The sequence below is a fragment of the Petromyzon marinus genome, chromosome 44 (assembly GCF_048934315.1).
Source record: "Petromyzon marinus isolate PM22_M1 ecotype Great Lakes invasive population chromosome 44, UKy_Petmar_22M1.pri1.0, whole genome shotgun sequence".
Taxonomy (NCBI): Eukaryota; Metazoa; Chordata; class Hyperoartia; order Petromyzontiformes; family Petromyzontidae; genus Petromyzon; species Petromyzon marinus.
The window spans coordinates 6,501,704-6,790,061 of NC_133710.1; the positions used below are offsets into that span (position 1 = coordinate 6,501,704).

The following is a 288,358-nucleotide window of genomic DNA, read 5'->3' on the forward strand; positions in this document are numbered from 1 at the left end:
TGTGTTAAGATGTTAAAATACCAAACTGAAACCTTTTACAAGGAATCATGTCTGCATTAACCACAGATACTTGTGGTGAAAATACAAACAAAAAAGAAGCTCTGACCACAAGTACTGTGGTTCACGCAGACATGATTAATTGTAAAAGGTTTCAGTTTGGTGTTTTAACACATCTCAACACAGCTGTTTTGTTGCCAGAAAACAGGGGGGGGGGAAACCTCTTCTTATATTTTGGTACTGGCAAAGGGGGTCCCATGATGTAACTGCTCACCCCGAGCTCTCATTACTCTGATAGTGGCATTGTCCTTGTGCTGTTTGTCTTTTGGCGTCCTCTGGCCTCACACTGCTTGAGACTCGGCTCTAAAGAAAGCTGTCACTGGTGTGGACCAATCAGTTTCAAAGACAATGCACATACTGTCAGAGTATGGTTTTTGTTTGTATTTTCACCACAAGTATCCGTGTTTAATGCAGACATTCCTTGCAAAAGGTTTCAGTTTGGTGTTTTAACATCTAAACACCTGTTTTGTTGCCAGAAAAAAAGGGAAAACCGATACATTTATATATGTACGCGAACTAACCAAAAAAAAAACCTGTATTATGAACGTGATTAATGTATGTACATATATTCAGCAGTGGCTATATCATTACATGCTGCTGATACCGATGAATATAATACACACCGTGTCAACCCATATGGTGTACCCGTATTTTTGTACAGGGAAATTGAGTTTTCAGGTCCATACGGCGTTACAGCCGTTTCAATACGGGCAAAATTTTGTGTCTGTGTTTCTCCCTTATGATGGGACTTTGTAGGATGAACGTTGAGATGTATAAGGGCAAGGGGGTGACCAATAAGGTCTGAATTAGTCCGTAATAAGGTAGGCACTGATAAGGGGTTGACAGGTATGATACGACACAAGTTGGAGTCGCAGGGATAACAGTATAGGAGACATTCTTTGTTCTTTCGGTAAAGTCATGTAGAAGAGAAACAATAACATAATAAAAATATAAAACAATACAAATTCTCACGACGTTTCGACTGCAACACAAGCAATCATCATCAGGTGTGAAAACCACAGCAAGAAAATTTAGAAAAAAGTGGCGTTTTTTTAACGTTAGCTCCACGGAGAGCGATTTGGCAGTTATTCAGATGTTCGGAAAAGAGGAGGGGGGAGACGAAAATAATGGATGCGGTCTGAAAGCCACCGTAAGCGTGAAAAATCAATTAAGACCCGAAATGGTTTATCAAATCCTTCCAATGATTGCTAATCCAGAATCCATTTTCTCGGTTGAAATTGTCTCTGTGTTTGTATATGTGGATAGCCTCATTAACGAATCTCTCATGGTAGCCAGATGGCTTGCAAATAACCTCTGTCTTGGAGAAGTCAATCTCATGTGAGCCTACTGAATTATAACAGTGATCTTCCATGACCGAGGTGTTGGCCCTACCGTGGTTTAGGTCTGCTTTGTGTTCACGAATGCGGTCCAAGACATGTCGTTTGGTTTCTCCAATGTAACTACTACCACAGAGGCAACTTAGTTTGTAGACGCCAGGGTACTGTATGTCCGGAATCACATATTTACAGACGGAACCAGATCACGGATTTTATGTAATGTGTTGAATCGGACCTGGATCTTGTGTTTATTCGAGATTTTGTAGATCTTTTTGTGATCCCCGCAATGTAGGGTAAAGTGATGGTTTTGAAAGGCTCCTCAAGAGGGTCCTTCTTCATGGATGGAGTGATAGCTCTGCGGATTGTGTAGTCGGAGTAACCATTAGCCTTAAGAGCTTGGTGTACGTGCTTGAGTTCACTGGCTATGTGTTCCTGGTCGGATATGCATTGGGCTCTATGGTGCAGAGTCTTGACGAGGGAATTCTTCTGGGATGGATGGTGGTGGGAATCCGGTTTCAGGTAAGCATCCGTATGGGTAGCTTTCCTGTAGACAGAGTGGCTCATTGAACCATCAGGTCTCTTTTTCATTAGGACATCAAAAAAGGTAGCTTGCCATCTTTTTCGACTTCCATGGTAAATCTGATGGCTGGGTGTATGGAATTGATGTGGTCGAAGAATTGGTCTAGGGCAGGCCGGCCATGTGGCCAGATGACAAAAGTGTCATCCACGTACCTATTCCGTAAGGTTGGGTGCAGAGTGGCAGTCTGCATGGCGTCAGTCTCAAATTTCTCCATGAAAATGTTGGCTACAACTGGAGATAGAGGGGAGCCCATTGGGGTGCCCTCAGTTTGTTTATAGAAAGTTCCATTTCAAGTGAAGTATGTATTGTAAATCAAAATTTAAGTATGTATTGGTTAAGCAGTGTCTCACCAGGGGGTACCTCAGTGTTTAGTCCTTGATGAACCAAGTCTTCAATGATTGCGATGGTGTCAGGTACAGGAACTTTGGTGAATAAAGAAACTATATCAAAACTGACAAGCAGGTCGTCTGGGGACAGGAAAATATCCTTGACTGTCGATACCAGGTGAGTAGAATTTTGTACCGCAGACTTGGTTTTTCCAGTGAAAGGCCGCAGGATTTCAGACAGAAAACGAGCCAGTTTGTAGGTGGGGGAGTTGATAGTAGAGACGATGGTACGAAGGGGTGTATCTACTTTGTATTTTTGGTAAGCCGTATAATCTTGGTGGCCTGGCAGCAGAAGGATTCAACGAGAACTGTTTGGTTTGATCAATTAATGCGGTTGAATCAGATATGATTTTGTTGGTTTGTATGATGAGGCTGTTGGTGGGATCTTTTTTATTTTTGTATTGCTACCATCGTTGAGTAATTCTTGAATTTTGTTATATTCTATTTTATCCATGACAGTGGCATTGCCCTTGTCGGCTGAGAGGATGACAATGTCATGCCTCTTTTTTAATTCATATAATTCAAAACGCTCATCTTTGCTGAGGTTGCAGCTGGCATCTTAGCGTTTTTGAGGGTTGCAGCGATTTCAGATCTTGCTACGTATACAGCGATGTGACCCAGGCCCTTGAGAGCCACGTTTACTTGGGCAATGATATAATTAACTGGTATGTGTTTAGGTGTGACTGCAAAGTTTAGCCCTTTAGCTAAAACGGATTTCAGACCATCGGAAATAGAACTGTTACTGCGATTAATTACGACTTTGTTAACGTCTAGCTTTTTGGTGTGTGGGTCCGGTCTTGTTGGAGAGGAGGTTAAATTTGGAAATCAGGTTGTCCTTACATTTGGTCGACACAGTGGCAGCTGAAGAGGCAGTCATATTGTCTACATGTTCCCAATCCGATGTGGACATTGTTGCAGCCAATGATAAGTGTGATTTGTAGAGTGTCTTGTCTAACTGATCTAGTTCGGTGCGTATAAGTCCGATTTCTCTGAGATAAGAGTTAAGCTAGTTCTGGAAAGAATTAGTTTCGCATTAGAAGTTACAGCAGCAGAGGTCACTGTAAATGCGATTGGTATAGGAGACATTCAAAATTCAGTAGTGTCTTGTGAAAAAATAAATGATACTACTCCCACCTGTTTAGTACTCTGTTAATTTGGTGACGTTCAGGTTTCACCTTTGGATGGGGGTTTGCTATCATTCTCAGCAAGGTGCTCCCTCTGTTACAATGGTATAAACCAATACTGTACTGACCCCGGCCATGGGAATGTGGAATTCAAACACTGGCTCAGGTGCTGCAAAAGGAAATGAGTGCTACACCAACTCTCGCTTGAGTCGACACGCCCTGACTTTGACAATGTTTACAGTTCATCTTGAAGGAAATACATTTTATTTCCATGAAATGTTGAATGTAAACTTTGACGTGGGGCGACCGTTGATGATCTGTAAACTGGAAATCTGTGAAAAGAGCTTTACAGCTCATCGGATTCCGCCAGTATGAATCAATATTCCGATCATCGTCCTTTCTTCAAAACAGGGAGGGCAAGGGAAAGGATCCCGCGTCAGGAAAAAAGAAAAGTGTGGTGTTACTTTCAACAAGTCCGAAAGATAAATACAACTACATTTGCTTTGATAAAGCGATATGCACGTACAGCATCGTAGGGCGCTTCAGAATACAGGACATATAACTCCTGAAAAGGAACATCTCATTGAATTTCAGCTCAAAAATAGGCTAAATGAATCAAATGAGTGTTTACATTTGATTTTAAAATTTTATTACTCTTGATGTGACTTGGAATAAAGTTACAGAGGCTGGGAACATGGCATCCGAAGGTCCTTGCCCGCTCCTAAATGTAGACGGCTTTTAGGAACTAACAAAAGTCCAACATTTACCGAGCTGAAGATGCCATTACGAGCATAAGGTGCCAGCAGTTCACGTCAATACAGAGTTGATGAAAGTGCGGACTACAAAATAGTAAATCTTTACCGCACACAGGGGGGTTGTACGCTTCTTTATAAAAGGCGGTGAAAAGACAATCAAACCAATTAACGTTTCACAAAATATACAGGGTTCGCCTTTATTAAGCCACACACAAATACAGCAATTCTTTTTTCAATAATCTGTTTTTGATAAATTACTTTTACATTATACACAGTGGTACCGTAATATTGTTTCCTGTACAATCCCGAGGCAAGATGAAACGTGTCCAAGGCGTCCTCTTTTCCTACTCGCACGACATCAAATAATTTACAGGTGACCTATAATCTTAAAAGAGCGTTTCCTGTCAACAGTAGCACGGGACTCATCGTCGTCAGTTAACATCAGCGTCGTCATTCGTCACCGACATGTAGCAGACCGCCGTACAGCAGGTCGAAATAACCAACTCGGGTGAGATTCTCGTGGTTTATCTAAAAAAAAATGTCACTTTCGGTGTTTTGCTTTCACGTAATCAGCGGCCGCATATTCACAACTTGTTGACATTTCCGGATCGCGCATCCACCGAGGTAATAAAATGTTACCGACGGTGATGGAGACGCGAGTTGTCCATTCCCCCGCCATTCTACACCCCCCCCCCTCCCCACATTCCGAGAGTCTTAATGACAGGCGTTTCAGTTGGATGTATGTTGCATGTGAACAACTGCCTAGGCTGGATGGGTCTCTTTCAATAGAGATCGTGAAACATCAGATGGCTCCTGCCTGGTTAAAAAGTGTACGATTCCCGTCCACATGTGAAAAGGTGGTAAAATATGGTAAAGGCGCAGCCCTGCAATCGCTTGCTCACACCACTGCTGGCGGATGGGGCCTCCACTAGGAGCTCGACAGAGCACCCCACCGCATCAGACTTCCTCCACGCAGGGCCAGACGTCTTGGAAGAGTTTCGAGGTACCCACACTTTTACCCCACCGCACTCAATCTGCCGATCGCCTTGTTTACAATTTGCACAACTTACGTCATCGAAACGCACATGTACAGTACTCGTTTTCTTTTCCTCCCGGGATAACGGGCTACACGAGATTACCATTGCTCGTAAATGGATTGCAGGTCAACTCCAGACAAGCGCTAAAAAGGTACCGCGTTGACAGTGACAGACAAGCAATTCGCGTTTAAATTCACGGTATTCATCATCAACACCTCATCCCTCGCCCAGCGGCAGCTCGTTGGCCACTTGTGGCAGAAGTCCGCGGTTCGAATCGAGCGGGCAGCCCCGATTTTGACCGTGCGTGGAATAATCTTAATGCTACGCGCTAACGTCATCGACAAGAGTGGGACCATTGGGATTGTACGGCGTAGCGATCATTGCCCCTAACTGACAAAGTGATGTCTCAAGGTCACTCTTGCAAAAAAGACGCATGCTGGTCCCTTGAGTTCTCACTTGGGGGAAAAACCTAAACTATTCATCATCAGCCATGATCAATTCACTGCTGGGTGAAGACCTCCCCTGAAGCCAATTACTGTATAACTTTTGCCGTTATTAGTTTGAGCGGCGAATGTGGCGATGATTTTATTTGTTTTCACGTGAGCAATTCTCGTCTCATTTATTAAACTGCCGAAATAAATTGTCCGAAAACAATTGTTTTGGTGTAAGAAAAAGTGCCTCTGTACATCCAATAATCCAACGAATGCCATTAACACGGAACATTCTGTTTTAAATGGTGACTGGTACAGGAGTTGGTATTTGCACATACGCATTTTTTTCTTCATATCTACCCTAACCTTGATGCCAACCTTTTGCTGTCTATTGTGAATCCTAACAATATCCACTTTATATTGCGTGTGACGCGTGTTCGCTTCCTCGGACAAAAACAGAACTCCCCCCCCACCCCCACCGGAATAAAACGTAATTTTAAAATATAATTAGGTGCATGACATTAACCAAAACAAAGCGCCATCATTCATAACTGTGACAATAATTAAGGGCAAGGTTAAGGAGGCGCGTTCAAGAAGATAAGAGACTAATCGGAGCAATTCAGAAAAGGCAAAACGTGTGGATCGAGCACATTCCCAAGAGGTGGATGAAGACAGTTCTTGAAGGAAGGATGTTGGTAAAGATGCCAAGAGGCACAAACAGTAAAATGCTGCTTGGCGATTGACAGAAGGGGGTAGAGGGGGGAGCCACCAGAGGAGCCACCGGAGGAGCCACCGGGGGAGCCCCCTCCCTCCCCCTCCTTAAGAGTGAAGCGGAGATGAAAGCTCAAGACTGGCCAATATTGAGGGAGCCTGAGCTAAACACCTGCGCCACTGGGCAGCGGCTTAAAAGGAATTCGAAGCTGTGGTCCAGTGCCATGGAATGCAACGAAACGTCGAACAGGAGCGATCGTCCACGCGGAGGCCTTCCGAACACGGAATGTAGCGCCGGTACGCACGCGTGTAAACACTGCAACGTTGTGCAAAAGGAAAAAAAAAACCTCCCCCCCCGCCCCCTACAAGTATATAACCACCAGTCCCGGGAGAACAAAAACTCCCAACTGATGTTGTGAAATGAAGTGGAAGGTACACGCTCAGAGGCAAAACGTGCGCATGTGCGCAAGCACTCACCCTAAATAAAAAAAAAAACCCCCGTATAGCCTTACCAGACTGTTGGGGCAAGTGCTGTTAGCGAGCACCTATGAAGACCGGTACGGTATACGAGGGGGTGGATGGCCAACACCACGCCCGGCCGTCTTTGTATCTCTAGTGGAGATGTTTACACACTGCACCAGGTACTCATTTGAGGACGAGTCGACCTAGGGGAGGCCCAGGACCGGTTCAAATAATCACCAGTGTTGGCCGCGAGCGGGAATCGAATCCGGTTCGTAGCGCAGCGTAGCGCTAACCGCTGCACGACCACTCCCCACATATATACACACATGCAGAGATATGAAAAAAAATATTCTATATCACGCCGAAGGACAACTTGGAGGTCGGTCCTGTGGACCATTTCATTCCACTTTAACTGTCAGTCTATTATCCAGAGACGTCAACAGAACATAAGCCAGCCCCATATCTTGTCTGGGTACTCCATCTGAGACCAGTCTGTCAGTCTGTTGTTTACAAATCCAACCATTGACCAGTCTAAAGCACAGAGAATCCATTCAAGATCAGTGTCATTTTTTGTACAGATACTCCGCCTATTATCTAGAAAACCCATCAGAGACCAGTGTTTAATCTAGAAACCCCACCAGACACCAGTAAGGTCTATATTTTGGATACTCTGTCAGAGACCAGTCTCGATACCCAATCAACAACATTCTAATGGCAACAGAAAAAAACGATTGATCAAACATGATTAAGTAGCACCCCACGCAATTTCATTTCTTCACGGAAATAACCACTTCACAATCACGTGATGCCGACATCCCAAAATAACATCCATTGCTCCGGCTCCCTGTGCATACTATGATGATATCTGCACCAAAATGCATTGGTGTGGCTAGGATTTCTCACTCCGGAAAGGCTCAAACCAGTTTTCCAAGCTGCCCCGTGTAATTCTCTCAGCAAATGCAATCCTGCTAAGTGCGATTAAATGTATAGCATTCACCGGTGGCCAGCCAAAACCTGCAAGTTGCGTAGACGCCCATTAAAATACAGGTTTTCCTTGTTTTATGCGGGTTTGGTTTCTACGATTTTGCGTATATGCTGCAAACCTATTTCCAGCCCAAATAATCGACATGCGATTTGATTCACTCTATATGCGGCTATGTGGTTGGACGTGGCACAACAGCGTGTGTGTACTGTGTGCGCTTACATGCGTGTGGTGCATTGTGGGTTTTGCGACTGGGTTCGTTTTATGCGGTTCCAGCTTTGTGCGCTCCCCCACCCCACTTTTTGTTTTCGAAGGCATCTACTACCGCACGAAGCAAGGGAAACCCGCACCGCATTCTACAACGCTCGCCGATTCGCGTGCCACGCGTAAAAGCGAACCCGGCTTATGCGCACACCACGCGCTTTTGCACAGGGCACTCCCCCCTCCTTATTGGAAGAAAACATCTCACGGTTCGCTCAGAGAGACAAACAGCTGCAGGTTTTTGGAGATGTTACGATCCGGACTGATGGGGGTCCATTAAACGACAACAAAAATATTCGTCAAACATCTTGAGTGGGTTGGGTTGGTGCGAACGATAAAAGGCGTGGGCTGACACATCAATATCGAATTTCGTTCTCAACACTGGCAGAGCCAGTGGGGCGGGGTGGGCACGTGCCTCCCCAATGATCCGATCGAAATCCAGAATTTGTTTTGATCACTGGGGTGTATTAGTAATAAATCGGCATTTTGTGACCCCCACTGCCACTGTGTAGCATATCATTACGTGTCAGGGACTCTGAGATGATAGGACAATAGTCTGAGCCCATAATTGGCAATAAGTAACGGCAAAGCAGTTACAAGTGACTCAGAATTGTGCGCAGTTGCGTATACAGCACACGACTTCTTTGAAGGCATTCACCTTCGGCGAGCGCGGTGCTCATCACACAACGCGGTTCGAACTCGACCCTCGATCGATGGCTGTGCCATCACCGCACACGCGTCGAATAAAAAGCAAGGGACAACTCCTCTTACTTACTAACAACTCCTTACTTACTAACAACTCCTTACTTACTAACAACTCCTTACTTACTAACAACTCCTTACTTAATAACAACTCTTTACTTACTAACAACTCCTCTATCATTTTTCATTGCTGGAGGGGTTGCCCCCCCCCCCCACCTGAACATCCTGGCTCCGCCATTGAAAACAACCTAACATTAAGATCGAAAATCTATTTTCTTTTTGCCTTGCCTTTTGAAGCACCAACAACCAACTGTATGAACTAAATCAAACATGTGTGGGTGGGGGAGGGGTACGATGACGGGAGGCTAAACGAGTCGGGGCGCATATTGAAGCAGGTCTGACTGCTTTACGGTTCACCATGTAACATGCTTGCCAAATTCATTATGTATTAATCTCCCCCCTCCTCCCTCCACCCCCATAATATTTGACTGCAGGCATTCAGGTGAAGCGGTGAAAGCACTCGACTTGCAACCGCAAACACACGAGTTCGAATCTCAGTTGGTTGGTCGACCCACAGTGTAATCATAATTGTCATCATCATCATCCCTCTGGGGCCAATACGATTAGGACCACTTTGCGAGAAGTCAAGAGCGCTTGTGCTACCCCATGGACTTGGCCCCCATCATAGGAATGTGGAATTTACACCACTGGCGCAGGACTGCTGAGGGCAAACAGGCATTGGCCGAGGTAACGTTTGCGGACGTGCGGGACACTCCCGTCAGCAGACCGGTCCCACGTTGTAAAAAATAATTATCGCCACAAAGGCCGCACAGTCTCGTTGCAGAAGTCAAACTGATCGCGCCCAATATACTGGTAATGGGCAGTCGTAAAAAAATATAACCTCGGCAGCAATGAGGGCTGCCCTGCTTCACCATTGCGTGCTCGCATGGTCCAGCTAAGTCGTGGATGTACCACTTGGGGCGCCGCGGTGGCGGAGATGTTAACTACCTTACCAGGTATACAGCTGGATGTGGGTTTGATCCCGACCCTGAAGCCTGCTGTATATATGCTGTTTGCACATTCTCTCTCTCTCTCTCTGCACGTGGTCGCGTGGATTTTTTTCCTCCGGGTTCTCCTTCCACATTTAGAATTAACATCACATATTTAGACTACTTAGATTATTTTGCTATAAATGTCCAAATCAGAAGCCATTTTGTTGAACTACCATTTGTGGCCAGGTCGCTTCTGAAATACCTCAGTGGGCTTTGCCTGGTAGGATGTGGATGGTTTACTTGTATATGTATGGTGATTTGTTTACCATAATTGTACTTGCACTATCATGTTTTTGTATTGTTTGTCGTTGTAACGTTCTTACCCGCCCCGACTGGAAATGTGCGAAAAAAGAGCTTTATAGCTCATCGGATTCCTCCAATAAAAATAAATATTCTGATTTGTTTACAATTCCGAGCTTTGTAGAGGCACGGAGAGCTCCCAAGACGGCAGCCAGGCCTGTTCGGAATCGAAATACTCCGCCGAAAAGTTTGCGGAAGCTTGCCTGCACGGTTTAGACAAAAAAAAAACATTAAAATCCCTCTGTTGGTGATCCTCGAGTGATTATCGTGATAAGAATGCAAGGAGCAAAGCTTCCGGACGTGTTTTCGGATTTATATTGTGCGTCGTTCGGTGTGACGTCCGACGTTTCACTCCCGAGTGCTGAGACAGCTACTTCTTCAATTACATTCCTGGGAAACTCCCAGTGAAAAGTTGGACATCACGCCGTGCAGCACAACCCCGTAAACACATCACGGGGTTAATACAGCACAGGCGCAAAAACCTACAGAGCAACGTAAAGAGTTGTTTGTTGTTGTTTAAATTGCTTACATTTCATTATATTTATCCCATCACCCCAATCTGATAAGCGTTCTAAGCAAGCATTCCTTTAGAACGCAAGGCAACTTCAACGAGGTTTCAACTTTACCGAGCCTCATCAGCAATATCGTGGCTTTATCAGCTAATGGCCAAACGAGGTGTCCAACCCTAAAATGGACAAACAGAAGCTGGATCTTAGTCACTGATCCGTGCATTCTTTTCTCTCGCGAGCTGCAAGCTGAGTCCCAGCGCTGCGAGACCCACGCAAACGACAGTTGGAACCCATCGACCCCGACTTTCGAGACGGCGCGAATCTTTTTGTTTAGCTTCGGGCTGACCGGAACCGTGCCGCTTAACGGGCAACGACGCTGCCGCCGTACAACTCCCACGGCCGTCGACGCGGAGATGTTGTGAAACTCGTGCGCAACGGCGAACCACCCGAAAAATCCACACGACGGTCCTAAGCCGACCTTAAAACTCCACGACGTTTAGAATCTGAAGCCCATCTGTGATCGTGCATCTGTGCTGCGAGACGCTTAACCAAACATTGGCACAATCGGAGAAAGCGGGGGGGGGGGGGGGGGGCAAGCGACTAATATTCGAGCAGCCCGTACCCCCAAGGTAAAGGGACATATGGGGATACGGCCGTAAGGGTGGACCACCGAGTGTCGACTGAGATCTGGCAGCAGGAAGGAAGCGATGGGGGACGTGCAGTGTCATTGTAGGCATCGGCTGTAATGAATGCTTGAATGACTGCTCAGCCACCCAGAGGATCGACCTCTCAAATAGTGGGCACGGGTGGGGGGGGGGCATCGCTGTAAAGACCCCCGAGAGAGATGCTACCATTCCCAAAGTGAATGCAACTCGAACCACCCATTTTTCTCGAGGGGTAATAAATTAAAGGTCGCAGTGTAACAACAGCAACCTTATTAAGCAAACAAATAGAACGGTCTTTTAGTTATTTTGCTCGTGGGTGATAATGCTTTGCTGCAGGTGGTGGAGTTTAGTGAGGACAAAAAAAGACATGTCCAGGGGCTTTGAGGTAGGTGCGCAGGTGAAGCAGACGTGGCTGGTCACGTGGCTCAAGAGGGTCTCAATGGCCACGTCAAAGCACTAAGCCAACGACAAATGAGAGCCTAGGTTCAAATCCGGGTTCCAGTCACAGCGAAACCGGGCCACTTGGTGAGCGAGCTGCGAGCGAATTAATTCCCTTGATTCTGTGAAGCATTCGCTGCGCTTAAAAGAAACTCCCAACGTTTAATTTGGTTTTGGCTCGATTCAGCTTATGCCAGTTCTGAGCACGAAACTTTACAATCTGCCACGCCGAAGCTCTTTCTTGATGGAGAGCAAGAAAGCTGTTCTGCCTCGTGTTGGAAGAGAGCTCTGTGTTGAGGTGACTTCAATAAGCATCTCCGCACAGGCCATCGGCCGACACGATGCCACGCGGCACACCACTCGCGCCGTACGTAGCCAACCGTTCTAATCGGGGGTGCAGACCGCCTGCCATGACAAGATGCCAACAACAACAATAATAACACACCAGGAGATTTTAAACCGAAAATCAGGTGTACAGTGAAACTACCTTTGTTACCCAGCAGCAGTGGGAGCAAGGGGGCTATAATTCTGAAAGGCCTCCTGAGCCGGTTAAGTCTGACAATAAAACTCACGTGACAGTGAGAACAAACTAAAACAATAAACGTCCCACCGACTTCTTCACAACCGGGAGGTGGGGCGGCTCAGGGGACCGGACAGCGATAACGCACGCACGCACACACACACACAAGCAAACATTTACACTTCGTACAAATGTACAGCTTATAAAACAACACAGCTGCCTTTTTTTTTTACCCTCCCAAAACGCGTTGGCGGCCTTCATTGCTTGGCGCGCCCAATGAAACACGGGACCCCTCGGCGGTCGGGCGGACGGGATCGCCGACCCGTCGTTCCATCTCCTGGGACGTCTCTCCCCCCCCCCCCGCCTTCCCATCGAACAAGACGGCGATTTTCTCCGCAGTTCAATTCGGCGACGCTCACGACGACGATGACGCGCGGCAGCCTCCTCACGTCAAGTTTTTTTTGTTGTTTTGTTTTTTTTCCTTCTTCTCCAAACACACACAAAAAAAAAACACGAGTAGATTTTCGTTGTTGTTTTGTTCGCCCCCGTTGCCTTCGTTTTTGTTTGTAAGACACCTGCCGGCTGGGGCACGGTGGGACGTGTCGGCACAGGGCACAGTGTCGCCTCTCCTGAAAGAAGGTACAAATTCAGGTCGATTAAATTATTGTTCGGCCCTTCCCCCCCCCGCGGGTTTGATAATCCACTGAAGCGGTCAACGGCATTATGGATGAGATGTTCCCTACCCATGATAATGCAGGCTTTTTTTTATTTGTGCTTATTTAATACGGTTGTTGATTCAAATACCTCACCATATTAATTTATTGACATGATTTGGTTTGTGTACATTTAAAGAGCCTTCGAGAGCTCCCCTGAGGCTTGAATATGCACATTTTCTGGATATTTTCTGCTATATTTTCTGCCCTCGCCTCCGTGACACGAATACAAACATGGGTGCTTAAAGAAGAGGTGGCTTCTTCCTAGTCCCCGTGTCAACCAGGAAATTGTGCCGCCCTCTATCCGCTCGAAACCGTTCCGCGTCGAGGGGCGGAAAAGACGTCGCAATTTGGATCAGGGTTCGGTAGGTGGCGTTCTACCGTTGAACAACACGAGAGAACACGTGCGCTTGATTCTTTTAAACACAGCTTCTGAGCACAGGCCCAAAGGTCCAAAGTGTATAGTTTGTTGTTATAACGTTCTGACCCCGTGCCCCTACTGGGCATCTGTGAAAGAGATCTTTATAGCTCGTCGGATTCCTCCAGTATAAGTATTCAGATTCTGATTGTGTCAAGCGGCCAGCAGCAAACAACACTGTTGTCACAGCTGCAAAGCGGTCACACGATGACCAACTCCTCATGTTTCACGGTGACCATGAAGCAAACGCGTCTCGAAACAACAACCTTCAATCCATACAGCGTCGCATGTGCTCGCACCTCAAGAGACTTTGCAGGAAAGAAGGGGGAAGCCCTCACTTAGCAGTGGATTTACAAACGGGCTGCACACGTACGGGTATGTGCGTGCGTGCGTACATACGTACGAGTAGTGTAGTTTTGATTTAAAGCTTTCGTGACTGCAGGGATTCATATTCTTGGTTCTTTCGGTAAAGTAACGTAAAATAATAATGTTTTATATTTTTATTATTGTATTGTTTTCCTTTCTACGTGACTTTACCGAAAGAACAAGAATATGAGTAGTGTAGTGGTTAGTACGCTGCGCTACGAACCCGGCGACCCGAGTTCGATTCCCGCTCACGGCCAACGCCAGTGACGATTATCTGAACCGGCCCTGGGTCTCCCCTTGGTCGACCCGGCCTCAAATGAGTACCTGGTGCGGTGTGTAAACATCGCCACTGGGGAGACAAAGGCGGCCGGGGCGTGGCGTTGGCCAAACACCCCCTCGTGTGCCGCGTTCCATCTTTGACAGATGCTACTCACTAAGAGCACTCGCCCCAACAGTATGTTCAGGCCATGCGGGGCGGGGGCGGGGGCGGGGGAATCTTTATACGTACGTGTGGACGCGCGCACACGCGCGCATCTCCCCCCTCTCGGCTCACACGGGGCTGTCCTGCAGCAGCGGCTCCTCGCCCTCCGTCACGGGCGGCGAGTGCGCGTGGCCCCCCGCGTGGCCCCCCGCGTGACCCCCCGCGTGACCCCCCGCGTGCCTCCTGTACGCGGGCGCCAGCCCCGTGTGCTCGGGGATGAACAGGGCCACGAGCAGCGCCAGCAGCACCAGGAAGGCGCCGAACAGGAACGGTGGCCCCGGGATGATGGTCTGCTGCGAGGGGGAGAGCGGGGCGGGGGTGGTCAAGAGTCAACGACGACGAGGTGACCGGCGCACTCGCCGAGAGGTCAGAGAGCCACGAGCCGGCGCCGCCCAGATCCCAAGTTCAACCGCGGGCAGCCGCGCCGTGGTGAAACCGGGGTTTCTCAGGTGCGGCGGAGCAACGGCGCTCTCCGTTTCGGCAGAAGAGTCTGCAGCGGGGGTGTGGGTCACAGGTCAGGGGTACCATTCAAGGTTAAAGGTATCATATATCGACTACAGCAGGTGTGGCCAAACTGTATCAAGAACCAAGAGCCAAGAAGTACCTGCGAGTTCTGCAAATTGTCCAAGTGTGTGTGTGTATATATTGACAGTTATCGACACAGCGCGGGAGACGTTCATTATTCTTGTGGCTCAGGAGATGGCAGTTGGCCAGCACTGGACTACAGGGTCAGAATACTCTCTATTATTTAACCCTCACCACCCGTGGTAGTTTAACCCTCGCCATCTGATCAGAGTGGGGAGTGGGGGGAAGGAGTAGGGGCAGCAGTGGGTAAAGTAATATTGTTGTAATAGTATTGTAATCCAGGGTTGGAATCATACATGGTATTCTAACCCTTGCCGATCTCGTATAGGAGCATAAACCATCAGGTGAACTCCGGTCATCCTCGCAGCGGCTCTTGGCTGGCTATCGGACAAGGATGGTCACCGTATCGGGGTGCTTTCAGATGCACTTCTGCGGCCGTCTGGAATGCCACTGGAGTTGTGCACTTTTAAATAATTTAAGATTGGAAACTCATTTCTTTATAACTGCTTTTTGTGTTTAGTTTGTTCTTCCCCCGGCACCTCTGATTAGCACGGGTGGCTATATATACGGTGCGAAAGAAGTTCAACATATATATGTTTGGGGCGCCGCCATGGCAAAATGTTAACTACCTGGCCCGGTGTACAGGAGGTCGTGGGTTCGATCCCAACTCCGACGTCTGTTGTATATTTTGAGTTTGTATGTCTCTCTCTCTTCTCGTGGTCACGTGGATTTTTATCCGGGTCCTCTGGTTTTTCCCTCCACATTTTGAATCGACGTGCATTCATAGTATTTGGCTGCAATTAACTGCTAAATGATAAGCCACTTCGTTGAGCGATCATTTCCCATACATAGCTCAGTGCGCCTTACCTGGTAGAAAAAACAACAATTATAACCCCAAACTACCACCGTCACCGTGCTCCCCCTGACCTGCGTGGAGGGCCGGTGCGGCGTGCGAGGCTCGCCCTGGGGGGCAGCGCTATCGCCCATTGCCGGCAGCTCGTCCAGCTCCACGTGGAAGAGGTAGAAGATGAAGCCGTAGAGTGCGGGGCCCAGGCCGTTGCACAGCCCCCGGATCCCCGTCACCATGCCCTGCACCACGCCTGGGGAGCCGCCGCAAGAGGGCCGGCGCACGGGGGAGACACGCAGGTGAGACACACGCGTGAGACGGGGGAGACGCACGGGCGAGACACACTGGTGACACAGGAGGGAGACGAGGGAGAGAGGAAAGACGGGTGGGACAGGGGGGGAGACACGGGGGAGACGAGGGAGACGCGAGGGAGGCAGGAGGGAGAGAAGAGAGGGAAGACTGTGGTGTGACAGGGGGACAGAGATAAGATATTGGAACTCGAAATGTATCGCTACAGACGGATACCACATCCAAGCTGGACCCAAAGAGTGACCAACGTAGATGTAAGAAAAAGGTTGCACACAGAAGAAGACAACCTGATGATGCAGGCAGTGATGGAGAAGGAAACTTCCACTATTTGAACACATGTATATGAATGGATAACAGGAACATCGAAAGTGTGCCGTTCGGTAAAAATGGATGGGACCATAACAAGAGGAAGACCTAACAGAAAATGGCTTGACGACGACAACAGAGACTGGTGCCATAAAGATGCGCGCACTACTTTAGCATATTGGCACAAGACAAAGGAAAGTGGAAACAAATGACGAAACGTGTGGTGGACACCTATGGGCTATCTGCCCATGAATCGTGATGATGATGATGATGAACCGAGCACTAAACATGTTCTGATTGCCAAATGACAAACACCGATTTGACAGCGCTGTGGCGAGTGCCGGGGCGATTGTTACCCTGCTGATCGGCGTCGGCGTTCCGCGAGACGAGCGCCGACACGGCGGGGAATGTGATGCTGGACATGGCGGCCACGGCGCCCGACGCCCACATCATCCTGCAAAGGCAAAGATCCCCCATATAGCGTTAACGGACTGTTGGGGAAAGTGCCAATAGCGAGCGGGGATGGGTTGGCCAGCAGCCACACCCCGGCCGGCCGCCTTTGTATCCCGAGCAGCGATGTTTACACACCGCACCAGGTACTCGTTTTAGGTCGAGTTGACCGAGAGGAGGGCCCAGGAATGGTCACTGGAGTTGGCCGTGAGCGCAAATTGAACTCGGGTCGCCGGGTTCGTAGTGCAGTGCACTAACCACTACGTTACCGTTCCCCGCTACATTTCGCCGCTTGCACGCGCACAGACACTCACACGTGTGTGTGTATATATTTAGAAACAAATGCAAACACGTACATACAAGATCAAGTTAAGTTTATGTGTTTAACTAGGTGAGAACGAAGAGGCTCATTTATAGGAGTGACCTGGGTCACCGAAATGACAACAGCAAAACCAACAAAGAAAAGAACGTCAACAAAACAAAACAGTAATCATATTGCACAACACATAAATCAATGTTAAATAATGCATTCCCTGTGGCGTCAGCCGGTAATACGCTTGTACGCATGCACAAGCACACCCCACAGCCACAACAACAACCGCCATTCGCCCCCTAAGTGTCGGTAACGTCACCACGGCACTTGCGCCAGGCTATGTACACTTTAAGGTCACGTGAAGTGTCAAAGGCTCGCTGCTGGCAGGAGGTCATGGGACAGACCCAGGTGCCATGGGTTGCCTGGCTGAGATGACTGGCAGATGCACCACCTGTGCTGCCCACTGTGACAATTAGCTGCATTTTAACTGCCTGGCGCTGTGCCTGTTATTGTGTGCGCCGCTCATAAAACAACATTAATACACATATGTACTCATCTGCAAGTACACAAGCAAATACAAAAAAAAGAAAAGATCCCCCGTATAGCCTGTAACAGACTGTAGGGGCAAGTGCTGTTCGTGAGCACCTATGAAGGCCGGCACGGCACATGAGAGGGTGGGTGGCCAACACCACGCCCGGCCGCCTTTGTCTCCCCAGTGGCGATGTTTACACACAGCACCAGGTACCCATTTGAGGCTGAGTCGACCTAGGGGAGGCCCAGGACCGTTTCAGATAATCGTCACTGGTGTTGGCCAAGAGCGGGAATCGAACCTGGGTCGCCAGTTTCGTGGCGCAGCTCGCTAACCGCTACACTACCGCTCCCCACAAGCAAATACAAAGTACACACACACACACACGCGTTTATGTACACCTACGTCCACAAACAGGTTGAATGGAACTGAAGACTTTGATAAGGTATCATTTAATTGAAACTCAGATTTCAGTTGTGAAACTAATGTGAAAAGATATTTGTAGGCAACTCAGTTGGCAGCCTACTACTCAACTCCTCCACTCACACAATAAGTAACATAGCCAATCAATACTTAGTCCTGCCACCCAGCTACCAATGACCTGGGACAGCCACTCTCACAACCACCTAATACCTAACCAAACCACACATTTAACACATTGTAACAAACCCAGCTACAAATTAAACCAGTCCTAACACTTTCTGTAAATGATGAGAAGCTCATCAGACAGATATATGCATGCCAGATTATTAATAATAATCCTACACGCAAAATGTTATATCGTGACAACATAATTGGTCCTCCCTTCATGACTTGTAATGATGCGTGTAAAGTGACACCAGTGTACTGCGTGGTGTAGGGCTAAGCCGTGCATTAGACCACTAAGATTTCAAATAATGGCCATATTATTTTATACGACGGCAGAATACAGACAACTGCATAATCACCGATTTCATCCTTGTTAGGAATCATCGGTAGAGTATAGCCTTCAGGGCCTACTGCTGCATTGTGCCAGAGGGACATTATGTTGACAAGCCACTCATTATCCTAAACAAGTGCATGTCCTAAAGAATTGTTATTATCTGAACCAGATGTTCACGTTGCCACCCACTATCTCATCTCAGACATTCACCCAACCACAGATAACCCCATCCATTTTTCGATTGCCACATCGGAGCTGAGCCAGGGTGGGGCCCCTTATGGTACTAGCGGATCTCCACTTGCCACTTGATGTGCCGAGCCGAAACCAAACCTTTTTGCGCTGGCCTCAGTACCTCCAAAATCAGGGCCAGGAGCTAATAAATGAATCAATCAGTCGGCACACAGTGTGCACAGGGCATCAAAGCGTCATCTACATCGGTCTCGACTCGTTCACCACGCGCGACCTAAGTGGCACGGTTCTGCTTCTGCAGTGGAAAAACAACAGCGCCTCCTGAGGTGCGCTGGGCTGGCTCGGCACAGTCATGGAGCAGTTCGGTTTGTGAAGTGAAAAATAAATAAGATGGCAACTCACCAGGGCTGGGAGCCAAACCCGTACCACGTGAGCTGCAGCATCTGGAAGCCAAGTCCCAGGAGGATGGTGTTTCTGTTCCCGATCGACCGCATTAGCACGCTCAGCACAAGCGTCTGCGGCACCGTGACAGGTCAGAGGTCACGCAATAACGGGTTAGAGGTCAGGTAATAAAGGAAAAACGTTCTGCTGCATGCACACGCAAACACACCCGGTAGTCGGGTCCCTCAGAGGTCAGGGTTGTGAGGTCATACTGCTGAGAACCTTGTTTCAAATCCAGACAGCTGCCTGTGATTAAAGCGGGTTCTCAAGTGTATTCAATTGATGGTCTCAGCCCAGTCACCATTGCATTCAATTTGGTTCAGCAGTTATTTGAGCTAATTTACAGTTCTAAGAATGTAAAATGTTTTGTTGTCATGTGACAAACATGACTTTGATGTGTCATGGCGAGTGGGAAAGTTCTGCCCCCTCCTATGTGTACCAGCCATCACTTGAAGGGGTCTCAGAGGTAGTTGTCTTATCCGCTTCTGTAGAACATGAAGGGCAGCACTGTTCTGTGAGAATTCTGAAAGTAACACTAATAGCAGAATTGGGATAAAAATTCTGAAAAATACGAAACTTAAAAAAAATAGAGCTCACAATGTGCTTGTATATTAACAGACGTGTTTACGTTGCTCGTCATCATCATACTCATCAGATATGATCAATCCACGAGCCATGGCCGTCTCTCGCAATCATGCTATGTATTCTATGGCTCTTTCGGTAAAGTCATGTAGATAGAAAAAATAAAATAACAATAAAATAATAAAAATGAAGTGAATAAAAACATCACGACGTTTCGATCGCAGCACAAGCGGTCGTCATCAGGAACTATCTACGTGACTTTACCGACAGAACCAAAGAATATGAATTCCTGCAGTCACAAAAGTTAAGTCAAAATCATGCTATGTATTCTGTATTGAAGATGCACTGCAATTATCCTTTAGATACACACCTATGCTGTGTGTTCCCCGCTGTCTGCTTGAAGGAGGAATATGATATTAATATTGCGATCAACTGTGCCACTGTAGTGGAAACCCATACATTATAGTACAGCTTGAATGCAGTGCCATCACTAATTCCCTATGGCTCGTAGGGCAGCATAGGACAAACAACCCATGCATGTATTTGTAACATTATAGATCACAATTGTACACAGGATGGCCTAACAGTCAGGACACAGGGTTATTTTTTTTTTAACACTGGCATTAATGAATTTTTGTTGTTTATTATTTATGTTAAAATTTCATCTATTGCCATTATTGATATTTATTGTACTTCCTTATTTTCAGATGACTTTGACAAAACTCGACCAAGAACCCTGAATGAATTGAGACAAAACAATTGATGAATGTTCAAAGATTATACCTGCAATCTTAAAAAAATATTCCTACATTTATTTCAAAGGGGAATTCATGCATCATGGAATTGATGTTAATGGAAGTCAGTTTGAGCATTTGTTAAAATAAATGAAATAACCCTATATGATTTGTTACAATATCATAACCCGCGTGTGTCCTGACTTTTGGGCCACCCTGTATATTCCGGTAGAGAGGACTGGTTAAGATATTACTCGTCACTGATGCAAGCCATAGCCAAGAAATACATTTGAGTTTCTGGGTTCATAGGTCAGTGTGCTAACTACCATGCCACCGTTCCATCCCAGTTATGTATTCAGCAAAAATAGCATATATTTTTTTATGTTGTTGTAAAATTAAAATGTTGTGATGCATAATTTGTATTTGCGACTGCAAACATGATTTCATGTTTCGTTCATTGCAGTACAATTTTCTAAATTCAGTTTCATTATTTGCCAATTTTCTGAGTGTTCAAGTGAACAAGCGTTGCATTAATTTGTTGCATTACAGCAGCTGATGCGAGTGAATCGCTGTGAAAAGTATTTGCTGTTGGCAACGTGAGCATGGTTGGATAACTGAATGCATGTCTTACCTGTGCCAGAATTGATAAAACTCCGAGCTCAGCAATGAACGCAGCAACACTGCCAGCTGAAAATCCCATGATCTAACCACACGCAAAAAAGACAAAAGTCCCCCTCCATATAGGCATGTAGACTGCTGGGTCAAGTGCTGTTGTAAGCAAGCACATTTTAGGCCTGTATGGTGCATCCACATTGAAGGACGCACACAAATACACACCCGATGTAGACCCTAACATACAAGACAACTGCTATCAACGGCGGAGCCAGAATTTTCAGGTAGGGGGGGCAACCCCTCCAGCAATTAAAAATTATAGTTGTTGTTAGTAAGGACTTATCCCTTGCTTTTTATTCGACGCGTGTGCGGCGATGGCGCGGCCATCGATTGAGGGTCGAATTCGAACCGCGTTGTGTGATTGGCATCGCGCTCGCTGAAGGTGTCGATGCCTTCAGGGAAGTCGTGTACTGTATACGCAACTGCGCACAATTCTGTGAGTCACTTATAACTGCTTTGCCGTTACTTATTGCCAATTATGGACTCAAGACTATTGTCCTATCATCTTATAGAGTCCCTGGCACATAATAATATGTTATACAGTGGCAGTGGGGGTCACAAAATGCCGATTTATTACTAATAAACCCCAATGATCCGATCGAAATCCCTAATTTCATTGGGGGGGCACGTGCCACCCCACCCCCCCACTGGCTCCGCCAGTGACTGCTATTCACCACTAAGTGGCAGTGATGGAACCACAACGATTGTACCACGCAAAAGACAAAGATCTCCCATATAGCCTTTAACTGACTGCTGGGACAAGTGCTATTAGCGAGTACTAATTCAGGCCCGCAAGACACAAGAGTGTTGTGGTCGTCTTTGTCTCCCCCGTGCTGATGGTTACACACACACACCCACAGTCTCAGGTCACCGAGTTCGTGACACAAATTGCTAATCACTGTACTACTCCCTATACACAGACTCTTACAAACACACACATGCACAACATATACACAAATACACAACCAGATAGAACAGACGCCATTCACCACTACGTGACAGTGGCATGACCAAAGCACATGTGCCAGGTTAGGTGAACGTTTGTAAGGCCACGTGAAGTTTAGAAGGCATGCAGCTGGCAGGTTACGGGAGAGACCCAGGTGTTATGGATTAACTGAGCGAGATGAATGGGTGAGGCACCAAACAACAACAGCCATCATTCGTCACTGCGTGAGTGGGATGTCACTACTATTGTGCCAGGCTCGGTGCATTTTGAAGCGACGTGAAGTCTCGAAGGCTCACTGGTAGGCGGTCACGGGACAGAAGCATTTGTTATGGGTTAGCAGAGATGACTGGCAGATGCAGGGAAAACAAACACACAAACACGTCCGTACATACGCATACTCACACGAGTCTGGACTCCTGCCTGCCCCTACGCCCCATCTTGGTGGCGAGATGTAACTGCCTCGCCTGGCATGCAGGAGGTCGTGAGTTCAATCCTGACCCTTATGCCTGTATATTTTGGAGTTTGCATGTTCTCCCCACGGTGGAGTGCATTTTTCTCCATTTCGTCCGGTTTTTCCCTCCACATTTAGAATGGACGTGCGGGTAGAGTATTTGGCTGCTGCTATAAATTTCCACACGACGATAAGCCGCTTCATTGTGTGGCCAGGTCGCTTCTGACAAAGAGGCTATAGAGCTCAGTGGGCCTTACCTGGTAAATAAATAAAAAAATATTTGCAGTCTTACCTGGCGCAGGTAGAGGAAGAAGCTAGAGTACTGCCCGGCCTCGGGCAGGTAGGACAGGAACACCGTGATGCAGATGAGCAGCACTGTCGAGTCCTGCCCAACTTTACGCAGAGACTGTGCACAGCCACAAACACACGGCCATGGCAGGGACAAGACAAAGATCCCCCGTCGTACAGCCTCAAGATAATTTTGGGGAAAGTACTGTAAGAGAGTAGCTATGAAGGCCGGCATGGCACACAACGGGGTGGGAGACCAGCACCATGCCCGGCCGCCTTTGCCTCCCTGGTGGTGATGTTTAGACACCGTACCAGGTACGCATTTGAGGCTGAGATGACCTAGGGCATGTCCTAGGACTGGCTTCGATAATCGCCACTGATGTTGGACATGATAAGGAATCGAACTCGGGTCGCTAGGCTCATAGTGCAGCGCGCTAACCGCTGTGCTCACCGCTGTGCTCCTTTCTCGCCACTGTGGCAGGGATGCACAAAAAACTCTTCGGACAATTTAATTTCAATACAATTCTCACTTCTTTCGCATCCGTGATATACAGCCACATCTCTAGATGTTTTACTATGTTTTTGGTAGATACAAATTTAGACTAATAGCTAGTATTCAATAGGAGTAAAAAAAAAGATAAAAAATGCGCTGTTTAACATGAACAAAAAACTCACACTGGTCAACGACACTGCCTTAAAAAGAACAAAAATATACAGAATTGGCACTGTTTCAGGCGGTTGCTGTTCTTCCTAGCACATAGCACGTGCACGTATTTGTGTGAGTGTTCAACATCCAACGCCCCCCCCCCCCACCCAACGTTGCCCGTATATCCTGGCCGTATTCATTCGTCCACTCACAGCGAAGGGGTCGGCCTGCTCCCAGGAGATGGGCGCCCCCCACGAGGCCGGCCGCATCTTCTCGGGCAGCGACTCAGGCACGGCGACGAGAATGAAGGCGATGTCCAGCAGGGCCACGCCGGTGGCCAGCGCCACCACCAGCCCGTCGCCGTACGCCGTGCTCAGGTACGCGCCGATCGCCGGGCTGGTCACCAGGCTGGCCGCGAACGTCGCCGACACCTGGTCGAGCAAGCGCGCGCACACGAACGCAACGGGCACACACGCACGCACCGCTACAGCAGGGGGTCGGGTCGAGTCGTCGAGTTTTCTTTGTCTTGCCAAGTGAAAATTGAGAGGCACCAGGATGGTTTGAAATATTGTGTATATATAGATTGAAAACTCAAGTGTTTTTTTTGTGTTTGGCTTGTAGTCCTTCCCCCCCACGTACCCCCGATTAGCATGCTTGGCTACGTACGGTGCGAAAGAAGTTCACCACATATTGGGGGGGGGGGGGGGGGGGGGGCGATTGGCACGGCTCACCAGGCCATATGCGGAGCTGCGCTCGTGCTCGGGCGTCACGTCGGCCACGTAGGCGAACACCACGGAGAAGGTGACCGAGAAGATCCCCGACACGGAGATGATGGCAAAGTACCACCTGTACAAACACACACACACAACGACACACACACAACGACACACGCACACACAATACAATCTATACAGTGTATATAGCGTCTACATGCACCCATATCTGAAGATGCTGTGCAGAAACAGTGAGCATATTTACATTAGAGTGAGACAGGCAGTCAGTTATATGTCACTGTAAGAGTCTATGGATCTCTGTGTGAGCCTCTGAGTTTCTGTGCGAGTCTCAAGGTCTGTGTGTGAGTCTATAGGTCATCAACTGTGACATGATGGGATCGGGCACATAAGATCCCCAACACAATGGATTGTGCTGCACTACTCTCTGCTGCCTACAATTTAGCCCCGCAACAGCCTACGACACCTGTTATACACGTTGTAGTCATCCATCCAAGCACTATCTAAATTCTGCTTAGCTTCTAAGCTATGATGAGATGGAGTGCATTCTGGGCGATCGGGACATTGGCACGTGTACCAACATATTTGGTTATATGTTTGGCCGCATTTATATTAATATGACTATTTGTATATGCTCAGACAATCGTTTAGCAAATGGAAGTGTTCGGAAGCATGAGCCCTCCTCACCAGGGACTGATCCTCATGAGCGGGATGGGTGCGCAGGTGAAGAAGACAGTGAGCAGCAGGAAGGACTTGCGACCCCAGACGTCGGAGAGCGCGCCAATGAGAGGCGCGCTGAGAAACGACAGCAAGCCCTGCTCGCGTGCAACAATCACGGGTACGCACATTTGTACACGAGTGACACGACATCATTCCACAACTCACGTCAACAAACACGCGCAAATAACAGCCATTCCATGTCAACTTGAAAGCACCCACACGCATCACACAACCACTCGGCAGCTCATGTCACAACACAGGTCACACACAGGTGAATCGTTACACAACTCCCATCAACAAACATGTGCACCTACACGCACGCACATCACACCACACTATAGCAGTGCTGTTCACGAGTACCTATGAAGGTTGGCACAACACATGAGGGGGTGGGTGGCCAGCACCACGCCCGACTACCTTCATCTCCCTACTGGCTATGTTTACACATCGCAACAGGTACTCATTTTTGGTTGAGTGCACCAAGGGGAGGCCCAGGACGGGTTCAGATCGTCACCGGTGTTGGCCGTGACCAGGAATCGAACTCGGGTTGCCGGGTTCTTAGTACAGCGCGCTAACCGCTCCTCACATGTGACAACACACGCCTTGCACACGCACACATCACACAATCACTGTATATCTCATTGCATCACTGTCGTTAGAGCTGTATGAAACAAATATTTTCAATTACTCTATAGCATCAAAGCACCACCAGACAACACTGAAAATCTTACAGGACCCTCAGCCATATTTTAATCCGCAACTTCAAGCATTCTACCACACCTGGGCTCTGTATTCTTGAGATTTGATCGCGATTAACAGAATTATGTGTGGGACAAAAACGTGACCGATTACCCGTGCGGGGCTGTGTCTAGCACCCTGGGTTCTCAATCTAACCGGCCCCAAGGAGATCCTCGCTGGATTGGACGGGACAGCGGATGCGGTGACGTGGCCTAGCGGTTGCGCATTCGCCGCCGCTTGTTGCACAGCCCCGCGATTTGAGCCCAGCGGCCGCCCTGGTTAATACTATGGTGCGTATTAACTATAAAACACGCGTCATCCGTTTCATGGTGAACGTTACACTCTGACGTTCTTAAAAAAAAGCAGTATGCAAATGCGTGCAGGCATCGCGGTCCAAATTTAATAAATTACTTGAAAAATTACTATATATAATTGGCAATATCGCCACCTTCTGGAAGACAAATGCTCACTCGCAGGCCTATGCTGTGATCACCTTGTACAGCACAGGGCCAGCTGCCACGGTGGGGTGCTCATTTTGGCTACGCTGCGGCAGAGGGCCTCAAAGCTGCGCTGCGTAAGAGGCGCAGCGTGAATATTAAGCGGTGACGATGAGCGGCTCGTACCTTGACACCCTGTATGAGGCCGTTCATGAGGAACGTGTGCTGGGGAAAGGTCTCGTGCAGCACCTGCACACGACACACAGCGAAGTCAGCACAGTCTTGGCACGCAAAACAACCCCCCCCCCCCTCAACCAACACCCCGAGTAGGCATCAATACAGTGGAGTAGCTATCGCATGTGTAGCAGGTGCAACTGTACCGGAGCCCTGGGGCTCAAGAGGTTCAATTGCCGGAGGGACACAGGCGCCAGGCAAAAATAGAGCCGGAAAGTTGAACACAAGGGGCACCGTTAATGCCTTGAATCAGGGCCCATGCCAACCACGCTGCGCACCAGCATCAACTGTAGACATGCGGTGATTTTACTGATACAAGGGACAATGGAAAGGTGTGTGCCCTCACACTAAATCATAATGAGTGGCCTTGATGGAGCTGTATTGTGTCTCTACATCAGTGTTCTTCATTGCAAGGCCCGTGGGCCACTGGCGGCCCCTGGTGGCCTTTAGTGCGGCCCCCGAAACTACACATCACGTGACAACACCACCTTGCAGGCGGTGTGGCGGCCCTCACACCGATGTCTTATTGGTGAAAATGGCCCACCTCTAAAAATTATTGATGAACACTGCTCTACATGGTCCACATCGAGTGCAATGAACTATCATCATCATCAATGCCCCAAGGTTTTAATCTCCACCCAGAATAACGATTCTTCTCACTCATCAAACCACTTGCTCACAGCACTATAAAATTGTTATCCTGCCGTGTGATTCCATAATTGTGAAAATGTGTCGCAGGCACTGGGAGCCAGGTCTAATGCTACAGATTATAATCTGTAGCATTATAAAAAGCATTAATTAATGCTTCAGGTGCGCCGTGGTGGCTAGATGCTAACTTTCTCGCCTGGTGGTGGGTTCGATCCCGACCCTAACGCCTGTATATTTGGAGTTGGCATCTCCTCTCTCCCCCTGGTCACGTGGATTTTTCTCCGGGTCCTCCAGTTTCTCCTCCACATATAGCATCAACATCACACGTTTAGAGTTTTGGCTGCTATACATTTCCACACAATAAGCCACTTCGTTGAGCTATATAGTTCATAGATGCAGACAAAGTCGTAAGTTTCACATATATAAGAACGAAGTGATAATAAAGCCTAAAGCCTGCAGTGTAACAGGGCCATATGGAGGGCATGAGTATGAGTCTGACGATTGCTGGAATGTGATTGCGAACAAAAAGAGGAAGTGTTTCACACAGGCAGCCACAAAGAAAGCCACGGAAACCGCTTTCTCATTGAGCACGTCGCCATTAAGTGCAAGAGCGCGAAAGCGGGGGGAGAAGGGTGTGTTTTGTCATTGCCCGAATAAGTCGCAGAGGAGCAGCGACGTTTCTGGGAACTGTCGCGGCCAGATGTGTTTCTCCGCTCCGTTGATTTTGACGAAATGAAAGCGAGCGAATGACACATTTGTGTCGATGTGTACAGGGTGTCCTCGAAATAAACGCCGGGATTATTCAAGGGCGCGGTCTCGTTTTATTAACAAAACCCCCGTTTATTTCCATTATAATGAAGGAAAGCCAAGAAACCAATTTTTTTTTTTAAACCACAGGCCTGAAAATCACTGTGTGCGTACGTTTGTGTGCCTGTCAATCCCAAATTTGATTGCTGCTCATGGTCAACACCAGTGACGATTATCTGAACCAGTCCTGGGCCTCCCCTAGGTCGACTCAGCCTCATATGAGTACATATACCTGGTGTGTTGTGTAAACATCGCCACTGGGGAGATAACGGCGGCCTGACGCGGTGCCGGCCACCCACCCCCCTCATGTGCTGTGCCGGCCTTCATAGTTTGCTCGCTAACAACACATGCCCCAACAGTCCGTTAAGGCCATAGGGGGATCTGTCATTCCACGTGTGCGTGTTTGCGCGCACGTACGGTCAGCGTGGGTGCGGTGAGAAGCCCCCATGCGAAGAACTCGAGGAAGATGACGAAGGCTGCGTGGTAGACGCTCGGCTGGCCAATTCCACGAGGCTGCGGAAAAAATCAATAGCGATGATACTCATCACCACGGTGCCGTCGTGGTCACTGTACTTGGCACAAGCGGCACCGGCCAGCCACCACCGAAACCGGTCAAACAAAAGCTCACCGCTGGCAGCTTAAGATTTGCAGTTGTTTTATAAAATACCGTACATTTCATCACTACCATCATCAGCTACAATGAACCCACGGATAGATCAAGGCGTTCCCAAACCGTCGCCATGCCTCATGGTCCCATGACGCACGATTTGTGGTGGTGTTAGGTGAGATGGTTCTTTGGTTAAGGGTACTTGTGTGTTGAGGTGTTTACTGTGATTCCATGTTTAGTCAACAGTAGGGATGTGAACTCTATTACCGATTATAATTTATTGTTAACATTCATGCATGTCTGTATGTATGTTGAACTTCTTTCATAACATACGTAGCCCACTGCGCTAATGCAAGGTGCGGGGGAAGGACAATGCAGTAACAATAATATCCTGACTATCCCACATTCACTCGCCATGATAAATTCACTGCTGGACGAAGGCCTCCCCGAGCCTTTGCCATCCATCGCAGTCTCGTGATCCAACAAACCACGTGCTTCCTCTGCATGCGAGTTGATTTAATCGCTCAACCTCTACGGACAACCTTCTCTTGGCTGCCACTCCTTCAGTCTCGACCACCAGCCATCATCGCTTCCAGCGGCGTGTCCTGCGCAAGCCCACTTACTTCTCTATACTGAGCCTCTGACTTGCTTACATTTTCTATACTGGTGTTCCTCTTCATCTCTCCGTATAATTCCAAGTATGCCACTCTCCATCCTTCTTTGCATATTTTTCAGTTTCTGTTCTCTATTCATCACCAGCTTCCATATTTCATATGCACATGTGCCATGGTCCTTATTTTCAGCGAATACTGAATTTGGATCGCAGACAACAGTGCAGCACAAAAGCAATTCACTATTCATTGGTAAGGAAGTAATTGCAGAGTCTGTGCCAGGCATATACACAAAGGCATACATTTCCCCATTAGCCTTATAGAAGTGCTGGAGCTGGTGCAGTTGGCAAGCACCTATTAAGGCTGGAATAAAGAACGAGAGAGTGGTGTGGTCAGTAGTGCACTCAGTCACCACGCCAGCTACTCGGCCCATAATGAGTACAGTGCACTTACAATTGCACCATTTCTCACTATAAACAGAAAGACACATATGACTTGCATAGGCTTACAAACTGTTACGGTAAGTGCTGTTAAAAAAACACCTATTAAAGCTGGGATGGTTTATGAGAGGGTGGTGTGACCAAGACTACACCATGCCACCTTTGCGTCTCTATTGTTGTTAACACAGCACTATATAAACAAATACACGTGCTCACTTACACAAAGAAACAAAGACAAGAATCCCCTGTATAGCCTTCACAGAATATTGGGACAGCCCAGCACGGTAGACCTAAGGGGTGGGTGGCCAGCACCACGCCCGGCCTTTTTGTCTCCCCAGTGGCGATGTTTACACATCGCACCAGGTACTCATTTAAGGCAGAGTCGACCTAGGGGAGGGTCAGGACCGGTTCAGATAATCGTCACTGGTGTTGGCCATGAGCGGGAATCGAACTTGGGTAGCCGGGTTCGTAGCGCAGCGCGCTAACCGCTACACTACCGCTCCCCACTGCTCTCACACACACGCATGCGTGTAAATATCCCCTAACAAGACCAAGTCATAGTTACTCAAAAGTAGATTAATACTCTATATTCAAATTAAGGCATCTAGAGTGTTTGATTAACAGTAAATCTACAAGGCAAATTAGTGACGCTGCTCACTGCCATAATTTACATGCTGATGTGTTGACTGTCTTTCTGTGATCATCAAGGCCACAGTGTCAGCCGATTTATGATGGCAGCTTCCTGATAGCACGACAAACATGCTATGTCTCGAAACATGACACGTGTTTGTGTGCAGACCTCAATATATGCTCGCTAACGGGACTGGCGCCAGCAGTATCCGAGGCAAAAAATTAGGGGGTCTTGTTGCCTATAATGAAACATAAATTGACAGGCTCTATGTGAAAAACCAGCTAAAAGGATTACTCATCGTAATATTATCATAATAATGTTAATTCCAGCATTAAACTATCACATCAACTCATCATGGTATGAACATCGTCTCCTCTTCATAACACAGATTCAGTGGAATTTTTTTATGCTAAATGTACAGTATTGTATCAGCATCTTCATCAAATTCATTACAATTTTACTCCAATTTCACAACCACGTGCTATGCCTGCAAGTGTAGCATTTTACTTCTGCTCCATTTCGAATTTCCCCTGTCGCTTCCCAGCGATATAATCGTATATTCTGAATATCCTCACCGAGTTTCAAGACTCTTTCTCAGGAGGGTCCTGCATTGGGATGTTTGGGTCATTCCTTATTTTTCGGAATACTTTGAATGTGGGAGGAAATTGGAATGCACATCATGGCAACGGGAGAACACTCAAAGGTCCACACAAACGGGTTCACCGACCCACACTTTGTTCTGACCACCTGACAGCCCAATAGTTTTCACTCATCTGCGTGTGATCCACTAACCCTTGCCTCTACAACACTGAATCACAGGTGTGAGCCACCACACTTGGCTGTCAATAAAAAAGTCCATGTTGTCAATATTTCATACGAACGAACTATAACTGGATTTGGAAAAGGGGTTTTCAATCATTGATCACACTCCATTTAGAAAGGATTAATTAAATTCAAATACCCTTATTCATGGTTTTGTGGATTATGAAAATGCATTTGATTCATTAGACAGTCATCCCAGCTGTCATAAACAAGGCCTCAATAAAACTTACGTTAACTTCTGAAAACCATTTACAAATATGGGAGATACACTTCGGTTGCATGGAGAAAGTGATACGTTACAGCAACTTATAAGATATTTTCAAAAAAAATTATTGGGGAAATAAAAGGCATAAATACAAAAAGAGAATGGATTAACCATTCCAAATTTGCTGATGACAAAGTAATTAAATCAAATAATGGAAGTAAATTGTAAATTAAAGAATAAAACAATTAAACAATGAAGGCTGAAAAGTTAGGCTCAACATATTTTGAGCCGTACAAAAGTCACGTACAGAAAGATTCATTTATACTGGAGGGCCGCAACTGGAAATCACAGAAATGTGTACCTACGGCTATTACCAACAGTGGCTCTGGGTCAAAATGATTACATAAGAGGTGGATGATAGCAGTATGGGATGCGTTTGTAAAAAATAATAATAACTAAAAGCAACATACGAATGTGCTTGAAAACCCAAAGGTTTCAATCAACAAAATAATCTCAGCACATTTGTAAATAAGACTGCACGTAAATAAAAATATATAATAGGCGACGTTCCAGGAAATGGCCCTTCTTCATAGCAAATACATCGTGCTATGTACGTGCTTGTGCCATTGTCAATGCAACATCACCACATAATATGTTTAGGTTACAATACGTGTATATTACCGTCCATGACATATCAATCAGTAGCACGGACACTGACATAACTAAAACTAATAAATACACAAAAACGGAAAAGTATGGATAAATTCATACTTAGAATTAGAGACAGAGAGGAACACATGGATCAGATAACAAATCATTATTCGAAAAACATTAAACGCTCAGAAATGTAACTGGGATTGATGAGTAGGGCACATTAACAGATGGATTGATGGCCAGAGGACAATACTGGACTGGTGATGGAACGGCAGCCAAAGGAGAAGAAGCAATAATGGCAGGGGAATGACAACGGGGAGATGGAGCAATGGGATCTTCTAATTTGCAGCAGGGAGTGGACTCTGGCATCACGGGACTGCGTGGGATGGGAATGATCTGTAGAGGCCTTCATCCAGCAGTGTACAGTCTGATTAAGTATGGCTGTATTGTCATAAATATAAGATCTTACCAACTACATCTTTAACGGAACAATATTTAACAGGTAATGGTCCCTCTTCAGTTTCGATAGTGCCCCGCCACGCCGGATCAGCCTTGAAGATTATTTCACCAAAATTCACGCCGAACCCGTGCGAGTTGGTGAAAGCGTTAAGCATATCTATGGGAGCATAGAAGTAAAGTACAATGGGTTTTGCCCTCTTCTGCCCCAAGGCCCAATTGACACCTTGTGCATGGTGGTACCCATTGCAACACTATCCAGGCAAAACCCTGCTGAACGTCTGAGATACGACGAGATCGAGCGAAATTCCGTGTGATTCGGTCAACGGCTGACACGAAATAAATCAAGGCGAATGAGAAAGATTTCACGCAATATGGGTTCGTTCGGCTATTACTGGCTTGTTGTTCATTATTAACAAAACATGAGAATCATTAACTAAGTACAGTACGCATCGCTCCTATAGACGAAAACATATGGAATCACAGTAAACATCCGCACATGATTACCCTTTAACCGAAACAGCACTACAACCTACGCGCCGCCACAAATCGCGCAAGAGCGCATTAAACATAGCCACTATTATCACCGTCGTCAGACATGGTCAATCCACTGCTAGATGTTTCCCATAAGTCGTCATCTGTCACGGTCCTGCGACGCAACACATGACCGAGCAGCTGCACACACGAGGGGATCTCACCGCTCCATCTCCCACGGTGGTAAAACCTCGATCACAACCGCAATGAATAAAAAAAAATCACACATTTACACTAATTTCCATCGCCCCTCGTTCCGCGACCGATGCGGCCTGGGGTTCCCTTGCCGCTTAAGTCCCACCGTCACCGGGCGGAGAATCTAGCCTAGACCGTCGTCTCTCTTGCGGCCTACTCGGCAGATCCCGAACCCTCCATCGAAAACTCACCGCGCCGCCCTCCTTGATGATGAGTTTTTTGGCGAGCATCACGCTGCGATTTACCCTCTTCTTTTTCTTGCCTTGCGTCATATTATCATCATCTTCAGCGGCGGATAAAATCAATACCCGCTACCTCCTGCCCGCCTCCGCTATTGTAAGCGAACTTCTCCGTCTGGGCCGGCGGCGTGACGTCACCCGCGCGTGTTAACGCCTCATCTCCGCGTCGGAGAAAATTACGTCATCGCCGCTGTGTTTTTTGTTGTGACGTTCATTGCAAAAAAAACCGTGTTGCGGGATGACGTCACTAATCAGAGCCACCAAACCGATGAATATACTTCGGCGGTGACGTCATCTCTCGCGAGTTGGCGTGTTGCGCGTGACGTCACGGGGGTTGCCTGCGGATGACGTACGTCGAATGTTGCTTAGCAACGCTGGGACGCCGATCCCCGCCCCCCGCTGCCCCCACCCCCCCCACACAGCACGCGGCCCCGCCCCTCGCATCCACAGTCGACAGCGTTGGAGTAAAAAGATTGTGTTAGTGAGAAAGATTGTCGTTTATTATAATTGTTGCATATCTTAAAATAACATTTGTGTGCAACTATAAAGGTTTTATTTTTGAAAGTAGCACAAGCAGGGCGAGCGGTAAAACGAAAGAGCTCATTAAAGGTAATGTTTGAACTGTTTAGCGAAATGTTTTATCTGTTTTTGCCCGTCACGCATATAAATTATCTGGTAATTTATAGGTTAGATCTGTTGAATTCTTGAGGTAATTTAATTGTATAATTTTGAATGAGAATTACAACTTGTAATTTCGACCGTGTATTTAAATGATTGCCCTGTACTGTTGTTGTAGTTTGTAAACTGTATTGTGATATTGTGATATAATCGTCGTGATAATTGCATTATTATTTTATTATTTTATTATTTCCCTTCTACGTGACTTTACCGAAAGAACCAAGAATGTGTATTGTGATAGTTGTGAGGACTGCTGGTATAACAACAGGGGCATGCGGCGTGTAGTTTGTTTAAATTCGAGCTTTCCAGGACGAACATTGATATTTATAAGGGCCACGGAGTGATCAATAAGGTCTGAATTGTTCTGTAATAAAGTAGGGCACCCATAAGGGGTTGGCAGGTATGGTATAAGTGACTAATATTATTTTATTCGACGCGTTAAACAGCACACGGGAATATTCTACGTTTAACTTACACGAATTGTCAAACGGGGTTTCTTTACAATATCTAACCTATATTCTTGGTTCTTTCCGTAAAGTCACGTAGAAGGGAAACAAAATTAAAAAAATATAAAACAATAAAATTATCACGACATTTCGACTGCAACACAAGCAATCATTATCAGGTGTGAAAACCACAGCAAATTTTCGTGCAAATTTTCTTGCTGTGGTTTTCACACCTGATGATGATTGCTTGTGTTGCAATCGAAACGTCGTGAGAATTGTATTGTTTTGTATTTTTTATTCTTATTTTATTGTTTCCCTTCAACGTGACTTTACCGAAAGAACCAAGAATATGAATCCCTGCAGTCACGAAAACTTTAAATCAAAATATCTAACCTATATTAAGTGACACATTATCGCTTAAAGACTGTTGTAAAAAAAAGTCTTTGGTGCTGTTGTTTAGCGTGATGGATGTTACCTGATGGATGTTGCCGCAGTTGGCGGTGTGAATAGTTTATGAGGACGCTGGACACTTTTCTTAAATCCTCCCGCCTCTGTTCCAGCGAAATAAATGGGGGGGCCCATTTATAAAGCGTGAAGACTTTCACACCGTTCCACGACATCTGGCCAATGACCTCCTGTCAGTGAGGCCTTCGGCACTTCACGTGACAGCCTCGATGTGCACCTAGCCTGGCACGAAGCGCCGCGGTGACGTCGGCGCCACTTAATCAGCGAATGCTGTTGTTTGGCGTTAAATACCAGTGTAATTGTGAGCAACAACACAAAACATGTAAAGAGTTGAGGCAATGCGCAGGAGAGAATAGGTAATTCCTGGCAAGGAGGCTTATTGTAACTATTAGAGAGGCACCGTTGTATAATTGTTTTAAAGTAGCGTATCCTATTGTAAGATGCTCCGTATAGACTCGTACCAGATATAGTATGGGGCCATACATTTAGTAGGTACGAACAAAAATCCGTGAAAACGTAATCCCTCCCCATCTCCATGTACGCACGCGAAATTTTTACACCACCCCACCCCACCTGCGTACGTACGCCTGACACCCCTCCCCCCGAATCCTACAGGACGGCCGATATTTAATCCACGCAGAAACGATCAAGGATTAATAATACTAACGTGTTTAAGCAAAAAGATAGTCCACCGTCGGACTATCTAACTCATTTGAAGGCCAATGTAGACAAATTATTATCGAGGCTTCACCCCCCCTCCCGTTTCCTATACGTACATACATTGTCAGTAGACCCCCCCATACGCAAGCTACGCATTTGGGTTAACCCCCCCCCCCTCCATGCGTACGTACTAAATGGATGGCCACAAATGTGTAATTTCCACCACTGGCTTGGAGACATTGTGCCATGCATTAGGACCATTGCGTAATGTCGCCTTTGATGAATAGTTTTGCTTTCAAGGCACTTATATATTCTTTCTTTCTTTTAACAAGGCGGCAGCACTATGTTCTGGAGGTATATTCCAATGTTTGCATGTATATGTTGAACTTCTTTTGCATCGTACGTAGCCAACCGTGCTAATCGGAGGTGGGGACCATCTGCGCATTGCAATCGGTGCATTCATGTCTAAAATCACCTGTGGAAATGATGATGGGTCCCTTTCAAAACGGGTTAACGGTTATCGTCTTAACAACCCTCAATTATATAGAACGTGCTGCTTCGACATCGGGGATTACGAGCGAGTTGATAACATATGACGGTAACTTGAATGTTAATATTTAATCATATGTATGGCCAGCACATTACATAATGCTGCGTTGCATCACTAGTGATTTTCCCTTGTGTGTTTTATACATGTGTGTCGTGTGCATACTTTGACCGACGTACCAATTGTGCCTGAAGTAGGAAGTCGTTAATTGGTGCATATAATCTTAATGGCTAAGACATCCATTTATTCATCATTTGTCTTTCTCGCTTGCACAGAGCCCGAGCCCAACGATGGCACTGGTGAGCGGCCAGTGGGTTGAGCAGGAAGTCAAAGGGTCACCACCGAGTGCTCGACACGGCCATGCCACCGCTGTCGTGGGTGACATCGCCTTCACGTTTGGAGGCTGCAGCACGGAGGTGCCTGCGTGGGGAGGGAGTTGACGGCCCTTCGGGAGTAACCGTGTCTCCCAACTCTGTCTGTCCAGCCTCACACCCTTCAGGAGCTGCCACTCATTGTAATGCATTCCTACTGAAGTGTGTGTAGCGCAAGGTGGCCTAGGGGCCCACAGGGATTCGCCCACTCAAATGTATTTACCAACTGTAGCGAACAAGACAAAGATTCCCCTTAACGAACTGTTGGGGCAATTACTGTTAGGGAGCACCTAAGAAGGACGGCACGGCACACGAGGAGGTGGGTGGCCAGCACCACGCCCGGCCGCCTTTGTCTCCCAAGTGGCGACGTTTAAACACCGCACCGGGTACTCATTTGAGGCCGAGTCGAGCTAGCAAAGGCCCAAGAACCGGTTCAAATAATCTTCACTGGTGTCCGCCCGTGAGCGGGAATCGAACTCGGGCCACCGGGTTCATAGCGCCGTGCGTAAACCGCTACGCTACCGCTCCCCGACAGAGACTATAAAACCTCTCGAAGCCAGACTCGGCCACAGAGTGCAAGGTCGCCACAAGCGGAGCACGTGATGGGACTGACTGTTGGTGACCCCGTGCCCTTGGGCGTGTGTCACCTTGTTTGTTGCTCGACAAAGCGGAGACCTTGCGCTCTCTCTCTCTCTCGTTTTCAGACGTTATTCTTTTCGATAAATGTTTTGAAATATAATACATTTTGAAAAATATATATTTACTCCACGAACAATGTTATTTAAAAACTAAAACGTCACGTTGAACACCAGCATGACTATTTAAAGTGCGCAACACACGGGTGTAGTAATGAGCTGAAGGGCTCGGCGTGCCTCTCTTTTATATGTGCGTTTGCATTTCTTCGTACAGTCAAAATTCTATAACAAAAAAATGCCGGCTCTCTTCTTATTAGACTGCCTTGCCAGCTTTTTTTCCACTTTGACAAGAGTAAATCCAATCCTGCTTTTGTACACGTGGTTACCCCGTGGCACAGTGTTCGTTTCAACATCAAAGACCGTTTTTTTTGCTTTACCACAACCGCTACTCTGCACCTTTCAGTTTTTAGCGTTAAAATGCCAACACGGAAGAGGCCGAAATATCCCAAGTTGGATGCTCTCCAGCATCTTTCAGCAAAACTCACGATTCACATTTCAGTGGACATGCCTAAAACTCAGAGTCAAACTTCGATACCCATGAGAAGAAGAATTAAAAAGATATCGAAATAATGATATGTACACATACATGGACAGCCATTTAGGTAATCCACTGCTGGATGAGGGCCTCCCCAGGCTATATTGGTCATGTGTTTTTTTTTTGTTTAAACATAATTCATCACGCTGATCAGTTCGGGTTGGTGAAGATGGGGAGAACAGATGGTAGGACCATAGAAGACCAGTAAAATATTTGATTCTGCTGCACTTACTTCTGCTGCCCATAACATAACGTGGTGATTGCCCATCCAAACACTATCCAGGCTCAACCCTGCTTGCCTTTCAATATCCTACAAGATTGTGTGATTTTGTGACAGGCATAATAAGGATATATATGACACAAAGCAGGAAAAGGTAAACTAAACACAATGAGACTCATTTGAAGCTTGCCTGGTTTAATTTCAGCCACTTTGCTTCATTGTGACACTACTCGTTAATATCACAGAATGACTAGATAATTGGTCATTTGAATTGAAGTCGCAGAAATTTGTCAATTCATAAATGTAGGATGGTGGTGATTATTTATAATGAAACTGTCATTGTGGAGACTGTACTAGGCAAGCAGCAATGCATTCATCCCATTAAGTAACCGTTCTTTCGCTCATGATGGATACATCCGATTGTGCACTTACAAATTGATGTATGCAAATTTTTTACCATTGCTACATTTGGGTGAATGGACAGAATGAGACGGAAAAGGATAGACGACGAAGGAGAATCACTACAAATGAGAAAATAATAAACAAAAAGAATCGATCCCTGAATCATATTGCAACCTAAACTTATGACAATTCATCAAATTGCTGAGACGTGTACGCCTCGTGTAATCCATATTACAGTCACACCATCTCATGAGGGTTATTAGCCCGTACATCATCACATTGGTAAGTATTGGTTGGTGAAGGTGGGGAGCAGACACAGAAGTACACTATAACAATACAATTGGCTGGCACTTGCCTTCCATACACACAGCCCCGAGATAACTCTGGCAACCTATTTGCGCAAAGGTCTTCGGTCACCCATCCCAGCACTATCCAGGCTCAACAATGAAGCGTTTCTGAGATATGATGAGATTGGATGCATTCTCAGTGCTTTGCTCACAAGTAAACGCCTGTGATTGTATTTTTATTTTGGGACAAATTACAGTCAGCAAAATGGGACAAAAAAAAACAATTCCTGGGGAAGCCCTGGCATATAATAACGATGCCATCACGTACGACGCAACATTAATCTGGTCATTGCTTTTTTTAAAATTATTTTTAAATCTCTGAACGCATTGGCGTGTGTGTTGTGGCAGGATGGGGAGGCGATCCTCTACAACGACCTCCACATGCTCGTGGGTGAGCACGTGCGCACACACGCCGCGCACCTAGGGCTCAAACTCGAGCTTGGCTGATGAGCAAGTCCCGCTTATCGACTCCGATGCAATCAACCATGGCCGTAATTATAATATATTGGGGACACCCCCCCCCCCCCAATATTCAAATATTCTCAACATGTTCCGCCAAATATATTGCTATAAAAATATTTAAAAATAATTGCGATGCTATGTAAATAAAAACAATTTGCTAAAACTTGGCCACAATATCTGGACTTGTCTTCATATAACAATGCATAGATTTTTGTTTATATGATTGTGGTTATGGTTGTACTTTATTAATCCCTAATCTCTGCCATTACATACAATGAAACAAGAAAAGGTAAAAATTGTACAAACAGAGCAATGTAATACAATATACTATTAGACATTGTAAAAACATCTATAAAAAGTCCATCCCATGTGTTAGTGAATGTTTAAATATTTTAGGCAGGAAATTAGTTTTCAAATTTACTTATTTTTTCTGGGGCGGGGGGGGACCCCCAGACCCCCTGGAAGATTTGGTCCTCCCCAATGTTGACTCCATGGCTACGGCCTTGCAATCAACAACTTAAATTTCGATTTAAAGCTTTCGTGACTGCAAGGATTCATCTTCTTTGGTTCTTTCGGTAAAGTCACGTAGAATGAGAATAAAATAATAAATTGATAAAATAAAATATTATTGTGTTATTTTATTTTATCAATTTATTATTTTATTCTCATTCTACGTGACTTTACCGAAAGAACCAAAGAAGATGAATCAACAACTTGTTTTGTGAGTTACTGCTCGGGCCCGTTTATAAAGTGGCGGCCTTCCAAACTTACTGTACTGCCTCCCGAAGGCAGGAAACCAATGACGTTGCCGTTGATGCCGATGATGTCACCATACCCTGCCCATCACTTCCTTCCCAGTGGTTGAGTAATTGAACCGATCATCGGAAGAGTAATAGCTTTCTTAATCAACCGGTTAGCCTAGCTCAAGTGTCCAGAGTCTAATCACAACACTCGTGCCACACACCACCATGCCCGCCACACGAAGTTTGTTGACAATTTCAGAGTGACTCTTTCCCAGCGTTGTTCCATCGACTAATGCATTGCACAGGTACATTTCTTTTGTGAATCCACTGCTAGATGAAGGCCCATCCCCATGCCATGTGACCAGCGAACCCGTTCATATGTCCACAGTGACCCCTACAGAACTGTCGTGGGAGGAGGTTCCTCACAGTGGACACCTGCCCTGTGCCCGATTTGGTCACTCTCTTTGGTGAGTGGCCGCCCCTTGTCTCTCGCACCCTTCCTTCATACTGCCTGCATACTCCCACCTGGCCACTTCCACAATGTGAGAGGTGCATTGTGTCGTGGAAGTAGCATGGCTAGATATAATGTATGTTGAACTTCTTTCGCATCGTACGTAGCCAACCGTGCGAATCAGAGGTGCGGGGGAAGAACAACAAACTAAACACAAAAATCAGTTCTAAAGAAATGAGTTTTCTATCGAGATTTAAAAGTGCATAGCTCCGGTGGCTTCCTAATATCGGAAGGAAGAACTTTCCAGACGGTCGCGTAAGTGCATATGAAAGCGTGCGATGCGGTGACTGTCTTTGTTCGATGGTTATCCAAAAGCTTCTGCGAGGGTGACCAGAGTTCATGTGGTGATTTATGCTTTTTGATGAGATCAGCAAGGTATCATGGTTCATTTGTGGCAAGCACTTTGTGTATAATGAGTGCGACCTTATTATGCATTTGTTCGGAAACCGAAAAGCATATACCGGTCGAACATGGAGCAGGTTTTTTGGGGAGATCCCCTAAAAAAGATTCAGAAACTGGGAATTAAACTCCTGAAGCTCAAAAATTGGACCGTGTCACATATCCACCTGTACAACCCGAACATCGCACCTCCTGGATTTCAGATTTCTTCACGAAGACACTGGTGTAACCATCAACCACATCAGAACATCAACAGGTCGATGCGCAACATCTCCTTCATGAATGGAAAATTAAGGAAAAACCACAGCAGTGCGAATGTGGCCATGCAACCAAAACTATGGACCATACAGTAAACCACGTAGTCTGCGCTCCTTCAACGGAGGAGCAATAGCAAAAACTCGAAAAAATGTTTCCTCAAACCCCTCTCGTTGTGGCTACTGGGTATTTAACTCCTGAACATATTTCCACACCATCGAGAATAGTACAGAACTGTAATGCACGCAACAATCTACTGCAAAGAATACATTTACGAATGCCTCTACATGACAACACCTGCCCCTTGTACTCCTGCAATACTGTGCACAATGTTGTTATTGATGGATACGTGAAACGTTCAGGATACGTGAACACTTATAGCCAATGACAGTTTACACTCTGCACAAATAGGCTACGGCACCAAAAATAAAGCACAAACTGTCGAAACGTCTGGAAGATAATTCTAGATTTGAAGTTTTCGTGACTGCAAGGATTCATACTCTTTGGTTTTTTCGGTAAAGTCACGTAGGCAAAAAATATGAAGTAAAAATAAGTATATAAGCAAAATTTATTATTTATTATTTCGCCTACGTGACTTTACCGAAAAAACCAAAGAGTCTGGAAGATAAACTTATTCCGTCTGGGGAAGTATCTTCTCTACGAGTTCTTTTACTCACCTGTCATCGCTTTGATCGTAAACATGTTCTTTAGACGCAAGCGAATGTATGCATGATTACGAATTCACTAAAGACATTTCTTGAGGAAATAAGAATAGGTTTTACCCTTTATGGCAATAAAACAGTGTGTTAAGATGTTCAAACACCAAATATAAACTTTTCGCAACGATTCGTGTCTGCATTAACCACACGTACTTGCGGTGAGAACATGCAAACACAACATGCTCTGATTATAATAGAGGCATTGTCTTTGAAACTGATTGTTTTACAACAGAGACAGCTTTATTCAGGGCCTAGTCCCTAAAGACCAGAGGACCAGAGAACGCTAAAATTCGTTCGCTGGTCTGACACTGGTGAAACTAGGAAGAAGGCTGTCTCTGGTGTAGACCAATCACTTTTAAAGACAATGCATATATTATCAGAACAAATGTTCTGTTTGAATGTTCACCACAAGTACGTGTGCTTAATGCAGACATGATTCCTTGCAAAATGTTTATATTTGGTGTTTGAACATCTTAACACCTGTTTTATTGCCGGAAAAGTTAAAACCTATTCTTATTTTTTCAAACTTTGATACTGCCAAAAAAAGGTCCCATTTTGTAACATATATTGCTGTACATGAAAAAGTCGGATTTTGAGCATCGATCGCAAATGGCAGTTACACTATGCACACGTACAGCACTGGGTTTGGGTGGCTAACTGGTCAGGCTGGATACGTGACGGTCAGGTATGAGACGTTGTACTGCACAGTACAACCTTATTGCTTTCGAGTCCATCCTAATCCACCCGTCACCCCAACCAACCTGATCAGCCGTGACTCAGAACAGCAAGGCCCTGAGTAATTGGGATCAATGCTCTTCCTACTCAACTCGCCGTTTTATCAATGCATCTCATTAGTATATGACAATATCGTGAGCCATGCCTGTGTGTGCGCGTGTCTGCATCTGTGATCTAAACCATTCCAACTCCCAACCATGGCTGCAATTATTGCAGAGCGATATCTGAAATGGTGCTGGACATTCCCTACGTTAACTCAGGAGTCTACTGCTGCGTGTAAGCATCGGTGCTGTGGAAACAAATGTCGCCAGGCGTAGTCCTGCCCAGCAAGTAAGGCTGGTCCAGCAGCCTCTAAGGCTGAACGTGTGATCTCTGTGTGCGTGCGTGCGTGCAGTGCGGTTCGGGGCGCTCTCTACCTCTTTGGAGGCCAGGCTTCACTGGTTGCGAGTGAAGCGCTCATCGGAGTTTTCCGCTTCCACTTGGGTGAGTACGTTCACACGTGCACACACGTCCACGCACGTGCACGCGCATGCACGAACGCGTGCATACACCTCCGTGAAAACAGATCTCTGGGGAGATATTGCTGAAGTCACATCAACAAGGCCCGGATCAGCACAGCCAATGACATTAAAGCCACCACTCTTCACTATCGCAACAGCAATGAGATCACGCAGAAGAAAGGAAGCGGTGTCAACTCCTGACCTCCAATGGCCCGCTCTCAGAGTCTCATCATTATCACCAACCATCTGGCTTTAGGTCTTCCCCTCGGTTGCCATTCATGTCCACAGCTTGATAAGCTGAAAATTAAAATGACAAAGTACCTGTGCATTGCTGTGCATTGCTGTGCATAGGACGACACCACCCCCCCCCCCCCCCATGTTCCAGAGTGTGGCTTGTACGCCGTTAGCATAGCGAGGCCACGCTAACGCCTCCGCCTCTTGCCCCGTGTGCCTCTTGCGAGCAGATTCTCTGGGTTGGGAGAAGGTGTGCGGGGGCGGCTTGGCCCCCCGTGCCCTCTGCCCAGCCGTGGCGGCGCTGGGAGACGACATCTACGTTATGGGAGGTGTGCGGGGAGGCCAGGCGTGCAACGACATGTTCCAGTTCAACACGGGTACGTGCGAGTGCACGCAAGGGAGGACCCCCCCCCCTCCCCCCCCCGGTGGTGGCTGTCCTGATGTTTGCACGTTGGTGAACGCAGCACTGGCCTGCAAAGGGGGGTGGGGTGTTGGGATTAGGCTTGTGCGTGTCGAGTAAAGATGATCCTTGAAGTGGCTAGTTGGCTCAGAGCACTGAGCTGGCACTGCTGAGCTGGGTTCAAATCCGGGCAGCCGCCTATAAGATTAACACTGCATTCTTAAGTGTAGCGAGATCATGGTCTCAGCCCGGTCACCAATTACTTTACAAAAAAAACAAAAACTCATTGCATGAAATTTGATTCTTCACTTACTTTGGCCAAATTCCAAGAATTAAAAATATCGGTTCGGCTGTCATGCAATGATCATTGTTGTCAGTGACAGGTTACTTGAAGGGATCTCAGCGGTAGTGCTCTGCAAAATTTCTCAATGGATACTTCGTCTCGTGACATGATGCCGATTACCTAGTCGGGATGAAAGTGTAGAAAAAGACAAAAATATAAGGAAACAAAGTCAAAACTGCTAACAAACACGGGTGCCATAAGCGTAAAAGTATCGTTATTTAACTGGGCGATTTTCAGCACGGCTAATGACTTAACCGCCGCTGCCCTGCCTCCCCCTACCCCGGTCCGCTCACCCGACGACAACTCGCGACATATGGCAGTGTCTCTCACCTGGACACCCGTGCACACTTTCGGCGTCGCTCCATCCCCAAGGTAACTCCACAACAGTGAAGGCTCGAAGCACCGTGCCACCCTTGCCTCTCTCGCAACACCCCCGCCCAACCACCCCGCCCAACCACCCCGTGTTCTTTCTCACACAGGGTGTCACCATTGAGACGGCGATAGGTGCCATGCTTACAAGGCTAGGGCATTGCTAGGCATCGGACACTGCATTGGTCATTGCATCGCACGTTTTCAGATGCCCTCCTGCAGCTATCCGGAACACCCTTCATTCCGATATTAGGAAGCCACTGGAGCTAAGCACTATTAAATATGGATTGAAAACTCATTTCTTAAAGATTGCTTTTTATGTTTAGTTTGTTTTCCTTGTCCCGCACCTCCGATTAGCACTGTTCGCTACGTACGGTGTGAAAGAAGTTCAACATATATACATTTCTTTAGAACGCCTTTTGGTGTTTAGTTTGTTGTCCTCCCTCCGCACCTCCAATGAGCACAGTTGGCTACGTAAGGTGTAAACTAAGTACATACAATGATTAACGCCTCTCCCCTGCCACCAGCCTTCACAGATTCAGTGAATTGCCACGATTTGGCGGCATGATTCCATTGAAGAATAGATGCTTCCCTGTCTCGTTTCGCTGTCTCACATGTATGGTCTGTCTCATTCAATCCATTTAACCTGAAGGTAGATTAGCATATAGTTTAAATACGTTTCTAGAACGTGTAAATCAGATCCTTACACACATGAGCGGAATGATCGATTTTAAATCGATACATTTTTACTTGAACCTTCGTGGAAAACTGGGGTGGAAGGCCCAGTGGTTGATGGCTAGACGTTTGCCACAGTATCGGTGATGAAACAGAAGCCTCCACTGCTTATTTATTTACATTTCAATTAACGTCTTGACAATTTTGCAATTGTAGATCACGATTATAGATCGTGTTTTCGGATCTGAGAAATTAGAATTCTGATCGTGGCTGGGATTATTTACCCAGGATGAGTTTGGGCGTGAACTTCAGCAAGTATATATGTAAAAAAAAAGTTGGACGCAATGAGAAACGCAGCCACATTGTGCCTTTGCTCAACCACCACTCCCTCGTGTCCAGTAAATTATTAATCAGCACAAGCGTTTAGAGGGGGAACGTGATAACTCAGTACATGCGCGCGCACACACACATACACAGCACCCATGCAACCACAATAGCACGGGTCTCACAGGTCCGTTGCTATGTTCACCGAGGAAAGCAAGCGTGGTGCGACTCCTCCTCCGTGTGGCTGATGTTGATGTAGAGCAGGGGGGGGTCGTGGCAACCTGCGACTCCGAAGGCGCATGGCGGCTCTTTCATGGACTGTTTTGTGACGTTGTTCACACGCAGTGGTGGATCTTAAAATATTGTTTTTTTTTTCTCGAATTAAAAACAAAGATGTCTCTTCTTGTCATTTTGGTTGCCGACTCCTGATGCAGAGCAACAACTATTATTTTACATCGTGGGTGGTTGAGCCAGACCAGTGCGTCCGGAGTAGCACAGTGTATCGTGCTCTGATGTCTCTTTCTGCTTCTCCATATTTGAACGTATTGGCGGCACACCGGTGGTCCGTGATTCGCAACCCCGGTCAGAAAATCTTGCGGGGTGTGCGTCAAAATCAGTTCTTGTGATGTCGAAGAAGTCAGAAGATGAACGTTATGAGCAGCTGAACACGAAGCTTCACAGCCTGTTGCCATATAGCAGCACCCAGTCTGATGACGATTGGTTCCATGTTCCGAAAGGCTGATTTGTACTCGTGCCCTAGACTTGGTCGAACGGTTCCTCAATTAATTTCCAGAATAATTTATTGGCGGACGGTGGAATCAAAAGATTACGACTCGTGATGTTACACGTCCGAATGGGAAAGCAGCTGCTGAATGTTAGTGCAACTTCCTGATGGAGAGCCTGCAGCCCACTCAAGGGCAGCAGTGACATCGGCAGACTGTTTTATAAAGACCGGTGTGTTATTGTTGCACCGATGTACTGCCAATATGTTCACTTGTATTTGTGAATCGGGCATTGAGTCGCTGTTCTGGGTGGTGCCCACAATCGCCACACATTGCCAGAGTTTTTATTTTCCATTTTTTGCCATCATGAAGTATCCGCATCTGCCACTGTTTGTGTGTGCGGATGAGGGTTTAGAGTTTGCGGCCCATAAGGAGTGACGAAAGATCGTAGCCAGGGATCGTAGCCATCGGGTCTCTTAGGAGATGTTTGTTCGTGACTTCTTGCGAACTCCCTTGGCTTTCCAAGCATCTTCTTAATTTTTTCGGTAAAGTCACGTAGAATGGAAATCATAAAATAATAAGCATCGTCAAGTCTGGTGACTCGCAAGCGCTGTGACTCACCACTACAGAGATATCCTCGACGGTCTACAGCCACGCAGACTGTGGATGTGGGAGTTGTTACCGAGCGCCTATTAAGGCAGGCAAAGCACACGACGAGGGGGCCGTTGTGGCTGTTGTGATTTACGTGTGGCCACCTTTGCCACCAAAGCGCTGATGTGCACACAGCGCACCAGGAACCCATTCAAAAGCGTAAACCTCACAGCCCTTTGCCAGTCCACTGCTAGATGGAGGTCTCCCCACATCGCGTGGGTCATGGGGGTTATTTGACCATACTCTACCATGTTGGTTTCGCGGGAAGGTTCAAGCCTGCTTATATTCCTTCGCCGATGACCAATTATAACTGAATCGCCCAGAATGCAAAGCGCCTGGTATCCTCCGACCTCACAATCTATGGATATGCCTTAGTCCATATTCACATCTCACACTGCTGACTAAACCCTACCCACGACTGGTGATGGGAGACACTGGTTGATTTTTCACCATGTAATCCGACAAACAGGGACATTCGGGAACGCAAGAAGAAGGTTGTTTGTGTAGTGTATACCCGGTCACATGCATTGTTCATTTTGTCAACAAAATTAGTGACAGTTTTTAAAAGTAAGGTAGCGTTCACTATGAGTCGATAAAAATCATCAAGTACAACGATGACAACGACCCACGAATATTATTATCATCACCACCATCACCACTAGACTATGACTTCCCACCAAAGACCAATGCGTGACCGACTGTGAAGAGACGAAATTAACGAGTTCGAATGAAGGTGCACACTTAAGATAATGTTAGAACGTTATTCGAGACAGCAGCGCACTGAAGATGGTCAACCTTGATAATTGGCTATATGTGTATATGAAGATTTTCCGAGTTCACTGATTGGCTGGCTTGGTCATAATATTGATTTTGAGGGAAATTGCACAACCCTCGCATCAACATAGATAACATTATTTGGCGATGCAGCTGCATTGGCAGTGCTGCACATGCACAATGAACTTAAAAATCACAAAACAACGCAACGCATTTGTCAATAACACCGTGGCCTTCGAAGGGAAAAAATATAACAGACGAAGATTCTGGCAATGCGCCTTATTCACAGCACATAAATACAGCGGCCAGAGAGATTATCCACTGTGTCTCTGGCCTCTCAGTTAATGTACTAACAAAAGAGTGTTTGACCGCTTTAGTCAAGGAGACTAAGAGAATACCTGAATTAAATCCACCGACTTATACTTGACGAATCGTCCACATTATCTTCATTTAGACCAGGGGTCGGCAACCAAAATAACAAGAGCCATTAAAAAAAAATTACGTACTAAGAGCGCGCAATGCACTTGTTGAATACGAGACGCTGGCCCTTAGTAAATTACTGTCACGAAGCAGCTGTCCTCATTAAAGCTCCGCATGCGTCTCCGGAGCCGCAGGCTTGCCGACCACTGATTTAGACAAAGGCTGTGACCAAAGTCAACAATGCTGACTAAATAAAATATCGGGCGATCGCATGTGCTTGACAGGTGTGACCATGGCATGACAGCTGTTGGCACGCTACTCTACGCATTCGGAGGGTTCGGAAGCGACAAAGTGTCCTACAGTGACGTGCACGTCCTCGACACAGGTACGCACGCACACACACAACACAAAGACAAAGATCTCCCATGTAGACCACATAGCCTGGTGGGGCAAGTGCTGTTTGTGAGTTCTTCCTATCAAGGGTGGCACAGAGCGTACGAAAGGGTGGTGTGGCCCGTGCATCACGGTTGGCCGTCTTTATCTCCCCAGAACTGATTTCTACACGTCACACGAGGTCAGAGGTCGGCAACATGCGCCTCTTCAAGGACTGCTTCGTGACGTTATTTATTAAGAACCCACTGTCTCGTATTCACATGCAATGTTGCTCTTAACAGTGATTTTTTTTGACTGAATTCGAAGAAAATATCTCTTGTTACTTTGGTTGCCGACCCCTGCACTCGGTATATTAATTTAAGGCTGAGTCGACCTAGGGTGGTGGGGTGGCCGAAACCAGTTCAGATAATCGCCACTGATGTTATCCATGGGTGGGAATCGAACTCAAGCGGGCGAGTTGGGAGCAAAGCGAGGCAACCACCATGGTGGGGGTGGGTGCTGGGGTCAATAACCCCCTCAGCCCCACCCCTGGGTCTGCCACTGATGAGACCTCTTGCAAAGGTCATGAACCGTAATTACAAACACGGCTGTGGGTCAGCACTGCGCAACAGGCACACTGTGTATAATTTAATTATGCTGATCTTTTAATGTGTATTTTTTTATCTTAAGCTACGGTATAAATATATGGATTTGGTACGAACCTATTTACGAGGCGTGCAACAATGCATTGATGATACATTTATTAAAATATATGTTTTTGGCTCAAGATACACAAATGTAATTCGTGTTTAATAATTATCCTTGTCTTCTTTGTTATATAATTGGCGTACAATGACCCCTCAGAGCCAGTCAAGCCATGATCTGATAGGGCAATTTCAGAGCAATTGTTGCCGGCAACGATCACCGGCAATGCATTAGCCAAGAGTTACTATGGCAACTTGGGTGGGCAGCGGAATGGAATGACAGGAGTAGGTAACCAGCGTGTGGGCAGGGGGTGCTTTGGACCCCCCCCCCCCCCCCTGGTGGCCAAAGCAACGATTTGGGGCCCCCTTGACAAGCACCGTGGTTTTTATAAAGTATATAAGTTAAAATTGCATGAGTACATCAATTCCCAAGCTTGGGAAAGGCAGTAAAAGAACAGCAAAAACAGTCCCAGACCACACCAAGACAACAGACAAGTCCCCTTATAAAATGTTACATTGTCAAGAATCAAATATCCAGCACCAATCTTTGTCTTTTTGTTGCTGCAGCCATGCTCTCCTGGAGTGCGTGCGAGGTGCGAGGCGAGGCCCCCTGCGGTCGAGGCTGCCACTCGTTGACATCGCACCACGACAAGGTGTGTTGTGTGCGTGCATGCGTGCGCATCCTCCAGCGGACCTACAAGGCACTCTCAATGGGTTAGCGCCGCGATATTTCACAATTACTTTTCGAATTTTATCAGGTAAGGCCCACTGAGCTCTATAGCTATTTTTCAGAAGCGGCCTGGCCACAAATTATAGCCCAGTGAAATGGCTTATCATGTGGACATTTATCGCAGCCAAATACTCTAATCGATTGATGTTGATTTTAAATGTGGAGATAAAAACCGAAAGACCCGGAGAAACATCCACATGACCACGGGAGGAGAACACGCAAACTCCAAATATACAGGCGTCAGGGTCGGGATCGGGATCGAACCCATATCCTCCCGTAAACCAAGTGAGGGAGTTAACATCTTGCCACCATGGCACTCAATGGGTTAGGCCCACAATACTTACAGAAATTGATCAATTTTTACACTGCAACGAGCTCCCTGAGATCTTCAGATCGCCTCCTTCTAAATACTCCGAGGTCAAGGCTCTGTTCCTGGGGTGATTGGGCTGTTGCCACTGTGCGGCTGCCTTGCTAATAAGACAATCGTTAGATATATGGTTGTGTTTAGTTTGTTGTCCTTCCCCCGCACCTCCGATTAACATGGTTGGCTACGTACGGCGAGGAAGAAGTTCAACAGACTGTACACAGAAACTATGAAAATCTTTGGGTCTCTCTGTGAAGCTATGGGTCTCTATAGGCCACAGTGGTATAGCCTGGTTGGTATGGGTCCTGGTGCAAGGGATGAAATGCTTCCTGTGGTCCGTGGGTTCTTATGGCCCCTCTGTAGATGCACTGCCTGCATCCACACGATGTACTCCATTGGTAGCAAACATTATTATTATTGCAAAGCACCTGATTGAAATGTTAGTCCATTTGTGCAGCACTTAAATTTTTCCTCCTTCATATCTCCTCCCTCTTCCCCCCCTCCTCCCCCCTCCTCCTCCCCCCCTCCTCCCCGCCTTGACCAACCAGAACCGTCGAGCATGAACTATGGTCAAAACACGGTCATGATCCGCATGGCATGGCGAGGCCCTCATACAGCAGTGGATTGACAAAAGTTATCTACTGTACACATCAGTGATAGATTTGAGACCTTGCTGCACTTAAACCCAGTATCTCAGCAGTGTTACCTCAGTGCTATGACATTGTATCGCCCCCCCCCCCCGACCCGAGCTGCCCAGCTACTGCTGACGAGTCTCTATGCGACAGGCTAAAACCTCTCACCCCACCTCTCATCCATTAACTTTTGAACCTATGTCACGCGTTGAGTAAACTGACAAAAAAATAACGCAGAGGCACAGGTCAAGAGCTTCTGTGTACGGCTTCGTTTTCCAACCACCGAGCTGCTAAGACAATTTAATTTAAAAAAAAAGTCACGCGTCAGTGCACTCCGCTGCGATTATGCAGCCACCGCTTTCTACACAGACCAGTGAGTGCCTACTGCGGCGTGTAAACATCAGTGTTACGGAGACAAAGGTGGCCTGGAGTAGCGCTGACCCACAAACTCTCTGGGCTGCTCACTAACAGCCCAGTGCAGGCGAGTGATGTTACAGCAGATTCTACAGCTGGTCATGCGCACACGCCCAACAGATGGTGTCTTAAACTGGCCTGCCTGCCTCTTAGGTCAACCGAACGAGTATCTGGTGCATCGTGTTGACGTCGCCATTCCGTTGACTCGCGACTGAATGAATGCACACCAGGAGCGGTGGTGTAGCGATTAGCGTGCTGCGCTACAAGCCCGGCGACCTGAGTTAGATTCCCGCTCACGGTCAACACCAGTGACGATTATCTGAACCGGTCCTCGGCCCTTCCCTAGGTCGACTCGGCCTTAAATGAGTACCTGGTGCGATGTGTAAACAAAAAGGCCGGGCGTGGTGCTGGCCACCCACCCCCTAGGTCTACCGTGCTGGGCTGTCCCAATAGTCTATAAAGGCTATACAGGGGATTTTTTGCGTGTCTTTATTGCCTTGTGTAAGTGAGCACGTGAGCCTCAATTGAGTTCCGAGTGCGATGTGTAAAAACTTTGTCACTAGGTAGACAAAGGTGGCCAGGCGTGGTGCTAGTCAACCCATCCCCTCCTGTGCTGTTCTGGCCTTCATAGGTGCTTGCTAACAACACTTGTCCCAACAGCCTGTTAAGGCTATACTGGGGGGTCTTTGTCTTTGTAGTGGTGTGTGAACAATATCAGTCCTGCGGACACCAAGGTGGCCGGGCGTGAATCCAACCACACCATTCTTACATGTGCCGTTCTGGCCTTAATAGGTACAACACACTAAGAGCACTTGCCCCAACAGTCTATATGGATCAATAAGGCAGCTGGATGCGTGCGGTTCTGGCCACACCACCCCGTTGCAAGTGGGGGATGCTGGTCTTGGTTTAAAAAAACTATTAAACAAATTATTATGAACTACTAGTAAACATTTTTTTAAACTACTATTAAAACATTTTCATTTTACCAGGTAAGGGCCACTGAGCTATGTAGCTCTTTTTCAGAAGCGACCTGGCTATTGCAAATGACAGCTCAACGAAGTGCCTTATCACGTGCAAATGTATAGCAGGCAACTTATCTAAACGCATGTTTCCAAATGTGGAGGAAAAAAACGGAGGACCCGGAGAAAAATCCACGTGACCACGGGGAGAACATGCAAACCCCGAATATACAGGCATCAGGGTTGGGATGAAACCCACGACCTCCTGTACACCAGGCGACGTATTCAACATTTCGCCACCATGGCACTCCTTAATAGGTGCTGACCAACAGTTATGGCCTCTAGAGTTTACGGGGTTGTACAGATGTTGTGTGTTGGTCCTTGTGCCCACGCGTAGGATATTTACGTGTTTGGAGGAACACGTGGCACAGATGGCACATCGCTGGGTGACCTCCACAAGCTCAGCCTCGGTGAAGCCCTCGTCATAATCATGAATCATCATCACCTTCATCATCCATTTGTCCATCATGTGATGATAATGATTGTCACCATTAATAAATCACCATTAATCAATCATTTCCATCATCATTTATCTTTCATTATCAGCATCATCACATCCACATCAATAATGCATTATCATCACTAAATCCATCAAGATGATCGTTATTAATGAATAATTGATTATCATTGTCTATGATCATTCATCAATCCACTCTTATAATCATCTCTGCTTCCTCTATTACAATAATATGACAGCATTGCCAACATTTAAGTTGCTGAACAGGCACTTGTTGTGTGTAGCTTTGTCGTGGTGTCTCTGTCGATGCCCGCAGCCAAGATGAAGTGGAAGGTGCCCCTGTACATGGGGCTGGCACCGGAACAGAGACACAGCCACACGGTGTTCATTCTGCATGGCCACGTGTGTATACAGCCACCAGAGACCGCAGCACCACCACCATCATCATCACCATCATCATCACCAGCAGCAGCAGCAGTATCACCACGACCACCGCCAGAATTAGTCATTCTCACGTCGTGAGAATATTATTGTGTTATTTTATTTTATCAATTTATTCTTTTATTCTCATTCTACGTGACTTTACCGAAAGAACCAAAGAAGATAGTCATCACCTGCTTCAGTTTCACCACCAGTAGCGACACCCATCACCAGCTGTAACACCATTACCATCGTCGCCGCCACTCACCTTCACGACCAGTTGCAGCCTCACCACTTTAACCAAAGATAACTGCACTACCGCCAGCAGCAACACCACAAACCACCCTCGTCACCTCCAATACCCCTAATCCACCACACTTCCATCACTGCTTATCCACGACAACCTCTATCACCACCTCTAAGCAGCGCCGACACCAGGTTGCCAATTGAATCTGATCGTAACACGTCTCGCCAACAAAATTGTGCCTCTTGTTCAATGTACCATGCTGCGATGACAGCGACCGATGAAAAGGGGAGCGTTTGGTTTGCGCTAACGAGGCTGTGTCCACAGCTGTACGTGTTTGGTGGGATTAACGAGCAGCGGGAGTGCAACGACGTCAAGGCCATGCGGCTCATCAACCCCTCGGACCGGCAGCCACGTGGGTGGCACGGCACATCACAACATACACCAAAGACAAAGATCCCCCGTATTTCGTTAACAGGCTGTTGCGGCCAGTGCTGTTAGCGAGCAGCGCCTATTAAGGCCGGAACGGCACACGAGGAGGTTGGTGGCCAGCACCACGCCCGACCGCCTTTGTCTCCCTAGTGGCGATGCTTACACACACTGCACTCGGTACTCATTTGAGGCTGTGTCGACCTAGATGAGGCCCAGGACCGGTTCAGATATCATCACTGGTATTGGCCGTGAGAATGGAACTCGGGTCGCGAGCTTCATAGCACAAATGCACTAACTGCTATGCTACACACACGACGCACCATGCACCTACAATTATCACTGTTGGCTACGTGCGGTGAGAAAGAAGTTCCACATACATTGCAAACACGAATACAAAATGGATTCTTGACTCAAATCGTGAACCTTCTTCAAATCTCTGGGGGGGGGGGGGGGGGGGGGGTGAATCGTTGAATGCAAGTGGATGAGACGAGGGCGTTTTATAATGGTTGGGCCTCCGCTGCCAATACAGTGCGGCCGATAGCATTTGATGACTTTAATACAATTTGGCGTTTTACACGGGGGCAGGGAAAGGTCAAGCATTGACCCTTTGCACAACCCCTGTTGTGTCCTTCCTCCCTTGTGAATGCCAGCTAAATCCACCTCAAATAAGGTGGATTCCGCATTTCTTTGACACTGATTAACTTAATATGTATGCCAGAATTGCTTTTTTCTTGAGAACTGCTTTTTGTGTTTAGTTTGTTGTCCTTCCCCCGCACTTCCGATTAGCACGGTTGGCTACGTACGATGTGAAAGTAGTTCAACATACTTGCAATACACACAGCCAAGTCGTTGGTCTATGTGAATGTGGGGGTTGACTGCGACGTGGCTTGGTTCGATAAATAAGACACACAAGCAACACGCGTGCTCCTGCCTGTGGTGTGATGCGTGTGTGCAGTGATGAAGGAAATCCTGTCGGAGATGGGGCTTCAGGAAATAAACAACAGGTGGGTTGAGATTTTGATCACAGCAATGATGGTGAAGCTAAAAGATGAGGATGCTGATGGAGAAATGATGATGATAAAGGAGCTAATGGTGAGGATGATGGAGACATTATAATGAAACTGTGAGGATGATGTACGTATGTTGAACTTCTTCCGCACTGTACATGGCCAACCATGCTAATCGGAGGTGCGGTGATGATGGAGGTATGATGATGATGGAGCTAATAGTGATGATGATGGTGGAGCTAATAGTGATGATGATGGAGGTATGATGATGGTGTAGCTAAAAGTGAGATGATAATTAAGGTAAGATGATGATGATATGTTACAGTTTCATACCGACACGAATTCCGAGAGTGAAGTACGAGTTGAGCGAGCCACCCAAGCAGGCCAGCACGGACTCCTCCCCCACTCCTCCCGTATGCCACCAACACCGCACCGCCAACACCGCACCGCCAACACCGCACCGCCAACACCGCACCGCCAGTACGGCACCGCCAACACCGCACCGCCAACACCGCACCGCCAACACTGCACCGCCAGCATCGTACCACCAACACCGCACCGCCAACACCGCACCGCCAACACCGCACCGCCAACACCGCACCGCCAACACCGCACCGCCAACACCGCACCACCAACACCGCACCGCCAACACCGCACCGCCAACACCGCACCGCCAACACCGCACCGCCAGTACGGCACCGCAAACACCGCACCGCCAACACCGCACCGCCAACACCGCACTGCCAACACCGCACCGCCAGCACCGCACCGCCAACACCGCACCGCCAGCATCGCACTGCTAGCCAGCTCCAGCAGCAGCAGCAGCAGGATGACGAGTGGCGTAGCCGGCGAGTGTGCACAGGCGGTGTAACTGCATCGGGGCGCATGGGCCAGAGAGGCCCACATGCTGGGCTATGAATCAGTGTTGGTGGGGGGGGGGGGGAATGGGACAGGCGACCCGATATCATTCAATGCGCAAGGTTCCATGCCAACCACGCTATGCCACCGTGACCCATAGACCTACATACCATATACTTCCAAAGAGACCAGTGGTTCTTAACCTGGGGTGCATGCACTTCCTGGGGGTGCGAGATGCCCTTTCTGAGAACCAAAGGGGTGCAGGCTACAGTAAAGGCTAAGAACCACTGGTATAGACCCATAGATTCACATATATACTCCACAGCCTTATGTAAAGAGCCATAAGCTGACATATATGCCAATAAACTCACATATTGGCCCACAGACTTACTTATTGATCCATAATGTCACATATAAACCCACAGACTAGCATATAGACTCACAGCGAGGGCTCCTGGCATCTCTGTCTGTGTGTGCACGTGTAGGGGTCGTGCCCTCCAGAGCCGCCCTTCCCAGAACTGCGGGCGGAGGCGGCCCAGGGCATCCGCAAGGCGCTGGACGCCCTGGACGTGCGGCACCGGCGACTCAACGCGTGAGTACCAGCACGGGGGTGGGGGGGGGGAGGTATGGGGTGGGGGTGGGGGGGGCGGACTATCTGCTGCCCAGTTTGTTCAGCGTTTGTCGGTTGTTCGAAAAAAAAAATGAAATGTCAGCTATTTTAATTAAATCGCAATTTATGTTTTGAACAGGTTCCTTCAATTCACAGTATTTGGCTACTGCTCTTCATTTGAACAAGTTAAGCCACTGTGTTGAGCTATCATTTGTGATTGCCAGGTAGCTTCTGAAAAAGAGCTATTGAGCTCAGTGGGCCTTGCCTGGTAAATAAAAAATAGTTTAGTTTTTAAAAAATGTTTTCCACAATTTTATCCAGATTGCAAAATCGGCGTCACGTCGTGAGACGTGAGTTGGGGATCTCTCGCAGAGCAGTGCCAACCTTTCATGATGGAGATCGGCCCACGTAAATGGATGTCACAGAACTACCTCTGAGACCTCTGGTCCACACAGCGTAGATACCAGCACTTTCCACACACATACATATATACACATATACAGTATATACACACATATATACACACATCATTGACTCATGCCTCTATCCACTGCTGAGGCAAGTGTTGTTAGCGAGGACCTATTTAAGGCCGATGAGGTGAAGTGGCCAATTCAATGCCTAGTTGCCTTTATCTCCCCGGGGGGGTGGCGGTGTGGGGAGGTGGGTGAGGTGTTGGGGGGTAGAGGAGGGGCGGGGGGAGGTTGGTGGGGTGGGAGCAGTGAAACACAGGTCTCCCTCACTTGATGATCCAGTAAATGCGGCGAACTTATATCTACAGGGAGCGTGCGGAGTTGACCCAGGCTCGGCTCGTCCTGCAGGAGGAGAAGGCGCTGTACGCTGTCACCTACAGGCGCCAGCAGGAGGTGAGGGGCTGGGCTGTCGTATGTACGTACGTATGTATGTGCGTCGAACTTCTTTCGCACCATACGTAGCCAACCGTGCTAATCGGAGGTGCGGAAAGAGTGCCTGTGGAAGTAGTGGGAGTTGATGCAGCCATCCAGGGTTAAGTGGATCAGGCAGAGGTTGTAGGTAGTATGTAAATAAATAAATATTGCCATTGCTTGGAATTGTCTAATAGTACCGTGAGTACAATGTTAATGTGAAGATGGCGATTTGAGCGTGGCACATTTGTTCCAGAAAGGCGGCACACATGCGTGAACGAAACTAAGGTTGACTTCACTTGAGATTGGGCGCAAAAGCGACACTCCTGCAGAGGCAGGGGTTGACAGTCTGGATCAGAGGTCGGCAAACCTGCGGCTCCGTAGCCGCAAGCGGGTCTTCATAGACTGCTTCGTGACGTAATCCACGTATTTATATATGTATGTATTCATAAGCATTGCGGCTCTTGAAATATTGAGTTTTGTACCAAATTCGAAAAAAAAAGTCAGTCTGTTATTTTGGTTTGCCGGCCCCTGGTCTGGACGGAGGCGTCCGGACGCGTCCATGCAGCGCGTGGACGCGTCCATGCAGTGCGCGTTCTTGCCACAGACGTCTGGGTGAAAAGCAAATGGAAGCAGCACTCTTTTGTGCATCATATTTCTGAGCTCCGTCAGCCTCAAGATCCGATGCGATCGTATTTGTCGAGCCACCCGTCCCATGGAAGCGAGACCTGAACTGGCCATAGGACGGCAGTCCAGAGGGCAAATGCCCGGGTGGGCCCGGTCCATTCCGAGGGCCGGTGGGCCGGTCTGTCGTGGGGAAATTGCAAATGTGATCAGAGTATTTTTTGGTTATATATTTTTTTTATTAACAATGCTGTTACCTGTGTGCGCGTCATCCCTTATATTTACACTCTTAGTTGATGTTAAGTCCCCGTATTCGGCAGCAACCAAAGATTCTTTCTCACCGGCCAATTTATTTGTGGACCCGGTCCAAATTGGCAAATCGGATCGCACAGCAAAATCACGCTCACATGTCATCACATCGAAAATCTAGCGACTAGAGCTACACAGTTTGTCATCCCACAACCCATTTTAACAACAAAAAAGTCCCATAGCTCGAATTTGGGGCGGTGTGTTTACAAATGCCTGAGCCAATGTTTTGATTCAGTCCGTCACCGCACGGGAGCGAAGCGATAACGTAACTGTGAGCGGCGTTCCACCCACCTTGCCTCTGGCAGGAACTGCAGGAGATGCTGGAGCGACACCGCAGTCAGAATGAGGCGTGGCTCAAAGCACGTGCGGCAGAGAACGACGCCGAGCGGCGGCAGCTGTGCACCGTCAAGGTGCCCATGTGTCTGTGCGTGTGTATGTGTATATACGTGGGGAGCGGTGGTGTAGCGGTTAGCACAATTCGCTACGAACCTGGCGTCCCGAGTTCAATTTCTGCTCATGGCCGACACCGGTGACGATTATCTAAACCGGTCCTGGGCCTCCCCTAGGTCGACTAAGCCTAAAATGAGTACCGGGTGCGGTGTGTAGTAAACATCGCCACTGGGGAGGCTAAGGCGGCCGAGCGTGGTGCTGGCCACTCACTCCCCCGTGTACCGTGCCGGCCTTCATAGGTGCTCGCTAACAGCACTTGCCCAACCTTGTTAAGGCTATACAGGGGATCTTTGTCTTTGTCTGTCTGTGTATATCATGTCTCTGTGTATATGTATATACACGTGTGTCTGTGTGTGTGGTTCGGTGCTTGCTAACAGCACTTGCCCCAAAAGTCTGTGGAGGCTATACTGGGGGATCTTTGTCTTTGTGTGCGTGTGTGGACAGCGCTGGATTATCCTACAAAAATTGAAAGGCCGACGAAAACAAAAATGTTACCATGTTTTTTTGTTTGTATGTATGATAAAAAAAAAATGTTACCATGATATCTTCAATAAATGTATTTATATAGCAAGGATAGGCACAGTGTATATACAAAGAGGCAAAGTTCATGAGGTGAGAGAGGAATTAAAAGCGGAGATGAATTTTTCGAGATTGTTTTTATTGCAAAATTAGCAATAACATCTTCAAGTGGTGTATTTCGCGCAATCTCATTCTCAATAGAGTAGTGCGAGGGGAAGACAAGCGTTGTTGTCCTATGGTTGATCGGAGACAGTTTTTAAAAAAATCAGCTTTAGCTTAGAAAAAGAACACTTCCCTTCACAATTCGAAGTCTGCGTGAAACCAGCGCAGTGACAGCGGCGGTAGCAGCATGGGGCAGCAGCAGCAGCAGCAGTACCAACTCTAGAGAGTGATCACTGAAGGCCCACGAAACAGAAGTGCCTAGGGCCGAAAAGAACCTCAATCCGGCCGTGTGTGTGGGGAGAGGGAGTGTAGCGGGAAGCGCACTTCGCTACGAACCTGGCAACCCAGGTTCGATTCCCGCTCGCGTCCAACACCGGTGACAATTATCTTAACCAGTCCTGGGCCTCCCCTAGGTTGACACAGCCTCAAATGAGTATCCGGTGTGGTGTGTACATATTGCTACTAGGGAGACAAAGGATGGCCGATTGTGGTGTTGGCCATTTACCCCCTTTTGCCATGCCGCCTTCATAGGTACTCGCTAACAGCACTTGCCCCGAGTCTGTTTAAGGCTATATTGGGGTATCTTTGTATTTGTGTGGCCATGTGACCTGCAATATTAACTCAACTAGTTATTCCAATTCCCAGCCTCAGCTAACATCAGTGGTCACGAGTGATATCTGACCCGCATCTGGAATTTCCCCAGTCTGACTAAATGGCGCACCTGGTGCGACGTACAAGCATATAGAAAGGGGGAGATAAGGGCGGCCAGGTGTTGTGCTAGCCACACAACCTCTACACCTCACACATCATCATCACCAACCACGATCAATCCACAGTTGGGAGGCAGTGTATACAGTGTTCCCCATCGCAACCCCCTCAATCAGCACCGGGGCCTTCCCGAGGAAGCTAATGATCTGACCAGTGATGACCTCCAAACTCTATGAATCACGGTGTCAAACGCAGACGCTGAATTAATAAATAATCAACGTCAGGACGAAGGCCTCCCTGAGTCGCCGCAATCCTTGATGATCCCCCGATGAGATGCAACAGCCCCAACTGCCGAAGCGGACGAATAACTGGAATAAAATAGCTTTATCGGTACGGCGGCTCCCACAAGGCCATGCGAGAGGGCGTGTGGCACCAGTCTGGTGCCAGCTATCATAGAGTGCGGAATTCGTGTCGCTACACTTCTCTACGGTGAGTACAATGTCTTTAAAAACAACGGCGCTACGCCTCCCTAAATAAAATTAATGGTGAACCGCTTGCGTGTTCCGAGATCCAGCAGTGAACGGGACCCACACCCTGCAACTTACAGTCGTCTCGGAAAGGGAAAAGGTGAAAAGTCCACACGGGGGACCTTTGTCTTTTGTGCAGGATGATCTGGTGGTGCAGCAAGCCCAGCTGCGGGAGCAGGAGGCGGCTCTGAACAAGCGAGCACTGCAGCTCTCGGCCATAATGCAGCAGTTTAAGGGCATGTGACGCAACACTCCCTGCATGTAGTTGGCCTGGAGGTCCTGCAGCGCAACAGGCAGCCGGATCATCACTCCTGCGATGACGTCGGCCCCCTACGGAATTATACATTTGATTAAAGAGCAACCGGCGAGCAAAGCAACGTGGCGAGCGGCCTGATAATCGATTACTAACGCCGTTAACCATCCTCGGGACGAATTGCTCAATTAACCCATCCTCAAGACCGGTTACCAAATTAAACCGTGGTCCTGGAACCCAATCATGCAATCAAACTCGCAACTGATCAAGCAACCAGCAATGAGCAGTTTATAAATTAACCAGCCTCATAGATGATTGCTTAATCAAGCAACGACCTTGATAAGCAATCAGAATAACAATAAGTATGCTAAAGTGCTAATTAACCACCCCATGAATTTATCTGCCTTATAACTAGGCTTCCAAGTAGCAATCTACACAGGAAACTTGCCTACCAATTAACTTACCCAATTTCAAGTTACCAAGCCTGAAAACACATCGGTTATCCAACTTGCAATGACCTTATGCAATGCGTCATTTTTTTACACCGTAACAAATTCTGCCAACTGCACCAGTCTGTACCATTTGCTGAGTGGACACTTTTTGGGCCATGCCATTTGTTAACTGGTAGGAGGGGGGTGGGGGGGGTTAAAGACCTTGACAGAAGGCACAGATTATATAACGCCCGGCAATTTATCCGATAATCATGCACGGTGGTACTTTAAACACGTTAATATTAGTAATTTTTATCTGTATGAATTCAAGGAAAAATTAACGTATTTTAAGAATGTCTAAATCACGTTGAGCGATGGCATTAAATGATCCGAGTGTTCCTTCCCCAAAAAAAGACGAATACCTGGTCTAAAAGTTTGTGTTGTGTGACAAAATAAATAACGTTTGTTGCTTTCATGAATGAGCAGTTGTAAAATTATAAAAATATATTTAAGGTATTACCAACAGCAGTCACTTTCATTTACAATGTTGTAAAGAAACATTCTGTAGCAATATCTTGGATGGCTTAAATAAAACTAAAAGCCATCACTTTCATCGAAAACGATGTGACGGTACTTTTGAAATTCGTTTTGCCGGGCGCATTTAAATCCACGTCTCCCTCGCGAACAAAAGGCAACCTCTAGAAGTGTGAACGACTGAAAACGCCGCTTGACGGGATGTTTCGGAGAGAAGGTGCTGCGGGAGAGATCTCTCCCACACCGCTCCGTGACATTTCCAAATGGATTCTTTGTTTCATGAATGTGCCGATCGTGAAATGTGAACACGTTTGTTGGGGGAGGGGTGATATCAAAAGATAAAACAACACACGTAATAAATACAATTTAATCCTGGTGTCCCCATTTTCATCTAACGGTGTCATCCACGTAACCGAGGGTTGATGTCCATGGTAGAAGCTTTCCATCTTTCAGGATCTTCAACATCTCTCACCAAGAGACCCGTCCAACTGCTCACATTTTGTATGCTCTTCCCCTATATTCTCCCTTGCAGGATTGTTAATCGTCTCCAGCTGTGGCCCACTTAGGACATCCTGCAAATGCCACCTTATGACACCAGCTTACGCGATCAATTCGTCTGCAGCGCCAACATCTCAAAACGCAATTTAGTCTTTTCATCTCGTGACCCTGCGCAAGCGTCGATGTGTCATCTGCACACCCCACGAGATTCCACACACTGAAGCCTTCAGCATCTTCATCCTCGCTTGCCACGGATAAAATAAACAAGACCAGGCGATGATCAAAGGAGGCACACGCAGCAACAGATTCAAACACTATAATTTTCCACACCAACAAAACACTAGCACTCCCCGTGACCTCAAAAGGTCATTCGCACATTGTTGTTATCTGTTTACATTATAAAACATCATTTACTTATTTGTTCTGCACATTATATATATGTCTTTTTTTAAAGTAATTTAATAACTTATCCCTTTTCTTAATAACAATACATCTTCATATTTATTCCGTCTGTTAACTTTTAATTGTTTCAACCAGTTAAGGTACGACATGCTGGACAGAATAAGACACAAAACGCGTATGATGAATAGCTGCAGGGCACACGCCAAGGGGAACCGGGCAGCGGGCGGAAGGAAAGACGTCGCACGTAAACACGGGGCATTTCCGTCAATTTTTGCCACCGTTTAAAAATGCCGTACCTTCTCATCCATGCAAGCTACCGTTAACCCTTTCCCGTTGCGAGACGTCTGCAAGTCGCAGGGTGTGGGTGTCCCGTTCACCGCCGAAGCTCGGAACTCGCAAGCGGCTCGGCGTTAATTTGATTTAGAGAGGCGTAGCGTCGTCGTTTTTAAAGACGTTGTACTCACCACAGAGAACCGAAGTGACACGACCGCACTCTATGACAGCTGGCGTCAAAACTGGTGCCACACGCCCTCGATAAAAGTAATTTTATATTCTTTCTTCCGGTCCCGTTCTGATGACGTACGTGTACGTGATCGGAACGGGACCGGACATGGAAAGGGTTAAGCAGTACACACTTCAATTCTTTTCACTTCACACTGCATTTGATAGCCCCTAGCTTGATATAAATCTCCGTTGCAACATGCCAGACAGCAGATTGGCACTTGTACGTATGTATGGTTGTATATGGTGAACTTCTTTTGCACGGTACGTAGCCAACCGTGCTAATCGGAGCTGTGGGGGGAAGGACAACAAACAAAAAGTCGTGGAGCGTTTTGATCGCGAGGACATCTCCAATCAGTACAATTACTTGTTGCTTCTATACAACAGCGCTGTCCAAGGAGAACATCCCAGGTTGCTTTACAATGACAATAATTAGAACCATTGGCCAAATAAGCCCAGCTTATGGATCAGCTAACGTAATCAAATATCCATAAGAGGTTTTTGGGTTAAATCGCGTAAATATTAAACCTGCTACCACCCGACACAGCCAACTAGTAAGGTTTGTCACGTAAATAAAACATGCCAATTCGTGAAGAGTACAGCACACCGGTGTGTTGGAGAGTAAACCCACAACATATACAATTTGTAACGAATTGGCATGTTTTGTTCACGTGAGAAACCTTACTAACTGGCTGTGTTGGGTGGTGGTGGGTTTAAAGACACAATGTTTACGCGATCTAACCCAAAAAACTCTTATGGATAATATTAGTCGCGAAAGCCTACGCAGTAAAATATGTTTCTAAATGTCGCTTAGAAGATTCGACTGTTGCCTGCATTCCTGATACGACTTGGGATGGAGTTCCAGAGGCTGGGAGCATGGAAACTACTAGCCCTGGCCTCTCGTCATTTTAAATGACTTCCAGGAACCCAAAAAAAAGTTTAGCACTCTCCTAATCTCAAGGTGCAATCGACTCGGAGCATAAGCTTAGCGTCTTGCAAGTAGTATTCAAGGGTTCTCATGCACCAAGCAGAAAGTCAATTCGTGAACTGAAGTGTCTGCAATAATGTCATTGTAGAGTGATTGGAGATTCGCATTCCAATAACCACTCCAAAACTTTAACCTTTTGCTCAAGTGTCAGTCTACTGTCTAACATGTTATGGCAATAATGACGACTAAAACTCTAAAGTGTGTCCACTTTATCAAATCAGTCCTTTTGGTGTTCACACCACTCTTATAGCGCAAGGCAGTCATGAAGGAGCTATGCTTCAGACGATTATAGAGGCTTATGGGGCATTTTCCCACCGCTTTTTCTTGCTCGAGGTTAAAGTTCCCAAGGTTATTTGTGTAACCACGCGGGGAACTTTATAAACCGGCACATCGTCTCACCTGCGAGCGTGACCTGGCTCGCCAAAATGACAAAAAGCAAATCAAGCACGGCAATGAAGCAAATAGAAATCAGACACACAAACAACTGCGTCCCACGCTTAAACGTCCCCCGCGGTGCAAGTCGGTTTGGGCAGATTGTTTTGGAGGACGAACCGATGCTCGGGGGAAGCCCAGGCGCTGCAGCGTCCCCCCATCGGCGCCGGTCGCCCGAGAAAACTATTCACCTCGTCAAGGTGGCAGATAAATGGCAGCGACGAGGGGAGGAGGAGGGGGAGAACAGCGGCATGACATCGACGGGGCCCCACACTCCGTCCCCTCTCAACCACCTGCCATTGTCTGCGGTCGAGAATACGGATGTCAAGGTCTGCTCGGGCCAGATCCGGACGCACCGATGATTATCGCCGGATGATGCGAGTCTATGGGTCTCCTTTATGGGTCTTTGTGCAAGTCTGTGGGTCTCTGCGTGACCCTATGGAGGAGCAGCAGTGGTAGCGGTTAGCGCGCTTCGCTACGAGCCCGGCGACCCGGGTCCCATGCCCGCTCACGGCTAACACCGGTGATGATTACCTCAACCGGTCCTGAATCTCCCCAAGGTCTACTCAGCCTCAAATGAGTACCTGGTGCGGTGTCTAAATATCGCTACCGGGGAGATACAAAGGCGGTCGGACGTGCTGCTGGCCACCCACCCCCTCGTGTACCGTTCCGACCTTCATAGGTGCTCGCTAACAGCACTTGCCCCAACAGTCTGTTAAGTCTATACGGGGGATATTTGTCTTCATCTTTGACTCTATGGGTTTCTGTGTGAACCTTTGTCCACTTTGAGTGATCTCCAAAGTCGCGAGTGGGATTCCCACGTTCTGCCTGGCAGCCTCATTCTGCCTGGAAGCACAGCTGCATTCATAACCCAGACACAGATTTATAGCCACAACTCAATCCCTATCCATACGAAAGGGGGACCAAAATCCTCAATCGTAGATGCAACATAACCTCTTAAGTGCATTGTATGCACAGCTGTCAATTATTTGTGATAACTTCGCTTGCGAATTGCATTTGGCGCACAGCCCGTCTGTTTACATATTGGTGCGATAGTCACTCAACGTCTGCTTAATGTTTCGAACATAAATTGTACAACGATCAGTTTCAAAATCATCTGCCCGTGGAGACGTTGCGCTACAGGCAAATTAATAATCAGTGATTTATGATCGTGCAATATTTTCCAGTTCCCATGTGATATTTTTTTTGCTCAGATTTCTAAATGGCTTCACTACGGTACTTTATTTGTTCAGCTCTCACAAGACTGGCCGGGGCCACCGCAACAGGACTTAACCCGGTCTCTCAAGTTCTCGCCTGGTTAAACCAAATAAACTCGGCAGGTTGGCAGTAGTAGTAGCTGTACATTCGGAGGCGATCTTGCCTCCGTTTTCTCACAATCGAGTCGTTGGCGGACAATTTTTAAGTCACGGCAAAGAGTTCGGGCTGTGACGCCAGCAGAAACGGCGGAAACTCCCTTTTAGCAAAAACGCCGCAGCATCTTTAACATCCATCGCCAAGTGTACAGCGCGTATATTTCATCGTTGATACACCCGAAATGTTGACCAGGGCGGCCACGGGGTTTCGAACCTCAAATCTCTGCAACAAGAGGGAAATGCACCAACGCACGGGCTTTCGTCGTCGTCGCATGGCTGCTGCTGCCGCTGCTGCCGCTGCTGCTGCTGTTGATAGAGAGATGTAGAGCAAACAACCGTGACTTCACATTGGGACGGTCGATCGACGGGCACCGGCAATTGTTTGCGTCCGTCAAGAGGTAGCGGAGGAATTAACGACGAGCGGTCGCAGTAGCTTTCACGTTTTAGAACTCGCGAACCGAAATTCCCTGTGCGCGACGAAAACAAAAACCCTGCCGAAAAGAGCGCTTTGCTCGCGACGAGCCGCAAGGCAATGCCTGGACGTACGGTGACGGGCAAAGGGGGTCGCTTGTCTGACAAAGAGCTACAGAGCTCAGTGGGCCTTAGCTGGTGAAATAAAAATCGGTAAAGTTATTATTATTTCTCACGGTTAAGCCCCCCTGTAATGTACAGCTCTCGTTCGAGGGCGACTGCCAGGAGAGAACAGCGGTTCCCGAGCCAGTGTTTCCACATTCTTATGGCAGGACCCGAGTCGTCCTTTGCTGAACATAATTACAACCACCAACTTCCTACTTGATGCTGTTCATATTAGAAACCTAAGATGGTTGGTGATGATAATGATGATCCAACCCTGGCGAGGAGATGAACTCACCAACTCGCGATTGGGAATGCTGCCGCGCTCCACCAACAGTGCTACCATATAAACCAGACTTTGCACAATAAGCGAAATTAACTATCGATGGCAAAGGTGCAGGCCTGCAATTGCTTGCTCACAGCACTGCTATCAGAACGGTCTCCCACTGGAGAACTCGTAGAACCCCTCTCTCTCAACGAATGTGTGGCCTGTTCTTTGACGGTGGCCTCGGAAGAGGTGGAGTGCCCCACACGTTACCTCACAACACGTGAGCTGGTGATCGTCTAACTACCGGTGTGCACATGTTTGTACTGCTGGGTGGAGGACATTGTGTTCGACTGCCACTCCAGGAGGCTGAATCGTCCACCTCTGGATTGCAAGTCCCGTGCGGCAGCCCCAAAAAAATAATTATAACACTATGTAATAACCATCATTAATGAATTTAAACACAATCATTCAGAAGATTGTCATCTCTTGAAAGCCTTTGCGACGGCGGACGCCGCCTGTGAGCCGAGTCGGAAATTCAACTCCGTGGGCCAAACCGCCTGCAGGGTAATACTCGTCGTGCGTGCGGATGACATCATGGACATTTATTTGAGAGGTGGTACGTCATGGAGTGGGGGATCCAAGCACCTGGTCGCGGACGAACACTGGCGATCACCGCAACGACAAAGGCCTCCTTTCTCTCGCCGGCGTTACTCCGCTTTAAAACTCACTTCATCACAACGTCCACAGCAAAGCTTGCCACAACACTTCAAACTCGGTCCGCTATTTAAATAAAAGAAAAAAAGCAAATACATTTTTTTTTGGTGTTCGTTTTGTATTTTTTTTTTCCCCCCCCCCCACCACCAATTCGGCACCGGCCGTTGCCGCTTGCCGACGGACCGTTTGTTCTGCTTCAGATAAATACCGCGTCGGTCACAGCTTCAACAAAACGCGATCAACCGGTCGAGGAGACGAGAGGGCAACTTAAGCATACGGAGACGCGTCGGAGCGCGCCGGACGCTGCGCGCACGACTGCTCCGCGCGTGCGCGAGTAACGCGCCGTCATTTGTGCGCGCGTGTCTTTGCGTCTGTACGGCACGCAGCGGGGAGTGTTCGAGTGATGCAGTGGTTAGCGCGCCGCGCTACAGCAAAAAAAACAACAACCCGAGCTCGACTGTTCGCTCACGACTAACGTCAGTGGCAAATGTCTGAACCGGTTCTGGGCCTAGGACTGCGTTGATGCTCAGCTCGATGCGAGTAGCTGGCGCGGTGTGTGAAACACCATCGCACTGGGCAGCCGGGCGCTGATCACATGACCACCCCTCCCACATACGACACCCACCACCCCCCCCCCCCCCCCTTGTGCCGTGCCATCCTTCGTTCACGTGCTCGTTAACAGCACTTGCCCCAAGAGTCCGTGCGGCTACACACGGTGGGGCTTTTGTTCTCTGTACCGTATCAAGTGTGGTGTGGCAGTCGCTTAAGCAGCACCGTGCTACCAACCCGACAACTTCAACAACTTGGAACGGGGGGGGGGGGGTGTCAAACTGCTGCTGACGGCGCGCACGCAAATCACAGCGGTGCCGCTATCAAACGTGCGGGTCGTGCAACTGCACGGAGAGGCCCATTCGCTGGAGAGGGTTACGAAGATTGAGATGGGGGGGGGGGGGAAGTTTTGAACAAGGGTGCGGTAGGGGGGGGGCCCTCCACGCTACACCAGTGCATCATCATCAGAAGCAGCAGGAGCAGCACTTGTATCTAAGCATGGCCTATCGAGCTTGACTCGCCCTTCAAGTTGAGGTGGTGCTGGGAGACGCCAAGGTGGCCAGGTACACGTTGTGCTGACTTCACCACCACCCCACGACCCCCCCTCCCCGGCCCCTGTTGCCTCGTGCGCCGTGCCGGCCTTCATGGGTGCTCACGAACAGCAGCACGCTTCCCAACAGCCCGCAAGGCTACGTGGGGCACGGGGAGATTTCACAGGCTTGGTGTACGTATAATCCGCTCGTACACGTGTGTTTTTGATCCCTGGCACGTTTGCATATGCTCGGGCAATTATATACTGAATATGTAGTATACGCTTTACTGTAAATGCGTACGCGCGTGTGTGTGTGTGTGTGCGCGCGTGCGTTGGCATAAGCGAGTACGCGCGTGTGCGTGCTCGTGTGTTGGTGCAAGCGAGCACACCTCTTGCGCGCTCTGCACCAGCGCAGCAGGGTAACGCCGAGCGTCGTGGCCGGCAGACCAAAATTACGGAGTGACGAGCACACGGAACAAACTTGGTGGTGGCGGTGGTGCCCAGAGGTCAGAGTTCACAGGTTGGGTGAGAGGAGCACGGGTTGATGGGAAGAGACGTTGAGTCTCCGTGACAACGAACGAGTCCTTAGCCGTCAGCCATGTACTTGCCTGGGTCACACACAGACACAAGACATTGGTGATGCTAATGATAATAATGATGGTAGTGATGATAATAATGATGGTGGTGATGATGGTGGTGGTGATGGCAGTCGCAGTCACCATATCTCTCCAGGATTTTCGTCCACTTATGCTCACCGTTAACTTCGGTAAACAAAAAAAAAACGCATTTCATCGACGAATATTCTCATCGCCGATGTTGCTAACGGAACGAACCCCAGTGGAGGGTGGGGGATTGGGGGTGGGGGCGGGGGCGGGGGGGGGTGTGGGGGTTGGGGACGCACCGGTGGCGAAGCGCTTCTTGACGAGCGAGAGGCGGTAGCCGCCCCCGACAAGCTCAAACTCGACGCCCGACAGCGACGACCCCTCGCTCACAAACTGAGCGGCGAGCGTCGCGGGGACCGTGGGGCCGTCCGCCACCGAGAACTGCGCCTGCAGCATGCCCGAGCCTGAGCACGCACGCACAAGGTGCCACCATCGTCACCATCGTCACCATCGTCGTCATCGTCGTCACCATCGTCACCATCGTCACCATCGTCACCATCGTCACCATCGTCACCATCGTCGTCATCGTCGTCAACATCGTCATAATCGTCGTCACCATCGTCAACGTCGGCGTCATCGTCGTCACCATCGTCACCATCGTCAACGTCGTCGTCAACGTCGTCACCATCGTCAACGTCGTCACCATCGTCGTCAACATTGTCAACGTCGTCGTCAACATCGTCAACATCGTCAATATCGTCACCATCGTCAACGTCGTCACCATCGTCGCCAACATCGTTGCCATCATCGTTGCCGATGATGGCAACGATGTTTACACGCCGCGCCGGGTACTCATTTGACGCTCAGGGCCAGTTCAGATAATGGTCACTGGTGTTGGCCGTGAGCGGGAATTGAACTCGGGTCGCCGGGTTCGTAGCCCAGCGCTCTCACCGTGACACTACCCGCTCGCACACACATATTCATGCACACGTTCATACGCGTCCGCACACGCACGCATGCACGCACGTCATATGACGCGATACTGGACGCACAACTGGAACAAATTAGGGTGATTTTTAAAAATATATAATAATAATAATCGCGACACGGTCCTCACCTCCGCCTTCTGATTTTTCGGAGATTTCTGGAATCTTCCAAAGCACCCAGTTCTGCTCCGCATTCCTGCCGACAAAGATCAGAAATTAATGGTTAAAAAAAACCGAGCAAAACGGATCGGATGCGACAGTTCCACAGTGACGCACCTCCGATCAGCACGGTCGGCTACGTACAGTGGGAATGAAGTTCAACACACACGCGTATACTTTCACAGGAACCTCTTTCTCTGCGCTGGGGGTGGATGTCTCGTGCTCCATCCCTGTGGGATCCGTAAAACCGTGCCCTCCGAGTATCTAGGCGGACGGGCGCTCGTCGCCACGGCTGCTCATCGTCAGCATCACCGTCGACCTCCCGTCCAGCGGCACCCGTGCGATCCGATTGGTCAAGTGAATGGACCGGCGATTGATGAGTAATCCATCGCATAAAAATATTCAGATAGCCCGACTCTACTTAACAATTGACCTCCTACAACCCCCTTAATCCATCTCCTCTCAACAAAAACCCAGCTTTGTGGACATTGATCTATTGAGGGCTGTCACATTACTCAGGACCACCCCCCCTCTCATAGCTGAGCCATGCGATCACGGGGAGAGAGACATGCAAACTCCAAATATACAGGCGTCTTGGGGTCAGGATTGAACCCAAGACCTCCTGCATACCGGGCGAGGTAGTTCACATCTCACCACCGTGGCGCGATTCGGTGGTTGGAGGAGGGGTGGGGGGGGAGGTGCCGTGCTGGCACGGCTCGCGTGCGCCGGTGGAAAAAGGTGGGAACCAGGCCGGTCCTCCACACGGCGTTTGGGGCGGGCCGAGTCTCACCAGGTGGCGGGGGGAGTGGCCTGCATGTCTGTGGCCCCGCCCCCGACGGGGGTCACGACCTGCAGGTTGGTGATGGGGGAGGGCGAGGCCATGGCGGAGCCGTTGTAGCGGAACGCCACTCGCAGGCTCGTGCGCGCATCCTCGCAGCGCCAGCGCGGCTCCAGCAGCAGCGGAGCCGCGTCCGCTCCTCCTGCGGACACCTGGGGGCAGGAGGAGGAGGAGAAGGGGATGAGGATGGGGAGAAGCGGAGACAGAGGATGGGGAGAAAGGGGAGGAGGATGGAGAGAGGGGGAAGAGGATGATAGGCACAGGGGATGCAGGGGGAGGAGATGCAGCAGTCACGAGGAGCGACGCATGGTGAGTACACACGTGGGGGGGGGGGGGGGGGGGGTAGGCATAGCAGTAACAAAACCACCCATCCACAATGGCCATCATTCCAATCCGCCCACCCCACGACTCAACTCCACCACCACCCCCTGCCCACACCTGGTACTTGAGGATGTCCACGTTGTAGTAGGTGGCGGAAGGACTCTGCTCCGACAGCTTCTTGAGGTAGGAGCACAGCGCGGGCATGTTCAGCCAGAAGTCTCGCGTCTCCGAGTCGCTCTGCGAGAGGTCACTGCATGAATGAAAGCACGCACGCACGAACGCACGCACGCGGTCAAAGACCCGACATTGATCCCTAGGGAGAATCAATCTTAGCGAGTGCCTACTAAGGCCAGCCCAGAACGCTGGCGGATGCACCCGCCAACTCGGCTGCGTTTGAGCCACCTGGCCGCTCCGCTCCTCGGGTCCCTCCACGTTTATAAAACGTGCGTTCAAGAGAATTCGTGTAAGGGCATTCGGCCGCGATACATTTACACACGGTGAGCCACTTTGGGCGAGCTATCGTTTGTGGCCAGGTCGCTCAGTGGGAACTTACCTGGTAAGATAAAATAGTTTAATAGTGCAACACACACACGGTAGCATACGCGTACGCACGCGTACACACGAGTACACACGAGTACGCACGAGTACACACGCGTACACACGCGATGCCATCGCGGCCTTCACAACCCCAACCCCGGGTGGGGCTACATTCCCTGTGCTCTCTCGGCGGACGCTCATTTTAAGCCGAGGCGACCTAGAGAGAGGGGGGTGGGGGTTGGCGGGGGGTACAGGGGCTACGGGGGGGGGGGGGGTACGGGGGGGGGGGGGGGGTACGGGGGCCTCGCCTGTAGAGGAGCTGCGGGTTTGGCAGCAGCTGCTCGAGGCGGGCCGAGTTGCGCAGGCGGAAGCTGAGCACGGCCGGGGAGGGGTTCCCGGAGAAAACCTTCGTGATGCCAGAGGGGAACGAGAGGGTGAGCTCACCCGTGATCTTCACCATGCACCTGGGGTGGCATGGGCGGCGGAGGGGGTGGGGGGGGCGGGGAGTGGAGCAGAGTTATGATGATGGCGAGGATGATGGCGAGGATGATGGTAATGGTGAAGGTAATAACAACTGCTGTAGTGGTGAGAAAAGCAATCGTTATGGTGTGAAGACCGCAGCGATGATGGTGGCGGTGGGATTGACGGTCGTCGACGGTATGATGGCAATGACGGCGGTGGGACTGATGATTGCAGAAGTTATGACGATGGCGATGATTTGACAATGGCGGCGATGTTGACGACGATGGTGACGACGATGGCGACGACGGCAACGATGATGGCAACGATGTTGGAGACGATGTTGGAGACGATGGTGACGACGTTGACGATGGTGACGACGATGTTGACGATGTTGACGACGACGGTGATGACGTTGACGATGTTGACGACGTTGACTACGACGTTCACAATGGTGACGACGATGACGCCGACGTTGACGATGGTGACGACGATGATGACAATATTAACGACGATGACGACGATGGTGACGATGTTGACGATGTTGACGACGATGTTGACTAAGGCGACGGTACGCACTGCTCGGCGGCACGGAAGTAGGCGTTGACGGTCTCGGTGAAGGCGGCGGCCACGGGCAGCGTGTCGTGGGCACCGAGTGTGAGCGGGCTGGGGCCCCGGGACGCTCCTGCTCACCGCCGCCACCATCACCACCACAACCGCCATCAACAACAGCCACCAACAACAGCCACCAACAACAGCCACCAACAACCGCCACCAACAACCGCCACCAACAACAGCCACCAACAACAGCCACCAACAACATCCACCAACAACCGCCACCAACAACCGCCACCAACAACCGCCACCAACAACAGCCACCAACAACCGCCACCAACAACAGCCACCAACAACAGCCACCAACAACAGCCATCAACAACAGCCACCAACAACCGCCACCAACAACATCCACCAACAACCGCCACCAACAACCGCCACCAACAACCGCCACCAACAACAGCCACCAACAACCGCCACCAACAACAGCCACCAACAACAGCCACCAACAACAGCCATCAACAACAGCCACCAACAACCGCCACCAACAACCGCCACCAACAACAGCCACCAACAACCGCCACCAACAACCGCCACCAACAACCGCCACCAACAACAGCCACCAACAACATCCACCAACAACAGCCACCAACAACATCCACCAACAACCGCCACCAACAACAGCCACCAACAACAGCCATCAACAACAGCCACCAACAACCGCCACCAACAACCACCACCAACAACATCCACCAACAACCGCCACCAACAACCGCCACCAACAACAGCCACCAACAACATCCACCAACAACAGCCACCAACAACAGCCACCAACAACCGCCACCAACAACCGCCACGCCACACGATGATTCAGAGATCACAATCGACTCTTTAACGCTCACAATGCAGGCACGGGTAACAATCGATGGTTTTAAATCCCATGAAATAACACACGATCGCCTTCGTCCTCAGCGAATGGTGGGAATGAACGAGCAAGGCGGTACGCATCGCGCAGGCAGCAGAGATGAGACCGGCAGTAGCGACGAGACGGATCGCACAGCTGAGATGGTCAGCGCAGCCGGGGGTAAAGAGCGATGAGGAGACAGTGCGGAGAGTACCAGACAAAAGAGTACGAACAACACAGACGATATCAGAGAGAACAAGACAACACCAACGGGACCATGCGTTACAAACAAGGCCGTACGTATAATATGCACAGTTACAAATGGGACGGTCTGAACGAGACAGACCATGCCAATGAGACAGAACTCGCGAGGCTACACACACACACACACCACACGCGCGCGCTTTTGACGAAGGTGGGGTGGGTCACCTGAAGCCATGCAGAGGTCAAGCGTCGAGACTCGTGCACCCATGCGTCGGGGTCGCTCCTGCCTAATGCCCCCTTCACAACACCGCCCCCCACCCTCCCCGTGCGTGCCCTCCCGTCCGGACACTTACCCTCAAAGGTGAAATAAAACTTCCCCTGTCAAACCAAACCATCTTGAGCTGATCAAAGTCTGGCAGAGCAGTGGGAATCAGGGAAGGGGGGGGGGGGAGAAGTTGGGGGTTAGGGGCGCGTGTAGGTTCAGAGGTCAGCGGGGGTGTGGGGCAGGGGGGAGCAGAAGGGGCAAGAGGGCAGCAGAGTTCACGGGGTCACAGGATTAGAGTCAGCCAGCCGAAGGTTGCGGAGAGAGGAAGGCTGGCCGGCTGGCAGCGTCACGTCCCGGTGAGTACGATGAATTAACCCTTCACGGTGGCCGAGCACAGGGGCCCCACGAACGCAAAAGCAGCCGCCGACAAACAGCACCCAACAGGCGAGCGTTGTCGTCTCACGGAGCCAGATTACGTTCCACGTAATGGGAAACATTGCTTTTAAAAATGTGACGACAGTTTAAATTCGCGCAGCAACGCGGTTGCTCTGCTCTGGTGTGATTTATATTTCCCCGCTGCGTTTCTGTTTAATTCCTCTTTTGCCGATTTTCGGACGCGGGGTCAACTCGTGCAGCATCAAAGAGCGTGCGTCGCCCTCGCGAGCTCTCCCCTCGTCACACGCAAAAAAAAAACTAAATCCCCTTCCCTACCCCACCTCGGGTACATCTGGGAGCCGCTGCGACCCTTCGTTTTAATGAGAACCACAATGTTGGCGGGACCCGGATCGCCTCTTATGCATCCCCACAGAACGAAACTCAAGCCCATGGGCAGCGATCTCTGGGCCTTCTCTCACGTGACACCCGCACAGTGGAACTCTCTGGGCCTTCAGTCACGTGACACCCGCACTGTGAGACTCTCTGGGCCTTCACTCACGTGACACCCGCACTGTGGAACTCTCTGGGCCTTCACTCACGTGACTCTCTGGGCCTTCACTCACATGACACCCGCACTGTAGAACTCTCTGGGCCTTCACTCACGTGACACCCGCACTGTGGGACTCTGGGCCTTCACTCACGTGACACCCGCACTGTGGAACTCTCTCGGCCTTCACTCACGTGACACCCGCACTGTGAGACTCTCTGGGCCTTCACTCACGTGACACCCGCACTGTGGAACTCTCTGGGCCTTCACTCACGTGACTCTCTGGGCCTTCACTCACGTGACACCCGCACTGTGAGACTCTCTGGGCCTTCACTCACGTGACACCCGCACTGTGGAACTCTCTGGGCCTTCACTCACGTGACTCTCTGGGCCTTCACTCACGTGACACCCGCACTGTAGAACTCTCTGGGCCTTCACTCACGTGACACCCGCACTGTGGGACTCTGGGCCTTCACTCACGTGACACCCGCACTGTGGAACTCTCTCGGCCTTCACTCACGTGACACCCGCACTGTGAGACTCTCTGGGCCTTCACTCACGTGACACCCCCACTGTGGGACTCTCTGGGCCTTCACTCACGTGACACCCCCACTGTGGGACTCTCTGGGCCTTCACTCACGTGACACCCGCACTGTGGAACTCTCTGGGTCTTCACTCACGTGACACCCGCACTGTGGATCCTGGGCCTTCACTCACGTGACACCCGCACTGTGGAACTCTCCGCCGGAGGCTCTCAGGGAGTCTGGTTCAGGTGGGAAGGACCACAAACTAAACACCCCCCCCCCCCAAAACCCTACCTGTTGACGGCAGGGCGTGGGCCCGACCGCTACCGATGAGGAGGCTTGTGTGTACGAGCGTGCGTACGTGCGAGTGTGTACGTGAATGCGTGTGTACGTGCGTGTATGTACATGCGTGTGTGTACGTGAGTACGTGCGAGCGTGTGTACGTGTGTGTGTACATGCGTGTGTACGTACGTGTGCGTACATACGAGTGTACGTACGTGTATGTACGTACGTGTGTGAACGAGCGCGCGATTGCGTGGGTTCCCGCGCGTCCGTGCACACGTGTATTTGCGCGTGCGAGGGCGTGCATGCATGTCGTGCACAACGTGTGGTGAACATGCAAGTGGGATGTGTGTGTGTGTGACAACATGTCCGGCAAAACAACCCCCTACCTCCTCGCGGTGCCGGACGGGCAACTCTGTCGTGGACAGTGCTGTGGGGGGAGGTCCAATTTCGATTGGCTCCTCCCCTCATGGCATCTGTGTCCACCACAGGGGCTAAACGGGGGCTCTGGACGGGTGCGAGGGGCTGGTAACCCCTCCACCTTCAATTAATTACCACTAAACTACAACTGAAATATATAACTAATAAGCTTGTGCCGGAGGCCCCAGGGGGCCAGGCGTCTATGACGTCTCCTGGCCAAACCCCAATTGGCGGTGCCAGGAGATTGAATATCTACCCTCGGGGCTCCTCCAGAAACAACGAAAAACCACTACGGGTGGCCACGTGGAATGTTCGAACGCTCACTGCGGAGGAGAAGCTGCCACTCCTCTGTCGGGAGCTGGACCGGTACCGCCTGGATCTCTGCGGAATTCAGGAGGTTCGGTGGACCGGTTCTGGCTCCTGCCACCATGAGGGGTGGACAGTCGTCTACTCGGGGCAGCAGACTGCCAAACAACAGGGTGTGGCTCTTCTTTTGAACAAAAGAATGAAGGGGGTGTGGGAGCGTGGCGGTGAGGTGTGGGAAGCTGTAAGCCCCAGGCTACTTTGGGCTCGCCTTCCCATCAACCGGAGGCGAGGAATGGTGGTCGTGGTTACTTATGCCTCCACCGAACATGAACATCCGTGGAGGGATGCAGGCAAAGCCGATGAGTCAGATGCCTTCTATGACCTCCTGTCACAGGTGCTGGCTAAAGTGGCCCCTCGGGATAGAGTCATCATGTTGGGTGACTTCAATGCCCGAGTTGGTCATGATGCTGGCACCTGGTCTGGAGTGATTGGAGGGCATGGGCCAGATCAGCTCAATAACAACGGTAGGAGGCTGCTAGATTTTTGTGCAGCCCATGGGCTTGTAATTTACCAACACGCTGTTCCGGCATCGGCGCATCCACACAACATCATGGATGCATGCCGGGTCCAAGCAAGAACATCTGCTGGACTACATAGTGAGGGACCAGCGGATGCGAGCCCATGTACTTGACACCAGGACCTACCGTGGAGCTGATCTGCCCTCTGACCATCGACTAGTCATCAGTAAGATGCGCTTGCCATTCTTCCACTCCGGTGGTGGGTGTACACCCAGGACCCCATTCCAACCTAAAGTGGCCTGGTCTCAGTTATCGGATGAAAGTTGCAAGCGAGAATTTCATCATCGCTTGCGGCTGGGATTGGCCTCGTCCCCGACTCCTCCCGATGTCGAGGTTAAATGGGCGAGGTTTAGGACTGTGACTCATGCAGCTGCAATGGCTGCTTTGGGTACGCGGTCCAGACCTCCCCAGAGACCCTAGCTGACAGAGGAGGTGTTCAGGATGGTTGAGAAAAAGCGACAGGCCCACTGTCATCGGCTACAGAATCCCACGTCAGAGAATGAGGAGGCTTACCGCAGCATTCGTTCATAGGTTCGGAGAGCCGTGAGGTGCTGCAAGGATGGGTGGTGATCGCGGGTTGCTGAGGAGATGGAGTCTGCCTCAGTGGCCCGTGATCCCAAATCTCTATTTAACTCCATCAAAAAAGTAACCTGCAGCGTCACACCTATTACCATCATTAGGGGAAAAAACGGTGATCCAATCTCCGACCCCCAGGAACAGGTTTGCAGATTTGCTGAGCATTTCTGTGAGCTCCTGGGGGAGGGAAAATCCCTCAGCCAGGAAAAAATCGTGGCACAAAGTGAGGATGACCCTGCTGAGGCTGCGGTGCCTCAAATATTGGAAGAAGTCACCCCCTGTGAGTGGCTGGCTGAAGTGCCATCTGTTGAGGAAGTACTGAATGCAATCCGGAGTCTGAGACCAGGAAAGGCAGCGGGCAGAGATGATCTCCCAAGCAAAATGCTGAGGGAGGGTGGCGTTTGTGCAGACTACCCTATATGACATCATAACAACAATATGGACCACTGGACAGGTTCCGCAGGATTGGAAGGATGCCCTGGTGGTCCCCCTTTTTAAGAAGGAGGACCGCACAGACTGTAACAACTACAGGGGCATTTCACTCCTCAGTGTGCCGGGAAAGGTCCTGGCAAGGATTATTCATCATCGCCTTGCCAGGCACGCTGAGGAGAGGCTTGCGGAGCCCCAATGCGGTTTCAGGAAAGGGCGGTCCTGCACAGATGCCATATTTTCTGTCCGTCTGCTACAGCAGAGGTGTATGGAATTCCAACAAGGCCTACATCTCTGCTTTATTGACTTGGTCAAGGCCTATGATACCATCAGTAGGCCTGGGCTCTGGGTTGTTCTTCGTGCTTTTGGAGTACCTGACCCTCTGCTCACCATCATTAAGGACCTTCATGATGGTGAGCGGGCCCGGGTAAAACTACGTGGTCGGGAGTCAGAGCCATTCCCTGTACATCTTGGGGTGCGACAGGGATGTCCTCTGGCACCCACATTATTTAACATCTATTTTGACCACGTAGTTCGTGAAGCCTTCAATAGCTGTACCGGGGGAATCTCCATATGGTACAGATATAATGGGAGGCTGATCGATGCCCGGGTGCGGTCAAGGGATGGCTCCCTATTGCTAAACCATGTTATGTATGCCGATGATTTGGTAATAGCTGCTCATTCAGAGGAGGAGTTGGAGACACTGCTGCTGAGACTGGAGCGTGCCACTTAGAGGTGGGGCCTTACCATCAGCCCCACCAAAACTAAGCACCTGCCTGGGTATTTTGTACCATCGGACACTACACCCCCACAACTCCCAATCAGTGATGAGGCAGTTGTGGAGCGAGTGGAGAGTTTCCCATACCTGGGCAGTGTGCTTATGACCGGCTCCAGTTTAACAGCAGAGGTCTCACTCCGAATCAGTCGAGCGGCAATATCTTTTCATCGGTTGCGTAACGCTGTGTGGAAGCTACCTGGTCTGTCGCTCCGCACTAAGCTTCAGGTCTTCTCGGCCACGGTCATTCCCTCCCTTCTTTACGCTTGCGAAACGTGGACCCCCCTAATGGAACATCTTCGCCGGTTAGAAACATTTAGGCTGGCCTGCCTATGATCCATCCTGGGTTCAACCAGACTGGATTATGTGAGGAGCTCACAAATCCTTGAAAGATCTGGGCAAGGTCCCATCGGTGAGCTCCTCCGGCCGGCAAGGCTGCGATGGCTGGGTCATGTAGCCCGCATGCCCAGCCACCGCATGCCGAAACAGCTTTTGTTCAGCCGGATTGAGGGGGCTAAACGGACGCGGCACGGGCTAGAGAAGAGATGGAGTGATGTGGTACAAGAGGACGTGGAGCTGAGTGGACTTGCCGATGACTGGTACCAGCGGTGTCAAGATCGGCCTCTGTGGAGGAGGCTCGTGAAGGACGCTACTGGGCAGTTGGAGGCAGTCGCCCTCCAACAACAACGGAGGGCGGAGGAGCGACGCTCACAACAACGAGCGGAGCGCCGGGTGGCTAAAGCACAGCAGGTTGGCACAGTAGGGGGCACAGGTGCTGCATCAGCCAGTCATCTCAGTCAGTCGACCCGTGGCACCTGGGTCTGCCCCGTCACCTCCTGCCAGCGGGCGTTCGACACTTCACGTGGGCTCAGGGTGCACATAGCCTGGCACAAGCGTCGTGGTGACGCCACCGCCACTTAGTGGTGAATGGCGGTTGTTATTGTGTAAAACCCACAGGGAGCGGGGGGTAAAATTATTTTTTGAAAATTAGGTGGAGTCAAAACTAAATTGCGCACGCGATGTACAATACGAGCCCGGGGTCAAAACAACATTACTCGGAGTTCAGCGTTACTCGGAGTTCAGCGTGTTCGTGTGCCGATCTCGGTCACGCCACCTGGCCCTATTCAGCCGCCCGTTAAAACTGAAGCCCCGCCAGTTTAGAGAGAATCCCTCAGTATTCTAAACTAAAAAAAAAAACTTTATTTTTTTATTTTTCCCTGGTAAGGCAGCACCTGCACTGTGGGCTATTTGTTTCAGAACCGACCCATCGCAGATGATAGCTCAGCAAAGTGGCTTATCGCGTGGACTTGTATAGCAGCCCAATACTCCAAACGCACGGGGGGGGGGGGGGGGGCAGAGGCAGAGCCGGTTAGCACGGTTGTGCTAAAGTTCAATATACATAAAAACTATAAACTGTATCTCCTTGGTTATTTCGGTAAAGTCACGTAGAAGGGAAATAATAAAAGAATACAAATAAAACATAATAAAATATAATTCTCACGACGTTTCGGCCACAACACAAGCAGCCGTCCTCAGGTGATGAAACAGGACTGTCGGAGCGCTGTCTTTCCGACAGTTCCGACGTTATTTTATTATTTCCCTTCTACGTGGTGACTTTACCGAACGAACCAAGAAGATGAATCCTTGCAGTCACGAAAGCTTTAAATCGAAATATAAACTGTATTTTATTTTTATTTTACCAGGTATTGCCCACTGAGCTATATAGCTTATCTTTCAGAAGCGACCTGGCTATCACAAATGATAGCTCAATTAAGTGGTGGCTTGTCACCATGTGGAAATGTATAAATGTGGAGGGAAAGACCAGAGAGCCTGGAGAAAAAGCCTCGCGGCCACAGGGAGCACACGCAGACTCAAAATATACAGCAGGCGTTAGGGTCGGGATCGAACCCACGACCTCCCGTATACCAGGGGAGATAGTTAACATCTCCTAGCATAGTCGTGGTACATGAATAATAATAATAATAATGATCACCACAGCTTGAATAAGCGCCTTTCATGAAAATCTCGAAGCAGCTTTGCATCAATGGCAATTGGGGTGGGGTGGGGTTGAGTAAAAAGTGGGCGAGTGAAAAAAATGGGAAACGCCTTCTAAAGGGGGCAACAACGTCTTTCGGCGAAAAACGCACTGAAGATCCCAAACTGGAACTGGACTCCCTTGTCAGCCCCTGTCAGCCCTTGTCAGCCCTTGTCAGCCCTTGTCAGCCCTTCGTCGGAGGGTTCCACGGCGCAGGCGCATCGTGGAATCGAAGGCCCAGATATCGCCCCCCACGGACGGTAACATCGTTCTTCGCTCATTGTCAGAGGTGGGGGGGGGCACTTTCGCCGATAAAACATCGTCAGTGCGAGGGCCACCACGCATTTGAAACCATCGGCGTTTGGCAGCATCACGACGACAATAGGGTGCCATCAGGGGCCGCACTAAAGGCCATCAGGAGCCCTACTAAAGGCCATCAGGGGCCGCCCTAAAGGCCACAAGGGGCCGCACTAAAGGCCATCAGGGGCCGCACTAAAGGCCACCAGGGGCCCTACTAAAGGCTACCAGGGGCCGCACTAAGGGCCATCAGGGGCCGCACTACAGGCCACCAGGGGCCTCACTACAGGCCACCAGGGGCCCTACTAAAGACCACCAGGGGCCGCACTAAAGGCCACCAGGGGCCCTACTAAAGGCCATCAGGAGTCGCACTAAAGGCCACCAGGGGCCCTACTAAAGACCATCAGGGGCCGCACTAAAGACCACCAGGGGCCGCACTAAAGGCCACCAGGGGCCCTACTAAAGGCCACCAGGGGCCCTACTAAAGGCCACCAGGGGCCCTACTAAAGGCCATCAGGGGCCTTGCAATGAAGAACGCTGGGTTCGAGGCACAGACGCAGAGATAAAGAGGCAGAGGGGATCCCAAGCAACCTGAGTGTAGGGACAGAGTGGAACGGGTTGCACAGCTGTTGACGGTTTACGCTAAAAGTAATAAATATTGGAGAGTGTTGATCCAAAAAAACTGAAACTTCACTTGTGAAAGGCGCCTCATGAGGACACATTATTATTATTATTCGTATTACAGTAACACCCCCGGTTTAGGTCGGGGATGCCTTCCTGAAAGGTGCGACGGTGAATATCGAAACGACGTCAATCAAAGCGATTTACAGGGTAGTAAGAAGGTAGTGGAGGCGAAGGCTGAGAGGCCACAGATGGTCGACGATGCTGTCAGCGATGTAGGTGTGTGTTGAGGAGATGCACATCTTGTTAATAAAGTGACGACGTGTTTGCGAAACGACGTTAAAGGGGGAGACGTGCATCAGGGTGTTACTGTATTTTTGTACAGTGGCACCCATCCTGGGATTTAGTACGGTGCAAAAGAAGTTCAGCGCGTGTACCGAATCAGCAAATCGGGGCGAGAATAATCGAGCAACACGAGAGCAAAGCGCCAGACGAATTTAAGATGCGCAAAATGAGTTTCAATTGCTTGGGGTGGTAAAAATATAAATGGACAAAATATTAAAGTGCGCTGGTGTAGATGGCGGTACCAGATCGGCATTGTACTTTGGGAGCAGGAAGTGTGCCGGGTGGGAGCAGGAAGTGTGCCGAGTGGGAGCAGGAAGTGTGCCAGGTGGGAGCAGGAAGTGTGCCGGGTGGGAGCAAGAAGTGTGCCGGGTGGGAGCAGGAAGTGTGCCGGGTGGGAGCAGGAAGTGTGCCCGGTGGGAGCAGGAAGTGTGCCGAGTGGGAGCAGGAAGTGTGCCGGGTGGGAGCAGGAAGTGTGCCTGGTGGGAGCAGGAAGTGTGCCGGGTGGGAGCAGGAAGTGTGCCGGGTGGGAGCAGGAAGTGTGCCCGGTGGGAGCAGGAAGTGTGCCGAGTGGGAGCAGGAAGTGTGCCGGGTGGGAGCAGGAAGTGTGCCGGGTGGGAGCAGGAAGTGTGCCTGGTGGGAGCAGGAAGTGTGCCGGGTGGGAGCAGGAAGTGTGCCGAGTGGGAGCAGGAAGTGTGCCGAGTGGGAGCAGGAAGTGTGCCGGGTGGGAGCAGGAAGTGTGCCGGGTGGGAGCAGGAAGTGTGCCCGGTGGGAGCAGGATGTGCTTGTGTGCATCCTCACATGCGTGTCTGCACGTGGTCAATAAGCGATCACATGGCCTCGCTCTTATTGCAGAGGTTCGAGTCCAGCGGCGGCCCTGATTATTACTGCGGTACTCACCGTGATACCGTACAACGCGCAGTCTGCGTCGCTCACAGTGGACGTTTAAGATCCCGTGATGCCGTTCGCGAAGAGGAGGCCCGCCGTCGTGCGTGCCGTCGTCACGATCAAAATTTGCCAAATTTGAAACTTGCCCATAATATACTCAGCTGAAATTGCAGTATTGTCTCTTTAGCAATCAGCACCCTCTATTGGCAGATCGGCGGGGCGTGCGGGTGTGTAGGCGTGTGGGCGTGTGGTCTCACCGACGGTGGGAGTGGTGGCGTTGCTGGCAGACGCGTTGGAGGAGATGGATGAGGTGCTTTCGGCCCTGGCGAGGGGTGCGAGCCCAGGGGGGGGACTGAACGGGCGCTGCTCGCAAACACAAAAGACAAAGATCCTCCGTATCACCTGAACAGACTGTTGGGGCAAGTGCTGTTAGTGGAAGAGCACCTACGAAGGCCGGTACGGCGCACGAGCGGGACGGGTGGCCAGCACCATGCTCGACCGCCTTTGTCTCCCGAGTGGTGATCTTTATGCACCGCACCAGGTACTCATTTGAGGCCGAGTCGACCGGTTCAGAAAATCGTCATCGGTGTTGGCCGTGAGCGGGAATAGAACTCAGGTCGCCGGGTTAGTAGGGCAATCCGCTCCTCATACGCACGTACAATACGTATGTACGCGCGCAGAGTACGTACGTACCTGCGCACAGTACGTGCGCACGTACCTACGTACTGTGCGCACGTACGTACGTACTGTGCGCACAGTACGTAGGTACGTGCGCACAGTACGTAGGTACGTGCGCACAGTACGTACGTACGTGCGCACAGTACATACGTACGTGCGCACAGTACGTACGTACGTGCGCACAGTACGTACGTACGTGCGCACAGTACGTACGTACGTGCGCACAGTACGTACGTACGTGCGCACAGTACGTACGTACGTGCGCACAGTACGTACGTACGCACAATCTCTAACACTGTCGCCTGTTATATATATAATTTTATCCCACAGTGGTGTTGGCGAACGTGTTGAGTTCGGGGTTACATTCTGCCCGGTTACCTTCTGAATGTCAGAGTAGAGCTTTGTGGGCGGGATCTTCTGCCTGATTGACAGGGGGAGGGGCGAGGCCGGGGCGGAGTCCGCCATGGTGGGCGGAGCCACGGGAGACTGCACCACGATCTGGGGCTCTATGCACACGCACAGACACACACACGCATTTACATACACACGTATACAGACAGGCATATGCAAACACGCGCGTTTACATACACACGCGTATACTGAGACCCGCGTATACATATGTAATGGCATGATGACACCTGCTGGTTAGAAAAGGGAAGCACAGATACAGGCACCGCTAAAACAACGCCCAACCCGAAAGACAGAGGTATCTGGGCCAAAGGTAATGGGCGGGGCTGGCCGGGATGCTCCGGAACCCGCGTGAAGGTTCCACGTTGACTACCTCACCTGCAGACCAGGTGAGGTAGTCAACATCCCCGAGCCATCGTGGCACCCCCCTCCCTCCCTCCCTCCCTCCCTCCCTCCCTCCCTCTCGAGAGAGATCCGTCTAGTGGAGGACCTTCTGCCAGCCGTGGCATGAGCAGCCAATCGCAGGGCTGCGCCTTCACCCCTCACTCCCAGGACCATTCCTCCGTCGGCAAACGCGGCCCACCGGCGGTCGTGGGCGCGGAGTCTCTCGTGGGCACGCCCGGCTCTGCCGCCAGCGCCGGCGCCGCCGTTCCCTCCGCGCCGTCGGCCTCCCCGGGCGGCCGCGGTGAAGCCGCCGCGGCCGCCGGGCCCTCGGGGTTCGTGGCGACGCCGCCCACCGCCGGGGGTGTCTCCGCCTTCCCCTCCGGCTCACTGGGGGGCGCGCCAGGCTCCGCCGTTGATGTCCGCTGGGCCTCGTCGGGGGACGCGGGTTTGTCCAGGGCACCTGGTGGGGGTGGGGGGTCAGAAAAAAAGACAAAGATTCCCCACCTCCCTCTATAGCCTCGAAACACTCTCGAGGCAAGTGCCGTTTGGCGAGGCGGGCACGGCACACGACGAGGGAGGGGGGGGGGGTGGGTGGCGCCTGTCTATCGTATAATTGCAACATAAATCTTCCCCGCAGCTTAAGAATAAAAAAACAAAAGCGGGGGACACGTGGATTATTGGTGCGTCTGCACGCGAGGGCCATCGTATTCACTGTTGACCCCTTTCCCGTTGCGAGACGTCTGCAAGTTGCAGGGTGTGGGTGTCCCGTTCACCGCCGAATCTCGGAACGCGCGAGCGGCTCAGCGGTCATTTAATTTAGGCCATAGCGCCGTTATTTCTGAAGACATTGCACTCACCGCAGAAAACCGCACTCTGTGATAGCCGGCACCAAACTGTGCCACACGCCCTCCCGCATGGCCTTGTGGGAGCCTCAGTACCTGAAGACGTACCGATACAATTATTTGACATCAGGTTTTCACCGATTCCGTTCCAATGACGTACACGTGCGTCACTGGAATGGAAAAAGGTTAGTAAAAGCGGGTTTTTCTCGCAGCGGCTTCTGGCTGCCCATCGAACAAAGACGGTCACCGCATCGCGCACATTCGGATTCACGTCTGCGGCCGTCTGGAATGCTCTTCCTTCCGATATTAGGAAGGCACCAGAGCTATGCACTTTTAAGTTATCCAGAATGAAAACTAATTTCTTTAAAACTGCTTTTGTGTTTAGTTTGTTGTCCTTCTCGCGCACCTCCGATAAGCACGGTCGGCTACGTACGGTGCGAAAGAAGTTCAAAACACACACCGTACATACAAAGACTTTTGTCAACGGGACGGGCGACGGCGGCGGATAGGAAAGACTACCGATGGAGTGGCAGACAAAGAATAGAACGCGCCCGAGAGGAAGTCCAACGGAGGCGGAGCGTCATCACGTTCGTCACCTGCTTCGGTCTCCGTCGGCGTCTCGCTCGACCTCGTCGGCGCCTCGTCCCCGCCGAGGGAAGGCGCCCCCCCCCCCGCGGCCGTGATGATGGGGGCCTCCTGGGGGACACCGCCCCCCACCGCCACGGGAGACACCGGGGGACCGTCATCCTTGGGGGGCCTGTCCGGCGGCGGCGGCGGCGATGCTGGCGGGCGGGGAGGGGACCCCACCTGCGGGGGCGTTTGTTGGGTGGCCGTGCCCTCCGGGGGGGCTTGTGGAGGTCTGGGCCCCCAAATATCAGACTGGCTGTTGCCAGCTTCATCAGACAACAGGTGGACACAGGGAGGGGGTGGTGGTGGGGGTCACAAGACAAAAGACAATAATACACTGCAGGTGTCCCTCGCTTTGCGCAGGCGAACAGAGCGAAATCGCGTAGCACGGAGGGAATTAGCCACCCAACCCACGAGACAGCTGCCTGCCGAGTAGCGCGTACACTGCATAGACAATGCTGTCCCACGCCAGAATTTAAAACTGCGTAGCGTAGCGAATTTTTGGGTCGGATAAGGCAAGCCGCGTACATACAGCGTGAAATCGCACAAACCGAACCCGCACAGAGCGGGGGGAAACCTGTACAACGGAGATGCTGGCGTGCTGTTGTGGTTAGCCCACTGGAATGGCAGTCCACAGGCGCATAAATAATGGCCTTCATCATTATAGGAATGCAACGAACCCAAGAGGATGTGGACCTAGAGAGATGGAGCGACAAAATCATGGGGTGTGCAGGTGCTCGGTGGATCGCCACATCGCAGAGCCGTGAGAGGCGGCGATGGCCTGGGGGAGGCCTTCATCCAGCAGCGGATCGATCGTGGCCGACGACGGACGACGTGTTTGGTGCGGCACGTTCGCAGCGCTCGTCGTCACAAACCTTCCGTCGCGAAGACTTGCGGGATGGCCTCCAGGGGCGGCCCGAAGAGCGGGTCCGACGGGAAGAGCTGATTGGCCGCCACCGCGGCGACGCTGCGGCAACAGCATCGTGGGCGGGGGGGGCGGGGCGGGGGGGGGCGGGGGGCAGGCATAAGACGCGGAGGATGTAAACGTCAACAACGGTGGAAGAGAGAGCCGGAGCGAGACCGACGGCGAGGCCCAGTCGAGGCGCTTGCGGCGAGCGTCTCTGGGAGCGGCCGCGTCGCTTCGAGGAGGTCGTCCTGGCGGGACTCCAGACGCGAGAGCTGTCTGCGCGCGGCGCCAACGCCCAACGTGACGGCGCGGCGAGGAGGTTCGTGGTTCGACTCGGGCGGCCGCCCTGGTTATCACCACGGTGGTGTGTAGTAGCCGTAACGCGCAGCCGTCTGATTCGCGTTAAAAAGATCCCGTGACGTCACTGTTTTCCTTTCCTATTCCTTATTTTACCAGGCAAGGCCCCACTGAGCCACACCACCCCGCTGCAAGTGGGGGACGCTGGTCTTGGTTTCAAAAACTATTAAACCATTTCATTTGGTTCTTTCGGTAAAGTCACCACGTAGAATGAGAATAAAATAATAAGATGAAACAATAAAATTCTCACGGACGTTTCTGCCACAACACAAGTGGCCTTCTTCAGGTGAAAGGAGCAAACCTGTCGGGACGACAGGGCTACAATGAACGCTGCTAAGATTCGCAGCGTCTTTTAAGCTGGTTGAGAGAAGTGAGGCACCTTGACAAAGGGGTTTTACATATCAAACAGGAGAATTTAGCATTGAAACAGTTGAGGGATTAGCTTGTGACTGGTCACAGAAATAGCTGTGTTAAAGTCAAAGCCTACACATCCACAGAGGCACCTAGTGCATGGACACCAAAGGGGCTGCAACAACTCGACTATCATACAGTAAACCGATGTGGGAAAAAAAAATGTAAACCCCTTTGTCAAGGTGCCTCACTTCTCTCAACCAGCTTAAAAGACGCTGCAAATCTTAGAGGCATTCATTGTAGCTCTGTAGTCCCGACAGGTTTGTTCCTTTCACCTGAAGAAGGCCACTTGTGTTGTGGCCGAAACGTCGTGAGAATTTAATTGTTTTATTTTATTATTTTATTCCCATTCTACTTGGTGACTTTACCGAAAGAACCAAAGAAGATGAATCCTTGCAGTCACGAAAGCTTTAAATCGAAATGTTAAACCATTTTTTTAAAACTACTATTAAACTATTTTTATTTTACTACGTAAGGCCCATTGGAGCTATGTAGATCTCGTTCAGACGCGACCTGGCTATCGCAAATGATAGCTCAACGAAGTGGCTTGTCGTCACGTGGAATTTATAGCAGCCAAATACTCTCAACGCGTGACGTCGATTCTAGACGTGGAGGGGAAAACCGAAGGACCCGGAGAAAAATCCACTCCACTGTGGGGGGAGAGAGAGAGGGAGAAGTGAAAATTCCGAATATACAGCAGAGGCATCAAACCAACTTCCTCCTGCACACCAGGCGAGGTATTTAACATCTCGCATCTGCCCTCAGGTTTATCATAGTTCATAGTTTCATTTATTTGGTATAGCCCTGTGAGCCATTCGGCTCTTGAATCGGGTGCAACCGCAACAAACAAAAAACATGAACAAGAAAACATCTTAAAGTGATTTATCGTTTGTGGAATGCTTGTAACTCACCCTCCCCCACCGCTCTCGCGTTTTATACCGTGCTCCAGTTTCATAAAAAAAAAATATCCTGCCACATCATCCGCAAGAGTCGGCCTATTTGGAAAATCACACCGCAAATTACGTAGAAATTCGATTGCACACGGCAATCATGGGCCACCCTGCTCTGAGAAAACACTTGGCAGGACAGTCCTGCTAGGCTCTCTCCTGGGTAAACAGGCAAAATAAACAGTTTAACACGCGGTAAGAAGCTTGCGCGACCAATATTACTCACAATAAAAGGGTTTTTTTTTTGGGTTCGATCGCGTAAATATAATTGTCGCGTTAAACCCGCCACCACCCGACAGCCAATTCGTAAGCTTTGTCCCGTAAAGAAGAACGTGAGTACGAAGCATCACGGTACTAAAATTGTGAATGTTGTGGGTTTACTCTCCAACACAGTAGTGACTAATTTGCCACGTTCTGTTTACGTGGCAAACTTTACGAATTGGCTGTGTCGGGTGGTGGCGGGTTTAACGACACATTTATATATTTACGCGATCTAACCCACAACACCTTTATGAATAAGCAAAATAAGAATAATAACGTAAGCCCTACTGCTGGATGGTGGCCTCCCCATACCGTGCGAGTCAGCCATGGGAGTTGTTCGACCATGCTTCACCATGCTGGTCAGTCAGTGCAGGTTGGTGAAGTTCCTCTAAAAAGTCGGGAACGGTGGCGGAGCGGTCAGCGCTACGCTGCGCTACGAACCTGGCGAGCCGAGTTCGATTCCCTCTCACGGCCAACACCGGTGACGATTATCTGAAAACCGGTCCTGGGCCTCCCCTAGGTCGACTCAGCCTTCAAATGAGTACCTAGTGCGGTGTAAACATCGACACTGGGGAGACAAAGGCGGCCGGGCGTGTTGCTGGCCACCCACCCCCCCCCCCCCCCCACTCGTTTGCCGTGCCGGCCTTCATAGTTGCTCGCTAACAGCACTTGTCCTTACAGTCTGTTAAGGCTACACGGGGGATCTTTGTCTTTGTTGGTGGCGTTCCTGTCAAATGTGAGAGCCTTACGCAACTGCGTGGGCCGTTTTGGAGCGCGACTTCCCCATTTTAACGCAGACGTTGATCTTGCGCCATTGCCCTTTTTTCTCCACGCGAACCTACCCAACTCATCCTGCTCGCGCGATTGGCCCCCCGCCAAATCACGTGACTTCGCGCGCATAAGAACGAGCGACGAGGTCAACCGTAAACACGCGCGTGCCGCGTGCGCGTTCCATTTTTTGTTCTTGAAATATTTCTCCGTCCTCTTTAGCCCCCCCCCCCCCCCCAAACAAACACGACGTAATCTTGCCGTAAAGCGAAACGTTGGACTCTGTGCCGAACGGCACTGCGGCGCATGCCCGGCGGCGGAGAGCCGTACGGCACAAGGACGTTTCCAACCGCCGATTTTTAACAGCCGGCAAGCCGGACCAGCGACCCAGAGGGCGCCGGTGTGATTCCACGTTTCCGATGCGGCACGGCGGTCGATGGAACGGCGGAGCAAGATTTCTCAAATCCCCTCCGCCTATGTCCACCCGGCAGCGTCAATTAGTTCCCAGTTAGCCTGCGATTGGCGGCAGGCGACGTGCGCCGGTGGGCTAAAGTGTGCCTATTCCTAAACTATGAAGATTGTTTGTATTTTACCAGGGTAAGGCCCGCTGAGCTATACAGCTCGTTTTCAAAAGCGACCTGGCCACAAATCAGAGCTCAATGAAGTGGCTCATCATGTGGAAATTTATAGCAGCCAAATACTCTAAATACATTTTGATTTGAAGTTTTCGTGACTGCAGGAATTCATATTCTTGGTTCTTTCGGTAAAGTCACGTAGAAGGGAAACAATAAAATAATAAAAATATTAAAACAATAAAATTCTCACGACGTTTCGACTGCAACACAAGCAATCGTCATCAGGTGTGAAAACCACACCTGATGGCTTTACCGAAAGAACCAAGAATATACTCTAAATGCATGTTTAAAAATTTTAAGAAAAAACCGGAGGACCCCAAGAAAAATCCACACGGGGAGAGAGAGAGAGAGCGACGCGCAAACTCCAAATATACAGCAGCAGGTGTCAGGGTTGGGACCGAACCCGAGACCTCCTGCAGACCAGGCGAGGGATTTAACATCGCCTAGCCACCGCGGTGCGCTCCCACGTCTGGTCGACAACACGAGGAGGGTACGACCGGACGATAACGCGCCGGAGAGCGGCCGGGCAAAGGCGCAGGCGAGAGAGAGACGCCGGTAGGGAGTCACTCACGTGAGCGGCGGTGGGGTGGGCGTGGAGCGCCTCTGCCTCACGATGTCTTCGTCTGCGAATGAAACGCACGCGCGCGAGAGAGAGAGGAATCCGTCTCGTCAAAGCGGCCGGCTGGTAGCGTAGGTACGTGCGTATGTGCGTTGAACGTCTTTCGCACCGTACGTAGGCAACCGCGCGAATCGGAGGCGCGGGGGGGGGGGGGGGGGGGGAAGGTCAACTAAACACAACAAGTGGTTCTAAGGAAATGAGTTTGTCAATCTAGGTGACGATTTAAAAGTGCATAGCTCCAGTGGCTTCCTAATATCGGAAGGAAGCGCGTTCCAGACGGCCGCGGGAAGCGCATCTGAAAGCGCGCGTATTGCCTCGAAGAGACTGATTGGGGCAAGTGCAAGTAACGAGTAGCAGCGCCTTGTCAATCCAGTGCTGGATGAGGGCCTCGCGACACTGTGTTGGTCACGGGGGCTGTTGGACCATACTTCACCACGCTGGTCAGTGTGGGTTGGTGAAGGGGGAGTGTGGGTGGGTGGGTGGGTCGGTGGTCGACAGGAACGGTTCAGATTGCCACTAGCTACGGTTAGTGATAACCACTGCAGGGAATCGAACTCAGGGTAGCGTGTCAACACCACAGGGTAGCGTGTCAACACCATGGCACAGCGTGTGTGAGAAACGCGCGTGGAAGGATTTTGAAGGGTGAATTCAAGTGTGAAATCCAATTTTAGTGAACGTGAAACACTTACTGTGCGCTGCCCCTTTCTTGAATGCAACCTGCAAACAGAGTTGACACACGTTTAGGAATTAAACTAAAACTAGTTAAACTACACTATTTTGACTTTACCAGCTCAGGCCCACTGAGCTCTCTAGCGCTCTTTTTCAGCAGCGACTTGGCTATCACAAATGATAGCTCAACGAAGTCGCTCATCATCAAGTGGAAATTTACAGCAGCCAAATACTCTAAACGCCTGATGTTGATTCTAAATGTGGAGAGAGAAACCGGAAGACCTGAAGAAAAATCCACACGACCACGGGGAGAACATACAAACTCCAAATATACAGCAGCAGGCGTCAGGGTCAGGATCGAACCTACGACCTCCTGCATACCCTGGCGAGGTAATCATCATCTCGCCGCACAGACCGAGGCTTCTTAAGTGTAAACACAAGTAAGACAACAATAATAATTGCTGACCTGCCCATACTGGACATGTGTGAAAAAGAGCTTCATAGCTCATCGGATTCCTCGAGCCTCAATACATTCTGAACGTTTTAAACTTGCATATCCACACCACCACCGCTAAATATTCGCTCGATGTCAAACGGAGAGAGAGCATGGCTCAGAGGTGTGAGGAGGACGCCCAGACGGGCGGGGAAAACACCAGCCAGGCTGTGAACCAGCACCAACAATTGCCCAAGCTCTGCTGTCCTCTATATGTTTGTCGGACAATTCATGAGTGTTCATAAATGACAATTTATATCAGTGAACTACATAGTGGGCGAGCCTATGATCTTCTTCGTCTTTCGTACGGCGGCTGATGTAGATGCAGAGCAACGACTACAATTTCACATTCAGGTGGCCAAGCCCAGACAACCGTGTTAGCAGTAGCGGAGTTGTGGTATCGCTTCGAGGTCTCCTTCGTATTTGTAGATGGGGGCATTGCGTCGCTATGCGTTGTATGTTCTGTTCTGGATTGGCCATAGTCGCACACTACTACTGTTGATTTTAAAATTTTCCATTTGTGCACCATCAGGTATCCGCATCTACTGCCACGGTTTGTGCAGTGGATGCGGTTTAGGGTGGACCATGAGCTTCGTGGAAGATCAAACCCAGGGACCAGCCTGTATGATAACCTCAGTCTCCATCTCTAATGAACTGGCCTCTCTATTTACGTGCTGTGAAAAAGGACCGTTGCCCAAAACGTCGACTTTTATATATTTGTTTTCGATTGAAGGCCACACAGTGTGTGACCGATGAACAATGTTGAGACTGCTGTACGACAGGATGTTTCGCGATTACACCAATTCAATTTGTCCATTCGCGTCGATTCTCGTGCTCGCGATACATGCAATAGAATCGCACGCGTAAGAATCGAAATTTTTTTAATTGAATGCAAAGTACACGCTAACGTTACGTGATGGAATTATGGCATAAACATGGGTGCCACTGTGGCAAAATGTTAACTACCTCGTCTGGCATACAGTAGGTTGTGGGTTCGATCCCAACCCTGACTCCTGTATATTTTGAGTTTGCATGTCTCTCTCCCCGTGGTCGCGTGGATTTTTCTCCGGGTCTACCGATTTTTTTACTCCACATTTAGAAATATGCATTTAGAGTAATTGGCCGTTACCAATTTCCAAGCGATAAGCCGCTCCGTTGAGCTCTCATTTGTGACCAGTTCGCTTCTGAAAAAAGAGATGTATAGCTTGGCGGGCCTTAGCTGCTAATCTATAAATATTTTAGCATGTAACAAAGACAAAGATTCCCCTGTGGTCGTACAGACTGTCGGGGCAAGTGCTGTTTAGCGAGCACCTATCAAAGCTGGCACGGCACACGAGGGGGTTGGTGGCCAACACCACGCCTTTATCTCCACAGTGGCGATGTTTACACACCAAACTAGCCACTCACTTTGAGGCTGAGTCGACCTAGGGGAGGCCCATGACTGGTTTCAGATTATTGTCACTGGTGTGTGGTGGCGGAGACCAAGCTCGGCCACCTTTGTCTCCCCAGTGCTGTTGTTTATAGACCTCGACCAGGTTCATATTCTTGGTTCTTTCGAAAGAACCAAGAATATGAACCCCTGCATTCTCTAAAGAACCAATAATATAAACCCCTGAAGTCTCAAAAGAACCACGAATATGAACCCCTGCAGTCTATAAAGAACCACCAATATGAATCCCTGCAGTCTCTAAAGAACCAAGAATATGAATCCCTGCAGTCACGAAAGAACCAAGAATATGAACCCCTGCAGTCTCTAAAGAACCACGAATATGAATCCCTGCAGTCACGAAAGAATCAAGAATATGAATCCCTGTAGTATTGAAAGAACCAAGAATATGAACCCCTGCAGTAACGAAAGCTTTAAATTAAAACTCGACCAGGTTGCCAGGTCGGCATAGGGGAAAAGAACAGTAGTTTATCTTCTTTGGTTCTTTCGGTAAAGTCACGTAGAATGAGAATAAAATAATAAATTGATAAAATAAAATAACACAATAATATTCTCACGACGTTTCGGCCACAACACAAGCGGCCTTCATCAGGTGAAGGGAGCGAGACTGTCTGGTAGGACAGCGCTGGAGTGAGAGAGCCACGTTCAGATCACGGCTTTTTAAGCTGTGTGAGAGGAACAAAGAGCCTTGACGAAGGAATTAGCATAAAATTTTTTGCATTGAAATGGCTGAATGATTAGCTTGTGACTGGTCACAGAAATAGCTATGTTAAAAGTTAAAGCATACACATCCGCAGAGGCACCCATTGTTAAAAGGAATTAGCATAGAATTTAGCATTGAAATAGCTAAATTAAGGCATACACATCCGCAGAGGCACCCCTTGATAATGGGATTAGCATAGAATTTAGCATTGAAATGGCTGAGTGATTCGCTTGTAACTGCTACAGAAATAGTTACGTTGAAGTCAGAGCATACACATTCACCGAGGCACTTAGTACAAATCAAACAGGAGAATTTAGCATTGAAATAACTAGGCGAATTTAGCATTGAAATAACTGGGTGATTTGCTAGTGACTGGTCACAGAAATGACTACACATCTGAGCTATTCACAGTACTATATAGTGAACCAATAAAAACTAAAATATAAATTACCTTCATGTTATCAATAAACTCTATATTCTCCAATCAGCTAAGCTACCAACCATGAGTCGTTATATATCACAATGCTATATGGCGAAAAAATGGGTGGATTCTTACCCTCAAATTTCCGTACCACGGATAGCTACGGGCCCCGTTCAGACGGACGAGTTCGTCCATGGTCGGAATAGAGGAGGGGGAGAGAGACAGCTGCGAAGCCCTAGTATACTCCATGTTGTAAACCATACCATTAACCGTGGTGTGAGAGGTATTAAGAGGCAATGCTGGCGAAAGAGCTGCGGTCTGAAGGTCATCGTAAAATTACAATTAATTAAGAACAGAAATGATTTAACACATCTTTCCAGTGGTTACTAAGCTTGAATCCATCTTCTCGGTTGAAATTGTCTCTGTGCTTGTATATGTGAATGGCCTCATGAACGAATCTCTCATGGTAGCCAGTTGGTTTGCAAAGAACCTCCGTCTTGGAGAAGTCAATGTCATGTGAGCCCACTGAATTGTAACAGTGATCTGCCACGGCAGAGGAGTTCGTCTTACCGTGTTTCAAGTCTGCTTTATGTTCGCGGATGCGGTCCGAGATATGTCTTTTGGTTTCTCCAATGTAGCTACTACCACAGAGGCACTTTAGTTTGTAAACGCCCGGGTACTGTATGTCTGGAAGAGCATCTTTTACAGATGGAACTAAATCACGGATTTTGTGTACTGTGTTGAATCGGACCTGGATCTTGTGTTTATTCAGGATTTTGGAGATCTTTTTAGTGACCCCTGCAATGTAGGGTAAGGTGATGGTTTTGAGTGGCTCCACAAGAGGATCCTTCTTCATGACTGGAGTGATGGCTTTGCGGATTGTGTAGTCGGAGTAGCCATTAGCCCTGAGAGCCTGGTGTACGTGCTTGAGTTCACTGGTAATGTGTTCCTGGTCGGAAATGCATTGGGCTCTATGGTATAGAGTCTTGATGAGGCAGTTCTTCTGGGATGGATGGTGGTGGGAATCCGGTTTCAAGTAAGCATCTGTATGGGTAGCTTTCCTGTAGACAGAGTGGCTCATTGAACCATCATGTCTCCTTTTAATTAAGACATCCAGAAAGGGTAGTTTGCCATCTTTTTCGACCTCCATGGTAAATCTGATGGCTGGGTGTATGGAATTGATGTGGTCGCGGAATTGGTCTAGAGCAGGCTGGCCATGTGGCCAGATGACAAAGGTGTCATCAACGTACCTCTTCCATAAGGTCGGGCGTAGAGTGGCAGTCTGGATGGCGTCAGTTTCAAATTTTTCCATGAATACGTTGGCTACAACCGGAGATAGGGGGGAGCCCATTGGGGTGCCCTCAGTTTGTTTGTAGAAAGTTCCATTCCAGGTGAAGTATGTGTTGGTTAAGCAATGTCTCACCAGGGGGGGTACATCAGTATGCAGTCCTTGATGAACCAGGTCTTCAATGATAGCGATGGTGTCAGGTACCGGGACTTTGGTGAACAAGGACACCACATCAAAACTGACAAGCAGGTCGTTTGGGGACAGGGAAATGTCTTTGATTGTCGATACCAGGTGAGTAGAATTTAGTACCGCAGAGGTGGTTTTTCCAGTGAAAGGTCGCAGTATATCAGCCAGAAAACGTGCCAGTTTGTAGGTGGGGGAGCTGATAGTAGAGACGATGGGACGAAGGGGTGTATCTTCTTTGTGTATCTTTGGAAGGCCATATAATCTTGGTGGTCTGGCAGCAGAGGGTTTCAACAAGAACTGTTTGTTCTCATCAATTAATGCTGTTGAATCAGAGATAATTTTGTTCGTTTTGGTGACCAGGCTGTTGGTGGGGTCTCTTTTTATTTTTGTATAGCTGCCATCGTTGAGTAGTTCTTGAATTTTGTTGTTATATTCTGTTTTGTCCATGATGACAGTGGCATTGCCTTTGTCGGCTGAGAGAACGACAATCAGATTTACCATGGAGGTCGAAAAAGATGGCAAACTACCCTTTCTGGATGTCTTAATTAAAAGGAGACATGATGGTTCAATGAGCCACTCTGTCTACAGGAAAGCTACCCATACAGATGCTTACTTGAAACCGGATTCCCACCACCATCCATCCCAGAAGAACTGCCTCATCAAGACTCTATACCATAGAGCCCAATGCATTTCCGACCAGGAACACATTACCAGTGAACTCAAGCACGTACACCAGGCTCTCAGGGCTAATGGCTACTCCGACTACACAATCCGCAAAGCCATCACTCCAGTCATGAAGAAGGATCCTCTTGTGGAGCCACTCAAAACCATCACCTTACCCTACATTGCAGGGGTCACTAAAAAGATCTCCAAAATCCTGAATAAACACAAGATCCAGGTCCGATTCAACACAGTACACAAAATCCGTGATTTAGTTCCATCTGTAAAAGATGCTCTTCCAGACATACAGTACCCGGGCGTTTACAAACTAAAGTGCCTCTGTGGTAGTAGCTACATTGGAGAAACCAAAAGACATATCTCGGACCGCATCCGCGAACATAAAGCAGACTTGAAACACGGTAAGACGAACTCCTCTGCCGTGGCAGATCACTGTTACAATTCAGTGGGCTCACATGACATTGACTTCTCCAAGACGGAGGTTCTTTGCAAACCAACTGGCTACCATGAGAGATTCGTTCATGAGGCCATTCACATATACAAGCACAGAGACAATTTCAACCGAGAAGATGGATTCAAGCTTAGTAACCACTGGAAAGATGTGTTAAATCATTTCTGTTCTTAATTAATTGTAATTTTACGATGACCTTCAGACCGCAGCTCTTTCGCCAGCATTGCCTCTTAATACCTCTCACACCACGGTTAATGGTATGGTTTACAACATGGAGTATACTAGGGCTTCGCAGCTGTCTCTCTCCCCCTCCTCTATTCCGACCATGGACGAACTCGTCCGTCTGAACGGGGCCCGTAGCTATCCGTGGTACGGAAATTTGAGGGTAAGAATCCACCCATTTTTTCGCCATATAGCATTGTGATATATAACGACTCATGGTTGGTAGCTTAGCTGATTGGAGAATATAGAGTTTATTGATAACATGAAGGTAATTTATATTTTAGTTTTTATTGGTTCACTATATAGTACTGTGAATAGCTCAGATGTGTAGTCATTTCTGTGACCAGTCACTAGCAAATCACCCAGTTATTTCAATGCTAAATTCGCCTAGTTATTTCAATGCTAAATTCTCCTGTTTGATTTGTACTAAGTGCCTCGGTGAATGTGTATGCTCTGACTTCAACGTAACTATTTCTGTAGCAGTTACAAGCGAATCACTCAGCCATTTCAATGCTAAATTCTATGCTAATCCCATTATCAAGGGGTGCCTCTGCGGATGTGTATGCCTTAATTTAGCTATTTCAATGCTAAATTCTATGCTAATTCCTTTTAACAATGGGTGCCTCTGCGGATGTGTATGCTTTAACTTTTAACATAGCTATTTCTGTGACCAGTCACAAGCTAATCATTCAGCCATTTCAATGCAAAATTTTATGCTAATTCCTTCGTCAAGGCTCTTTGTTCCTCTCACACAGCTTAAAAAGCCGTGATCTGAACGTGGCTCTCTCACTCCAGCGCTGTCCTACCAGACAGTCTCGCTCCCTTCACCTGATGAAGGCCGCTTGTGTTGTGGCCGAAACGTCGTGAGAATATTATTGTGTTATTTTATTTTATCAATTTATTATTTTATTCTCATTCTACGTGACTTTACCGAAAGAACCAAAGAAGATGAATCATTGCAGTCACGAAAGCTTTAAATCGAAACAGTAGTTTAGCAGTAGTTTATTTTTAATTACCCTGTGCGCCAAGAAGCTCTGAAATCACGATAAAAAAACAACACCCATTCAAATATCAATCGCCTCCGACGTTAGCCGTCGCCGTACATCGAACCCAGGTCATGGTGGTTCAGATGGTGGCGCGCTAACCACTGTGCCACCACTCCCCAAATACCGCATATAAATATGCACTTACGGCAAAGACCCCACGTATCGTCTGTACAGACTTTTTTGGGCAAGTGCTGCGAGCTAGTAGCAGAACCTATGAAGGCCGACATGGCACACGATGGGGGGGGGGGTGGGTTGCCAGCACCAAGGCCGGCACCATACACACACACGCACACGCAAGCAGCACACACATGGGCACGTGTAGGCGAGCGCGAGCGAACAAACTCACCGGGTTGCGCCTCTGTGTTTAGACAACGAGCAACATAGAATGAACAGAAAACGGAGCGGCATTATTCACCCAGCTCACGGCGGCATATCATTTATCATGTATCCACAATGCACCGAGGCAGCGTGCAATCATCGTGTATTTCGCTTGGTGTTGCTGGATGGCCGGGGTGGCTCAGAGGTCAGAGTCAGAGGTCAGAGTTCAGAGAGCTGCCTGTGGTTAAACCGGCTTCTCGAGCACAGACAGGTCTCAACCCGGTCACAATTGTCCCCACCAAAACAACCCGGTCCCCCCCCCCCCCCTCAAATCTGGCTCGGCGCCCGATTTGACGACGATTTCAGCTCCGAGAATGAAAGATCTCGGCTCGAACGTCACGCGACGATCGCGCAACTCTCGGAGGCAGAGCGAGTGCGAAAATGATCGTCGCTTGCCGCGTAGAGCAGACGTCGCTGGAAGGGGTCGCGGAAGCAGTTCTGTGATATCCACTTCTGTGGCCATGTTCTCCAACAACGAATGGGGTTTTTACATTGCTCCGCGGGGAGCTCCGAATGGATTCTCCGTCACACGCGGTAAACGCGCGATTGGCGAGCGTCTGTGCAGGATTTCGACCCGTTACGTGAACCCCTTTGGCATTCATGTGACAGGTCACACCAGTGCTTCTTGCACAACGCTCGCGACCAAGGGTCGGGGAGTTTCTGTACCTCCCCTCCCTACGTCGCAGTGTGCGCTCTGGACCGGGCTCCTATTGAACAATAATAAACACACTAAAAATGAAGTCACTTCGGGCTTCTGCTGTGGGTCACGGACGAGCGCACGCCCGCGACCCACGCTTCGGAGACGAGGGACATCCACCCGCAGCGCGAGGGCACCGGCGCGCTGGCTCGGCTCGGATGCGCCAGTGGAAAAGGATTATTAGAAACAAGTCGGTCCAGCCCTGTCACGTCACCGTTAACCCTACCCACCCCCCTAGCCCCCACCCCCTACCCACCCTCCTAGCTCCCACCCCCTACCCACCCCCCTAGCCCCCACCCCCCTAGCCCCCACCCCCTACCCACCCTCCTAGCTCCCACCCCCATAGCTCCCACCCCCTACCCACCCCCCCATCCCCCACCCCCTACCCACCCCCCTAGCCCCCACCCCCTACCCACCCCCCTAGCCCCCACTCCCATGTCCCCCCCCCCCCATGCCCCCCCATACCCCCGCCCCCAGGCTTACCGGACTTCTCCTCTGTGGCAGCACGAGAGACAAAAACAACAAAGTCGCAATTAAAATCGGGGTTATAAAGATCCCCAAACCCGGTGAACCCACCACCACCACCACTCCGCGTGGCATCGACGTGCACCTAGCCTGGCGCAAGTGGCCGCGATGCAATCGCCGCCACTTCGTGCAAACTGACAGATGTTTGCTGTGGCAGCGCGCATTAGCGTGCGCCCGCATCCCGCGCGAGAGCGAGCGAGCGAGAGAGCGTGCGTGAGAGCGTGGGCTCACGGCAGGCGACGGCGGCAGGGCGATGTTGCAGATGGACGCCCTCAGCTCCTGCGCTGCCGCGGTGGGGTCGGGGCCCCCCACCGCCTCCTCGGGGGGCTTGATCTCCACGTAGAGGCGTCTCCTACGGCGGCGGCCGCCGCCACCCCCGCCGTCGCCGCCGCCGCCGCCGCCGCCGCCGCCCCCCCCGCCGGCTTTGCCCCCCCTGGCCTCCTCCTCCGAGTCGCTCGATGAGTAGAAGCAGTTCGTTTTGGGGTGTGCCGTGGGCGTCAAGGTGGGAACCGCGCGGTTCGATCGGACTCGAATTGCTGTAAAACCTTGGATTGCGAGCATGATTCGTTCCGGGAACGTGTTTGTAATCCAAAGCACTCGTATATCAAAGCACTCGTATATCAGTTGTGATCACGTGACGCTCGGCAGACAAAGCGTCTGTACGTACTACTCGTATTGCAAGACCTCGCTCGTTTATCAAATTAATATTTATTTTAAATTTTGCTCGTCTTGCAAGACACTCGCAGCCCAAGTTACTCGCAATCCAAGGTTTTACTTTGTTGTTGTCACTTTGTTACCGGAGGAGGAGTGCGATGAGCTACGAAGGTCTTTTTCACAGATGTCCGGTCGGGGGCACGGGGTCAGAACGTCAAAAGGCAAACACGTCAACTTAAAATATAAATATATACCCACGAATACAACTAAACTATTTATTTTATATTCTTGGTTCTTTCGGTAAAGTCACATAGAAGGGAAACAATAAAATAAAATATAAAACAATAAAATTCTCGTGACGTTTCGACTGCAACACAAGCAATCATCGTCAGGTGTGAAAACCACAGCAAGAATTTTTTAAATATTTTTATTATTTTATTGTTTCCCTTCTACGTGGTGACTTTACCGAAAGAACCAAGAATATGAATCCCTGCAGTCACGAAAGTTTTAAATCAATATTTATTTTATATTACCAGGTAAAGCCCACTTAGCAGTTAGCTTATTTTTCACAAGCGACCTGGCCAAACATGATCGCTCATTGAAAGCGAGGGAGATAAACCGCGCACCCTCTTTGGTGACACGCTCTTCCTTCCGATATTAGGATGCCGCTAGAGCTATGCACTTTGAAATCATCCAAATCGACAAACTCATTTCTGTAGTACCGCTCGTCATGTTTAGTCGTCCTTCCCCCACACTTCCGACGATGTACGCATGTTCAACTTCTTTCGCACCGTTCGTAGCCGACCGTTGCTAATCGGAGGTGCGGGGGGGGGGGGAGGTCAGAAAACGAAACACAAAAACATACATCGCTGCGAGAGGCCCCCCCTTCCTTGCCTGTAACGTCTGGCAGTTCACCTGCAGCATTGGTTCAGGCGACTGCGCTGATGAGGAGGCACCGCGTGTAGAAACGGGTCCAGGATCCTGCTTGCATTGAATCCACACCGTGTCAACCCACACGCTTCACCCCCTTATTCTTGTACAGGGAAAGTGAGTTTTCAGGTCCGTACGGCGTTACAGCCGTTTCAATGTGGGCACATTTTTAAAAAATACATATTTCTTTGTGTTTCTGCCTCGTGACGGAACTTTGTAGGATGAACGTTGAGATTTACAAGGGGCACGGGGTGACCAATAAGGTCTGAATTGGTCTGTAATAAGGTAGGCACCGATAAGGGGTTGACGGGTTCGCGATGAATGCTGCTAAAATTGCGCCCTCCCAGAATGGCCGTGCGTCGGGGCCCGACGTGCTGTGTCATTTTTTTTGTCTATACGCAGAGGCGGATTTGTGAAGGGCCTTCTCATTTATGGACTTCATCGCCGCGCTGCGAGGTTTCTCTCGCGCAAGTCCATTTCTGAACGGGCCCGAGGCCATCAACTCGCCGCGCCTTGTGAGAGCGCGGCTGAACGACGGGGGCGTGCGGGAAGGATATCGTTCAGCTCAATGTCCGGGCGGATGCTGTAGCCTTCATCGTCCACCTCCGGTGTTGTCTGCGGGAGGGGGACGACACGGGGGAGACACCAGTCAGCCCCGGACGAGGCCGCTACAGGGGTGCGTCAAAACTTATTTTTGTACTTTTCGATTTAAAGCTTTCGTGACTGCAAGGATTCATCTTATTTGGCTCTTTCGGTAAAGTCACCACGTATAATGAGAATAAAGTAATAAAATAAAACAATAAAATTCTCACGGACGTTTCGGCCACAACACAAGTGGCCTTCTTCAGGTGAAAGGAGCAAACCTGTCGGGACGACAGAGCTACAATTAACGCTGCTAAGATTCGCAGCGTCTTTTAAGCTGGTTGAGAGAAGTGAGGCACCTTGACAAAGGGGTTTACATGTCAAACAGGAGAATTTAGCATTGAAACAGTTGAGGGATTAGCTTGTGACTGGTCACAGAAATAGCTGTGTTAAATTTTGATTTAAAGCTTTCGTGACTGCAGTAATTCATATTCTTAGTTCTTTCGGTAAAGTCACGTTGATGGGAAACAACAAAATAATAAAAGCCTACACATCTACAGAGGCACCTAGTGCATGGACGCCAAAGGGGCTGCAACTACCCAACTATCATACAGAAAACCGATGTGAAAAAAAACCTAAGTCTAAATTACATCAATATAATAAATGTACTCAATATATTCTTCAATAAGCAGAGCTATTAACAGCAACTGGGTATACACTACACTATATAATGAATACCATATAGTAAACAGATAAAAAACTAAAATATAAACTACCTCAATGTTATCAATAAACTCTATATATTCTCCAATCAGCTGAGCTACCAACAATAAGTCGTTATATATCACGATGCTATATGGCGAATTCTGAGAATTCGCAAAAATCATACAATGAATGTGGAGACCACCTGGAGAAGATTCCAGGATATGCGTTGACAACGATGGGGAACAATTGGAGTCTCTTGGACTTTTTGAAGCTATTAACGTGCATCTGTTATCAGGTTACAGTGTATTAATCCGCTCTTTTTCCATTAAAAACGATAGTTCCATTTAATCGTTCACATTTTTTTGAAGCACCCTGTATATCGCAGCCACCCCCCTCCCTCCCCCCCCCGTGCTTCTGTCAAAGTTGGTTCAGCTCCAATTATTCCCCCGCCCGACCCCAACAATGTAGTCACATTGGAGATGGTTCAGCATGGTTTCATGAGTGATTGTTTAACCCAGATGATTCATCACCCCCCGTTGAATCCATGAGATGGTTGAGCCCAAGTATCTCCACTCTCCCCCTATGGTTCCATGAGAGATGGTTCAACCCATGTGTACCCCTCCACTGCGGTTCCATGAGCGATACGTTCGTTCAAACTTGGTGTACCACTCTCACCTCCATAGTCCATAGTCCCCCATAGTCCCATGAGAGATGGTCCAGCCCAGGCGTCTCCCCCACTCCCATAGTCCCATGAGAGATGGTCCAGCCCAGCTGTCTCCCCCACCCCCATAGTTCCATGAGTGATGGTTCAGCCCAGGTGTCTCCCCCCCCCCCATAGTCCCATGAGAGATGGTCCAGCCCAGGTGTCTCCCCCCCCCATAGTCCCATGAGAGATGGTCCAGCCCAGGTGTCTCCCCCCCCCCATAGTCCCATGAGAGATGGTCCAGCCCAGGTGTCTCCCCCACCCCCATAGTTTCATGAGTGATGGTTCAGCCCAGGTGTCTCCCCCCCCCCCCCCATAGTTCCATGAGTGATGGTTCAGCCCAGGTGTCTCCCCCCCCCCCATAGTCCCATGAGAGATGGTCCAGCCCAGGTGTCTCCCCCCCCCCCCCCATAGTCCCATGAGAGATGGTCCAGCCCAGGTGTCTCCCCCACCCCCATAGTTCCATGAGTGATGGTTCAGCCCAGGTGTCTCCCCCCCCCCCCATAGTCCCATGAGAGATGGTCCAGCCCAGGTGTCTCCCCCACCCCCTATAGTTCCATGAGTGATGGTCCAGCCCAGGTGTCTCCCCCACCCCCATAGTTCCATGAGTGATGGTTCAGCCCAGGCAGCTATCTCCCTGTCACTCACATAACGCTGCCAGTCAATCTCGGTGTAGAAGCCGTCGGGAGCGCCGTTAGAACGCTTCTGGGTGTCGAGCCGATGCGACAGCAACAGGAGGAAGTGGAGAAGGTGCAGCAACAGCAGCGGGAGCAGCAGGGAGCAATGCAAAGAGAAGATCAATGAAATCATCGTTGAGAAGAGGAGAATGGGAAATTCGACTGGAAGGTGCAGGAAGAAGACGCGTGAGGTTACGTGCGAGTCCGTGTACGTCTGTGTGGGTAGTGGTGGCGAAGTGGGACTGGCCAAATCACCCCCCCTTCGTGTGCCACTATGGCCTCCTACTGTAGTAACAGCACTTGCCTATGCAGACTATATGGGGCATCTTTGTATTTGTATGGGGAAGTGGCGGTGCAGTGGTTAGCGCATTGCGCTACGAACCTGGGCTATCCGAATTCGATTCCTGCTCACAGCCAACATTAGTGGCAAATATCTAAACCAGTTCTGGGTCTCCAATAGGGCGACTCAGCCTAGTATGTAACATCGCCACGAGAGAGACAAAGGCAGTCGGGCATGGTGCTGGCCACCCACCCCCTCGTGTGCCGGGCCGGCCTTCATGGATGCTCGCTCACAGGACTTGCCCCAACAGCATGTTAAGGCTACACGGGGGTTCTTTGTCATCGTGTATGCGCATGCCAACTGTGCCAGTAGGGAGGACAGGTGGTGCATCTGCCAGTGATCTCAGTCAACCCATGGCACCTGAGTCTGTCCCGTGACCTCCTGCCAACGAGCATTTGACACTTCACGTGGTCTCAACGTGCACCTAGCCTGGCACAAGCGCTGTGGTGACGTCACCACCGCTTAGTGGCGAACGGTGTTGTTGTCGTGTGTGCAGAGCTCACACCTGGTCGGCATCCTGAGAGCCTCTGTAGGTGGTGGACAGGAAAGAAAAACACGCACGCACGCACACACACACGTGCACGCAAGTGAACGGCAAACATCACCACCACTCAAACATTCACACCGCGCCTCCCATGCGGTAACATCTCGAGGCGCCCTGCGCCAGGGGACCCCCAGGGGCAGCCGCCCCTGTGTGGCACAGTGTGAACGCGGCACCAGGCCAACGAGCGGGCATCGGTCTGCCAGTAGCGGGCGACGTTGCAGTGCGGTTTTTCCCAATGTGGCAATCTGCGAGTCACTTGCCAGATTTGGCAAATTTGGAGCGTGGCGCCGTCGCACGAACAACGCGACGGAATCTTTAATGTCCGCTGTGAAGCGGACAACGTGTATGTTTGGCTAGTGCACCCGCATTGCGCGTGTGTGCATGCCAAACCTCTTTCGCACCGTGCGTAGCCAACCGTGCGCCAAGCGGAGGTGCATAGAGATGCAGGCAAAGATTCCCCCGTATAGTCTCCCAACAGACTTTTGGGGGCAAGTGCTGTTCGCGAGCACCCAACAAGGCCGGAACGGCACACGAGTGGGTGGGTGGCCAGCACCACGCCCGACCACCTTTGTCTCCCCAGCGCTAGCGATGTTTACACACTGTGCAGGGTAGTAATTGAAGGTTACGTGTCTCTCTACCCGTGGTCGCGTGGATTTTTCTAACGGGTCCTCTGGTTTTTCCCTCCACATTCAGAATCAACGTCACGCGCCTAAAGTATTCGGCTGCTGTACATTTTCACGTGGTGATAAGCCACTTCTCGTTGGGCTATCATTTATGATAGCCAGGTCGCTTCGAAAACTGAAGGTATATATCTCAGTGGGCCTTACCTGGTCAAATAAAACATTGTTAAGTTTTATCATGGGGGCTTTCTTGGCAGTATCTAAATGTGTCACTCCTGAGACTAGGCCATAAGGAAGACCGTCTCTGGTGTAGGCCAATCAGTTTCAAGAGAATGCCATATATTATCAGGGCATGTTTGTTTGCATGTTCACCGCAAGTACTGTGTGGTTAATGCAAGCTTGATTCCATGCGCAAGGTATCGATTTGGTGTTTGAACATCTTAACACCTCCTGTTTTATTGCCAGAAAGGGTAAAACGTATTCTTATTTTTCATATGTTTAGTTTCAATTGACGTGATCCGGCAACCCCGGCCTCCGAACCTCTGGGGATCGGCGGCATACGACGCTAACCGCTGCCTGGGCGGGCCCCGCTCACTAAGAAGGGCCCCGCTCGCTACGTAGGGCCCCGCTCGCTACGGAGGGCCCCGCTCGCTACGGAGGGCCCCGCTCGCTACGGAGGGCCCCGCTCGCTACGGAGGGCCCCGCTCGCTACGGAGGGCCCCGCTCGCTACGGAGGGCCCCGCTCGCTACGTAGGGACCCGCTCGCTACGTAGGGCCCCGCTCGCTACGTAGGGCCCCGCTCGCTACGTAGGGCCCCGCTCGCTACGGAGGGCCCCGCTCGCTACGTAGGGCCCCGCTCGCTACGTAGGGCCCCGCTCGCTACGTAGGGCCCCGCTCGCTACGGAGGGCCCCGCTCGCTACGGAGGGCCCCGCTCGCTACGGAGGGCCCCGCTCGGTGCAGCGGCATCGTCGTCGTCGTCACGGCGCCAGCAGAGCGGCTCTCCATCCATCGGGATCCCAATGTCGACGGGCGATCGCACTCACGTGGACTCGGAGTCCTTGTCTTTCCTCTTAATCCCAAACGTGAGCTTAGTCCGTTTTTTCAGTCCTGGGACGACACACACGACAACAAACACAGACATAGATCCCCCCCTCCCGTGTAGCATCAGCAGACCTTTTTGTGGCTGTTAGCGAGAAGTTATGATGAAGGCCGGTAGGGCACACGAGGTGCTGGGTGGCGAGCACCACGCCCAGCTGCCGCTGTCTCCCTAGTGTCGATGTTTACACACCGCACCAGGTACACACACACACGTACACGTGTACACACACACACGTACACGTGTACACACAAACACGTGTACACACAAACACGAGTGTACACACACACAAACACGAGTGTACACACACACACGTGTACACACACACACACGTGTACACACACAAACACACATGTACACACACAAACACACGTGTACACACACAAACACACGTGTACACACACAAACACACGTGTACACATACAAACACGCACGTGTACACATACAAACACGCACGTGTACACACACACACAAACACGTGTACACACAAACACACGTGTACACAGACACGTACACGTGTACACAGACACGTACACGTGTACACAGACACGTACACGTGTACACACAAACACACGTCTACACACAAACACGAGTCTACACACAAACACGAGTCTACACACAAACACGAGTCTATACACACGTGTACACACAAACACACGTGTACAACAACAACAACCGCCATTCGCCACTAAGTGGTGGTGACGTCACCACGACGCTTGTACCAGGCCATGTGCACCTTGAGGCCACGTGAAGTGTCGAACGCCCGCTGTCAGGAGGTCACGGGGCAGACCCAAGTGCCACGGGTCGACTGACGAAGATGACTGAGATGTACTCTTTGTTTTTTTTCGGTAAAGTCACGTAGGTAAAATAAAAAAAACAACTAAATTAAATCACGACGTTTCGGAGGCAACACAAGCTTCCGTCTTCAGGTGAAACTGACTGAGATGACTGCCTTAATGATTAATTAATGACTGAGATGACTGGCTGATGCACCACCTGTGCCCCCTACTGTGTCAACCTGCTGTGCTTTAGCCACCCGGCGCTCCGCTCGTTGTTGTGAGCGTCGCTCCTCCGCCCTCCGTTGTTGTTGGAGGGCGACTGCCTCCAACTGCCCAGTAGCATTCTTCACGAGCCTCCTCCACAGAGGCCGATCTTGACACCGCTGGTACCAGTCATCGGCAAGTCCACTCAGCTCCACGTCCTCCTGTACCACATCACTCCTTCTCTTCTCTAGCCCGTGCCGTGCCCGTTTAGCCCCCTCGATCCGGCCGAACAAAAGCTGTTTCGGCATGCGGTGGCTGGGCATGCGGGCTACATGACCCAGCCAACGCAGCCTTGCCTGTCGGAGGAGCTCACCGATGGGACTTTGTCCAGATCTTTCCAGGATTTGTGAGCTCCTCGCACTATCCAGCCTGGTTAAACCCAGGATGGATCGTAGGCAGGCCAGTCTAAATGTTTCCAATCTGCGAAGATGCTCCATTAAAGTGGGGGGGGGGTCCACGTTTCGCAAGCGTAGAGAAGGGAGGGAATGACCGTGGCCGAGAAGACCTGAAGCTTAATGCGGAGCGACAGACCAGGCAGCTTCCACACGGCGTTACGCAACCGATAAAAAGATATTGCCGCTCGACTTATTCGGAGTAAGACCTCTGCTATTAAACTGGAGCCGGTCATAAGCACACTGCCCAGGTATGGGAAACTCTCCACTCTCTCCACAACTGCCCCATCACCGATTGGCAGTTGTGGGGGTGGAGTGTCCGATGGTACAAAATACCCAGGCAGGTGCTTAGTTTTGGTGGGGCTGATGGTAAGGCCCCACCTCTTAGTAGCACGCTCCAGTCTCAGCAGCAGCGTCTCCAACTCCTCCTCTGAATGAGCAGCTATTACCAAATCATCGGCATACATAACATGGTTTAGCAATAGGGAGCCATCCCTTGACCGCACCCGGGCATCGATCAGCCTCCCATTATATCTGTACCAAATGGAGATTCCCCCGGTGTACACACACACACACGTGTACACACACGTGTACACACACACACACGTGTACACACACGTGTACACACACACACGTGTACACACACGAGTGTACACACACGAGTGTACACACACGAGTGTACACACATACGTGTACGCACACACAAACACACGAGTGTACACACATACAAACACACGAGTGTACACACATACAAACACACGAGTGTACACACATACAAACACACGAGTGTACACACATACGTGTACGCACACACAAACACACGTGTACACACACACGTGTACACACACACGTGTACACACACACGTGTACACACACACGTGTACACACACACGTGTACACACGTGTACACACACACACGTGTACACACGTGTACACACACACACGTGTACACACACGTGTACACGTGTACACACACACGTGTACACGTGTACACACACACGTGTACACGTGTACACACACACGTGTACACGTGTACACACACACGTGTACACGTGTACACACACACGTGTACACGTGTACACACACGTGTACACGTGTACACACACACGTGTACACGTGTACACACACACGTGTACACGTGTACACACACACGTGTACACACGCACGTGTACACGTGTACACACGCACGTGTACACACACACGTGTACACGTGTACACACACACGTGTATACACACAGGTGTACACACACACAAACACGTGTACACACAAACACACGTGTACATGGATGAGGACCTTCTCTTGCTGTGCGGTTGGTGGGGGCTATGCGACCAAACTTCACCACGGTGGTCAGCGTGGGGCTGGTGAAAGTAGGGAGCATAGAACTACTACCAACTTGGTCCAAACCACAAGGAAATGTGGCGCTCACCTCCCGCTATTTGTGACTGCCAAGCGCGGCTCTTCTGAGATCGCCTTTTTTTTACTCCAGGGAACGCAGCGCGCTCCTGGGGGTTGCACCTTCTCAATTCTAACGTGTTTTCGTGTTCTTGTTCGTGTGTTCTTGTTGGTGTTTTCGTGTTCTTGTTCGTGTGTTCTTGTTCGTGTGTTCTTGTTCGTGTGTTCTTGTTCGTGTGTTCTTGTTCTTGTTTTCGTGTTCTTGTTTTCGTGTTCTTGTTCGTGTGTTCTTGTTCGTGTTTTCGTGTTTTCGTGTTCTTGTTTTCGTGTTCTTGTTTTCGTGTGTTCTTGTTGGTGTTTTCGTGTTCTTGTTTTCGTGTTCTTGTTCGTGTGTTCTTGTTCGTGTTTTCGTGTTCTTGTTCGTGTGTTCTTGTTCTTGTTTTCGTGTTCTTGTTCGTGTGTTCTTGTTTTCGTGTTCTTGTTCGTGTGTTCTTGTTGGTGTTTTCGTGTTCTTGTTTTCGTGTTCTTGGTGTTTTTGTTGGTGTTTTCGTGTTCTTGTTCTTGTTTTCGTGTTCTTGTTTTCGTGTTCTTGTTCGTGTGTTCTTGTTCTTGTTTTCGTGTTCTTGTTTGTGTTTTCGTGTTCTTGTTTTCGTGTTCTTGTTTTCGTGTTCTTGTTTGTGTTTTCGTGTTTTCGTGTTCTTGTTTGTGTTTTCGTGTTTTCGTGTTCTTGTTCGTGTGTTCTTGTTCGTGTTTTCGTGTTTTCGTGTTCTTGTTCTTGTTTTCGTGTTCTTGTTTTCGTGTTCTTGTTCTTGTTCGTGTGTTCTTGTTCGTGTTTTCGTGTTTTCGTTCTTGTTTTCGTGTTCTTGTTTTCGTGTTCTTGTTCTTGTTCGTGTGTTCTTGTTCGTGTTTTCGTGTTCTTGTTTTCGTGTTCTTGTTTTCGTGTTCTTGTTCGTGTTTTTGTGTTCGTGTGTTCTTGTTGGTGTTTTCGTGTTCTTGTTTTCGTGTTCTTGTTCGTGTGTTCTTGTTCGTGTGTTCTTGTTGGTGTTTTCGTGTTCTTGTGTTCTTGTTCGTGTGTTCTTGTTGGTGTTTTCGTGTTCTTGTTTTCGTGTTATTGTTCGTGTTTTTGTGTTTTTGTTTGTTGTGGTTGCACCTGATTCAAGAGACGAATGGCTCACAGGGCTATACCAAAATAAATAAACTGAAAACTGAAACACTCAACCCAACAACAACCCCCCCCTCCCCATCCCATACACACACACACTTTGACAAAACGTGACAGGGAGGATTGTTTTGTTCGCAGCGAGGTATAAAACGGTGGGCGAGTGCAAGATGCCGCTTCGACAACACCGACGAGGCGGGACTACACTCCCCTGACCCGTCCCAGAGCGTTTCATTCCAGACCAATACTCTCAAAACATTAGAGGTCACCTCCTCTTCCTCCTCCTCTCAGTAAAGTGCCCTGGACCTCGGGCGAAATGCGTTCGGTTCCGTTTCAACTTTCCTATTCACTTTCCTGTTTGTGTTCAGATTCATTTTTCCTATTGACGTTCCTATTAATGTTCCTATTCATGTCCCTGTCCATTTTCTTATTCGCGTTTCTATTCGTTTTCCGATTCACTTTCACGTTAATTTTCCTATTCACGTTCCTGGTCACTTTCCTATTCACGCTCCTATTCACGTTCCTGTTCATGTCTGTCCCTATCCATTTTCTTATTCACTTTCCTATTCACTTTCCTATTCACTTTCCTATTCACTTTCCTATTCCCTACCCTATTCGCTTTCCCTCTTCACTGTCCCCATTCGTTCGTTCTATTCAGTTTCTGTGAATGACCCGAGCACTGGGGGGGGGGGGGAGGGGTGGGGGGCTTGTCACGTGCTCCCCTCGCTGCAGCTCCATCTCGCCTCTTGCACGCGACGACTCCAGCAAACGTAGCGGACGTTACGGACACATCGCTGCGTTGCCACTATATACACACGCACACACGTGTATATTTTATATCTTTTTTTCTTTTAAAGATTACGCTCAAGAAACCGTATCGCAGAATCTAGCTAATCGTTGCACGGTGAGGTAAACGAGCTGGGACATATATTAAGAATAGAAATATATTTATTTTTAAAAAATATATAATATATAATGTATATGTTCTAACTAGTTTTCTTGAGCTTAATTTAACTTTTGAACGTATTTTTAAGTAATTTGGTTGAGATGTGTTGTCAGGGGTTGGCAGCATGTGTGGTGAGCGTGGTGAGTGTGGTGAGCGTGGTGTGGGTGGTGTGGGTGGTGTGGTGAGCGTGGTGTGGTGAGGGTGGTGTGGTGAAGAGCGGTAAGGTGTGTGGTGAGTGTGGTGTGCTGAGCGTGGTGTGCTGAGCGTGGTGTGCTGAGCGTGGTGTGCTGAGCGTGGTGTGCTGAGCGTGGTGTGGTGTGGTGAGTGTGGTGAGTGTGGTGTGGTGAGGAGCGGTAAGGTGTGTGGTGAGTGTGGTGTGGTGAGCGTGGTGTGGTGAGTGTGGTGTGGTGAGCGTGGTGTGCTGAGCGTGGTGTGCTGAGCGTGGTGTGCTGAGCGTGGTGTGCTGAGCGTGGTGTGGGTGGTGTGGTGTGGTGAGTGTGGTGTGGTGAGGAGCGGTAAGGTGTGTGGTGTGGGTGGTGAGGTGAGGGTGGTGTGGTGAGGGTTGTGTGGTGAGCCTTTTTTGGTTAGAGTTGTGTGGTGAGGGTGGTTGAGGGCGTTTTGTGAATGAGTCGCGTTCAACGCAAAGCAACGTGTACGGTGAGGTGTGTTGGTGGTGAGGTGTGTTGGTGGTGAGGTGTGATGGGTGGTGAGGTGTGGATGGTGGTGAGGTGTGGATGGTGGTGAGGTGTGGATGGTGGTGAGGTGTGGATGGTGGTGAGTGTGAGTTGGTGGTGAGGGGTGGATGGTGGTGAGGTGTGTATGGTGGTGAGGTGTGGATGGTGGTGAGGTGTGTTGGTGGTGAGGTGTGGATGGTGGTGAGGTGTGGATGGTGGTGAGGTGTGGATGGTGGTGAGGTGTGTTGGTGGTGAGGGGGTGGATGGTGGTGAGGGGTGGATGGTGGTGAGGTGTGGATGGTGGTGAGGTGTGGATGGTGGTGAGGTGTGGATGGTGGTGAGGTGTGTTGGTGGTGAGGTGTGGATGGTGGTGAGGTGTGGATGGTGGTGAGGTGTGTTGGTGGTGAGGGGTGGATGGTGGTGAGGGGGTGGATGGTGGTGAGGTGTGTTGGTGGTGAGGTGTGTTGGTGGTGAGGTGTGTTGGTGGTGAGGTGTGTTGGTGGTGAGGTGTGTTGGTGGTGAGGTGTGATGGTGGTGAGGTGTGCATGGTGGTGAGGTGTGGATGGTGGTGAGGTGTGGATTGTGGTGGTGTGTTGGTGGTGAGGTGTGTTGGTGGTGAGGTGTGTTGGTGGTGAGGTGTGATGGTGGTGAGGTGTGTTGGTGGTGAGGTGTGGATGGTGGTGAGGTGTGGATGGTGGTGAGGTGTGATGGTGGTGAGGTGTGTTGGTGGTGAGGTGTGGATGGTGGTGAGGTGTGGATGGTGGTGAGGTGTGTTGGTGGTGAGGTGTGGATGGTGGTGAGGTGTGTTGGTGGTGAGGTGTGGATGATGGTGAGGTGTGGATGGTGGTGAGGTGTGGATGGTGGTGAGGTGTGGATGGTGGTGAGGTGTGTTGGTGGTGAGGTGTGGATGGTGGTGAGGTGTGTTGGTGGTGAGGTGTGGATGGTGTGAGGTGTGGATGGTGGGTGAGGTGTGGATGGTGGTGAGGTGTGATGGTGGTGAGGTGTGTTGGTGGTGAGGTGTGTTGGTGGTGAGGTGTGGATGGTGGGGAGGTGTGGATGGTGGTGAGGTGTGTTGGTGGTGAGGGGTGGATGGTGGTGAGGTGTGGATGGTGGTGAGGTGTGGATGGTGGTGAGGTGTATTAGTGGTGAGGTGTGTTGGTGGGTGAGGTGTGGATGGTGGTGAGGTGTGTTGGTGGTGAGGTGTGGATGGTGGTGAGGTGTGGATGGTGGTGAGGGGTGGATGGTGGTGAGGTGTGTATGGTGGTGAGGTGTGCTGGTGGTGAGGTGTGTTGGTGGTGAGGTGTGGATGATGGGGGTGTGGATGGTGGTGAGGTGTGGATGGTGGTGAGGTGTGGATGGTGGTGAGGGTGTGGTGGTGGTGAGGTGTGGATGGTGGTGAGGTGTGTTGGTGGTGAGGTGTGGATGGTGGTGAGGTGTGGATGGTGGTGAGGTGTGGATGGTGGTGAGGTGTGATGGTGGTGAGGTGTGTTGGTGGTGAGGTGTGTTGGTGGTGAGTGTGTGTGGTGGTGAGGTGGTGGATGGTGGTGTGGTGTGTTGGTGGTGAGGTGTGTTGGTGGTGAGGTGTGGACGATGGTGAAGTGTGGACGATGTTGAGGTGTGGACGATGGTGAGGTGTGGATGGTGGTGAGGTGTGGATGGTGGTGATGTGTGGATGGTGGTGAGGTGTGGATGGTGGTGAGGTGTGGATGGTGGTGAGGTGTGTTGTGGTGAGGTTGTTGGTCGTGAGGTGTGGATGGTGATGGAGGTGTGGATGGTGGTGAGGTGTGTGGGGGTGAGGGTGGATGGTGGTGAGGTGTGATGGTGGTGAGGCTGTGTTGGTGGTGAGGTGTGTTGGGGTGAGGGGTGGATGGTGGTGAGGTGTGTGGTGGAGGTGAGGTGTGTTGGTGGTGAGGTGTGTTGGTGGTGAGGTGTGGATGGTGGTGAGGTGTGGATGGTGGTGAGGGGTGTTGATGGTGAGGTGTGGATGGTGGTGAGGGTGGATGGTGGTGAGGGGTGGATGGTGGTGAGGTGTGGATGGTGGTGAGGTGTGTTGGTGTGAGGTGTGATGGTGGTGAGAGTGTTGGTGGTGAGGTGTGTTGGTGGTGAGGTGTGTTGGTGGTGAGGTGTGTTGGTGGTGAGGTGTGATGGTGTGAGGTGTGTTGGTGGTGAGGTGTGGATGGTGTGTGAGGGTGGATGGTGGTGTGGTGTGTTGGTGGTGAGGTGTGTTGGTGGTGAGGTGGTGGATGATGGTGAGGTGTGGATGGTGGTGAGGTGTGGATGGTGGTGAGGTGTGGATGGTGGTGAGGTGTGTTGGTGGTGAGGTGTGTTGGTGGTGAGGTGTGGTTGGTGGTGAGGTGTGGATGGTGGTGTGGTGTGTGGATGGTGTGGGGTGTGGTGGGTGAGGTGTGTTGGTGGTGAGGGTGTTGGTGGTGAGGCGTGGATGGTGGTGAGGTGTGTTGGTGGTGAGGTGTGATGGTGGTGAGGTGTGTTGGTGGTGAGGTGTGTTGGTGGTGAGGTGTGTTGGTGGTGAGGTGTGTTGGTGGTGAGGGTGGATGGTGGTGAGGTGTGGATGGTGGTGAGGTGTGTTGGTGGTGAGGTGTGGATGGTCGTGAGGTGTGGATGGTGGTGAGGTGTGGATGGTGGTGAGGTGTGTTGGTGGTGAGGTGTGGATGGTCGTGAGGTGTGGATGGTGGTGAGGTGTGTTGGTGGTGAGGTGTGTTGGTGGTGAGGTGTGGATGGTGGTGAGGTGTGGATGGTGGTGAGGTGTGTGGTGGTGAGGTGTGGATGGTGGTGAGGGTGTTGGTGTAGGTGTGGGTGGTGGCGAGGGTGGATGGTGGTTGAGGTGTGGATGGTGGTGAGGTGTGTTGGTGGTGAGGTGTGTTGGTGGTGAGGTGTGTTGGTGGTGAGGTGTGTTGGTGGCGAGGTGTGTTGGTGGTGAGGTGTGGATGGTGGTGAAGTGTGTTGGTGGTGAGGTGTGTTGGTGGTGAGGTGTGTTGGTGGTGAGGTGTGTTGGTGGTGAGGTGTGTGGTGGCGAGGTGTGTTGGTGGTGAGGTGTGTTGGTGGTGAGGTGTGATGGTGGTGAGGTGTGTTGGTGGTGAGGTGTGGATGGTGGTGAGGGGTGGATGGTGGTGAGGTGTGTTGGTGGTGAGGTGTGGATGGTGGTGAGGTGTGTTGGTGGTGAGGCGTGTTGTGGTGTGCGGTGATGGTGGTGAGGTGTGTTGGTGGTGAGGTGTGGATGGTGGTGAGGTGTGTTGGTGGTGAGGTGTGTTGGTGGTGAAGTGTGTTGGTGGTGAGGTGTGGATGATGGTGAGGTGTGGATGGTGGTGAGGTGTGTGGTGGTGGGTGTGTTGGTGGTGAGGGGTGGATGGTGGTGAGGGGTGGATGGGTGGAGGTGTGGATGGTCGGTGAGGTGTGTGGTGTGAGGTGAGGTGTGTTGTTGGTTGAGGGGTGGATGGTGGTGAGGGGTGGATGGTGGTGAGGTGTGGATGGTGGTGAGGTGTGGATGGTGGTGAGGTGTGTTGGTGGTGAGGTGTGGATGGTGGTGAGGTGTGTGGTGGTGAGGTGTGTTGGTGGTGAGGTGTGTTGGTGGTGAGGTGTGATGGTAGGTGAGGGATGGTGGTGAGGTGTGGATGGTGGTGAGGTGTGTTGGTGGTGAGGTGTGATGGTGGTGAGGTGTGTTGGTGGTGAGGGGTGGATGATGGCGAGGTGTGGATGGTGGTGAGGTGTGGATGGTGGTGAGGTGTGTTGGTGGTGAGGTGTGGATGGTGGTGAGGTGTGGATGGTGGTGAGGTGTGTTGGTGGTGAGGTGTGTTGGTGGTGAGGTGTGGATGGTGGTGAGGTGTGTTGGTGGTGAGGTGTGTGGTGTGAGGTGTGTTGGTGGTGAGGATGGTGGTGAGGTGTGATGGTGGTGAGGTGTGGATAGTGGTGAGGTGTGGATGGTGGTGAGGTGTGGATGGTGGTGAGGTGTGTTGGTGGTGAGGTGTGTGTTGTGTGTGTGGTGGTGAGGTGTGTTGGTGGTGAGGTGTGATGGTGGTGAGGAGTGTTGGTGGTGAGGTGTGTTGGTGGTGAGGTGTGGATGGTGGTGAGGTGTGTTGGTGGTGAGGTGTGTTGGTGGTGAGGTGTGTTGGTGGTGAGGTGTGTTCGTGGTGAGATGTGTTGGTGGTGAGGTGTGGATGGTGGTGAGGTGTGGATGGTGGTGAGGTGTGTTGGTGGTGAGGTGTGGATGGTGGTGAGGGTGTTGGTGGTGAGGTGTGATGGTGGTGAGGGGTGTTGGTGGTGAGGTTGTGTTGGTGGTGAGGTGTGCAGGAGGAGCAGCAGGCGGCAGCAGGAGGAGCAGCAGGAGGAGGAGCAGGAGGAGGAGGAGTTTCTCATTCCCGTCGTCAGTGGTCGGCAGGGTAGCAGGAAGCAGTAGAACACTAACAGACCTGTTGCTGTTAGCGAGCACCTATTAAGGTGCCCGGCACGGTACACGAGGGGGGTGGGGTGGCTAGCACCACGCCCGGCCGCCTTTGTCTTCCCGCCAGTGACGATGTTTACACACTGCACCAGGTACTCAATTGAGGCTGAGTCGACCTAGGGGAGACCCAGGACCGGTTCAGATAATCGTCACCGGTGTTGGCCGTGAGCGGGAATCGAACCCGGGTCGCCAGGTTCGTAGCGCTGCGCGCTGACCGCTACACCAGCACACACAACAACTAAGTGGCGGTGACGTCACCACGACGCTTGTGCCAGGCCATGTGCACCTTGAGGCCACGTGAAGTGTCGAACGCCCGCTGGCAGGAGGTGACGAGGCAGACCCAAGTGCGCGCACACACACACACAACACACACACACCAACACACACACACCAACACACACACACCAACGTACACACACACACACACCAACACACACACACCACCACACACACACAACACACACACACACACACACACAACCACACACACACACCAACACACCAACACACACACACACCAACACCCACACACACACCCACCCACACACACACACACCCACACACACCAACACACACACACACCCACACACACACACCAACACACACACACACCAACACCCACACACACACCAACACCCACACACACACCAACACCCACACACACACCAACACCCACACACACACCAACACCCACACACCAACACACACACACACCAACACACACACCAACACACACACACACCAACACACACACCAACACACACACACACCAACACACACACACCAACACACACACCAACACACACACCAACACCCACATACACACACCCACACACACACACCAACACCCACACCAACACACCAACACATACACACACCAACAAACACACACACCAACAAACACACAGCAACACACACACCAACACACACACAGCAACACACACACAGCAACACACACACAGCAACACACACACACCAACACACACACCAACACACACACCAACACACACACAGCAACACACACACACCCACACACACACACCAACACACACACACACCAGCACACACATACACACACCAGCACACACCAGCACACACCAGCACACACCAGCACACACACACACCAGCCAACACACAGCAACACACACACACACACAACACACACACCAACACACACACACAACACACACACACCAGCACACACATACACACACCAGCACACACCAGCACACACCAGCACACACACACACCAGCACACACACACACCAGCACACACCAGCACACACCAACACACACACCAACACACACACACACCAACACGCCAACACACACACACACCAACACGCCAACACACCAACACACACACTCCAACACACACCAACACACAAACACACCAACACACACACACACACACACCAACACACACACACACCAACACACACACACACCACACACACACACACACACACACACACACAACACACACACACACCAACACACACACACCAACACACACACACCAACACACACACACCAACACACACACAACACACCAACACACACACCAACCACACACACCAACACACACACCAACACACACACCAACACACACACCAACACACACACACACCACACACACACACCAACACACACACACACCAACACACACACACACCAACACACACACCAGCACACACCAGCACACACACCAGCACACACCAGCACACACACACACCCCAGCAGCAACACACACCAGCACCAATACACACCAGCAGCAACACACACCAGCACCAACACACACCAGCACCAACACACACCAGCACCAACACACACAGAGATGCACCAAGTGCTGTTAGTGAGCACCTTACGAAGGCCGGTAACGGTACACGAGGGGGTGGGGTGGCCAGCACCACGCCCGACCGCCTTTGTCTCCCTAGTGGCAATGTTTACACACTGCACCAGGTACTCATTTGAGGCTGAGTCGACCTAGGGGAAGCCCGGGACCGGTTAAGATAATCGTCACTGGTGTTGGCCGTGAGCGGGAATCGAACCCGTGTCGCCGGGTTAGCGCAGCGCGCTAACCGCTACACTATCGCTCCCCACAACACACACACACTAACACACACACCAACATAGACACACACCAACACACACACACAGATGCACCAACACACACACACACACTAAATGGTCCACTCATTCTCCCATCGTTCACCATCTGCAACCGCGCGGGCTGAGCGGAAAATAAAAAAAAATACACGCACCTCTAAATCATCTCTCGACCACATCACCGTGCTAGATTAAACAGCCATCGCTGCCACCAGAAAGCACGGCACGTACAAGCACAAGGACCCCCTCCCGCGTTGCGTTGCTAAGCCTGCCGAGCCAAGTGACGTTCGCGAGCACCCATGAAGGCCGGCAGGGTACACGCGCGATGCTGTTACACATCGTCAATTAATGTGTTTGTGTGTGTTGGGGGGGGGGAGGAGGACGCGTGCGAACATTGTATACGCGTGTCTGTGTGAAGACGAGATGCTCCCAGGGTGATTTGAATGAGTGCAGCTGGGTCATGGCAACATCATCACGGCACGAAACGGGTGTGGTGGTGGTGATAGTCGAGGCTGATTATTCTAGAACGAGTCTTCCCCCTGTGCGAGCGGCGGCTGCTGTGCCGTAGAGCAACATACCTTCCATCATGGTGGCTGAGTTACATTCCTGTGATTCAACGGGGCCTGAAAGACAGAGAGAGAGAGGGGGGGAGAGAAGTGGGAGGGAGAGACCGGGAGAGGGGAGAGAGAGGGAGAGCAGAGGGAGAGACAAGAGAGGCAGAGAGGCAGGGGATTGAGAGAAGAGAGAGGGACGGACGGGGAGAGAAGGGAGTTGGGGTGGGGGCAGATGGAGGGTTGCGTCACAAGTGATGCTGGTGGTGATGTCACGTGGGCCTGGATTTCAGGGAGAGGATTGAGGGAGGCGCTGCGAGAAGGGAAGATGAGACCCGACCGCCTTCGAGACTCATGGAGTCTGATTAAGGATGGGCGGGGGGGGTCTGCAGGAATCAGTGATCACAACACTTCACTCCAGCTCGAGCTGTCTCCAGGGCTGAGCTCCGGAAAATATCTCACCCCCCCCCATCAACTCTCGGGAGGGGGGGGGGTTGCCCCGGAAGATATAACCTGGGAAATGAATCCCAGGTTGATGGCTGTCGTGATCAGTGCTCGTCACGTGCCGTGACTGTGTGTGGCGGACTGCGTCAGCCAGAGGATGATCGTAGTCGTCGCGGACGACAATCACCATCATCTGCAGCAGCATCGTCAGCAGCAGCAGTGAATGGTGACGATAATTCAACGGCATCACCGTCGTCAGTAATTAGCATCATCAAGCGAATCATCGATCGTGGTTGTCAATCCGTACGGACAAACATAATTATCATCGTTAGGGAGTCGTAATCGTCACCATTGTCATCATCATCGAATCATCGTATTCTCCATTATCATTAATTAATATGATCATCAGCACCATCATTCATAATCCGCAATCATGATTCCTGCTGGATTGTGCTTGTGCTCGGAACAGACCGGTAGTCTTTGCCATAGGAATGTGGAATTTCAACAACAAAAATTGTCTCGGTGCCAACCGAGTGGATAAGCATTGATCCCTGTGCTCTGTGTGACCTTTGGCTTGTGGCGCAAGTCAAAGGTCAAGCCATCGAGTGCGAGTAAACTGAGCCGTCGTTTACGTGACAAACCTTGCTAGTTGGCTGTGTCGGGTGGTGGCGGGTTTAACGACACATTTATATATTTACGCGATCTAACCTACGCGTTAAACTGAGCCATCGTCCCTGCACGCTGTCGAAAAATCGGCACCGTCCGACGAGACTGCGGTTTAGGATATACCGGGTCCCGTCACGGACACGTGGAGTTTAATAACACCGACTCGGCATAGAGGGGGTGAAAGCGATGTGCGTGCACTGTGCCGCGAACCGGGCGACCAGAGATCATTTAAATCCCCGTCCACGGCTAACATCAGAGTCAAAACCACCCGACTCACCAACCCGCACTGACCAGCGTGGTGAAGTATGGTCAAAACAACTGCCATGACCGACGCGGCGCGGACAGCCCTTCATCCAAGGGTTATATTGTGGCTGCTGAAGAAGATGCTGGTGGTGTTGTTGTAGCAGTGGCTTGCAGGATGGGGGTTTTGTCACTAAGGCAAGGGCAGCTCAGGGGGGCCCCTTGTAATCTGTGAACTTTGTATAAACCGATTAGAGAAACTTCCCAAGTCGGATTGTCTATGTAGCGTATAGCACACAGCGCTGCGCGTGACACGCCAAAGATCCCCCGTGTAGCCTTAACAGACTGTTGGGGCAAGTGCTGTTTAGCGAGTAGCACCTATGAAGGCCGGCACGGCACACGAGGGGGCGGGTGACCAGCACCACGTCCGGCCGCCTTTGTCTCCCGAGTGACGATGTTTATAAATCGCACCAGGTACTCATTTGAGGCCGAGTCGATCTAGGGGAGGGACATGACCGGTTCAGATAATCGTCGCTTGGTATTGGTGGCCGTGAGCGGGAATCGAACTCGGGCCACCTGGTTCGTAGCGCAACGCGCTAACCGATCACACTACCCGCTCCCCATACACACACACGTGTTACATGCGACACATGGTCCACGTGGGTACACGAGACACAGTGTTCGCCAACTACGCGTGTGCAATAGACAAGACACACACGCTCGACAAGTGGACGCTGGTACGCCGTGTCAAGATTACACGTGTGTCCGGAGTACACGTGTGTACATGTTTACAGATTCATACGGTTCCACCGTGGATTCTGTGAACGCCAATGCAGACTATACGAATCACATCGCCATTGATTCAGAATCGCTACCTGAAACATAACATTTCAGCGACTCGTGGAAGGACTGATTCAGTACATACAATAGCAAATACTGAATACATTGGGGGCACGGTGATCCATGCATTCATCGATTCTCAAGGCTCAACGAGACGTGAATCTAAAACCGTTGCGTGCGAATCGATGCAGTAGATTCTTGAACGATGCTTTGCGTTGAACGCGACCCATTCAGCCACTGGAGACCGCTAAATTCGCAACGATGCAGGTACAAGTACATTGTTTAGAAAGTTGTGACTTTTTTTTACACGTTTTCTATTCACTCACTCTGTTGTCGTTGTATCCTCAAATCTTGTAACTCAATTTCTAATCCACTTCCCAATGTGGTATCGACTGCAAACTTGGTATACTTATGTCATACTGATGAGAATTACTATATTCTATCGTAAAAAATATATATATTTTAAACAATCTTTTTTATATGTTATGTTTCGGCGTGGGTCTATTGTCCACGCTCAACTGACGTTGGCTGTAGATCACCACGGTTCCTTACGTTGTGGCAAGCTTCGGGGCCACTTCCTGGAGTCGTGGAGTTCTGCCATTACTAGCACGGTACATTTCATTAAAGCGTGTTTAAAAAACAAGTTTTTTACATTATTATTTTATTCGCATCGAGACCCTGAATCGCGGCAAAATCACCGATTCGTTACAGGCCGAGCCGACGGAACACGTGAAAAACACACGCCTTCCCGAAACCGGAGTTTAATCTGTGAATTTAACACTGAAGCTTTCGCGACAAATATCATCCATAATTGAGTTTTTTTGGGGGGGTTAGATCGCGTAAATTTACTGCATTGGGTTTATGCGATCTAATCTTTAAAAAAAACTATATTATGGATCTATGAATATATTATCGTTTGGTTGGAAGACTGGTTGTACGTGACTAGTAGCCACAGCCACGGGTATACTGGATGTGGTGAGCCGGATGCAAAAAATATATTCTTGGTCGACCCAGCTGTAGATACGCCCAGAACGTGACACGATATACTTGCACTGTAATAGCTCGGGTTGTCCACCCCTGTTGGTTTCCCAGGATGGCTCTCTTATTACCGTCCTGGAAAAACGTTTTTAAGTCTTTCCGGGTACATTAAAAGTCCAAGTTTTGATCAGTTGCGCAGTATACAGTGCTCAAGACTATGCGCCTCACAATCTGAATATTTATACTGGAGAAATCCGATGAGCTATAAAGCTCTTCTTTTTTTACAGATGTCCGGTAGCTCTCTGACATGAGGCTCTCCCCTCGAATGGTATCGTGAGCTATTACTCTTTGTACTGCAATTCGTTGGTGGCAATCCCACTAGTACTGCTTACAGTACGGTACTGCATACGATTCCACGTGCACAATGACAATACATACTCTTTGGTTCTTTCGGTAAAGTCACGTAGTTAGTAATACAATAAAATAAATCACGACCGCTTGTGTTGCGATCGAAACGTCGTGATTTGTTTTATTTTATTTCTACCCACGTGACTTTACCGAAATAACCAAAGAGTATGGATTCCTGCAGTCACGAAAGCTTCAAATCAAGAATGACAATACAGTATTTAACATTTGTAAATCATGAACTTATTAAAATAGTGCACGCTGTTATTTTGCCATTTTATATATTTATAGATAAAAAACAATCTAACGCACGCCTACGCAGTACACAAGAGACTCACTTAGCCACCCTCTGTATGGACAGAAATAGATAAGCAATGTTTCTTCACATATCCGGCTCTCCACATTTTTCAAAGTATTCCTAACGCAACGCACCGGCCCCTTCTGGGAGTGCGTGACTTCAACCAGCATTGATGCAGTGCAAGCAAACTACTCCGGACCGGTTTCTACATTCATTGTTGTCATCAGCAGTGTCGGTCTAACTTGTCATGAATCAGCAGATGTTTGAAAATATATATAAGCAAGCAGTCTTTCTTCAAGAGACGGATGTAGGTTTAGCGAGCACCTATTAAGTTGGGCACAGCACACGCTTTACGCCTCTTCGTCTCATGCCACAGGTGCCGTTCACTGTTACTAATACGCGGCACCACGTGCTCATTTTAGGCCGAATCGATCTAGGCGAGAGACCGGTCTTAAGTTGAGACACACAGCACTCTCTCTCTCTGTCAGTCAGCGAGTCAGACTTCGTACAGGTCGCTGTCCGTGGTGCTGAAAGTGAAGACGGGGCCCCATTGAGTGCCGTCAACCGTCAACCCACAGTAAAACCACCGCCTATCCACTGCTGGATGGTCACCTCCCCACGCCGTGCGGGTCGTCGTGGGGAGGTGGTGATTTGACCATACTTCACCACGCTGGCCAGCACGGGTTAAGGAAGGCGGTGAGCGACAAAGAAGCAACCTGGCCACGAATGATAGGTCAACGAAGTGGCTTAACGCGCGGAAATTTACGGGAGTCAAATAATCTAAACGCATTTTTCTAAATGTGTGTGGTGGTGGTGGGGGGAAGCGGAGGACCCAGAGAAAAATCCACGCGACCACGGTGAGAGAGACATGCAAACTACACACGTACAGCAGGCGTCTGTATACCAAGCGAGAGAGTTAACATTTATATGGATACGCTCACGGTGCGATAATCAAATATATTATTGAGGTAAATGATGTTCGTATGCATCTCTTAGGCGAATCGAATGAATGAGAATATACTTCCATCACAACGTACTACTCTGATTAATCATTATTCAGTGGATGTCTGTACACAAGTACTGTACTTGATACACATAGCGCACACAAAGGCAAAGGGCCCCAGTGTGGCCGTATAGACTGTAGGGGCAAGTGCTGCAATACAATACATTGATCACCAAGACAAATACCCCCCCGTATAGCCTTGAACAGACTGTTGGGGCAAGTGCCTTTAAATGAGCACCTACCGGCAGGGCGCACGAGGGGGTGCGTAGCCAACACCAGGCCCGGCCGCCTTTGTCTCTCCAGCCACGATATTTAGACACCACACCAGGTACTCGTTTGAGGCTGAGTCGACTGAGGGGAGGCCCAGGACCGGTTTAGAAATCACCACGGTTCTTGGTCGTGAGAATGGGCTCATAGCACAGTGCGCTAACCACTGCGCCACCGCTCCCCACGCATTAGCCACCCACCCGATGCCCGTGACAAGTAATGTTAGCGAGCACCTACGAATGCCGGAACGGGTGGCCAATACCACGCCCGGCCGCCTTTGTCTCCCTAGTGGCGATGTTTACACACCGCGCCAGGTACTCATTTGAGGCTGGGTCGACCTAGGGGAGGCCCGGGACCGGTTCAGATAATCGTCACTGGTGTTGACCGTGAGCGGGAATCGAACCTGGGTCGCCAGGTTCATAGCGCAGCGCGCTAACCACTACACTACCGCTCCCCGCTACACTATCACTCCCCACACACACATGTATGTACTGTACTTACACACACACCAACTCGTTACTTAGCAACGCAGCCTGCGAGTATCGCTGCGTCTTGCTGCACGGGATGCGGCATCATTCATCCCACCAACTCATCACCCCCCACCCCTCTCTCCTCCTCTTTGGTGTAAGATGGAACATTCCAAGCATCTTCCACTGTGGTTAACGTACTGCGGGATTCTTGGGAACGACCAAGTGCGCGTTTCGAAGAGGGGGTGGGATTACAACGGAGTGCGGTGGCTACGCCTTGGACGGTCATTAATGTGCTGTGCTGTGTATGTGTAATAATGTGTGTGTACAGTCATCTATAATGTGCTGTGTATGTGTAATAATGCGTGTGTACAGTCATCTATAATGTGCTGTGTATGTGTAGTAATGTGTGTGTACAGTCATCTATAATGTGCTGTGTATGTGTAATAATGTGTGTGTACAGACATCTATAATGTGCTGTGTGTGTAATAATGTGTGTGTACAGTCATCTTTAATGTGCTGTGTATATGTAGTAATGTGTGTGTACAGTCATCTTTAATGTGCTGTGTATGTGTAATAATGTGTGTACAGTAATCTTTAATGTGCTGTGTATGTGTATTAAAGTGTGTGTACAGTAATCTTTAATGTGCTGTGTATGTGTAATAATGTGTGTGTACAGTCATCTTTAATGTGCTGTGTATGTGCAATAATGTGTGTGTACAGTCATCTTTAATGTGCTGTGTATGTGTAGTAATGTGTGTGTACAGTCATCTTTAATGTGCTGTGTATGTGTAATAATGTGTGTGTACAGTCATCTTTAATGTGCTGTGTATGTGTAGTAATGTGTGTACAGTCATCTTTAATGTGTTGTGTATGTGTAATAATGTGTGTGTACAGCCATCTATAATGTGCTGTGTATGTGTAATAATGTGTGTGTACAGTCATCTTTAATGTGCTGTGTATGTGTAGTAATGTGTGTGTACAGTCATCTTGAATGTGCTGTGTATGTGTAATAATGTGTGTGTACAGTCATCTTTAATGTGCTGTGTATGTGTAGTAACGTGTGTGTACAGTCATCTATAATGTGCTGTGTATGTGTAATAATGTGTGTGTACAGTCATCTATAATGTGCTGTGTATGTGTAATAATGTGTGTACAGTCATCTTTAATGTGCTGTGTATGTGTAGTAATGTGTGTGTACAGTCATCTTGAATGTGCTGTGTATGTGTAATAATGTGTGTGTACAGTCATCTTTAATGTGCTGTGTATGTGTAATAATGTGTGTGTACAGTAATCTTTAATGTGCTGTGTATGTGTAGTAATGTGTGTGTACAGTCATCTATAATGTTCTGTGTATGTGTAGTAATGTGTGTGTACAGTCATCTATAATGTGCTGTGTATGTGTAATAATGTGTGTGTACAGTCATCTTTAATGTGCTGTGTATGCGTAATAATGTGTGTGTACAGTCATCTTTAATGTGCTGTGTATGTGTAATAATGTGTGTGTACAGTCATCTTGAATGTGCTGTGTATGTGTAATAATGTGTGTGTACAGTCATCTTTAATGTGCTGTGTATGTGTAATAATGTGTGTACAGTCATCTTTAATGTGCTGTGTATGTGTAATAATGTGTGTGTACAGTCATCTATAATGTGCTGTGTATGTGTAATAATGTGTGTGTACAGTAATCTTTAATGTGCTGTGTATGTGTAATAATGTGTGTACAGTCATCTCCACTCACCAGAAACGCACCGCTCCATTCACCAGACACTCACCACTCCACTCACCAGACACTCACCACTCCACTCACCAGACACTCACCACTCCACTCACCAGACACTCACCACTCCACTCACCAGACACTCACCACTCCACTCACCAGACACTCACCACTCCACTCACCAGACACTCACCACTACATTCACCAGACACTCACCAGACACTCACCACTCCACTCACCAGACAATCACCACTCCATTCACCAGACACTCACCACTCCACTCACCAGACACTCACCACTCCACTCACCAGACACTCACCACTCCACTCACCACTCACCACTCCACTCACCAGACACTCACCACTCCACTCGCCAGACACTCACCACTCCACTCACCAGACACTCACCACTACATTCACCAGACACTCACCACTCCACTCACCAGACACTCACCACTCCACTCACCAGACACTCCACTCCACTCACCAGACACTCACCACTCCACTCACCAGACACTCCACTCCACTCACCAGACACTCACCACTCCACTCACCAGACACTCACCACTCCACTCACCAGACACTGACCACTCCACTCACCAGACACTCCACTCCACTCACCAGACACTCACCACTCCACTCACCAGACACTCACCACTCCACTCACCAGACACTCACCACTCCACTCACCAGACACTCACCACTCCACTCACCAGACACTCCACTCCATTCACCAGACACTCACCACTCCACTCACCAGACACTCACCAGACACTCACCACTCCACTCACCAGACACTCACCACTCCACTCACCAGACACTCACCACTCCACTCACCAGACACTCACCACTCCACTCACCACCACACTCACCACTCCACTCACCAGGCACTCACCAGACACTCACCACTCCACTCACCAGACACTCACCACTCACCACTCCACTCACCACTCACCACTCCACTCACCAGACACTCACCACTCCACTCACCAGACACTCACCACTCACCAGACACTCACCACTCCACTCACCAGACACTCACCACTCCACTCACCACCACACTCACCACTCCACTCACCACCACTCACCACTCCACTCACCAGACACTCACCAGACACTCACCACTCCACTCACCAGACACTCACCACTCCACTCACCAGACACTCACCACTCCATTCACCAGACACTCACCACTCCACTCACCACTCCACTCACCAGACACTCACCAGACACTCACCACTCCACTCACCAGACACTCACCACTCCACTCAGCAGACACTCCACTCCACTCACCAGACACCACTCCACTCACCAGACACTCCACTCCACTCACCAGACACCACTCCACTCACCAGACACTCACCACTCCACTCACCAGACACTCCACTCACCAGACACTCACCACTCCACTCACCAGACACTCACCACTCCATTCACCAGACACTCACCACTCCACTCACCAGACACTCACCACTCCACTCACCACTCACCACTCCACTCACCAGACACTCACCACTACATTCACCAGACACTCACCACTCCACTCACCAGACACTCACCACTCCACTCACCACTCCACTCACCAGACACTCACCACTCCACTCACCAGACACTCCATTCACCAGACACTCACCACTCCACTCACCAGACACTCACCACTCCACTCACCAGACACTCACCACTCAACTCACCAGACACTCACCACTCCACTCACCAGACACTCACCACTCCACTCACCAGACACTCACCACTCCACTCACCAGACACTCACCACTCCACTCACCAGACACTCACCACTCCACTCACCAGACACTCACCACTCCACTCACCAGACACTCCACTCCACTCACCAGACACCACTCCATTCACCAGACACTCACCACTCCACTCACCAGACACTCACCACTCCACTCACCAGACACTCACCACTCCACTCACCAGACACTCCACTCCACTCACCAGAAACTCACCACTCCATTCACCAGACACTCACCACTCCACTCACCAGACACTCACCACTCCACTCACCAGACACTCACCACTACATTCACCAGACACTCACCACTCCACTCACCAGACACTCACCACTCCACTCACCAGACACTCACCACTCCACTCACCACTCACCACTCCACTCACCAGACACTCACCACTCCACTCACCAGACACGCACCACTCCACTCACCACTCCACTCACCACTCACCACTCCACTCACCACTCCACTCACCACTCCACTCACCACTCACCACTCCACTCACCAGACACTCACCACTCCACTCACCAGACACTCACCACTCCACTCACCACTCACCACTCCACTCACCAGACACTCACCACTCCACTCACCAGACACTCACCACTCCACTCACCACTCACCACTCCACTCACCAGACACTCACCACTCCACTCACCAGACACTCACCACTCCACTCACCAGACACTCACCACTACATTCACCAGACACTCACCACTACATTCACCAGACACTTATTACACACACCAGACACATTCACCATAGACTTTTGACAAACTACCCCTGCATAATTACGTATGATAATCTTGCAATTGCATTTGACATTTATCCTCGTCTGCTTACATGTTTCGAACAACAACTACTCCATACTCTTTGGTTCTTTGGATAAAGTCACGTAGGTATATAAATATATAGGTATATATATACCTACTTGACTGAAAGAACCAAAGAGTATGGATTCCTGCAGTCACGAAAGCTTAAAATCAACGATTACCCCGTGTATCTGTTCAATATTTCCGCGACTCCGCGTGTAATTGCGCTACGATCCATTTCAAATGTACCATAATCTCTCCGGGCCGACTTTACGCTCCAGGGAATTTATTTTTGCAACATTGAATTTGTGTTTGGCGCAATATTGTCAAATTCTCAAGCGACATTTGCCTTTGCGTCGATTTTTCTTCGCTCCATCAGTGCGTTTCATTTATGTGTTTTGCTTTTTCTGCCATTTCACTCGCGTAAGTGAGACTTTTATTGCATCCTGGTCCCTTGAGTTATTTCTCGCCTGGTTCATCGATTATCGATTATCCGGCTTCCAACATTCTCCGGCGGTCCCGTTGTTCGATCCGGCAAAACCAAACAAAAACGCCCTAAAGTTTGTAACCAGTCCGGCGATCGGCACCGCGTGTGTGACGAAGTCAGCGGTAAATATTATATACGGTACATTATACACTGCGTACCAACTTAAACAATGAATATACGGCACGTATATATATACATCACCCCATGCAGAGTCTGCGAGATGGGAGTTGATAAGTAGGGTAAAGTAAATACTATAACTTTGTAAAGCAGTACATATTCTTTGTCCGCTTGTATGTTTATTCATGCAAATTTCACGTCGCAAACTCGCGTAAAGCACTAACAAAAACACCAACATATAACGCCACCTGAAAACATATGGTAATACAAGCATGTGCCAACATTAGCTATTTTAAATAATGATGGATTTCGTGATTATCTGGATTTTTTCTCTCAAATGATCTGTTCCTGTAATGGGGTTGACGGGGCCCTTTCATGCTGCATCAGGGGCGGTGTCACCGGACAGAGGCAGCAACAGCAGCGAGGCTAAGCCCAGTAGGGGGCGCATCGCCCATCGCGGTCAGCAGTGGGATTCGGGGTCGTTCATAAATGACGTCACGTGATTTTGGACGATTTTTGACCCCCCCCTCCCTCGTCACACGGCGTCACAAAAAGTCAGACACCCCCCCTCCCTCAAATATGACGTCACAAAGCTCTGCTCCCTCCCCCCCCCCCAAAAAAAAAATATTTCCATTTTTAAAATAAAACATGCTTCAAATAGCTTTAAACTATTGGCATTGTAGTGCGTATTTAATGTGGCGCTGCACCCTGATGTTGTAGGAGAAGACATTTATTTAAAATGTCTATTTAATTAAGTAGAAAGTGTTGTCTATATTTATTTAAAGTTTGCGCATTTTGATGTGACGTCACATTTCTCACACCCCCTCCCCCTCCCCTCGTCACACATCGTCACAAATGTCGAAACCCCTCCCCCTAGGTGTGTGACGTCATTTATGGACGGCCCCCCTGTGTGTGGGGGGAGCGGTCAGGTTTTTGTGTCTCTCTAAACTAATGTCAAAGGTCATATACCGATCTACCGATTATTTGGCGGCTTTTTAAACCACGAAATCCATCATGATTTAAAATGGCTTATTTTTGCACATTCTTGCATGGATGGCATTAAGTATTTAGGTGTTGTTATATGTTGATGTTTTTCGTGTTTTGCATTTTTTACACGATATGAAATTGGCACGAATAAACATACGAATAGACAAAAAAATAAAAATATGCTCTTTGGTTGTTTCGATAAAGTAACGTAGGTAGAAATTTTTAATAAAACAAAAATAATATATCATTATGGATTCGTGCAGTCACGAAAGCTTCAAATAAAATAACACATTCCTGCGGTGGTAGCTGGTAGGAACGTTGGGTTGCTCGGTCAATGGCCAGGGTCAACGGCGGCACCACGTGGTGTATTCCACAAATATGCCCGACTGTGAGGGCGGGCACAAGCCGGCGTGAGTAGGTTAAACGTTGAGTTTTATAAGGGCACCACGGGGTGACCAGCCCCTCCCCACCCAGCCCCACCCCTCCCACCCCCCACCCAGACCCTCCCCACCCAGCCCCTCCCCACCCTCCCCACCCAGCCCCTCCCCACCCTCCCCACCCAGCCCCTCCCCACCCTGCCCTCCCCACCCTGCCCTCCCCACCCAGCCCCTCCCTCCCTACAACAGCCCCTCCCCACCCTCCCCTCTCCACCCAGCCCCTCCCTCCCCACCTAGCCCCTCCCCACCCAGCCCCACCCCTCCCACCCCCCACCCAGCCCCACCCTCCCCACCTAGCCCCTCCCCACCTAGCCCCTCCCCACCCTCCCCTCTCCACCCAGCCCCTCCCCACCCAGCCCCACCCAGCCCCACCCCTACCCACCCTCCCCACCCAGCCCCACCCCTACCCACCTTCCCCACCCAGCCCCTTCCTCCCCACCAGCCCCTCCCCACCCTCCCCTCCCCACCCAGCCCCACCCCTCCCATTTATGGATGCACGACGGACGGACACAATAATCCCCTGTGCGCTGGTGGTGTAACCAGGAGGTTCCTACCAGTATCAATATCATATTTATAAAAAGTTACTGTGTTTATTGTACCGTACTTACCAACTCCCATCTCGAGGACCCTGCATGGGGTGATGTACATACGTGCCGTATTTTCATTGTTTTAAGTTGCATGTAGTGTATAATGTACTGTATATAATATTTACCACTGAAATCAAGCATACTGGTGATAACCTTTGGAACGGGTTTGCCGGTTTCGCCAGATCGACCGGGCACCGCCAGATAACGTTGGAAGCAGACGGATAATCGCGCGGTGCCGGATAATTAATCGACGATTCAACGGAACGTCTCATTCGGCGGTGGCCAATAGGTGGATTGCGATTCACGGGTGGATGGTCGCAAAACGATGGCAGGAGACGTCAAGGAACACGAACAATGGCCATGCAAACAATTGGGCGTTACGGCTGATGGCAAATGACAATCTCCCCCGACTGGTAAGTCAGTAACAACAACAACAACTCATAACGTCAACCAACAGACGGCGCTGGTACTTGACGTTCATGTTACGGGTTCGTTGGGGTTAGGTGATGACACGGGGACACACCCCGAATTAATTAAATAAATATAACAAACACGTACCTGTCAACCCCTTATCAGTGCCATACCTTATTACAGAGCAATTCAGACCTTGTTGGTCACCCCGTGCCCCTTATAAATCTCAACGTTCATCCTACAAAGTCTCCATCACGAGGGAGAAACACAAACAAAGAGACACAGAACATCGTTTTTTTTTCTGCCCGTACTGAAACGGCTGTAACGGCATATGGACCTGAAAACGAATTTTCCCTGTACAAGAATACGGGGCAAACCGTATGGTTTTGACAGCCGTGTAAGCATCAAGGGAAAGAGAACGGGAGAGAGAGAGAGAGAGCGAGAGCAGGAAGATCAAACGGAGAAATGGCTCGATGACGAGAGACGTTGGTGGTGCCAGAAAGACGTGGCCCCGACTTGAAGCATGTTGAAACAAGACAGAGAGAAGTGGAGACAAGTGACAACATGCGTGGTGGACACCTACCCATGGGCTGTCTTGCCCATGGAAAAAAAAAACGATGAGGATTGTTCGAAGAGTGGCGGGAGAGAGAGAGAGATATTTGGCGGTAAGGGAATGAGGAGTTTACCGAAACCTTCTGGAAATATTGACCGTTCTAAAAAGTGTTAATGTACGTTGAGCTTCACTCTCGCCCCGTACGTAGCCAACTGTGCTCATCGGAATGGTCGTGTCAGAGGCTTCCTGCTGGGTCTTGTCAGAGGCTTCCTGCTGGGTCGTGCAGCCCCTGGTCAAGAGCCGCCTAAACGGAATCACAGTGTTCGTTGTGGGCGAGCTCGCAGCGAAAGCAATTTGGGGGGTGGGGTCCCAAATATGACACGTGGGGGGTAGGGAGGGGTGCAATTTTCGAAGGTAATTGTTGTTTTAGACCAGGGTTGGGGAACGTCCGGCCCGCGGGCCGTATGAGGCCCCGCGAAATCATTTGGGTCTCTGGCCCTGCCAAGGCAACCGCAGGCGGGACTCGAAATTCAACAAATCTCGGAGCAAATCTGGAAAAGCAGTTGCGAGTAGCAACATCGTCAACACCGGCTAACATCATCACACGCCTCGCCAAAGAGAAGCAGTTCCAGCCCATCGCATTAGGGGCGCGTTAATAAAATGTTTGACCAAATATAACGGGTTAATTTTTAAGTTGATTATTTTGTATTGCCCGCGAATGATGTTTTAAATATCCAAATGGCCTTTGGCAGGAAAAAAGTTTCCCCACCCCTGGTTTAGACAATTGTGGGCGATTCGTGGAATGAGTCGATTGGCCGACACGCGCACGCGCCACGTTAAACCAAATGAGCCATCGTCACCCCAGCGCGCGTGAAATGTGAGGTCGTCTCAGTAGGCGTGACACCAACCGTGGTATGCTTACGGGCGCGAGCTTGTTTCCTCCCTGAGCGATATCTGGTGGACCCGTCACTACTGTCTGAATCACAGTTCCTAATTGGCTGAACGCATGCCCAAGTAAGTGATACAATTCGCGATTGGATCACACGGATGATCGCCCCACATCTTTCCAAACGAGTGGAACTTGACACGGGTAGACTGCAACATCGCAAGTCCCTGGTTTCATGATGGTGATAAAGGTACGGATAGTGGTGATGATGGTGGTGATGTTTATGGTGGTGGTGGTGATGATGATGCCGAACTTTATAAATACGGTAACAGCGATCATCATGACGATGGTAGCAGCGGTCATCATAACGATGGTAACAGCGATCAACATCAGGATAATGATCATCATATTGATGATGAAGCTGCATGTGATTACTAATCTATTTTATAATTACGAAACCCGATCCTTCCTCCGCCTCTGACCTCTGCACCTGATGGGTTCAGTGATGACGTCGTCCTGCTGCTGCTGCTGCTCTATTTGAGACCTGAAGCAGGTGGACGGCTTCGCTATTCTGGCAAATCGCGCGATGATGCTGGGTGATGTCATTACCAGCGAAACGTCACGCTACTCAAATTGTAAACGTTGTGGATTTACTCTCCAACACACCGGTGGGCTGAAGTAGTAAACTATTTGGCGCGTTGTGTTTGCGTGACAAATCCCTTACTCGCTGTGTCGGGTGGTGGAGGGTTACGACACATTTATATTTACGCGATCTAACCCAAAAAGCCTTTATTATGAATAATATTGGTCGCGAAAGCCTACGTGTTAAACTGATGCAGGTGATGTTTAAGAAAGTTAGCATTGGCTTCTTTAAAATTATGACATTCGTGGCGGTGGTGATGAAAGTGCAGATGATGGAGGCGATGATGATCATGAGATTATGATGCTGATCTTCATAATGACCGTCATGGTGGTGGTGATGCTCCTGGTGGTGGTGGTCGTGGCAATGCTGATGATGGTAGCGGTGGTGGTAGCGCCGGTGTCACTGGAGTGGTGGTGGTGTCGATGATGATGATGATGCACCATGATGATAATGACGCGAGTGGTTTATGACTGCTGACGATGGTGACGGTGACAATGACGACGGCTAAGACGATGACAATGATGTGTCACGTTGTCTTGCCCGCACCTGGTCTCTCCGTGCTGGGTTCCACGCGTGGACTCAGCCTCATGAGCTCCTCCGCCGTGTGAATGTCCAACCAGTGCTGGAACTCCACGTGCATCTGAAAGTGCAGCGCAGCAGCTTCTCCTTACACGCAGATCCAGCCGCGCGCCACCCACCCCGCCTGCTCACGCCCGATCTAGCAGCGCTAATCCATGATCAGAATATTGATTTACACTGGAGGAATCCGATGAGCTGTAAAGCTCTTGTTTTTAAATAGATGTCCACTCGGATAGGACAGGGGGTCGGCAAAACCATTGCGGCTCTTTACAATACAGAGATTTTAGGTTTTTTTTACCGAAATCCCCCTCCCTAAAAAAAGTCTCCTCTTGATAATAAGGTTTTCCCCTTTTTGTCTGGCAACAAAACAGCTGTGTTAAGATGTTAAAACACCAAACTGAAACCTTTTACAAGGATTCATGCCTGCATTAACCACAATGCTTGTGGTCAGAATGCAAACAAAAAACACATACTCTGATAATATGATGCATTGTCCTTGAAACTGATTGGTCCACACCAGAGACGGCTTTCTTTTGAGCCTCGTCCCAAACACAGGTCAGATATCCTGCCTCTGCGGTTGGCTACCATCTGGGCCACAGTGGCCAGTACAGCCAAGTCTGTTGACGTGCCGTACCCTCTATGCTCCCCGCCTTCACCAATCAGCGCTGACCAGGGTGGTGAAGTATGGTCAAATGACCCCAATGACCCTAATTGCGCGAGGAGGCCCTCATCCAGCATCATCAGTGGTGATGAAAGAAGGCAGCCAGGTATATATGCCCAGGCTCTCGTCGTCGTCAGTTATGATCATGGTCAATCCACTGCTGGATGAATGAATACCTCCCTAAGCCGTCACCATCTCTGACTTGTAACGATCCACCCGGCTGACCTGGAGACGGGCTGATTTCATCGCTCCATCTCCTCGGTGAAACGTCCTTCCCTTGGCTGCCACTCCATCGTTAGTTGTAGCCATGTGATCAATGTGTTGGCTGTGCCACCCACATCATCATGCGTGTCGCATGCAGGCCTTAATAGGTGCTCGCCAACAGCACTGTAGAGGCTTTGAAGGTATTGCGTGTGTGTGTGTGTACGTGCCTGTGTGAGCGGTAGTGTAGTGGTAACAGCGATCATCATGACGATGGTAGCATCAACAACACCAATGACGATTATCTGAACTGGTCATGGGCCTCCCCTAGGTCGACTCAGCCTCAAAATAGTACCTGGTCTTGTGTGCAAACATCACCATGAGGGAGACAAATGCGTGGTGCTGGCCACCAACCCCCTCGCGTGGCGTGCCGGCCTTCATAGATGTCGGCTAAACAGCACTTGGCCCAACAGTCTGTTCAGGCTACACGGGGGATCTTTGTCTTTGTGCGTATAATTACATGTCCCATCTGCACGTGGGTGTCCCACAGCGTCTGCGCGTAGGTCTGAAGGAAGGACCTCATCTGCGTGACGTGCGACTTTTCCAGTGTGTGGAACTTCTGGTCAGCGGGGGACAGGGAAACATGGAGACACGGAATCATGGAGACATGAGACAGGGAATCATGGAGACACGAGACACGGAATCATGGAGACATAAGACACGGAATCATGGAGACACAGAATCATGGAGACATGAGACACGGAATCATGGAGACATTAGACAGGGAATCATGGAGACACGGAATCATGGAGACATGAGACAGGGAATCATGGAGACAGGGAATCATGGAGACATGAGACACGGAATCATGGAGACACAGAATCATGGAGACATGAGACACGGAATCATGGAGACATTAGACAGGGAATCATGGAGACACGGAATCATGGAGACATTACACAGGGAATCATGGAGACACGGAATCATGGAGACATGAGACACGGAATCATGGAGACATGAGACAGAGAATCATGGAGACATGAGACACGGAATCATGGAGACACAGAATCATGGAGACATGAGACAGGGAATCATGGAGACAGGGAATCATGGAGACATGAGACAGGGAATCATGGAGACACGAGACACGGAATCATGGAGACATGAGACAGAGAATCATGGAGACATGAGACACGGAATCATGGAGACATGAGACAGAGAATCATGGAGACAGGGAATCATGGAGACATGAGACAGGGAATCATGGAGACACGAGACACGGAATCATGGAGACATGAGACAGAGAATCATGGAGACATGAGACAGGGAATCATGGAGACAGGGAATCATGGAGACATGAGACAGGGAATCATGGAGACATGAGACACGGAATCATGGAGACATGAGACAGAGAATCATGGAGACATGAGACACGGAATCATGGAGACATGAGACAGAGAATCATGGAGACATGAGACAGGGAATCATGGAGACGGAATCATGGAGACATGAGACAGGGAATCATGGAGACATGAGACACGGAATCATGGAGACACGGAATCATGGAGACATGAGACAGGGAATCATGGAGACACGGAATCACGGAGACATGAAACAGGGAATCATGGAGACACGGAATCATGGCGACATGAGACACGGAATCACGGAGACATGAGACAGGGAATCATGGAGACATGAGACACGGAATCATGAAGACACAAAATACGGAATCATGGAGACACGGAATCATGGCGACATGAGACACGGAATCATGGAGACATGATACAAGAAATCATGGAGACATAAAATTACGGAGACAGGGAATCATGGAGACAGGGAATCATGGAGACATGAGACAGGGAATCATGGAGACATGATACAAGAAATCATGGAGACATGGAATTACGGAGACAGGGAATCATGAAGACAGGGAATCATGGAGACATGAGACAGGGAATCATGGAGACATGAGACACGGTATTATGGAGACACGGAGTCATGGAGACGCAGAGATACGGAGACAGACACATTGAGCCAAAGATACAGAGATACGAGGACATAAGAGACATGGAGATATGGACTCATTCAGAAACCATGAGCCACCACACATTTTCATAATGAACACAATCTCATCATCTGCATTATTATTACAACAGTGGGTGGAATGGGTGAGTGTGTTGTTGTGATCTGCAGTGTGGTGGTGGCTAAACACAGTGCGGAGATATAAATAATAATCATAATAATTCCAACTTGTAACGAGGAGGGAGCGCAGGCAAGCAGGAAGGCAGAAGCCACACGGTGAGCGAGCTCCAACAATTGCTCAAGCTCTGCAGTCCTCTGTATATATTAAGATGGTGTCAGCCAATTATTGAGTGTTTACATGTGGAAGGAAACCGGAGCACCCGGAGAAAATCCTCGCGTGTGAGGGGGAAACACTCTATCCCATGCTGACGGAACAGGTGGGGTATTGTTGTGTGCCGCATTCTCCCAGCGTGCCAGGGGCATGGCTCCTCCTCCTCCTCGGCCCACCCACGAGAAGGGGAGTTTCACGACATTTGGTGTGCGATCGACCCACCCACTCGTGCGAGGGAGAAACACTCTATCCCACCCAGACGGAACAGGTGGACTCCTCCACATTATTGCTGTACCGCTAGCGCAGCTCCTGCGCGACGCCCCACCCAGCCACCCACGGGATGGGAGTGCGCGATCCACGGACATTCACCGCCGCAGTCCCCGCGCGTGAAATGCATCGAGTCATCGTCGGCGTGCTGTGCATGGTTACGTGGTGCACGGGGGGGGGGGGGGGGCGGGGGGGGGGGCATGCGCAATGGGGCCATCGTCGCGCTCCACCTGTGCCGTGGAGGCGACGCGCTGCTCGAACGCGGCCCGGAGCGTGCGGTAGCGCTCGAGACGGCGCCGGTAATCCTCGCCCGACTTCTTACACTTGCTCTCGGCCTGCGACGCAGAGAGACAGATATATGGGGTGGGGCGGGGGGAAGTTTGGAACAATCGTAGCACGCGCTCGGATTCTGCAGTAACAGCTTTCGAATGTATGTACGTATGTATGTTGCACTTCTTTCGCACCATACGTAGCCAACCCAAAAAGCAATTTTAAAAGAAATTAGTTTCGTCAATCTGGATGATGGTTTTAAAGTGCATTGCTCCGGTGGCTTCCTATTATCGGAAGGAAGCGCGTTCCAGACGGCCCGCGGAAGCGCATCCCTAAAACCCGCGGCGCGTTGGCCGCCGTCGTTCGAAACGGCCAGCCAAATCGTGCGTCCTGTCCGCGGAAGCGTCGGATCAGCGACGGCTGAGCGGCAGGGCGGAGGTGGCGACGAGACGGCGGGGGGCTCGGCCCCCCCGGGGTGGCGACCGCTATCCGGCGGGTTCGCTCCGCCGAGTTGAGAGAACGTCGCGGGCCGCCGTCGGCGATGGAGGGGATCGGTTGACACGCGAGGGAAATTATTGACGATGGCGGTTGGGCGGTTGGCGGTTGGGCGGTTGGCGGTTGGGCGGTTGGCAGTTGGCGGTTGGGCAGTTGGCGGTTGGCGGTTGGCGGTTGGCAGTTGGCGGTTGGCAGTTGGGCGGTTGGGCGGTTAGCTGTTGGCAGTTGGTGGTTGGATGGTGGCATCGTGGGGTGGTGGCAGGGACGGCGACGGCATGGGGAGGCTTTAGTCCAGCAGTGGATGGACCATAGCTGTTGCTGATATTTATGATGATGATGGGGAGTGAAAGTGCTGAGCCGGGCTTTTTCCTTCATTGCCCGCGATGCAATGGGAACAAGAGATGAATTACTGGCGAAACGTCGTTGCTCATATTGTAAAGGTTGTGGCTTGGCTCTCCAACAAAGCAGCGGCGAGTGCTGTACGTGTGACGAATTGGCCACGTTCTGTTTACGTGACGAACCTTTACTAGTTGCCTGTGTTGGGTGGTGGCAGGTTTAACGACACATTTATATTGACGCGATCTAACCCACCCCCCCCCAAAAAAAAAAACAACAACTCTATTATGGATGATATTGGTTGCAAAAGCCTACCTCGTGTAAAATGATCAAGAGAGTTCTCATTCTTTGCCGGTCGCGAAGAAGAGAGAGAGAGAGAGATATTGGGCATCCTTCGTAGAACTATAAAGGGAGCGCGAACAGATGCATTCTTAAGAGAAGCAGAGGACAGAGAGGAGAGGCATGCGTTGAGGAGAAGAGCGAGATAATGCGGGAGGGAGATAGGAGAGAGGTGATCCAATGGTAGCTCGAATCGGAGCTTGGTCTGTTAAGAAGACAGATTCGAGAGAGAGAGAGAGGATGTGATGTGTTTATGAGAGAGTTAGAAGAGAAGATAGCTCTGAGAGGCATCTATTTAAAAGAGAACGTGATATGTAATCACGAGATGAGTGAGATGGAACAGGGAGATAGGAGGAAAGGGATGTACTGCATCGACGTACAGCCCTTGCACTTACGCACAAGCCAGCTGATGCGATTACAACGAGACCATTCTGTAAAGCGACATTGCCGATTATTTATTCTTTCAAGAGCGTCCTCCACTTGTCCAGCTGCTGCACCCCAGCTGTGTGTTGCGGGGGTGGGGGGTGGTAGGGATGGTGGTGGAGATCGTAGTGGGGGTACGGCGATGGTGGTGGTGGTGGTGTCGGCGGTGTGATTGCGATCAGCCAACCCACGGATCAGCCAGCCCATGGCACCTGCAGGGTCTGTCCCGAGACCTCCTGTCAGCAGCGGCGCCTTCGACACTTCACTCGGTAGCCTCAAGGTGCACCTGGCCTGGCACAGGCGCCGTGGGGACGTCATCGTCGCTTAGTGGCGAATGACGTGGTATTGGTGAAGTGGTGGTGGCGGTGGTGGCACGGTGGGCACCGTTTACCCTCTGCAGGGCGTGGGAGGCGGCTCCCTCCCTGCGGAGCCTCTCCAGGTCGGCGCTGCGGGACTGGAGTCGCGAGCGATCGCGCTGCAGGGCGAGCACGGCGCCGTTGAGACCCTGCAGGGAGTCGAGCGTGCGGGACGCCTCCTCCTTGGCCTGCGCCCGCAACAAACACAACGGGGGAGCGGCGGTTACCGGGGAGGGGGTTACCGTGGAGCGGGTTACCGGGGAGGGGGTTACCGGGGAGGGGGTTACCGGGGAGGGGGTTACCGGGGAGGGGGTTACCGGGGAGGGGGTTACCGTGGAGGGGGTTACCATGCCGGTAAACACTCGCGTTGAGATCATTTGGCTGCTACTGTGAATTCCCACGCGCTATGGCAGTCATTCCATCGGCCACAGCGATGATGATGAGATATCATCATCATCATCACGCGTGGCCAGGTCGCCTCTCAAATAAACTTATAGCTCAGTGGGGGGGGGGAGGGAGAGAGGGGGGAGGGGCAAAGGGAAGAGAGGGCAAAGGGGAGAGGGGGGAGGGGACAAAGGGGGGAGGGGATGAGGAGGGGGGAGGGGGTGAGGGGAGAGGGGATGAGGAGGGGGGAGGGGAGGAGGGGGGAGGGGATGAGGAGGGGGGAGGGGAGGAGGGGGGAGGGGATGAGGAGGGGGGAGGGGAGGAGGGGGGAGGGGATGAGGAGGGGGGAGGGGAGGAGGGGGGAGGGGATGAGGAGGGGGGAGGGGAGGAGGGGGGAGGGGATGAGGAGGGGGGAGGGGGTGAGGGGGGAGGGGATGAGGAGGGGGGAGGGAATGAGGAGGGGGGAGGGGGTGAGGGGGGAGGAAATGAGGAGGGGGTGAGGAGGGGGTGAGGGGGGAGGGGGTGAGGAGGGGATGAGGAGGGGGTGAGGGGGTGAGGGTGAGGGGTGCTCCGTGCTGGTCGTGACCTGTCTCTGGGTGCGCCCGTGGCTGTCTGCGTGTGCCGCCACTGCACGTGCCACCTCGTGCAGGCGGCGCGCCAGCTGCTGGTGGCAGGCGCCCTGCTTGTCGCCCAGCGCACGCAGGGAGGCCCAGAGCGGCACCAGCGGCCTGGGGCGCACCACCACCACCACGACAATGATGGTGGTGGTGATGATGACGATGATGTAACAGCAATACACGACAATGATGTCAATGGACAACAACAGTGATGATGGTTACATCAATAATGGCAACAATCATTGAGGACAGCAAGAACAACAACGGCAGGAGATACGACAGCAGTGACAGCGACAACAGCTATAACCACAACAGCAGGGATAACAACAATCAACCTCGCAATCAAAGTAGTCTTTACGTCCCACTCTGAGCTGTGAAGAGTGCGGCGCGTGGTATTTTTTACGATGAACGCGCCCGCAGTATTTGCCAGGGTGGCCGTGGGCTCACAACGGCCGTGTCGCCTCCACAATTGTGCGATTTCGCTTCATAAACGAGCGGCGGTGGTTACGACACAGCGGGTTTTCGCTGTAACGTGGTTCGTCTATTGGGGGGACACTTTTCGCACAACGTGGAACGCAAGCCCTGTTATAACGTGGAACGCGAGCCCTGTTATAACGTGGAACGTGAGCTCTGTTATAACGTGGAACGCAAGCCCTGTTATAACGTGGAACGTGAGCTCTGTTATAACGTGGAACGCAAGCCCTGTTATAACGTGGAACGTGAGCTCTGTTATAACGTGGAACGCGAGCCCTGTTATAACGTGGAACGCAAGCCCTGTTATAACGTGGAACGTGAGCTCTGTTATAACGTGGAACGCAAGCCCTGTTATAGCGTGGAACGTGAGCTCTGTTATAACGTGGAACGCGAGCCCCGTTATAACGTGGAACGCGAGCCCCGTTATAACGTGGAACGCGAGCCCCGTTATAACGTGGAACGTGAGCTCTGTTATAACATGGAACGTGAGCTCTGTTATAAAAACGGATTGGATGAGTGAGTAAGTGATTGGATGGGTGATTGATTGGTTGCGTGATTGGGTGATTGAGTGATTGCATGAGTGAGTGAGTGAATGGATGAGTGAGTGATTGGATGAATGAGTGATTGGATGAGTGAGTGATTGGATGAGTGATTGATTGGTTGAGTGATTGGGTGAGTGATTGGATGAGTGAGTGATTGGGTGAGTGATTGGATGAGCGAGTGATTTGATGAGTGAGTGATTGGATGAGTGAGTGAGTGATTGGATGAGTGAGTGATTGGATGAGTGAGTGAGTGATTGGATGAGTGAGTGATTGGATGAGTGAGTGAGTTATTGGATGAGTGAGTGATTGGATGAGTGAGTGAGTGATTGGATGAGTGAGTGATTGGATGAGTGAGTGATTGGATGAGTGAGTGAGTGATTAGATGAGCGTGTGAGTGATTGGATGAGCGAGTGAGTGATTGGATGAGCGTGTGAGTGATTGGATGAGCGAGTGAGTGATTGGATGAGTGAGTGAGTGATTGGATGAGTGAGTGATTGGGTGAGTGTCTGGGTGGGTGCCCCAACAGTCTGTTCGGGCTATCCGGGGGATCTTCGCCTTTAGCACCTTGACGCGTCACTTTTCCAGGGACGCGCCTGCCACACTGAACCTGTCCCCACTGAACCTGTCCCCACTGAACCTGTCCCCACTGACCCTGTCCCCACCGATCTTGTCCCCACTGAACCTGTCCCCACTGAACCTGTCCCCACTGAACCTGTCCCCACCGATCCTGTCCCCACTGAACCTGTCCCCACTGAACCTGTCCCCACTGAACCTGTCCCCACTGAACCTGTCCCCACTGAACCTGTCCACTCCAAACGTGAGCCACTCGCACGCGGCCCCCGGCTGAGCATCGCGAGCTCACCCGTTGTGGTTGTTGGTCGCGGCCATACGAGACAGCTTGCTGTGCAACTTGGAGCAGGACTCTTCCACTAGTGCCCTAGTGCGGGGGGTGGGGGAGCAGGGCGGGGTGGTGGAGGATGGAGTGGGGGGGGAGCGGGGCGGGGTGGTGGAGGATGGAGTGGGGGGGGGATGGAGTGGGGGGGTTATTAAGAGAAGAGAACCGTCAATGCAAGTTCACTGTGGAGGTAAAGGCGCAGCCCTGCAACGGCCTGCTCACACGACTGCTGGCGAACGGGCCTCCACTGAAGGGAGCTCAATAACGTGCCTACACTGCCCCCCCTCCTCACCGCCCCTGAGGAGTATTTGGCCTACTCTTCCCCCTGCATGCATCGGCACCACTGAATCCACGCGAACTGCTTCGGTGTCAGGTTGTCGCAGCTCTCTCCCATCGACGCATTTTCGGGTTTCCCTACGAGCCTCTCGGCGTGAGGTCCGACGTTCAGCTCCGTGTGCTGATTCAGTTCCTGGCTTTGCGCCCCCCCCCTCCCACCTCTCACCACCACCCACCTCAGCGCGTGCAGCGAGATCGACGTTTCGCTGCACGAACCAAACACAGCCCCGAGAGAGCTGAGCAGCGAGGTCCTGGTGACTCTGGCATGGAGCGGTGGCTCAGCGGTTAGCGCGCCGCACTACGAACCCCGGCGACCCGAGTTCGATTCCCGCTCATGGCTGTTAAGGAGTGGAAAATATTTGAATTGGTGCTGGGGCCTCCCCTAGGTCTGCTCGGCCTTCAATGAATACCCAGCGCGGTGTGTAACCTTCAGCACTGGGGAGACAAAGGTGACCTGGGATAACGTTGTTAGGCACCCAAAACAGAACCCTTTCACGTTGCTGGGTCGGCCTTCAAAGGTGCTCGCGAACAGCACTTGCCCCAACAGTCTGCTGAAGGCTATATGGGGAACTTCGTCGTTTGTTTTGCATATGAATGGGTGCATGGAAAATCCTCCCACAGCCTTCAAAAGCGGAAATGCTACGAATGGCCACGGTGCAGACCAACAACCACGTAGTAGCGAACCACTTTGAACTCTATGCGTGACTATGGGTCTCTGTGTGTGATCACATAACAGTGAACCACTGTGAACTCTATGCGTGTCTATGGGTCTCTATGTGAGGCCACATAGCAATGAACCAATGTGAACTCTATGCGTGTCTATGGGTCTCTGTGTGTGATTACGTAACAGTGAACCACTGTGAACTTTATGCGTGTCTATGGGTCTCTGTGTGAGGCCACATAAGAGTGAACCACTGTGAACTCTATGCGTGTCTATGGGTCTCTATGTGTGATCACGTAACAGTGAACCACTGTGAACTCTATGCGTGTCTATGGGTATCTGTGTGTGATCACAAAACAGTGAACCACTGTGAACTCTATGTGTGTCTATGGGTCTCTGTGTGTGATCACATAACAGTGAACCACTGTGAACTCTATGCGTGTCTACGGGTCTCTGTGTGTGATCACGTAACAGTGAACCAATGTGAACTCTATGCGTGTCTATGGGTCTCTGTGTGATCACGTAACAGTGAACCACTGTGAACTCTATGCGTGTCTATGGGTCTCTGTGTGATCACAAACAGTGAACCACTGTGAACTCTATGTGTGTCTATGGGTCTCTGTGTGTGATCACGTAACAGCGAACCACTGTGAACTCTGTGGGTGTCTATGTGTCTCTGTGTGATCACGTAACAGTGAACCAATGTGAACTCTATGCGTGTCTACGGGTCTCTGTGTGTGATCACGTAACAGTGAACCACTGTGAACTCTATGCGTGTCTATGGGTCTCTGTGTGAGGCCACGTAACAGTGAACCACTGTGAACTCTATGCGTGTCTACGGGTCTCTATGTGTGATCACGTAACAGTGAACCAATGTGAACTCTATGCGTGTCTATGGGTCTCTGTGTGTGATCACGTAACAGTGAACCAATGTGAACTCTATGCGTGTCTACGGGTCTCTGTATGTGATCACAAAACAGTGAACCAATGTGAACTCTATGCGTGTCTATGGGTCTCTGTGTGATCACGTAACAGTGAACCACTGTGAACTCTATGCGTGTCTATGGGTCTCTGTGTGTGATCACATAACAGTGAACCAATGTGAACTCTATGCGTGTCTACGGGTCTCTCTGTGTGATCACGTAACAGTGAACCACTGTGAACTCTATGCGTGTCTATGGGTCTCTGTGTGTGATCGCAAAACAGTGAACTAATGTGAACTCTATGCGTGTCTATGGGTCTCTGTGTGAGGCCACATAAGAGTGAACCACTGTGAACTCTATGCGTGTCTATGGGTCTCTATGTGTGATCACGTAACAGTAAACCACTGTGAACTCTGTGTGTGTCTATGGGTCTCTGTGTGTGATCACAAAACAGTGAACCACTGTGAACTCTATGCGTGTCTACGGGTCTCTGTGTGTGATCACAAAACAGTGAACCACTGTGAACTCTATGCGTGTCTATGGGTCTCTGTGTGATCACATAACAGTGAACCAATGTGAACTCTATGCGTGTCTATGGGTCTCTGTGTGATCACGTAACAGTGAACCACTTTGAACTCTGTGCGTGTCTATGGGTCTCTATGTGTGATCACATAACAGTGAACCAATGTGAACTCTATGCGTGTCTACGGGTCTCTGTGTGATCACGTAACAGTGAACCACTTTGAACTCTGTGCGTGTCTATGGGTCTCTGTGTGATCACGTAACAGTGAACCACTTTGAACTCTGTGCGTGTCTATGGGGCTCTATGTGTGATCACGTAACAGTGAACCAATGTGAACTCTATGCGTGTCTATGGGTCTCTATGTGTGATCACAAAACAGTAAACCACTGTGAACTCTGTGTGTGTCTATGGGTCTCTGTGTGATCACATAACAGTGAACCAATGTGAACTCTATGCGTGTCTATGGGTCTATGTGTGTGATCACGTAACAGTGAACCAATGTGAACTCTATGCATGTCTATGGGTCTCTATGTGTGATCACATAACAGTGAACCACTGTGAACTCTATGCGTGTCTATGGGTCTCTATGTGTGATCACATAACAGTGAACCAATGTGAACTCTATGCGTGTCTATGGGTCTCTGTGTGTGATCACGTAACAGTGAACCAATGTGAACTCTATGCGTGTCTATGGGTCTCTGTGTGAGGCCACATAACAGTGAACCACTGTGAACTCTATGCGTGTCTATGGGTCTCTGTGTGTGATCACAAAACAGTAAACCACTGTGAACTCTGTGTGTGTCTATGGGTCTCTGTGTGTGATCACGTAACAGTGAACCAATGTGAACTCTATGCGTGTCTACGGGTCTCTATGTGTGATCACATAACAGTGAACCACTGTGAACTCTATGCGTGTCTGTGGGTTTCTATGTGTGATCACATAACAGTGAACCAATGTGAACTCTATGCGTGTCTATGGGTCTCTGTGTGTGATCACGTAACAGTGAACCAATGTGAACTCTATGCGTGTCTACGGGTCTCTGTGTGTGATCACGTAACAGTGAACCACTGTGAACTCTATGCGTGTCTACGGGTCTCTATGTGTGATCACGTAACAGTGAACCAATGTGAACTCTATGCGTGTCTACGGGTCTCTGTGTGATCACGTAACAGTGAACCACTTTGAACTCTGTGCGTGTCTACGGGTCTCTATGTGTGATCACGTAACAGTGAACCAATGTGAACTCTATGCGTGTCTATGGGTCTCTGTTCGTCTCTGTGTGTGTCTGTTCGTCTCTGTGTGTGTGTCTCTGTCCGTCTCTCTGTGTGTGTGTGTCGGTTCGTCTCTGTGTCTGTATGTCTGTTCGTTTGTGTTTCTGTTTGTCTCTGTCTGTGTGTCTCTGTCCGTCTCTGTGTGTGTGTCGGTTCGTCTCTGTGTCTGTGTGTCTGTTTGTCTGTGTGTATGTCTGTTTGTCTCTCTGTGTGTGTCTCTGTCCGTCTCTGTGTGTGTGTGTCGGTTCGTCTCTGTGTCTGTGTGTGTGTGTGTCTGTTCGTCTGTGTGTGTGTCTGTTTGTCTCTCTGTGTGTGTCTCTGTCCGTCTCTGTGTGTGTGTGTCGGTTCGTCTCTTTGTCTGTGTGTCTGTGTGTCTGTTCGTCTGTGTGTGTGTCTGTTTGTCTCTCTGTGTGTGTCTCTGATCGTCTCTGTTCGTCTCTGTGTGTGTCTATTCATTTCGCCTGAGTTTGCTGTGCATGGTGAGTATGGGGGGCTGGGGGGTTGGACTAAAGGGGAGGCGGGTTGGGGGGCTGGGGGGGGGGGTGGGGGGGATGAGGGGGGGTTTGGGGGGGGGGCGCAGGGCTCTCACCTCTCCCGGAGCAGCTCAGAGAGGTCACGGCCGTCCCCGTGAGCGGCTCGCATGTTCAAGTAGAGGCCCTCAAATCCCAGGTGCCGCTCTCCCTGGGTGGTTGTTGCACAAAGAGGGGGGGGGGCAGAGGCAGAGCCGGTTAGCACGGTTGTGCTATGTACGGTGCGAAAGAAGTTCAACGTACATACAAATATAAACTTATTTTATTTTACCAGGTGAGGCCCCGTAGCTCTTTTTTTCAGAAGCGACTTGGACACCACAAATGCTCAACAAAGTGGCGAATCGTCATCACGTGGAAATTTAAAGCAGCCAAATACTCTTAAACGCGCGATGTTGATTATAAAAGTGGAGGAGAAAACCGGAGGACCCGGAGAAAAATCCACGCAACCACGGTAGGAGAGAGACACCGCAGACTCCAAATATACAGCAGCAGGCGTCAGGGTCGGGATCGAACCCACGACCTCCTGCCTATCAGGCAAGACAGTTAACATCTCGCCACCGTATTAACCAGGGATAACCACTGTATCGAACCGCGAACCTCTGCAACAAGCGGCGAACCCGCAAAGCGCCAGGCCCACCGTCACCACCACCATCACCACCACCACCATCACCACCATCACCACCATCACCACCATCACCACCACCATCACACAACTACAGCACAGCGCCCCCCCCCCCTCTCCTTCTTGCATGAGGACCTCCCCCTTAGCCATACTTCACTGTGCTGGTGATCGCGTACTCCGTTACACTATAACCACTATAACACCGCTCCGCCTTCGTATTCACGAAGGTGGTACTACGCTACACACACAAGACGAAGATCCCCCGTGTAGCCTTAACAGGCTGTTGGGACAAGTGCTGCTCGCGAGCACTTTGAAGGCCGGCACGGCACACGAGGGGGTGGCCAGCAACCACGCCCGGCCGCCTTACACACTCATTTGAGGCTGAGTTGACCTAGGGGAGGCCCAGGACCGGTTAAAATAATCGTCACCGGTGTTGGCGATGAGCGGGAATCGAACCCGGGTCGCCAGGTTCGTAGCGCAGCGCGCTAACCGTAACACTACCGCTCCACACAAACACACACACGCATACACACGCATATGTAACATTGCGATAACGACTATGATGGACTGTGCTGATGGTGGTGCAGGTGGTAACAGAGTAATTGTCTTCACGATGGTGCGAGCGGTGATGATGATGCTCATGAATACAGTGAGGGAAAAAAGTATTTGATCCCCTGCTGATTTTGTACGTTTGCCCACTGACGAAGAAATGTTCAGTCTATCATTTTAATGGTAGGTTTATTTGAACAGTGAAAGACAGAATAACAACAACAAAAATCCAGAAAAACGCATGTCAAAAATGTTATAGATTGATTTGCATTTTAATGAGGGAAATAAGTATTTGACCCCTCTGCAAAACATGACTTAGTACTTGGTGGCAAAACCCTTGTTGGCAATCACAGAGGTCAGACGTTTCTTGTAGTTGGCCACCAGGTTTGCACACATCTCAGGAGGGATTTCGTCCCACTCCTCTTTGTAGATCTTCTCCAAGTCATTAAGGTTTCGAGGCTGACGTTTGGCAACTCGAACCTTCAGCTCCATCCACAGATTTTCTATGGGATTAAGGTCTGGAGACTGGCTAGGCCACTCCAGGACCTTAATGTGCTTCTTATTGAGCCACTCCTTTGTTGCCTTGGCCGTGTGTTTTGGGTCATTGTCATGCTGGAATACCCATCCACGACCCATTTTCAATGCCCTGGCTGAGGGAAGGAGGTTCTCACCCAAGATTTGACGGTACATGGCCCCGTCCTTCGTCCCTTTGATGCGGTGAAGTTGTCCTGTTCCCTTAACAGAAAAACACCCCCAAAGCATAATGTTTCCACCTCCATGTTTGACGGTGGGGATGGTGTTCTTGGGGTCATAGGCAGCATTCCTCCTCCTCCAAACACGGCGAGTTGAGTTGATGCCAAAGAGCTCCATTTTGGTCTCATCTGACCACAACACTTTCACCCAGTTGTCCTCTGAATCATTCAGGTGTTCATGTGCTTTCTTGAGCAGGGGGACCTTGCGGGCGCTGCAGGATTTCAGTCCTTCACGGCGTAGTGTGTTACCAATTGTTTTCTTGGTGACTATGGTCCCAGCTGCCTTGAGATCATTGCCAAGATCCTCCCGTGTAGTTCTGGGCTGATTCTTCACCGTTCTCATGATCATTGCAACTCCACGAGGGGAGATCTTGCATGGAGCCCCAGGCCGAGGGAGATTGACAGTTATTTTGTGTTTCTTACATTTGCGAATAATCGCACCAACTGTTGTCACCTTATTCTTAGCTCTTTCGGTAAAGTCACGTTGAAGGGAAACAATAAAATAATAAAATATATAAAACAATAAAAATTCACACGACGTTTCGACCATAACACAAACGGTCGTCATCAGGTGTGTCAGTTTGCATAAATTTTTTTTATTTTTAAACGGTGTATTTATTTATTAAAAAAACGTCAGCGCCACGCGCAGCGATTTGGCAGTTTATTTAGAAGGACGAGTCCATCTATGTTCTGAAAAGAGGAGGGGGGAGACGAAAAATTAATGTATGCTGTCTCAAAGCCACTGTAAGCGTGAACAATCAATTAAGACCTGAAATGGTTTATCAAATCTTTCCAATGATTGCTAAGCCAGAATCCATCTTCTCGGTTGAAATTGTCTCTGTGCTTGTATATGTGGATAGCCTCATGAACGAATCTCTCATGGTAGCCAGATGGCTTACAAAGAACCTCTGTCTTGGAAAAGTCAATGTCATGTGAGCCTACTGAATTATAACAATGATCTGCCACGGCCGAGGTGTTGGTCCTACCGTGTTTAAGGTCTGCTTTGTGTTCACGAATGCGGTCCGAGACATGGCGTTTGGTTTCTCCAATGTAACTACTACCACAGAGGCAACTTAGTTTGTAGACACCAGGGTACTGTATGTCCGGAATCACATCTTTTACAGACGGAACCAGATCACGGATTTTATGTAATGTGTTGAAACGGACCTGGGTCTTGTGTTTATTCAAGATTTTTGAGATCTTTTTTGTGATCCCCGCAATGTATGGTAAAGTGATGGTTTTGAAAGGCTCCTCAAGAGGGTCCTTCTTCATGGTTTGAGTGATAGCTTTGCGGATTGTATAGTCGGAGTAACCATTAGCCTTAAGAGCTTGGTGTACGTGCTTGAGTTCACTACCTATGTGTTCCTGGTCGGATATGCATTGGGCTCTATGATACAGAGTCTTGATGAGCGAATTCTTCTGTAATGGATGGTGGTGGGAATCCGGTTTCAGATACGCATCCGTATGGGTAGCTTTCCTGTAGACAGAGTGGCTCATTGAACCATCAGGTCTCTTTTTAATTAGGACATCCAAAAAAGGTAGCTTGCCATCTTTTTCGACTTCCAAGGTAAATCTGATGGCTGGGTGTATGGAATTGATGTGGTCGAAGAATTGGTCTAGAGCAGGCCGGCCATGTGGCCAGATGACAAAAGTGTCATCCACGTACCTCTTCCATAAGGTTGGGCGCAGAGTGGCAGTCTGGATGGCGTCAGTCTCAAATTTCTCCATGAAAATGTTAGCTATAACCGGAGATAGGGGGGAGCCCATTGGGGTTCCCTCAGTTTGTTTGTAGAAAGTTCCATTCCAAGTGAAGTATGTATTGGTTAAACAGTGTCTCACCAGGGGGGGTACCTCAGTGTTTAGTCCTTGATGAACCAAGTCTTCAATGATTGTGATGGTGTCAGGTACAGGAACCTTGGTGAATAAGGAAACTACGTCAAAACTGACAAGCAGGTCGTCTGGGGACAGGGAAATACCCTTGATTGTCGATACCAGGTGAGTAGAATTTTGTTCCGCATAGGTGGTAGTTACATTGGAGAAACCAAACGCCATGTCTCGGACCGCATTCGTGAACACAAAGCAGACCTTAAACACGGTAGGACCAACACCTCGGCCGTGGCAGATCATTGTTATAATTCTGTAGGCTCACATGACATTGACTTTTCCAAGACAGAGGTTCTTTGTAAGCCATCTGGCTACCATGAGAGATTCGTTCATGAGGCTATCCACATATACAAGCACAGAGACAATTTCAACCGAGAAGATGGATTCTGGCTTAGCAATCATTGGAAAGATTTGATAAACCATTTCAGGTCTTAATTGATTGTTCACGCTTACAGTGGCTTTGAGACAGCATACATTAATTTTTCGTCTCCCCCCTCCTCTTTTCAGAACATAGATGGACTAGTCCTTCTAAATAAACTGCCAAATCGCTGCGCGTGGCGCTGACGTTTTCATAAATAAATAAACACACCGTTTAAAAATAAATTTATGCAAACCGACACACCTGATGACGACCGTTTATGTTATGGTAGAAACGTCGTGAGAATTTTTATTGTTTTACATATATTTTATTATTTTATTGTTTCCCTTCAACGTGACTTTACCGAAAGAGCTAAGAATATGAATTACTGCAGTCACGAAAGCTTTAAATCAAAATTTGCTGTCACCTTCTCACCAAGCTGCTTGGCAATGGTCTTGTAGCCCATTCCAGCCATGTGTAGGTCTACAATCTTGTCCCTAACATCCTTGAATAGCTCTTTGGTCTTGGCCATGGTGGAGAGTTTGGAATCTGATTGATTGATTGCATTTGTAGACAGGTGCCTTTTATACAGGTAACAAGCTGAGATTAGGAGCACTCCCTTTAAGAGTGTGCTCCTAATCTCAGCTCGTTACCTGTATAAAAGACACCTGGGAGCCAGAAATCTTTCTGATTGAGAGGGGGTCAAATACTTATTTCCCTCATTAAAATGCAAATCAATTTATAACATCTTTGACATGCACTTTCTGGATTTTGTTGTTGTTATTCTGTCTCTCACTGTTCAAATAAACCTACCATCAAAATTATAGACTGATAATTTCTTTGTCAGTGGGCAAACGTACAAAATCAGCAGGGGATCAAATACTTTTTACCCCCACTGTATATGGTAACATGAGGTAAGCGTTGGTAATAATCATTATTTGGATCATGGTCGTGGTGGTGATGACAATCATGATGAAGACAACGATGAAGAAAACGACAATGATGATGACGATGCATGTCACAACACAAAACTCACCTCCCCAAGTTTCCTCGTCAGACTCGGGAACATGATGGTATCAGGCGGCGGACACGGCCACGGACACAGGTGAGCAGCGTCTCACACACAGGTGAGCCCCGTCTCACACAGGTGAGCCCCGTCTCACACAGATGAGCCCCGACTCACACACAGGTGAGCCCCGTCTTACACACAGGTGAGCCCCGTCAGGTGAGCCCCGTCTCACATACAGGTGAGTCCGGACTCACACACACAGGTGAGCCCCGCCTCACACAGAGGTGAGCCCCGACTCACACACACACACACACAGGTGAAGCCCCGTCAGGTGAGCCCCGTCTCACACAGGTGAGCCCCGACTCGCATACAGGTGAGTCCGGACTCACACAGGTGAGCCCCTTCTCTTACACACAGGTGAGTCTTGTCTCCCACACAGGTGAGCCCCGTTGCCCACACAGGTGAGTTTTGTCTCCCACACAGGTAAGCCCTGTCTCCCACAAAGGTGAGTTTTGTCTCCCACACAGGTGAGTCTTGTCTCACACAGGTAAGCCCCGTCTCCCACACAGGCGAGTCTCGTCTCCCACACAGGTGTGCCCCGACTCACACAGGTGAGTCTTGTCGCACACACAGGTGAGCCCCGTCTTCCACACAGGTGAGTTTTGTCTCCCACACAGGTGTGCCCCGACTCACACAGGTGAGTCTTGTCGCACACACAGGTGAGCCCCGTCTCCCACACAGGTGAGTCTTGTCGCACACACAGGTGAGCCCCGTCGCCCACACAGGTGAGTTTTGTCTCCCACACAGGTGAGTCTTGTCTCCCACACAGGTGAGTCTTGTCTCCCACACAGGTGAGTCTTGTCTCACACAGGTAAGCCCCGTCTCCCACACAGGTGAGTCTTGTCTCACACACAGGTGAGTTTTGTCTCCCACACAGGTGAGTCTTGTCTCCCACACAGGTGAGTCTTGTCTCCCACACAGGTGAGTCTTGTCTCACACACAGGTGAGTCTTGTCTCACACACAGGTGAGTTTTGTCTCCCACACAGGTGAGTCTTGTCTCCCACACAGGCGAGTCTTGTCTCCCACACAGGTGAGTCTTGTCTCACACACAGGTGAGTCCCGACTCACACAGGTGAGTCTTGTCTCCCACACAGGTGAGTCTTGTCTCCCACACAGGTGAGTCTTGTCTCCCACACAGGTGAGTCTTGTCTTACACAGGTAAGCCCCGTCTCCCACACAGGTGAGTCTTGTCTCACACACAGGTGAGCCCCGTCTCCCACACAGGTGAGTCTTGTCTCCCACACAGGTGAGTCTTCTCTCCCACACAGGTGAGGCTTGCCTCCCACAAAGGTGAGTCTTGTCTCCCACACAGGTGAGTTTTGTCTCACACAGGTAAGCCCCGTCTCCCACACAGGTGAGTCTTGTTTCACACAGGTAAGCCCCGTCTCCCACACAGGTGAGTCTTGTCTCCCACACAGGTGAGCCCCGTCTCCCACACAGGTGAGTCTTGTATCACACACAGGTGAGTTTTGTCTGCCACACAGGTAAGCCCCGTCTCCCACACAGGTGAGTCTTGTATCACACACAGGTGAGTTTTGTCTGCCACACAGGTAAGCCCCGTCTCCCACACAGGTGAGTCTTGTCTCACACACAGGTGAGTCTTGTCTCCCACACAGGTGAGCCCCGACTCACACACAGGTGAGTCTTGTCTCCCACACAGGTGAGCCCCGACTCACACACAGGTGAGTCTTGTCTCCCACACAGGTGAGCCCCGACTCACATACAGGTGAGTCTTGTCTCCCACACAGGTGAGCCCCGACTCACACACAGGTGAGTCTTATCTCCCACACAGGTGAGTCTTGTCTCCCACACAGGTGCGTGAGCCTGCCGGTCTCCGACGAACGCGCGCCACCAAACACCTCGAGTTAAATATTCACCCGCACGTAGCAACCGCGGCCTTGGTAAAACATTTTTTTTAAACAACCTGCAATGTTATAACTTCGTCTATTTCGTGACGCCGCTAAATGAACGTCGTTTGTGGCCTTTTCCCCCGAACAGGCGCGTTGCTTTCCCCCATTTGTGAGCGCCGCCGCTTTCTGCCAAATGGCATACAGACTCAAATTTCTCTCCCCCTCCGATCCCCTGCCCCCCTTCTCCGCACCCCCCCCCCCTCGCCCACCGCGGCTCCAAACCCAGGCCACGGTGGTGACAGCGAGGAGCAAATCAGCAAGCAAAGATAAAAAAAAATAATTCGGGCCCCAAGCAGTCCAAGGGGCGCACAAAAATAATCTTAAATTCAGATCCTTTTTATAAACATTTTTTTTTAAAAACTGTAAAACAAAAAAATCTCATCACTCTTTTACATGAACACGGTTAAAAGCAGAGCTGTACATTAATTGTTTTTTTTTATTGAGGGCCAGGGAACGGGGATTGCCCACCGAGGAGATGCAGCGACGGAATGCGGCCGGATTGTTGACATCGCAGAACCGCGAGGGGGGGGGGGGCGAGCTTGTGGAGGCCTTCATCCAGCAGTGGAGTGACCCCGAGGACAATGACCCTGAAGAGTGATTGTAGTTACACAGTCGTCCAACGCCGTGATCATTTCACAGCACTGTGATCGTGCTGCACGCACAATGTGTGTGGTCACGTGAAACGCTCAATTTCATGAATTGCTTAGGGTCACCCCCTCCCCAAATGGGCCATCACCAATCACTGCCACCAGGGCACACACGAGTCCAGAGCACCCACGTGGTGTGTGTGTGTCGGCGCCGTGGTGGCGAAATGTTAACTACCTCGCCCGGTATACAGAATGGTCGTGGGTTCGATCCCGACCCTGACGACGCCTGCTGCTGCTGCTGCTGTAGATTTGCCCACTGCAGCAATTTTTTTTCTTGCTGTGGTTGTTTCCACCTGATGACGGGCACTTGTGTGTTGCGCCCGAAACGTCGTGATTTAATTTATTTTAGACCTACCACGTGACTTTACCGAAAGAACCAAAGAGTATGGATTCCTGCAGTCACGCAAACTTCAAATCAAGATTGTATATTTGGAGTTTGCTGTGTGTGTCTCTCTCTCTCGGTGTCTCTCTCTTTCTCGCTCTCTCTCGCCGTGCTCGCGCGTGGATTTTTCTCCGGGTCCTCCGGTTTTCCCCTCCACATTTTAGGATCGACGTCCACGTGATGATGATTCACTTTGTTCAGCTCTCCTTTGTGGCCAGGTCGCTTCGTAAAAAAAGAGCAACATAGCTCAGTGCACCTTACCTGGTCAATTTTTTTTCAAGTTATTCGTTTCATATGAACGCAAATTATCGCCGTTGTAAATTATTGTTGTTGCTGTTGTTGTTTAGCATAAACTCTGATGCCCCCCCCCTTTTCCTGCTTATCCCTGGGCGTTGATCTGCTCCTCCCTCTCCGTATCTCCCGACTCGAGGGGAGGTCACGCCACGTTGCTTTTCGTCTCTCGCCGCCCCGAGCGCTCCGCTAACACCGAGCGGGGGACCATCGCTGTGCAGGGAAGCCATCAATTAACCATCGCGGCAGAGAGATCCGATTGCAGCGGCGGCTGCAGCGGCAGCACGGGGGGGGGGGGGGGGCCAGCAGGCAGCGGGCACGGGTTCGTGGCCTCGCGTTTACAATACCAGCGCGGCTGCTCGTTAGCTCGCCCCCAAAGACAAAGAAACCCCCGTATAGCCTGCACAGACTGCTAGGGCAAGTGCTGTTAGCGAGTAGCACCGATGAAGGCTGGCACGGCACACCGTGGGGGTGGGTGGCGAGCACCACGCCCGGCCGCCTTTGTCTCCCCCGGTGGCGACGTTTACACACCGCACCAGGTACTCATTTGAGGCTGAGTCGACCTAGGGGGAGGCCCAGGATCGGTTCAGAAAATCGTCACCGGTGTTGGTGGCCGTGAGCGGGAATCGAATTCGAGTCGCCGAGTTCGTAGCGCAGCGTAGTGCTAACCGCTACACCACCGCTCCCCCCCACCACCACCCCCCCACCACCACCCCCCACCACCACCACCCCCCACCACCACCACCACCCACCACCACCACCCCCCACCACCACCCCCCCCCCACCACCCCCCACCACCACCCCCCACCACCACCCCCCACCACCACCCCCCCACTACCACCACCCCCACCACCCCCCCACCACCACCCCCCACCACCCCCACCCCCCCACCACCACCCCACCCACCACCCTCCACCTCCACCACCGCCACCACCCTCCCCATCACCCCCCCCACCACCACCCCCCCCCCCACCACCACCACCGCCACCACCCCCCCCCCCAACCACCCCCCCCCACCACCACCCCCCCACCACCACCACCGCCACCACCCCCCACCACCACCACCCCCACCACTCCCCACCAACCCCCCACCACCAACCCCTACCATCACCCCACCCACCATCCCCACCACCACCCCCACCACCACCACCCCCCCCCCACCCCCCCCACCACCCCCCACAAAAGCCAAGTTTGAGGGGAATGATAGCCATTTTCCGTACTTTTGAGACATAAGCAATGAAAAAATAACACTACCCAGAAACCAAAATGTTTTGTTACACAGTGATTTTAATAATCCTACGTGTTAAAATACAGTAATAATAATCTCATGATGATGATGATGAATATAATGTGGCGTCGTCGTCCGTGAAAGTTGCATGCCACCATCGCTGACTAGGAACCGCAGACACAACCGATGGACATGATAAAGAATAAAGAACAACATAAAGAACAACAGATGGACATGATAAAGAATAAAGAACAACATAAAGAACAACTGATGGACGTCTGCCAGGCGGTGAGCCGTCACCGTCATTTTGCCCGGCGGCTCTCATACGCTTCGAGATGCGCTCAGCCAATTGGCGGTGCGTTTATTATTCACGCCTTGAGCGAGGGAGCAACGCTCTATCCCACATAGAAGGGACGGGCGAGCCAGGGACACGGCTGCTCCGTGCCCACGCACGTGGCAGGTGAATTTGCCATTCGTGTGAGCCACCAGCCCTCGCTGCTGCCTCCACAGTGCTGGACTACAGGCAGCAGCGTGCAGCAGCGTGGCCACCAATCGCCGGGTTTGGAGGTTCGAATGTTCAGGTCGAACCTTGACCCAGAACGTCAGTTGCCTGCAGTGAACAAAGAGGATCGCTCCTCCCCACGTTGCAACCAAAACCGCGTGTCCCAGGTGACTTCAAATGGCAATAGAAAAATAAAACTCACCTCTCTTCCCTCCTCCCCCTCCTCCTCCCCCACCACCGCCAACAAAGATAAAGATCCCCCGTATAGCTTTGATAGAATCTCGGGGCAAGTGCTGTTAGCGAGCACCGACGAAGGCCGGCACGGCACACGATGGGGGTGGGTGGCCAGCAACCACGCCCGGCCGCCTTTGTCTCCCCAGTGGCGATGTTTACACACCGCGCCAGGTACTCATTTGAGGCTGAGTCAACCTAGGGGAGGCCCACGACCGGTTCAGATAATCGTCACTGGTGTTGGCCGTGAGCGGGAATCGAACTCGGGATGCCAGGTTCATAGCGTAGCCCTGCCACCACCACCAACAACAACAACCGCCATTCACTACTAAGTGGCGGTGACGTCACCACGGCGCCTGTGCCAGGCCAGGTGCACTTTGAGGCCATGGGCTGACTGAGATGACTGGCAGATGCACCACCTGTGCCCCTTTACTCTGTCAATCACAGACACCACCATCATCACCACCACCCACACAGGGGCAAAGTGACTAAATGATCAGTGGTGTAGTAACTACATTATCAGTGGTGTAGTAACTAAATGATCAATGGTGTAGTAACTACATTATCAGTGGTGTAGTAACTAAATGATCAGTGGTGTAGTAACTACATTATCAGTGGTGTAGTGCCTACATTATCAGTGGTGTAGTAACTAAATGATCAATGGTGTAGTAACTACATTATCAGTGGTGTAGTAACGAAATGATCAGTGGTGTAGTAACTACATTATCAGTGGCGTAGTAACTACATTATCAGTGGTGTAGTCACTACATTATCAGTGACGTAGTCACTACATTATCAGTGGCGTAGTGACTACATTATCAGTGGCGTAGTGACTACATTATCAGTGGTGTAGTAACTACATTATCAGTGGCGTAGTAACTACATTATCAGTGGCGTAGTGACTACATTATCAGTGGTGTAGTAACTACATTGTCAGTGGCGTAGTAACTACATTATCAGTGGTGTAGTAACTACATAATCAGTGGTGTAGTCACTACATTATCAGTGGCGTAGTGACTACATTATCAGTGGCGTAGTAATTACATTATCAGTGGTGTATTAACTACATTATCAGTGACGTCGTAACTACATTATCAGTGGCGTAGTAACTACATTATCAGTGGTGTAGTAACTACATTATCAGTAACGTAGTAACTACATTATCAGTGGCGTAGTAACTACATTATCAGTGGTGTAGTAACTACATTATCAGTGGTGTAGTCACTACATTATCAGTGGTGTAGTAACTACATTATAAGTGGTGTAGTGACTACATTATCAGTGGCGTAGTAACTACATTATGAGTGGTGTAGTGACTACATTATCAGTGGTGTAGTAACTACATTATGAGTGGTGTAGTGACTACATTATCAGTGGCGTAGTAACTACATTATCAGTGGTGTAGTAACTACATTATCAGTGGTGTAGTAACTGCATTATCAGTGGTGTAGTGACTACATTATCAGTGGTGTAGTGACTACATTATCAGTGGTGTAGTAACTACATTATCAGTGACGTAGTCACTACATTATCACTGGTGTAGTAACTACATTATCAGTGGTGTAGTGACTACATTATCAGTGGTGTAGTGACTACATTATCAGTGGTGTAGTAACTACATTATCAGTGGTGTAGTAACTGCATTATCAGTGGTGTAGTGACTACATTATCAGTGGTGTAGTGACTACATTATCAGTGGTGTAGTAACTACATTATCAGTGACGTAGTCACTACATTATCACTGGTGTAGTAACTACATTATCAGTGGTGTAGTGACTACATTATCAGTGGTGTAGTCACTACATTATCAGTGGTGTAGTGACTACATTATCAGCTCAGGGGGTGAGGCAATCTGTCAGATGGGGCCTCAGTATTTGATTTGTCTCACAGGGTCGCACCTGGGCGATTAGAAATCGCGGCTCCTCTTACCGAATCAACATCATCGTTACGTAATAATAAATAAAGATGATGATGATCATCGTTACGCTCACGGTCTCGAACATTTAACGCTGTAGGGGCGCTCCGTCTTGGCAAAATGCAGCCACTAACAGCTCCGTCGGAGCTCTTTGCGATATAATTGACGTGTATCTGGTGAAATAAATAACCCCAGAAACGGAGTTCTACGTGAAAGCTATGTTCATTACAAACACATTAATTGAAACCGTCGTTTTTACACAATTTGTTGTTGTTGTTCTTTCACGCTGTTGTTGAAAAACAAGAAGGGGGCCCAACTCGTAGCTTTGGCCACCATGGGGAGCGAGAGGGGGGGGGCAAGGCAGAAGGTGCCCTGCCCCCCCCCCTCTCCCACGCTGAGCTAGGCTACCGGTGAGGCTACAATCGCGAGTCGTAAGCACGCCGCGTTTACCGCAGGCACAAAGTCCACGAGGGTTGCGTGTTGAGAATGAACGATCCCCTCGACGGAAGAGGGATTCCTGCTGAATGACAGCCGTCATCAAGCAAGCGACTGACATTCCTCATCGCTGTTTTTTTTTTGCGGCCACGCCGAGAGGAACCACGAATGATGGCTCTCCGTGCGGGGCATCTGATTTGATTGTAATGTGCGTGTGTGTGTGTATATCTGACGCTGAGTTGTGATCTGTGCAACGCATGTGTGTGTGTGCGCGGACTAGCAAACACACGCACACACGTTCATACACCAGCACGTACAGAGACAAAGGTCCCCCGTATAGCCTTAACAGACGGTTGGGGCAAGTGCTGTTGGCGAGTAGCACCTTTGCAAGACAGCGCGGCACACCAGGGGGTGGGTGTGGCCAGCAACGCGCCCGACCGCCTTTGTCTCCCTCGTGGCCACGTAATCATTTGAGGCTGAATCGACCTAGGGGAGGCCCAGAACCGGTTCAGATAATTGTCGCCAGTGTTGGCCGTGAGCGGGCATCGAACTCGAGTAGCCAGGTTAGCAGGGCAGCCCGGTCACCGAGGTTTTAGACACGTAACAAAGACAAAGACCCCCGTATAGCCCTAACAGACTGTAGGGGCAAGTGCTGTGAACGAACACCTATGAAGGCCGGCACGGCACACGACGGGCTGGGTGGCCAGTACCACGCCCGACCGCCTTTGTCTCCCCAGCGACGATGTTTTTGCACACCGCACCAGGTACTCATTTGAGGCCGAGTCGACCTAGGGGAGGCCGAGGACCGGTTCAGATCATCGTCACCGGTGTTGGCCGCGAGGGGGAATCGAACTGAGGTGGCCGGGTTTGTAGGGCAGCGCGCTAACCACTACACCACCGTTCACCATAAACTGAACACCAAACCACACAGACGTACACAATAACAGCGGCGACCGTTTGCCGCGGTGATGTTGACCACGGCGCTTGTGCCAGGCTAGGTGCACTTTGGCCGCGTGAAGTGAGCAAGGCTCGCCGGTAGGAGGTCACGGGATATACCCAGGTGCCGTGGGTTACCTAAGATGACCCCTAGATACACCGACTGTGCTCCCCACTATTTTGCATTTTATCCGCCTGGTGCTCCGCTCGTTGTTGTGAGCGTCGCTCTTCCGCCCTCTGTTGTTGTTGGAGGGCGACTGCTTCCAACTGCCCAGTAGCAGCGTCCGTCACGAGCCTCCTCCACAGAGGCCGACCTTGACACCGCTGGTACCAGTCATGGGCAAGTCGACTCAGCTGCACATCCATCCTGTATCACATCCGTCCATCTCTTCTCTAGCTCCTGCAGCACCCATTTAGCCCCCCTCTACCTGACCAAACAAATTACGCTTAGGCATGCGGGGGCTGGTAATGCGGGCTCCATAACCGGGCTAACTAGAGGCCGACCGAAACTGAATTTCTGGTTTCGGCCGAAAACGAAACCATGCCGAAAGTTACAAATTTACTTTCGGTCGAAACCGAAACTATGCCGAAAGAGGCCATTAGCCAACTTTCGCCGCCGAAACCGAAACCGAATATCGGTCGGCCTCTCGAGCCAATTCAACCTCGTCCGACGGGACTGTGTCCAGATCTCTCAATGATCTGTGGCCTCCTTGTACAGTCCTGTCTGGTTAAACCCAGGATGCGTACAGTAGGCAGGCCAGCTTGAATGTTTCAAGCTGCATGGAGAACTTGTTTCCTATAAAGGGATCCACGTTCTGCAAGCATACAAAGCAGGGGGAGGGAGGGGGCATTAACTCTGGCCCAAGACCAATCTCTTCATATGGAGCGGCATGTCGGGCGGCTTCCACGCCGATGAAAAGATAATGCCGCTCGTGTGACCCGGAGTGAAACCTCCGCTTCAGTAGCACAGGAGCTGGCATTGGGCACACTGCCCAGGTACGAGGGCTTTCTGTACCCGCTCCACAAGCATTGCAGTGGTCACTCGTGGAGAGTTGAGGAGGAGGAGGGGGGTCCGGGGGATGTTCGGGCAGGAAGTTTTGTTTTGGTGGGGCTGGAGAGTTCCAGGTAGTCTCCACCGTCTTCTCGGAATGCTCACAAATATATAGATACACATAGAGAGAGAAAAAAATAACAACCAGAATCCCACGTAACACCGTTCAAACAAAATCAAAGAAACCCCGATAGGCTGAACAGATGGTAGGGGGCAAGTGCCCTAATGAAGTAGCGCATAAGAAGACTGGGAAAGGTGATTCGAGGAGATGGGTGGCCAGAACCACGCCCAGACGCCGTTGTCTCCGAAGTGTCGATGTTTACACATCGCACCAGATAATCATTTGGGGCTGAGTCAACCTCGGGGAGACCCGGGACCGGCACAGATACAATCGTCACTGGTGTTGGTGGCCGTGAGCATGGAATCGAACTCGCGTCGCCCACGGGATCGTAACGCAGGGCGCTCCCCTCCACCCCTTCCACCCCCATTGGCACAGCCGACTCCTCACCTTCACAGGATGGCTGGAGTTGGGGTGCGGGTCTGCAGACATGTCGAGGCTGTCTCGCTGTCGTCCGCTGCCCGCTCTGCGATCCGTGCTCTTCTCGCCGGGCGAGGTATTCTGACTTCCCTTATCTGTGTTTGTTTCTCCGATGGTTGAGTGGGTGTGTGGGTGTGTGTGTGTGTGGGTGTGTGTGTGTGTGGATGTGTGTGGATGTGTGTGTGTGGATGTGTGTGTGTGGGTGTGTGTGGATGTGTGGGTGGGTGTGTGTGGGTGTGTGTGGATGTGTGTGTGGGTGTGGATGTGCGGGTTTGTGTGTGTGGATGTGTGGGTGTGTGTGTGTGGGTGTGTGTGGATGTGTGGGTGTGTGTGTGTGTGTGGATGTGTGTGTGGGTGTGGATGTGTGGGTGTGTGTGTGGCTCCCCTAGGTCGACTCAGCCTCAAATGAGTACCTGGTGCGGTGTGTAAACATTGCCACTAGGGAGACAAAGGCGGTCGGGCGTGGTGCTGGCCACCGACCCACCCCCTCGTGTACCGTTCCGCCCTTCATAGGTGCTCGCTAACAGCACTTGCCCCAACAGTCTGTTAAGGCTACACGGGGGATCTTAATCTTTGTAGGGAGTGGTGGTGTTGCGGTTAGCGCACTGCGACTTCGATTCCCGCTCATGACCAACACCAGTGACGGTTATCCGGACCGGTCCTGGGCCTCCCCTAGATCGACTCAGCCTCAAATGAGTACCTGGTGCGATGTGTAAATATCGCCAAAAGGGAGACAAAAAAGGGCATTCATAGGTGCTACTCGTTAACAGCACTTGCCCCAACAGTCTGTTGAGGCTATACGGGGGATATTTGTCTTTGTTGTTAAAAGGGAAGTGTGTGCGCGTGTGGGTAAGTTAGTATGTGTGTGCGTGCACGCGTGTGTGTGTGGGTAAGTTAGTATGTGTGTGTGTGCACGCGTGTGTGTGTGTGGGTAAGTTAGTGTGTGTGTGTGCACGCGTGTGTGTGTGTAAGTTAGTGTGTGTGTGCACGCGTGTGTGTGTGTGCACGCGTGTGTGTGTGTGTGCACGTGTGTGTGTGCTGTCAAAGATTAGGGCGGACCGGTAGCGTTGTGGTCAGCGCGCTGCGCTCTGAACTTCGTGACCCAGAGTTCGATTTCCGCTCACAGCCAACGTCGACGGCGATTACGTGACCTGGTTCTGTGCTCTACTGACAGGTCAACTCAGTAGCTGGCGTTATGTGTAACCATCAATACTGGGGAGACAAAGGCGGCCTTCAGAGTTGGTCACTAAACACCACTTGCCACAACACTCCGTTAAGGCTATACAAGTACAGTTGATCTTTGTCTTTCGTGTGAAATTGTTTTTCGTGTGTGTAAGTTGAAGTGTGTGTAAGTGTGTTTGTGTGCGTATGCTGTACGGGTGTGCGACCAGTAGGGCTCGTGTAAACACGTGCTCACACGTGTGTAGAGTGTCCCCGAGTTTGTGACTGTGCGTATATGGGGGAGCGGTAGTGTAGTGGTTAGCGCGCTACCATCCCAGCTAACCCGAGTTCGACTTCCGCTCACGGCCACCAAACGCCGGTGACGATTGTCTGAACCGGTTCCTTTGGCCTCGCTTAGGTCGACTCGGACTCAAATGAGTACCTTGCGCGATGTGTAGCATCTTCCTCACGGTTCTTCACTCCAGTTTCTCCGTTCCTTTTCCAGTCTCTTTCCTCTCTTGTCTTTACCATCAAAGGAAACAAGAAGACGCTCGGTGTAGTCGGCACTTTGCTTCGTTCGTCATTTCGGGTTTTTTTTCGATGCTTTGCTTTATGTAACCCCCCCCCTCCTCCCCATTTTTATAATGAAAGATTTCACGAAAGATTTCCTCTCGTTTCCAAAATGTTTCGCTCTCCTCGTTGCGTTCTCTTCGTCCATGCGTACGTGGCGGACGTTGAACTTCTTTCGCACCGTACGTGGCCAACCGTGCTCATCGGAGGTGTCAAAGATGAGGGCGGACCGGTACAATACATCGTTGACTCCACTGCCCTACCATGATACACCACGGTTCCTTAAAGGTTGCTTGTGTACACAACGTGTTTGTACGAACCCACAAAGACAAATAACCCCCGTATAGTCTGAACAAACTCCTGGGGCAAGTGCTGTTAGCGAGCACCTATATGAATGGGGTGGCCAACACCAGTCCCGGCCGCCTTTGTATCCCCAGTGCTGATTATTTTACACACTGCGCCAGGTACTCATTTGATGCCGAGTCGACCTAGGGGTGGTCCAGGTCCCGCTCAAGATATTCGTCAGCGATGTTTGCGGCTGCGAGCGGGGATCGAACTCAGTGAGTCTCGCGGAAATTCGTGACAGCGCCGCGCAAACCACTGCACCACCGCTCCCCAGGCACCGCCCACACACTCCGAGAGAGAGGAGGAGGTGACACAGCGTGAGGCAGTGCGGCGTCACCTCGCGGTGTCCCTCACTCACGAGGCCACTCGGTGGCGCCTCATCGCCGGGTCCCCAAAACCATCACGATGACAAACCGCGCTGCTGATGCTGACCCTGGTACTGACCCTGGCGCGGAGGACGACTCAGGGGGAGAGGACGACTCAGAGAGAGAGGACGACTCAGAGAGAGAGGACGACTCAGTGGGAGAGGACGACTCAGAGAGAGAGGACGACTCAGAGAGAGAGGACGACTCAGAGAGAGAGGACGACTCAGTGGCAGAGGACGACTCAGTGGGAGAGGACGACTCAGAGAGAGAGGACGACTCAGAGAGAGAGGACGACTCAGAGAGAGAGGACGACTCAGGGGGAGAGGACGACTCAGAGAGAGAGGGCGACTCAGAGAGAGAGGACGACTCAGTGGGAGAGGACGACTCAGGGGGAGAGGACGACTCAGAGAGAGGACGACTCAAAGAGAGAGGACGACTCAGGGGGAGAGGACGACTCAGAGAGAGAGGACGACTCAGAGAGAGAGAGGACGACTCAGGGGGAGAGGACGACTCAGAGAGAGAGGGCGACTCAGAGAGAGAGAGGACGACTCAGGGGGAGAGGACGACTCAGGGGGAGAGGACGACTCAGAGAGAGAGGACGACTCATAGGGAGAGGACGACTCAGTGGGAGAGGACGACTCAGTGGGAGAGGACGACTCAGAGAGAGGACGACTCAGTGGGAGAGGACGACTCAGTGGGAGTGGACGACTCAGGGGGAGAGGACGACTCAGAGAGAGAGGACGACTCATAGGGAGAGGACGACTCAGAGGGAAAGGAGGACTCAGAGAGAGGACGACTCAGAGAGAGAGGACGACTAAGGGGGAGAAGACGACTCAGGGAGAGGATGACTCAGAGAGAGAGGACGACTCAGAGAGAGAGGACGACTCGGAGAGAGAGGACGACTCAGAGAGAGAGGACGACTCAGAGAGAGAGGACGACTCAGGGGGAGAGGACGACTCAGAGAGAGGACGACTCAGGGGGACAGGACGACTCAGGGGGAGAGGACGACTCAGAGAGAAGACGACTCAGGGGGAGAGGACGACTCAGAGAGAGAGGACGACTCAGAGAGAGAGGACGACTCAGTGGGAGAGGACGACTCAGTGGGAGAGGACGACTCAGAGAGAGAGGACGACTCAGAGAGAGAGAGGACGACTCAGTGGGAGAGGACGACTCAGTGGGAGAGGACGACTTAGAGAGAGAAAACGACTCAGAGAAAGAGGACGACTCAGAGAAAGAGGACGACTCAGGGTACGAGGACGACTCAGAGAGAGGACAACTCAGAGAGAGAGGACGACTCAGAGAGAGGACGACTAAGGGGGAGAGAGGACGATTCAGGGAAAGAGGACGACTCTGAGAGAGAGGACGACTCAGAGAGAGAGGACGACTCAGGGGGAGAGGACGACTCAGGGAGAGAGGACGACTCAGAGAGAGAGAGGACGACTCAGAGAGAGAGGACGACTCAGAGAGAGAGGACGACTCAGGGGGAGAGGACGACTCAGTGGGAGAGGGCGACTCAGAGAGAGAGGACGACTCAAAGAGAGAGGACGACTCAGGGGGACAGGACGCCTCAGGGGGAGAGGACGACTAAGGGGGACAGGACGACTCAGAGAGAGAGGACGACTCAGAGAGAGAGAGAGGACGACTCAGGGGGAGAGGACGACTCAGGGGTAGAGGACGACTCAGGGGGACAGGACGACTCAGGGGGAAAGGGCGACTCAGGGGGAGAGAGGACGACTCAGAGAGAGGACGACTCAGGGGGACAGGACGACTCAGGGGGAGAGGACGACTCAGGGAGAGAGAGGACGACTCAGGGGGAGAGGACGACTCAGAGAGAGGACGACTCAGGGGGAGAGGACGACTCAGAGAGATAGGACGACTCAGAGAGAGAGGGCGACTCAGAGAGAGAGGACGACTCAGAGAGAGAGGACGACTCAGGGGGAGAGAGGACGACTCAGAGAGAGAGGACGACTCGGAGAGAGGACGACTCAGAGAGAGAGGACGACTCAGGGGGAGAGGACCACTCAGAGAGATAGGACGACTCAGAGAGAGAGGGCGACTCAGAGAGAGAGGACGACTCAGGGGGAGAGGACGACTCAGAGAGAGAGAGGACGACTCAGGGGGAGAGGACGACTCAGAGAGATAGGACGGCTCAGAGAGAGAGGGCGACTCAGAGAGAGAGGACGACTCAGAGAGAGAGGGCGACTCAGAGAGAGAGGACGACTCAGGGGGAGAGGACGACTCAGAGAGAGAGAGGACGACTCAGGGGGAGAGGACGACTCAGAGAGATAGGACGGCTCAGAGAGAGAGGGCGACTCAGAGAGAGAGGACGACTCAGAGAGAGAGGACGACTCAGAGAGAGAGGACGACTCAGAGAGAGAGGACGACTCGGAGAGAGAGGACGACTCAGAGAAAGAGGACGACTCAGGGGGCGAGGACGACTCAGGGGGAGAGGCCGACTCAGGGGGAGAGGATGACTCAGGTAGAGAGGACGACTAAGGGGGAGAGGGGACGACTCAGGGGGAGAGGACGACTCAGGGGGAGAGGACGACTCAGGTAGAGAGGACGACTCAGAGAGAGGACGACTCAGGGGGAGAGGATGACTCAGAGAGAGAGGACGACTCAGTGGGAGAGGGCGACTCGGAGAGAGAGGACGACTCATAGAGAGAGGACGACTCAGTGGTAGAGGACGACTCAGGGAGAGAGGACGACTCAGAGAGAGAGGACGACTCAGGGGGAGAGGACGACTCAGAGAGCGAGGACGACTCAGAGAGAGTGGACGACTCAGGGGGAGAGGACGACTCAGACAGAGAGAGGACGACTCAGGGAAAGAGGACGACTCAGAGAGAGAGAGGACGACTCAGGGGGAGAGGACGACTCAGAGAGAGAGGACGACTCAGGGGGAGAGGACGACTCAGAGAGAGAGGACATCTCAGGGAAAGAGGACGACTCGGAGAAAGAGGACGACTCAGAGAGAGAGGACGACTCAGAGAGAGAGGACGACTCAGAGAGAGAGGACGACTCAGTGGGAGAGGACGACTCAGGGGTAGAGGACGACTCAGAGAGAGAGGACGACTCAGAGAGAGAGGACGACTCAGTGGGAGAGGACGACTCAGGGGTAGAGGACGACTCAGAGAGAGACGACGACTCAGAGAGAGAGGACGACTCAGAGAGAGAGGACGACTCAGTGGGAGAGAACGACTCAGAGAGAGGACGACTCAGAGAGAGAGGACGACTCAGAGAGAGGACGACTCAGAGAGAGAGGACGACTCAGTGGGAGAGAACGACTCAGAGAGAGAGGACGACTCAGAGAGAGAGGACGACTCAGTGGGAGAGAACGACTCAGAGAGAGGACGACTCAGAGAGAGAGGACGACTCAGAGAGAGAGGACGACTCAGAGAGAGAGGACGACTCAGTGGGAGAGAACGACTCAGAGAGAGAGGACGACTCAGAGAGAGAGGACGACTCAGTGGGAGAGGACGACTCAGTGGGAGAGGACGACTTAGAGAGAGAAAACGACTCAGAGAAAAAGGACGACTCAGAGAAAGAGGACGACTCAGGGTACGAGGACGACTCAGAGAGAGGACAACTCAGAGAGAGAGGACGACTCAGAGAGAGGACGACTAAGGGGGAGAGAGGACGATTCAGGGAAAGAGGACGACTCTGAGAGAGAGGACGACTCAGAGAGAGAGGACGACTCAGGGGGAGAGGACGACTCAGGGAGAGAGGACGACTCAGAGAGAGAGAGGACGACTCAGAGAGAGAGGACGACTCAGAGAGAGAGGACGACTCAGGGGGAGAGGACGACTCAGTGGGAGAGGGCGACTCAGAGAGAGAGGACGACTCAAAGAGAGAGGACGACTCAGGGGGACAGGACGCCTCAGGGGGAGATGACGACTAAGGGGGACAGGACGACTCAGAGAGAGAGGACGACTCAGAGAGAGAGAGAGGACGACTCAGGGGGAGAGGACGACTCAGGGGTAGAGGACGACTCAGGGGGACAGGACGACTCAGGGGGAAAGGGCGACTCAGGGGGAGAGAGGACGACTCAGAGAGAGGACGACTCAGGGGGACAGGACGACTCAGGGGGAGAGGACGACTCAGGGAGAGAGAGGACGACTCAGGGGGAGAGGACGACTCAGAGAGATAGGACGACTCAGAGAGAGAGGGCGACTCAGAGAGAGAGGACGACTCAGAGAGAGAGGACGACTCAGCGGGAGAGAGGACGACTCAGAGAGAGAGGACGACTCGGAGAGAGGACGACTCAGAGAGAGAGGACGACTCAGGGGGAGAGGACCACTCAGAGAGATAGGACGACTCAGAGAGAGAGGGCGACTCAGAGAGAGAGGACGACTCAGGGGGAGAGGACGACTCAGAGAGAGAGAGGACGACTCAGGGGGAGAGGACGACTCAGAGAGATAGGACGGCTCAGAGAGAGAGGGCGACTCAGAGAGAGAGGACGACTCAGAGAGAGAGGGCGACTCAGAGAGAGAGGACGACTCAGGGGGAGAGGACGACTCAGAGAGAGAGAGGACGACTCAGGGGGAGAGGACGACTCAGAGAGATAGGACGGCTCAGAGAGAGAGGGCGACTCAGAGAGAGAGGACGACTCAGAGAGAGAGGACGACTCAGAGAGAGAGGACGACTCAGAGAGAGAGGACGACTCGGAGAGAGAGGACGACTCAGAGAAAGAGGACGACTCAGGGGGCGAGGACGACTCAGGGGGAGAGGCCGACTCAGGGGGAGAGGATGACTCAGGTAGAGAGGACGACTAAGGGGGAGAGGGGACGACTCAGGGGGAGAGGACGACTCAGGGGGAGAGGACGACTCAGGTAGAGAGGACGACTCAGAGAGAGGACGACTCAGGGGGAGAGGATGACTCAGAGAGAGAGGACGACTCAGTGGGAGAGGGCGACTCGGAGAGAGAGGACGACTCATAGAGAGAGGACGACTCAGTGGTAGAGGACGACTCAGGGAGAGAGGACGACTCAGAGAGAGAGGACGACTCAGGGGGAGAGGACGACTCAGAGAGCGAGGACGACTCAGAGAGAGTGGACGACTCAGGGGGAGAGGACGACTCAGACAGAGAGAGGACGACTCAGGGAAAGAGGACGACTCAGAGAGAGAGAGGACGACTCAGGGGGAGAGGACGACTCAGAGAGAGAGGACGACTCAGGGGGAGAGGACGACTCAGAGAGAGAGGACATCTCAGGGAAAGAGGACGACTCGGAGAAAGAGGACGACTCAGAGAGAGAGGACGACTCAGAGAGAGAGGACGACTCAGAGAGAGAGGACGACTCAGTGGGAGAGGACGACTCAGGGGTAGAGGACGACTCAGAGAGAGAGGACGACTCAGAGAGAGAGGACGACTCAGTGGGAGAGGACGACTCAGGGGTAGAGGACGACTCAGAGAGAGACGACGACTCAGAGAGAGAGGACGACTCAGAGAGAGAGGACGACTCAGTGGGAGAGAACGACTCAGAGAGAGGACGACTCAGAGAGAGAGAGGACGACTCAGAGAGAGAGGACGACTCAGAGAGAGAGGACGACTCAGTGGGAGAGAACGACTCAGAGAGAGAGGACGACTCAGAGAGAGAGGACGACTCAGTGGGAGAGAACGACTCAGAGAGAGGACGACTCAGAGAGAGAGGACGACTCAGAGAGAGAGGACGACTCAGAGAGAGAGGACGACTCAGTGGGAGAGAACGACTCAGAGAGAGAGGACGACTCAGAGAGAGAGGACGACTCAGTGGGAGAGAACGACTCAGAGAGAGAGGATGACTCAGAGAGAGAGGACGACTCAGTGGGAGAGAACGACTCAGAGAGAGAGGACGACTCAGAGTCGCCATGAGGAAACGAGCGGCCAGGCGGCAGCCACGTGGTGCCGCTGGCGCCAATTTCCTCACCCTGCAAGCTCTGGGGTCCTCTATGTACGAGGGCGTTCGTGTTGAGTGTTTATTGTACATGTGAATCCCGGAGAAACCCCACGCATGCGAGGGGGCAACACGCTATCACACGTATGTGTGTGCGTTGAACTTCTTTTGCGCCGCACGTAGCCATCCGCGCTTGATCGCGAGGTGCGGGGGAAGGACAACAAACTAAAGACGGAACCATGTGGGGGAGGGGGGTCCACACTTTGCGGCACCGGGGGGGGGGGGGGGCACGGCTCCTCCTCGACGTCCCCACGAGAAGAGAGAACTTCACGACGTCCATGCGGTGATCCTCCAATCCTCGCCGGATTGCAGGCAGCCACGTGCAGCGCAGCCACCATCGCCGCCAGATCAATGCATCGCGATGATGATGATGGCAATGATGATGATTGAGAATAGGTTTTCCACTTTTTTCTGGCAACAAAACAGCTGTGTTGAGTTGTTAAAACACCAAAACTGAATCCTTTTTTACGAGGAATCGTGTCAGCGTTAACAGCAACACTTGTGGTCAGATTGCAAAGAAAAAACAAACTCTGATCATATGATGCATTGTGTTTGAAACTGGTTGGTTCACACCGTTTGAGACGAGGCTCAAAAGAAAGCTGTCTCTGGTGTGGACCAATCAGTTTCAAGGACAATGCATTGATTGTCAGAGTGTTTTTGTTTGCATTCTTACCACAAGTATTGTGGTTAACGCAGACATGATTCCCTGTAAAAAAGGTTTCAGTTTGGTGTTTTAACATCTCAACACCTATTCTTGGTTCTTTCGGAACAGTCACGTAGAATGGAAACAATAAAATAAAAAAAATGTTTCATCTTCTTTGGTTCTTTCGGTAAAGTCCTGGTCACAAAAGCAAAGTTTGTGGAGAATAATAGCTATTTTTCTTCTTTGGTTCTTTTGGTAAAGTCACGTAGAATGAGAATAAAATAATAAATTGATAAAATAAAATAACACAATAATCAATTTATTATTTTATTCTCATTCTACGTGACTTTACCGAAAGAACCAAAGAAGATTAATCATTGCAGTCACGAAAGCTCTAAATCGAAAAAAAAATGTGTTTCCCTTCTACGTGACTTTACCAAAAGAACCAAGAATATGAATCCCTGCAGTCACGAAAGCTTTAAATCAAAATCTCAACACAGCTGCTTTGTTGCCAGAAAAAAGGGGAAAACCTCTTCTCATATTTTGGTACTGGCAAAGGAGGTCCCATGATGATTATGATGACAATAAGCTCGACCACAACGATGTTGGTGGTGATGATGATGGGCAGATCTAGCACAACCCAAGGACATAATTGGACTAAAGTGACGGACATCACGGATAAGCCACTAAACGGATGAAACCAAAACTGAGACTCGCCATCTGAAATTCTTTATTGCTATTAAATTACTCATGATATCAGCTCCTGTACTGACGGTACAAAAGTGTGTGTGTGTGTGTGTTTTACCACGTGTATGCTGCAGACCCAACGTTGACATACACAACAACAAGGCAAAAGTTCCCCATGCAGCCTTACAGGCGTTGGAGCAAGTGCTGTTAGTGAGCACCTATTAAGGCCAGCAGATCAGCGCACGATGATTGGGTGTTGGCGTGGCTGGCAACACGTGCGTCACGTGACCAGCACCACACAAATACAAAAGATCCCCCCCTATAACCTCAGCATACTTTTGGGGCAAGTGCTGAAGCCCGGCACGGCACACGAGGTACGCATTTGAGGCTGAGTCGATCTAGGGGAGGCCCAGAACCGGTTCAGATAATCGTCACCGGTGTTGGTGGTGGCCGTGAATGGAAATCAAACTCGGGTCGCCGGGTTCGTAGCGCAGCGAGCTAACCACTGCGCAGGTGGTTAACTATTCACCTACATATTCACAAACGCATTCACCCACCTATTCACATACCTATTAACAAACTTATTCACGTAATTATTCACCTACATATTAACAAACGTATTCACCCACCTATTTACATACTTATTAACAAACTTATTCACGTAACTATTCACCTACATATTCACAAACGTATTCACCCATCTATTCACATACTTATTAACAAACTTATTCACGTAACTATTCACCTACATATTCACAAACGTATTCACCCATCTATTCACATACTTATTAACAAACTTACTCACGTAACTATTCACCTACATATTCACAAACGTATTCACCCATCTATTCACATACTTATTAACAAACTTATTCACGTAACTATTCACCTACATGTTCACAAACGTATTCACCCACCTATTCACATACTTATTAACAAACTTATTCACGTAACTATTCACCTACATGTTCACAAACGTATTCACCCACCTATTCACATACTTATTAACAAACTTATTCACGTAACTATTCACCTACATATTCACAAACATATTCACCCACCTATTCACGTACTTATTAACACACTTATTCACGTAACTATTCACCTACATGTTCACAAACGTATTAACCCACCTATTCACATACTTATTAACAAACTTATTCACGTAACTATTCACCTACATATTCACAAACGTATTCACCCACCCATTCACAAACCTATTCACCTACCTACCTATTCACCGACTTATGCGCGTACTTATTCACAAACGTATTCACCCACCCATTCACAAACCTATTCACCTACCTACCTATTAACCGACTTATGCACGTACTTATTCACAAACGTATTCACCTATAGTCCTATACCTATTGACATACATATCCACCTACACGCGCGCACGCGCCCGTCATATTGGCCGAAACATTACCACTTTTCGTGCACAGCAATTACTTTAATCACTGGGGGGGGGGGGGGGGGACGCGATCGCCCGCCCAGTGCGGCCACGAACGAAACACGTTCAGACGCTGTGCACCGCGGTGCCAATGTTAATTAGGAGGTCGTGGGTTTCGATCCCGACCCTGACACCTGGAGTTTGCGGTGTCTCTCGCTCTCTCGCTCTCTCTCTCCCCGTGGTTCGCGTGGGATGTTTCTCCGGGTCCTCCGGTTCTTCCCCTCCACGTTTCGAATCGACATCACCGCGCGTGTCGGGTATTTGGCGAAAGCTCTACATTTCCACGCGATGAGCCACTTCGTTGAGCTATCACTTGCGTCCAGGTCGCTTCTGAAAAAAGAGCTACTTAGCTCAGTGAGTCTTAGCTTTGGGGTGAGGTGTGCGGTGTGCGTTGGGGGGGGGGGGGGGGGCAGGGCTTTAATTTCATACGGAGCTGCGAGGGGCTGAGCTCCGGAAAATACATCAAGTGGGAGTCTTTTGGGAGTGGAAGGTGGGTGGTGGAACGTATTGCGGGAACGGTGACCGGTTTTGTACAAGCTTCGTCGATTCAAAGCGTCTGTTTGGAGGAAAGTGGAACAAAAAGCGAGACGCGTCAGCGATTTGAATCCCAATTGGTGTTTCGAACGGTTCATTTGAAAATGATTTGATCCCGAAGGCGAATATCGGCGCGGCGTCGCGAGACGCGAGTTGGGGCGATCTGGAGCTGGTCGCAGCCTTTCCGTGTCGGAGAGCGGCCCACGGAAATGGAGGTCACAGAGCTACCACCGAGACCACTTGTCAACACAGCACTTTCCACACGTACATACATATATATACACATCACTGACTATTGCCTATATCGACTGCTGGGGAAAGTGATGTTAGCGAGCACCTGTTTCAGACTGACGAGTTGGTGATGACGTTGACCCACACCCGCGTTCACCTATTTAAGGCTGAGTCGACCCAGCGGAAGCCCAAAACCAGTATAGATGCCACTCGCCACTGATGTCGACCATGGCCGAGAATCAAACGCGGTGTCGCCAGGTCTGCGGCGCAGTGTGCTAACCACTGCGCCACCGCTCTCCACGGCCCACCTGCTGGACAGAGATCCCCCCCACCGTCTCGCCTTTAGCAGACTGCTGGGGCGAGTGCTGTTAGCGAGCACCCATTAAGGCCGGCACGATACACGCGATATGTGCACAAAGACAAAGGTCCCCCGTGTAGCCTTAAACAGACTGTTGGGGCAAGTGCTGTTTATCGAGCACCTGTGATGGCCGGAACGGCACACGAGGGGGTGGGTGGCCGGCACCACGCCTGGCCGTCTTTGTCTCCCGAGTGGCGATGCTTACACATACACACATCCATCAATACGTACACACGATGCCACAGTTTCAACCCTTAATACACAAAGACAAAGATCCCCCGTAGAGCCTTAGCAGACTTGGGGCAAGTGCTGTTAGCGAGCACCTACACATATATACACAAAGACACACACACACCTTACTAATAAACGAGGTGTCTAACGATGCACTGAGTTATCGAGTATTACCCATTAAGGCTCACGTGATGATGAAAAAAAAACATCGAACAGCGTGCATACGACAATATAAAAAAATCGATTTAGGCAAATGTTACATGAAGGCTAATGGGTCAATTAACATCAATTAATATCAATTAACATCAATTAACATCAACCGAGAAGACCTCGACAACTTCCCTCCCCGCCGCCTCAAGCCCCGATCCCATCCCTTGCGGGATCCTCACCGTCACCATCCCACAATCTCACCCAGACCCGCAAGACCGCCACCGCTGCTGTTGTGGCACAGAGAGTGGAGCAACGCGGACGCCCAGAATAAGAAACACCTCCTCATCCGAGACCCAAACACCATCATCGCACACCTCCTCCTGCCCTTGAGAGCGTAGCAGAAGCACCGTCGCCGGCAGGCCCAGCAGGGCCATGCACACATCTCATTCACGAATGGACAATGCACGAAAAGCCGCGGTGGCTAGGAGATGTTAACTACCTCGCCTGGTATGCAGGAGGTCGTAGGTTCGATCCCGACCCTGATGACGCCTGCTGTAAATTTGGAGTGTGCGTCTCTCTGCCTCTCATCATCATCACGGTGGCTAGGAGATGTTAACTACCTCGCCTGGTATGCAGGAGGTCGTAGGTTCGATCCCGACCCTGACAACGCCTGCTGCTGTATATTTGGAGTGTGCGTGTCTCTCTCTCTCCGTGGGCGTGTGGATTTTTCTCCAGGTCCCCCTTCATTTCCCATCCACATTGAGAAGCGTCACGCGTTTCGAGTGTTTGGCTGACACATTCCCGCGAGACGCACCGTTGGACTCAGCCAAGGGTGCGACTCGCCTCTTCTCCTGTTCGTGATTTCCACGCACAGGACATCGAGGCGCAGCCGAGGCATAGAGAGCATCTCCGGTTACGGGGGAATGGATGGTGGCGTCGCTGATTTTTTGCAGATGACTGTCGCCCTCTTCGCCTCGTCAATCCGTGATCTCCAGCGTGCACTTGAACGGTTTGATGCCGAGTGTGAACCCTAGGGCTGAACGATTAATCGATTTCAGATCGAAATTTGAAACAATGCGATTAGCGAATCGCAAAGGCTGCGATTTTTTTGCGATTTGACAAGTCCTATTACTTTCATACTCTTTGGTTATTTCGGTAAAGTCACGTAGGTATAAAATAAAATAAATCACGATGTTTCGATTGCAACACAAGCAATCATCATCAGGTGGGAAAACCACATCAATCATTTTTTAATTGGAATTGTTTTTTTGTATTATTATCACTTTATTTATTTTCTACCCACGTGACTGTACCGAAGGTACCAAAGAGTTATGGATTCCTGCAGTCACGAAAGCTTCAAATCAAGATTTTATTTATTTAACTTAACAATTTTTCTATGTTTGATTGTTCTATCTCAATGAAAACATTTTAATAAATACATGTTGGAAGCAATTCATATCTGTTAAGTTCTCATCCTTGCATTAGAATACATAGAGCAGTTCATATTTTGATGGTACCATGCGGTAATGCTCCATCACGTGTTTTAAATCTATTACACAGTGAATATTGAACTGAAGCTTGACTTAAAAAATTTAATCGCAAATCAAATCGCAATCGCAATATCTGTCAGAAAAATCTCAATCGCAGATTTCCCCCAAACCGTTCAGCCCGAGTGTGCAGCGGCAGGGGTGAGAATCAGAAACCTCCAAATCCGAGGTCACGGTTCACTCCGCGGAGACGGCGGCGTGTTCTCTCCAGGCGAGGGCGAAGCGTGGTCCAGCCGCCTTTAGCGGAGGAGTTCAACTACCCCCGGGGTCTCTTGCGCGAGCGACGGTGAGTGTGGAGCGGGAGCTGAGCTCTCGAACAAAACTCGCGCTTCACAGGTCGATCTACGGTCCCCACCTACGGCCATGAGCTTTGGGTAATGACCGACATGATGAGATCGCGGGTTCCAGGTGGCCCAATTGACGTTTCTCCGCAGGGTTGCCGGGCTCATCGCTCTCCGCGATCCGGTGAGGAGCTCGGCAAGTCTGGGAGAGGCTCACAGTCAAGCTGCTGCTCCTCCGGATCGAGAGGAGCCAAGTCGAGGTGGTTCGGGCACCCGGTAAGGATGGCTCCCCGGTAGACTCCCCCTGGAACTCTACCGGGGGCTTCGTCCCACTGGGCGAAGACCCCGGGGTCGGCCCAGGACACGCTGCTGCTGCTGGGGGTGGGACGACGTCGCTCGGCTGGCCTGGCAACGCCTGGGAATTCCCCAGGAAGAGCTGGAGTCTGTGTATAGTAGTGTATAGTGTAGTGTATAGTAGTGTATAGTCGTGTAGTGTATAGTGTAGTGTATAGTGTAGTGTATAGTAGTGTACTGTGTAGTAGTGTATAGTGTAGTGTATTGGTGTATAGTAGTGTATAGTAGTGTAGTGTAGTAATGTAGTGTGTAGTGTATAGTTTAGTGTATAGTGTAGTAGTGCTGGAGTCTGTGTATAGTAGTGTATAGTGTAGTGTACTGTGTAGTAGTGTATAGTGTAGTGTATTAGTGTATAGTAGTGCATAGTAGTGTAGTGTATAGTAGTGTATAGTAGTGTATAGTGTAATTTATAGTAGTGTATAGTGTAGTGTATAGTAGTGTATAGTAGTATAGTGTAGTGTATAGTAGTGTATAGTAGTGTATAGTGTAATTTATAGTAGTGTATAGTGTAGTGTATAGTAGTGTATAGTAGTGTATAGTGTAATTTATAGTAGTGTATAGTGTAGTGTATAGTAGTGTATAGTAGTATAGTGTAGTGTATAGTAGTGTATAGTAGTGTATAGTGTAATTTATAGTAGTGTATAGTGTAGTGTATAGTAGTGTATAGTAGTATAGTGTAGTGTATAGTAGTGTATAGTGTAGTGTATAGTAGTGTATAGTAGTGTACTGTGTAGTAGTGTATAGTGTAGTAATGTATAGTTGTGTAGTGTAGTAATGTAGTGTATAGTGTAGTAGTGTATAGTGTAGTGTATAGTGTAGTCGTGCTGGAGTCTGTCGCCAAGGAAAGAGAGGTCTGGACCGCCACGACTCAACACGCTGCTGCTGCTGCCGCGACCCTCACCCGGACAAGCGGACTCAAAAATGGCACTTGCCCCTTACAATCTGTTAAGGTTATTTAAATTAATTTACTGCTATAAATTTCCACATGAGTAGCCACTCTGTTGAACTATCACTTGTGGCCAAGTCGCTTTAAAAAAATAACTACGTAACTATGTGGGCCTTACTTGGTAAATAAAAAAAATAGTTTATAGTTTGAACAGTTTGAGACACGAGCCCCTGTCGTGGTGCGATTGTGGCCACGCAACCCGAACTATGACCCATATAATAAACCCAGAGACCCATAGAGATACATAGAGACCCATAGAGATACATAGAGACCCATATAATAAACCCAGAGACCCATAGAGATACATAGAGACCCATATAATAAACCCAGAGACCCATAGAGACCCATATAATAAACCCAGAGACCCATAGATACATAGAGACCCAGAGATACATAGAGACCCATAGAGATACATAGAGACCCATAGAGATACATAGAGACCCAGAGAGATACATAGAGACCCAGAGATACATAGAGACCCATAGAGATACATAGAGACCCATATAATAAACCGAGAGACCCATAGAGATACATAGAGACCCAGAGATACATAGAGAACCATAGAGATACGTAGAGACCCAGAGAGATACATAGATACCCAGAGATACATAGAGACCCATAGAGATACATAGAGACCTAGAGATACATAGAGACCCATAGAGATACATAGAGACCCATAGAGATACATAGAGACCCAGAGAGATACATTAAAGACACAAGACGCAATGTGGCCATGCCACCCACACCATGGACCGCACAATAACCCCACTGCGGTCTGTGCTCCTTCAACGGAGGAGGAGGAACAGCAGCGCCACACGAACTCTGCCTAAGCCCTCTCGTCATGCCAGCAGGAGCAGCAACAGACCTGGACATTGAGCATGGGGCTCCTCCTGGACCCATCGCTACTGCCATCGTGCGCGCGAATACAACAGGCGAGAGAGAAGCATTACAAAGGAACAAATACAAAGGAGTCCATCCAATACGAACGAGACAATAGAGAATCGATTATCGAATAGGAACGCGGGCTCTGAATCGCGATTATTCATCAACTTGTGTCAATTTGAGAGTGCTGTTGGTCTTGCGACAGTGGTGGAAGTTCCACATTGCAGCAGAAGCAGCAACACCACTCATCGCTGGCCTTTCACTATCCACAAGCACCGCGGGGTTCTCAGAAGAGTCCTCGTCACATTTAGCGCTCGTCAGCGAGGCGTGCCCCAGCTACGGCCTGCCACCCACAACACGGTTCGTCTCGGCGTCCGCTGTCACCAAGACAGCGACGAGGCGACGCATAAAGGAGACGGAAAAGAAGAAGAATCGATTCTTGAATGAGAATCTCGACCGCTAGCATCGCGACCATGAATTCAATCGCTGGGGTATTGAGGGGAGGGGTTGGGGGGTGGGGGTGGTGGTGAATCGATGGGATGGAGAAGCGCAGAGCTCATCAGTACACGCGACACCACAAGTCGGTACGCACAGCAGAGCCTTCGTCAATCCACTGCTGGATGAAGGCCGTCAGCGATTGCCACGCGCGCACATCTCTGTTGTAGTTTCAATTCGAATTCCTCCAACGATCGTTTGCTAGCGGTCGACAAACACGTTGCACAAATAATAATGAAAAAAATATACGCGTCTTGAAACCTAGCTATACGCTTCCTGTACAGCGTTTTGAGATCCTTGATATATTTTTTAAAAAATCGCTATATACATGGAATTATTATTATAATTTTTTACGGCAAGTCCTCGTTTAACGCGGTAGATGCGTCCCTGAAAAGTGAGCGCGCGTTGAGCGAGGACTTGCCCTATATGACTTCTATTCTGCACACGCATAACTTATCTTTAACGCAACGTTGCAGATTTTTCTGTTTGTTTTAATTGCTTTAATCATTCCCACGTAGGTCGGCAGTTGTTGTGTTACCGGACTGGGGAAGTGGGGTTGGGGGGTGGACTCAAGAACGATCTTCGGATATCATTCGCCACTGATGTTAGCCGTGATCGGGATGCGAACTCGAGTTGCCTTGGAGGGGGGGGGGTTAATATTAGCGGAGCGCGTTTCGTGAACGCGACTATGCCACCGCTCCACACACACAAAATATATCACAGCTACAAGGACGGAACAGCGCTGATAAAGTAGCCATGGTTGGTAGTCAAGAGCAGGGGTCGCCAACCAAGATAACGAGAAGATAATTCGGTAAAAAAAATAAAAGACTCCTCGCTATTTCACGAGCCGCAGTGGACTGTGTCCCCAATTTTAAGAGCCGCCACTGGGGGCCTTAAAGAGCCACGTGCAGCCCCAGGGCCGCAGGTTTGCCGACCCCCCCCCCACTGGTCGAGGAGTTCATCGAGCCCCGAGTGGGGAAGACGAAGCGGTCAGTCCGGTGGAATCCGCGAGTGAAGTTCGCGTGAACGCGGACACCACGGTAGCAGCGATAGACGAGTGACGAGAAGGAGGAGGAGGAGGAGGCGACTCAGCCATGCTCACTGCTTCCCCTTCTCAGCCTGCAGCAGAGCCGCGTACAAGCCGTAAGTGTAAGCGGCCGCGTGGCTGTAATGCGTCACGGGTCTCCCGGCCAGCTGATGATGACCTTGCTGCTGCTGATGCTGCTGCTGCTGGTGCTGCTGCTGGTGCCCGCCCTGCTGCAACGCGGCTGCGGCTACCGCTGCTGCGTGCAGCAGGGGGCCGCCGGGGTGATGCGCTGGGAAAAGGGCGAATCGGGTGTGCGGAGGCGGATACGCGAAACACAGGGGGGCGAACCCCAACGGGTGCTGGGGGTGCACAGAGAGGGGACCCAGTCTCGGATACTGCTGCTGCTGCTGATGATGCTGATGATGATGCTGATGATGATCGTGATCGTCTTCATCATCATCATCATTGTCATCGTCGTCGTCGTTGTTATCTTGCATCGCTGACTGCTGCTGCTGCTGCTGCTGCAAGTCCAGGTCTTTGCTGCTGCGTCGGGGAGGGGAAAACGCTGAGCCGATGAGTGTGCGACCCATGAAGTTGCTGCTGCTGCTGCTGCTGCACGGCGCGATGGGGGGTAAAGGAGATGCGGCAATATCGCTCGTTTGCGCTGGCAGAAATGGCAATGATGACGACGACGATGATAGCGGTGGGATGTAACTGGACCAGGGGTATGACCTTAGTGGCACTGTTTCTGCTGCTGCTGCTGCTGCTACTGAGGATGCCGACGATAACGATGCCGGTGACAATGACGCGAGTGACGACATTAATGTCGACGATGTTGCTCCTGCTAATAATGACGATCCTGACGATGATCCTGACGATGCCGATGATCCTGACGCCGCCGCCGCCGATGATCCTGAAGCTGTGCCTGCCAATGAAGATTCCGACGACGATGCCGACGACGATGACACCGCTGCCGACGACGCCGACGCCGCGGCTCCCTCTCGACGCGACGCCCCGCGTCTCCCTTCCCGTGCCACCAGGGTCTCGATGGCGCGCACCACGTCCCAGCCGCACGCGGCCAGCGCCGCCCCGAGGAATCCGGGATCTTCCTCGGGGAAGACGCGGCGCAGCATTTCCCGCGGGGACCGTGGGCGGCAGGCGCCAGGTGGCGGCGGGGTCGGAGGAGTCAAACTCGGGCGGGCGTTGCGCGGGAGGGTGGCGCGGGTAGCCGGCGCGGTCCGTGCGTTGCCTTGGAGGGACTCTGAACGGGACGCGCAGGAAAGGGGGAGAGAGAGAGAGAGGGGGGGGGAGGGCAGCAGATTTCGATCAAATTGGGCCGCGCAGGCTGCGGCGTGGATGCCGTGCAGGGAGAAATATCGGATGCACGCCACCGTTTGCGGCGACAGAACACGCTGATGGACGAGACGGCAGCTAGGATTCTGAAAAAAAAAATGTGTTCATCATTATTATTATTGATTTGAAGCTTTCGTGACTGCAGGAATCCATTCTCTTTGGTTCTTTCAGTAAAGTCACCAAGTAGGTAGATAATAAAATAAATCACGACGTTTCGGGCGCAACACGCTCGTGTTAGTTATGATAATGATATTGTGGTAAATGCTCATGTGCTAATTTTTGTTACGGCTGATGATGCATTCTAATTCTTGACAATGATTTAGGATGACAACTTATGGTAAATCATGATGATCGTGAATGATCAATTATGACGATGATGGGAAGGAGCGGAGGTGCAGTGGTTGATGCACTGCACTCCATGACGCGTCGACTTGAGCTCCATTCTCGGTCAGTGACCAGCGTGGTGAAGTATGGTCAAACAACCCCTATGATGACCAACACGGAGTGAGGAGGTCTTCATTTAGCAGTGGATTCATAATGGGCTATACATTTAAAATAGTGAATTGTAATTATATTTTTTATCGAAGATGATGATGCATCACAATGTCCTTACAATTGCTTACACGTGTGTGTACGTGTATATAAAACTTACGGTAAGTACGCTTTCGTTCTTTTGGTAAAGTCACCGTAGGTATAAAATAAAATAAATCACGACGTTTCGGTCGCAACACAAGCAACCGTCATCAGCTAATCGTGGCAATGAAGGATCATTGATAATGATGACGATGTTCATGATAGCGACCAACGATTGATGTTCATAATAGTTTATAGATAATCACTACTATAAAATGAATTTTAATTTAAAGCTTTCGTGACTGCAGGGATTCATATTCTTGGTTCTTTCGGTAAAGTCACGTATAAGGGAAACAATAAAATAATAAAAATATAAAACAATCATCATCATATAAGCCTACGTATAGAACCATAAACAATCATTATCATAAGTACTGTAATTTTAATCCATGATCAACAACAATGTATTATGTATACTCGAATATCTATAATATGTTATAATTTATTATCTACTATATAGTATAATCTTGTATCTATATAATCTAGCAAGAACATTTTCTTGCTGTGGGTTTCACACCTGATGATGATTGCTTGTGTTGCAGTCTAAACGTCGTGAGAATTTTATTGTTTTATATTTTTATTATTTTATTGTTTCCCTTCTACGTGGTGACTTTACCGAAAGAACCAAGAATATGTATAAAATGAGCCAAGAATGTCTGTTTTGTGTGTAACGCGCGTGACGTCACTCCACATGCCGCACCCCCCTAATTAATATTCATGAGCGGATGGATTTTTTACACTAACGCAGAAGAAGGTCGAGCGGAAATAAAAAAATGTATTCGCAAATTCGCTTTAAGTTTGACGTTTTCTTTATTGAAAGTTTATCTAATAAATAATTATACGCAGCAACAAAGTGGATTTGGTGTCTTTATTTATTTCTTCAGCACTTGAGACAAAAGATAAGTCTAATTTATGCTTCTTACATAATGGTAAAATAGACATTTATCGGTGATTTTCCAGATATTTGTATCGAATTCCAATTTATTTCAACCCCAGCGTCCGAAAGCAGAGCAGGGAATTTGAACAAGTTGAAGGTCAGTTTTCTACAGTGACATGGAGTGAAGTTTCGATTTAAAGCTTTCGTGACTGCAGGGATTCATATTCTTGGTTCTTTCGGTAAAATCACGTAGAAGGGAAACAATAAAATAATAAAAATATAAAACAATAAAATTCTCATGACGTTTCGACTGTAACACAAATTTGAAAAAAGTGGCGGTTTCGCCACTTTGTTCAAATTTTCTTGCTGTGGTGTTCACACCTGATGATGATTGCTTGTGTTGCAGTCGAAACGTCGTGAGAATTGTATTGTTTTATATTTGTATTATTTTATTGTTTCCCTTTTACGTGACTTTACCCAAAGAACCAAGAAGATGTAGTGAAGTGTTTGATGACTTAGTTCCGTCCAAGATTCACTGCCATTAAATTTACACAAGATACAATTATTCGCTGCTCAATTTAAAAAAAAAATATTACAGCTTCAATCCTATGACGGACAAACAAGCTCGTTGATTATAGATAATATAGTATAATATATTATAATGATAGATAATACATTATATAGAGAATATATTATATTATAAAATAGATTATATAGATACAAGATTGTACTATATAGTAGATAATAAATTATAACACATTATAGATATTCGAGTATAGATAATAGATTGTTGCTGATCATGGATTATAATTACAGTACTTATGATAATGATTGTTTATGGTTCTATACGTAGGGTTATATGATGATGATGATGACAATTTTTGTTTAGTTATAACCAGCAGCGTAAGGAGCGTGGGGTCAGGGGGTGCCTTGCCCCCCCCTGGATGAGCTGGACTCCCTCCTTGACAACCATCACGATATCTGTTTTTGAACAACAGTTTTAAAGAACAACAACAACAACCGTTGTTTTAAACGGCGGTTTTAAATATATATTTTTTATTTTGTAATGAAAATAGCTTTCACGTAGAACTCCGTTTCTGGGGTTATTTATTTCACCAGATACACGTCAATTATATCGCAAAGAGCTCCTACGGGGCTGTTAGTGGCTGCATTTTGCAAAGACGGAGCGCCCATACATCGTTAAATGTTCGAGACCGTGAGCGTAACGATGATCATCATCATCATGTTTATTTATTATTACGTAACGATGATGTTAATTCGGTAAGAGGAGCCGCGATTTCTAATCAAATATTGAGGCCCCATCTGACAGATTGCCTCACCCCCTGAGTTGATAATGTAGTGACTACACCACTGATAATGTAGTTACTACGCCACTGATAATGTAGTCACTACACCACTGATAATGTAGTTACTACACCACTGATAATGTAGTCACTACAACACTGATAATGTAGTAACTACACCACTGATAATGTAGTCACTACACCACTGATAATGTAGTGACTACGCCACTGATAATGTAGTGACTACACCACTGATAATGTAGTCACTACACCACTGATAATGTAGTGACTACACCACTGATAATGTAGTTACTACACCACTGATAATGTAGTTACTACACCAGTGATAATGTAGTTACTACACCACTGATAATGTAGTAACTACACCACTGAAAATGTAGTTACTACGCCACTGATAATGTAGTGACTACACCACTGACTCTGTGTATGCTAAACGTCTTTCGCCATCGTACGTAGCCGGCCGTGTTAACCGGAGGAGCGGACCGTGCTCATAATGGAGTGCAGTGCATCAACGATATCCCTCCACCACCCGACAGAGCCACTCTAATCAAGATGTCACGTGGGCAAATGAGCCTCTTTCATTTTTGTGTTTTGCTCTCTTGATGATGCTAGTTGTCACTATCCTCGAAACGTCGTACGAGTCAATCGTTAAATATCATGAGATCGCTCCTCCAACACCGGTGCTGCTGTGAGCCGTGACAAACTGGCCACGTTTGTTCATCACGTGAGAGGCGTTTTCGTTATTTCGATGTCTTGGGCTGAGCAGGGGTGTACGACACACAGCTTACTCACGCGGCTGCGAACCCACCCCAAAAACAATAGTTTATGAATACTCTTTGGTTGTTTGGGTGAATTCTAGATTTAAAGCTTTCGTGACTGCTAGGATCCATACTGTTTGGTTCTATTGGGTAAAGTCACGTAGGTGAAAATAAAATAACAAAAAATCACGACGTTTCGGCCACAACACTAGCGGCCTTCATCAGGTGAAGGGGACGAGACTGTCTGGAGGACAGCGCTGTCCTCCCTACGTGTTCTTTGGGTAAAATCACGTAGGTATAAAATAAAATAAATCCTGCAGTCACGAAAGCTTCAAATCTAGAATAGTTTATGAAGCCAGCAGTTTTTTTTGGGGGGGGGGGGGGTGGGTGGGCACCACGAGCCATCGGCAAGTCTCGTGTGGTGGGGTAAAGTGTGGGTACTGTCCACCTATTCAAGACGTTAAGGCTAGCGTGGAAGAGTAGGCCAAAGACAGTCGAGAGCAATTGCAAAGCTGCGCCTTTACCTTTACTAAGAAAATGAATACTGATGTTTGATGAATATTAATTATTGATGATGATGATACATACTGTTTGATGATGATGAATACTAATTTGTTATGATGATGACTGATGTTTGATGCTGCTGACGGCTAATGTTTGATTATGAAGAACACTAATGTTTGATGGTGATAGTCATTAATACTTACACATTCATGTTCTTTGGGTTTTTCGGTAAAGTCACATCGATAGGTTCGTGGAAAACAAAAACAAAATTACAAAACAACAAAAACTTCGACGTTTCGATCGCAACACAATTGTTCGTCATCAGGACTTCACCGAAAGACCCAAAGAACATGAATTCCTGCAGTCACGAAAGCTTTCAGTCAAAATGACACATTTACGATTCCTAATTATTTTTTTAAAGTCGTAACAATCATCATTATTATTATTATTATAACACACGAGGTTTCTCTTACCTGGACTCGCCGCTTGAGCAACAATCACCTGGGTCCCGTCGTTGCCGAGTTGCGGGCCGTGCCCCGCACGCCCAGCGCAGCCACGCTCCTTGCGTGGCTCTTCATCCTCAACACCCACGTCGTCCACCACCTCCTCATCATCCTCCGCCTCTTCCTCCACCATCTCCTCGCCGCCCTCATCCTCCACCTCCTCCACCACCACCACCGCTTCTCGCCGGCTCATTGACGCGGCCGCCTCTTTCCCCAGCACCCCGAATCCCATCGCCCCAGCCGTTGCGGCCGTCGCAAATCCATGCAATGAATGAAACGCCATCGCCCCTTGCTGCTGCTGCTGCAGCTGCTGCCCAATACCAGAGTGAACGGCATTGACACCACCACCACCACCACCGACCGCACCGTAGAGAAGGCGGTGGAGACCCCGAGCTTCGCTCTCTTCGGCCGCCTGCTGTCGCCGTAGCGCCACCTGCGCGGCCATCACCCGCTGCCTCTCGGCGATGAGGGCGCACTTGGGGCACGAGCAGTCGCGCCAGCGGCAGTATCGCTTGTGGCCCTTGAGCGGGGACGCGGCGCCGTGGTTGCGACACCGCGCGCACTTGGGCGTGCGCGGAAAGCGTTCCGTACCAGCCACGGCGCGCAAGAACGCCAGGCCGGGCGTGGAGGGGCTGTGCAGGAGGCGAGACGGGGCGAGCCCGGAGCCCTCCGCGGGCCCTGGAGGCAAATCGGTGTCGAGTGCCGGTCCCAATTGCGAATCCAAGCCCGGTGCCAACCCTGTTCCTAACGCCGGTGCGGCGCGTAACGGAGGTGGCTGCGGCTGATGCTGCTGCTGCTGAGGCTGATGATGCTTTTGCTGCTGTTGAGGCTGCCGCTGCTGTTGATGATGTTGCTGTTGAGGCTGCTGGGATTTATGATGCTTTTGCTGCTGTTGATGATGTTGATGGGCTTCATGCTGATGATGCTCCTGGCGTTGTTTTTGCTCCTGCTGATGACGATGTTGCTGCTGCTGGTAATATTGTTTCCGCTGTTGCTGCTGATGATGTTGCTGCTGATGATGTTGCTGCTGATGATGTTGCTGCTGGTGATGCTGCTGCTGCTGCTGAAGGGCTATCGAGGTCGGGGTCGGTGAAACCATCACAAGGACAGGACTGCTGCTGCTGCTGCTGGAGCCTCCAGGATTGAGTCCGCGCTCTGTCCCCATGTCCCCGTGTCTCTCTGTGTGTCCCCGTGTCTCTCTGTCCCCGTGTCTCTGTGTGTCCCCGTGTCTCTCTGTCCCCGTGTCTCTGTGTGTCCCCGTGTCTCTCTGTCCCCGTGTCTCTGTGTGTCCCCGTGTCTCTCTGTGTGTCCCCGTGTCTCTGTGTGTCCCCGTGTCTCTGTGTGTCCCCGTGTCTCTCTGTCCCCGTGTCTCTCTGTCCCCCGTGTCTCTGTGTCTCTCTGTCCCAGTGTCTCTGTATGTCCCCGTGTCTCTCTGTCCCCGTGTCTCTCTGTCCCTGTGTCTCTCTGTCCCCGTGTCTCTGTGTGTCCCCGTGTCTCTCTGTCCCCGTGTCTCTCTGTCACCGTGTCTCTCTGTGTGTCCCCGTGTCTCTCTGTCCCCGTGTCTCTGTGTCTCTCTGTTCCCGTGTCTCTGTGTGTCCCCGTGTGTCTGTGTGTCCCCGTGTCTCTCTGTCCCCGTGTCTCTGTGTCTCTCTGTCCCAGTGTCTCTGTATGTCCCCGTGTATCTCTGTCCCCGTGTCTCCGTATCCCCGTGTCTGTATGTCCCGTGTGTGTGTGTGTGTCCACGTGTCTCTACGTCTCCGTGAATAACCCCAAGCGAGTCGAAGTGAGTTCAGTGTTGTTGCTAACTATATTATAATTACTTGAAGTTGAACGAACACAATTGCAAGTGTGCGTGTGTGTGTATCTATCTGTGCGTGTGTGTCCTCTAAGCTGCACCCAGCTCGTGTGCCGTTACGTCCTTAATAGGTGCTAGCCAACAGCACGTGCCAAGCGAGATGCGATTCGCCCTCTTCGTTTGGCCGTGTCAGCGCGCGTGTCTACATCGACACGCGCGCGTCTTTGCATTGGAATATCTGCGTGTCTGTGTGTGTGTGTGTCTGTGTGTGTGTGTGTGTCTTTGTGTGTGTGTCTTTGTGTCTAATTATTCACAGCGGTGCCTCCGTCTTCGTATCTACTTCTCTACGTGCCTGCGTCTGTATCTATCTCTCTCTCTCCGTTATCTCTTTTCACACCGTCATCACCAACAACAAGTTCATCCTCCCGCTCACCCCTTTCTCGAAAATCTTCTTGGCGGCAGTCGACGCACTCGGCCAACGGTGGGACACGACAAGATCGCCGCCGCCCGCCCGCTCACCGGGACCTCGACCGCGTGACGTTCTTCTCGGCTGAGGCGGGCGGGGAGGGCTGGGCGGGGGGCGACTGTTGCCACAAATCCGGCGACAAATGCGACACGGGGACTCGAGCGTTCGACGCCTCTCTCCACCCACCTCGACCCCCAACCCCTCCAATCCTCCCCCCCCCCGTCCCCTTCCCTGCCCTCCCCCCTCCCCAGCCCCCCCCCCACCCCCCAGGGGGGTCCGCGCGATGTTTATTTTTGTTTATTTCAGTGCCGTGTTTTTTGTTTGTCGCGACGGACTCTGTCTTAAAGAGTCGCGTGGCGGTGCCGATTGAAGGCGGTGAGTGGGGATGGGGAGGAGGTAGGGGGTTGGTCGCGAACATCACTTGCCCCAACAGTCTGTGAAGGATCTACGGGGGGGGGGGTCGTGGTCTTTGTGATGTTTGTGGGGAGCGGTGGGACAGCGGTTAGCGCTACGCTGCGCTACGAACGCGGAAATCCGAGTTCGATTCCCGCTCATGGCCAACGCCAGTGGCGATTATCTGAGCAAGTCCTGGGTCCTCCCCTAGGTCGACTCAGCCTAAAATGAGTACCTGGTACGGAGTGTAAACATCGCTACATGGACGAAAAAGGTAGCTGGGCGTGGTGCTGGCCACCCACCCCTCGTGTGCCGTTCTCGCTAACAGCACTTGCCCCAACAGTCTGTTAACGGCTATATGGGGGATCTTTGCCTTAGTGTGGATGAGTGAGAAACCGAGTGGATGAATGTGGACATCTGTGGAAAAAAAGAAGCTTCATAGCTCATCGTATTCCTCCAGTACAAATAAAAATTATGGTTCTGAATGTGCGAGCGAGTGATCGTGCGAACAACTCGGCACCGGAGTGAGTGAGCAATCGTGCGAGCAAGGGGGTAGAGCAAGGGGATAGAGCGAGTCGGAGACGCGGCCTCCAGCCTCCACTGACCTCCACGCACCGATGGGGTGCTGATGGTGGTGTTGATGGTGGTGTTTGATGGTGGTGATGGTTCAAGTGTTGATGATAATATTGAGAGCGTTGATATTGATAGTGGTGTTTGATGGTGGTGATGGTTCAAGTGTTGATGATAATATTGAGAGCGTTGATATTGATAGTGGTGTTTGATGGTGGCGATGGTTCAAGTGTTGATGATAATATTGAGAGCGTTGATATTGATAGTGGTGTTTGATGGTGGCGATGGTTCAAGTGTTGATGATAATATTGAGAGCGTTGATATTGATAGTGGTGTTTGATGGTGGCGATGGTTCAAGTGTTGATGATAATATTGAGAGTGGTGATGTTGGTGACTTTGATGGTGGTGATGATGGTTGTGGTGATGGTGGCACTGGTTATGAGTGCTGCTGGTGGGCCTTGTCAGGAAAAACAATGTAAAATGGTGTTGCTATTTTTTTTTATATTGGGCATCCATGGGGTATCAGCTCATCAAAATCTGTCACATGTATGTCATTTGCATGTTATCTATGTACGGGTGTATTTCCAACAACTGACTTTGGTGAGCCTGTGCATATTCTGGCGAAACATTGCGAATTTGTGCCGCGAGCTACGATTGGAAACTTTGCTGACGCCACTTTCCCTCGGCTCCCTTACAGTCGTACAGCTCACCGCGAGATTCCCCGAACCTTCATTGGCCCTCAAGGGATCTGTCTTCGCATTTATTTGTGATGACTAAGCACACGTGGGTCTCTCGATCATCCGCTCACTCGCCCACTCATTCATCACCCCTCTGCTCGCTCACTCACCCACACACTTGCTCACTAAATCATTATTCCGTTCACTCGTCCACACACTCGCTCACTAAATCATTCTTCCGTTCACTCATCCAAACACTCGCTCACTAAATCATTATTCCGTTCATTCATCCACACACTCACTAAATCATTCGTCTGTCCACTCGCTCACTCGCCCACACATTCGCTCACTAAATCACGCATCCATTTGCTCACATACTCAGCCGCCTCACCATTAATGTACTTCACTCACTCACACAATTAGCCGTTGACTTAATCCCGAACCTCTCATCCATTGATTCACTTGCTCACCCATCCATTCACTTGCTTACTCACCCACATACTCACTCTCTCACATATTAACGCACTCGGTCCCACACACACTCACTCGCTAGATCATACATACAACAAAGACAAAGACACCCCGTACAGCATTAAGACTCTAGGGGCAAGTGCTGTTAGCGGCACACGACGGGATGAGTGGCCAGCACCACGCCCGGCCGCCTTTGTCTCCAAAGTGGCGATGTTTACACACCAGGTACTCACCTGAGGCTGAGTCCACCTAGGGGAAGCCCAGGACCGGTTCAGATCGTGAGCGGGAATGGAACTCTGGTGGCCAGGTTCGTAGTGCAGCGCCGCTAACCGCTACACAACCGCCTCCCATCGCTACACCGGCGCTCGCAACGCGCGGCATATAACGATAATAATAATGACTCGCGTGATCTATGTTAAGGTGTGAATCCTGTTGCTTTACCTGATTTCATACCAACTTTCCGGAGGCTGAGAGACACCGACAGATATTGCCAATTTGTACCGCCAGGTGCGACTGGAAACTTAGCGGACACCGCCCTTTCCCTGGGCTCACGACAGTTTATTTTAATTTTAACAACCTCATTGGGAAATGTCTCACCCTTCGGGGCTGTCAAATTGTTGTTTGCGATGAACGCGCCGCTACTCGCGCGTGTAAATACTCAGGGATTCATTTATCACTGAAATATTTATCGAGCCGCGGGTAGGCTCAGAATTAGGAATCTATTGAATTAAATACATGAATCTGTATGCCTCAAAAAAACTGTAGGATACTTATACTCTTTGGTTTTATTCGGTAAAGTCACTTCCCGACAAGTTATACAACTGACATGTGGTACATAGGTAGCTTTTAGGACACAAATAACACGAAAACCAGAAAATCCGAGATTTTGTTTTTATTTTAGTGCCTCATAGACACGTTTGTGCGTGTCATTCGGAAACCTTTCAAAATACATCATTGCGGGTTTTTTCGTTTGATAGAGCGTTAAACTGAAAATATATTTAAAACGAGAACCATTGGTTCTATCTTTTATTGTTTTTGGTACATTCGGATTCAAGCGGTTTTAAACGAAAGAACCCCGCATTTTACGACGTTCAAATCTGAATAATTTGAAAACGCTAAAAAATATGAGATTTCCCTTTACAGAGCATTAAGTGGATACATTTAAATATAACAAGTTGAATCAGTTAGTGTGTGATTGTAGATTTTTTTTTTAATCATATCAGGTTCATTATTATATTTATTTAAAACTTTTGCCTGGCGAACACAGGCTTTATGAACTAGTATAATCTATAGAAAAAAAATGTAAAAATTGAACACGTAACAAATGTTAGTCTATATACAGTGTCTATGTACACAAAATATATATGTAAACAGTATTTATGCCGCTCACGGCCAACACCAGTGGCGATTATCTGAACAAGTCCTGGGCCCTCCCCTAGGTCGACTCAGCCTCAAATGAGTACCTGGTGCGGTGTGTGGTAAACATCGCCACTGGGGCAGACGAAGGTCGCGTGGGATTGAAGGCGCGCGAAGTGAAGTACCGGCCCGTGTATATTTATTTATATTTGAGGAATCCGATGAGCTATGAAGTTATTTTTCACAGATATCCAGCAGTGACAGGTCAGAACGTTACAACAACAAACAACACAAAAACACGATTGGAGAGCAAAGGTAAACAGATCACTTAAAATATATATATACAATTAAAACGTTTTTTTTTCTTGTTACTTTAAACTTTTATATTATTTTATCAGGCAAGACCCACTGGAGCCATTAGTTTTTTTTTTTCAGAAGCGACCTGTCCACAAATGACGGCTCAACGATTATCATGTGGAAATGTAGAGCCGCAAAATAATCGAAACAATCTATAAGCATAGATTTCGATTTAAAGCTTTCGTGACTGCAGGGATTCATCTTCTTGGTTCTTTCGGTAAAGTCACCACGTAGAAGGGAAATAATAAAAAATACAAATAAAACAATAATAACAATAAAACAAGTTGCTGTCCGTGGTGCTAACGTTGAGAAAAAAAGCCACTTTTTTCAAATTTTTCTTGCTGTGGTTTTCACACCTGATGATAATTGCTTGTGTTGCAATCGAAACGTCGTGAGAATTTTATTGTTTCATTTGCATTATTTTCGTATCTCCCTTCTACGTGACTTTACCGAAAGAACCAAAGAATCTAGACGCATATTCTTTGGTTTCTTTCGGTAAAGTAACGTAGATAGAACAAATAATAAAAAATAAAGTGATTACAAATATCACGACGTTTCGAAAGAACCAAAGAATATTAATTCCTGCAGTCACGAAAGTTTTAAGTCTAAATCTAGACGCATGTTTATAAATGTGGAAGAACTGGAGGACCCGAATTTAAAAAAACAATCCACGCGACCACGGGGAGAGAGACACGCAAACTGCAAATATACAGCAGCAGCAGCAGGCGTCAGGGTCGAGATCGAACCCCCAACCTCCTGCATACCATGCGAGATAGTTAACATCTCCTAGCCACCGTGGTATCCAATCTAGATTTGAAGCTTTCGTGACTGCAAGAAAAAAAACCACGGCAATATTTTTTTCTTGCTGTGATTTTCCCACCTGATGATGATTGCTTGTGTTGCAATCGAAACGTCGTGATTTCTTTCATTTTATACCTACGTGACTTTACCGAAAGAAACGCGGCGTCCCTTAAATGAATAAATAAATGTCGGTAGCTTCCTGGCGAGTAACCCCAACGAGAGCGAACGATTTAATTACCGGATGTGGTGTGCCGGAATTATATACGGAGTCGTCTGTATGATTGATTATGCAATGCACACGTGCGCAGGTAATGCGTGAGATATTGATCATGGCCCGGTGGTCGGACATTCACCGCTTGTTCTTGTTGCAGAGGTTCACTGTTCGATCGTCCGCCCTGTGCGATGGAACTCAATCACCCACCCACTCACTCGCTCCCTCCCTCACTCACTCATCCACCCACCCACCCACCCACTCCCTCACTCACCCACCCACTCACTCGCTCCTTCCCTCCCTCACTCACCCACCCACCCACTCTCTCACCCACCCACCCACTCACTCCCTTACCCACCCACTCACTACTCACCCACTCACTCGCTCGCCCATGCTCTCACTCATGCAACCTTCACTCGCTCCCTCCCTCACTCACCCACTCCCTCCCTCCCTCACTCACCCACTCCCTCCCTCCCTCACTCACCCACCCACTCCCTCACCCACCCACTCCCTCACCCACCCACTCACCCACCCACCCACCCACTCACCCACCCACCCACTCACCCACCCACCCACCCACTCACCCACCCACTCACTCCCTTACCCACCCACTCACTCGCTCGCCCATGCTCTCACTCATGCAACCTTCACTCGCATCCTCCCTCACCCACCCACTCCCTCACTCACCCACCCACTCACTCTCTCACCCACCCACTCCCTCACTCACCCACTCCCTCACCCACCCACTCACTCCCTCACCCACTCACTCCCTAACCCACCCACTCACTCACCCACTCCCTCACCCACCCACTCACTCATCCACTCCCTCACCCACCCACTCACTCCCTCACCCACTCACTCCCTCACCCACCCACTCACTCACCCACTCACTCGCTCGCCCATGCTTTCACTCATGCAACCTTCACTCGCTCCCTCCCTCACTCACCCACTCACTCCCTCACCCACCCACTCACTCCCTCACCCACCCACTCACTCCCTCACCCACCCACTCACTCCCTCACCCACCCACTCACTCCCTCACCCACCCACTCACTCCCTCACCCACCCACTCACTCCCTCACCCACCCACTCACTCACTCTCACTCCCTCACCCACTCATTCACTCAATTTACCCACTCACTCAACCACTCACTCCCTCACCCACCCACTCACTCCCTCACCCACCCACTCACTCCCTCACCCACCAATTCACTCACCCACTCGCTCACTCACCCAACACAACCACCCACCCACACCGCACGCGCACAACTTACCCCACTGCGACACAAAGGGCACGTGGGAGGCGGGGCGGGGGGGGGAGCGCAGCGATAATTAACTCATTAATCCACAGCGATTACACAAATAAATTAATAATCAGCCGCCAGCTCATTGCGTCTGGCGGCCGCGTTGGAGGAAGATGGATCAGACATGCCCAGGCATGCACGGCCAATTAGGCGAGCATCACGCCCTTGATATATATTTTAAAAAAACTACCACTCATTAATACGAATCTAGATATGCGTGGTGAGGAGTGGGGGGGGGGGGGCGAGGTGAATGGGGGGGGGGGACGAGGTGGATGGGGGGGGCAAGGTGAATGGGGGGGGGGCGAGGTGGTTAGGGGGGGGCGAGGTGGGGGGGGCGAGGTGGATGGGGGGGGCGAGGTGGATGGGGGGGGGTGAAGTGGGTGGAGTGGGCGAAGTGGGTGGAGTGGGCGAGGTGGGTGGGGGGGCGAGGTAGGTGGGGGGGGGAGGTGGGTGGGGGGGGCGAGGTGGGTGGGGGGGCTAGGTGGGTGGGGGGGGCGAGGTGGGTGGGGGGGGGCGAGGTGGGTGGGGGGGGGCGAGGTGGGTGGGGGGGGGCGAAGTGGGTGGGGGGGTCGAGGTGAGTGGGGGGGGCGAGGTGGGGGGGCGAGGTGGGTGGGGGCCAGTGAGGGTGGTTGTTCGTGTTTACGGCGCTGCGTGGAGGTGAGGCGGTGCTGGTGGCGTTCGCGGCGTTCACAGTGTCACACTGAGACCGCACGCAAAGCTGCCTGCTAAATTGCCAATTAGGCTAATTGTGTCGCGGTCCCCGAAGATTTGCTGCTGCGGCGTGGGGCGACCGCGTGGGGTCGTTGTGAATGAGCGGCGGTGGCCGTGCAAGTGGCGGCAGTGATGAGAATTATTCACGTGACAGAGCCATCATTGACAGCCCCTTTGTCAAACCAAGTCCGCTTGCTGCTGCTGTGCTTCCCCACACGGCGCGTCCCGCGCCTCCGATCAGCACGGTTGGCTATTACGTACGGCGCGAAAGAAGTTCACCGTGAATACGTGGGGGGGGGGGGGGGGGGGGTTGGGAGGGTGTTGGAGGCTGTTGTTTGACCATACTTCACCACGCCGGTCGGTGACGATTGGTGAAGGAAATGATGGCATCACGAGGACCGGTTCAGACCGACTGATGTTTAGTCCTGGCCCAAAGTCGAACTCACGTTGTTCGATAGCTGAACCACCGCTCCGCCAATCTTACAATGTTCAAACCCTCATTTATATATGAGCGGACTTGGCCAAACATTGTAATGCAGGACCCTCTTTATGGTGATGCACGAGACTCTGCGAGGTTTTCAGGTCTGTATTAATTTGCATGGCCACGTGAGTTTCGAGGCAGCGTATGTCACACGCTGTTTTGGTCCTGGGGGTATTTTGGGCATACTTCACCACGCTGGGCGGTGCAGGGTGGGTGAAGGGGTTGGATGTGGGGGAGGGGGGTGGTTAATATAACTCGCCACTGATGTTAGCCGTGGTCGGGAATCGAACTCCGGTGGGCTGGAATCATATTGCAGTGCGGAAACCACTGGGCCACGCTCTATCCACATTCGTCAAAACGCTGTGTGGCAGTCACAAAAAAGGCGACGTTTCGGGTAATGACCCTTATTCATGGCGCGTACACAGGGAGGCCAGATAGTATGTGGGGCTCGGGCAGGAGACGACCCTAAGAGCGATGAAGATGATGATGATTGATGTATGTTGAACTTCTTTCGCACCGTACGTAGCCAACCATGCTAATCGGTAGGTGCGGGGGAAGGACAACGAACTACAACACAAAAAAACAGTTCCAAAGAGATGAATTGTAAAGTTAGTATAGTAGCGTATAGCGTAGTGTAGTGTATAGTGCAATGCGTAGTGTATAGTCTAGTCTCTAGTGTGTATTGTAGTGTTTATTGTTGTGTATTATGTTGAACTTATTTCCCGCCGTACGTAGCCAACCGCGCCAAATCGGTAGGTGCGGTGAAAGGACAACGAGCTACAACAACAAGAAGCAGTCCTAAAGAAACGAGTTGACAATGTGGGTGGCCCCGGGAGGATCAAGACTAACGACGGACTGCCAGCCAAAGGAGTGGAACGCGCCCGGTGACCCCCCCGAGGGAGACGGAGCGGAGTAAATCAGCTCGCGTTCCGGAGCCGGATCGATTGTTGGCTGCATCGCGAGGCGGTCAGAGATGATAGCGGTGGCGGCTTCATCCAGCAGTGGATTGATTATAATAAATTATTGGGTTCATTATATCATCAATCAATTATAATCCATAATTATGTCTGCTGCTGCGATGGGAACGCCACAGTCCCAGCACGTTGTAACCCCCCCCCCCCCCCCGTGTCTCTCTGGTGTGTGTGTACTGCTCGTCCTCCCCTAGATCGACTCAGCCTAAAATCAGTACCTGGTGTCACGTGTATACTGTATATACTGCATATGGGGAGCGGTGGTGTGGCGGTTAGCGCGCTGTAAAACGAACCCGGCGACCCGAGTTCGATTCCCGCTCACGGTCAACACCAGTGATGGTTATCTGAAGCGGTCCTGGGCCTCCCCTAGATCGACTCAGCCTCAAATGAGTACCTGGTGCGGTGTGTAAAACAACGCCACTGACAAAGGCGGCCGGGCGTGGTGCTGGCCACCCACCCCCTCGTGTGCCGTGCCGGCCTTCATAGGTGCTGCTCGCTAACAGCACTTGCCCCAACAGTCTGTTAAGGCTACACGGGGGATCTTTGTCTTTGTTATACTGTATAAACATAACGCCCTGATAACGATTATTTAAGGGCGCTTTATACACATTTTAAAGCAGTATTATTATTGTTATGCCACCAATTATATACTGCAGTGATAAGTGCAGCTCACTTTGCGGGAGCGACCTGGCCGAAAGGTCCCGGGCAATTAGGCGACAGCCAACAGCGGCGAGCTAACGACTCCAATTAACGCGTCTTTTAAATGCTGTGGACGGCAGTTTGGAGGCGATTAATTAGGGAGAATTCACGCGACCTCAAAACGGACAATTCACACCTTGAGCTTCTGATGGGGTCGCTCCTACACGCACACACGATGCTGCAGAGACAAATATCCCACGTGAAACCGCTCAACAGGCTCGTTGGTTGCAAGTCAAAACTTAGGCTTTCGCGATCACTATCATCCATAACAGAGGAGTTTTTTTTAGAACGACGCATTCATATTTACGCGATCTAAACCCCCACAAAAAAAAAAAAACCTCTATCATGGACAAGTAAAAACTATTTTTTTTAAACTATGAACTTTTTCTTTGGTTCTTTCGGTAAAGTCACGTAGAATGAGAATAAAATAATGTGTTATTTTATTTTATCAATTTATTATTTTATTCTCATTCTACGTGACTTTACCGACAGAACCAAATAAGATGAATCATTGCAGTCACGAAAGCTTTAAATCGAAAAATATCAACTTTTTCTTTTCTTTTAACCAGGTAAGGCAGAACTGAGTGACGTAGCTCTATTTCAGAAGCCACCAATCTACGGCTCAACGAATGTGGCTCATCGCGTGGACATTCAATCGCAGCAGCCAAACTCTGGAAACGCACGTGGATTCTAAAAGCGCTGTCAGCGAGAATCTCTTTAAAGGGCCGCGACCGGCACACGAGGGGGTGGGTGGTGGGTCGCCAGCACCACGCGCCCGACCGAGGAGAGGGTCTCAGGACCGGTTCAAATATTCGCTGTCGTTGCGATCGGTCGTGAGCGGGAACCGAACTGGGGTCGTAACCCGGGTTCGAAAGTGCAGCGCGCTAACCCCTACACCACCCGCTCCCCGCGTGAGTATTTATTTTAACTATAATAGAGCTCACGCGCGCGCGCATTGCACTCCATCAAGGAAGGTTTGTCGGGACAAGTTGCTATTAGCAGGCATCTATGAAGGCTGACACGACGCGCGAGAGGGTGGCGTGGCCCGGACCACGCGCCCGGCCGCCTTTGTATCTCTCCAGTGCCATTGTTTACGCACCGAATTGGTGGTGCAGTGTAGAGCGGTGGCGCAGTGGTTAGTGCACTGCGCCACAAACCCGACCATCCTGAGTTGGAATTCCCGACCTTGACGAATATCAGTAGCGAACCGGACCTGGGCCGCTCCTACGTTGACTCGGCCCTAAATAGGTACCTGGTGGTCCGTATGCATCAGCCCCCGGGCGTGGTGCTGACCACCCAACCCTCTCGTGCCAGTCCAGCCTTCACAGGTGCTCGCTAACAACACGTGATCCTTACGGCGGTACCCCGGGATCACCAAACAATACAAAACGGCCGAGGCAATTAAATACTTTATTTCTGGGACACTATTTTTTTTCCCCCAGGGGTGCACTTCACTCCGCGATTGGGGTAACCAATCAATCCGAAATCGGTGCCACACTTCGCGATGTCGAAATACCAAACATCAGCAGAACAAAATCCTTTATCGAAAATGTCAACTTTGAATAGTGCATCGTGTACAGCTCGTCGAGATGAGTCGATTGCCGCATCGCCGACCATCCACAGACTAAAAATGACTGCATCGCGGACATTATGCGAGAGCCGGGGTAGCTATGAAACCCCGGAGTACTATGGTACCCCGGGGTAGCTATGGTACCCCGGGGTACCTCCACAGGGTCTACTTGCCCCATCAATCCGTCAAAGGCTTTGCTGTGTCTTTATGTACGTCTCTGAGGCCCATTTTCTGCTTCTAAGCGTGTACGTCTGCAATAACAGCAACAGCTGGTGAATATTTGAACCTGTCCTGGGGCCCTCCCCTAGATCGACTCAGCCTCAAATGAGTCCCTGGTGCCACGTGTACAAACACCAGCACTTGGGGGTGGGGGGGGGACAAAGGCGGCTGGGCGTGGTGCTGACCACCCAGCCCCCTCGTGTGACAAGGGGACGTTCGCAAGGTGCTCCTCGCTAACTGCACTTGCCCCCAACCGCCCGTCGAGGCTACTCGGGGGATCTTTGTCTTTGTGTGCGTGCGGGTGAGTCTCGCTGGAGGCGAGTCGGGGCTTGCCTCTGGCCCGAGCTCTCCCGTGAGCCCGAATCTCGCGCGGCCCTTTACGCACAAAGAGCGGGCACTGTATTTAGTCTAATAATCATCATCATCAGCAGCAGCAGCAGCATCATCAGTATCATCATCAGTATCAGCATCGTTAACAAAACGGGGCGTAGTTTTAGGTAATTTTTTTTTTTATCCGGGGATCCATCAACAAAGGATGAGATCACGCACACGCTCCTCGAGGCCTTCGCCATGGGATGACGACGATGTTAGTGATGATGATAGCTATCGTATAACATCCATAATGAGGAGGAGGACGAGGATGATGAGAGAGAGGAATGAATGTTTGATGATGATGATGTTGGTGGTTAGTGGTTTGTGATGAGAGCGAATGTTGTGGATGATGACGCACGTTAATGGGGAACCTCTTTCGCACCGTACGTCGCCAACCGTGCGAATCGGAGGTGCGAGCAATGATAAATCGGATGTAGCGTGTTTGACGATGTCAAATATTGAATCATGATGGTGATGTTTAAACCTGTGAAGAACAAATAAACAATCAGCATCATCATGACAACAGAAGAACAGTGCATCCTGGGAAATCTTAAACTTCAAACAAAGCACACGTTGGTAAAAAATAGAAAAATGTGTAATTTGAAAAGGTACGCAGGCGTTTTGCAATTTGCACAAAGGTTCCGCTATTCACACATTTCTGTGGGTTGTGCGAAAGTGATGGCAAAATTATGGTGATGATGATGAGTGTTTTGTGATATTGAGATGGAATGCAGTATTTGATTATATATAATCTTATAGTTTGACGATGTGAGAATGCAGTGTTTGATGATGATAATGAGAACAATAGAATGTAATGTTAACAATGAAAGATTTCATGATGATGATCATGATGGCAGTGGTGGTGATGATGACGGTGATGATAACGATTCGGATTTATCTTGATCATGGTGATGACAATTATAGTTTAAATTTTGATTTAAAAGTTTCGTGACTGCAGTAATTCATATTCTTAGCTCTTTCGGTAAAGTCACGTTGAAGGGAAACAATACAATAATAAAATATATAAAACAATATATAAACAATATATATTTTATTATTTTATTGTTTCCCTTCAACGTGACTTTACCGAAAGAGCTAAGAATATGAATTATAGTTTAGTTAACTATGATGACGATGATAACTTAAACGATGGCGAGTATAACACAGTAATTGATGATTTGGTTAGAATTTTAGACGACCACGTTGAGATCGTTTTTGAGATGATGAGTGAAAGAGTGGCTGGTGATGATGGAGAACGGGCAATCCGGATTGTTATTGTATAGCCACACATTTTCACGTGCGCACTGAGCCTAGTCCATCCATAAACTAGAATTACTATCAGTTTTAACAACTGCTGTTGTTGATAATTGCTTCTGCATCTGTACACACACACATATATATAAACCCCGTTCAACAAGTAGGCTTTCGCAACCAATGTCCATAATAAAGGTTTTATGGGGGATATATCGCGATACTATAAATGTGTCGTTAAACCCAACACCACCCGACACAGCAGATTAGTAAAGTGTACCACGTAAACGAAACGTGTTTCTGTTTTGTTTACGTGAAAAGCAGCAGCATCAGCATCATCAGCAGCATCAGTATCATCAGCATCATCAGCAGCATCATCAGCATCATCAGCATCAGCATCATCAGCATCATCAGCATCATCATCAGCATCATCAGCAGCACCAGCATCATCAGCAGCATCAGCAGCAGCATCATCAGCATCGTTAACGAGACGGGGCAGTGTTTTAGGTCTAACAGGAGTAGAATGTTCCATTGAAAAACTCTCCGGAGATCGTGACAATTCGTTACGAATTGTCACGTTTTGTTCACGTGACAACCCCGACTTATTGGCTGTGTCGGCGGTGGCGGGTTTTAACGACACATTTGTATTAACGCGATCTAACACCCCCCAAAAAACCCTCGATTATGGATATATACATATATACCCCATGATGTAGTAATAATAACATTAATATAAAATTGCAAGTCACTTTTCCATTCAAAATTTATTTTGGGGGAGCGGAGGGGGGGGTGAGATCGCTTCATTAAACGCATTGTGTCGTTTACACCCTCCTCCACCCGACACAGCCAATCCGTAAAGATGTCACTTGCCCCGACAGTCTGATACAGAATTGTGTCTGCAACAATGTACTCGCACTACGATATATATGTTCGTAAGTTTATCGCTGTGTATGAGCATGAGTGTACATGTATTACCTTTGGTGTACATGTATTACCTTTTTCTGATACAGAATTGTGTCTGCAACAATGTACTCGCACTACGGTATATATGTTCGTAAGTTTATCGCTGTGTATGAGTATGAGTGTACATGTATTACCTTTGGAACATTGTCTTTGTTGAGTGTCTGTGTTGGCTGTGTGTGTGTGTTTAGTGTGTGTGACTGTGTGTGTTGAGTGTGACTGTGTGTGCTGTGTGTGACTGTGTGTGTTGAGTGTGACTGTGTGTGCTGTGTGTGACTGTGTGTGACTGTGTGTGCTGCGTGTGACTTTGTGTGCCGTGTGGTCCGGCAAAACAACCCCCTACCTCCTCGCGGTGCCGGACGGGCAACTCTGTCGTGGACAGTGCTGTGGGGAGAGGGCCAATTTCGATTGGCCCTCTCCCCTCATGGCGTCTGTGACCACCACAGTGGCTGAACGGGGGCTCTGGACGGGTGCAAGGGGCTGGTAACCCCTCCACCTTAAAAAAATTACCACGAAACCACGACTTAAATATATAACTAATAAGCTTGTGCCGGAGGCCCCGGGGGGACAGGCGTCTATGACGTCTCCTGGCCAAACCCCAATTGGCGGAGCCAAAAGATTGAATCTCTACCCTCGGGGCTCCTCCAGAAACAACGAAAAGCCACTTCGTGTGGCCACGTGGAATGTTCGAACGCTCACTGCGGAGGAGAGGCTGCTACTCCTCTGTCGGAAGCTGGACCGGTACCACCTGGATCTCTGTGGCATTCAGGAGGTCCGGTGGACCGGTTCTGGTTCCTGCCACCATGAGGGGTGGACAGTCCTCTACTCAGGGCAGCAGACTGCCAAACAACACGGTGTGGCTCTTCTTATGAACAAAATAATGAAGGGTGCGTGGGAGCGTGGCAGTGAGGTGTGGGAAGCTGTAAGCCCCAGGCTACTTTGGGCTCGCCTTCCCATCAACCGGAGGCGAGGAGTGGTGGTCGTGGTTACTTATGCCCCCACCGAAGACGAACATCCGTGGAGGGATGCAGGCAAAGCCGATGAGTCAGATGCCTTCTATGACTTCCTGTCACAGGTTATGGCTAAAGTGGCCCCTCGGGATAGAGTCATCTTGTTGGGTGACTTCAATGCCCGAGTTGGTCATGATGCTGGCACCTGGTCTGGAGTGATTGGAGGGCATGGGCCAGATCAGCTCAATAACAACGGCAGGAGGCTGTTAGATTTTTGTGCAGCCCATGGGCTTGTAATTACCAACACGCTGTTCCGGCATCGGCGCATCCACACAACATCATGGATGCATGCCGGTTCCAAGCAAGAACATCTGCTGGACTACATAGTGACGGACCAGCAGATGCGAGCTCATGTCCTTGACACCAGGACCTACCGTGGAGCTGATCTGCCCTCTGACCATCGACTAGTCATCTGTAAGATGCGCCTGCCATTCTTCCACTCCGGTGGTGGGTGTACACCCAGGACCCCATTCCAACCTAAAGTGGCCTGGTCTCAGTTAGCTGATGAAAGTTGCAAGCGAGAATTTCATCATCGCTTGCGGCTGGGGTTGGCATCGTCCCCCACTCCTGATGTCGAGGGTAAATGGGCGAGGTTTAGGACTGTGACTTATGCAGCTGCAATGGCTGCTTTGGGTACGTGGTCCAGAACTCCCCAGAGACCCTGGCTGACAGAGGAGGTGTTCAGGATAGTTGAGAAAAAGCGACAGGCCCACTGTCCATCGGCTACAGAATCCCACGTCAGAGAATGAGGAGGCTTACTGCAGCCTTCGCTCGGAGGTTCGGAGAGCCGTGAGGCGCTGCAAGGATGGGTGGTGGTCGCGGATTGCTGAGGAGATGGAGTCTCACTCAGTGGCCCACGATCACAAATCCCTATTTAACTCCATCAAAAAAGTAACCTGCAGCGCCACACCTATTACCATCATTAGGGGAAAAAACGGTGATCCAATCTCCGACCCCCAGGAACAGGTTTGCAGATTTGCTGAGCATTTCTGTGAGGTCCTGGGGGAGGGGAAACCCCTCAGCCAGGAAAACATCGTGGCACAAAGTGGGGATGACCCTGCTGAGGCTGCGGTGCCTCAAATATTGGAAGAAGTCACCCTCGGTGAGTGGCTGGCTGAGGTGCTATCTGTTGAGGAAGTACTGAAGGTGATCCAGAGTCTGAGACCAGGAAATGCAGCGGGCAGAGATGATCTCCCAAGCAAAATGCTGAGGGAGGGTGGCGTTTGTGCACAAACTGCCCTATATGACATAATAACAACAGTATGGACCACTGGACGGGTTCCACAGGATTGGAAGGATGCCCTGGTGGTCCCCCTCTTTAAGAAGGGGGACCGCACAGACTGTAACAACTACAGGGGGATCTCACTCCTCAGTGTGCTGGGAAAGGTCCTGGCAAGGATTATTCAACATCGCCTTGCCAGGCACGCTGAGGAGAGGCTTGCGGAGCCCCAATGCGGTTTCAGGAAAGGGCGGTCCTGCACAGATGCCATATTTTCTGTCCGTCTACTACAGCAGAGGTGTAGAGAATTCCAACAAGACCTACATCTCTGCTTTATTGACCTGGTCAAGGCCTATGATACCATCAGTAGGCCTGGGCTCTGGGTTGTTCTTCGTGCTTTTGGAGTCCCCGATCATTAAGGACCTTCATGATGGTGAGCGGGCCTGGGTAAAACTACGTGGCCGGGAGTCAGAGCCATTCCCTGTACACCTTGGGGTGCGACAAGGATGTCCTCTGGCTCCCACATTATTTAACATCTATTTTGACCACGTAGTTCGTGAAGCCTTCAATAGCTGTACCGGGGAAATCTCCATATGGTACAGATATAATGGGAGGCTGATCGATGCCCGGGTGCAGTCAAGGGATGGCTCCCTATTGCTCAACCACGTTATGTATGCTGATGATTTGGTAATAGCTGCTCATTCAGAGGAGGAGTTGGAGACGCTGCTGCTGAGACTGGAGCATGCCACTAAGAGGTGGGGCCTTACCATCAGCCCCACCAAAACTAAGCACCTTCCTGGGTATTTTGTACCATCGGACACTCCACCCCCACAACTCCCAATCGGTGATGGGGCAGTTGAGGAGAGAGTGGAGAGTTTCCCATACCCGGGCAGTGTGCTTTTGACCGGCTCCAGTTTAACAGCAGACGTCTCACTCCGAATCACTCGAGAGGCAATATCTTTTAATCGGTTGCGTAACGCTGTGTGGAAGCTACCTGGTCTGTCGCTCCGCACTAAGCTTCAGGTCTTCTCGGCCACGGTCATTCCCTCCCTTCTCTACGCTTGCGAAACGTGGACCCCCCTAATGGAACATCTTCGCCGGTTAGAAACATTTAGGCTGGCCTGCCTACGATCCATCCTGGGTTTAACCAGACTGGATTGTGTGAGGAGCTCAAAAATCCTTGAAAGATCTGGGCAAGGTCCCATCGGTGAGCTCCTCCGGCGGGGACGGCTGCGATGGCTGGGTCATGTAACCCGCATGCCCAGCCACCGCATGCCGAAACAGCTTTTGTTCGGCCGGATTGAGGGGGCTAAACGGGCGCGGCACGGGCTAGAGAAGAGATGGAGTGATGTGGTACAGGAGGACGTGGAGCTGAGTGGATTTGCCGATGACTGGTACCAGCGGTGTCAAGATCGGCCTCTGTGGAAGGAGGCTCGTGAAGGATGCTACTGGGCAGTTGGAGGTAGTCGCCCTCCAACAACAACGGAGGGCGGAGGAGCGACGCTCAGAACAACGAGCGGAGCGCCGGGTGGCTAAAGCACAGCAGGTTGGCACATTAGGGGGGACAGGTGGTGCATCAGTCATCTCAGTCAGTCGACCCGTGGCACCTGGGTCTGCCCCGTGACCTCCTGCCAGCGGACGTTCGACACTTCACGTGGCCTCAGGGTGCACATAGCCTGGCACAAGCGTCGTGGTGACGTCACCGCCACTTAGTGGCGAATGGCGGTTGTTGTTGTGCTGTTGTGTGACTGTGTGTGACTGTGTGTGCTGTGTGTGTGCTGAGTGTGACTGTGTGTGCTTTGTGTGTGATTGTGTGTGACTGTGTGTGCTGTGTGTGACTGTGTGTGACTGTGTATGCTGAGTGTGTGACTGTGTGTGACTGTGTGTGCTGTGTGTGTGATTGTGTGTGACTGTGTGTGACTGTGTGTGTGATTGTGTGTGTGACTGTGTGTGACTGTGTGTGTGACTGTGTGTGACTGTGTGTGACGGTGTGTGTGACTGTGTGTGCTGAGTGTGTGCTGAGTGTGTGACTGTGTGTGCTGTGTGTGTGCTGTGTGTGACTGTGTGTGCTGTGTGTGACTGTGTGTGCTGTGTGTGACTGTGTGCGTGACTGTGTGCGACTGTGTGTGACTGTGTGCGTTGTGTGTGTGCTGTGTGTGACTGTGTGTGTGATTGTGTGTGCTGAGTGTGTGTGACTGTGTGTGTTGAGTGTGTGACTGTGTGTGACTGTGTGTGATTGTGTGTGCTGTGTGTGTGACTGTGTGTGACTGTGTGTGTGATTGTGTGTGCTGAGTGTGTGTGACTGTGTGTGTTGAGTGTGTGTGTGACTGTGTGTGTTGAGTGTGTGACGGTGTGTGACTGTGTGTGATTGTGTGTGCTGTGTGTGTGACTGTGTGTGACTGTGTGTGTGATTGTGTGTGCTGAGTGTGTGTGACTGTGTGTTGAGTGTGTGACTGTGTGTGCTGTGTGTGTGACTGTGTGTGTGACTGTGTGTGTGTGACTGTGTGTAACTGTGTGTGACTGTGTGTGTGACTCTGTGTGACTGTGTGTGTGTGACTCTGTGTGACTGTGTGTGTGTGACTGTGTGTGCTGTGTGTGTGCTGTGTGTGACTGTTTGTGTGACTGTGTGTGACTGTGTGTCTGACTGTGTGTATGACTGTGTGTGTGACTGTGTGTGTGACTCTGTGTGACTGTGTGTGTGATTGTGTGTGCTGTGTGTGATTATGTGTGACTGTGTGTGTGATTGTGTGTGTGACTGTGTGTGACTGTGTGATTGTGTGTACTGAGTGTGATTGTGTGTGTGACTGTGTGTGTGACTGTGTGTGACTGTGTATGTGACTGTGTGTGACTGTGTGTGTGACTGTGTGTGTGACTGTGTGTGTGACTGTGTGTGACTGTGTGTGTGATTGTGTGTGCTGAGTGTGTGTGACTGTGTGTTGAGTGTGTGACTGTGTGTGCTGTGTGTGTGACTGTGTGTGTGACTGTGTGTGTGTGACTGTGTGTAACTGTGTGTGACTGTGTGTGTGACTCTGTGTGACTGTGTGTGTGTGACTGTGTGTGCTGTGTGTGTGCTGTGTGTGACTGTTTGTATGACTGTGTGTGACTGTGTGTCTGACTGTGTGTATGACTGTGTGTGTGACTGTGTGTGATTATGTGTGACTGTGTGTGTGATTATGTGTGACTGTGTGTGTGATTGTGTGATTGTGTGTGTGACTGTGTGTGACTGTGTGATTGTGTGTACTGAGTGTGATTGTGTGTGTGACTGTGTGTGTGACTGTGTGTGACTGTGTGTGACTGTGTGTGTGACTGTGTGTGTGACTGTGTGTGTGACTGTGTGTGACTGTGTGTGTGACTGTGTGTGTGCTGTGTGTGTGACTGTGTGTGTGATTGTGTGTGACCGGGCCGCCACTTTGTGACAACCACCATCGCGACGTAGCGAGTCCGTGCAGGACGCCACCCCACGGGACCCTCATCACGACGACGTCGCCGTGATGAGCCGACACGCGTTTCATTCCCACACGGCGCACGGAGCGCACAAAGACAAAGATCCCCCCCACCCTGTAGCCTTTAACAGACTGTTGGGGCAAGTGCTCTTCCTATCGAGAGCCATCTGACGAGGGCCGGGGGTGGGCCACGCAAGCGATGTGGTGGCCAGCAACACGCCCGGCCACATTTTTTCTGCGTGTTTGCCCATTGCTGATGTGTTCCATTTCATTTCCATTTCAGTTTCATTTGTTAGGCACAACCCCGTGAGCCATGCGGCTCTTGACTCGGGTGCAACCGCAGCAAAACAAAAACACGAACAAAGAAAACGTCTTAAAGCGACTACGCGCAACAGGAAAATCTTGGGGAAAAAACAGCAAAAGTCTTCCAGAAAAAAAAGCGCCGTATGCCAACGCTGTGTGCAAAAACAATAACAACCATGAGACAATTTAGATTCAAGTTACCAGGCTAACTCTGTGGTGTACACCATCACCAAAACGGAGTAAACATAGGGGGTGCCCAGGATCGCTTTACGGTTGGCTACGTACGGTGCGAAGGAAGTTCAACGTGCCTAACACCATACCACGCCTAACACCATACCACGCCTAACACACCCCACGCTCCTCACACCACCACCCCACAACTCCCAGGGTACTCAACACCCCTCCCCCTTTCACACCACCCACACCCGCCCCCCTCCTTCTACCTGCGCGCTCCCACTCACCACAAAAACTCCACCACCACTCACCACGACAACTCCACCACTATCACTCACCACAACTCCACCATTATCACTCACCACAACAACTCCACCACCACTCACCACAACAACTCCACCACTATCACTCACCACAACAACTCCACCACCACTCACCACAACAACTCCACCACCACTCACCACAACAACTCCACCACTATCACTCACCACAACAACTCCACCACTCACCACAACTCCACCACCACCACTCACCAGAACAACTCCACCACTATCACTCACCACAACTCCACCACTATCACTCACCACAACAACTCCACCACCACTCACCACAACAACTCCACCACCACCACTCACCACAACAACTCCACCACTCACCACACCAACTCCACCACTCACCGCAACAACTTCACCACTATCACTCACCACAACTCCACCACTATCACTCACCACAACAACTCCACCACCACTCACCACAACAACTCCACCACTCACCACAACTCCACCACCACTCACCACAACAACTCCACCACCACCACTCACCACATCTCCACCACTATCACTCACCACAACAACTCCACCAACACCACTCACCACAACTCCACCACTATCACTCACCACAACAACTCCACCACCACTCACCACGACAACTCCACCACCACTCACCACAACAACTCCACCACCACTCACCACAACAACTCCACCACCACTCACCACAACAACTCCACCACCACTCACCACAACAACTCCACCACCACTCACCACAACAACTCCACCACCACTCACCACATCTCCACCACTATCACGCACCACAACAATTCCACCACCACTCACCACAACTCCACCACTATCACTCACCACAACAACTCCACCACCACTCACCACGACAACTCCACCACCACTCACCACAACAACTCCACCACCACTCACCACAACAACTCCACCACCACTCACCACAACAACTCCACCACCACTCACCACGACAACTCCACCACCACTCACCACAACAACTCCACCACCACTCACCACAACAACTCCACCACCACTCACCACAACAACTCCACCACCACTCACCACAACAACTCCACCACCACTCACCACAACAACTCCACCACCACTCACCACATCTCCACCACTATCACGCACCACAACAATTCCACCACCACTCACCACAACTCCACCACTATCACTCACCACAACAACTCCACCACCACTCACCACGACAACTCCACCACCACTCACCACAACAACTCCACCACCACTCACCACAACAACTCCACCACCACTCACCACAACAACTCCACCACCACTCACCAAAACAACTCCACCACCACTCACCACAACAACTCCACCACCACTCACCACAACAACTCCACCACCACCACTCACCACAACAACTCCACCACCACTCATCCCACCTCCACTCACCCCACTCTCTACACACGCCTCCTAATGACGACTTAAGCATATTGGACAATAATAATACAGTACTACGTCAATACCATTAATGATGCTGAACTAACTCAATCACTCCCGTAACAGTTGCAAAAGCCGGTGCAGCCTACAAAGACAAAGATCCCCCGTATAGACTTACCAGACTGTTGGGGCAAGTGTTGTTAGCGAGCACCTGTGAAGGTCGGCACGGCACAAGAGGGGGGGGGGTGGGTGGCCAACACCACACCCGGCCGCCTTTATCTCCCCAGTGGCGATGTTTACTACACCCCGCACCAGGTACTCATTTGAGGCTGAGTCAATCTAGTGGAGGTCCAGGACCGGTTCAGATAATCGTCACTAGTGTTGGCCGTGAGCGGGAATGGAACTCGTGTCGCCTGCAAGTCTCATTTATTTACAGACAACGGTGGCATCCGAACGCGTGGAACGGTGGTGCACTACGCCACTAACCTCGAGTTCCATTCGGCCCTGGATCGTGACCTTGTTTCATAGCGGGGAGGGGGGGTGTAGAAGTGCGTTCTGAGCCCAGACCAGACAACTCGCAATCATCGGTACCACCTGAGTAAGACAGCGCGGTGCCGAGATGTTAACTACCTCTCCTGGTACACAGGAGGTCGTGGGTTCGATCTCGACCCTGACGCCTGCTGTATATTTGGAGTCTGTGTGTCTCTCTCTCTCATCATCATCATCACGGTGGCTAGGAGATGTTAACTACCTCGCCTGGTCTACAGGAGGTCGTGGTTTCAATCTCGACCCTGACGCCTGCTGCTGCTGTATATTTGGAGTTTGCGTGTCTCTCTCTTCCCGTGGTCGAGTGGATTTTCTCCGGGTCCTTCGGTTTTCCCCTCCACATTTAGATTCAACATCACCACGCGTTTAGAGTATTCGGCGGCTGCTATAAATGTACACGTGATAAGCCACTTCGTTGAACGATCATTTGTGGCCAAAAAAGCTACAGAGCTGAGTGGGCCTTACCTGTAAAAATAAATATAGTTTAGTTTAATAGTTTAATTACCTGATTGCTTCTACATTCTCGACGTGCCCGGTAACAGTGAATTAAGCGATTATAACACTATGTAACACAATTTTTGTTCCTGGGTAGTGTGTGTTATTTTCTAATTGCTTATGCCTCAAAAGTCTAGAAAATGGATATTATTATTATTCCCCACAAACTTTGTTTTTGTGACCAGGACTTTACGTGAAGGAATGACACAAATCCACACCCACGTGTTCTCATTGAAAATAGGTACATTTATAAATATTACTGTCCTGGTCACAAAAGCAAAGTTTGTGGGGAATAATAGTCATTTTATATACTTTTGAAGCATAAGCAATTTGGAAATAACACTTCGTACCCAGGAACTATATTTTTTTGTTACACAGTTAGAAATAAAATAAAATTTGTTTTATTTAAATTTTATTTTTATACCTACCACGTGACTTTACCGAAAGAACCAAAGAGTATGGATTCCTGCAGTCACGAAACCTTCAAATCAAGATTGTTACACAGTGTAATCATTTAAAATGAGCGTGTTATTAAAAGAAATGACTAATTTCGCATTAGCCGCGCACATAAATCCACGATATCAAAGTGTCGTGGTTGGTTACCAGCTCCTACCCTGACCCATTGACTGCCTGCGTGCATTACCTGTGTAATGTATCAGCCAAGTTCAGTTTTCATTTATTTGGTATAGCCCTGTGAGCCATTCGGCTCTTGAATCGGGTGCAACCGCAACAAACACAAAAAACAAAAACGTGAACAAGAAAAACATCTTAAAGTGACGGCGCGCAGACAGAAAAATCCAGGAAAAAAACAGCAAAAATCTTCCAGAAAAAGCGCCGTACACCAACGCTCTGTGCAAAAATCCCAGTTGGGATGCAAGTCAAACAACAACAACAAACACCACCACCACAAGGCAACTTAGATTAAAGCCATCAGTTTAACTCCGTGATGTAGCGGTCAGCGCTTCGCTGCGCTACGAACCTGACCAACCGAGTTCGAATTCCGCCCACGGCCAACACCGGTGACTGGGCCTCTCCTAGGTCGACTCAGCCTCAAATGAGTACCTGGTGTGGTGTGTAGTAAACATCGCTACTGGGGGAGACGAATGTTGCGTGAGTTTGAAGTAAAGTCCCGGGCCGTGTGAAATGAAGTTAGAATAAGAATGTTTATTTATACTGCAGCAGGAGGAATCCGATAAGCTATGAAGCTCTTTTTCACAGATGTCCAGTCGGAGCAGGTCAGAACGTGACAGCAAACACAAAAACACGATAGGAGAGCAAAGGTAAACAGATCACTTAAAAACATATGTTACAAATAAAACTAAACTATTTTTTTTTATCTTATCAGGCAAGGCCCACCGAGATAATATTAGTTCCCGCTTCAGAAGCAACCTGTGAAATGCCGTGTGAAGTGAAGTCAAGGGCCGTGTGAAGATAAGTCACGTGCCGTGTGAAGTTAAGTCAGGGGCCGTGTGAAGTTAAGTCACGTGCCGTGTGAAGATAAGTCACGTGCCGTGTGAAGTTAAGTCAGGGGCCGTGTGAAGTGAAGTCCCAGGGCCGTGTGAAGTTAAGTCACGTGCCGTGTGAGGTTAAGTCACGTGCCGTGTGAAGTGAAGTCAGGGGCCGTGTGAGGTTAAGTCACGTTCCGTGTGAAGTGAAGTCCCAGGGCCGTGTGAAGTTAAGTCACGTGCCGTGTGAAGTTAAGTCACGTGCCGTGTGAAGTGAAGTCAGGGGCCGTGTGAGGTTAAGTCACGTGCCGTGTGAAGTGAAGTCAGGGGCCGTGTGAGGTTAAGTCAGGGGCCGTGTGAAGTCCCAGGGCCGTGTGAAGTTAAGTCACGTGCCGTGTGAGGTTAAGTCACGTGCCGTGTGAAGTGAAGTCAGGGGCCGTGTGAGGTTAAGTCACGTTCCGTGTGAAGTGAAGTCCCAGGGCCGTGTGAAGTTAAGTCACGTGCCGTGTGAAGTTAAGTCACGTGCCGTGTGAAGTGAAGTCAGGGGCCGTGTGAGGTTAAGTCACGTGCCGTGTGAAGTGAAGTCAGGGGCCGTGTGAGGTTAAGTCACGTGCCGTGTGAAGTGAAGTCCCAGGGCCGTGTGAAGTTAAGTCACGTGCCGTGTGAAGTTAAGTCACGTGCCGCGTGAAGTGAAGTCAGGGGCCGTGTGAAGTTAAGTCACGTGCCGTGTGAAGATAAGTCACGTGCCGTGTGAAGTTAAGTCACGTGCCGTGTAAAGTTAAGTCACGTGCCGTGTGAAGTGAAGTCAGGGGCCGTGTGAAGTGAAGTCACGTGCCGTGTGAAGTGAAGTCACGTGCCGTGTGAAGTTAAGTCACGTGCCGTGTGAAGTTAAGTCACGTGCCGTGTGAAGTGAAGTCAGGGGCCGTGTGAAGTGAAGTGGACACCTGTGAAAAAGAGCCTCATAGCTCATCGGATTCCTCCAGCATGAATATTCTGATGCTGAAGCCATGGGGTAAAATCCGCCCTGCGATTGGTGGCTTTCTGGTTACCCCGTGATGAAGAAGAGCCAGTCTCGTGAAGGTCACCGGCCGAGTGCGATGCGTGGCGCGCTATAGACGAGCGCGCGTCTTTATGAACGCACGCGCGTGTAAGAACCCCGCTTCACACTTGGGAGACGCTTGGGCGAATTACACGGGAGCCAGAGGCATTGCACATCAGCGATTCCCGGAGCTCTTCGGACGAGACGCCGGTCACGACGGGGGAGCGAGAGGTGCGGGGAAGGGGGGGGGGATGCGGAGTGGGATTCGTGCGTTTTGCTGACAGCGCTCACGCGACGGCAGAAATCACCGTCCTCTCCGGGGAGGGGTTTTAAATACCAAGGGTGAAAGCGCAGCCCGACAATTGCTCGCTTCATGCCACTGCTGACGGAAGGGCCCTCTGCGCAACAGCCACCTCTAGAGACACTCACCACTCACCACGCCTCGTCACTCACCATTCACTCACCACGTCTCACCACTCACCATTCACTCACCACGACTCCCCACTCACCACGCCTCGTCACTCACCATTCACTCACCACGTCTCACCACTCACCATTCACCAACCACGTCGCACCACTCACCATTTACTCACCACGTCTCACCATTCACTCACCACGTCTCCCCACTCACCACGCCTCGTCACTCACCATTCACTCACCACGTCTCACCACTCACCGCGCCTCGTCACTCACCACGTCTCCCCACTCACCACTCACTCACCACGTCTCACCACTCACCATTCACTCACCGCGTCTCACCACTCACCATTCACTCACCACGTCTCACCACTCACCACTCACTCACCACGCCTCACCACTCACCATTCACTCACCACGTCTCCCCACTCACCATTCACTCACCACGTCTCCACACTCACCATTCACCAACCACGTCTCGCCACTCACCATTCACCAACCACGTCTCCCCACTCACCATTCACTCACCACGTCTCCCCACTCACCATTCACCCAACACGTCTCACCACTCACCATTCACTCACCACGTCTCCCCACTCACCATTCACCAACCACGTCTCCCCACTCACCACTCACTCACCACGTCTCCCCACTCACCACTCACCATTCACTCACCACGTCTCCCCACTCACCATTCACCAACCACGACTCCCCACTCACCACTCACTCACCACGCCTCGTCACTCACCATTCACTCACCACGCCTCACCACTCACCATTCACTCACCACATCTCCCCACTCACCATTCACCCAACACGTCTCACCACTCACCATTCACCAACCACGTCGCACCACTCACCATTCACTCACCACGTCTCCCCACTCACCATTCACCAACCACGTCTCCCCACTCACCATTCACTCACCACGTCTCCCCACTCACCATTCACTCACCACGCCTCCCCACTCACCATTCACTCACCACGTCTCCCCACTCACCATTCACCAACCACGTCTCCCCACTCACCACTCACTCACCACGCCTCGTCACTCACCATTCACTCACCACGTCTCCACACTCACCATTCACCAACCACGTCTCACCACTCACCATTCATCAACCACGTCTCCCCACTCACCATTCACTCACCACATCTCCCCACTCACCATTCATCCAACATGTCTCCCGACTCACCATTCACTCACCACGTCTCCCCACTCACCATTCACCAACCACGTCTCCCCACTCACCATTCACCAACCACGTCTCCCCACTCACCATTCACTCACCACGCCTCCCCACTCACTCACCACGTCTCCCCACTCACCATTCACTCACCACGTCTCCCCACTCACCATTCACTCACCACGCCTCCCCACTCACCATTCACTCACCACGTCTCCCACTCACCATTCACGAACCACGTCTCCCCACTCACCACGTCTCCACACTCACCATTCACCAACCACGTCTCCCCACTCACCATTCACTCACCACGTCTCCCCACTCACCATTCACCCAACACGTCTCACCACTCACCATTCACTCACCACGTCTCCCCACTCACCATTCACTCACCACGTCTCCCCACTCACCATTCACTCACCACGTCTCCCCACTCACCATTCACCCACCATGTCTCACCACTCACCATTCACTCACCACGTCTCCCCACTCACCATCCACCCAACACGTCTAGTCACTCACCATTCACTCACCACGTCTCACCACTCACTATTCACTCACCACGTCTAACCACTCACCATTCACTCACCACGTCTCCCCACTCACCATTCACCCAACACGTCTCACCACTCACCATTCACTCACCACGTCTCCCCACTCACCATTCACCCAATACGTCTAGTCACTAACCATTCCGCAGTTTGCTCACCCATTACCGAACACTCATCAATTGAAACTCACCAATAACTGACAAAGCAGATGTGGATTGAGACAAGGGTTCGTTTAAGGGTTTGAATAACAATAATAACGAGTCTCAATACTCGTTTGCCAGGAGGGTGCTGCTACATCGAAATGTTTGGTCCATTCTCGCGTTGCTTCTGGGAGTAAACCGAAGTAGTCGGAGAAAACCCCGACCTGGCGTACGAGGGGACAGCACTCAAAGGAACCGCAGAGACCGAATCGGGAACCCACTTGCTCCACTGCCCCTCTCCTGCACACAGGCACCATGATGCAAGGCTCACATGGCGATGTCTTATTGATACACCTATGCCCCCTGCAGAGCGCTGCATAAATAAACACGCGACGTGGACACTCCTTTAATCAATCCACTGCTGTTAGAGACCCCCCCCCCCCATGGTCACGGGGTTTGTTTGACCATACTTCACCACGGTGGCATTAAGACGAGGGAGCACAGTGGAGTTCAACGATTGCTTTTCCTATGGAGCATGCAATAAACCAACACACCGGTGTGCTGAACTAGTAACGAATTGGCACGTTTTGTTTACGTGACAAACTTTACTCATTGGCTGTGTCGGGTGGTGGTGGCAGGTTCAACGACACATTTATATTTACGCGATCTAAGCCAACAAAGCCTCTATTATGGCACTTGGTCGCGAAAGCCTACTACGTGTTAAACTACACAAAAAAGTACTTACTTTTTTTTATTACTCTGATCACATTTCAAAATTCCCCACCACCACAGATCGGCCCCCACCGGTCCTCGAGACGGACCGGCCCACCCGCTGGGCAATTGCCCTCTGGACTGCCGCCCTATGGCCAGTCCGGGGCCTGGTGGTGGTCGCCTTGCCAAGCTCCCAACCAGCGGTTCTTCTTCTTCACCTGGGGTGCACGCTGCGCCCCCTGGGGGTGCGAGGCTCATAGTTCATAGTTCATTTATTTGGTATAGCCCTGTGAGCCATTCGGCTCTTGAATCGGGTGCAACCGCAACAAACAAAAAACATGAATAAGAAAACATCTTAAAGTGACTTTGTGTGACTGTGCAAACAGAAAATACAGGAAAAAAAATATCAAAATATTCCTGAAATAGCACCGTACACCAACGCTGTGTGCAAAAATCCCAGTGGGATGCAAGTCAAAATAACAACAACCACAAGACAACTAAGATTAAGGCCATCAGTCAACTCCGTACTACAATAAACAAAAACATGGCCAAAACAAAAACAACTTTTCGAAATCACCAAAATAAAAGCCATAAATCCAATGTAACAGTGATCATCTGGGAGTGCGAGACATGGCCAGATTTTTTTGGGGGACGGTAAATCATCGAAAACACAAATTAGGCACGGGCACGTAAGTAACAACTTAGTTTCATCAAACCCCTGTGTATTTATTAACATCGCACATCTTTTTATTTACGATTCAGAACTAATGGGGTTCAAGACTGCAGGAATGAAAGGTTACATAAGAACCACCGCTCCCAACAGACGTCTGTCAGGATCGAGCCATGGTGGTGGTGGTGGTTGGGGGGGGGGTCATCGACGTCGAGTTAACAACACAACGACAAGATCATTCTCGAGTGCATCGCCGCCAAGCGTTTCAAATGCCTCACTGCCGTCTCTAGCAAGCTGCTGTGCTGACACGTCAATGGGATGGGGGGTCAGTTATGGGCACACGCGCCTTGTGAATGTTCTGCGATGTGCGTATCCGTAAGGTTGAACGTCTTTCGCACGCCGTGCGTTGTTACGATTCTCTGCTCGTTTAACCAGGAAAGCCTCACCCACTCTCGTGGCTAGTTCCTTCTCAGGAGTGCCCACGTCAAATTTTTCGCTGGGGCAGGGAGGTTTGGGGGGGGGGAGGGGGAGCAATGATTGCAGCTATGATTTCATCCCAAATAACCAACACTGGAGTAACTAGCGGTGCGATTTTTTGCAAAGGTAGAAATAATAAAATTTACTTTTGTAAGGCGCATTTCATCCAAGGATCCCAATGCGTCACGTGTATGCAACGCAGGGAACAAGACTGATCCAGCAGCGTAGACAACCGAAATTATGGGGGGGGGGGGAGGCCATTTTTAAAGGCGAGTTCTCAGGGCAAATTTAAATATCTCTGGACTCTTGATCGTCTTAGTATTAGATTATAATCAGAGGCAACGCGTTCCATAGCCTTGGAGCAGCACTGCCAAAAAAGCCCCGATAACCCCAGGAACGGAGCCTTGACCTCGGAATACTTAGGAGTTCAGAAGGTTCAGTAATAGGTTTTTACCATTTTATCTGGCACCAAAACCGACACCTTTATACAAGGGATCATGTTTGCAATAACCACAACACAAGCAGTCAAAATGCAAACAAAAAGAGACAACTCTGATCATGATATGCACTGTCCTTGAAATTGATTGGTCCACGCCCGAGACGGCTTTTCCTAGAGCCTAGTCTCCACTGGTGTTGGACCAGATGACGCCAAAAGGCGTACAACTCAAAAACAGGTCTCAAGGACATAATTGGTGTATATCAACCTCATTGGTGTATGTTTGGATAACAATGCCGATACACAATTGCCTACTATTGCGAATGACGTTACGTGATCTTTATTTGTTGAATCAATAAACCCACACTATTAATTAGGGCGGCCGCTGGATTCGAACCGCGAGAACGTGGTGATCGCCATAACGCTTGGCCCTGTGGCCACACTGAGCGCTTGCCTCTCACTGTGAAGGGAGCCAAGTTCAATTCCCGCTCGGTTGGGTCCAACTCGCCCATCGGATTTCTCCGGGCTCGTTGACTGCCACTCAGTCGCGTCAACTCGGAGGTGGCTCTCGTATGGACATTCTGGTCCCCACCATGTGGAATTGTCTCGACTGGCTCGAAGGAGAGTGACACTCTAGGTGCGCCTATGAACCCAGCCACCCGAGTACAGATTCCTGGCCCACGGCTAAAATAAACGGTGACAATAAAAACCTGCATCGCCTTCACCTCTTCATCAACCCGCACAGACCACCGCGGTCAAAGTATGGTTAAACGTCGTCTCAATGCATGGTTATTCACTCTAAATAACGAATGTTTATAACTGTGCAGGGGGGGATGGGGAAACCGACGGATCCGGAGAAAAATCCACGTGACCACAGGGAGAAGATGCAGATTCCAAATATACAGGCAGCGTCAGTGTCGGGATCGAACCCACCACACCTCCTGTATACCCCAGGCGAGGTAGTTAACATCTTGCTATATTTCTCTTAAATAGCATGTCGCGGTGGCGAGGTGTTCTAAATGGTCACTTCAGTGCCCTGTCACGCCGTCTTCGAGTTTCCTAAACGATATCAACATCAAAAGCAATACTCATGGGGCAAAGAATCCAGCAGTGGAATTACCAGGAGGGTTTAACGGGCTCATTCGAGCTCTCGTTCTCTTCTCACGGACCTCATCCCTGCAGGGCCTCACGCAACAAAATCTCTTCTCCAGCACGTGCCACGTTCTCACTCCTCGCTCGGAACGCGACTCAGAGGACCGTCCATGACTTCCATCTCGTCTGCAGGTTGCTAAGTGGGTTGTCGGATAATTGTAAATGTAAGAGATGGGGGGAGGGGGGGGGACTGTTTTGGGAGTCTTTATCCAGCGGTGGATTGATCGTGGCTGATGACCCAACACTTTGCATCAATACGTAAATTGGTCATTAGGATGTTTGCAGAAATTAGCAAAGCTGCTGCAGAGGTATTTGGACGATCTGGTAGGTTGAAGGTTACCATTATAGACCATAGTTGGGGGGGGGGGGGGCTCTGAAACGTGCTCCTTACAGACCTGCAAATTAAGCCAATGACCAATATCACCCGGAATGTCTGGTCTCGTCAGACCTCTGAATTAGAAGCCAAGCAGGCTTGAACCTGGAGCGTGTTTACTAGGGTGACCCCCCCCCATCCGCCCCACCACGGTGCATTGTCATGAACAATGCAGAGCAGATAAATAAATCCTTGTAGTGATGCACTGCACACTCGTCCATGCTTCAGACTTCCAAGACCTCCAAGCAGCGTGAGGCGTGGTAAAATAACCCCCTCCCCACCCCCAACGACCCACAGGGCCTGGATCGGTTCTCATCCAGCAGTGGAGTAGCACACGACGGCTTACGGTCTACTCTTAGGTCAGCATGGCACACAGAAGGCACATTGTCAATGGATCTTGCATACTGGTTTATTTAGTGTACGCAACAAGACGAAACTTTACAAAAGAAAAAGAGAATATATGTAACACAACACAATTAACAAGATATCGATAGAACGAGAGATACTGTACATCAGAGCGCCGTGTGAAAACCCGACTTCACATTGAACAGAACCGAGGCTCTCCGGGACATTAACGCGCACACGTTAACAACAATGAAACTCAACACAAGCAGTCAAGATAATAATTATACTCAACTGTGTCGGCGTTGTAAGCCCGCTCATGTAGTACTCTATGTATTATGCAGGTCTAAGGGGGTTATTTTAATTGAAAATAACGTCGGGCTATTGACTTTGCAACGCAAAAGTTAGATGCGTTGCACCAGCCAAGGGCCGAGGTTAAAATGGACCACATTGTTTTCTGCACCGTAACACCTTGGGGTTGCCAATAAGACTTCAGTGCCCATTGCGTTGAGAAAATAAAACGCACGTTGATACAGGGCGATCCATTTGTCGATAACGCCACTCAAAGTAATCGAGATAAACTAGAAATCAACATTTTAATTCAAAGCCTCTTAATGTCTCCCCCACATCCCCGCAACTACCACCAAACCTCCATCCCCCCCCCCCTTCAGTTTCCCCCGCAGGATATGAAGCCCATCCGCTTGTACACTATTCAATCATCTGTTTAAGACGGTTATTAGAAATAAGTGGCGTATCTTTAAAATAGATCGCCCTGGAGAAAGTGGTCTTACCCCCTTCCTCGGTGAAAGGGCTGCCTTGTACATGTTACACATGAATCCACAACCGCAAGAGGATAAGCCCCACAGGCACGTCCCAGTTTTGTTGAACCAGACCCCCAAAACAGTTGTTTGCATATGCAGTAGTAATTCGCTATACACCAACCACACCTGGACCAATTCTCATGGCCTGGAAAAGAGTACACATATTTCAGAGGCCAAACTAAAAATCTAAATTTGGTGAAATTCAAAACGACTCCACACCAACCCCACGTAGCAGCAGCGTCGTTGTCCATGGAGCGGGTAGTAGTCGAAAACGCGCTGTGTGTAAATTGTACATTTGGTGATACCCCCCAAATCTCACGTGTCTTTAAGAAATGTTGGCAGGAAAACAAGTTGTGGCAAAGTGACGGAGTTTCCCGCCAACACGGGACATTGAATTATTAAATTTAAGCTTCTTTTAAAATATTTTCAGTTGGGTCTTTGCAATGAGGCGAGCGAGTCAAGAAATTTATAATTGTTTTGGGTGGGAAATTACATAAATATATGTGCTTGTATATCAATATACCTTACTGGAAAGCTTTGCTCAAAATATACGGTTTCATTTTAAGGCATCGGTAACACGGCTATCCTTTATTTAAAGAGACTCTTGGAAAAGTATTTATTTTAAATGTTTTGTTGAGACCAATTAAAAAGGGACAAACCCGTTACACTTTATGGACATTCAAGAGGCCGGAAATTTTTTAAAAAAAATCACTCCATCGCTGGCCCCGGCTAAAGATGTTAAATTCAACGAGTGACAATTTGTTCACTTGTTTCAACCTCTAAGAGTCATGAATTGGCTTCAATTGGTAGGTTCAACTCCGTACAGGTCCGGGGGGGGGGGGGGGGGGGGCTTAACAGTTTATAACACTATAGACATCTGTACCCTGAAGCATGTTTGACGCTTTTCTCTAACGCGGCACCAAATCCAGCCGTCACTGAATTAACTGCTGCATTGCAAGTGGTCTTGGGCACGCAGGACACTAAACACACAAAAAGCATTGGTCGAGAATTACTTATTATAATACCCCCCCCCCCCAAACCGAACCCATCACTCCCACCAAGGTTATCATTTTAGTGGAATCATCGCTGCCCTTGACGGACAACTCACAGTGACGCAGTGTATGGAAAAGCAGGGTCCTACCCCCATCCAGCCATGGGTGTGGTGGCGGGCAAGCACATTAACGTGGGGTCCAAATGTGGCCGAGTGAGAGGGGGGGGAAGAGGATGGTCGACGCATGGGATATTATCACGCGAGGTACTCGGGTATGGGGGGGGGGGGAGTCCAACTTATAACACGAGGAAGGATGAAGGTGGTAAACCAGATTTGATATTTGCATAGAGTTAAAGCCGCCACCGCCGCCGCACCCCCTCCCCCCCCCCGTAGACACTGACAGACTACTGTGGGACACTGCAAACACGTAACAAAGTGATCATCACTCCGACCTCAAGTGAAATAGGGGTGGTGGTGGCAGGCAGCGGGTTTCGCCCCCCCCCCTCCCAACCCAAAAAAAATGTTCCCTCCCCGAAGCCCCATCTCCCCCCCCCAGACACAAACGATTTGCAAAGGTAACACTGTCGGCAAATAACGTGTCCAACTATTCCGACAACTCGTGACCTCCCCCCACCCCAGGAGGGACAGCTAAATGGGTACACATCAACACTATTAGCGGAGGCCGACACCGACATACCCGGTTCGTCACACCTGGCTCAAAACGTATAAACTCGGCGATTATCAATAACGAGCGGATGTCACAGATTGTTTCCCCCCCCCCCACCTCAGTAAACCAGTGATATGATAGCGTGTCGTTAAAGTAGCTATTGTTTTCGACAACGCCTCAACGCTGTATAAAGACAGGCGTGAAAAAAATACATTTTGTTGTATCAATAACGGCTGTTAAATTATTTTTTTTGTATTTTTTGGTTTTGTAGTTTTTTTTGTTAGTTTATTTCAGTAACTATAACACGCAACCATGTGGTGTCACTTAAACCGACTAACAGGTACGGGGGTTCAACAACAATAATGCATACACTGGGCAGGAAGCGAAATTAAAAGGCATGTACAAAAGGCCCTTTTTTATAATAACCAGCTGAACTCAAGGATGACTGAATTTGGGTTGTCTTCCCACTCCTGCCCCCCTCCACCCCCACCCCACTTTTGAAAGTATGAAAAGATGATCCTGGTTTCACTCGATGCAAAACGCGGCAAGTAATGCTACCTCTCGCGGTTAAAACATCAAACGTTCAAGACGAACTGCAATTTAATCCCAACGTTAACTTTGCGTAACTACACGAGGGACCCCCCCCACCCCATTGCGTTCAGATTGTTTTGCACGGGAGATACAAGACCTGGCTTACGATAAAGTCGACCTCGTGTTGGAGCTTTACTTTAAACGTCTTGAGAAATTCTTACGTTACGCAAACCACCTCCATTTTTTCCCTACAATTTATATATTTAACGGGACCATTACGTGAGTCCCCTACCCCACCACCACCACCACCACCCTCATCGAACGCACCAAGAGTGGGAACCACGCTTATAATTCAGTGGAAGCACGTACACTTCTATACCAATTTGTTCATTGCTCAAACACCAAACTCGGGTCAAATACATTTTGGGAAGCAGCCCCGCTAGAAATCACAAATTGTTTTTAATGAGCAGCATTCTCTCTCCTTGTTCTTCAAGCACGCCTACAAAAATGGTCACACGCGTGTGTCCTGGCCTTTACAAAAGCATTTCAGATGTATTTGTTGTTGCAAATAAACCAACCGATTACCGATGTCAACAGAAATAATAATCCTTTAAAGCATTATTTCATCGGCAGGTACCTCCCAAACACACCACCCCCCGGCAGAAATAATAATCCTTTAAAGCATTATTTCATCGGCAGGTACCTCCCAAACACACCACCCCCCCCCCCCCCTTCTCTGCCAAAGCCACGCCAGTACCGAAAAACAAGAACCCCTTCATTTGAAAGCGAGCAGTTTGTGGATTCTCTCGGTGAAAAATGTTTCATGAAAACTCGGAAAGTTAAACAAAGGACGCACACATTTTATCCCCACGAGCGGCTAGGCGGACCAGGTGACGCGCGAACCACCGCTCGGTTTAAAATGCATCGGGGGCGAGTTGGGACCTCCGGGCGAGTATCCGCGCGCAAACCGTCGAGCGCACCCCGCCGAGCGCAACCCTCAGCCCAAAAATTCACCAAGCGCGCACTCCAACCCATTCAGCAACCCAAGCCTTTCTTCACAGTCAACCCCCCCTCCTCCTCCCCATGCCATTGCGTCACCAACACCATTCGTTTAATACATGTATAGAAATACACACAGGTACACATTGACGTGGCGCAGTTCCCCTTCCTCCCCATTCAGCCACCAAGTCTTTGTTCAGTCTTAAAAAAACCCATGCCATTGCTTCACCACCACCATTCGTGAATATATAAATGCACACAGGTACATTGACGTGGCACAAAGGCACACTCGATAAAGAGTTAACCCCAGCTTATAAGGGGCAGGAGAGAGCACGAGGGGGGAGGTGTGGGGCACCATTAACCCAAGCACACCCTCCACATCCACCACCAACCTCACCCCCCCCCCCAGCTATTATTAGGCTTCATTTAAATATATATTTTATTGTATTTCATTTTATTAAAGGAAGATCAAGATTGTAAGAGCTGTTTATGCCTCGTTACGACCCTGCCGCACCCCGTCTCTCAAAAAAAAGTGACCTCAAAAAAGTAAATCAAAGCATTTGTATCAATTTTGTTTTTAATTTGGCCAAAGTACAACGCCCTACATTCGCTTAGTGCGTATCGCCAAGTTATCCATCTCTCGCTTCACAACAAAAAAAGTAAACAAAACCACTTTGTTGGCGCTGTGCCTGAATAAAGTTCGTGCGATAGTTCAACTCTGACACGGGCGCAGAGTTGCACCACGCGCAGTAAAAAAAAAACTCCCGGAAAAACATTGCAGCAGAGCGCTGTACGGCACAACCACGCAAACCCCATGCAGTGGTGTACACATTACCCGACAAGTTCTCGCCTTTTTAAGATCACTGTGCCACAACAGTGTGTTTTAGGAACTTGTGTTTGGAGCCGCGAAACTCCTACCAACACCTCGAACTGTTGTTCAATGGATGCCGACGACCATCCATACAAGCAGCACGAGTTGCTCCCCACCTGCAACCACCCAACTCGCTTGGCCAATGGCAACAATTCTATTGGGGGGGGGGGGGGGAAAGGGGGGGGTTGACGTAGTCTGACGGTTGAGTTCTCGGGCCTGCTGTCACAGTATTTTCCAAAAACAATTCTGCCTACCCGCTCATACCCTCTACGGGGGGGGGGGGGGGGGGGCTCTCTCTCTCGAGCTCCCACGAGTTGGAGGCACTTCCTGCCAGCAGTTGGGGGGAGGGTGTTGAGCAAAGGAATTGCAGAGCTGCACCGTGTAACCCGTTGCTTAGCTCATAACTGCGCCAATCGCACCACAGGTGTGGACGGATGAATGTAAGACGTCAACGTTACGCCACCGTGGGGGGGGCCATCTTCAGAAAGAATCGACAGTTGCGAGCCAACACTTCCCTCTTCACAGCACCCACACACGTTGAGAATGGGAAGCCAAAACGATTGGAAACTCGCACAAACTTGTCAATAGCCTGCTAGATGAGGGTCCAATCTCTCCCGCAACGTCGTGCGGGTTTTACCTGACCATACTTCACATTGGTCAGCGAACACCGACATGGGGAGCACAGGCGTAGTGCACAACAATTTGCTGCACGGACCACCTCTTGCTACCAACCACCTAGGCCCCACAGCAGCCCGACACCAGTTACGCATGGACGTCGCCCACCAATCGATCGGGCACTTTGGGCGATGTGGTCGTGGGCAAGCAAGCCACACAGCAATTAGTGACTGGAAAATTGAGCCTTCATGCCAATTAAAATGTATTAAGACTGACCAGTCTGGTGCGAGGGTTCACATCTCATTCTGTAAATGTTTTGGCTGCCCCCAATCAGTCGATTCGCATGCTGCCTCACACGGAGAGGAGAGAGAAGATCCTGTCGAGACCACTCTTGCCTGCAACACAAAAAATACCTTCCAACCACATTTGGCTCAAGCAATTTTAACTTGGGAAAGGTAACTTAACATTGTCATGTACACAGCAACAAAATATTATACAAAATGAGAATTGCAATTTCATTTTACAAAACGAAGTCTTCACGGTATCTGTAAACTGTTAAAACAAATTAAGAAAAGCAAAAGTTTACATCAACTATTGAAAATGCAAGATATGGAAACTCACAAAATAATGATATCCGAATCTTCGGTACAAAAGCACAAAACCCAGAAGAAAACAAATCATCCTTGCAAGCGAATACACGTTCACCGATACACGTGCACAAATGTGCAAGGTGGTTTTGTCCATGCCCTCTTAAGGGCTCAAAAACAAAACTGGCAGCAGATTTGACACTCCGCATTTCCCTCGACTCATTACACATCTAATGCACACCTCTATTCGGCCTCTGCATATAAATAAAAAATCACTTTAGTCCATCAGCCCAGCTTTCCAGACTGATAACAATGGGCAGTATTTGTTTTAATCAAGAAAACTCTGAACCAGTTTCGATCTTCTGGGCCTCATCAGCAGTCAGGTTTTCTTAAAACAAATAGTACCAACAAATTCAATACGTAGACCTTAAAACTTTTTATTCACATGCAGAGACCCAGAACAGAGCTCTGCTTATACGCTTTTTACCCAGAATTCTACATGGCAACGTCTGGTCTATGAAGAGTACAAGCAGACGAAACCCGTAGAAACTTTATATGGCCGAGAGAGCACTTGCCCAATGAGTACTGCACTTCATCCTCCCAAATGGTAACCCGCTTGACAAACCTCAACCGCTGACCCCCCCCCAACCTCGGGAAAAATTGTGGGCAACAAGGCAGCATTGTGACAAACTATCCATAGGCTTCAACCATTGCAACACAAAGGACACCGGGGCAACACCCCCCCCAAAACAAACCAGCCGTTTTCCCACCCATGCGTCGTACACCAACCCTCCTCCCCTCCCCTTCTCAAGACAGCAGTCAGCAAGTTTCGTGCAACTGTGCACTCTGCAAGACAGTTGAAACAAAGCCATCTTTCCTTCCTTTGGTGTTAAAGAGACCAATTTCCAAGCAGGCTATTATCGAAATGGCTTTAATTGGACCATCGCTCGCCACCACACTTCTTGACATGCACAGCTGTGTCCAACAAAACGGGCTTTTTTTTCACACCGAGGGATCAGAATCTGGGGAATCAGTGTATTGAGAATAAGAAAATTTCTGAATGAGTGGTGGTGGGGGCCAGGCATAATTTTTCGACATGCCGATTTTTTTAAACTTTGATAATTTAGTCAGTTGGCCGTCGTTTTGTTAAGTCTGGGCAGTTACAAAAAAAAACTAAATTCGCATACATCTTGTTGACCTTGCTGCCCACAGTCCTCTCCCCCCCAGGTCACCACTCGAGACGCCACCAGCCCCACACTGAATTTAAGTCTGGTTTCAAACATCCCCAATGTTTGCGCTTACAAAAATAGATTTTACACGGCAATAAGCAAAGAGTTTCCTTGTTCTCTTTGGCAAAGTTGATCACCCTTTGTAGCAGAACGTGCTTAGTGGTACACTATCAAAAATGTACTGATTATTATAAATAAAACAAACTTGGGAAATGTTTAAACTTTTTTTTTAGCTTTTTGGTTTTGTTTTGTTTAAATTGCACTGCTGTTGTAATCACAAACACTACATCTGGCAAAACTGCAAAGGCTGGAGGGAATACTTATAATAAATAATAGAAAAAGGCATTATAACATAAAGTCATTAAATGGAAGAAAAACAATGCTTTTATGATATGTTGCCAAGGATTAGAAATCTGGCAAAATCCCCAACATCTGTTGAAGTCGATCAAGAGAACAGTATCCACCGCACAGCGACGATTCACATTTCCGCAAATGTAAACATCTAAACAAATGACAGCAAAAATATAAATAACCATAAATAAAACCTTGCACAATGCCCCCTCAATATTGTTGGCGAGATATGGCAAGTTTTCAACCACTAACTGCGGGAAAATCATGCATCCCGCACCAACAAAAAACACAAACTCGTCCATCAAAAAAGTACGACGTTTCGGCAAACCTAAAAAAACGTAACGAACAAACTTCAGCGAAACCCAATCGGTGGAAAGTCGTCTTATCAATCAAACCCGAGGTCATTTGGGTGATCAAAATTTTAACGCAAATCGCATCGTTTGCACAACGCAACAGAATAATAACGTAACTAGATCAAGCTGGGGTAAAGAAGCTCCAACGGCTACTGCCTCCCCTCCCAACGGTGCAGATCCACCCCCCCCCCTTTGTTCTTGATCCGTCATAAAAAACGTTAAACCTTTTTTGTTTCATTTTAGTTTTGTTTTAAGAATTCGTAGCAAATTTTTTCAGCAAAAAATTACCTCTTTTCTTTTAAAACACAGCCAACAAAGCTTTCCAAAATCATTACCCACGTAACCTTCCCGCAGCAGCAGCATCACAAACTACGCAGATGGCCAAGTAATATTTATCCAGGCACACTTCAAGTTCTGCAACATCCCAAGACAAAAGGGGGGGAGAAAAAGAAATCAAAATAATTGCCAAATGCAACCAAAGTGATGCATTAAGATCATACCTAAAATAAAAAGCTATAAAAGACTTTCATTTTAACGGTAAGCTCTATCCCTTAACAGCTTTTTAAAGGGCTCAATTCCAGCCACCCCCTCACCCATCCCCCCCCCCCCCCCCCCCGCAAGTCAGTTCAACCGGACCGACTGCCAAACCACGCACAATTCTTTTCACCACCACCACCACCTTCCTCTCAACGTTTAGGCTAATTTATTACAAACATTTTTCTTTGTAAATTTCACTAATTTCCCTAATTTTGAATAAATGCATAAATGTTTCAGTCTCAACAGCAGCAACGACGGCTCGCTGTTTTAACTGGGAAGGGAAAGGTTAAGGTCGATTTAAATGCCTGTTAACCATGACCCATCTGAACTCAATCGTGACCACCCCACACATAGGCTGTTTACAATTCAGCATTGCATGCGAGTGCGTACAGGAGTACAAGTGCGTTAACAAAAAGTAACAAAAACTCTCAACAAAGAAACAATGGGCTGGCAGTGTCCACTCAAGTCTTTATAAACCCATACAAATTTACCTCAAAAGTTTACTCGCAATTTCATCAACTACTGTGAGCCCGCTCTTAATTCTACTGCGCACAACTTTACCTTCCCCCTGATTATTGTATTGCAGATTGAACTTGACAGCCAAACATGCAAGTGCCAACATTGTCCGAGACGCTGTTATTTACTCGGCAAGTGCCCAAATCGACACACACCCCCCACACACTGCAGTTTAAACGAGTGTGCCACTCCCCGCACCCACCCCGGGTAGCACGCGCCACTATTGCTTTTCTCACCACCGAGGATGGAGGGAGAGGACTTCTGGCACCTTCGCTTGAATTTCCCAAACACTCGTGTTTTTCACAGCATCAATCGCCTAATTGGTTCACTTAATTTTTATCACCCCTCCCCACACGTCGAGAAAGCCGCCCAACCTAACGCAAGAAAATCGCGTGCGCGTCGCACGAGCGCGTAAGAGCCGTCCCCAATCCAAAAGCCACCCGGCGGGCAAGGCGCATTACTTCGCGTCCCTGCCGCTCGTCTCAAGCCGCGGGATTTTTCATTCAAATCCCACGGGGGCTACCGAAAAACTTCCGTGGACAATCTCACGCGCCCACGTGCGGGTGCACCCAAAGTACGCACGAACGCACCCCCCGCCAAACGCACTCACATGCTCGCCCCGACACACGCACAGACACACACATACACAGCTCAGGCCTGGGGGGGGGGGGGGGGGATGAGGGCAACGGGAACTGGAAGTTAAGGACAAGACACCCAGGCAAAGGAGAGAGTGTAACGGATGCGCGCGCACGCCTAGGCCTTGTGGTGGTGCGCCTTGCTCGTCTTGAACGAGACTTGGAGCACACGGTCGCCCAGGCGGTAGCCATTGAGGCTGGCGATGGCCATGGCCGCCTCTTCGTAGTTGGTCATGGTGACGAAGCCAAAGCCGCGGCACTTGTTGGTGGCGAAGTCGCGGATGAGGCGCACGCTCGTCACAGCGCCAAACGGACCGAACAGCTGCCACAGCACGCTCTCGTCCGACTCGGGTGACAGGTTGTACACGAAGATGCACCAGCCGGCCGAAGCGGCGGCCGCAGCGGCAGCAGCAGCAGCGGCTGCGACGGCGGCGGCGCCGGATACCCCGCCGGGGCTGGCCGCCGAGCCCGCACCGCCGGCACCGTGCTGATGCTGGTGGTGGTGGTGGCCCGGCAGGGCGGCCGCCACGCCCGCTGCAAGGGAGCTGGCCATGCCGTCTATTGTGACCGGGGAGAACCTGCTGATGCCCGGGGGAGATTGACAAGCAAGGTGGAGGGGGCGAGAGATTTGTGGTGATGTTTGCACACATTACACGAGGGCGGGGGGGGGGGGTTGGGGTCAGTCTGAAGGTGCCAAGCTGAAGCATGCAAAAGATTAAAAAATATATTTTCTCACAATTTTATATGTCAACCATGCTATGTTCCACATCCGATCACATAGACATATTAAGAGTGAAATAAGACCGCATATGGCAACATTTGGGTTGAAATAGGTTAGCCTAGTGTTCTTCATTGCAAGGCCCACAGGAAACTGGCAGCCCCTGGTGGCCGTTAGGACGACCCCTGCAGTGCGGCCCCTCGACAATACACAAATGTGAAAACACCCCACCATCATGCTGTCAAACTTCAATGGTTTCAAAAGTGTAGCAGGCCCTCACACTGCATTAACGGCAAAATAGGCCCGCTCTTAAAATTAGTGTCGAGCACTGGGTTAGCCGCATATAAGCAAAATCTACAAACCAAACCCGTATACAGCAAGGGAAACCTGTTTTACACTTGAAAAGCTAACTTGAGTTGCTAAACACAGATCCAAAGGCACAAAAAAATGCCAAGCAGCCAGCAGCAAATGTAAGGTGTAAATAGATAAGAGCTAACGCGCTAATTTACTTGCGATCAGACACGAGTTAATGGAAGGTAGACAATTGAAGCCAAGCTCACCTCTTCACTCCATATGCCATGTTTAGCAGGTTGTCCAGCCTGCACAAGGAAGATGCACATCTATTATTATACACTTCAATCACAGCTTTAAACAAATTACAATCAGGCAGTCTGCTTTAAGGTAACATTATGACCACTTCAAAAGTGTGCTGGAAAAAATATAATTGGCTTGTCAAAGGGAAAACAATGTTTGCTTAACAAATATAATTTTTTGTAGGATGTAGTATAAACATGCATTTAAAATTCATGTGCGTGATCCAATAACATATTTCAATTGATTTGTTACACCCTCTACACAAAAGACAACCAAAGCTCATTACACACACACCAAATATCAACACCAAATGTCAACACAAGCCATATCTACGTCGTCGCTGAATAAGCAACAGCATGCCAACTTGACAAGGGAATGGCGCATGTTGACAAAACGCCCAAAAGCATCGCCTTGGCAATTTGCCGCATTGTTGGTAAGACATTTTCACACCAAAGGACAAAAAAATTACATTTTGCCAACACGTCCGATCCAGCCTCCCCACAAGTTGTGCTTAAGACCCGCGGGTGTTTATCTTGGTTTCTAAACGTGCCTTAGAAGAAATCATAAGTTTCACCAGCTCACAAAACATCAAGTTCAAATATTCTTGGTTCTTTCGGTAAAGTCACGTAGAAGGGAAACAATAAAATAATATAAAACAATAAAATTCTCACGACGTTTCGACTGCAACACAAGCAATCATCATCAGGTGTGAAAACCACAGCAAGAAAATTTGAAACCACAGCAAGAAAATTAGAAATGTTATTGCCGTGGTTTTCACACCTGATGATGATTGCTTGTGTTTCAATCGAAACGTCGTGAGAATTTGATTGTTTTATATTTTTATTCTTTTATTGTTTCCCTTCTTACGTGACTTTACCGAAAGAACCAAGAATATGAATCCCTGCAGTCACCAAAGCTTTAAATCAAAATCAAGTTCAAATGTTTCCCAATCTCAAACTCTTGTTTGATGAGGGCCCTATGGCAATGGTCGAAATGACACATTCCTATATCGCAGACATGTTAATCAGCAAGGCAATCATTGCCAACTTGCGGTGCTGTGGTGGCGAGATGTTAACTACCTCGCCTAATATACAGGAGTGTGTGGGTTCGAGCTCGACCCTGACACGCCTGTATATTTGGAGTTTGCATGTTCTCCCCGTGGTGGCGTGGATTTTTCTCCGGGCCCACCGAGTTTTCCCTCCACATTTAGAATCAACATCACACGTTTAGAGTATTTGGCTGCTATACATTTCGACATAAGCCATTTTGTTGAACTACAATTTGTGGCCATGTCGCTTCTGAAAGAGCTATGTAGCTCAGTGGGACTTACACCTGGTAAAATAAAAAGCTGCAGTTAGACTTCCCACAAGGTGGTACTCATTTCGGAGAGACCCTTGGGAGGAATGGACTGTCGCCAAAAGTGGATCTGTTCACGAGTCTCGTGCCACAACCCGGGCAGTGGTGGTACCGACAGGGCGGTTTGCACGTTTTACCGCTTGTTGCGAAAGTCTCCGGTTGAAACCCCATTGACCACCCCTCAATTATCTGGATGTATTAATCACAACAACCGTCACACGCGTCTGCTCCACAGCAGTCATTAAATAATTCAGTGACCACCTTTGAATGAGTAGGCCAGGTGTGCTGGGGATTCAGTTCAAATTTAGCAAATTACTCACAAAAACAGATAGCATCATCACCCTCCTAAATGGCAACGCTATCCTGGTCTCAAACAGCATCCTCGTGATAACCTTGTACTTAAGAGAATGCCGCGACTCAAAAATTAATATTATGTTAATTCACGCCATCCAGCCGGTTATACAAAAAGCTGTACAAGTGTGAACGCACGCCACAAACGAACGCACACACCTGAACCTCTGGGCCTGCAGTGGAGCGGTGAAGCGCCGCGTGGGCGAGTGGTAGAGCTGCGACAACAGGGCCTGACTGGTCTTCTGGCTCGGGTTGTTGGCAAATTTCACCGTCATGGGTTCGGCGGCCCCGGGCGGCTTCTGCCCGTTGAGGCCCTTGATGGCCTCCTCTGCCTCCACGCGCTTGTCGAAGCGGATGAAGCCCACGCCGCGAGACAGGCCTGTTCAGTTCCACCCACCCACCCGATCGCCGTGATGAGTTTCATACCATACAAGTCTTAATTATGATTCTTAAATGAACGACACCTAGACATCCCGTGTTTTTTCTTCTTTGGTTCTTTCGGTAAAGTCACGTAGAATGAGAATAAAATAATAAATTGATAAAATAACACAATAATATTCTCACGACGTTTCGGCCACAACACAAGCGGCCTTCACCGAAAGAACCAAAGAAGATGAATCCTTGCAATCACGAAAGCTTTAAATCGAAATCCTGTGTTTTATTAAACATGCATGATGGATTGCATTGGTGAGTGTTTGAGTAGTCTCTGTACCCCAATTCATCCTAGTTAAATGAAAGTTTAAGTAAATTAATGTTGGAGAACCTTTGTATTCGCACGATGACCCTTCCTGCAAATAGTCACAAGCGTATTGTGTGATGCACAGAGATTTGCATGCATGCCCACGACACAAATGTTTCAAGTAATAAAATCTCAACATTGTATTTCCAAATTTAAAATCCCTGTTGCCCAATATAAGGGGACATATAATTCCTGGTTATTAAAAAATATATATTTTAGGTTTAATACCAAACATGAAGTTTAACACGTGGCTTTCACGTAATGTTGTTTACGTGACAGACCTTACTAATTGGCGTCGGGTGGTGGGCGGGTTTAGCAACATTTACAGTAAAACCTTGGATTGTGAGTAACTTGGTCTGCGAGTGTTTTTCAAGACGAACAAAATTTTTAAATGAATATTAATTTGATAAACGAGCGAGGGTCTTGCAATATGAGTAGTACGTAGACGCTTTGTCTGCCGAGCATCACGTGATCACAACTGATATACGAGTGCTTTGATATACGAGTGCTTTGGATTACAAACACGTTTCCACAACGAATTATGCTTGCAATCCAAGGTTTTACTGGATATATGTATGCGATCTAACCCTAAAACCTATATTATGGACCAAAAATGAAGTGTAAATAGTTGGATTTACAATCAATGCGATGAAGTCTGAATTAAAATAAAACGAGTCCCTTTTACGACGAAAGTAAAATAAAATCCATCACCCAACATGCATTCTTGACCACCTTTTTTCCCAGCAATATTCATGGCAACGGGGAAATTCTGGACAAGGTTTATCTTTTCTAAATCATCAGCTGGGTAAACTGGCGTTCCAGGCAAGAAGTCCCACCACAAACAGCGCGGACCGCAATACATTACACTGCACAACTCTATAAAAACTTCTTATGGCTGCCTTTTGGCAGACCGTGGGAAGTTCGTTTATAATTATTTGTATGCTAAGTGTTTGCTGCTGCTGTAACCTGTACAGCGCTTTGAGATCCTTGATGAAAAGCACTTTATAAATATTATTATAAGTGCTAAAAAGGTGTCTTTCCCTGGAACAAAACAGCTAATAACAATTTTTATACATATTCTTGGTTCTTTCGGTCAAGTCACATAGAAGGGAAACAATAAAATAATAAAAATATAAAACAATAAAATTCTCACGTTTCGACGGCAACACAAGCAATCATCATCAGGTGTGAAAACCACAGCAAAGAAAATTTTTCACACCTGATGATGATTGCTTGTGTTGCAGTCGAAACGTCGTGAGAATTTTATTGTTTTATATTTATATTATTTTATTGTTTCCCTTCTACGTGACTTTACCGAAAGAACCAAGAATATGAATTCCTGCAGTTACGAAAGCTTTAAATAAAAAAAAAATTTATACAGTGAAACAGCCAAAACTGTGAGCGACAATTACGGCAGGGAGCACCAATTACGGCAGGGGCAGAAAAAGCAGCTGCGTGCGTGCGGGGCAGCTAAAGTCCTACTGAATTACAATAAGCCTTGCTCAGCGCATGGCTTCACACAAACACCAGGGGAATAACTACTCAATAGTCTCCATGTGGGAAATGTCACTCATTTTCTTACATCCAGCAATATTTCACAGAACCCTCTAAATATTGGCTTGGGGGGAAAAAAAAGATAACTGTTCACACACCCCTTAACCCCCCAGAGTAAATTCACTTCATTCCTCACCTTGGTTGGAATGTACATTGTGTAACTTCAATGACAATCCTACTTATTCAGTTCTTTGTTAATCCACTGCAGGATGGGGAGTGTACATTGTTTTAACTTATTTCACAATGGCTGGTGAAACTCCCAGGATTGCTTCAAACATAATTTTCCTCCGATTACAGCCGTAGCCATGAATCGCCATGTTAGTGTACAGCGCTGTGCGCGACCCACTGCACGCCACCCCAACGTGCAAACGGCTGAGAAACACCACGGTATTGAAACCCAATGTTTAATGTTTAATCCCCCCCCCCCGCCCCATTCACAAGGCCAATTTATAAGCTGAAATGTAAAGTCTCACACTGGACCCTATTAAATAACCCATTAAAGTGTTGGGTATTTCCCATGGTCAATCGTCCAGAATCAAATAGGATGAAGTACAACTTTATAGTACCCGTGACATTCAGTTTTGTTGGAATAAAAAGGATCCTTCACTCCCCCTCACCCCCATCCCAATGCTCAGAAATTAAGATTTTGATTCTGGGTTATAATTCCAGTCAACAACCCATTCCTGTATCACTTTAGCATCTTCTTTGTCACATGTTGCCAACCTTGTTCGCCAAATGACCCTAAATGAAATATAATTTGCTTAAACCATAATGGATTATCACGGAATCCACACTGAAATTAATGGGGATCAAGTGGACAATTCCAAGGTTGTCAAAAATTCCCCATTCAATTTAATGGCAAATCTTGTGTACATTAAAATCAATGGACTTAGTGGGGATTCCAATAACGACCACTAGATGGCAAGCTAACCCTGTGAGAATCCCATTCCTCGTGAATGGAGATTTTTAAACATGGACATCGCCAATAGTGGCATTGTGGGGCAGTAAATACCATTATAATAATCACCACTTGTGCTACCTAGTGAATGCCCCAATATGAAGTGCCCCCCATTACCCAATACAGAAATTCTGAGTTCTGGACTGCTCAAGTGTACCTCCATAAATATCCAATGCAGGACACCATTTGTAACGAACACTGAAGTCCAAAGTGCTAGACCCTAACATACCTCTATTCATGTACAATTCTGGACGATTAAGTGTAGCCCTCAACGATAGACCTTGCATGTACCCCCCCCCCCCGTCAGTGGCTTCTAACGCTGGACGCCAAATGTACCCTCGATAAATGTCTGACAGACTTCGTGCTGTCACCCCATCAACACCTAATTCTGGACCCCGCACATACCTCCAAGCCATGCCTACATTTCAGAACCCAACATCCAATGACAACGGTGGCCACGTATTTCAATCCACACGAGCGTCCATCTAACGCTGGACCATGCCCACGTGTACCCCACTCCACCCCACCCCGTGCTAGTACCCGTGAGCTGATCAAGCAGGATGCGCGAGGTGATGATGCGGCCGTGCTGGGAGAAGAGTCCCTCAAGCTCCTTCTGCCCCATGCCCTTGGGCAGCCCCGACACGTAGAGGTTCGCGTCGCGAATCGAGGCCGAGCTGGGCCGCGCGTACGACACCTGCGCGCGCACACACACACATACGCCGCGGTCATTACTGGCAAAAATCCCATGCTGTGTGGAACAAACATGCCCCTCAAGTTCGATTCCCGCTCATGACAAACACCACTGACGATTATCTGAAGCGGTCCTAGGTTAACAGCCTCAAATGAGTACCGCTGGTGCAGTGTGTAAACATAGCCACTGGGGAGACAAAGGCGGTCAGGCATAGTCCTGGCCACCCACCTCCTCATGTGCCGTTCTGGCCTTCATAGGTGCTCACCAACGGCACTTGCCCCAACAGCTTATTAAGGCTATGTAGGCGGTTTTTGTAACCCCCCGTGCCCCCCCCCCCCCCCGCTGCTGCAGCCACCCCCAACAAAGCAAACAAGAGGAATACAGAAGCATGGTATAAACGATCACCGCCACCAGTATAATTGAGTGGATCTAAAGGAGCTCCAAGTTGTGATCTAAGGCAAAAAAGGGAAGCAGAGGGAAGCGGAAGATAAAATAAATAATGAGCGATAAAACAAAATGGGAAACGAGTCATCAGTTTAAATATTACCAGATAACTTAAATATATTTCACGTGCGAGATATATAAATATGGGGTGGAGTGGTGGAAGAGCGGTTCACGCACTGTGCTCTGAACCCGACAAGCTGACCTCTGCTGACTGGAGGGGGTCACGTGAAGCCGTCACACGCAACATACATATTCAGACCTGGGGTCAACTACTATTGTTTAATTCTTAATGAACTGAAATAACCATGCAACTGCAATTACAGCTAAGACTACTGCTGTAATTAATTAACCCCAGGTCTGTAATGTATGCTAATAAAAAAAGTACCCTTGATGCTTACATGCGTGATTCAATGCATGCATTAAGAGATTAAAATAATCAATATATAATTACACCCCTACGATGTTATCTACTATGTAGCACTCAAAAAAAAGCAACCAGTTGGGATTAAAAACAACATCCACAATTCAAATGTCATACTTAGAGGTCAACTTTTCCTCATCGGTGCAATGTGTAATCTACAGTTACGAAGGTAAGATTTATTAACTGTAAACATTCAGTATTCCCGAAATCGTCAAAAGGATGTTTTACGCCCACTATTTGAAGGATGTATCCTGCATACATAAAATTAGTTTAATGAAGCCAGATACGTAAATGCCGATAAAACCCACAATTAAAAATGTAATGCAGGCAGGAGACAAATAAGATTTAACTAAACTCGGCCTTTATCCAAACGACCGGTTCAAAACTAAATGTGTGGCCATTTTGTCATGTGGACCACCTGCTCAGTCGCCTGTTGGGATGGCCACATTTTTTCAACCCTTTGGAATGGATTATCTAAACAACAAAATGGCCACACATTCAATTATTTTGGAGTTGGTTGTGCACGCGATGCACGGCTTGGTGTTGTTACATTTATCCGTTTTAATTGATAAACTAATCAACTCTGGCTACACGTCTACTCATTATGTAAAATCTATTTCGGTGTTATAATACTCCTTGGAAAAGTGATGTGTTTAACTGTAGCTTCTCGATGCCCATGTGGGTTAAAGCCTGTCTGAATTATTTAACAAAATCACTCTGGAATATGACAATTAGAATTAAGTTGTTACGATTACAAAATTACAATTTTATTCGATGACATTTACCAATCACGAAATACATGCACTTTTAATTTTATGACCAGTTGTAAACTAAAGTCATTGTCAAAAGACAAAGCCTGGAGGTTATCACAACCAGCAGAGCAGCATAGAGGGAAAAGCCCCCACACAGTACACAATGCTTCATTTTAATGCAAATGCTTACAAAATCCGAACAAAAACAGGATTCTTCTGATGTTGCACTGGAGCAGCAACCTAGATGACTAAAGTAACAAGCATTAACTCCAAACAGGACACTCGACAATGTTCAAGAGATCATTTAGCATACTCGTTGCTTATATTGCAGTAGTAGTAGTAACTCATCGTCTGTCCATGCAGAACATTTAACATTTTTATAAAAACAAAACCACCAAACCACTCGCAACAAAACTTACGATGCAACTTACCAAAAAAACATTGCCAGTCATTTTTGGAAATTAAAACTTAACATTAAAAAAATATTTAAAAAAATTGTCAGCGCTGTCCATCAGCATAAGCAGGTGCATGTCAGTGCCAGAAAGTAGCTAACATGTACTTGTGTTAAGACTCCCTTAAGATTTGGTTTGCTGGATTGTTATAGTGTACATCTAACTCGTGGGCTCTCTCCACGGCTCGGTATTCTTCCGAGCACACAATAGCAAACAAACCCTCGCAGCACCAAAGCAGCAGTGGTGTCTACGTTACGTTACGAGTTTGTTTTAAGTAAAAATGTCACGGGGTGGGTTATGCAGCCCGGTGGATTTAACCTCCATATTGCAGTACTGTGTGTACCCACCACTTGTGACCAAGCCTCCTCACTTTCCACTCTCAATGCAATTTAAACTCGTATTGCTTCTATCTTCTCTCGAATCCCTGGCAAAATGTATGTGTTATCTTTGATGGAGTGTACGTATTACAAGAAAATAGACTATCCAACTTTCTTTGATGACATATATAAAATAGATATAAAGGGTGCACACAACTTATACTGCATAAGAGCGCACGGTCCTTTCTGGAAAGACAGGGATATGAAGGATGTTAGTCCGGTTAAACCCAATCTCGTTCGAGGTTGTGTTATTAATTTTACCACTATTGAAATGTGTCACGATACATATGGTATAGATAGAAGCCTATAAGTACCCATTAACGCCTCACGATTAAATGAAATTTAATGATTGGGAGTGGCCATTTTACTTAAAATATTTTGTCTCGCTTATACCATCGAACTTGTCTTTAACTAATGTAAATGTAATGTGCAAAACATTGAATATATCATTTGTATACATCCCAACTATTTGCTTCTTACAATCACAATTCAATGTTTATCGTGGGCATAAGAAAATATGTAAAATCCATGAATGGCTACATGCCTAGCGGTAACCAATGTGAATAGTGCAAAGACGATGTGTACGTGTCACTTCCCTTCACATCACCTATTATAGATAACAAAACCCCGAGCGCTATCGCTATGAAATGTAATACGCACCTTACTGACACCAATGTGAAAAGCTATATAGTGTCGTAAGAACACACTTCTAAAACGTTTTATTTTTTAAAAAGTAACATTATGCTGCAAATCACTATTAATAGCAAGTGTGGGCTTATGGGACGTGTGTGCGACGAATCTTCCATCCAGACTGCCGCAGCTAGGGTCACTAGAGGGCTCTATCATTCAACGCTGACGATATTTTTGCTTTTTATTTGCGTGCTCGTGTTTTTTTCAAGGGTCATATTTTGTCGGCTCCATCACAGCATAATTATATGCGAAGTATTATTTTATTTTAAGTGGTTTTTTTTTGTTTTCACGTGGAAAGAATAGTCTCGGAATCCCTTAAAAAAGTGAAAGCTCCCAATTGTGCTTTCAATGTCTTGTAAAAAAACAAAACAATCCATTCCATTTCAATTGGAGAAGTCCATTCCTCTTGTGTGTTAGCGAAGCTGATAACGACAAAGAGCTTCTGAAATCCCTTGCAGACTGCTAGTCTACAAAGTAGAGGGTGGGGGGAGGCAGCACTGTCGTATGCTTCTTTGTCACAAAAGTACCGTTCAGTCCCTGCTATTATTTCTCAAGAGTTAAAATTAAACTCCATCAAATGAAGAACCGAATATAATGCAATGCTTTTTTTTGAGAATCCATTTGTCAACAGGCCAAGACCATCAGTTCACTAAAATTACAAATACTCAACAAACGTGTTTAAAAACAGATACCTGCAAAGATTCACACCCAGGGATCTCAGCAGGAACCGCTGAGCAATGGGGGGGGGGGGGGGGGGGCAACCCCTCCAGCAATGAAAAATGATAGAGGAGTTGTTAGTAAGAGGAGTTGTCCCTTGCTTTTTATTCGACGCGTGTGCGGTGATGGCGCAGCCATCGATCGAGGGGTCGAATTCAAACCGTGTTGTGTGATCAGCACCGCGCTCGCCGAAGGTGAATGCCTTCAAAGAAGTCGTGTACTGTATACGCAACTGCGCACAATTCTGAGAGTCACTTATAACTACTTTGCCGTTCCTTATTGCAAATTATGGACTCAGACTATTGTCCTATCATCTCAGAGTCCCTGGCACATAAGCTACACAGTGACAGTAGGGGTCGCAAAATGCCGATTTATTACTAATAAACCCCAATGATAAGATCGAAATTAGGGATTTCGATAGGATCATGGGGGGGGGGGGGGCACGTGCCACCCCCCCCCCCACTGGCTCTGCCAGTGCCGCTGAGAAGTCTACGACCTCTGAGCTAACTCAGCCGCTTCACCCAATGTTTTTGTTTTACTTGATATTGAAATTCCCAGCGCTATCATTCGGCACGCGAAGGACATGTCGACACTCACCTTGATGGTCTTGGTCTGCAGGCGCAGGCCGTTGAGGGTGTTTATTGCCTTCTCAGCATCCTTGGGGTCCACATAGTTAACAAAGCCATATCCCAGGCTCTGGCCTGCTGGTCGGACGCACACACACACAAAGAAGCGCAACACCACGCCGCACATGTTAGCAACTTCAGCCTTAGAAGTGACTGCTGGCACCTATGGTGGGGCGAGGGTGGTGGTGGTGGCTGTGTGGTTAGCGGATGCCTTTGCATCTCTCCATTGCCGATGCAGAGCACACCTCATCAAAGTACTCATTTTTGGCTGAATTAACCTCGGACTTGAGCATGCCAAGTTGATATACAGTCAGGCCAAGTTTATATACAGGGTGATGCATTTACAGATACCCCCCATTGATTTTTTCATTACTCACGGCTGACCAGGTGATTGAATATCGTGAAAGTGATGGCTCTATTTTAGGAAAAGGTTTCGTCAGTGTACCGAGATTGGCGGGAGATGTGCACAGGCTTTAAAATAAAATGTTTTTCCTTTAATTCCGGTGGAATATTTTAGTTTGGGATCTATAAATTGATCACCCTGCACTGACGCGACTGGCCATTTTTCCACGTCAAGTTCAAACCAATTTCTGTCTCGTGATCAGGAACTGAACCCACGCCGTTGGGATTGCAGTGCATTAACTAATTAACACTCCCACTTCTTACACACACAGGCGCGCACACACAAACGCAGGCAATAACAGCAGTGGCATCACCCGTTTAAGGCTACGTGCAGTGACTTCTAACAATACGTTTGCAATTTGAGCTTTTACTTTAAATAAGAGCTGTTGAATAAAAAGAGGCTTGTAATATGTACTTGACAAATTATTTCTTTAGAAAAATACCCCATTAGAGGCACAACAAATAATTTAATCTTAAAAGTTTTTTTATCAAATGCATTTAGGATTCAGCAAACGAGATGACATTTTTTATTCAGTACAAGTTGATTAATGTTTCCAACCTCCCAATTGAAGTATGCATGCACGTAACAATTCCCCACTCAGCCACTCAACAGATTCACGGACAAGACTTTAATACAGTAAGCCACTGTTTTGTCCTGCTTTAACCCACATCTTTACAATCTCGTTTACCGTCATCCCACATTGTGTACCGTCTCTCTTTCCATCTCGCTTTGTCCATCTAGTCATGTCCTGACCCTTCACCTGAATGAATAGGCAGTCATAAATGTGCTCGATTAAAAACCCCAAAATGACTGCTACAAACAAAATAGATGTATCAAAAGCTTTTGGAAGCTAATTGAACGTATGAGTCGATTGCGGACAGGATGGGCAACAAAAACAGGACAGCAGTTTTAAGTATTTTGGTGTAACATAGCAAGTGAGGGAGGGTGTGAGTTGGGAGGTAAGAAGTCGAGGCAGGATGGAATAATTGAGAGGTTTCAGTATTTGTACAAGCTAAAATGACAGTCAAATGGAAAGGGGATATGAAGAGATATACGTCCAGTGCTGTTAAATGGTGCCGACGTGGACATGACGGGAGAAAGAAGGCTGAGTGCTTGAAAGGGCAGCGATGTGAACGGCAAGATGGATGTTGGGAATATTTCCAAGGAAAGGAGGCGGAATGACTAAAGTTTGAGCCTGAACATGAGGGAAGACTGAGGGACGAGATGGAAGGATGCAATGGAACAAGATACAAATGTGACAAGATGCACAGAAGCATATTGCATTGCAATGGAAGAGGTTTAAAATTCACCTTTTAATACTTGTGTGTGCGTAATTTATCATGGTTTCTACCCAACAGGCCCAAAACAACATGCGGCCAGCAACAAACAGCAAAAAAGTTGGAATTAGAGTTTGTTTCTTGACCCAAGAAAAGGTAGAATTGGGAAAAGATGGTGGGAGCAAATTCCAGAGACGAAGTCAAGAGTACGAGGAAAGAAGCATTAAGTGCTTTGATCTGCACCATCTATGGTGGATGTACACAGTATGGTCGAGTCCGTAATGCGAGGGAGCGGGGGGAAGAAAATAATTGAGAGCGAGTTAAATAGCGCGAAAATCTTGAGCAGCAGATCCCATGCATTAATGGGAAATTTGGCTGAGGAAGAGAAGCCATTGCTTGCCAATCGGAAACTCATTGCAGCAACAATGCACACAACTACTACCCACCTCCATCCTCTTCTAAACCCCCCCATCCCAGCCAGCAATTGCCTTATCACCTGTCAACTTGTCACGGATCAGCTTGCACGACTCGATCTCGCCGATGCTGCCAAAGAGCGAGCGGATCTCCTCCTGGGACATGCTCTGCGGCAGGTAGTTCACAATCAGGTTGGTCTTGCTGTCCTCCATGCTGGTGCCGGTTGGAATGGGCGAAGTGCTCCCTGTGACCACCCCACCTCCACCGCCACCATTGGGAGCGCCACCGCCGCTGACGCCGCACATGATCCCGTTGGACAGAGGGGAGTCCATGGGGTCCGAGACCTGAGAGGGATATCATTAACCATCACTTAAAATCCATACCGTGCCTCCCATGCTGTACGCTGAGGCACCTTGCAGTAGTAGCAGGGGAAGCCAGATGTCAGCTGTCCCTGTAAGGCACTAGGTCAGTGTTCTTCATTACAAGGCCCGAGGGGCCACTGGCAGCCCCTGGTGACCTTTAGTGCGGCCCATGACGTGCTGCCCCTGACAATACACAAATATGAAAATACCCCATGGTTTCAAATGTGTGGCGGTCCTCACGCTAATGTTTTATCAGCAAAAGTGCCCTTCCCCTCTGAATATTAATGACCACTGCACTGCCCAATAAGTGGGCGCTATTGTGATGTGGCCTACCAATTAGGTAATTTGACAGGTATTTATCCAATGTGGCAAATTTGGATTAAGGCACAAATGGATATTCTTTTGTGAATGCCATGGGATCGTTAAACAACCACTGTGAAGCAGGTGCATATTCTTATGATAAAATATTAACCAGGGTGGCTGCTGGGCTCAACTGCGAACCTTTGCAACAAGAATAGGTTACCCACCACAGTGGTGATGGGGAGAGGGGAGGGCTCAAAGGAGGTAAGGGGCCATCCATTTAGTACGTACGCATGGAGGGGGGGGGGGGTGAAGCCAAATGCGTAGCTTGCGTATGGGGGTCTACTGACAATGTACATATGCATAGGAAACGGGAGGGGTGGGGGGTGAAGCCTCGATAATAATTTGTCTACATTGGCCTTCAAATTAGTTAGATTAGTCCGGCGGTGGACTATTTGCTTAAACACGTTAATATTATTCATCCTTGATAGTTTCTGCGTGGATTAAATATCGGCCGTTCTATAGGATTCGGGGGGGGGGGGTGGGGGGTCAGTCAAGCGTATGTACGCAGGTGGGGGGAGGGGTCAAGTTGACAGATTTTTGTGTACGTACTAAATCGATGGATGGCCCCCAACGATACAACTCTGCAAGTGCTTGTTCACACCACTGCCTGGCCCAAGGACCTGCACTAGATTAAACCGAGAGCCTCAGGGGATAATTGGCTCACTTTTCCACGCTGGCTACACACCTACTTAAGTTACATTTAAACATATTTAACATTTCAACTTAATTTTGTAATTGTACTATGATCAGTGTTAAAATAATCTGCCCGTCCCGACTTATGCTTCACGGAATTTAATAGGTAACGTTGATTTAACATTGATTAATGTTTGTGCAATGTTTTCAATTTCTCAGATAAATGTTTTTGTTCCGATTTCTATATACTTCATTGCTGTACTTCAAGTTTTTGCCACTTTGGAAACCCAGGTCACCACGTGCAAATGAGACTATCCTGGTTCATCAAAATAAACTTGAACTTGACATATTAAGGTGTGGGAGTACACACACTTTATGCCACCACATGTGACTTGCCGACTGATTAATTATCTATGGGATACCTATTTATACTGCTAGGTGGAGAGGCAGAGGTGCCCACGTAGCAGGGATAGTTTAATTGTAGGATGCAGGACGCCACCACGAGGGATTTAAATTCAATGTTTTAACTCCGGGTTTGTGAACACGTTCTGATTGGACGCGCTCAGGCACGAGCGTCTGGTTTGTGGTAATGAATAGAGCAGAAGTTATCTGTACAAGGGAAATATGCCCAAATGCCTACCACATTAAATTATTCTTTCCAGAGTTTTAATAATAAAAACAAATGTACGTGATTTTTGTTTACATAAACAGTGCTTGAAGAACAACACACGCATGCCAACATAGACAGAGCCTTGGCCTTACACCAAAATCACCCGGGAATGTGCCCTACATCAGCAGCTATGCAGATATTAACCTCGACAGTGCAGGGTGGGTGTGTGGTTTTGTTACTGGGTCGCGTACGGTGTTCCAGCCCTGAGAGTCCCAGGTGCCCCCGCTGGGAGAGGCGTACGCCGACGGCTCCTCACTCACGCGGAGAGACATCCCGTGCCGCTCTCAAAAAAACACGCCCGCTCTGCTGCTGTCTGGATCGTGCGGGTGGCACGGCTTTGGCTCGCTTTCCCTCGTTCCGTGCGCCGTACACGCACCCCAACGCGCCTCTCTTACAGAGGACCCCACACGGGCTGCAGACAAGACTGAGAAGAGAGCGGTGGAGGGCGAGAAACGGCGAGATCATCAACCTGACGACCCCCGACACCCCGCGTGATCTACTGAACCATAGGAAAAACAAGGGGTCGGCAATGGTCAAATTCTGAAATTTTATTTTCCCTGTTCGGCTCCGTGCAGGACTGGGTTGGGCTGTTAAATGATATGACCAATTTGGCCAAGACTTATTTTCCTCAATTTGACAGAAGTATTAACTAGATCTTATATGTGGCTTTGAAAGATGACTCGGAAATGACGGTTATACCCCATTGTACACGCAATGTGATGAATAGACCTGATATGCTGCAACTCATCTGCTAGGATTGCAGACCAGTTCAGCCTGAATCTTAAGTCACCGAGGCCATTATTGCCATATTTATAAAAGTGTCAAGCACTATAGTCTACGCAAAGCCCGCTCAGGTCTGGTGCCCACCCCGCCGATGCAAACTGAACCATATTCACCCCATGCACAATATATGCGTGCTGCATTCATAAGCGGGAGCAAGCACACTGCCATATCCCTGCAGGGAACTTGAGTTAAATTGAACTGGAACATATATTGCCTTCGGATGGTTTTCCCAAATACTAGTCAAGTGCATTAAATGAGCACGCAATGACACGAAACAATACATTTACATAAACAATATTTATAGTTTAAGCGCCGCTTCTTGACAGGGAAAACCCAACGGGATTTAATCCACATATAAAAACGCACACCAGTAAAAAAAAAGCACCTACCAATTCTATGAAGCATCCGAAGAGTTAAATAATTTCCATTTATCCCTTTTATCAATTAAAATGGGGCTTTTTCTGCTTTTTAATACAAATGAGCGCAGCCACCGCCCACGCCCCACAAGGAAGGAATATTAAACGCGGCTATCATTTGCTAACGCAGCCCACCGAAGGCCTTTTCTTTCAGCCCTCACGTCAAGTGTAGTAAAAAGCAACATCCGCCCTTATTGGCAGCTGTAAGGCGCGGCGATTCACGATTAATACTAGCGGCAGGCCACACCCAGAGGGCATTGGCGTAAATAAATCAGCCGCGCGGCGGCCGCTGACGGCTCGTGATGCCAAATCAAAGCGGCATTCGGCGCAGCGGCAACAAAGGAACGAAGGGGCGCGACGCTGCGTCTGTTACAGTTCGCCACGACGGGGCCGAACAATAGAGCAGCAGCAGACAGCCGTGCACCTTCAGAAGCCAGCGGAGGCGCGACGTATGGAGCTGCGCGCGCACGCGATGCGTTCCTTCGACCTTGAGGAAAATTACCAGCGAGCCAACGCAGGGCCACCCCCCCCCGCACCCTTTTTTAAAATTGGTTTTCAACGGAGCGGTCACACGAAACACCGCCAAAACGCGTTACAAAATATAACAATAACCAAAATGTATATTACATGCAAGTGTATATAAACACGCATGTAGAAGCGTACATAATGCACTGCCTGTGTATGCGCCACAGCGAAAGGAGAGACGCTTAACATCACACAGTCTCGGTCGTAAAACTTGCGCGACGTTAAGTGCATTGACCTTAGCAATAAATGAGCCAACATGACCACAAGCCTTAAGGTCAATTTTTTTGCGAAAATAACCTTAGGGCGCGGCGATGCTGAATAATATAAAAAAATGTTGTACGTTTCCGTGAGATCCTCAATATAGCGAGACAATTTTGAGACAACCATCCACACTCCTTCCGTTTAGCCTAAAATATGGAAGCCAAAAGACGACAAAAACATTTGAATCAGAAAGGCTTCAAAGCAATAACCCATTATGTGAAGCCTGCCTGTGCAGTGCAAGCTTGTGTGGATAAAGCATGCTACAACGTTTTAAACATATTTCCGCTCTTCTTCAAACACACAACCAATTTGAGAAGTTAAAATTAGATGACTGTGCTATGTTCCTCCAGCATGAAAGCATACAACTCATTTTTATCTCTTTCAGCCAGTGTTAACATCTATACTTCAATGTTTTGCTGGCTTGTCTAATTTTCCCTGGATTATAATCATGTCTAAATAAGCCATTTCAAATTGCAAAGCATTAGCGGCTTATTAGGACGTGTAAAGAGTAGTTACATAAGAGGATTGACAATACGGCGTACCTTTTACGGCAATGTAACATACCCGTGAACACATTCAGAACACGTCCTTGTTTGCCAAGTTTGCGTTTAAACGATGAACAATGTCCTTTATTTACCCACAGAAGCCTCAGTCTCAACTCTTTCAAGGGGTCCTCTGCTCGGCACGTACGTTTGGACTAACTGCGTATTGAGTACGACAATTGTGTGGAGCCACTCAATAATCACCCCGCGTTTTGCAATCGTAAAAGGAGGAGGGGGCCCAAAATGCTGACGCGCGTTACATGGTGCTGCAGTGTGCCCGCCACACCCAGGCAATACATCAGCGCCGCAACGTGCGCACGCTCACACTTTTACGAGTGCGCAGGAGCCCACGAGGCCGGCGCCCGTACTCGCGAAAATCCATCAAGCGCCTTTCCGATAGACGGACCACAAGAACTGCACCGGCACACACACACGCACGCAGACACGCACGCCAGATCCCCGCCGTAAAGCCTCCACAGGCTGATGGGGGCAAATGCTGCTAGCTGGTAAATACGAAGGCCCACACAGTGCTCGAGGCCAAGGGGATGTGTGGCCACAGTACCACGCCCCACGGCCATTTGTCTCCTCCCCAGTGCTGATGTTTACACAGTACATCAGGTACCAGTCCTCAATCACGTGGTGGAGGGCCTGTGTTGGGTTCAGATACATGGCTGCTGATGTTATCCATAGTCGGAAAATGAACTTGGGTCGCTTGGGTATGGTGCAGTCCACACACCACTTACTGTGCTGCCACTCCATGACGTACACCATCACGCAAACACTTCAAAAGATGGACATGTCACAGCCGAGGGGTTTGCGAACTTGCCTGAGTGATTGTTTATTAGCATACCCTAAGCTGCAACATCGTGGAACTGGTTTAATGTACAGTGCCTAAGATTCGTGAGACTTAGAATCTTAAATAGTCAGGGACTCCTTCCAAGACAAAATGCAGACATAGGCAGTAGTGTGGACACTCCCCAATCAGGATCTGAAATCAACTCCATAATCACTATGGCTTAAGTTCTGATGTCCAAGGGTGGCCTTTTACGAGTTGAGCAGTGATGTCCTCCCATTCCCCAAAAAGGGACTTGAACGATGCAGCAGAGACAGCACCACTGGACCAATGAAATGTATCACAAAACACTTTTTTCTCATGACATGAATTTATTTGAGAAACCCCAAAGTGCTTAGCAGCGAGCCCTATTACGAGACAAGAGGTGAATTGCTTTTTCCCCACCCCTAAATCCGGCAAACATCTCCCACCCAAACAATACTGGCACACCATAATGGAATTCCACCCAGGCAAAGAAGGATGCTACAGTAACCCTGAACTGTACGCAGGGATGGATGTTTCGGTACCCTGGACGGCATGCAGGGATGGATGTTTCAGTACCCTGGACAGCAACACGCGCAGAGGCAGGAAGTAATGTGCACGTCCACGTTTAAACGTGAAAAAGAAAACTCCCAATGTTTTAACTTTTTTGAGTTGGCACTTGTCACGGAATATAACTGTCGTATTTTTTGAAAAGTTTATTTTTCCCACATGTTATCCTGAATGTTCTATTGGTGTCATGAAATAAAATGTGATTATAGAACAACCAAGGTAAGCAGATATTAGAGAGCCACCTCTGAGATCCTTTCAAGTGACCTCTGATCCACAGTAGATAAACACTTTCTTACCTACTCTGTATACGAGAAAAAAGGTTTGTCGCATGACAATGAAACCGGTGCTTAATTATCAGAGCTGGAAATTAGCCAATTTAAGTTAAAAAAGGCGAATTTTAAGCAATGGGATTTTTTTTGGTACCCTCAATAATTGGTGGCCAACCTGAGACTGTCACTACACTCGATAATCCTAAAAACGGGGTCGTCGTTTCCTCTTCAGAAAAATATAAAATTAATAAGGTTAGACAATTTACCACCACCATTCCCTACGAGTCCTGGGAATCTGCTAGGCGTGGTCTGACAATTAAGACCGTTTCTGATGGCCCTGCCATCAAGGCAGAATAGGCTTTTTAGGCTGTAAATTATTGATGCCTTGTAAAGAGATCGTGCCTACCGCTGCACAAGCGTCCAAAAATTGATCATTTCACTGTACAGCTAAAAATACCTCCCACCCCCCCAAGTTCATCGCAAACAGTATAATTGTACAACTGAAATTGCTGCAAGTTGAGTACTTTTCTCGGAAGACACTTGTGTAACCATCAACCACAATCACAACATGAACAGGCCGATCGATGCGCACATCTCCTTTATAAGTGGACCATTAAAGCTATGCACGTTGCGAGACAAGCCATGCAACCACCAAACTATGGACTCACATTATAGCAAACCACTGTAGTCTGCGCTCCTTCAATGAAGGAACGGCAAACATACAAACTCTGAAGAAGCCCTCTTGTAGTAAGCAGACCTCGCAACATTGGCATGTCTCTCGATATTGCCATGCACAAGACTGAATAGTTGTCCTCTTTATTCGAGTCACTGAAACTGTGAACCTTATCTGCCAGCACCCCCCCCCCAACTTTCTCCTCCACAAATAATAAATCAGCCACTTCTGGGAAGAGAAGCAAGCTATGTCAGAAAAGTACACAGGCCACGCAAATGCACTTAAAGGTCACCGAGCAGTCTCCAAGTATTGATTCGAATTAAAATACATTGAAACACTTACAATGTATCGAAATGGGCTTGTAATATTTACGATGTATGCAAATTACATGCTCAGTTATGGTCAACAAATAAGCCAAACGTGGCTGTAAAATATAAACTCGACGATAAAAAAAGTATCGATTCCCGAATGAAGGCGCAACGTAAAATCCCAAGGATTCATCCAAGAGCGGAGTAAATTGTGCAGACTCGGCAGCCACCCAAACAAAGCACATGTGCATGTAAATGGATATGCAAACGCGTATGCTAATACTAGCACGCTGACATTGACACGTACATATTCGCACCTACTCAATAATTCCTCAGGTAAGGGTAACCCTTCTTGACCCCATTAATGAACATAGTTAATTGCTCGCACAAAATCGAGCCAAGCACTCCCACAGCTCATGGCTGAAAACCCCCAGCTCGCATTACATTACATTGCATTAAGATGGTTGTGATGCATCACTCTCTAGTCAAAATTATTAATGGCTGCACCATCCATCAGCTGCCGTGTAGCTTGAGGGCTTTATACATGGTACACAGCCTATACGGGTTTCTGCGTATGTGAATAAAGTATAAAAACATTGACTGTCGTGTACAAGTAAAAAGGTGAGTGCACATGACTAACATAAGTGGTGATATCTGAACTTGTCCTGCATCTCCACACTTCCCCCCTCCCCTAACAACCTGCATTGACCATCGTGATGAAGTATGGTCAAACAACCCCCCAACAACGCCACAGTGTGAGGTCTTTATCCAACAGTGGATTGTCAAAGGATTTATTTTACATTACAAAGCTTTGTATCAACATAAATAAAATGGCAAACATGCACGTGAAAGTGTACACGTTATAGATATTTAGTTTTTTTTAAATCATGGGGGGGGGGGTAGTCCGAACATACCTTACAACGCCTGTGCAGCAGGCGAACCCAAAACGAGTTCAGATATCATTCACCGCTGACCTTAGCCACGACGAGGAATTGAAAACAAGGTTACCAAAGCTCACTGTGCCGAGTGCTAACCACTGTCCCACCATTCCTCTTAAGATTCAACAGCAACCCGCTCATCGGATACGAGCGGCTTTGGAAATAATGGCCACCAGCAACTGGCCATAGGCAAGATTTTTGACTGGGTCAAAGGTTTTGGGAAAATCTGGCAAAGAGGGATTCACGTTCGCACTGAACTGGTAAACTCTACACGTATCTCATTTCACACATGGCACATTTACATACGGTGAGATTTTTCCTTAAAAAAAACACCAAGATGTTTTATAATTTGAATGTCAGTGTCAAGTTTTTTTTAATACATCACGTTTCTACGGCCACTCTACGTCTCTAATTATCGAAAGCAGACACAACGAAGCTAAAAACACTACTCACCATCTCGCCAAACTTACAAATGAATGCACCTACTATGCCATTTTGCATGTCCACTAAAATTAATGCAGCCTAAACAAACTGTGGGTCGCGAGGATTATTTGATCATACTTTACCGTGCTTTTAACGCATGAGGTGTGGAGGTCGCTCACGAGGTGGATTAATAGGGCAGTCAGTACATGTACAAACGAACCACTGAGCGTGGTAATAAAATGGTGCTCACTTTTACTCGTAAGGCATTCTCATTATTTGAATCTGGACATTTATCTTGGAAATTGTATAACAAAAACACAATCCACACACGCACCAAAACATTACATCCTATTTGGTGGAGTATTTTTCATCAAAGTGTTGCTAAGAATTGCTCTTCGTGTTTACCAATTGCTCAAAGTCATTTAGTGGGCCATGTCACCGCTGCAAGTCGCCTGCGGCACCAACGATATTAAACCCAGCTACATCACCCCATCCATGACAAACCAACACTGCTACCAACACTCGCAAGAGCATGATGGCCTTATATTGAAAAGGTGCTACAACATTGGGTGACATCAAAATCATATTAGTCTTCAGGATGAAGGAAAAAACAAAATACAGTGGACCATAATCCAAGAGGAGCCAACTACTACAACCACATCGGCAAAAGGGAAAATAGCCAGCAACATAAACTTCAAGGCTTGCGCATTTGGCTTTAATAAAGAACAATTATTACCTTGGGCAATTTGCAAAGAGCCGTTGCGCTTGCTGTGCAGTTAATGCAGTTTTATTTATCAAAAAATCGTCTTCTCAAAAATATTCCACGATTGTTTTTATCAATACAGTAAGCAGCACTGTCTAACGGGCGTGGGGAAGTAGGGTCAAATAACCCACCCTGCACGACAAAGTGTATGGGAGATCCTCATCCAGCAGTGGATACACTGTATATAAAAGGGGATATACAAACACTGCGGGGTGGGGGCGTGGTGGTTTCAATTTTTTTTCCCCCCCTCACCGACAAGACCAACAACTGCCGCCCAAATGATTTTCCGATGGCAAGTGATATCTGAAAGTCTGTTATCCGCCTCCGCCAGCCCACACAAATCAACGTTAAGTAGGATCAAACAAACTCCCATGATAAGACATGGGCGTGTAGAGGGGAGGCCTGCATCCAGCAGTGTATAACAAAAACATTTACATTATTTTACAAGCATTGGTGCTACTGCAGTACACTATTGTTGAAATATTTACTGCAGTAGGGCCTACTTTACGTTGGCACTTGTTATAAAGCGTTCCACACAATTGTTTGCCGAACTAGAAAAAACAATACAGTAACCACGCGTAAGGCGTTGTACATATTACTCGATTCGTGTACCGTTAGCTGCAAAGGTGTGCACACGAGTCACGTGCGTTTCACAACTAAGCAATCAGGTAAAGCGCCCTCACGTTTTATTCAGGCGAATTCGACTCGAGGACCGGTTTCCAGTGAAAACGTCATTGAATCGTGTTCAAATGCAGGTGATAAACGCAGACAATAGTCGATTGTGCGCACGTGTTTGGGAGCCAGCCGGGTTAATGAGGGGGATTGGCAGTGGGGCGGGTTAATGAATCACGTGAGTCTCGTTTAGCCATCGCTTGATGCGCGTGCACCGCTCATCCACGTGCACGCGCGGCCAATGGGGGGTGAGCAGCCGATTCATTTTGAAGTACCGTAATCAAACGAGAGCGCAGGTTAATTCAATCTAAAAACAAAGCTAACTTTCTTTTACACCGCCACCCGCCGCAACGACCATAATCAAAACCCACCAACCACAACGATTTAACTACAACTTCCAACTTGAACAAATCATTTTAAAAAAATCAACCGTCACAACACCCACAGATATAACTGCAAAACAGTTACACAGCCACATTTTCTCTACAAAAACGAATCCAACTACCGCAATATAGAGGAACATTAAACCCGCAACTAAAACTTATAATTCCATAGTAATAATCCGGCCACGTGATTCAGCGGGAACACCCAAGCGGTTCGCTGTCGGAATGGGTTCCAATCCTGGCTCGGGGTTGATTCAGCCCATCATTCCTCCGGGGCTGATAAAATTAGTACTCACTTGAGGGTAAGTCTCCAAAATGCTGGTCCTCATTAATCGACTCACCCATGCCATAGGAATGTAATTTTAACCACCGACTTGGGACTGTAAATAGATGAACCTCTACCTCTACATTTAAGTCAGAAATAGCTTTGACTATCACTAAAACTGCACTACGACCACTATATCATCATGATTTCCACTAGCAACTCCAGCCACCAAGCACAGAACCATCAAATCAAATAAACATCACAATTCCCAACACCACCGATATATTGGAAGCTGAGCAGAGGTTGAAATCTCGATGAGTGCCCACCATGCACACCAGGATATCAAAAGGCAGAGTGCAGTGCAGCAAATGGCAGGTATTGTACTGTGCTTCCATGCTCCCCAATTTCACCAACCTCCACCGAGCAACGTTAAGTACTGTCAATAAAACCCACGCTTCTTTAACGACGAAAATAGCCTCCTCAGCCCCCATCATCCAGCAGTGGATTGACAAAACGCTGTACATACGTTGACAGGACGGCTGAAAGGGTTAGGAGACTTAAACCGCTTCATTGTCGACTATTGTAAAGACGCACAGAGGCAACATTGGCCTCGGTCGCCGATTAATTTGATCCGAATACTGTATAAGGGGAGCCAAACGAATTTAATGTCTATGCCTCTTGGAAAATCTGAGCCTATTGTTGGCGAGCGCGCCGCCCCCACCCGTCCAAAGGCGTACCCACCAACCCCAGCCACCGAGGCTCAGCTGCGCTCAATTAAATCAATTCCCCTCGGCGCGATCTGCTGAATTCTCGATGTGTAAGGCGTGGCAAGTGGGCACGACTTGCACAACAGGCCGACCCGACCACGCCACCCACCCCCACACTATCAAATGAGAAGCAACAACCACACCCAACAACACCGTTCCACAACCGGACTCATCACAACCACACCACCCCTCACCAGCAACCCCCAACAAAGCAATACCAAAATCCTGACACCACGACCCCCCCCAACAAACCCAACAGCCCAAGTACGGGAAACAATACTTCAATGCAAACGCACAACCATATCCTACAAACACCACACCCCAACCACACAACACAAGCAGCACAATCGAAACCGCAACAAAGCAGCACAACCTCACCCCAACCGACGTCACACTTAGCCACCAACAAAAGCATGGGGTTTCTCTCGCTGCGGGACCGATTATCAAGGAGCCAAAGAGAGCCAACTTGACATTTACAGCGTGTGCCATCACGTCCACCTTCACCTACCATCCCCCCCCCCTACCCGGTACCAGCACGTTACCATGCACCACAGTAAAGTACTAACCGCCCCCCCCCAACCCCACTGCCTCCCAAGTCACGTATACCACCAATCACATCAATGACGCGTACTACAAAACGCGCCACCCACGTCACGGCAACAACGCAATGCACAATGCATACATTACGGTAACAATGGCGTAGTACACGCAACCACCCACCTTAATTCACACAATACACGCCACCCCATCCACACAACAACCCATGTACTAACACACACATCTCCCCCCATCCCCACCACACAACCCATAAATCCTACAAAGCAAACATCACACACACACCGGAACACAACGCCAAATACAAATTGACACACAACCTACACACCCCTTTAAATTTGTGTTTGTTTATATTATTATTTAATTATATCCCTTCTACGTGACTTTACCCAAAGAACCAAGAACACTACACACCCCTTTTCACACGAACCACGATCTATACTCTCGAACGAGAAAACCAGACACAATGTCAGCATTACACACCATACATACCGCAAATAGGAGAAACACCAACCACATTAAAACTCCAAACCCCCCCCCCCCCAACAGGCACAAAATTATACTGCCCCCCAATTGTACAGGCGCGCGCGCACACCACTGTGAATGACACACACACACATGGCTGTACACGCGTTAACTAACACACGCCGTGTGACCGTGTACCATACGTGCTGCGTATACCAACTAGGGGCGCTGAGGAAGCGTTCGTGTAGGAAGGGCGGCCCCGCAGCAACCGCACACAGCCCCCTCTTCGCGCGTGAAAAATTGCTACACAAGCACGCACAGGGCTTCTTATCGTGGCCAGATTTTAAATGAACGTCAATTGTTAACGTACCTCGATGCTGCTTGTGGGTGGAGCCGTTTGACACGGTGGGTTCGTGCGGCGAGTTCTGAACCCTGGCAAGACGACGGATGAGTAGTGTAGATTCCCACCACCCCCCACCCCCCCCGGCTAACATCAGTGGCCGAGTGATATTCAGGGGCAGTGCGCTGCTGAGCGTGGTCCGCCCACCACCCCCATTGCATGGCCAGACACACGGGGCTAATGTCTGCGGACCGAGTGATAATTCGCATCGATCCTCCACCTATATTCGCCTACCCCACCTCTTGACCAGCGTGGTGAAGTATAATCAAACAACGTCGCGTGACCACAACCGGTGTGTGGGGGAGGGGAGGAGGCCTTCATCCAGCAGTGGATTGACAAAAGGCCGACCACTCCAGTACACGTTCAGCGAGTCATATTAACCTAAAGCACTGGCATTTATTTGTGTTGGTCTCTGCTAAAGAAAACCCCTGATAATGTTGGAGGGGGAAGATGGTCTTAACTAGAGCAGCAAATAGAAGCCATTCTCTCGCCCCAGGGCAGGTTATTTACCAGCCACGCAATCTATTAGAGTGTTCTTATATATCGTGCACGGCTGGCAATATCACGCCATTCTCTATTCTCTGCTTAGTGAAATTATTGAGAATCTCTCGGACTGCCACGTGGACTGACATGGCGGGCGGGCGGGGGCCCGATCAAGACAGTCTGTAATTATCCAAGACGTACAAGGGTGTATTTAATATGAATGAGAATGGAAATGTCTTTTGTCCATTCCCTGCTAGATTTAAGGCCCTCTCCGACACACGTCGATGGGTGTTTGACCATACTTCACCACGCTGGTCCATACAAGATCGCCGCTTCGTATTTTACACAAAAGTCGCTAACCTATACTAGCAATATTGCATATCACAATACAGTACATAATGCACCAAAATACTGTATAAGCATCACAGTATACAGTTATTGCGTATATCACTTGCATATTGAAATGGCATGCATAATTCAACCGTACTGTATACACATTGTGGATCGTCTATGTATTCTGTAATGTAGTTCGTTTATAATGCATTTTTTAAGAGATATCACGGTTATTTTGTAACAATGGATATTACGTTTAGAGAGCTACAAATAGGCGTTGAAACAAAAGACGATTCGATTTTTTTTAAATCTAAAAGTAGATTAATGAAAAAAACAATACGTATTCATTACATTTTACTATTTCCAACAATTTAAGGGAACCCGTCGGCAAGTAAAATAATAATTCACATTTCTAAGACGCATTTCATCTGGAGATCCCAATAAATTAATGTAAAATATAGCTGCATGTAAAAAATAATCAAGGAGACGGTTAAATGTCAACATTTCAAACAAGTTTTATGGAATATACTTACAAATATTACATTATTTTTTTAAATATAACTCCCAATAGCCAAGGAAACAAAAGCACATCGCCAATAAACCTGTAAAAGGCATTATTTTTAATAGAATATCTATATTTTGTACATATTTAAATAGTTTACACGATTTGTGCTATATTTTTATCCTTCATACTTTTGCTGGCTAAATACCAAAAAACACTTACTGTACGAATTGTTAATTTTTTAATGCGAAATCGCCTTGGCACCGCCTACTTACTTGGAATTGTCTGACGTTGAGAAATGTCAAAGATTTTCTCTCAAATGTACGTTTATGACCGGAACACAACTAAAATAAACCAAAAAAAAATAAAGACTGTATTCAAATTACAATACGGGGCGGGGGGGGTCATAAAAAACCCGCGAAATTATTTTTTTCGTGTAGGGATATAAATTAACACGAAAATGTATCAAACAAAAGAAAAAAAAGGCCGAGAAAAATTGCGGTGGACGAACAATAAAAAAAAGAATTGTGTTGGTATCGTCTCACGATCACAAATAAGTAAACAATATAAATTTAATAAATGAAAACTAAGGGGAAACGGAATCAATCACGGGCGACTGCGCGCGCACGCGAGGGACGGGCGCGCGCTGTGCGCGGGCTTATGTAGTCGCGGCGGAGCACAATTAGCCACTTCACCGCCATTCTCCCGCTCACGCGCCCCCGCCCGCCAACATTCGCGCACGAGGACACAGCCACCTTCCGCGGTTAAAATAAAGGTCCATAAAAAAAGTAGTTCCCCCGCCCCGACCACCACCACCACCCACTTACAGTGTTAGTTTATACACTGAGTGCCCTTGCACTCTTTTAACATGAATTAATCATTAGAATCGACCTTGGTCGAGCTACTGCTGGATGAATGCCTCCTCAAAGCCACCGGGCAAACCATCTCTCACGATCCTGCGACGCAATAATCCGACCCCCCAACGCCTTGCACGGGCGCTGATTTCAATTTTCCCCCATCTCGTAATTTTTTTTTCGTCCTCTCGAACGAGTTGCTTCGCCTTTTGGCTGCCGTTCGTTGTCCTTGGCCACCGACTGACTACTGTAGGGCCCCTTTCTGTCCTACGGCCCGAGTCCACTTTTACCGATCACAGCTGATATAATCCCAGCGGCATGTGTTTAACAAGCCCGACTTCTCGCTCATGTTCGTGAGAACCAATAGGTGGAAATGAAAGAAAATCGTGGATTACAATTTATGGTCGATCAATGGATTTTATGAGATCGGAATCAAAATATTTTGAGCTATAAAGCTCTTTTTCACAGATGTCCAGCAGTAGATAATCGCCCCAGATCTAGATATAACAAGTATAATTTCCAATCGCATTTCAATATTATTTTTACAAAACATATACGACACACGGCTTCTGGAACACTTCCAAATATTGTATTTTTGTGCTCCGAAGTACAGTACACTTTAACGAATACGTACTATAAAGACACGCCTCGGATACTTTCAAGGTTTTAAAAACAATGGGTATTTCAAGAGCCAAAATGTAACTAAATGCAATCGCATCTCAATACGTAATAAATAGAGAGCGGGTTGTGTTGGGTTTGAAAAAAAAGCTTTACTTGATAATGAAATGTAACGTAGCAAATGTGGCTAAAGAAGGACGTTTCAACAACCGGTGCTACTAAACCTTCCGAGTTAGTAGGAGTGCTCTTGGCCCCACCGTTACAAAAAGCATCACAAAAATAAGAATAAACTTTAACAAAATGAGAGAGAGAGAAAGTGCACAGAGAAGCTGATGAATGCTTGGTGCTTTCACTGAGATGTACGGAAACACGTGGATTTGTGGAACATTCGCGTGGCTAATGACACACAATTCCAACTGTGAACAAGCGTGGGGTTTCGATTTAAAGCTTTCGTGACTGCAAGGATTCATCTTCTTTGGTTCTTTCGGTAAAGTCACCACGTAGAATGAAAATAAAATAATAAATTAATAAAAATAAAATAACACACCTGAAGAAGGCCACTTGTGTTGTGGCCGAAACGTCGTGAGAATTTTATTGTTATTATATTTTATTAATTCATTATTTTATTCTCATTCTACGTGGTGACTTTACCGAAAGAACCAAAGAAGAAGCGTGGGGCTATGGGGCACAGGACACAAGGTGGTAAGAGGGTGGTGGAGTGGCAGAGTGGGTGGATGGGTGGGTGACTCCGAGGTGGACTATTTGACATCGCGAAACTGTGTACAAAGGTTAGAGGGAGGCCTTCATCCAGTGGCGGATTGACAATGTGAGTAAAAACAATGTTACTGTGCGATGTGTGTGCGTTGAACTTCTTTCGCACCGTGCGACGGGGGGGGGGGGTTAAAGATAACAAATTCAACAATCAAATGGGACCCGTTCTTGCCAGTATCAAAGTATGAAATAATAAAGGAAAGGTTTTACCCTTTCTGGCAACAAAACAGGTGTTAAGACGTTCAAACACCAAACAGATACCCTTTGTAAGGAATCATGTACTGCATTAACCACACACTGTACTTGTGAGCACACAAACAAACATGCTCTGGTAATAATATATGCATATATACACATTAGAGTATTTGGTCATATATGCATATATGATAATGCAGACTTGAATTCCTTGGTATTTGAACATCTTAACACCACCTCCTGCTTTACTTCACGTTGGTCATTGAAGAGCGCTTTGTCAATAACGCCGTGGCCGTAAAAAGCGAGCATAATGTCCGACGTTTCGGCCATTGATCTTTCTTCATAGCGCATCACGTGCGATGCAGATGCGCGGTGAAGCAGGGTTATTGCCCGAAACGTCGCCGATTATGCGATTGTGCTGAGGTTACACGCAGTGTTTGTTGTTGGCGAATATGTTAAGTTTGTTAAGTGTCAACGTAGCAGAAATATCACCAAATAATCTGTTATTCACAATATTTATCCATCTACGTTATAAACTATAACTTTAATAATACTGTAAACGGTTCATATTGGTGTTTAAATGCAAGCTACAGTACACAATTAATAAACTAGCAACAAAGTAATACATCGCTCATGTAAAAGTGCAACAAAAAATAAACTATTACTTAATTACTATTTCAGCTCAATCTTAACAGCAAAGTTCACTCCTGTATTATTATAAACTGTACTTAACTTAATGGTCTCCGTAATACACCACCAACAAGACTTAATAAACCTAATTATAACTCGATTGAAACTCCAATTAGAATCACATACTATGGTAGTATACCAACATTAATTTACGGAGGCGTTGTTTAAATAATGTTAGATAATTAACCAATAATTAATAACAAGTCTACAAAGGCCTTTTGCTAATCCACTGTTGGATAACGGCTCCACATTTAGCGGCGTTATCTTTTGGTTTTTGTAATTGTTAATATGTTTAACAATCCATCGTTTTATTCACTTTATTTTTAATGTACCGCACCTGTTTTAACAATTCGGCCAGCGTGGTGAAGTATGGTTAAAAGGCAGTAACGGTATTCTGTTGTTGTTTTTATTACCGTATTACTTTAACAAATACTGTACCAATAATCTACAACAGTCAAGCATCAAAGTAACTGTAATACAGAGTACAGGGTGGTACAGTGACAACCAATTAATTAACCCCTAAACACTATTTTCCCTTTGCAAATTAATTTATGTTTAAAAAAAATTAACTAAGTTTTAAAAAATTTTAATGGCGTCACGGCACATCTGGACCAGCCTGTGCACCTACTGTACTGTAATACATTACTGTACTTACAAATAAGACACTAGCATTAAGCATAAAGAGCAAACTAAACAGGTAGAGGATTAAACTACAGTACTTTACAACTACAATATAAACCTTTTTTAACATCATCCTATTGTAAACTAGTTTTATAATATAGTAATAACAATTGGGTATTTTCCCGAATATAAGACGCACCTGTTCTCAATTCGTTTTTTTAAGTTGCTGCTACGTTTTATATAATCCCCCTATATACATTGCGCATGTAACTTACAACAACGTGCTATTTGTATTCATACAGCAGCCCTAAATACTACAGCATATATTTATATAGCGTAGCGTTATACTGCGAGAGTTTAAGCATTTTATTTTAATATTAGTACACGCTTTTATTTAACTCACTCTTGTCTGTTGTTGTAAATTCAAATCCAGTAACTCAATTGTAACCCACTTCCCAATGTGGTATCGACTGCAAACTTAGTATACTTGTGTCATACTCATGACAATACCATATTCTATCAAAAAATTAAAAATAATTATTTTAAACATTCTTTTTACACGCTTTCTATGAACTCACTCTGTTGTTGTCGTATCTTCAAATTCTGTAACTCAATTTTAACCCACTTTCCAATGTGGTATCGACTGTAAACTTGGTATACTTATGTCATACTGATGACAATACTATATTCTATCAAAAATATATTTTTAAACAATATTTTTTATAGGTTAGATGTTTCGGCTTGGGTCGAATTGTCCACGCTCAACTGACGTTGGCTGTAATTGGCCACGGCCCCTTATGTTGTGGCACGCTTCGGGGCCACTTCCTGGAGTCGTGGAGTTTTTCCATTACTAGCACGGTACATTTCATTAAAGCGTGTTTAAAAAAATATTTTTTAAATATTATTTATTTACACTACTATGGTTACCGTACAATAGCACAGTAACCACATAGTATATTGTACCGTATTGGCATTAATATCACTAGGCAGCCTGGTAGGTGCTGGGTTAGGCAGTCAGGTAGGCACTGCGGTAGACACCCGTAAACGCTAGCCACTCGAAAGTAGGCACACAGGTGTTTAGTCATGTAGGATTACACGAGGTAATGAGGTAGGAAGTCAGGGAGGCATTAAAGGGTAGGTGGTCAGTTAGCTACTGCGGTAGGCAGTCAGGTAGGCACTATGGTAGGCAGTCAGGTAGGCACGAGAGTTGATGGTCAGTTGGGCACTAAGGTGGCTAGTAAGTCCGGTACTCACTTAGGGCAGTCACGTAGGCACCAGGGTAGGCAGTCGCTATTGTGGTAGGCAGTCACCTAGGCAATTGGGATAGGTGGTCAGGTAGTCACTATGGTAGGCAGTCAGGTAGGCCACTAGGGTAGGCACCCAGTGAGGTAGACTACGCTAGGTTAAATACATATTGTATTTCGGTGTGTGTGGTATACAGTGAGGGGAAAAAGTATTTGATCCCAAGCTGATTTTGTACGTTTGCCCACTGACAAAGAAATGATCAGTCTATAATTTTAATGGTAGGTTTATTTGAACAGTGAGAGACAGACTAACAAGAAAATCCAGAAAAAATGCATGTCGAAAATGTTATAAATTGATTTGCATTTTAATGAGGGAAATAAGTATTTGACCCCCTCTCAATCAGAAAGATTTCTGGCTCCCAGGTGTCTTTTATACAGGTAACGAGCTGAGATTAAGAGCACACTCTTAAAGGGATTGCTCCTAATCTCAGCTTGTTACCTGTATAAAAGACACCTGTCCACAGAAGCAATCAATCAATAAGATTCCAAACTCTCCACCATGGCCAAGACCAAAGAGCTCTCCAAGGAGGTCAGGGACAAGATTGTAGACCTACACAAGGCTGGAATGGGCTACAAGACCATTGCTAAGCAGCTTGGTGAGAAGGTGACAACAGTTGGTGCGATTATTCGCAAATGGAAGAAACACAAAAGAACTGTCACTCTCCCTCGGCCTGGGGCTCCATGCAAGATCTCACCTCGTGGAGTTGCAATGATCATGAGAACGGTGAGGAATCAGCCCAGAACTACACGGGAGGATCTTGTCAATGATCTCAAGGCAGCTGGGACCATAGTCACCAGGAAAAAATGGTAACACACTACGCCGTGAAGGACTGAAATCCTGCAGCGCCCGCAAGGTCCCCCTGCTCAAGAAAGCACATATACATGCCCGTCTGAAGTTTGCCAATGAACATCTGAATGATTCAGAGGACAACTGGGTGAAAGTGTTGTGGTCAGATGAGACCAAAATGGAGCTCTTTGGCATCAACTCAACTCGCCGTGTTTGGAGGAGGAGGAATGCTGCCTATGACCCCAAGAACACCATCCCCACCGTCAAACATGGAGGTGGAAACATTATGCTTTGGGGGTGTTTTTCTGCTAAGGGTACAGGACAACTTCACCGCATCAAAGGGACGATGGACGGGGCCATGTACTGTCAAATCTTGGGTGAGAACCTCCTTCCCTCAGCCAGGGCATTGAAAATGGGTCGTGGATGGGTATTCCAGCATGACAATGACCCAAAACACACGGCCAAGGCAACAAAGGAGTGGCTCAAGAAGAAGCACATTAAGGTCCTGGAGTGGTCTAGCCAGTCTCCAGACCTTAATCCCATAGAAAATCTGTGGAGGGAGTTGAAGGTTCGAGTTGCCAAACGTCAGCCTCGAAACCTTAATGACTTGGAGAAGATCTGCAAATAGAATTGGGACAAAATCCTTCCTGAGATGTTTGCAAACCTGGTGGCCAACTACAAGAAACGTCTGACCTCTGTGATTGCCAACAAGGGTTTTGCCACCAAGTACTAAGTCATGTTTTGCAGAGGGGTCAAATACTTATTTCCCTCATTAAAATGCAAATCAATTTATAACATTTTTGACATGCGTTTTTCTGGATTTTGTTGTTGTTATTCTGTCTATCACTGTTCAAATAAACCTACCATAAAAATTATAGACTAATCATTTCTTTGTCAGTGGGCAAACGTACAAAATCAGCAGGGGATCAAATACTTTTTTCCCTCACTGTACATGTGTTGAAGTGTACAGACATAAACAACTCAACACAGTCATCAATAACACTGCCTTTAACATATATAAGAGGAGACAAATGCCAAACAGTGGGTTATGTGCTATGAAGAAGTGCCTTTGGTCAAAACGTCGTCTTTTATATTTTTTTCGTTTTAAGGCCACATGCGGTGTTAGTGACGAATGGGTTGAGTTTTTGTACAGCACAGTATTGTGTGCTGCACTCACATATTAAGTAATTTCGCGTTACGTACTTGGAAGTTATAAATATTGTATTTGATCTAATATGATGCATTATACACTTTCTAACGTGTTCGAGTCCACTTTACTCGAAATTACATAACACATTCGAAAGCATGTATTACATAAAACTGTTGTCATATCAACTTCTAAGTGCAAATTCCAGGCAGCCTTAGTCCAGAGATAGCCACGTGTTTTTATTGCACGCAACAACTCAATACTACATTCATGTGGAAGAACCAACATCACGAATTCCTAAAATCAGCTGGGTTTATCCGCGAATTTAAAACGGATAATTGTGGATAACAGCACGATAATAGGTTTTCCCCTTTTTCTGGCAACAAAACAGCTGTGTTAAGATGTTAAAACACCAAGCCTTTTACAAGGAATCATGTCTACATTAACTACAATACTTGTGGTCAGAATGCAAACAACAACAAAAATGTACTCTGATCATGTAAATAACAGCATGCTTTTTGCTGAAATCTGTTGCACAATGCAGGACGGGGAAATTCCATGCGAAATGGCGGATAATTGGAAGAGAGGGGCCACGGATAATAGGAGTTTTCGCAGACCCCGCAGCTTCTGCAGATAACAGGGGAGTCACAGGAAATACGGTCATGGGATAAGAAGATGTCTTTGTAGGTTTGCCCCAACAGTTACCGAGGTGATATGTGGATCTCTGTGTGTGGGGTTGTGGTGTGTTGTATGTCGACGCCACAGTGGCGAGATGTTAACTATCTCCCCTGGTATACAGGAGGTCGTGGGTTAAATCTCAATTTTCTCAGGGTTCTCCGATTTTTCCCCTGCAAATTTAGAATGCAACGTGCGTTTAGAATATTTGGCTGCTGTACATTTCCACACGACGAGTCACTTCATTAGGCTATCATTTGTCGCTTCTGAAAAAAGGGGCTATATAGCTCAGTGGGCCTTAGCTTGTAAAATAAAATAAAGTTTAGTATGTGATGGGTGTTCTGTAAGGCAGGGGCACTTGTTGTGACGTGGCATGGCGTGTGTGTGTGCATCATCCCTTCAACTGTCAGTCTTCACCCTGCACCGCCCCCTCACTCGACCCCACAAAGACGCTTATCAATGTCACTTGCACCGTGCACAGCAGCAGCAGCACAGAACCCACCCGGCATTACCATTGCAAGCACCGGTCACACATATACACACACACACTGTCACCCATACTCTTGAAACAGAAAATCATTTATGCTCGATTTGAACAAATGCATATTAGCCTTCTTTTGTAGAGAAAGATGGAGGGAGAGATTGGTAAAAATTAAACGAGGAGGAGAGTGAGCAGAAGGGAGAGAAACAGAGAGATGGAGGATGAGGGCTTTAGGCAAGGCTGAGGGTTGCGGTGAGGAGGAGCGACCTCGGGATGGTGGAATGGAATTACAAATGAAGAGAGGGAGAGATGGTGGAGGATAAGGATGGAGAGTGCGGAGGAGGAGGAGGGAGAGAGTGATAGCCAGGGTGTGGTGGAAATGGGAGAAAGGATGGAATTACAAATGGGTAGAGTCTAGAGATGGAGAGATGAGAGTCGTGGTGGAGAGGCATAAATTGATGTGAGCATAATAATGCAATATTTTGGAGAAATTGCTACTCATACCAATAGTAATCCTAAAATGTTTTCTAAATCAAATTAAAGAGGTGTCAAAATATACAGAGACGAATAATTGACAGCCCTTTGTCAATCCACTGATGAAGACCTCCTCATGCCGTGCAGGTCTGGCAGTTGTTTGACCATACTTCACCGTGCTCGGCAGTGATGCATCACTCGCCGCTGATGTGAGCCGTGGCTGGGAATCGAACATTAGGTGGCTGTGTTCTTAGGGCAGGGCACCTCCGATTAGCACGGTTGGCTACGTACGGTGCGAAAGAAATTCATATACATACAGGACCACTGAGCACTGTGTCACAACTTCACTCCACTGCATTACACCAAATAACACATCACTACAGTATACGAGACACATGTCTTCTCACGTAAATTAATGATGTGTAAATATCTCTGATGGTCTAAAAATACGACAGGAAGAGAAAGTACACCATAGTGGAGAGAGGGGGGGGGGGCATTTGAAAAATTAGGAAGAGAATCGAGAAGAGGGTGAGGTGACCAATTGAGGTTGGAGGGAAAGATGGAAGGAGAGTGTGAAATAGAGGGAAGAGTCGGGGAATAACGGAGATAGAGGAACAGGAACAGAGGTAAATGATGTAGAATAGTGGCGATTTAAAGGATGGAGAGCAACAGAGAGAATAGGAATATATGGAGAATAAGACAACAAGAGGGACCGAGAGAGAGAGGGAGACAGTGAATACAGGAGCGAGTGGGACAGGAATAGAGGCGCAGGAGAATAACGGAGAGGAATTGAGGGAGAGAGGCAGGGATGGAAAACAATGGAGAGGTAGGGATGGAGAACAATGGAGAGGCAGGGATGGAGAACAATGGAGAGGAACTGAGGAAGAGAGGCAGGGATGGAAAACAATGGAGAGGCAGGGATAGAGAACAATGGAGAGGTAGGGATGGAGAACAATGGAGAGGCAGGGATGGAGAACAATGGAGAGGCAGGGATGGAGAATAATGGAGAAGCAGGGATGGAGAACAATGGAGAGGCAGGGATGGAGAACAATGGAGAGGCAGGGATGGAGAACAATGGAGAGGCAGGGATGGAGAACAATGGAGAGGCAGGGATGGAGAACAATGGAGAGGAACTGAGGGAGAGAGGCAGGGATGGACAACAACGGCCAGAGAGGAACAGAGAGATAGAGGTAAGTACGGATAATAAAGCAGAACACGCGGAAGAAAAAGGGGGGAGCGGGTGGTGGAAGAAAGAGGTGTGCTTAATGAGGGTTATAAAGAGAGAGCGGGAGAGTGACGAGCGAGTGAGAGCACGGGGCAGACAGAGAGACTGGAGCGGGGGTCTAATGATCCGTGCAAACAAAGCAGAGAGGAAACGCCACATCTTCACGCACGTGAGCTGCGTCTGCAATGGGGGGGGGGGGGGGGTGCAGTGGTGACTGCAGGTACAGTGTGGCTGGCTGGGAGCATCGGGTCCCATCCATATTCACGGTGTGTCCGCCGCGATGGTGAAACCGCACGCGATCCACGATTAACCACCACCACCACCAACACCACTAACCACCACCACCAATCATCATTGTCACAATGAGCATGAGGTAAACGAGCGGTGGTCCAGTGGTTAGCGCGCTCGCTGCGCTGATAACCCCCAGTGACCTGGGTTTGATTCCCGACGGTGGCTAAGGTCACTGGGGATCGATATCAGAAGCTATCAACGTCGCGCTAACCACCACTGACTGGACCGGCGTGGTGAAGTATGGTCAAAAATAATTCACGTGACCGAGATGGCGCTGGGGGGGGGGGGCCTTAATTAATCGATTGGTGGATTAAGAATGGCTGAATTTGACTCAATTTCGTGTGAATTATTAGTTACACTGCTACTACGGTAGTGTTCATAAACATGAACTGTATTTTTTTTATTTTACCAGGTAAGGTCCATTGAGCTATATAGCTATTTTCCAGAAGAGACCTGGCCACACATGATAACCGAATGAAGCGGCTTATCATGTGCACATTTATCTCAGCCAAATACTGTACCCTAAACGCGTGGTGATGTCAATTCTAAATGTTGAGGGAAAAACCGGAGGACCCGGAGAAAAATCCACTCGACCACGGGGAGAGAGGGGGACGTGCAGACTCCAAATATACAGCAGCAGCAGGCGTCGATGTCTGGATCGAACCCACGCCCTCCTGTGTACCAGTCGCGGTAGTTAACATCTCATAGCCATCGTGATGATGATGATGAGAGAGAGAGACACACAAACTCCAAATATACAGCAAGGGTCAGGGTCTGGATCGAACCCACGACCTCCTGTACAACAGGCGAGGTAGTTAACATCTCATAGCCACCGTGATGATGATGAGAGAGAGACACACAAACTCCAAATATACAGCAAGGGTCAGGGTCTGGATCGAACCCACGACCTCCTGTACAACATGCGAGGTAGTTAACATCTCATAGCCACCGTGATGATGATGATGAGAGAGAGAGAGACACACAAACTCCAAATATACAGCAAGGGTCAGGGTCTGGATCGAACCCACGACCTCCTGTACAACAGGCGAGGTAGTTAACATCTCATAGCCACCGTGATGATGATGAGAGAGAGAGAGACACACAAACTCCAAATATACAGCAAGGGTCAGGGTCTGGATCGAACCCACGACCTCCTGTACAAAAGGCGAGGTAGTTAACATCTCATAGCCACCGTGATGATGATGAGAGAGAGAGACACACACAAACTCCAAATATACAGCAAGGGTCAGGGTCTGGATCGAACCCACGACCTCCTGTACAACATGCGAGGTAGTTAACATCTCATAGCCACCGTGATGATGATGAGAGAGAGAGAGACACACAAACTCCAAATATACAGCAAGGGTCAGGGTCTGGATCGAACCCACGACTTCCTGTACAACAGGCGAGGTAGTCAACATCTAGCCACCGTGATGATGATGATGAGAGACACGTGAACTCCAAATATACAGCAAGGGTCAGGCTCGGGATCGAACCCACGAACTCCTGCACATCAGGTGGGGTAGTCAACATCTCACCACCGCGACTCATCGTAGAAACTACATAAGTAACGGTGATGCGTTAATTACATAGAGTTGTTTATTATTATCATAGACGCTACTGCAGTGGTGTGAATCTACGTAATATATATACAGTGCAGTACGTTAATTGTAAGGGACATGTTTGAAGAATCAGAATTATATATTTTTTGGTGTTAGGTGACACACGAGGTGGGAGGGGTGGACGTCCATAATTAAGTAGAGCAATGAAAGTGGCGGGAAGAGGGCGGGGGGTGGGGGTGAGGTGGGGGAGAGATTTGGCGGGAAATGAGGTTGAGGAGTTTCAGGAAGTTTCTAGAAACATCGGCGGTGTGTGATGGTGTGGGTGGGTGATGGTGTGGGTGGGTGATGGTGTGGGTAGGTGATGGTGTGGGTAGGTGATGGTGTGTGATGGTGTGGGTAGGTGATGGTGTGTGATGTGTGGGTGTGTGATGGTGTGGGTGTGTGATGGTGTGGGTGGGTGATGGTGTGGGTGGGTGATGGTGTGGGTGTGTGATGGTGTGGGTGTGTGATGGTGTGGGTGGGTGATGGTGTGGGTAGGTGATGGTGTGGGTAGGTGATGGTGTGGGTGTGTGATGGTGTAGGTGTGTGATGGTGTGGGTGTGTGATGGTGTGGGTGGGTGATGGTGTGGGTAGGTGATGGTGTGGGTAGGTGATGGTGTGGGTGGGTGATGGTGTGGGTGGGTGATGGTGTGGGTAGGTGATGGTGTGGGTGTGTGATGGTGTGGGTGGGTGATGGTGTGGGTGGGTGATGGTGTGGGTGTTTGATGGTGTGGATGGGTGATGGTGTGGATGGGTGATGGTGTGCGTGGGTGATGGTGTGGGTGGGTTATGGTGTAAGTGTGTGATGGTGTGGGTAGGTGATGGTGTAGGTGGGTGATGGTGTGGATGGGTGATGGTGTGGGTAGGTGATGGTGTGGGTAGGTGATGGTGTAGGTGTGTGATGGTGTGGGTGGGTGATGGTGTGGGTGTGTGATGGTGTGGGTGTGTGATGGTGTGGGTAGGTGATGGTGTGGGTGGGTGATGGTGTGGGTGTGTGATGGTGTGGGTGGGTGATGGTGTGGGTGTTTGATGGTGTGGGTGGGTGATGGTGTGGATGGGTGATGGCGTGGGTAGGTGATGGTGTGGGTAGGTGATGGTGTGGGTGTTTGATGGTGTGGGTGGGTGATGGTGTGTATGGGTGGTGGTGTGGGTAGGTGATGGTGTGGGTGGGTGATGGTGTGGGTGTGTGATGGTGTGGGTGTGTGATGGTGTGGGTAGGTGATGGTGTGGGTAGGTGATGGTGTAGGTGTGTGATGGTGTGGGTGGGTGATGGTGTGGGTAGGTGATGGTGTGGGTAGGTGATGGTGTGGGTGTTTGATGGTGTGGGTGGGTGATGGTGTGTATGGGTGATGGTGTGGGTAGGTGATGGTGTAGGTGGATGATGATGTGGATGGGTGATGGTGTAGGTGTGTGATGGTGTGGGTGGGTGATGGTGTGGGTGTGTGATGGTGTGGGTGTGTGATGGTGTGGGTAGGTGATGGTGTGGGTAGGTGATGGTGTGGGTAGGTGATGGTGTGGGTAGGTGATGGTGTGCGTGGGTGATGGTGTGGGTGGGTGATGGTGTGGGTGTGTGATGGTGTGGGTGGGTGATGGTGTGGGTGTGTGATGGTGTGGGTGGGTGATGGTGTGGGTAGGTGATGGTGTGGGTAGGTGATGGTGTAGGTGTGTGATGGTGTGGGTGGGTGATGGTGTAGGTGGGTGATGGTGTGGGTAGGTGATGGTGTGGGTGGGTGATGGTGTAGGTTTGTGATGGCGTGGGTGGGTGATGGTGTAGGTGAGTGATGGTGTGGGTGGGTGATGGTGTGGGTGTGTGATGGTGTAGGTGTGTGATGGTGTGGGTGGGTGATGGTGTGGGTGGGTGATGGTGTGGGTAGGTGATGGTGTGGGTGGGTGATGGTGTAGGTTTGTGATGGTGTGGGTGTGTGATGGTGTGGGTGGGTGATGGTGTGGGTGGGTGATGGTGTGGGTGGGTGATGGTGTGGGTGTGTGATGGTGTGGGTGGGTGATGGTGTGGGTGTGTGATGGCGTGGGTGGGTGATGGTGTGGGTGGGTGATGGTGTGGGTGTTTGATGGTGTGGGTGGGTGATGGTGTGGATGGGTGATGGCGTGGGTAGGTGATGGTGTGGGTAGGTGATGGTGTGGGTGTTTGATGGTGTGGGTGGGTGATGGTGTGTATGGGTGATGGTGTGGGTAGGTGATGGTGTAGGTGGATGATGATGTGGATGGGTGATGGTGTAGGTGTGTGATGGTGTGCATGGGTGATGGTGTGGATGGGTGATGGTGTGGGTAGGTGATGGTTAGGTGTGTGATGGTGTGGGTGGGTGATGGTGTGGGTGGGTGATGGTGTGGGTAGGTGATAGTGTGGGTAGGTGATGGTGTGGGTAGGTGATGGTGTGGGTGATGGTGTGGCTGGGTGATGGTGTGGATGTGTGATGGTGTGGGTGGGTGATGGTGTGGGTGGGTGATGGTGTGGGTGGGTGATGGTGTGGGTGGGTGATGGTGTGAGTGGGTGGGTGCCACGGTGGACAGACCGTGTCAACCAACCCACACGCTTTTCCCCTATTCTTGTACAGGGAAATTGAGTGTTCAGGTCCATACGGCGTATAGTCGTTTCAATAGGGGCACATTTTTTTCCTTCTTATTTGTTTGTTTCACGCTTGTGATGGAGACTTTGTGGGATGAACGTTGAGATTTATAAGGGCACGGGGTGACCAATAAGGTCTGAATTGGTCTATAATAAGGTAGGGCACTAATAAGGGGTTGACAGATATGCACTATATACTACACTACTATACCCTACACTACACACTACACTATCATACCGTGTCAACCCATAAGGTTTACCCTACACTATACACTATCATACCTTGTCAACCCATAAGGTTTACCCTACACTACACACTATCATAGCGTGTCAACCCATACAGTTTACCCTACACTATACACTACACTATCATACCGTGTCAACCCATACAGTTTACCCTACACTATACACTACACTATCATACCGTGTCAACCCATACGGTTTACCCTACACTACACACTACACTATCATACCGTTTCAACCCATGAGGTTTACCCTACACTATACACTACACTATCATACCGTGTCAACCCATGCGGTTTACCCTACACTATACACTGCACTATCATACCGTGTCAACCCATACAGTTTACCCTACACTATACACTACACTATCATACCGTGTCAACCCATAAGGTTTACCCTACACTATACACTACACTATCATACCGTGTCAACCCATACAGTTTACCCTACACTATACACTACACTATCATACCGTGTCAACCCATACGGTTTACCCTACACTACACACTACACTATCATACCGTGTCAACCCATACAGTTTACCCTACACTACACACTACACTATCATACCGTGTCAACCCATAAGATTTACCCTACACTATCCACGACACTATCATACCGTGTCAACCCATACAGTTTACCCTACACTACACACTACACTATCATACCGTGTCAACCCATAAGATTTACCCTACACTATCCACGACACTATCATACCGTGTCAACCCATACGGTTTACCCTACACTATACACTACACTATCATACCGTGTCAACCCATACAGTTTACCCTACACTATACATTACACTATCATACCGTGTAAACCCATACAGTTTACCCTACACTAATAATTAAGGAAAACAGAGCAATTTACAGTACCGTACTGTATAAACTATATAGTGTATGTATTTATTAATTACAATACTGTATTGCACAGTAAAATTTAAAGTAAAAAACAAGATAAATTCTTAACCTACCTATATGAACTGCAATTTCATAGAAAGTTTTTTTTTCAGGAAACAATCCTCCTATCTGCTATAAAAAAAAACTTTTAACATGGATTGAACGTATTTATCGTATCGTGGTAACCCTAAAATGAAATCGATAAAGCTATGTATCATACGTGCATTGAACGTATCGTTACGTATCATATTCTACTGTACTCCCCAAGATTCTGTCCGTCGTCTGCATACTTGAACGATGTTAGGTTGTTGATGGCTACATTAACTTAGTTGTCGGAAGAGTAGGATGGCGATGATAACGTTTCAGTATCGTACCTCGTACACTGCTGCGTTTGCCTGCCGCGCGAAATATTTTTTTTTTACAACTTTGTCATATCGCTATCGTAAGATCGAAATGTCGTAAGTCGGGGACTATCGTAAGTCGGGGGCTATCGTAAGCCGGGGACTATCGTAAGTCGGGGACTATCGTAAGTCGGGGACTATCTCTACTACACTACTAAACACTATACACTTCACTACTATAACCTACACTACACTAGCATACATGCCAACCCATACGGTTTACCCCGTATTCTTGAGCTGTGTTCTGCCTGGTTCAGCAGTTTCACTGCTGGATTATATTTTTTTCCGCCTGAGAACGACCGCTTGTGTTGCGATCGAAACGTCGTGATTTATTATTATTATTTTTTTAGATGTTTTTCTACCGACGCGACTTTACCGAAAGAACCAAAAAGTTTGAACAGGGAAATTTAGTCTTCAGATCCACACGGCGTACAGCCGTTTCAATACGGGCAAAAAAACCCCGTGTATTATTTGTTTGTGTTTCTCCCTTGTGATGGAGAGACTTTGTAGGATGAACGTTGAGATTTATAAGGTCCATGGAGTGACCAATAAGGTCTGAACTGGTCTGTAATAAGGTAGGGCACTGATAAGGGGTTGGCAGGTATGCGATGGCGAGGTGTTAACTACCTCGCCTGGTATACAGGAGGTCGTGGGTTCGACCCCGACGCCTGCTGCTGTATATTTGGAGTTTGCGCGTCTCCCCGTGGCCGCGTGGATTATTCTCCGGGTACCTCCGGTTTATTCCCTCCACATTTAGAATCAACATCACGAGTTTAACAGTTTTGGGCTGCTGCTATACATCTCCACATGACGACGACGATGATGATGATGATTAACTGCCACTTCGTTGAGCTATCATTTCTGATGACCAGCTCGCTTCGGGAAAAAAAAAGTGCTATGTAGTTCAGTGGGCCTTACCTGGTAATACAAATAGTTTAGTTTAATACTCATGCTCGTGACACCGTGGCGTCCTCAACGTTAACTCCCTCGCCGGGTATACAGGAGGTCGTGGATTTGACCCCGACCCTGACCCCTGTTGCGGTGTCTCTCCCCGTGACCGCGTGGATTTTTCTCCGGGGTCAACCGGGATTTCCCCCCCCCCCTCCACATTTATAATCAACGTCACGCGTTTAAAGAGCATTCGTCTGCCATCAATTTACCACACGACGATAAGCCACTTCGTTGGGCTGTCATTTGCGATAGCCAGGTCGTTTCTGAAAAAATAGGCTATATAGCCCAGTGGGGCATTATCTGGTAAAATAAAAAAAAATAGTTTTATTAGTGTACAAGGGGGTGCGTGACGTGCGCCCGAGGCTTCAGATGAAGGCCTCTCGTGATGGGGCTATGTGCTGTGGTTTGAAGAACTGCAATAAATTCCTCACGCGAAGATCGCCTCCCGTGGATTTGTCCGCCGTTCACAATGATGAGATTGTCATCCCCAGCCCCCCCCCCCCCAACATTGTCAAGCCACTGCTAGATGAAGGCCTCCCTCTTGCTGTCCGTTCACGGAGTTGTGGCCGTACTGAGCACTGGGGGCCCTTGTCGGGTGGCGAATCTACGGTGGAAGTGAATCTGTGGAATTCCACAGCGAAAGCAAATAATTGAAAGATATTTTTTCGTTTCGATGTCTCTTTGGTTGTGTTTACGAGCGACTACAGAGTCTCGATCTTTGCAATGACCCCCGGTGGGAAAGGCGCTTTAGAAGTGTAAGTTATTATTAAGTCTCAAGCAACTGTGGTAACAGCATCATCATCATGAGCACCATCCGTACCATCAACATCACCATAATTAACGTGACCAGCACCATCGGTACCATCAACATCACCATCATTAACTTGAACAGCACCATCGGTATCATCAACATCACCATCATTCACGTGATCGCCATCGGTACTATCAACACCACTATCATTCACGTGATCAGCACCATCGGTACCATCAACATCACCATCATTCACGTGATCAGCACCATCGGTACCATCAACATCACCATAATTAACGTGACCAGTTCCATCAACACTATCGGTATCATCAACATCACCATCATTAACGTGACCAGTACCATCGGTACCATCAACATCACCATCATTCACGTGATCAGCACCATCGGTACCATCAACATCACCATAATTCACGTAATCAGCACCATCGGTACCATCAACATCACCATCATTAACTTGAACAGCTTCGTCAACACCATCGGTACCATCACCATTAACGTGAACACCTCCATCAACACCATCGGTACCATTAACATCACCATAATTAACGTGACCAGTTCCATCAGCACTATCGGTACCGTCAACATCACCATCATTATCGTGAACAGCTCCATCAATCATCAGATAATCGTCACTGGTGTTGGCCGTGAGCGGGAATCGAACCCGGGTCGCCAGGTTCATAGCGCAGCGCGCTAACCACTACACTATCGCTCCCCACAATTACACCACAGCACTAGTATCACCACCATCACTCCCATCATCATTAGCACCATTATCATTAGCACTACCACCACCATCATCAGCAGTCCCATCAACAACAGCAGGACCGCCATCACCACCATCACTAGCATCACCACCATCAGCATGACCACCACCACTGTCACCACTCTACATCTCCTATCTGCAATGTTCTTAAATCCCTGTCGTCTCATGCATTATATATTTTGCAAAATGAGCAAATTTGTATCGATTGTGAGTGTGCACGCGTGTGTGTGTGCACATGTGGTTGTGTTTTTTTTTAAGGCAGAGAGGATCTTGTACTGGCAAAGACGCTTTCAGGCTAATGCACATGTCACGAGCGCTGCCAGGAGAGCCGTTACTTTTATATCCAGGGCTTAATTTCGGCCGGACCTGTCCGGGGCTGAGCTCTGGAAATTTCCCCCCACCCCCCCCGCCTTGCTCCTTATTGTTGGGAGGAGGTGGGGTCCGTGAGGTTGGAGGTGGAGGCCTCCCGGAAAATATCGCAAAATGAATGAACCCTTGGGGAGAGGCAGATGCTGGAGGGGGCGAGATGTTAATTACCTCTACTGGCATACAGGAGGTCGTGGGTTCGATCCTGACCTAACACCTGTATATTTGGAGTTTCCATGTTCTCTCTCTCTTCCCGTGGTCGTATGGATTTTTCTCTGCGTCCTCCGGTTTTCCCCTCCACATTTCGAATCAACAACACTATAAATGTCCACATGATAAGCCACTACGTTGAGCTATCATGTGGCCAGGTCGCTTCTGAAAAAGAGGTTATACAGCTCAGTGGGCCTTACCTGGTAAAAAAAAAAATTGTAATATAGTTTAATGTAATTTAATTCAAGTAAGGAAATGTTGGTGCAATATTTTTGTTCACACCAAATTTGGCACAAATCGCACTTGATCTGAGGTGGTGTCTCACTTTAATTTGCAGGCTTCATTTGGTGACACGCAACCTGCCTGCAGTGGTTGGACGGGGGCTGGAACACAACACGCAAATTAGTACGTTCAGGCTATGGGCCACCGCAGCCTTTTCCCTCGTACACACGGTGGTGGGGTGGGGGGGAGGTGGTGGTGGTGACAGCGATAACAGATCACGCTGTTACTCATTCTGTTCAGCGTTTAACATTTGTGTTTAAGGTTTGTTTCACATTGACTGCACCCCCCCCCCCCCACACTGCTGACTTTTGATACGCTACCATTCGCCACCTTTATTAAATAAAGTCACGCCACAGAGATACCCATAGCCGACCTCGCCTTGCTTGTGATCAAGAGAGCCCTAAGAGAGAAGGAGACCACAGCCCTAACAGACGTAATCCCTGGTGGCTCAGAGATTTGAGTATGGATTGAAGATATTATACTGGAACCTTAGCCAAAAAATAACAAAAAAATTTTATACTGAAGGAATCAGATGAGCTATAAAGCTCTTTTTCACATGCCCAATAGTTCACAGATGTCCAGTTAAAGCTAAAGGTACGGCTCTCAAATTGTTTGCTGACGTTACTGCTTGCTCAAGTGCCTCTACTAGAGGAAGCTCAGAGAGAGAGAACCCCTCTCGACTGTATTTGGCCTCCTCTTCCACGCTGGGCCAGACTGCTTGGAAGAGGTGGGAGTGCCCACACTTCACCCCACTGCGCGCCAACTCCCCGTCAACTCACCGCGGTGATCCCATTCACACTGCAGATTGGACCAAGGTGGCGGTGGGGATTTAAAAAAAAAAGATCGTACCATTGTTTCAATCGCTGTACCGGGAGATGGAACTGAATCGGCAAGTTCTGGGTTGAAATTGCGGTGGTGTGCTGCTCCTTTACCCATTACACCAGAGCAGCGTCCGTCTTGGCCAGAGGAGTGCATTGCAATCTCCCCTCTGCCTTCGTAATTAAATTGAAAATTCAATTACATTTTCAGCCCTTCTTGTCAGCAGTCAAACTGTGGATGAAGATGCCCCTCTGCTGTGTTGTCACGGAGATTGTGTGACCATACTTGGCTCCACGGTGGCTAGGAGATCTTAGCTACTTCGCCTGGTATACAGGAGGTCGTGGGTTCGATCCTGAGCCTGACGCCTGCTGTATACTTGGAGTTTGCGTGCCTCTCTCTCATCATCATGGCTAAGAGATGTTAACTACCTCTCCTGGAATACAGGAGGTCGTGGGTTCAATCCCCGAGCCTGACGCCTGCTGTATATTTGGAGTTTGCGTGTCTCTTTCTCTCCCCGTGGTCACGTGGGATTTTCTCCGGGTCTGCCGGGTTTTCCCTCCACATTTAGAATCAACGTGGGTTTAGAGTATTCGGCTGATATAAATATCCGCGTGATAAGCCACTTCGTTGAGCAATCATTTGTGGCCAGGTCGCTTCTGAAAAATAACGATAGAGCTCAGTGGGCCTTACCTGGTCAAATAAAAAAAGTAAAATAGTTTTTAGTACTAAACCACACTGGGCCGTGTGAATTGGCCAGGAATTGAACTTAGGTTGCCGACAAATATTATCTATAATAAATATAGTCCATAGTCGTACGAGAATTTTGAATGGGGTGGGTTTATTCTCCAACACACCGGTGTGCTGAAGTAGTAACCCATTGGTACGTTTTGTTTTACGTGACAAACCTTACTCATTGGCTGTGTCTCGTGATGGCGGGTTTAACGACACTGATATTTACGAGATCTAACCCAAAAAAAACCCTTCATTAGGAATTGAACTTCCGTTGCCGAGTTCACAGCGCGGTGTGCTGACCACTGTGCCACCGCTCCTTTGTAATGAGATGGCCTTTATTTATAACCAGGTTAAGATGAATGTTTGACAGAATGACCTTGACCAGAAGATGTCTGGTCAAAGGTTAAATATGGTCACGAACCTGTGTTGGAGTGCCCTGAGAATATGAAGGGCTCTTTCAAAATTCTATACAAGAAATATAAAATTCAAACGTAATTGTTTTGGAAAGCAGACCTTGGGATTCTCGGGCCTACTTTTGGATTTCATTTCGTAGTTTCCTACTCTTTTGGATTAAATTTATAACGTTTTAAAAATGTAATTGCTTCTTCACGGCATTGAATCATTTTAGTTTTTTTTTATATATAAATCAGTGCATTATAAAACACATTTTACATAAAGTTTAATGAGTAAAACAGTGTTTTTTATGTACATTTAAAAAAATACTTTTAATAACCAAAAGCGAATTTGCACATCGCAAAATTTACGTCATCACGGAACTCTTGCCGTGACGGGGTGTGACGCTACTACCTGTCACGACAGATTTTCTGAACTATCCAAAATCAAATTCGGACCACCTATGTTTCATATCAAGGTCCGATTTTCATATTCATCGGACAATCGTGAACACATCAATATTTTACACCCCAAAAAGTTCCCTATAAAAAGGGGGGGGGGGAGGGCGAAGGGTCTTTTAGGGCAGATGGCCCTTGGGGGTTTTAAGGTCAAGAAGAGGAGCCCTTTTAGCAAGGGGACATTAGCAGCAGCAACAGCAGCTGAGGTTTACCGTGTCAGAGTGTGTGTGTGTGTGCGGGGAGTGGTGGTGGTGGTGGTGGCGGGCGCGTGGGAGTTATTGCAGGAGACGGTGGAGGGGCGTTGGGTGGGGTAGGGGTGATGATGATGGTGGTGGCCGTGTGTTCTTGGTCTGGGGAATTCACTTGGGGCAGTGAGGCTGATGGCGGCACACATCTCGGGAGGGAGAGAAAACCGGAACAGATGGTGTCTCGCTTTTATAAATACAAAGACAGCACTCGCGCCTGCACGCCTGTCATTTACACCCCCCTAACCTCAAACCCCTAACCCATCCCCCCCTCCACCTATAACCCCCCCCCCCCACCTCCTCTTTTTCACCTGGACCCCCTTGGCCCATTCCACGCAGCCACTTGACCCCGCGAGCACTTCAAGTGACCCTCACGGCAAACACAAACCTCCCGCTTGTCCGTCGCGCATGGCACAAATTCCACAGAGCCCCCCTTCTCGAGTAAATCCGACGAGACTCGCGCTACTCCCATATCGAACCGACCGCCCGAGAACTCCTTCATTCATTCATTTCGACCAAGAGGTGCGGACACACTTTGGAAATTGAAGGTGTCCCCCGATTGGCGAATCGTTGACCGGTTGGTTGTTGGTTATGTTCAGTGCTTAATTGCAGTCGGAACGCTGTTCCGGTAATTATATTGCTAGGTCCCATCCATTACTTTCTCCTGTTATTTTTATATGTATATATAAATCTGTGCCAGGATTATAGGAAAGATAGGGTACAATAATACTGCAGTATTATTAAATTGTCCCGAAGGTACATATCTTGTACTCTTGTGGTAGTTCCTTATGCCAATAATACCGACTCCAAACCGGGCTAGGAGCCTTCCGGAAAATGTAGTGACGAATTAGGCCCTGCGTAGACTACAGACGGAATCCGTGAGGTTCGCCCCCCCCCCGACCCCTACAAATTCGTCGCGCAGAAGAGGAGTTCTGCCGCACTATGGTTGTCCTAAATCTATGTAGCTGCTATCTGACTCATTGTCACGGGACCATATACCTCGCCTGGTATACAGGAGATCGTTAGCTCGATCCTGACCCTGACGCCTGCTGCTGTATATGGTCACGTGGATTTTTTTCCAGGTCCTCCGGGTTTTCCCTCCACAATTATAATCAACGAGCGTTCAGAATATTTAGCTGCTATAAATTTTCCACGTGACAAGCCACTTCGTTGAGCTCTCATTTGTGGTCATGTCGCTTCTGAAAAATAGCTACGTAGTTCAGTGGAGGTTCCGTCGTCAGCGAAATCGGCATTTACGTCGCCCTGTAGATGAAGGGAGAAACACACGGTCTCAAAAAAACCACCAGGATATTTGTCCATAATTTGGTGGCGTCTCTTAGCCACATCTAAACATGTTATGGGTGTCTCTTAGCCACATCTAAACACGTTGGGGAAGTATCTTAGCCGTATATTAACATGTTACGGGTGTCTCTTCACATCTAAACATGTTATGGGTGTCTCTTGTGTATGTACGTTGAACTTATTTTGCACCGTACGTAGCCAAGCATGTTAGCCATATCTAAACATGTTGGAGAAGTATCTTAGCCGCATCTAAAACATTCGGGGGCGTTTGGAGATACACACGCGCGCGCGACACCCATCAGTGGCCGCGTCCCTGATCCCAACTCCCTCTTGTAACTTAATCTCCCTGCAGGCGAGAGGCCCCCGAATCGCCCTGGGCTTAACCCAGGGTCCCCGCTCGCGCAGGGAGCCTCGCGTGCGGTGCGAGGCTCCGGTGCCAGCAGCTCGAACCGGCATCGATGTAACCGGGACGTGATTAATGGCGTCGTTATTAACGGTGTCATTAGCGCGGTAGGTTTTACACAAAGTTCACAAGAGCGGGAGTATTTGAGACACTCGGAGCAAGAGAGAGGGGGTTGGGGACTTAAAAGACGAGAGCGCCAAATACGTGTTACGAATAAATTCACGGCACACAACGGGGTGATGTGGCTTGCAACACGCCCGGTCGTCTTTGTCTTTCCCAGTCCTAATTGTTTATGGCCACAACACACCAGATAATACTTATTTAAATTAATTAAGGCAGACTAATGTCCGTTTTCAGGCCACGTGCCAAGCCACCTTGTGCCGTACAGAGACAGTTGCCACTGGGGGTGCCCTCGACTAGACCACATGGAAATCTTTGCCCCCTACTGGCAGACTAATGCCCGTTTGGAGGTCAGGTACTGAGTCACTCTGTGTCACATAGGGACGGCAGCCACTGGGGGTGCCCTTTCAAATGTGCTGAGAGGAGATGTGTAAAGCTCTCCGAGACACCCCGGCGAAGAGGGAAGGCGTGGTCTTAAAATAAATGAATTATTATTTATAATCCTTTTCAACTAAGCCCGAAAACGTTAATGCATTAGCTCTGCCGTACGTAGCAGAAGGTCGTAATGACTCTCGTAAAGATGCTCCAAGAGGAACAACAACTTTTGCCATGAGTTGGCGTTGCCGCTGCTGCCAGGCGTGAACGACGAGTCAGCCGAGGAGAAGACCTCAAGCCAGGCTGGTGGTGGTGGTGGCAAGACCGTGAGAGTGGCCCTTTTGGCGGAAGTGGCTCCTGCGTAAGTAGGGAGAGACACCTGCCATATTCTCCGGATTACAATACACGCGCCGAACGGTGTGAATAAAGTTATACAATTCTGGTGAAACAGACAAAGTTCCCCCCTATAGCCTGAACAGACTGTAGGAGACAGTGCTGTTCGCGAGCACCTATGAAGGCTGCCACGGCACAGCGGGTGGGTGGCCAGCACCACGCCCGGCCACCTTTGTCTTCCCAGAGCCGATGTTTACACACCGCACCAGATACTTTTTTTAGGCTGAGTCGACCTAGGAGAGGGCTAGGACCGGTTCAGATAATTGTCACTGGCGTTGACCGTGAGCGGGAATCGAACCCGGGTTCGCCGAGTTCGTAGCGCAGCGCGCTAACCTCTGCACTACCGCTCAAATCTGGTGACAGACGCAAATCCGGTGACAAAGACGCTTCATACAACACCTACCGGATTATAAGACGCACCCGAACCTTTGCTCGAATAAAAGGGTGGGCCAAAAACAAAAGAGCATTCAGGTGGTGGTGGCGACGACAACGAGTCTGACGATAACGACGAGAGAGGGCTAAAGCGGGCAGACATTGGAGCGGCGAGATCTGGCAGAGGGAAGAAGGCGACGAGCCAAGCGACGACGCCCCCTTGACCCTCCGCGGATAATACCATTTTTTCCCCCTTCCCCCTGCAGGGAGACGACAACGGCCCTCGCTCGGGCAAAGTTTTTGCTCGAGAGCGAATCCGGCGCGTCGGAGCCACGGGGGGCGCTCGTGCTTCTCCTCCGGTCGCTGTCCGGTGGTGCTGAAGCGGCGTTAATAACACATTAGGTCCGGCCAGCTCGTCCATCTCCCGGAATATCCAGGCCCAGGTTTTAATCTGCGTCGCCACTCGCCTCTCCCCGACGCCTCACTCGATCGATTTTTATGAGCAATAGCTCATTCGAAATGCCTCGGTCTCATTAGAAATGGTACTGTTATGTCCGGACACTTTTCGCACGTGCCCTTGACCTTAAAAATATTCTCAAACCCCCCGCCCCCACCCTCCACCCCCCCCCCTACCACCACTACCAACACTCATTTAAAAACAAAAACCTGTACAGATATTTAATAGGTGTCTGAAATCATGGCATGCCGTCTCTGTGATTCCTAGATTTTGAACAACAAATCTACATTCATTTCACAAGTCTTCTGCTGGTTGAAGGCCTCCCAAGACCATGTCGGTCATGGGGGGGAGGTGGTCGTCCCACCATACTTCACCTTGCTGGTTCAGTGTGCGTCGGTGACCGGTTCAGACATCGGTCGCCTCTGACGCTAACCGTGGCCTGGAATCGAACTCGGGTCGCGGGTTCACATACTCGCCATGCACCGTCGCTCCGCACCCCATCTCTGCCCAAGGCTTTGTCTGGTCTCAGGCTCTGGATTGTTCTTCACGCACCTAGGCAGCCGGCCACGCGGAGAGGGTGGCTACCATCATCGCAGGGTTAGCCGAGGAGGTTTGTTTTTCGCGGGTCGAGGAACTCCACCAATCCGAAAAACCTGAAAAATTCTATCTACGTAGATGGATAAATTCTACCTACGTGACTTTACCGAAAGAACCAAAGAGTATGGATTCCTGCAGTCACGAAAGCTTCAAATCAAGATGAAACGTGCAGGTCTTGTTTTTAGTGCCTATTGAGACGCACTGTGCCACATAGGCCTGATCCTGAGGGTCGGAGACTGGATCGCCATTCTTCCCCTAACGGTGGTAATCGGAGAACTCACTGCGAGTGGACTCTTTGGGGACATTAAAGAGTGATTTGTGATCGTGGGATATTGAGGCAGCTACCATCCCAGCAAATCTTGGCCACCGCCCATCCCAGCAAACCTTGACCACCGCTCACTTTCCATCTCACACACACGCACACGCGCACTTCCCTCGAACACACAAAGGAACCACCCACCAAGCCACCCTATAGCCTTAGCAGACTGTTGGGGCAAGTGCTGTTCGTGACCACCCCTATAAAGGCTGACACAGCGCCTAACCACCTCTGTTTCGGTGGGTGGCAATGTTTACACACAGCACACAGGTACCCAATTAAGCCTGAGCCGACCCAGGAGAGGCCCATAGCCATATTCAGATATTCGTCACGGATATTGACCGTGAGCAGGAATCAAACGCAGGTGGACACGTTTGTAGCGTAGTGCTCTAACCACTACACTACCGCTTCCCACTAAAGAAATGAAACTATCTCTTGCACGCACGCACACAAAGATAAAGATACCCCGTATCGGCTTAACCGACTGTTGGGGCGAGTGCTGTTAGCGAGCTCCTATGAAGGCGGGCACGGCACACGAGGGGGTGGGTGGTTAGCAACCACGCCCGGTCGCCTTTGTCTCCCCAGTGGCGATGTTTACACACCGCACCAGGTACTCATCTGAGGCTGAGTCAACCTAGGGGAGGCCCAGGACCGGTTCAGATAATCGTCACTGGTGGTGTTGGCCGTGAGTGGGAATCGAACTCGGGTCATCGGATTCGTAGCGCAGCGTAGCGCTAACCGCTACACCACCGCTTCCCCACACACGCGCACACGCGCACTCTCTCGCTCTTTGTAACACACACACACACGCGCGTGCTTAACACACACTCGCTCACTTTCTCACACACTCTCTCCGGCTCGATTCTAGACCCTTCAAGCTTCTCCTTTATCAATTATTTACTTTCCTGGGAAGCCAAGGTCTGATGTAGCTCTCTGATAGCTTCCGAATTCCAGTGCGCCTCTCCCTCCGCCCACTCGCCTCCCTTCTCCCTCCAGGCGACACACTTTCATTTGTGTTCCCCGCTCTCTTCTCACATCCCGCTCTTTATAATTCTAGGTACAGGTAAAGGGGTAGAGGCGCAGCCCTGCAATCGCCTGCCCACGCCACTGCTGGCGGAAGGACCTCTTTCCCAGCGTACGTTGCCAGGTGCGGGGGAAGGGCAACAAACGTAACACCAAAAACGAGTTCTAAAGAAATGAGGTTTCAAGCTGGATGATGATTTTAAAGTGCGTAGCTCCAGTGGCTTCCTAATATCGGAAGGAAGAGCGTTCCAGACGGCCGCAGAGGCGCAGAAGCGCATCTGAAAGCGCAAGGTGCGCTCCTCTGGACAGCATTGGGCCTCCTCTTTCCGAGTGGCCAGATTTCTTTGGTGGCATCCACCACATTACCGCTATACCACACGCGAACTGTCGATGGACTATTTGTGGGGAAACACATTTATGCTGTTGAGTTTACCGAGGTGGTAGGGTGGGGTAGGTGTGGGGGTTTAGATTTCAGAAACTTGCCCCAATGATTCACAGCTGCCACGCCGGGAGATGGAATCTAATCGGGCGCAATCTGGATCGCAAGTCCCGTGCTAAGCATTGCACCACCGTGGCAAGCTTACTCCTCCTGTCTTCTCGTTATCACACTTTTGAATGAAACTAAACGTGCTTTGGAGACGGTATTGCCTTGTTTTCGGCCATCCTCGATCCGAGGGTTGGCCGCACCATGGGCAAAATCCTTCGCCACTGACTTCTGTCTTTCGCTATCCTCATTTGTCTGTTCCAGCGTGAGCCTCGTCCATGCTTTTGTAATGACAATAAAGCCTGCATGCAGTGTGAGTGGACTAGTGACCACGGGAGGTAATGACAGAGGTATCAGTTGTGAGTGCGAAGGGACTGGTGGCCACGGGAGGTAATGACAGGGGAGTTAGCTGTGAGTGCGAAGGGACTGGTGGCCACGGGAGGTAATGACAGGGGAGTCAGCTGTGAGTGCGAAGGGACTGGTGGCTACGGGAGGCAATGACAGGGGAGTCAGCTGTGAGTGCGAAGGGACTGGTGGCTACAGGAAGTAATGACAGGGGAGTCAGTTGTGAGCGCGAAGGGACTGGTGGCCACGAGAGGTAATGACAGAGGAGTCAGTTGTGAGCGCGAAGGGACTGGTGGCCACGGGAGGTAATTACAGGGGAGTCAGCTGTGAGTGTGAAGGGACTGGTGGCTACAGGAGGTAATGACAGGGGAGTCAGCTGTGAGTGCGAAGGGACTGGTGGCTACAGGAGGTAATGACAGGGGAGTCAGTTGTGAGCGCGAAGGGACTGGTGGCCACGGGAGGTAATGACAGGGGAGTCAGCTATGAGTGCGAAGGGACTGGTGGCTACAGGAGGAAATGGCAGGGGAGTCAGTTGTGAGTGTGAAGGGACTGGTGACCACGGGAGGTAATGACAGGGGAGTCAGTTGTGAGCGCAAAGGGACTGGTGGCCACAGGAGGTAATGACAGGGGAGTCAGCTGTGAGTGCGAAGGGACTGGTGGCTACAGGAGGTAATGACAGTGGAGTCAGTTGTGAGCGCGAAGGGACTGGTGGCTACAGGAGGTAATGACAGGGGAGTCAGTTGTGAGCGCGAAGGGACTGGTGGCCACGGGAGGTAATGAAAGGGGAGTCAGCTGTGAGTGCGAAGGGACTGGTGGCTACAGGAAGTAATGACAGGGGAGTCAGTTGTGAGCGCGAAGGGACTGGTGGCCACGGGAGGTAATTACAGGGGAGTCAGCTGTGAGTGTGAAGGGACTGGTGGCCACGGGAGGTAATGACAGGGGAGTCAGTTGTGAGCGCAAAGGGACTGGTGGCCACAGGAGGTAATGACAGGGGAGTCAGCTGTGAGTGCAAAGGGACTGGTGGCTACGGGAGGTAATGACAGGGGTATCAGTTGTGAGTGTGAAGGGACTGGTGGCCACGGGAGGTAATGACAGGGGTATCAGTTGTGAGTGTGAAGGGACTGGTGGCTACAGGAGGTAATGACAGGGGAGTTAGCTGTGAGTGCGAAGGGACTGGTGGCTACAGGAGGTAATGACAGGGGTGTCAGTTGTGAGTGCGAAGGGACTGGTGGCCACGGGAGGTAATGACAGGGGAGTCAGTTCTGAACGCGAAGGGACTGGTGGCCACGGGAGGTAATGACAGGGGAGTCAGCTGTGAGTGCGAAGGGACTGGTGGCTACAGGAGGTAATGACAGGGGAGTCAGTTGTGAGTGCGAAGGGACTGGTGGCTACGGGAGGTAATGACAGGGGAGTCAGTTGTGAGCGCGAAGGGACTGGTGGCTACGGGAGGTAATGACAAGGGAGTCAGTTGTGAGTGTGAAGGGACTGGTGGCTACGGGAATGTTCGAGAAGGGGGCGTGGTCAGGTGACGGAAGAGGACCGTGGAGTCTGCCGGTGGAGCGAGTGTCCAGAGTCGGCGAGAAGGTTCGGGAAGGGGGCGTGGCCTTGTGTCGGTATATAAAAGGGAGACGCATAGGGGACTCGGGGATGTCGCGGTGGGGGACTCCGGCTGATGTCACGTGAACGCGTCTTCAATAAAGTGCCATCTCAAGAGACGTGTGTCAAGCCGTCATTACACTTTGATGTTATCCATCCATTGTCATCCTTGGTCTTCCTCGCACACGTGAACCGGGTATTGTGCCTTGCATAATCTGGAGAAGGACCACTGCCCAAAACGTCGACAATTATAT

General features: G+C 49.3%; 4 protein-coding genes and 1 pseudogene across 15 annotated transcripts; 1 reads left to right on the plus strand and 4 right to left on the minus strand.

Annotated features, from left to right (window-relative positions):
* Positions 1-4,404: 4,404 nt before the first annotated feature.
* Positions 4,405-33,420, minus strand: LOC116951844 (hippocampus abundant transcript 1 protein-like). Of its 2 annotated transcripts, none has more exons than XM_032970621.2 (13): positions 33,159-33,420; positions 28,230-28,325; positions 26,310-26,372; positions 24,916-25,043; positions 24,229-24,343; positions 23,710-23,928; positions 22,856-22,969; positions 21,126-21,197; positions 19,140-19,252; positions 16,691-16,788; positions 15,800-15,972; positions 14,315-14,577; positions 4,405-12,938 (listed from the first exon to the last, which is right to left on the minus strand). In XM_032970621.2, exons 1-12 carry the CDS (start codon positions 33,237-33,239, stop codon positions 14,356-14,358), a joined length of 1,494 nt encoding a protein of 497 aa, XP_032826512.1. In that variant the 5' UTR covers positions 33,240-33,420; the 3' UTR covers positions 4,405-12,938; positions 14,315-14,355. The 2 variants fall into 2 exon arrangements, with proteins under 2 accessions (XP_032826512.1, XP_032826511.1); XM_032970620.2 differs by having other exon boundaries at positions 14,315-14,580; positions 33,159-33,419.
* A 185-nt stretch (positions 33,421-33,605) lies between these two features.
* LOC116951927 (kelch domain-containing protein 3-like) lies at positions 33,606-61,410 on the plus strand. 2 transcript variants are annotated; one of them, XM_076073980.1, is made up of 18 exons: positions 33,606-33,683; positions 36,278-36,418; positions 38,921-38,963; positions 40,166-40,244; positions 42,791-42,879; positions 43,361-43,507; positions 44,194-44,245; positions 48,093-48,193; positions 49,452-49,537; positions 52,381-52,453; positions 52,817-52,902; positions 53,492-53,579; positions 54,552-54,600; positions 54,929-55,016; positions 55,947-56,053; positions 56,850-56,934; positions 58,191-58,295; positions 60,391-61,410. In XM_076073980.1, exons 2-18 carry the CDS (start codon positions 36,293-36,295, stop codon positions 60,493-60,495), a joined length of 1,509 nt encoding a protein of 502 aa, XP_075930095.1. In that variant the 5' UTR covers positions 33,606-33,683; positions 36,278-36,292; the 3' UTR covers positions 60,496-61,410. The 2 variants fall into 2 exon arrangements, with proteins under 2 accessions (XP_075930095.1, XP_032826685.1); XM_032970794.2 differs by having other exon boundaries at positions 33,623-33,815.
* An 859-nt stretch (positions 61,411-62,269) lies between these two features.
* On the minus strand, positions 62,270-163,597 carry LOC116951925 (F-BAR domain only protein 2-like; annotated as a pseudogene). Its single transcript, XR_012946866.1, has 30 exons — positions 163,457-163,597; positions 148,245-148,336; positions 143,908-143,982; positions 141,999-142,140; positions 141,064-141,216; positions 139,040-139,144; positions 136,710-136,808; positions 135,295-135,388; positions 119,775-119,819; positions 106,972-107,035; positions 105,269-105,290; positions 104,395-104,451; positions 102,313-102,371; positions 100,404-100,656; positions 98,919-98,930; positions 91,658-91,685; positions 90,921-90,972; positions 86,939-87,030; positions 86,033-86,329; positions 84,794-85,054; positions 84,181-84,308; positions 83,382-83,487; positions 74,218-74,276; positions 72,781-72,886; positions 72,051-72,206; positions 71,323-71,455; positions 70,837-71,036; positions 70,019-70,083; positions 69,201-69,365; positions 62,270-68,907 (listed from the first exon to the last, which is right to left on the minus strand). The product of XR_012946866.1 is annotated as an F-BAR domain only protein 2-like (transcript).
* Positions 163,598-187,163: 23,566 nt separating this feature from the next.
* Positions 187,164-190,064, minus strand: LOC116951871 (uncharacterized). The gene has a single exon (XM_076073894.1). The coding sequence runs from the start codon at positions 188,792-188,794 to the stop codon at positions 187,448-187,450; it is 1,347 nt and encodes a 448-aa protein (XP_075930009.1). The 5' UTR covers positions 188,795-190,064; the 3' UTR covers positions 187,164-187,447.
* Positions 190,065-221,139: 31,075 nt separating this feature from the next.
* Positions 221,140-259,113, minus strand: LOC116951932 (ELAV-like protein 2). Of its 9 annotated transcripts, XM_032970801.2 has the most exons (9): positions 258,739-259,113; positions 257,116-257,177; positions 246,545-246,777; positions 244,408-244,669; positions 242,203-242,309; positions 237,602-237,755; positions 233,970-234,189; positions 232,070-232,108; positions 221,140-231,372 (listed from the first exon to the last, which is right to left on the minus strand). In XM_032970801.2, the coding sequence occupies exons 3-9, from the start codon at positions 246,623-246,625 to the stop codon at positions 230,910-230,912; spliced, it is 1,326 nt and encodes a 441-aa protein (XP_032826692.1). In that variant the 5' UTR covers positions 246,626-246,777; positions 257,116-257,177; positions 258,739-259,113; the 3' UTR covers positions 221,140-230,909. The 9 variants fall into 9 exon arrangements, with proteins under 9 accessions (XP_032826692.1, XP_032826697.1, XP_032826696.1 ...); XM_032970806.2 differs by lacking the exon at positions 257,116-257,177 and having other exon boundaries at positions 221,140-231,369; positions 242,203-242,306; XM_032970805.2 differs by lacking the exon at positions 257,116-257,177 and having other exon boundaries at positions 242,203-242,306.
* Positions 259,114-288,358: the final 29,245 nt, after the last annotated feature.

Bases quoted from the DNA above. Each gene is read 5' to 3' on its own strand.
- LOC116951927 (XM_076073980.1), top strand. From the start codon at position 36,293: ATGGCACTGGTGAGCGGCCAGTGGGTTGAGCAGGAAGTCAAAGGGTCA. The intron at 44,246-48,092 runs GTAACTCCACAA...TGTGCTTGACAG, and splicing joins GGCGTCGCTCCATCCCCAAG to GTGTGACCATGGCATGACAG. The intron at 54,601-54,928 runs GTGGGTTGAGAT...GATATGTTACAG, and splicing joins CTTCAGGAAATAAACAACAG to TTTCATACCGACACGAATTC.
- LOC116951871 (XM_076073894.1), bottom strand. From the start codon at position 188,794: ATGGGGACAGAGCGCGGACTCAATCCTGGAGGCTCCAGCAGCAGCAGC.
- LOC116951844 (XM_032970620.2), bottom strand. From the start codon at position 33,239: ATGACGCAAGGCAAGAAAAAGAAGAGGGTAAATCGCAGCGTGATGCTC. The intron at 25,044-26,309 runs GTACGAGCCGCT...GCACGCGAGCAG, and splicing joins GCCTCATACAGGGTGTCAAG to GGCTTGCTGTCGTTTCTCAG. The intron at 15,973-16,690 runs GTAACAATCGCC...GCGGCTCCCCAG, and splicing joins CGCCGACGCCGATCAGCAGG to GCGTGGTGCAGGGCATGGTG.
- LOC116951932 (XM_032970800.2), bottom strand. From the start codon at position 246,625: ATGTCTCTCCGCGTGAGTGAGGAGCCGTCGGCGTACGCCTCTCCCAGC. The intron at 242,310-244,407 runs GTGATAAGGCAA...GCGTCCGACCAG, and splicing joins GATCCGTGACAAGTTGACAG to CAGGCCAGAGCCTGGGATAT. The intron at 232,109-233,969 runs GTGTGTGCGTTC...TTCCTTGTGCAG, and splicing joins CTGCAGGCCCAGAGGTTCAG to GCTGGACAACCTGCTAAACA.